Raw genomic sequence first — 221539 nt, 5'->3', positions numbered from 1 at the left:
GCATTGGCAACTTTAATGAAATTGGACATGCAACATAAAGTAATTTATTTTTAATTAATTTATAAATGCAGCCACATCAAAAATGGCCGCCGAAACAAACAGGAGCCGTGAATTAAGCCCCAGTCGTAAATAATTTTTATATCTCGCATTCCCCTCTTTATAGATTTTAATTTTTTTATTTTTGTGAGTTTAATTTCAGTTTTATTTTCGCCGCTGCCTTTGCCGCATGCAACAAGCGGCACGAAGTGTCGCTGACAGCACGTCATCAGCACTTTGGGCGCAGGGAAATCGGGGGGCAATTGGCCACGCCCCCTATATATCGGTGGGCGTGTGCGAGGCAGCAATTTCATTAAAATTTACTGCACACTGCAGCGGCGAAAAAATTGTTGCGGTCAATTAACGTCAGCAACGCGTTGCCATCGCTGCGGCATAAGCCCTTCACCCTTCGCCCTTCACCGCCCCGCCCCCTTTTCCAAACCGATTTTCCGCCCTTTTCCGCGGCTTTTCCTCCCAACACCCCCCCAGCTCATTAACAGCCGCCAGTGCGCCGATTTTATTCCCATTTTGCATCTCTATACGAAACTTTTTGTTTATTATTGCTGGCGTGAATAAATAAATAAGTTCCATTGACATATGCTCAAATAAATAATAGAGCGCATTTAAATTATTGCCCGCAGCTCGGGGCAGGATGTTCCATGCAGACAGGAAGGAAGGATGGCTATATGGATGGGTATATGCTGGGATGTGGCGGAGGCCTCTGCGATGTGGTCGTGAGTTATGATCCTGACGGGGAGACCACAAGACCCGCAGAGCCCCATAACAATAAACGGCGGAGCCTTCGAGCCGATGACGATCATTTTTAATTTCGCACTCAACAAAAGCCCAGAAAATTACAATGGAACCCAGACCCCGAAGAAGTGAGTGAATAATTTGCAGAAACTACATTAAAAGATGAAGGTTATATCGCAGAAAACGAACTTTTAAATACCCCATTAATCTGAAAAGATAATAAAAAGAAAATGAATATTATACAAATCCTTTCTTATTTTCTTTTATCATAAGGTATTACATAATATTATTTAAAGATTTATTTATTTTATTTCTAAGAACCTTTTAAAAACGGATTTACCAAGGACTTAACATTGCTTACTAATATTTATTATTTGAATGAACTATTATTGAGAATGAACTATTCATTTTAACCATTTAATAATGATAAGAGGACTAGCGGAAAAGTTTAAAGCATGAACCAATAGAGATTACCATCATATATATCTTTCCGTTTTTAGAAAAATGCTACCTAGTTTGTTTTATAATTATGATTTAAGGAGTTTGAAAAAGTTTTATTTCCGACCCGAAGTTCTTACCCAACTGATTACAAACTTATGAACACCCTGTGAAAGAGTAGCACCTCAACTACATCTACCAAAGAATGCAATTCCAGAACATGGAATAATTAAAAATCAGCGGAATGGTCAATTTCTTGGATGATAAAATTGCGAATTTAACGCTGATAAAAAACCTGACTTTAACAACACCATTTTGCCCCATTTATGGCTATTCTCTTCATTTCCATATACTTGCAGCTCTATTTCGCTGCCATCAAATCACTATGGGAACCCAATCAAATGCACTTTGCCTGGAGAAACCCAGCCACCTAATTGATAAACTTTTCCACTAAACTAATTTGTTTTTACGCAGACTCAATCAGAGCGGCCGACCAGAGCAAGTGAAAAGAATTTAATTAAGCTGCAGAAGCCAAACCAAAATGTTCCACAAAATCGAACCGGCGGAGGGGAAAGAGCTCTCCAGACGGAGATACCATGCAATGGGTGCGCGTGTGTCGGAGCCCCCGGGAAGTTGACCCCAAAAGGTTCTCCAACCCGCAAAAGCCAACATATTAGGCCTCCTTTTCCAGGGGCGTGGCACAATAACACAGACCCTCTCGCAAAGGAAATTGCAGATGACTCGCTGGTCAGCCGAACCGCAAATTAGTTTTGCTTTCGGAGGGATTGGGATTCTCCTCGGGAGAATCTGGCTACCAATGTCAAGCAGAGTCCAAGCCTGAATAAATATGAAAATATTGTTCAAGTAACCAGTAACCAGCAAACCAGAGCCCGAGGCGTCTTTCCTGGAAACAGAAAGAGCAACCGGAATAACAATAACAACAATCACCCCCATGACACAGGGCTCTGAAAAAGGGACCGACACACTGGGAAAAAATAGTTCAGCAATATCAAAACATCGTATGTAGTAGTAGGTGCATAGCTTAAGTAACCCATATTCCAAAATTTAGTTCCATTAAATAATACCTCTCGAGGTATTAGAGGTGTCATATGAAGATACATATATTACAATACGTAGTTTAATAAGATACCCAACTTATAGGATACATTTTTATTATTTTTTAACAGTTGTTTGATGTAAAAAATGAAAAGTAATATAAAATACTTCTCCTTTTGAAAAGGTTAAGATTTTCAGTAGTATGTTGTATGGGTTCATTAACTTATACTTATCAAATAGGGATACCACATCAAGAGATGTCAAAATACGTTCCTAAATAGAGGTACCAAACTTATAGATTAACAGTTAAATTATTATAGCTCAACAATTCTTTGATTTAAATAATAAGTCACCAACAGTTTTTTTTTATCTTGTTTTGGGTACTATAATTTGTTTTCTCTTACGTAAGGAAAACACCTTATGGGCTCATTACAACTTTGATAGTATCCAATAGATACACATCCATAATATTTGTGTAGGTTTTTTTCTCAGTGCTAGGGTCCAGAGGTCCCTCCTTTCCTTTTGTTCTCACTCCAGAAAATTGACGCGAGCCGCGCTCCAAAATCGCTCCAAACGTTGTCATCGTTGTCGGTTGTTGGGTCGGTTGTTGCATCTGCATCTTGGCATCGGCATCGGCATCGGCATCTGCATCTCCATCCTCCATATGTGCGCACTTAGAGATGCCCGAGATGAGATAAGCTTGCAGTGGTCCCCGTCCCCGTCCCCATCCAGAACCCCCTCCCGAACCACTCCTCCGCCACTGGCCCGCTGCTTTTTGTTCATAAATTATAATTTTATGATCACGAACATATTCGTGGAATACTCGTTGGCGTTGTGTTGTTTGGCTCATTGTCGCCAGCTCCGTTGTCTGCCGGCTCCCAGGGGCGTTAAATATTAAAGTGTCTGGAGAACTGGGGATCTGGAGAGGAGCGACCCTGGATTGGCACTGGAAATTGGCCCTGGTCTTTGGTCTTCGGTCTTTGGTCCGTGGAGAGTGTCATCGTTTGTGTTTACACTAATTGAAGAACTCCTCGGCTGGAGCCCTTCAATGTCACGGATGCTTCCAGTTTTCTCTCCCTTTTTTCGCTGGATCGTTAACTTACTTTATTGCCTTGGCCCGGGTTCTAGCCTGAAATTAGTTTGTTTTAGCTTAGCCGCCATCGAAACGGGGCGGTGGTAATGATAAGTTGCCTTCTACGATTTTATTGAAGGTCGTAAATCAATTAACCGGCTCTTTCTGGCACCCATTCTATTCACGCGACAGCTGAAAACTCGCAGATATTGCCTTATTTATGCCGGTTAATTAGCATGCGGAGTGTAGTAAACTCAAAATTTAGATGACAAGAATTAAGACCACTTGGTTTATAATAGTCCAAAACGAAATAAAAAAGAATTCGAGGGTGAACAAAACTATGAGTATTAAAATCACTTTTACATTAGCCTAAAAGCATGCTATATTTTAATCAGGAAATGCCATGAACAAGTTTTTACTGCATACTTTTCGACACCTTTATAGGAGGTATTAAAACTCAATTATTTTCTGTAAGTAGTAAACCCAAAACTTAGATCTCTTACAGAAAGTTCAAGGATGTTAGTAATAAGAAACTATAGTACATATTTGAGTGTGCAAATCCGATGAATTAATTATCGCTGCATACTTTTAGACACCTTTACAAATGGCTTAAAAACACTCGTAATTTCCGTGGCACACCCATTATTTTAAAAACGTTTCAGCCTTTATTTCCTTTTTAATTGTTTCATTGCGCATTCCATTAAAATACAAACCGTTTCATTGCCCCCCTTGTTGACCATGAATTAAACTTTTAAATCACTTTTCGCACATCGCCGGGATGCGAAAATATTTACATACACGACATCGGGCAACATAACAAACTGGCTGTTTGCTTTTAATTGGTTTCCATTTCGTTGCCGTCCGTTTATTTACTATTTGCCGTTCTCCTACCCAATTTTTTAATTTATACAAACATTTTGCTTTGTTAGCTTCAACTAAACCAGATTCAAATAGGTTAAATTCCGGCGCGCTGTCACCGAATAAAATACCAAAGTTTCAAGGAATTTATCGATTCATTAAAGCAGCCCTGGGAGATTTCTGCAAGCGGACTCTTCTTCTGCCGCAGAATTCTCATTAAGTGGGAAAACGGGTTCAATCTGAGTTTGCAGGCGCATAATGAACTTTATGCATGCAACAAAGTGAAATTTAATAGTGCAACAGTATTCCCAGCCTAATTAGTTCCTTCCGCGCAATTTTCATATTCAACTGGACCCGACTAATGAATTTATTGTGCCCAAGGAGTCCTAGCCATCTTTCCCTTTAAAGTTCCTGGTAAGTGCTGCAGGAATTTAAGCATGCTTTTGTCTAAGGAAATCCCTATTTGGCCAAGAGCTCCGAGTGCAAAAAACATCAGCAAAGTGACACTCTCGTCGAGATAATCTTGGCAACTCTCGGAAAGTTGGAGTCTCCTTCGGTTGGAAGTTAAACTTAAGAAGAGGACACCCCCTCCCCCACACTCATCCTCTGCTAAATTCCCTAGAAATTCAAGTTGAAAGTAAATTAGCGAAAAGCTCGCGTCAAAATTAGAATTAAAAGCTAAGACGAAAAGTTTGCCCGAGCAGAAAAGGAAACACCAAATTAGCTCCAGAAAATGTAATTATTTCAGAGTCTTCGGATGAGTGTGTTTGCTTTTGAGTGCAATTCTGTGAGGAATTTTACGCATTTCTGTATCTAGAATGTTTTTATAAAACAAAAAATATTATAAAGTTGAGAACAGAAAAATAATTCAATAAATCAGTTTTAAGAAATTGTTAAAGAGCCAATTAATGTAGAAAAATATGTTGATTAATTCATTTTTGATATATAACATTTTCATGTTATTTTTTTTTAATTTTTGAATCATTTCTCTGACGATTCCTTGTGTTTGTATTGCCATTCAGGGCCGCAAAACCATTTGGCTTCGTGAATAAATTTCATTCACACTTGAGCAAAACAACCACAATGCTGGTGTGCAGCACTTGAGGGGATACTTGAGGAACTTCTGGAGGAGTTGCAACCACCTCTTCAGGGTCTTAACTAAATACCACATTTCTGTGCTCCGTTCTCCCCCGTTTAAATATAAATATTGTGCAAAAACGCGCTCTTTATGAGCTGGAAATCTGTGCTGAGCGGTGTTGCAGTGAAATTAATTAAAAACGCCCACATCTCGGCGATAAATCAGTAGAGGCAACAACAACCGCAGCGACCGCTCACACACACATGGCACACACACTCGTGTCCTTGTGGCACATGACCCCTGACCCCCTCCTCCTGCCCCTGCCACGCCCCCCTGGTCATCCTGCCCCTTTTGCCCGCGTGTTTGCTTAAGTGCCACTAATAATCCATTGTTGGCTTTTGTCCTTGTCGCCGCTGTTTTCCCTGTTCGTTGTTGTTATTGCAGCTGCTGCTGCCCCAGACTCCTCCTGCCACGCCCCCTGCGGAACCCTCCGAACCCCCCAAACCCTCCGCCCCTTTCTCACCGCAACAATCGAACGTTGCGAAAACCAAAAGAAATTTCATGTTTAACAGGCGAACGGAAGGGAAAGGGAAAGCAACGTCGCCAAAAGAACTTTCAAAAACAAAAGTTTTCAAGTCGCAAACAGCTTTGTGCATGTGTGTGTGCTTGCAGCTGGGATGTGTGTGTGTGTGTGTGTGTGTTTTTGCCGGATTTTGAGTGCTTAAAATTTCAGATTTATTTATGTTTCAGTTTAGCTTTTCGTTATTTTTAATGTTTCCCCTTATGGCATCCAAAGCACAGCGAGAAATATTTTAAAATATTACATCCATATTATTTAAAGAAAAAATAGTATTTAGAATAGAGTAGTTGAATATACATATGTATATCAAATATAAACAATATGTATATCATTTTAAATTTTTAGCTACACATATTTTAATTAGAAATATTTACAATGTAATATTATATTAGGTGGGTATGATACCATTTGAAAAATATATAAAACATTTATAAGGTACATAGTTTAATACATGTATTAGATCATACTTTTCTCCCAGTGCTTTAAGCCCGCTCCCCAAGGGGCATGCGAAATGTGTTTTAAATTAAAGACACAACTTTTGCTGAAATATTTTCGATTTATGCAGATTCTCTTAAACGCTGACAGCGAACCAGTCGGCCTGAGTAATAAATATTTGGCGCCAAGTGGCAATTTAACAAGGAAATCGAACTCTCTGGCCCAGTTCTTTAAACTTTAAAACATGTGCGGTTTGAGTTCGTTTAAATCAGTGCCGAGGGCATTCAACGCGATTGTCATGCTAAAAGGGCACCATTTATTATTGTTTATTTTTGTGTTCTTCCAGGAATTTTACGTTTCCGTGGAATTTTAAAGGGCGCGAAAAATGAACTGCTTGCCTGCTCATACTAATGAGACAGAAGATTGCTGCAAACAGATCAAATAGCTGTCCTTGTCTTTGGATTATATTTCCTAGTAGACCAGCTGTCTCAATTTAATTCTTATTGGAAGTGCAGCTGGCGTTTCCAATCTGAACAAAATAAATGTGATTAAGGGGTTTCCATCGTATATAATAGCTCAAAAAAAATAAGAAGTTTATTAAAAAACTTTTAAATGTAGCTTAGTAGTATTATTTAATAATTTTAACAAGCTTTTTACCATAATTTCAGCTTTATTCAAAATGGGGAACTTAAAAAATTGAATTATCTAATAATTAGAGTTACATTTCTATTAAAAAAAGCTAATGCAGTCAAACACCTTTTTTAAATTCTATTATTATTGTGTGATACAATGATATTAAAATAAGTTTATTACCCTGTGTGACTCCGATATGAATTAAAATTGGGAAAACTAAAATAAATTCGGTTTCCAATATATTTACCATTATACAATATTGTATTAAAATGTCCACTTACATAGGTATGCCACTGCTGGAATCTTAAGAAGTATTAGTTCGAAAATATTAATCCAACTCAATTTGCATAAATATCTATTAAACACCAGTCTTAAAGCTTGGAGTGCCTATCTCTTCGTCCGTTATAGAAGCCCTGTAATCTTGGAAACGGCAGCGAATTCCACACCGCCCACCCATCCTGAGCTGTTATGCAATGGACCCGAGGTGACCACTCCATTCCATTCCGTCCGATCTGGCGGCATTCTACAAATGTTGTGCTAAATAGCGCATTTAGCTTGTTAGCGTCGAGAATTATGTGACAACTCTATATTGGGTCTGGTCTGGGTCTTGCGCCCAGGGAGGTCTCGCACCTCTCTTTTTAACTTGGCCAAGAGCGGCGATAAATATTCAAGTGTAAATGGATATGGGCAGGGGAGTGGTTCGGGGGCCTCGGCCAAGCAATGAACTAATAAAGGAGAGCTTGGCTGAGAGGGGGTGATGTTTTAGGGGGGTGTTATGGGTCCTATAGAGGAAGCCCAACGCCGACGCTTTATTAGCCAGACTTTCTTGCGCTTTTTTTATTTTCTTCATATTATGGCCGCAAGAGAGCGCGCGCCGCAAATGCGTTGCCATAAATTTAAAGCTTTGGCACGGCGACTCCGGGAATGTCTATAAAGACATTTACCGGCGGCTCCGCTAATGAAGATCAACGAGTCGGGGCTGGGATTCAGACTGCAGGTGGGTGGGTTCCCCCACTGCCCACTGCCCCCTCTAAAAGAACGCATTTCTATGCACATCGCGCGAATATTTCATAAATTTCATTCAATTTTTATTAAACACAAGAAATATGAGCTTCTGTTGGAGCCCGAACTTTGGGGAGTTAGCTGGTGGAAAAAACAGGAGGACGTAGCAAATCCTGCACCGGAAATCCTCTCATTACGCCAGACTTGTAATTAATCTTTGGAAAATTAAAAGAAAAAAGGAAAAGGGCCAGGAAAAACGATGGAAAGTTTTGAGCCCATCGCGCGGGTTGGGTTCTGAGTACACCTGTTACACTTATCTCTTCTCTGGCGGATCTGGGGATCCCGATCCGGTTTTGGGTTCCGCCGAAAGGGTTTTTGGTTTAGGACGTCTGCGATTTGTTGGGCTCGGTAAATATTTGCAAATGAGTTTGAAATTAATACGGTTTACTGACTTTCTGCGAATCTTCTCTGCTTTCAAATTGTGTAATTAATTTTTTCCACTTTTTTGGGATTGTTTTACAAATTACCGAATTTTAAGTTGCCTTGGTAAAAAAAAGCTATTGGTATTTGATATTTTTTAAATATTATTTGAACTCCCTAATACCGTTAATTAATTAATAATCCTATTTTTCCTTCGAAACCTTTGAAGTCAATCAAGAAAAAGAACAGAAATTAAAAAATCTGTTTTTCGGTTTTCCAAGTGTTTAACAAAAGTGTCTAAAAGTATGTGATGTTTTTGAAAAGAAACAAATATTGCCTGTTATTTGGCTGATAAGAATGTCTAGATTCAGGGTAGAGCATTCCAACTTCGACTTCCTCAAGAAGAGGGTTCCATCCCATTTGTTATTTATGACCGGACTGGAGGCATTTGCCAGGCTGACATCCTTGGAATAGACAACAAATCCGGCGGACAGGCTGACAGAAGCTGGCTGCCGCAGAGATTGAATGGCCAGAAAGGACGGGAGCACATAAATTTTTATAATTTTCCCTGTTCTTTTCTTTTCTTTTTTAGCTTTTCATTTTTTCCGAAGGCCGCTTTTGCATGTCAGCTCAAGCCAGGCCAATTCGAGCTGTGTAAGCCGAGTCGTGGAGTCGGGACTCAGACAACCAGCTGTGTCTTCGGTTTCCTTTCTCATCAGTTTGTTTTTCTTTTCCTGTATTTTGGCTTTCTTTTTTCTGCGTTTTTTAAATCTTTTTTGACGCCTAAGCCGAGAACGCAGGCGACACTTGAGTGACGCCCTGACTGGCGCCATCTAGCGGCAGCCGGCTGCGCGTGCATAACTTGCGTTTCATTATAATGAGATTATCCCTTTTGCTTGTACAGTGTTACTGCCTCAGTGGCTCCCTGTATATATTTATGTCCTCCTCCTGGGGGATTGGAGTGGCACATTTCCATCTTTGGCTCAGAACTGCAACAGCTGTTTGTGTTTTCCTATTTAAATTATTTCTTTCCCTTTTGACGGCCCTGTTACTCGCATTCGTCCTGTTTCACGCTCCTTGGCCACTGCAGGCTGTCGGGATTATTGGGCTGGGGACCTGGGACTTGGGACTCGCTTCCCGGGTCCTGGGTCTTATTTAACCCGAGCAAATAGCTTTTCCCGTGGGTAACTAATTGGCATTGGGAGAGATGAAAGGTGAGCAGCATCACTTTGATCAGATCATTCCTTAAAACTGCAGTCAAAACCACATATTGATTGAGGACTTTTCTAAATTAAGTTGAACTTAATTGAACGATTTTAATCAGCAAGTACTGGTCAACATTCTGCCATTCAAAAATTATCACAGACTTCTAAACACCTTTATTACAGATTTTAGGTACAACGATTAATGGTAGTTCTATTTTCATACGATTATACAAAAAATATTTCGCGGTCTTTAAATCATAAATTCATGTCTAAAAGAATTACAAAAGTGTTTTAAACTATTTAAAGATTCATAAACTAGTAAATGCCATGTTATGCCCATCATCGATATGGAATTTCGTTGTTCCGCATTTAACTTTCCCCCAAAACTAACCAGCATCATTTGTCAATCCATTCCTAAGCCCCATACCCTTTTAATTGAATTTCGATTTAGACTCCAAAAACCATTTACCATGTTCGAATTATGCAAAAATGTGTTAGGCACGATGTAAAAACGTCAAATGACATGAGCTTGTTGTACATACATTTGTCAATTTATTTATGTTATTTCCTTCAATCATTTGGAATATTCAAATTGATTGGGTCACGCCAAGGCCAAGCCCTCCGGAGCTAAAAAACTCCGAGCCCAAAAGCTCATGTTGGAAAACCAATTAGAGCCGAAACAACAATAACCACAAAAATAACATCACAACATCAGCTGACAAGATCAAATCGTGTAATGTGCCTCATTACAACATCGTTTTGTACACATATTTTTGTGTGTGGCCCGAAGGAAAAAAGGTGTGAACTTGTGGGTTTTCAGTGAGTTTTGAGAGATTCACGCGAAAATGGATTTAAATGGGGGCATTCGTTATGGGAACAAGTCATTCGATGAATTTGATTATAAACGGTATGGGAATTGATTGAATAATTCTTGTATCTTCTTTTAAAACTATTTAAAATAAATACAGTATTTATGTTAATATTATATAGATGGTATAGAAATGTTTGGTTTGCCTCTCAGCGATTGAGTAATACTTAAAATAAATTCAGTAAATCAAGAAAACTTATAAGATGCATATATTTATTGTTAGCTGTTAAATTTGCGTTATAAAACTGTTCGGTCATTACTATATCCACTGCACTAAAAGGTCGAATTTCCAGAGGAATACTAATCACTGATTACACTATAACACTAAGGCTTGTCGTGGGACTGATGGTGCTGGTGTCTTCGGTTCTGCGGATCGTAGTTGAGGACGTCGAAGGTCAGGATCTTGTAGAAGGACACCGACCAGCCCACATCATCCATGCGGGGCACGATTCTTCCCGTTACCGGAAGAGCCGCTGTGGCTGTACTCGGGTTCTGGGAGGACCTCATGGGATCTATTGCGGATTGTATGAAGGGTGTTTGGAGGGGCTTTTCGCTGGCCACTGGCGGGGGAGTTGGTGGAGCATTGAACCGCGAGTTGAAGGGAAAATTGTGGGTTGGAGAATTGTGGGCTCTTCTCGCATCAGCTGTGTAATCCCTGCGAAATCGAATGAAGATTTCGGCGAAGACTATGCGATGGGGTACTGCCACTACCTCCGGCGGGGTCTTGAGTTCGTTGTCCATCCGGCGAATGATCTCGCTGACCTCCACCACCTCGGTGGCCGTGTCGAAGTCCTTGGTGTTCCGCAGACCCACAAAGAGCATGTCTATAAAGGCGTACTTCCTCCCGAAATTCTGGCGCGTGGCCACCTTCATGGGAATCGCTCGGCGCAGGTGTTCCCTCTCGAATCTGACCAACTGGAGGCGGGTATCGTTCCTCGAGAGCAACATGTCCCGGGTGATCTGCTGGAATCCCACCGGCGTGGTGTACTCGCTGATCCTCTCGGCACTCTGCTGCCGGATAATGTCCGTCATCACAATTGCCGCCTGCTTGGCGCCCTCCAAAAAGTCCGGTTCGCTGAAGTCCCGATCCCAGAGCCACTTGAGCTTCCACAGATTGAACTTGGTCACCAGGTACTTCCAGGGATTGTGCAGATAGACCAGCTTCGGGATGGTCTTTCTCCGCTGATCGTGCGCCGCACTCTGGCGATCCCAGTCGTGAAGTTCGCGGCGGAACGGCTGAGGATCCCCTGGAAAGTCCCCACATCCCGATTTCCGTCGGGTTCCGCACGGATTTCGGGGATGGGAATGGGGATGGGTGGCATGTGATGGATGGTGGTTGCCAAACAAGTTGTTCAGTGTGCCATATTTACGTAGAATTTTTAATAGCATCGCGACTCCTAGAAAGAGGCACTTTGCATTTTTGTCCCGAGTTCGTCGTCGTCTGTGCCCTGGAGAGAAATAGTTGTGTTTGTTGTGTCACTCCTAATTTTGAGCAATTCAGACACAAACAACTGACAGCAATGACATTCGAAAGCAAACTAAATTAAAAATGCGGAAATTGAGATCCAAATAACCACATAAACGACTTGCAATTTTCAATTGCACCTTCTTAATATAAACCTTTTTTTTAGAAAATCAAAAAAAGTATTTCAAATTTCATATAGAACCTTATATAAATCGAATTTATTAACAGGTTATGGCTGGTTATAATAAAATATTACTACTATTATATAAAACTTCCATTTAATACTGTGAGTAATGGCTATTTAAATACGTTTCCCAAATAAATTCAGATTCGGTGCAGCCTGAAATCTCTTTCCATTCGAGCCTTCCCACACAAAGTTTGGATCCCAGGTAGCGCCCGAGCCCAAATGACATGCCAAGATCGTAAAGCATTATTCCGCCGATACATAAATTATATTCCGACGTGCGTGAGTGTGTGAGGGTCGTGTGGGCTTCTTCTCTTCGCTTTTCCTCCAGCGACAAGTGGCCCTTGGTCAGGGATTTCGATGGGTTAAGACTGGGGAGAGGATGGGGAAACTCTGAGGTCTCACGCAAATGACATAAAAATTAACAATGAAAATGGAAGAGAAATGAAAAGCTTTCAATGCAATTGTTAAGCTCTGCTGGAAGATGCGTATTTAAATGGCGCGGCGAATTTAATTATGTGTAAACTTGTTTAATGGAAAATTAAACAGTAGTTAAATCACATGAGGTCGCTGTGGAACAGCCAAGATAAAATGTTGGTAGTATGCTGTGATATTGTAAGATAAATAGTAAATATTATATTACTTATAAAGGAAATATTACAAAAATATACAATACTATTTAGGTTGATATTAAAGAGCACTCTGTTAACTACTTTTTTATAGCTAAACTGGTAATCCAATCAATTGACATTTACTTAGGTTTACCTGTTCATTTAATCGGACATTTAAAACGAACATTTTATAGCTGGTCAATGGCTTCTTGTATGCCTTTCGCATAGAAAAATGTAACCCAGCAGACTTGAATGCATACCAAATAACCCACCTCAAGCCCCCGAAACCCCCAGCTATTCTAACGTTTTCAGTTTATCAATTCGATATCCCAAGTTTTGGTGGAGGGGGACCAAGATACTCCTCCAAAGTTGACACAATATGCGTGGTCGTCATCGTCATCGGGCTTCGTCATCGTCAATCGTCGTATGACACGGCAAGAAAGACTTCCCAAGGTGGAAAGAGATGGCTGTACAGCGGAAGAAAGAGAGCGAGGGATGGGGAATGAGTGAGATAAGTATCTTTCATGGACCGCCGCATTGCAACTGCAGCAGCAACAAAAGATAAAGAAGGAAAGATACAATGGGGGAAATTCAAATTCAAACGAAAATAAGTAATTCATTTCGCTGCGGTTTTCCGACTCCACCGTCGTTTATCTTGCTGCTCATTAAATCATTCAGCTGTCAATCAATTTCGATGCGGTTGTCTTGGGTCTGAAAACGAATTCCAGCATTCGTTTTTCCCCTGCGTTTCTGCATTTCTGAGGTGGTCAGTCAACCGCAGACTCGTGGATAATTATACAGCCATCTGTAATGAGTTCGAAAACAGCTTGTTCTTTGTGGGCCCATTAGAAGTTGTACAATTCAATCCATGATTGATTGGTTGCATTACTTGCGCGTACTGTCACAGAGCTCTGGATTCCTGAATATGCATTTTTATCCTCCAGCTATATTCCGCATTCGACGATTGACATAAAATATACCCCCATATATGTATCGTTAGCATAAGCGCAAGTATCTCTCGTGGATTTCCATATCTTTCGGTTCGGTTCGCCTGTCGTCGTACCTGTCAGTCCATTCAGGTTAAATCAATCATACACAAAGACTTCGGAACGGAGACCTGTCAACACGGTTCATTGTTCGCCTCAGAGCGGCATTTAATGAAAAAGACCGAACCCGAACTCAAACTGAAACTGGAACTCGAACGCGCTGGAACCCCCCACCCCGCATTATAGCGCACTACTTATACGCTATACCATCCTATCGGTTCCCATTTTATCCATACCATAGTTTGTAAATTTATGCGCGTATCTCACAGATAGTTCGTGCAGTTATTTGCATTTTTCTCTATGCTGTTTACCCATGCTGCAACTATGGGCACATATTCCTCATGCGGGTGGTCATTTAGCATATTTTGATATTGAGATTTATTGACAAGATTGGAACGTGGCTGCAGCTTTGTCGGCACCAAAGCGGAAATGTTTCCGCCCCCGCTGCCTCAATTATGTCAAAGCGCGGTCCCTACTCCAAATTAATTGAGTTTTAGCCCGAAAATCGTATTGAATTTCACACAGGGCGCCCGTTTAGGCAGCTTGACCACAGAGGAAAACAAAAAAATAGCAGCAGAAATCAAAACTAAGAGCGTGCCACTGGAACAATGCCAAGTCCAGATGGATCGCATTAAGTGGAGAATTGAGTGGAAAACACTCAGAAAATAAATGTTTTGCATTTATCAATGCTATGACAAGACTTTCCTGTCTTATACCTAAAATTAACATCACTTTAAGGAAAGGAACCTGTCTTTCCAGACTACTTAGTGTTAACTTTTCCTGACAGATAACAAACTTGAATCAAAGGGACATTTAAGTGGGCTGTATAAAAAACAAATGGTTTGATTTAAGATATTATATCTTGATATCAAATTATTTTCTTTAATTTTATTTAGCAACACATTCCAACAGATATAAGAAGTGGTATACGATGTCTATGTAATCACTTTTGAAGTAGGAATTTAAAGGTGTAACCTTATTCGATTTGAAAAATATTTATGAGTATTGTAGTACATATGCAAACAGTCTTTAAGAACCTAGGGTGATAATAAGCTCTAACAAACTAAGGGTCTTATCAATCTCCACCCTGTAGATAGTTCTTATATTTGTTAACTTGGAAACTTTTTTCTCTCTGTGCAGGAATAGAAATCTATACGCTTTGAAACCTTGCAAAGTGCGCGGAATGTGGTCGCGTCATTGAAATGCGATACGAGACCTCCAACTGAAGAGATCGTGAGGAATTGCCCATGAATTCCGTGTACACTTCTAGGGTTTCCAAGCTGTCACTCTGCGGTGGGTTACTCTCTGCCCGATTCGCACATTTAGCTGGGTAGGTATACCTATAGCTGGTGCAATTTGTTTGGCAAATCGATCGCCACTGCGGAAACAGCGAATCCAATCCGCCTGTCGATCAGGTTGAGGTCAGGTCTTTTCCTTTTCCCTTTCCTCAATCAATTGGTAATCGAATACCTTCACGTACTTAGGATCCTTTGTGCAGTGAGTCATTTAAAATCCTCCAACTCTTCTAATGTGTCAGGGCGACACCTAAGAGACCATTCACGTGATCTGCCTGCCTTATGGCCACTTAAATTGGAGTTTATAGAGGTTTTCTTCGGGGGGCGACAACCTGTCAATGGCTGACACTTCACTTGTCGCCCGGCCTGATATGTGGGTCCGCTGTGATGGAACTGTCGCCGTCTTCCAAGAACTGTCTGCGGACTTTGCACCCCATCAAAACAGATCCCCCAACCCACAGATCGCTGTCCTAGGCGATCCGTTTGAAAACTGGGCGATTCGATTAATTTATGACCCCAGATCGGTGCGCTTTTCCGATTCAGTTTGCGTGCCAGTCATCGGCTGCCACCCAAAACAGATACGGGAAATCCCAAGTTAAAGAAGAAAATAACGAAAATTGGATGCTCTATTTTCCAAAAAAAAAATTTGGTAGCCTTCGTGATACAATGATTTTGTCTCTGTAACAATGTACATTTAATACTACTTGTAGAGCTAGAACAACCCAACTAATAAAAATACAAATTTATAAAGAAGTTTTTTCATTCAGAGGGATCGATAGATCTATTAAATTGTATTTGGTTTTTCCTAAACTCAAGATAGAGTTCATATTGTGTATTTAAAGTTATATGAAGTCAATATACCCCTTTATACTGCATTTCTAACCAGATTTGTGGGCGGTCTGCAGCTACGAGTCTATAATGCCAATGCGATCGATTTGGGCCCCTGGTCTCCATTTATCTATGGGATTCTCCCACGTCGCTAACATCTTCTGGGCTCATAACTCACCTCCCGGACAAAACCCAACTGCATTACCCAGTAACCCAGAAATTCTACAGAGAGACATCAAAGCAGAGCCAAAAAACAAAGTTCAGACTACGGGGGATTTTGGGTTATTTCTTTTGTGTGCTGGCCCCAGAAAATAAGTCGTACAATCATACGAAAGTACGCTAATATATATATCAACTCAAAGAGCCGGGGAATAAAACCCAAATGCAGAGACCACGAGAGGATGTCAACAGAGCCCAGAAATGCCAGGGCGCTGAGCTGACAGTAGCCAAAAAATATGTCATAAAGAGATACGGTTTGCGTCAATATTGACACAGTCAACAGGGGCGCAAAAGGGGGCGTGGCAGTCGGGGGACGGCAGTGTAAAGCCCTGTTGACTGGCAAACAGCTCGAAAGGAAAAGATATAGAGGGACTCAGAGGGAAAAGATTGCCCATTTGCTCACCTGCAAACAACTGGAAAGAGGTGATGGTGCCCATCCCAACCCGCGGAACCACCATCCTCAGCCAGATCCTCAACCACATAACCATTATCTCTGTCGTCATCGGCGAGGTAATTTTCATTGTTATGAAGTAAATGCCACAGGACAAATAAGTGTCTAAATTTCACTGAGAAATAATCGAATATAAAGGGCATGTTAAATATTCTAAGAAGGTTGTCCAGTTGAAGAGGAAAAAAAGGTATATTAAAATGATATGATATATGAAATGATATAATGATAATGATATAATAAAATTAAATGCCACTTAAATCCTTTATTTTGGAAACTACATGCAGCCCTCATTAATTTAAGTGGACTATATACCTCCAGTGGATAGTTTCGGCTAATCCACTTCCTTCATCGAGGAACTGCTTTTGTGTATCCCCTGACATTTGCGGATTCTACCACCACATACCACGAACATTTAGCCGGCTTTTTGGGTTAACCAAGTCAAATTGTGCTACTTATTTGCCCCATCGTCAGCAACAACAACATTATTACGAGGAACAAGGAAAAATTCCCAAAATTCTTTTATCGCTGGATAAATATTTATGTTTCCAGTGGTCCCTGGCGACAAAACCCCAAAATTCGACACGCGCATAAACAATGAGAGTGGGTGAAAAGTGGGTAGAGAATTGGGATTGGGACTGGCGGTTTTTCGGTTAAAGGTGGGGGAGGAATTCTCAGGGCCCTCAGTGTGTGACCCAATTTAAGAGAGGGTATTCCTCTGTAGACTCTTCAGGCTCCTGACAATCCATTCCCCTTCTAAATCCTTGTTAAATTATTCAATTTGTCATGTTTTGTGCCACGCGTTGCTTGGCGAAAAATAAAATTACATTATTTTCCACATGTACACGTGTCACGTGGGATGAAAAGAGGGAAATTAATAGAATGCTGAGAAAAATGTGGGACTTGTCTGGATGGGAAATTAATCTATATAAAGACGCTACTCATGCGAAACCACTTAAAAATTTTCCCATTTTCTGCAGATATTTTTAAATACATGCCATCCAATTTGTTGAAACATTAGAAACAAGCTAAGGATAGTAAGTGAATTATTTTCCCCAGTGTACTGTTTTATTTCGGGTTGCGACAACTGAATCCTCTGGCCAGCATTATATAGTTGTGACAATCTGTTGTAATTGCGCTAATTGCAATTCATTATTCAAAGCTTACGCTTGTTATCTCACTCCCACACACTCTGCCCCTCTCGCTCTAGTGCAGGAAGGAGAAAGAGGGAGAAAGTGAATGAGCTGACAAAATGTCGAACAAAATATCCGCAGGATATTCGCTTGTTGATTTCGCTGGAGACTTTGACAATTTATTTGCGCATTTATTTTTGGTAGCTGGTGGCCAAATGGGAAACAGGGGGATCGGTGTACAAACAGTTGTAAATACATATTTATATTCAGATACATATCGCCGACACAGACAGATACTTGTTTATTAATAATGACAGCCACACATTCGCTTATTTACACTGGCAAGCTCATATATTGAATTGAATATAGAAAGCCCGGGGCGACGGCAGAAAGGAGCCGGTATTAAGTTTCCCTTTTGTCATCGCTCCATTCGAAATTCATTTCGCGTTATGCAATTTTCCCCCGAACAGAAGTGCTCTTCCATTTAACAAGGGACCCAGAGAAAACTGGAAAGACAACGTTATGAACAATTTTAATTTCATTAAGTGCTAAAGTGCCTCTGCAAAATGATTCCAACAGGAATAATAAGCTCAGCCACTCCGCGCAGAAGGAAAACCACTTTCCAACTCTGCGCTTATTTTTAATTATTTGATTAAACACCCATAACTCTTATGGATACTCTATCTTCGATATCTTAAATTATGAGATTGATTTGTGTACAACTGCTTTCATAGCCCTCTATTTCCACAACGGATGTTCTGTGTGCTAGTTAAATGTTTAATTGGTTTATCTATTCAGTCAACTTAGAGGAAGTAATCTCCATTGTGTTTGCACTTCCCTGCATTTTCCAGCCCCTCACACACCCATTCTCTTAATTGTCTTCCAAGCAGGTGTAACAGGTCGCTTTTGTCAAGACTTTGGGCACACTTGACCCAATTAGCGCAAGAATTCCGCAGTTTAACCCTCGCAAGGAAAGCAGACAAGCCCAGAGATTTTTCGCCCAGAAGTATATATAAAGATGCACCCCACTTTCATATATTTTCACCTTAAGCTGCATAAATATTTTGGAAAGTTTTCCGAGCTGCACGGAAAGAAATTCACATGAATTTGCAAATCAGAAGATCATATAAAAATATTGGATTCGTAATGAATAGGTAACGTTTCCTAAATGTTCAAAAAACTTACAAAATTAAAACTTGTTAAAATAAAACGTGTTCAAAATTATAATTTTTTTAATATACATCAAGTTATAAATTATAAAATTGTTAGAAGTAGACGAATATTTTTAAAGGAAATCTTATATGGTGTTCAGAGGGATGAAAGCCAAAAAAAAGGGGGTGATAAGTTTGAACAACGAGACCTGGTAAATTGGACAGGTGGGTTTTTTGGGTTTAGCAGCAGAATAGTTACGCTAACTTAACCTCATTTAAATATTTTTTCGAGCTCGCATTGTTGTTCGCATCTGGTCTGCGAATTCTTTCCCTTCTTGGGTGCTTTTTTCGGGACTTCCCCTACTACCCACTACAAAGTTCTCCCCGCCCCTGAACCCCTTTTCCAGGTGCATCATCATACATTTTTCTTAATGCCTCGCGCACTTCACCATAAAGTAGCACAGGGCAAGTGGATGATGTCGGGAGGAGGGGCCCTTGGTGGGTTAAGGGGGCAGTGGAGTGTTAACCATGGACTTCGCCGGCCGGAGAGAGGGGGGTCGAAAAAGCAACGGTTGCATTTTGTATTCAAGTACAACGAAAATTGTTGTAAATTAGTAAAAATGTACACATCCCAGGGAAGAGGGGCATGAAAGGTGTGCAGAGCAGTAGGGGAAGGGGAGGGGGTCTTGAGGCGAGTCTGTGGCTCCCCCAGGGGGCGGGGCAGGGGCAAAGATAAGCAGAAAGTGCCCACTGAAGAGGCTGCTCTGCCGGCTACCAACCTACGCAATTAAGCGCAGTCTGAAAAAGGGGGAACCCCATCTCTCTGCCATCTCCTCAAAGAGAGCAAAAGAGACAGAGCTCCTAGCGAAAGGGCACTCTGGCAGCTCCCTCTCTTTCACTCACTCCCTTTTTGGGGCTGGAAGTAAAACCCCATTGTTTGCATTAAAGCGGTACCTGACTGCCCTTAAATACACTTGAACAAATGTATTTCAAGTATTCATATCTTAGAAAAACCAAAAAATTTTTAACACATCTTATAGATATATACAAGTAATATATATTATTTCTGTATTATTAGGAATTTGAAATGTTTCAATATCGAATAATGCTTATAAAAATGAAGAAAATGAGATATACTAGTTTTTTAATACTAGAAAAAATATACTAAAAATGTTAGTAATAAGCCATAAGATACCATACCTCAATTTAAACTAAAATTGCTAGTCTGTTAACTCTGTTTTCAAAATTCGCAGACCTCTTCTCTTGTATTATTTTATTATTAAAACATTTAAATATTAACTAACATTTTTATTAATTTTTCGAAGTGCACCTGCCCAACCCCTGCCAACAAGCAGCACTTGGCCTTCCCAGCACTTGAGCAACTGCTTCTGCTGCTGCTTCCAAAAAGGCTTTCGGTAACTTAGTTTCCGTCGCTTTTTACAACCTCATGTTTGCATTTTACCTCAACGACGAATGCTTGGGGTCCACACAACAACATCGTCCAAAAACGAAAAAGAAATAAAATATATAGCAACAACAAGAGGCAGCTCCACAAGTGGGTTGTCAAGCAGCCCAAAGTTGTTGTCAAGAGAAGTTGTAAAATGCTTCCCAAGTAATAATATACAACAATTTCGTAGCTGGAAGTGGATTTGGAAAGCAAAATGCTTGCCCAAGATAAACATTTTGTTTTCCGCTCTGCTTTTATATATTTTCAACCAGCTTTTAACCAGAGTTTAGGGCTAAATTGCTAGAAATTGGTAAGAAACGCACCCATTGAACTGAAGATTCTGTAGATCTATTGAACTTAAATCTTGGGATTAGTATTTTCTGTCCATGATCTGGTGTTTTATGAGCCATATTGAGATATGAGATATTCGAGCTAATCTCTCTTCTCTTTTTATTTGGATTCATCCCATTTTTATGAAGAATTCTGGAATCTAATCCGTTGTATAAGCTCATGGAAATGATTTAACGGCCCCTTTCTTCCTTATCGCTTGTGAAAACGAAAGTGTGTATTTTTCTTTGACAGCTCTTTATTTGCTATCTTTTTTATCTATTTGGAGATAAGCTTTTCAGCTCGAGAAAGCCTCGTAATCTTTAACCGAGCTCAGCGAATTGCGTGGTCGATTTATGGCTTGGATTTATGGGCTGATCTCTGAACAAGACTCGCGACTATAAACACCCACCCAGGTGTCACAGTTGCCATAGACAGGTGTGATTCTTTTGCCAAAGGTGTTGATGCCATCATTATGTAATCCACACTACTAACTTGGTTGACCAAGGTTCGGATATCTAAAATTAATTTGAATTCATTTAATTTTTATAGTCACGATGGCCAAGCGTAATCCCTGAACACTTTTCTTATCTAGGGTCTTGCATTGCACATTCATCTCACTCCACATTTTCCAGCGAGCCCATAACCATTTCCCCAACATCAAATTTAATGCGATTTTAATTTTTGTGCCCAGCGCATTTTCCAATTTGATGACTGTCGGGGGAGAAAGAGAAGACGAGTGTTCACCTGGGATGTAGATGGATATTGGGGATACGTATCCCTACCTCCATAAAATGGCATAAGGGCAAATAAATATTTCAAATAGTCATAAATATTGTTGATTGCAAGGGGCCACAAGAGGGAATTGTGGCAAGGAAGACCTTTTAATTAAGGCAATAAAACGGAAATCGACCACGTAACCTAAGGAAAACATAAAGTTTACATTAAATCCACTTAATGTTCGAACAAAGTGCCGTGAATGTCTTCTTTATCGCCACGTGCTTCAGGTTCAGGTCCCTGCCCCGCCTTCTTTTTACCTCCCGCCCACTTGGTTGTTGATTTTTTGCTCGTGTCTCTGTTATGGCAACCTAAGGTTAAAGGGTCGGTGTATGTATCACGGAAAAAAAATAATGAATTGGGTTAAAACAATTTAAGAACGCTTATCGGTAAAGAAATTCAATCCACCTTTTTAAGTATTCAACGTCTTTGAAAAACGATCTTATAGTGCACTTATTTTCTTCAACATTTTTAGTTAGTACTCCAATAATCTTTTCTTACTCTGTAGCAAAGCCCGTATTCATCAACTGCGGCAGCTTATAACTCAAAATGCTTTTGGCCAAGTGAACAACCGATGTCGATGTTGTCCTTCCACCTGGGCTAACACAAAACCCCCCTCCTCCCAGGGCTATGCCCTCATATTTGATTTTTATTAGCCTTCATCTGAGGCCGTGTCAGAAGTTGGCGCCTTTGGCGTTTGGTCTTCCTTTTTCGCCACCATCATTCCCATCCTTCCGGCCACATTCCGATTCGCTCATCATCTCACTTCATCATCGCCTTCTGTCGACCGACTGGCCATAAAAACATTTGGACCCAAGGTTGTCCGATGTTGATGTAAGTATAAATTAAATATTTCGTGCATTAACGCTCGAGTGTTTATTTTTGCCTCTGGGGAGAGAGAAAAGAGAAGGCGAGTCGAGGAGGAAACTCATTAAATTAGCAACGTCGATTTTAATACCCCTCGACGTTTTTTCTTTCCATTTACTGGGGCTTGCCTAGCCGGATTCATGAATTATTCACCCCGAATTGGCAGATCTGAACAAGCGCCACTGGGTTAAATTCATGGCAAACATCTTTTCAAAATCCCAAATTCACTCACTCTTCCTTCCGTCAATGAGCTAATTGAAGGCACGAAACAGCCAGGATAAGGAAAACGAGAAAGTGTAGGCGGGTACTCGGCACTTGGCCACACTGTTTAGTAAAAATGCAGATCTGGTCACACTAAATACAATTCATTTTAAATTTCTGAAAGGTAAACCTGAAGGCAATATAACTGATTAATAGTTTTCTTAATGCACAGCTTCTGCTTCAATCCTCTGGTCTATTAGCCTAGAGTATTGATAACTATTGTACATTATTTTATCCTAATTTTCCCCCAAAGGGCACTCCGAATTCGATGCAATTATCGGCTAAAGTGACTAGCCTGAAAAGTAGGTAAGTTAAGTACGACTGTGGCAGACAGGCGAGAGGGGAGGGTCGGGAAGTTGGGAAATCCAACCGGAGGCTGACCTCTCCGACTTTTCATGACCCAATGACACTTTGACTAATTGAAAACTGTCAAATTGCAAGTCGCATGCGGTGGTCTCCAAACCCCACCTGCCTTCTCTTCATCATTTCCTTAATTGAATTAACTCATTAGACGTAAATATCTGTAAATCCATCTATGCACTCCGACCACTCCAGCTGAGTTGGGTTTACCTATGACCTGGCAAACAAGATAATTCAAACATTTTTCATTCGTATATCTGGGATGTATGCTGAGTGTGTGCCAAACATTTTGGTCAAATGTCATTTTGCACAAACATTGCTGGCGTCTGATTTTGGACTGGTCAGCTCTGGGATTTATTAATGACGTTTCGTATTGGGGTTAACATTCATTTAATTTATTTGAGCCCTCTCCCCCTAAATGGCCGCAATTTGTGCATTGTGACAGTTTGGAAATCGGGCAGAGATTGAACATCTCTCTTGGCTTATATAATTAATAGCTCGTTGTGCTGCGACTAACAAATTTTGCAGCTGTCACAGAAGCAATTTGAAAGAAATTAAGATGATCCGAGCTGAAGCTTAGGCAACTATTACTAGGAGATCTAATCCACTGGTTGATGGTTTAAAGAACAAACTTCAACCTGACATGATATGATAACTAAACCAATTTGCGAAAGGACTTTTGATAACCCACAGCTTGATGGGTTAACTCCTCGTTACCAGAGTTTCAGGCCATTTCACTGGGCCACAATCGAAATAAACCGAAATCTGTTCACATTTTTTATATAAATGGCCTCTTCGTTTTGTGATTGCCATTTGGGGATTATCTTTTCGGTCTGATTGAGAAGCCTCGCACTCCTCGAGGCAGGGATTCCATCCATTCCGTTTGCAAGGCCATAACTGATGATGATGATTCCATTTGCGGTTTGAATAATTTTCATAATTTAAACAACAGCCCCCGAGTGCAGCAGGAGTCACTCACTCACTCACTCACCCAGTTGGTCCGTCAGGATTCTCGGCTCCCCTTTATTTTGGCCAAAAGGAGACGAGCCAAAACAAAAGCGAGAGTGTAAATCACGGAGTGAAATGATAAATGGAGCAGCGACTTGTTACGCATAAATTGTTGGCCAAAAAGGAGACGAGGACGTCATGTGCGAAGTCCTCCGACTATGCCACTTTCCCTCGGTGAAAACAATATTTCATTACATTTACATATTCTCACTCAATTTTCATATTTTCGCATTCTCGGTGGGGTTTTCCGGAAGGAGCGCCGAGCCCGAGGAGTCAAGTGGATCTTGTTGGGCCGCGCCTTTTGTTTCCATTTTATGGTAATGCCGCCGAGTCCCCTGTTCCGCCTGGTTCCCCATTTTCCCTCTGACATTTCCCAATTTCCCACTTTCCCGCCCCCATTTTCCACTGCACAGTGGCGCCCTCAAGTGTCGGTTCATTCGCATTTCGTATGTCAGCATTTTAAATAGGCTTTTCATGTTCGAATTTTATTGTATTTTTTACGCTTTGCATCGGCCGCACTTTGCCACGTTTTGTTTTTTTATTTTATTTTCCTTTATTTTTTATCTTTTTTGCGGGAGTCCTTGAGTCGCATTTCCATGTCCGCAGGCTACATTAAATTCCGCAAGTTGTATGCAAAGTCAGGCCCTCCAACTCTCAACTCTGCCCTGGCTTTATTAAATACAAATATTTTCCTTGTGGAGGACAATTGTTTGGCGGCTCCTGGAGTCCTTCGTCTCTGTTTCTGTGCATGTGGATCTTTGTCCTGACCACATCCCTTGAGCAAAGTCTGGCTGTCAAGGACAACACATACTGGCTGGCAGCAAAGGTTGACTTTTACAACCCAAAGTGGAAACCAAGTTATTTCTCCGGTCCCAGTCACTTCCTAGATGTTGTGGTGAAAATGGTTGTCATACCATGCTCAACATTTACCTAGGCAAATGTTACAGTATTGTAAATTTAATTTTGTAACAATTCAAAAATTAAATTAAACTTTGTATATATACTTATTTTTTATAAGTCACGAAACACTTAGTATAGTATAGTATAAAATATTGGGAACAAATTTGGAAGCTGTAGGTATATTTGCTTGGGTTACGCGTTAGTTCTTTAAATTATAAAGATAGATAGATGTAATTTATTAATTTTTTCTTTTTAAAATATTTAATACAGTACAAAATTCTGCTTTTTTTAAATGCAGAAATATTATTTCTTGTAAAATATTAAATGGTATCCTTCATAATCTAAAGAGCATGGGGAATTCGTTCGATTTATCCTTTCCGCAGGACACTTCCTTCCCACACACCGAGTTCATTCCTGATTCCTGATTCCTGCCTTTTCACTTCCTCTTGTTGCTTTTATTTAAAACAAATAAAATGCCCAAAGGCTTAAAATCGGCACACAGCTGCAGATTCAGCAGGACATCACAGCAAACTCACACAGATACAGCACACCCACACAGCCACTTGCGCCCACACACATCCACACATCATCAATGCGTTACAATCTTGAAAAAATAAAAATAAAATCGTCGATCTGGGGCAAAAAAATCGTGAGAGAAAATAACGCAACAAATATATGGAAAAGGGTGGGGAAAACAGGCTGTTTCTGGATGGTGGGGGTATCCTGTAAAGTTAACGTGCGGGAGAATCCCGAGCCAGAGTCAACGAATATTTCATTCGTCATAAAAACATTTTGCAATAATTTTTGCATTTCACTCGACCAACTGCTCACGGTTTATCCCTCTCCTTTTCCCGCCCACACTTCTCGCCTGCCCTCATTTATCATTCCGGAGACAGTGTTGACCTCTCTGGATTTCAGATAGTAGCTAAATTTAAGATAGAAAAGTGTAATTTTAAGTAACTCTAAAGTTGTTCTTTTATAGATGATATAGCTATATTTTTCCTGGAGTTCTTAAGGAACCGAAAACTGTCAAATTATTAGTACAAAGGTTCTTTAAAATTATTTGGAAGGCACTAACATTTAAGTGTACAGTCGTATACCTATAATTTCCTAAAATATAAAAATGCAAACTCTCTTAAAATCATCTAGTAAGTGTTTTTGGAAACGGATTTATCTTATAGTTACAAATGTTTTACACTTATATAATATGGTATTCGGTAAGTAAACCTATACAGATGTTATCTGTTATAAGATATAAATAAATTTAAAATGCTTTCTTAAAATGATGTCCTTTGGAAAGAATATTTAAGGATTCTTAGTTCAAGTTATCGTTTCGAAATATGGCTATAAATTATGAAAGTGGGCAGCTCTGGGCAAATACCTCGACGGGTCATAACATACACCAAAAATCGCGATGTGAGTAAGTAAGTAAAGTGTGGGTGGGAAAAAGGGACAGAGGCAGGGGGCCAGAAAGTGACAGGAGGAAAAGGGATGGAGACAGAGTGTGTATACTTTACGTTTGGTTTACTCGGTTTGGTTTTTGGGATGGGTTCGGTTGGGTTGGGTCGGTTTGGGTTGGATTCCTTCTGCTGCTGTGGTGTTGCACAATAAACCTTGCTTCCTGGCAACGCAATCCCTTATAAGCCACTTCACTCCGCCGACCGCCGGCGCAAACCGAACCTTTAGCTCACTCCAGGTTTCTTATTGCTCCTCAGTTTGTTGGTCAGTGTTGCAGGATTTCTTCAAGTGCTGTTCGGTTTCCTGTTGCTTTTGCATTTGACTCGGCTTAAAGCCCTCTTCAGTTGACCTCTTGTGAACACAGAACTCGGGTTCCTTTGTTTAATTAACTTCTTAGAGAACGTCTTTCAAATATATAGAGTACAAAAGGGAAATTGGATCAAATTACTCTCTTAAAATAAAACAAATATTAGTGTTAATATCCATTTAGTTTTTTTAATTGTTTTAAAGTTGCCAACCTATCGACACAAAGATATACCTTAACTGTCGCATTGCAATTGTCCCCTAGTTTGCCAAATGTTGATAATGAGTTTGAGACCCAGTTTCGGCAAAAAGGTGTGTCCCTCTGTCCCCGCCCTGTTTCGGTATTCTACGTATCCCCTGTCCCATCTCGTTCCGGCTATATCCTGTCTGTTCCCTGTCGCCAGTGCAATTTGGCCCGAGTGCGTCCCAGATATGATCAGAATTGACACTCGGCCAGTGAAATTTGTGCCTAATTTGAGGCCTCAGCGGGATGCAGACCTCTTCCTGTTCCATTTTCCACCTCTCCCTTCCGCTCTCTACCCTCCTTTGAGCCATGTAACATCTAAACAAAAGATTAGCTGCAGTCACCAGAGGGAAGTGCACTTGGAGAAATAATTTGGTAGTAAGTAAATGCACTTTGCAGAAAATTAGTTTTAAGAATACTAGAAGTTTTTCTAAATATTTGCATTAGATATAATAAGATACAAGTTTGAAAAGGGGAGAAATTTAAACTAAAAAAAGACTGATTAAAAAAATGTATATTATTTTTACAAACTTTATGTGATGTTAGATCCAGTAGATCTAGTCTTGATATTAGTCCTAAACATATATTGGTAAATTGCAGGATATTGATTTAATAGTTGGGGTTAGGTAGTTATATAGATCAGCGGTCGTCAGCATCCTAAGCAGCGAGCATAGCAACTGCCTTTCCCATTCTCTGCCGCTACACGTACAGTATGCAACAGCGCAGGTACACAAAAAAAGAAAGAGCTATATTTTTTCGAGTGCTGGGACCACACAATGGAAATGACACGAACTGCAGTCATCTAAGGATGGATAAAAGGAGCGCGGTGGAGGGTCGGGGTCACCATGTGCACGCGTTTAATGGCAGAAACACAACAACGGAACGGCGGACTGAGCCGGCAAAAACAATTGTCAACAGACGTGGAAACGTGACCAACGAATTTTACGCACAATTTCACTTTATGCCAGAGTGTCCGAGGGTAACAAAGCCGGCCAAAGAGCAGGAGACCCTTTGACAATGGCCAGCGCACAGCGGAATCTCCTCGGCCACACATTTATTGTTTAGAGCATGGCCCAATCCTCGACCATTCGGGAAATCCAATTAGCCAGTGGCAGTGGCTCTCCGAACACCGGGTTTGTTGACCAGGAAGTGGCTGGCTTCCCCGATCGGCAAATATGATTCATATTTGCCCATTTCGTTCTAATCGTAAAAGGTAATCGCCACTGCTTAGGCGCCTTTCCTTTGTTTTCACTTTGTTTTTCACTATGTTGCAATTATTGCAAAAGTCGGGGAATTTTGACTTATGTTTCTCGGGATCGCTTCCTCTGCGATTGCCGATAATTGCCAAGAAGCCTACAAGGCACCGTCCCTTTGCGTCTTTGGTCATGGCTGAACCATCCGCAAATGGTAAAATAAACAACCCATGGTGTTCTACGGTTCGTTGACATCTTCTGGCTTTCGATTATCGCCGGCGAGTGGGAGGAAGTTTGGCCGGTTGTGCGTGGAATGGTCAAGTGTCGAATGGGTTACGATGGGAATGGTGTAGAATTGCTCATAAATATAATTGAGCTTCTGGGAATTCGCCAACTGATTAGGTAAGAGGAGGAGCAGGAAAACTAATAACATTAGTGGGAAGTTTTTAAAATACATTTAGTTTCAAGCTGTCCTATTAACTTGGTAGGTACTGTAGAAAAAAAGAAACCTCTTCCTATTAATTCTTTAAGATTATAAGGCCGCGAATTCTTCAGAACAAAAGCAACCATTATGGATCATTCATACATGAATTCCAAAAAAATATATCCGCGAATTCTTCAGAACAAGCGCTTGTACTTAAGAAATGTCTCTTAAAGCTATCAACTATATAAAAGTTATTCAATAGCAGCTAAATTTATTTGCAAAAATTAAATTATACACCAGTTTCTTATTAAGTTTTATGCTGTATTATCTTACCACTGGGAGTCTGGAAGTTTCACCTTCAGTCCGTCGATTTCCATTGCAAATGCCTCCGTTCTGGTCTTGGATCCCCGGCCATCTCGCATGTCCAACTTTTGCGGCGACACATGTTTCCCATTAGCCAATAGAAGAGGAAAATAAAAAAGTTTCACTTGATGCGGCCCCAGTCTTCCCTGGTCGTCTCACATTTCAGACTCCGAGCCATCCAACCTATCCGACCGACAATGAGATGTGCCGCAGTGTAGTCGTAGTGGCTGTTGTTAATGATGATGTTGACACAACTTGTTAACAGAATAATTTATGCGACACTGACTGGCCAAATGCTTTAAAAAGAAACAAAAACAAAGTTGCTAGCTGCGGAGGAATCTATTGCATATTTAATGACGCCACGAGAGGAATATCTTTCCCGTCCTGAATCTAGTATCCCGAATCCGGATGCGCGTGCCTCACCAGAAACTGGAGATCAAATTAAGAGCACCCAGGAAGCTTTGGAGGGACTTCAAGGCTTTCGGGGCCTGCGGATTTGCCGCCTCTGTTCTTTGTCATTTGTCAACGTCGCCAGTTTCAAGATTTTGGCCAAGCTGCAGCTTTGGCTTTCAGCTTCGAGTGTAAAAAATGATAAACGCATTCGCTTATGATGTGTAGAGCTTTCATAAATCATGCTCTTCAAAAGTTGCTGTTGGTCTTTTCCACTACTGGCAGTGCCGCAAATTTGCCTGGGCCAAGAGGTCACGGGGAAAGGCGGAAGTACAGGGGTTAGGGGTCAGGGGTCAGAGGTTGCCACGCGACAGTGCTTAGACAAACAAGTGTCGCTTTTGGTTCCACGTTGAAGATGATGATGGAGATGGTTTGGAATGGGATGGTCTGGATGGATAGTAACTACGAGTAGTTCTGGCGATTTACGAGCTGCAAGTGGGTCACCAACTAGTCAGTGGAGCTGCTGTGGGTATTTCAGGAGAAAAGGTCCAGTTGGTTAGGTAAATGACAGAAGAAATTCAGAGGACTTTCATGGAATGCCAGCTCCTCAAAAAGACAACAAAAGATAGCAGAATGTGTGTGGGAAAGTATGTTTTTAAGCTGCACAAAGCAAGAGGTTTCCCTAAGTTCTTGATCTCTTGAAGTTAATATTATAAACCTATTTATTTTATTATTTTATTTGTTTGAATAAAGTATGCTTTGAATAATCTAGGCAGCAATTTATTTATGCCTAAGATATTTGCCTGACTTATTCACCCCAAAATACTCATAACTTTGGTCTAAGAGCAGCAAACATTTGCCTATTTATTGCCAACCAAAATTGCTAGCCATTATCAAATAAAACTAGTTGGGGCTTTATGTTTATGGCCAAGTTTTAGCCCCCAAGTAAGCCACAAATTTCTGTTGATTTCCAGACCATGTAGTTGGCTGTTAAACTTTCGCTTCTCCCCATTTCTCCCCTCTCATTAAATGGCTGATGGAAACTCAATCGATATCCGTCAGCAGGGCGTTCTAATAATGTGTTCAACATGTCAGCCGAGTGCTTATGTCCAGAAAATCCGGGGGTTGGGGCCTCCAGAACCAACACCACCACTCAAGGCCCGGATCTCCCCCTGGACTACCACTTATGAAATTGAATGTAAACAAAATGAGCGACTCGACTGCAAAGCTCAGTCGTCGGGTGACAATATCCCCCAGCAATCGACCACTGGCAATCCCAATCCCAAAACCAAACGAACCCCTTCCAGAACCCCTTCTAAACCCCTGCAGACCCGCTTGTGTTGACTGACATATCGGCGCCAAGCAGGCAATTAACATGCGATTGTCATAAATTTACTCAATGCACAGATTATTAAACATTCATAAAATAAATTACCCAGCCAAAGTGCATAAATTCTGAATTGATTTTAACGCATTGTCCGAGACAAAGAAGAAAGTCTCCCCCTCGCAGGAGGAGAGGAGTCTGGTTATTGAATTATAACGATGTCGGGCAGAATGGCCAAGGGAAAAACATAAACATAAATTCCTTCAAAGTCTTCGGGCGAAACAACAATTGCATAGAAATCAATTTCAGAGAAGAAGCGTTCAAGGGTTAAATTCCAAGGGGGAGGATATAAATTTTGTAAATGCAACGAGGGGAGAACTGAAGTGGTGGGGGCGCAGAGACCCCACAAATCAGGGGCGGCTAAGGGGGGCTTTCATTTAATGGCATTTGTGGCTTGTCGCTGGGGTTGAAACAAAGACTTTTCTGTAGTTTCTTAAGGATGCGGAGGGAAATGGAAAACCATCGACCATCGACTTGAGCACTGGCTGTTAGAAATCGGATAGTTATGAAAACTTCCCCATAAAATGCTCAGCAGCCATCATTGAAAGGGGTTGCATTTGGAGCCTTAAAGCTATTTTAAATCTAAAACTCTTTGAAAGTTTCTGAAATGTATTCCAAACTATAATCACAAATTTATTGGTTTTCAGTTTAGAAACTGATAGTTTTCGAATAAAAATGAACTTTAATCTTTCAAGCATTTTCAAGCAAGTGAACACAGAAATAAGTAACTTAGATATTTTTTGTATTACGAGTACGTTTATTTACTAAATAATTTTTACTTCAGGATACCCGTATAATAATGATTTTTTTGTTTTAACTGGGTTGGTATTTTTCCACCAATTTAATCCCCCGTCCTGTTACCGAACCGATTAAAGGCGACAAGCAGAATCGCAGATAACCTCACAATTGTTAAAGCTAAAGCTGCGACGTGATTGCATTTCAGCTAACTGCATTACACTTCGCCTTTGCCCGCTCTAAGCAGATAATTTGGGCCAGAATACCATTAGGAATTCCCTTTTCCCGCCGAAATCGGAGATGGGAGCTGTATCTTCGGGCTTAATTCGACTGCATCTCACACAATCCCCCAGAAACCCCAAAAAAAGCAGGAGCAGGAGCACACTCAGATGTGAAATGAAATTACGAAGAACCAGCTGAATGTCAATGTCCTCCCACAAAATCCCTTCCCATCTGCTCCTCGTTCTGCGATGCCAAAAACAAAGACCGAGCGGAATGTATATACAGCAGTATGTACAAATATATATATTTTTTATGACATTTCTGACAATTTATGATGCAAATTCCTCACCCAAAAACTGAAGAATGAAGCGATGGCACGAGGAGAAGCCTCCGACAAATTGTCGAGAAATTGCATAAAACTATAAAAAGGGCAAAAAACCCAGAAACATGGGAGAAAAAACAAATTGTTATGCTGAAATCTGTAATCTGAAGTAGTTGCGGATGCACTCGAGAGATATTTATGGGGCGAGTGGGAGTGAGAGGGAGCATGGCGAAAAAGAGACGGCACACTCTGGGCAAAGGGCAAAAGCTGTATGCAAAATTGTTTTATTTCTGCTTTCATTATTTTGCTTTATATTTCGTGATGGCTTTTTATTTTCTGTTGATTCATCAGAAAATAAATTGAAATATTCTTGTTGACAAAACCGAATTCGGACAGAAAACTTTTTGCTGTTTGCCATTGGATGATTCATTTAATTTACTAAAACTAACACAACATGGAAAATATTTGATAATAAAATCACGTTCACACGCTTACGGCCACAAATCAATTGGTGCCACCGAAAACGAACCATCAATGAAATCGGCCCCGGCCCCGAGAACCCAAAGTTCATTATAAAATTATTTGTCTTGCTTCTATTTCGGGTCCCCAATTCGTGGAAAGAGTTTTGACCGCAAGTGAGGACTGCCCCTCCACCCACACGAATTTGCCTTTGGCCTTTAATATGGATAAATACCAATCTATCCCACGAACTCTACCACAACAGATTCTTTCAACTTGTGCGGTCCCCCTTTTCTGGTTAATATGACTGGGTTTTATCCGAAAGTCACACAAACAAGCCAGCAGAAAAAAGAACGAACTACTGGTAGCAATACTCGTATATGTGGACATTTAAAAACAAATATTGCAATTTAAACAGCAAAACACCACAAAAAGTGATGGAAAATGAAAAGAGCTTAATTAACGAAATGAAATATGACCTTGTTTTGGCTGAAAATCGAAATAGGAACTGATGATGAAAGTGAAAGACAGCGCAAACAAAAATAGCGAATAGAGTTATCTAATCCATTTAAGATAGTCAAAAGGTTAATTTAAACCTTAGCAAAAATATGATATTAATGAATTTAATGAATGGTTTCATAATGATAAATAATATTTATATTAAAAAACTAGTTAAAATTAGGGTTTCTTAACCACTTAAAATCCAATAGATGGTCGCACTAACCCTTATTTTAAAGTTTTATTATCTTCTGAACATCAATATTTTTGGAAATTTTGTTCCCACACAACCAAAAAACTTCGATTTCGATCATAACGATTTTAAATAACTGATTTCCATTTCGTGCATGTGGCCAAAACTCAAACATGGCACAATATGTTATGAATTTTTATTGAGTTGTTTGTGCGTTGAAGAAAAAATTAATTTATCGCCTTCGCTCGTTCGTTATTGTTCAAATAAAAGGCCAAATCGAAATCGACGATCGAAAAAACGGAGGAATCCGGAGGCATCATCATCATCTGGACACCGCCATCGATGGACATCAATGTGGGGATATGTCAGAAAGTCGGAGGCGGGGAGACGTTGCCTGAATTTAAATGGACAAATTAATTGCGTTTGTCAGGCCTGTGGACAGGTTCTGGCCATTGGGACAACAGCGGGCCCAAACGCCCGAACAAAGAATTAATTGGTTTTTGGACACTGGATGAAATATATTTAATTTAGGCTTAATGCCGGACAGAGATTGCATTTTAGTATGCATCCCCTCTCTCTCTCCATCTCCTTACAAGTGTCAAATTGGCATTGAATCATGACTGGGACTGTATCTCTTTATCTGTACGCGATCGTCGGGCCATCAAATAGCCATTAAACAGTAGACCATTATCCTGGTTGATGGGGAAAGAATGCCAGAAACCCTCTATAAAGGATCTGGGATCTCAAACCGCAGGCGATCGTGTGGCTCAGCCGCTGATCGAGGACCGGAACATAAATTATCACTTCGTTTTGGGTCCGACAAAGTGACTTGTAGAGGATACAATCGGGGAGAGATGAGGAGTAAGAACTATGTATTAAACACTGAGGAAATAAGATTAAAGTTTTTTTAAATTATAAGAAAAATTTAAAGAATTTTCAAATATATAATGTAGTTTAGATTTTTCAATAACCAATTAAAGAAGCGAAAAAAATTAATTTTAATAAATATTCTTTAAGTAGTACCTAAAAATATTTTTGTTAGTTTGAGCATAGCAAAATTACTTCACATATATTGTAATGTGTAATCCCTTAGCTGAACATTTTGTTCTGGTTATTATAATTATATTTATTCAAAATAGTATAGAAGGAATACTTTTTCCCCGAATACAATGATGCTCTCCCCTAGTTTTGAAATCCGCTTTTGTCCGATCTGAGTTGACAGTTTTATTGTGTCGCCCTTTTTGAATTAATTGAGCCGCCCCTCGCTCAGTTCCAAATGAAGTCGTTGTCGTTGTCGTGTTTCCAAGGAATGTCGTGAGGATGAGTTCCCTGAGACCTCATCCCATCCCTGGAGATGGAACCCCTGAGGGAAGATGGACCGCGAGGACCACACATTGTGATGGAGACACACGCAGCTCTTTTCACGAACCCAAAAAGCATTCCCTAACAAATTGCTTCTTCTCTATTTATTCGGCCTGCGGGCAAGAGCAGTTGCCAATTAATTATAATTGATTGGCGATATTAACGAAAATTATGATGATTATGATTATTCGCTGGAAATGCACCCGCAGATACGTAGATACGTTTTTCTGTCGAAAGATTCAAACGATTCGTAATAAAAGCTGAAAACTATTCGGATGCATGATAAACGACTTAATTGTGGCTTTCAGCGAGCCATTGGTATTTAAATAATTAAACTTTTGATATATCATCTGCGCGGCTATAAAGAATATTTTAATCGGTTTGAACGACGCTTTAAGGCGTACAAAAGTGGGAAAATAAATAAACACGGGGGATTGGACTTTAAAAAAGGAAAGTGATGAAAGAAATATCTTAAATAAATGAACTGGCAATCTTTTGCTGATTATTAAATATTTTTAAATACCTCAGGAATGAATTTTGTTTAAAAGAAACTCAAGCCAAAAATAATAGGAATTATTTTAATTACATTTATGATTAGTATAGGTTATAGTTCATTTCTCAATTGCCTTTTAACCTGAGAATAAATAAATTAATAAATAAATTAGTATCATTTGGTCTTTTTAAAATGTAATATTATTTTTATAACTTAATGGCTTTACTTCCTAATTTTTGGTATGGTCACATTGCATTACATCTATTCTACAAGTTGTCACCCTAAATTTATTTTAGGAGCTGTCAAAAATTTATCAGAATATTTTGATCGTTTGTGTTCACTTGCAAGGTATTGTTTATCTTTGGATAATTTCGCAAGTATGGGTCGTCGCCGGAATAGTTCAAGGGGTTACCAGGCCTGGCGCTCCCGTTCCCGTTCGCGTTCCAAGTCGCGTCCTCGACCCACTCGCTCCGACACGATCTTCTCAGACAGACCGCGGCTGGAACGACGTCCGGGCCATGCTGCCTCATCCTGGGACATTCCGGCCGCCGGATATGACCACCTGACCCCGCTCCAGTACAAGGCCATGCAGGCCAGTGGGCAGATTGCCTCCAGGATTGTTCCGGATGCCGTGCCCACGGGGGAATCCGCTGCCATTGCGATGGTCACCAGACAAGCTCGTCGTTTGTATGTGGGCAATATTCCATTTGGCGTTACGGAGGAGGACATGATGAACTTCTTCAACAACCAGATCATGTCCCTGGGCCTGAATGTCTCCCAGGGTTTGGATGCCAGGGCGGTGCTGACCTGTCAAACGAACCTGGAGAAGAACTTCGCCTTCCTGGAATTTCGATCGATGGATGAGGCCACCCAGGCCATAGCCTTCGATGGGATTAGCTTTCGCGGGCAGACTTTGAAGATCCGAAGACCCCATGACTACCAACCGGTGGCCTCATTTTGTCCCCCCGAAGCCGAAACTTCCCTCGACTTGAAGATGCTCACAAATTTGAATATTCCATCGACTTCAGGCGCTTCAGCTGGACATGCTATATCCACCCTTGTTCCCGATTCCCCGAATAAGATCTACGTGGGTGGCCTGCCCACCTGCTTGGAAGAAGCACAGATCAAGGAGCTGCTTCTTTCATTCGGAAGACTAAAAGGATTCAATCTGGTGAAGGATAGCCAGACCAGCCTGAGCAAAGGATTCGCCTTCTTCGAGTATGTGGATCCCACGGTCACCGAACAAGCTATAGCTGGCCTTAATGGCATGCAGTTGGGGGAACGCAGGTTGGTTGTCCAGCGATCCATTCCCGGAGGAAAGAACGGGATCATTGGACAACCTCCCGTGGTTCAGGTACCAGGAATATCCACCCTACTATCCACTGGCTCACCCACGGAGATTCTGTGCCTGTTCAACATGGTTCTGCCGGAGGAACTCCTGGACGACGAGGAGTACGAGGACATCAGCAGCGACATCAAGCAGGAGTGCACCAAGTACGGGGAGGTGCGCAGCCTCAAGATCCCCCGACCCATCGGCCCTTCTCCGCAGCGGGGCTGTGGCAAGGTCTACGTCCAGTTCGAGTCCGTGGAGGACTGCCAGAGGGCCCTCAAGTCGATCAGTGGACGCAAGTTCAGCGGTCGCATCGTGATGACCTCGTTCTACGACCCCGACAAGTATCTGGCCAACGACCTTCAATAAGTTTAATAATAACATTGGTTCAGAGAATGCCTAAAAAGCTGTCTCTGAAATTGAGTTCTTCTTAATTTAAAAACTGATTTGAAATCTCCCAAAAGGGAAAATGGTTTGGCTCTGCTTGCGCTCTGCCGCCACATGCACAGCTGTCGGCAGTGGTATATAAGAATTAGAGGAAGGGTCGAAATAAATAGTCATATATAAGTTTCTATAATGCTCATTCACAATATGAGGAAGCTTAATATAAGCCTCGTTACTATTTTATCAACATTCTACAACGCTTTTACTTACTGTATAAAATATTGGAGAAATGAACTTGTTGATATGTACAACTTAAGTATCTGAGAATTCCATCTTGTCAGCTGTTGAATCAGTTAACTGATGGGCCCAAGGCCAGACTGCGATAACGAATTTAATCCCCTGCGAAAGAACCGGCTCTCGTTATTGTTTTTCGTTGTTGTGATATCATCTGCTTAATGCCACAGAAATCGCTTTAAGTTATCTGAGGTTGGGATGCCAGGACACGCCTCCCCGCCCCCAAAAAGGGGCGGCCCGGGATTCAATTAGGCAGACCGACTTAAGCTGCAATCCTTAAAGCTGCTCCAAAGCTGACACCTCCTTCTGCAGGTCCTCCTCCTCTTTTCCTCTCTTATTTCAGCTTCCCTCTGCCAACAAAGCTCTTGCTTAATTAAAATTTTAAACTTTACGCTTTATCGCTGGCATTTCTCGGGCATATTCACACCTACCTTCTGCTTTTTACCAGGTAATTCCTTAATGCCCTGCCCTCAATGAAGAAGCTTCTTGGCTGCTTATCTCGCCGAACGGTTGCATTTTCTCAGGTCTCACATTTCAAGACTTTCGGGGCATCCGCCTTGGGGTCTTTCTTATCGCAGAGTTTGGTCATTTCGTCGACAGCCGATCATCAATACTCGTACGCGTAATGAAATGGTTAATACACGGAAAGAAATGAAGGTAGATTTTTAATATTCATTTATTTTTAAAAAATATTAAATAGAAAGAAATATTTTCCTATTGAAACTCCTGTTAAATTTCTAGTTCTGTTCTAACTAGAATGATATTGATATTTTTATGAAAACCCCATTTATAGCTCAGCGACAAAAGTTAACATCTCATTGAGAACTTCCCTTAAACAAGGTGCTTGGAACTGGAGTACTTTACAAAACTGTTTGTAAGAACATATAAGGAACCTCCCATTTTTCCCCCAGTGCAGCTTTAAGAGCGTTGAAAGCCCATCTCCAGACTGAACGATTTATCAGTGGCAACGACGACCACAACTAAACGCTTTATCGGAGTGGTGGAGATTGTGGCAGGAAGGAGCGGAAAAGACGGAGAACCTGAGTGGATTGTGGACACAAATTAATTCAACGCCTTGGACTTTTGTCATTCACCGGAGCAGACGATCTGAAGGCGAACCTTTCATTCCCCGTGTTCCCCAAAAAAAGCAACTAAAAACTTCTTTCGAAGCCGCTGCTGTCCCATGAAAATCAATGCCTCGATGGGTAATTAATAAACGCCCATAAAGATGCGGATACAATAAAAATTCCTCTGGAATCGGAGGCGGGGAGGATGGGAGGAATCGAACTCAAAAGGGTTTCTTTGATTTTGTAGTTTTTTCCTTCGTTGATTTTTATGATCTGGCAGCTGCGCTTTGGGGATTAACTGGATTGACTTCTAATCTCTCCAGCTCCCCGAATCTCGTCGAGCAACTTCTCCCCTTTCCATCGATGGATTGTGACCGAGGTTAGGGTCTCCGTGATGTTAGGTAATCGAAATTAAGCAATCAAAGGCCCAGTTGAGTGAACCCTCGCCGTCTCCTATGCATTTTTAATTGCATTCTCATCATTTCATTTGAATATGATGTAGTAGATAATTACCGGTCTCCTGCCAGAGCAACGCCCTCGATAAAGCGATTGTTAAACGACTCTTTTACCTCACTTGATTGTTCCATTTGGTAGCTGGAAAGTATCAGAAGCTTGTTTTTTTTACTTATCGCATCCATCACTTGATTTGTGTATCCCCCGAGTTATCCAACTTAATTAGTTGGATCTGCAGGACGTTGTGCTTCACTAATGATAGTTTAGATGACCGAACATCGTATAAATTTGCCAAAGATCTAGAGATACTTCTATGAGATGGGGTATCCATAAAAATTTGTTCTTCTAATGATCGCGATAGGCATCTCGCATGTGTTCAATTTGTACAGATTTAATTAAGATACATGGAAATGTTCAGAGACAAAAGCGCGTTTAATGAACTGGACTGCGAATCGCAGAAAGGTCAGAAGTTAATCTCTGAAATATTTAAAAATCAAGCAATCAAAGCCGGAAACTTTTTCTGGTTCTCAAAGGGAGAATTCAATTAACCAGAACCTGTTGCTTTGTTTGGTTTACCCGCAATTCAATTCACATTTCCGGGGCCCTAAAAAAGAAGAAATTAAAGGACTGAAGAGCCCAAGAACAAAACATGCGAAATAAAATCAAATAAACAAATATTGTTGTGCAGTTCGAGCGAATTTGTAATTTCCCCTTCATAGTCAACAACAAAGGCTAAAAACAAATTACCAGCGAGAATAATTTCACCGAAATTTCCACTTGGGGTTGTATCTGGAGAGGAGGGACGGGGTTTTGGATGGTATTCCCCACCCACTTTCGGGCTGTCATTGCCATTCCCCTTCCAGGGTTTCCACGTCGCTTCGTTAATGGCAGCGCAATTAATTCGAGCAAATCGTCTGTGAACCCTTTTTATGACCTCTAAGAGCCCGGTTCACACTGCCACCCACCCGCTTTTTATCCCCGTCTCATTCGCAGATAAAAATTCATTAAACGACATCATTGGAGAGCTTTGTTTCGCTTTGAACTGTTTGCCGGGCGATAATAAATGCGGAATAGAAACGCAAATGCCGAAAAAAGTGTTCTTTAAATGCTTCTGAAGTTGTTTTTTTCGGGGGTGGCGAAAATTTGTTGGGTTTTATTTGCGTAAACTGTTGAATGAGCTATAACAGAACCTGAACTTGGTTCTGAGAAATGTACTTCTAAAGGATCCAAGTTTAGAAGGATTTCTTTTAATGATACAAGATAATAACGGTTGGGTACATATAGTAAATTATCAAATGTATTCTGTGTTAAACGACTTTAATTTGTAAGACAACCGTTTTTCTTTTTTTTAATTTAACAATGTTTTTAAAAGATCCTTAAGATATTCTCAATATTTCACAAATTATAAACTGTTTTTTTATCTTATGCAAAAGATTAAAAAGGTTCGGTAAACATAAAAATTATTACGTGCATTTGCTGATTGATCATAATATCTATTAAACAAATAAATAAATTATTATTATTTTTCCGGTTTTTAATAATAAGTGAGTGATATTGTTCATAATACAAACTTATTTGTATCATCTTTTGTTCAGCTATTGCTTGTCAATATTCCGCATAATAGGTAAAACCATTCAGCTGAACTACGCCCCTGTCAGGGATATAAATCTCGCTACCTCTTCCCAAAATTTATACTGGACTAGTTCCCCCAGCACCATTAAACTAACCCATTAGCTGGCTATTCAACATTTTGAGCACATTGTTACACGATAATACCGCTGATCTATTACGCGGCTCAAGCACCATTTGTCTTTCCAAACTCTTACACAATCCGAATCCGGTCGAGTTTCGAATCCTAAGCCAGAATGCGAGTTCGAAGAACCCATTTGTGGACACCCTACGGCGCCGAGGGAAAAACAAAAGGAAAAGCGGTGGGCATCCGAATGGGTTTTTCCAGCAGCTCGGCGAGGGAGGGTCCAACACCAGCGCGAAATAACCTGCGAGTCGAGCGCATTTAATGAGGGTCATAAAATCAAGCGCCGGGCCTCAACCTCCAGACAGAGCGAGAAAAAAAGGGGCCCTGAGACATACAGATAAACCGAAACTAAACCAATCTAAAACCGAGAAGGTGTAACAGGTGAGCCGGCAATGAAATTATAATGCAGATTATCCCGGGGAAGGAGAATTGGTAGCTCTGTGCCCCAAAAAGGACATCTAAGTGGCCCAAAGCTGACGATTTGAGGAGGAAACCATTTCGTACCATTTAACCATTTTCCTTTTATTTCGAGTATTTGCTTTGATATTTTGCCGCAAACCTTTTAAATCGTTTGTTTGGGAATTACACCAAGGGTTTTCTTTGTTGCTCCTCCTCTCCTATGCAAATGCGTGTCAACTTTGACCCCAAGTGAAGCCGAAACACATAATCCGAAAAAAGAAGAAAAAATGGAGCAGATGCGAAACAACAATAAGAGACCGGGCAGCGAAACAATGGAAAATCCGAATTTAAGCTCCTCGAAATGCTCGACTTTTTCGACTGGCCGCCACTTCACTCCGCCTGGCATAATCCAAACTAAATGTCCGACTTAATTTTGTTGTTCAACTGTCCTGCTTTTGCCCCGCCTTTGCATGCACTGCGAGAAATATTTCGAGGAAAGTGTTCCAAAAATAAAGGGACGGTTGGGTTGTAAAAATTATGTCGAGGGTTTTAATTTGTATTTATTTTAATTTAATATTTAAATTAATTGATTTATGTACAATGTACATTCAGACAGTTTATAGTATGCTTAAGAATTTGGACAAATTTATAGGGATTGAGAAACGAAAATAAGTTAAAGCAAACAATAATATTTTTGTATTCTATTTTTTCATAATTATATATTGTTCTTATAAATATAAATTTTCTTATAAATGGTGTTTAAAAAATAGATTTCAAGATTTCCCAATTTTTTTTTAGATGTTATGGAATACATACTTTGGTGACTGGGGCATACTAACAGGATATTATTGAGTTCTGATAATTTTTATTTTATACACTTGATCGATTTATCAAATCACTAAACTCCAATGAACCATATATGTATCGAATATTTATTTTTCCCCTTGAGTATCCCATTCCTTTTCCATACATAAACATATGTACCTGTCATTTCCTCGATGACCGACAACTTGTGAAGCGTGCTGATAGCAGGGTGTATTTATAAGTGCAGATTACATACCTTCATTCCCTCGGTTCAGTGACCTTTGGCCGGGTCTATTCAGGGGATCCCTTAAGGTTGTGCTTTGTTGTTTACCTATTCCTTTTTTTGCCGTGTAATGCTGTGAACTTCGAGGTCCGCCCACTGATGAATGCCCGCTGCTCCGGGAGTCATCTCCATTCTGCTGGCGAGCATTTGTCCTGCCGTTTGTTTGGATGCTGCTGCAGTGCCACGCCCCTCACAGGCACCCTGCCCCCACCGCCCACCGCCCACCGCCCCTTTCCGCCTGTCAGCATCCACACAATTCAACTTCAACTTTTGATACTCATCTGAATTTGCATTATTTTCTTTTGCTGCTGTTTACGTTGATTCTGATTTTAATCTCTCAACTGCGCTCCGCTTTCCTCGCTGGCTGGCTTTATTTAGTTTGGGATCTTTTTTCCCGGTCCGATTTGCAGTGATATGTACCTGCCTTCAGCCGTCGTCCAGGTGAACAGGTTTCCTTTCTTTTGTCAGTCGCGCCCGGCAGGTTCCAACGCACTCTTCGCTCGCTTTTTCCCATTTTTCCTGCAGTCCCCATTCACTGCGTTTGAGCAAAAAGGCGAGGGCAGGAAAAAAGTATCCTAATTGGTATTAAAATTGACGTTATTTTTTTCCCTTACCCATTGTATTTCGATGCCTTAATAGCTAGAACGGTGCCGCATTTGTCTTCTGCACTTTTGTCCTTGCGCACTTTATTCAAATTGCATTAAATCGGGAATCGTAACCCGACTTTGGGCAAAACGCATTTTTCAGATTGCATCTCAATGGTCGAGATTAAAATCGGAAAACAAACAGGCTTCTGTTCTCTCTCCGATTTCCTCGTCCCTCAGATCCGAACAAATGTTTCTGTATTTTTTTGATACCTGAATTTTATCTTTTGTTTGGCGCTCGGGTTTAATGCCACGAGCATTTATTGGGGAAAAGTAAAAAATTATCTGCAGGATTAAATTTAAATGTGGCCACTTACACGTAATTAAGTTCACTGCACATTATTTAAATATATATAAAGCCGTTTTTCCCAGCAGCGATATGCAGAAATAATAAAGCCGGCTATAAAATTTTATTAAAGCTGAAATGGAAATGTAACGAATTTGCTGCAAAAGTGGCTTGAATTGGGCATTTCAGAATGGCATAGGTCAGTTCCAATAAGTTATAGTTAACAGCACTCCGAAAACTGTGGAATTGGTTCCACTTCCCCTTTAACAGGTTAGTTACTTTTTCAGTGGACGGTATTACTCCGAAAGATAATGTTCCATCTTATGTTGACAGTTAACAGACTGTCTGTTAAAACATTTTTGAATATAAATATAACTTTACTAAACCAAGTATTAACGAAGTCTCTAAAAATGTTAGTTAAATTAGATTTCATAAATTATGATACCGATTCTGATACAAAAAATAAAGAAGAATTTTTCGTATTCTTAAAAAATGTTTTGTTCTCTTTTGAATCTTATACGTATCCTAACCCCTTCTGTACATCCCAATAGATTCCACTGAGGCACTTTTGGAACCTTATGTTATTCTCTCTGGGATTTTATGTGGACTTTGTGAGTGAGTTGTTGATTCTGTTTGGATTTGTTTGTGGATGTCATCTAAAATGTGTGTCATTTTGCGGCTAATGTAAAAGTTACCATCAGTGACCCTTCTGCCCAGCTAATTTAAACGCAACCGCAGTAAGATCATATATGGAAATAAACCAATATAAATTTGGAATTATTGATTTCTTTTTGCACTTATAGTTTTCTTTGGAACTATAATTCCTTTTTCTTGAACAACCCAAGAAAATAATACAAATAAATAACCTCTATAAATACACAGCATAAAGAAAAAGTTATAAATTCTAAAGTGTAAAAAATTATATTGTAGATTTTATTAACATATGCATTACACTGTTGTTGTTCTAAGAAAAAAATTGTTGTGAGAAAAACATCTGTTGTTATTTATATATTTTAATGTTTATAAAACGAAAAGAAATATAAATTTGTTTTATTATTGTTTTATAAGTATGTATTTTTTAAACATCCAAGAAGAACCGGAGTCGTGTTTGCAGATAACTTTATCTAACAAGATCAAGAACTTCCTGGCCATCATAAAATATCCCATATCATTCAATTAAATATTAACATAGCTCCCACACTTGGTGGAGTGCGTTCCTCTCTCACTTTTTCCCTGTTAGAGGGCGGCGCCTGCGCACTGGCCGCTCTCTGCGCACTTCTAACATACCATCCACAGGCGACAGATACAATCCACTCGCGATGCAGTCGCCGACTCGATTCATAAATTGCGTTTAGTATTGCCGAGAGATTCAAGCGTTGTGGTACTCGAAATCGCGAGGCGCGTTCTGTTGCGTTTTGGATTGATTCGTTCAGAAAATCATAGTGTCGTCGGTTTTCGAGGCAAAAAGTGCTGGAATCGAGTTAAGAATCGGCAAATGCTGAGCCCAAAAAGTGACCAAAGCCCAGTAAAATTCACTGCCTATAAACAGTGAAAGATCCTTCGAGTTGCTCGTTCGTTGTAGCCTTTCGGTTGTCGTCAGTTCGTCGCGAGTTGTTGCAACTTCGTGAGAGAAACACAAGGGCCCTTAAGTCAGCCAAAAATCATAAAAAAGTCACCCAAAGTCAAGTAATTCAAGCTTTTCAAGACAGCCAAAATTCATGCATAAAATCTGAAATAATAATTAAATCGGAGATGTGCTCGTGAGATGTTGCTGCTGCAACAGCCGCAGATTCGTGTGGCCCAGTGTCAGTGATTGAGAATTATAAGCTACCGAACCTAACAACAGGATGATGCCAAGCGGATTACACATAAGGATTAAATAACAAAGTAATTTGCATATCTGGAAAATAAATTGAAATCATGACAGCGAACTAGGCACAAATTTATGCACGAATATTAGCCGGAGCTCTCCTTTCTCCTCCCTGCTTTCTGCTTCAAGGATCCTGCGCCAGCGGATGTCCGTTCATGTCCATGTTGCGAGTCAATGAAACTTTTAATTGTGCACGCGTGCCCCCTCTGAAAAGAACTCCTTCCGAACCCCTTCCAAGCCCCTTCCGAACCCCTTCCAGCCCCACACCTGTTCTGTGGGGGCCTTCGTGCCCGTCGGCCCCGCCCCCTTTGGGTTTATGTTCATGTTTCCCGCATATTTGTCATGGACATCGCCTGGATGAATGCATGACTGGGTGAATAATCTCCTGGGGATCGTTGGGTAGAGTTGGGGGGAATCCCCCGGGAACAGGAATAAAAGTGCAACAATCAAGCCATACAGACTTTAAAACTTGCGCAACTGGCCAAGGAATATGCTGTGGGACATGAAATTGTTTTGGTATAAAGAAGAAGTTGAACTTTTAATAAAGTTCTGGGGAAGCCCACAAAGGAACAGAAATATGCCATTTACAACTTTGAAACACATTTTACTATATTGAGGGAACTATTTCTGAAGAATTTATTGCAAATCACTTTTGCATAAAACAGGAGTTTGTGTGTTTGGCTTTCAAAATTTTAGAAACTAAAAAAATATTTTCGTCTTGTGAAAAATAATAAAAAAAATTAAATTAACTTCAGTTTACCCAGCCAAAACGAATGAAAGTTTTAGATGCAAAATCAGTATTAAACCATTTTGAAAAGTAAAATGCTTCACACCAATTTATTTATATTTTTTTAAACTTTTTATTTAACTTTTCATAATGTTTTTCCTTATGAAAGGATTGAATCTACCGTTTATACATACAATATTTGTTTTACAACTTTTTAAAAAATAAGCAATGAAATTCAAAAATATTTTTCAATCTGAAAACAATTTTTGTTCAACTTTATTCAGTTATCTTTAAACTCAAATCCTCTGGATATTAAATCCCCCCACAACTCCTGATTATTCTACTCGCTTGCCTCGCTAACTTTATTAACCAGCAAGTGGAACTCCTCTTGTTCCGCCCTTAAGCTCTCGGCCAAATCTCAACTTATTTTCAATTATCATGTCATCTGGTGGGAAGCCACTTCCCCCTTCAGCTTTTCATCCCCTTTCCTTTTCGCCACCAGCTGCACTTGAACTCCATGTTGGTAATTCGGAAAATCCCCCTCGCCAAAAAAGGGACCAGGAGAATTTACTATCGCCACCGACGCCAATTGAAGCACTTGTCCCCTGCTCCCTGACCTCAAACCACCCCCAACCCCTCCTCCGGCTTTTCCCCACCCCCTATGGTTTACCACCCAACTCCCACCCGCTTTCCTCACTCTCCTCTCCCTTTTCGTTATGTTTTTTGCGGTCAGTTGAGGCCGCGTGCCGAGTTTCCATTGTATGTGTGTTTTTCGTGCTTATTTTTTTTCTTGCATACCCATTATTTGCAGATTTTAGGGTATGTTGTATTGGTACATGTTAAAGAATTTAATGTGGGCTTAACATTTTTTAAGTCCCCATATCTCAGGATCTATGTGAGGTAGAACTGAAATAATTGGGATGTGGCCTATTGAGGTTGGGTACTTAACTTATTCAAATGAAAGAGGAATGGGGATGCAATTTTATAGAAAAATAAATTTTTAACGACAGTTTTTTATAAAATAATTACCCGGTATTTCATAGTTTGTTTTACATTTTTCGAAAGGACATGGATATGTGTGCGAGTCAAAGAACAGTAGAAAAGGCAGCACTGGAAAAGGAGGAGAAAGTGGCGGTGAAGGAGCAGGGGACACCGCCAAGTTGACCTCGTGTCGCCTGCAGCGTTAATTTATAATTTACTCTCGGCTCACTGAAATCGCCTAGCACCCCGGAACCCCCCTGAAACCTCCTTGAGAGCCCCCGCTTTTATTATTATTATTTCTGTGCGTTTCCACGCGCTTTTCCCTGGCCAAGCTCAGGAAAGGAAAAAGGTCCTTTGCCCCCATCATCATCTACCAACGTTTTTGCCACTTTTGACTTTTTTACATTTGCCGACGGGCCTGAATGTTCTTGTTTTTGTGTTGCTGTTGCCTTTGCTGTGTTTTCCTGTTCGTGTTGTTGCTGTGGTGTCCCTTGAATTTACTGGCAACAAGGCGGGGATATCCAAAAACCTGCTACCAAAATTCAGACCCCCTCATCCTTGTCTCTTGGCCTTTTCAACTACTCATTGTTGTTGTTTGTCTCGGTTTTTAGTGCCTTAATTTCGGTGTTTGTCTGTGTGTTTGAGGTTTTTTTCTTGGGGGATGCTCTCTCTCGGCTTTAAATATTTTTGACTTTTGGCCCGCGACTGTTGCTCGTCTTACTTTCTCCTCCCAACTTTTTTTCGACTTTTTTCGCTCGTTTGTTTGTTGTTTTAATTAATTTGTAAATTTACTCGACCAGATTAAAGCAAAAGAGAAGCAAATTAGCCTGAGACTCCGCCAACAAAAAAGGCAGATGGACGACAGATGTCATTTGGAGAAAGAGGGGGAGAAATTCTCGGATTTAAGGAGGGAGTAAACCAAAGTGGGGCATTCAGGATTAAACAAATTTCCCTGTTGACATGTTGGAGCTTGGAATTTCAGCACTTGGCAATTGCAGAGGATTAGTTTTACCAGCTTAATTGATTTAAAAATCTGAAAAGAACTGAGAATAAGCACAATAGAAATGAAGACAAAGAATTTCCGTAATTAATACAATTGAGTCCATGAAACGAATGCAAATGAAGCAAAAAACTATAAACAAAATTTCTAAAAAATATGGCATTCATGAAAAATAACAATTTAATCAACAATGGCAAAACAATGCGAGTATTGGTCTTTTACAGTTTGTTTAACTAATTGAAACTGTATAAACAAAACTAAATAGTGAAGAAAAATTATTATTTCATGAAATAAATATTTTCCACATGTATAAAAACCATTATTTATAGAATCAATTTGTCTGTTGTTTTACCATCTTGTTGAACTTCGAAAATAAAATCTTTACTTTTGTTTATTAAACAATCTTGCTAAATGAAGCAATAAAATGTGCGTTTTCTTGAACACCCAATTAGTGCTAAGCAAATCTGATTTGCTGTGTGGCTGAATCAACATTTGCAACCTGAGCGGCAGACTCTCGGGTTCCCTAGACAAACAGTGTCTCAAATTTGTATTTCTATTTACGTTCACGTTGCGGGACGTCTATCAAATTTCTCTGTCAATCTGGGTTTTGCGTACCAGGAAGGTCCCATCCCATCCCATCCCCCCAGAACTCCTGGCTTCATCTTTCGTAGAGCTGTCTCGAAGTTTGCCAATAACAATAATTCAATTTCCCGACGACGAAGTCGAGTCACTCAAGGAAAACACTTCTGTGGAAACTCAGTGAGCAACACATTCGCCCGCCGGGCATTTAATTGCTCCTCCAGAGCCAGAACAAAGGCTGAATAAAATGATTTGCAGTACAAATGTATGAGGGGCATTATTTTTTCAGCTGCTTTCTGCTGGCTCTTTTGTTTAAACTTTAAAGTATTTAACTTGGGCTTAACCGCAATGGCAAAACTTTGTCTTGGTCCTGCTGCCGAGGTATTGACACATTTGTGAGCAGCGCAACATGGAGTCGGCCAATAAAATTCTTGCGGTGTCTGAGCCAACAACGAATTTCAAATTAAATAAACAAAATACAAAAAACAGAAGACAGAAAAAAAACTCCCAAATGTGCAATTAAAAAATTTTACAGTCATAACTTTTTATTATGGAACATAATTCAGACTTTTTATGCAGGGCGGGGAAAATGAAAAGGGGGCGGCGTTGTGGCTCCACTGCGCGTGTTTAATTTCGTTTTTCGTCCTGTTTTCCCAATAAATTTTCTTCCCTTTTGCACGCAATTTCCTCACTTAAACTTTTTCCCACTTTCTCTGCTGTTTGCCCCTCGATTTCCCGCTCACTTTTCCTTTTTGGGGATATATAATTGCATTAAAGCCAACCGTTGAACCACCAGCACTTTTATGTTTCATCTGTTTCATCATTTTTGGGTGGCAACAAATTCCCAACTTGTTTACGTTTCGCATTCGGTAGTTTCAGTTTCTAACTATAGATTTTTATCACGAGGCGGGGCGGTTTCGTTTCATATTTTTTATTGGACCTAAATGTCTACACGTGGATAGTATGCCATGTACCCATAGAGCTATGTTACCATCTTACTTTTTTAGATGCATTTTATATGGACTGGGGCTTTTTACGGCGTATGATTATCGCGTGGATTAAAAAAATTGGACCAAAAGGGGGTTGTATTTGGTGCTAAGATCTTAAATTACCATCTGGTACTGGGCTTTATGAGTGCAATTTTGTTAATAATATAAAATGGCTCATTTATTTTTTTACTTAAATATATTTTTATAGAACGACTGGAACGACAAGCATATAATATAACTAAAACTGTGCTATTCATGATTTATTATCCTACATAAATTATATTTTTATAGAGCCACTAGAACCTTGATCATATATTATTATATATAAAAGGCATTCCCACCTCAAGCATGTACTAAAAAATATATTTATATGGAACCAGTGAAATTCTGACGATTATATTAGTTTTTCCTACTTTAAAGCTGCTGCTCTCTCTTGCATACTTAAAAATAATTTATCTTCCTCACCGGTGTGAACGTTTCATAATACCCCCATTATTCACATGTGAAACACATTAACCTACGCCCATTAAACTGTCCGACAGCCAATAATTGTCGCCCCAACTAAATAATGCATAAATAATGCAGCGGGATAACAAACTGAACTGAACTCAAACAGAAACAGGATCAGGGGAGCGGCATTGTGGATATTAACCCGTTGGGGGCCCAGGGGGTGGCTCAGTTAGTGGATTTGTCGGCCAACAAAGTGAGAAAACCGCAACGGAGCGGCATAAAAAATGCATAAAACGAGGACAGAATAAAGTCATAAAGTAAAAATTGCAGACGGGCGGGGAAAAAGGGGGTCGGAAAGGAGCGTCCTGAGACCCAGGAAAATAAAGGAGTGTGTATGTGTAGAGGGGAAAAAGGAGGAAAAGGGGCAAACTGACTGAGTCAGTTGTTGTTCTTGTTGAGCTTGGGTCTTGTTTGAGGTTTCAATAGGTCATAATTCACGCCTAGTCGCCGCTTTTCCCCCTTCACTTCCCCCGTTGAGCTGCCCTGTCGTTAGGCGCCTTCAAAAAGGCTCGGGAGGAAAATAAGTGGGCGGGGAAAGGGGCAACGTGTGGGTGTTCTGCTGGCGCCACATACACACTCGTAAAAAAGAACAAAAACACGTGTGTGCACAACCAATATGCGACGGGGGAACAGCTAGAGTTACTGTCTCTATAAATATGATCCCAAAGCAAGACTGCACTGTGGGTGAAAAGACTAAGAAAACTAGTCTAGGTATATTATTTTCAATAAGTATTTTAAAGATTTAAAAAGTCCTAAGAATATAGCATATAAAATATCTTAAAGATAGTTAAAAGTAATATCAAACCAACGACTATGATATTTAGTTTGGGTATTTTATTTCGAATATTTATTTCACAGGTTAAAGATGTCCTAAAAATGTGGTATATAAAATATTCCACATAGAATTGAAACAAAAACTTCAAACATTTTAATAAAATATAATTTTCAATCACAGTTGGTAGTTTGGTTTATGGAAACTTTCCGCATTTTAAAAAGTTAAATTGAAGCTTCCAAAAAAAGTGTCATATCCTGGCCAAAAGAGATGAAAATTGTTATCATGTGTTAGCTGTATCCTCTTTCCTTCTCATTTCCCACCATTTATCCCTTTCTCTCACTTGTGCATTGTGCAAATTTGTTTTGGTCGCTGGTGTTGTGTTTGTTTTTACATTAGTTGTGGTCTGTCTCCGGCTGGCCACTTGGTGGAAAACTCTGGGCGAGGAAAAGGGGAAAATGCCGTGGAAAAGGGGGTGGCCTGGTGCCTGGTTCTGTCTTCTTTATGGCTGCTAACGATGAAAAATGTTTGCGTGGTGCGTGTCGCAGCGCCTGCTGAGTTTTCCCTTCGCCTCCTATTTCCGACTTTTCCCCAACCCTTCGCTTTTCCAGCACCCCCTCCCCGGGCCCATTCCTCACCTTTTTGCATGCGTGTCCCTTTGTGCATATGTCAGAGTGGCACTTAGGATCAAAAAAAGGACGAAAAATAAACCTTACTGAAAAATAGATTAGCATTGATAACCGAAGTTTAAAATACCCTTTTAGAGAAAATTAATAACAGTTTCATAATATTTCATTCCAATTATGCCATAGAAATATCTGAACCGAATCCGAACCTGTAGAATAATAAATCAAACCCCCTTAAATAGTAGTTAATAAAGTTAGTAATGATTATAGTTCCCTAGATTTAATAAGCACTTTGTCAAGTTTTAGTTAATTGTTTTGCAATTCATTATGAGTATTGCTCGTATGGTAACTTGACCCTATTTATTCCTGTACTCAACCACACCCTATGGTCACATTAATTGCTTCATTGAAGTAGCCACCCTGATTATGATTAAAATGCGTAAAAAGTTCTTTATAGTTATTTCCCTAGATTTAATAAGCACTTTGTCAAGTTTTAGTTAATGGTATTCTAATTCATCATAGGGATTCCTTGTATAGTAACTTTATCCTATTTATTCCTGCATTTAACCACACCCTATGGTCACATTAATTGCTTCATTGGAGTAGCCACCCTGATTATGCTTAAAATGCCTGAAAAGTTCTTTATCCCTTCATAGTTTTATTTAAAATTTAAATACCCTCTGCGAGGGCACAAAAACGCTTTTATCCTGTTTTTTTCCCCGGTTCTGTTCGTGGGTTCCATAGTTAATCCCCATTAGAGGAGTGGGTGTGGCCGGGGGCTGGCGTCAGCTTTAGGGTTGTCGCCCGCAGGTAATCGCAGCGAGGGGTAAGCAGCAAAGGGGTGGGGGTGGGGGTGAACAGTCAATGGCACTTTCGGTTATGGCCATAAAGTGCCTGCCATGGCCCGAACCGGAGCTCCAAGTGGTCTGCGTCTGGTGGTGGTGTCTACCTCTTCCTCCTTTTTTCCCCCAGTTTTCTAGTTAACAGGGCTTACGCAATGCGATTCCCATCCCTCGAAGGCTCAGCCCTCTACATAATTAAGATCGCGTGCTCAACTTAGTCCGCTTAACTAACTTAACTAACTTCGCATTAGTGGGGAGAAGTTAAAATTCACCGGACTGTCGCAGATAACCGTTCATATATCACAAAAATACTATATTTGCTAATGTAAATCCTTTGACGTAGACCGAGTGATGGAATAGGATTACATTTTTTATCAGAGTGGGTAAAAGCATTTAAGGAAAATGTAGTTATTAAGGGCTTGATAAATGAAGGTTGCTTAGTTATATTTTGGTTTTCAAGCAAAGTAGTTAAATCCAGTAGGATTCCAGTAGTTAATTCCAGTAATTCATAAAAAAGTATTATAAATATTTCCATAAATTACTTTAACCCCATACATGAAAAACGCATTATAAAGTCAATTCAAATCTCAGCCAATTATGCAACTTGTGATTGCAACCCAATTCCGCCCAGCTACTTTTTGTGGTAATTAAAAAATAATAAAAACAGCGATAAAAAACATTAAATGCAAAGATAAGGAGCCAGAGAAATCCAATTAATTGCAAACTGAAGCCAATTAAGTTGACAGGCCAAAGGTGCGGGGAAAGCGGAAAAAGGCGAATAAATCCTGTTGCTCTTTCTCACCTGAGCAAATACGCGAAATCACACACAATCGCACACCTAGACCGCCAATTAACACACTCGCAGGAACACAGGAAAAGCGAGAGGAAAAGCGGGAAATGCGATGGCAGTGCGTAGGCAGGGAATACCGCAGAGTGCAAACGCTGCGAGACTTCCGTTGTCCCCTCAAAAAGTCAAGGCAACTCAAAGGATTCTCATTGAAGTGGGTTTTTTACTTAAATGGAAGGGGTGAAATATTAAAAATACAAAATAAATAATTTTAATGCAAAGAAAATACAACAAATATGAAAAGTTCAAGAGGGGCAGACACTACCCCACATTTTGTATACTCCCGAAGCAATTCCCCTTTTTCCTTTGGCGGCATATTTAAAAATAATTTTCCCAGCATTTGTTATCCATATGAAATGTGCCAAGGATGCGCGACGACCTCCTCGGAGTCTGTGTGTTGGTGCTGTTGTGATTGTATTGGTATATACATGAGTATGTGTGTTGCGCCTTTTGACTCGTAACACGGCTCTACGCTCCACTGAAAAATCCCACGAGTTTATCGGATCCTGTACTGATTCTACCCTATAAAAATTGGCTTGAAATTGGGCTTATCAGGCCATTTAAAATATTTGAACGTATTTTTATTTGAATAAGAACAAGAGATGAACATTGAATCAACTATTTACTATTTATCTATTTATTTGTTTTTGTATCAAAAACATTGTTTTCTTAAGGAGCTATTCTTGATGACTAAGATAGTATTATTCTTCCAAGAAGTCGATTCTCGAAAAGGGTACTAATTGGTCTATAGATATCGCCCCGATTCCAACCTTCCCACCTTTCCCCTTCAGTTAGTTATAAACACGCGTTTTTAGTACATTGAAAAAAGTAAAATGTAAACAGGCAAAGGAGGTAAAAGAGGATTTGCCTCCATTAAATAAACAATTTTTTTGTCATAGATACAGAATCAGACACACAAACACACACAGGATATATATAGGATATTTTATGAGCCACCGTGTGTGTGGAAAATTGTTGACATTGAAATTTTACGAGCTTTGCTCTGCTATTGTCCCTGCTCAGGGGAGTCGGTATATGAATATCTATATATATCCTCCACCAGGCTCTGCCTTTTTTGCTTTTAATTAAAAATATATGTAGGCGAATGAAAATAAAATTGTTGTTGCTTGGCTACCATGCCAATGCATAAAATCCCGAAATGTTTACCAAACCTTTTTCGTTTTTCCTGGCAATTTGGAGCGGTTTGAAATGTGATTACCTGCATTCTATTTGCCTTTTGATTTTGGCCAAGTACTCAGGATAAAATGAAAACATGTTCAATATTTAAACTCCCAACTGTTGACTTATCCCATGTGTATTAATTTCTCGATGGCCAGAATGCAACCGAAATATTTTTAGAACAAAGCAAGTAGTTATATTTGCCTTTTGGCAGGCGCAAAAAGTGCAATTAGTTGTGAAAACAAATAAAAGCTCTGATTTCAAGTGGCTCCATTCGCATTGTCCGAAATATTTCATTAAAAGCCGGAGAAAGATGTGCAATTATTGCTCGAGATGCTGAGAAAGTCAGTCAAATAAAATATTAAACTCTATTATTTAAATTGCCAGCCGGCGAGGGGGAAAAACTCCTTTTGCACTTCCACTTCCCAGGGGCTTCCCATCAGACTTTTCAAGGGGCGCTGGCAGCAAAGTTTTTTAGGAGTGAAAACTCTTTGTCGAGTGCAAGGAAAACAAGAAACAAAAAGCTCCTCGAAACGTGAAACGAGATTCTCTCGGAGATGGAGATTGTAACGCGAAGCGGGCTAAAATAGAAGTAACATTCTATTATTAACAACGCCACTCGTTCCTGCCACTTCATAAACAGCAGCAGACTGCCGAGAAGAGCAATATGAAACAATGGCAGCAACAATGGATGATGGGTGGGATACTGAAGGACTGAGGAAGTGAGGAACTGAGACACCCGAGGACCCAAGGACCAAAGGACAGACGCACAGACAGGACAACAACGTGACGACGTCGTCATCGCCAGCAAAGTGTTGACATCTTTTTGCCCATTCATTGTGTGTCCCAGTCCATCCATCTCCTTGCCGCTCGTAACTCGGAACTCGGAGCTCCAAACTCCCCCATCGGGCAACAATCCTTGACTAACGCTATTCGTCCTTTTTAATTAATTTCACTTACTGTAGTCCCTCTGTCCTACAGCTTGTCCTCACAGGATCCGTATCCTTTTCGAAGGCACAGAGAAAGAAATAAAATATCTAGTTTACAAGCAAATAGGTAGATTGAAAGTGAGAAATGTAATTTTGAAAAAATACCTTATAGACTAAATTTGGTAATGTTAGAAATATTTTCCTTTCTATATAACAAAATAATACAATTTTCTCAGTGCACTCCTTCAAGTTGTCAATGTGACATGGTCCAGTCTCAGTTTGAACTCTATGGAGGATGTAGAAAAGGTGTTGGTCCTTCGGGGGCTGCCATTCCATTTTCCGCCGTCCAGATAAGTTTTCTTCATAAATTTATAAGCGTCACGTTGCTGACACTCTCACATATCTCTCACACACTTTTTCCACCTTCCTTTTTCTCACCTGTGCCCCAGATAGAGAGACAGACCAGCAGACAGACGGACAAAAAGTCGGGTGAAGGCCTTTTGGGGCGCCACAGGAAGCTTATTCAGGGGGATCAGGCTGGCACCCAATAAAGCTCAGTGGTGGGGAATAAAAAGGGGGCAAATCACTTATGCAAATTGGCTAAGAATTTCTCGCATTGTTCACTCTGTTGTGAGGAATAAAATGTTAACGAAAATCCAAGAGAAAATGTTGGGGGAGGACTGGGTTAAAGCGTGGGAGATTTAAACAAATGTTATAAAGGGGTATTACAAATTCCTCAAGAATTTAAAATGAATAAAAAATGTACAGAAAATCCCTTGTATTTAAATAAATGATACAACTAACGAAAAATATTAAAAATCCCTAATACCACTAAAATAAAAAATAATATCACTAAATACTAAAAATATAAGTTCTATGATATCTAAAAAACACGTAAAACTGACTAGATATATTTATTTGATATTCCCAAGAAATGTTTACAAAATCCTCTTGTATTTATTTCCCCCTCTTTAAGAGTTGGATAAATATTTCTTATAGAAACATCCCAAGGATTTCACAACCGCTCCGGAAGATAAAGCCCCGATAATAACCCAACAATTACTGTGTTAATCTCTGGCACACTTGGCACCCTCCCCAGATATCAAATCGTATCTTATCTTCCGGGGAGTTTCCCGAACCACCTGGCACCTGGAAGCCATCATTCCGTACACCTGCCCTTTCACCTGACCATTTGGCCATTATTTCGTTTGGGGTTGGCAGAATGGCCAAATTAAATAACCATGTGCTCCTGCTCCGGGTGAAGTGAGTTATGGTTTGGAGGACTCTCGCCGTGTGGGAATGTCGAAAATTAGATTTCCCGGACAACAGGTTTCCATTATTGGGGCTCCTTCGCATTTCGCTTTGCATAATACATAAATATTTTCTATTTGCCGTCATATTCCATTCGCTGGCTGGGAATGGAAATGTGGGGGGATTCGTACTCCTTGTGAGAGGGGCGTCTGGGGGTCTCGAGTGGCAGCAATAGGCACAGCATAAATAAGCAGGCTTTTCCGAGCAGGTGGGGCAGGTGGAAATTGGAGGGAGGGGGGTGTTACAAGGAGGTTTCCCGACAGGAGCTTGCCACTCGTCACTCACCCATTTCGCCATTTGCCATTTGCCATTCATGCGTCGTCCTAGTCTCAGACATCATTCATACAAATGTCTGAGCCAGCTCCTGCGCCTGCTGCTCCTTTTCCTCCTTCCACTTGCCACTGGATTTCCCCCCCTGGTTTTTTTTATTATTTATGTTACTCATTCGACTCGTATCCTGCTTGTTGATTGCTTTGCCTACACGTGTAGTTTCTCTTTCTTGGCCCCTCTCCATATTTACCAGTTCCTGGGTCCCCCTTCAGATTTTTTGGGGTGTGGAAAAGGGGTGGCTGGGGCCCCTTTGTTCGACTCGCCCCGTCGCGCTAATATTATGAATGGCAACTCATGCATTGTAGCCAGTTTTCCTCGGTCTCAGCTTCTGTTTCGCTTTCTATTGCTGCTGCTCCTCGGAAAATTGTGGTTGCCCTGAAGTGGGAAGTTCAGGAGCGGCTCGGAAAATTAAGGGGGATTTTTAGTTCATCTGTGGGATTGAGTTTTTAAAGAATGCGATGTCAATATTTATCAATTTCAAGGCATTGAGAAAGTCTCTTGTTTAAACAACAGCTTGGGTTAAAGGTCTTAAAAAAGTGTTCTTCCTGAATTTTAGAAATTTTAAGTCGTAGTAATTTTTGGTATGAAACATGAAAATAATATTTTTTATTATATCTGAACTTTTACTTGTTTTTATAGACAACTATTTAAAATATTTTTCTTGTCTTGTAAAAAAAGTTGGAACTAGAAAATATATTTGTAGCCCCTAATATTCATTCCCCTTATTGACCAACCCTCGAAACTCACAAATCCGCTCCTGATTTTTCCGTTATCCGTAAAAGTGTCAATGTAAGCCCCCAACCCCCTCCCCCACGTGTGTGTGTTCGTCCTTGCGGGCGTGCATGTGTGAGTGTTTATATTAGAAGAATCGCTGTAAGCCCCTTTTGGCCAAACAAAATGTTGCTAAATTGCTCCAAGAAAGCAGAGAATAGAGGCAAATAAAGTAGAGCACATAAGTAACACTGACGAGAGGGAAAGTCTCCGGAAGAGCTGGGGGAAAGTGCCTGGGAAATTGGGGTGGAGCAGCCAGATACTTAAATCTTAGCATTTGGCCGCATTAAGTTATATTTCACCTGGCCGAGAAATCCGAACCAAACCGACGAAGTGCGTTGTTTTCCATCCCCAGCCCCCCGAAACAATTCACTTTTCCTGTGCATTTCCATCTGGCTGGATCGGGGGTAATAAAAAATTGAGGTCAATTTGTTTTGGCATGTTGAAAGGTTGACAAAAACGTACTTTCATATTCCATATTTCATATTCCAGCGCTTTATTTGTGTTGCCCTGCCACCGACCGACATTGTTGTTAAATATAACAAAGTTTATTTATTTATTTGTTATTTACACAGCCCTCGGCGCAACTGCCAAGGTTCTCCGGTCACTCGGTCTGCAGACCATCCGTCGGTCGAGGCCCCACTGTAGTCTTTCAGAGATACTGCCCGCAGGCTTTCAGGATGTCTGTCTGAAAGTCTGTCTGTGCTGGCATTTTAAATATTTAAGTCATTTTCATGCCCCAAAAGGGAGCAACATCATTAAACTTATTGGGTTTCGGTGCTGGGCAATTGCATTCGAAATGAGTGGGTGGAAAATTGGGGGGCGGGGCCTGAATTCTTCAGGGATACCTACCTCTGAGGTTGGTGCCCTTTGTGGCCCGCCTCCTGGGGGCGTGGCTGTAAAGTTTGTTCCCGACGAATTTGAATGAAGAGGCGTCAACGTATTGATCCAATTTGTTAGAGGTGAAAATTGGACAGATCTCGGTTGGAAAATTATCTAGCAAGTGGGGTTAAGAACTTAAAGGGGTAAAATAGATTTGTGATTCAATGGGGGTTTGTTATAAAAGGTCAAAACGATTTCCAATGGAAAAGTTACTCATGTAAGAATATTTTCTTTCCCCAAGGTTGCCTTGACTTTTCCGCTTCTATATAAAGGTAAAAACAAATGGAAAAGTTCAACAGTCTCTCCATCTTCCTCACTCCCATTTACATTCAACATACAATTCCAATTCTGGTTAAATTCCACTTTGTAATTAAGAAAGCTTGATCGAACACGCTGCAGTATGCAGATTTTCCTAGGAATCCCCTCAAAAGTGCTCCATATTATGCACTTTTCGCCAGCAAGGAAATTTTCCGGAAGAGGGGGAGAGCTGAAAGACTCCAACATGCATTTCTCTGATTCAATTTGCAATTCAATATTTTGTTGCTCTCTTTTTCGCTTGTTTTGGATGGGGGGAAACTATCCGAATTGTGCATAAATGAAAACTAATTCGTGCAAATGTTTTTCCATTGTTTTAATGTTTGGCATTTTCTATTTGCAGTGGCGAATGTCAGCGACAGCCAGCGACTGATGATGGAAAAATCGAATTGAACAACAAATCACAGAGCGGAGAAAAATCACAAGTGGAAAAGATGAGATTGAAAATGCAGGCAGCTGCAGGAAAAAGCGAGAAAAACACGAAAACGCGGCTACACCAAATGGGAAACTTATGAAAAGCACTAAAAACCGAAAGAGAACAAGAAAAAGGAAAACAACGTTAGAAAGAGGAAAACTAAAGCAACAATTAGTGGGGAATCGGGGTCGAGAACCCAGGAAAATACGGAAAAATAATAAACGTTCTTGAGGAAAGTCGCGACTCTAGGACCACGCCAAAGAAAAGGATTCCCATTAAATTAGCCCGGAAAAATGGATACCGTTTTCGCTGTGGTTTTCCATCGGCAGCCAGTGGCTTTTCTTCTGGTCCTCCTGGCCGCAGCTTTTCCACTGGCCCAGGGAGAACAGCACCCCGCCACCGCCGATGAAGGTAGGTTCCAAAAACCCAGTTCCGTTTCCATATAACTCAGGGATACACAAAATTAACGGAAGTGGCTCCGCATAAATAAATAAAAGGCACCGTAAAAACAACAAACCTACACATTCCGAATTGCGTGAAAACCTCAATTGAAATATAAACAGCGTAACCGCAGAAAACCAGTTGAAATTGTTTTGAATTTAATGCAGGGTTGCCACAACAACAGCGTCAATAACGCCGAAACACCAAAACAACCACTATAGAAATAGCAACAAAAGCAATTTAGACATTAACACTATTTTCGGAGGGGCGGTGCTATAAATTCCAATTAAAGCCGGGAAAACTTAGCCTTGAACTGAAAAAACGCTACATGGAATTTGAGATTTGACAGGACACGGCTTTTCATTTTAAAATGGGATTTCGTATGTTACGACCAAACCCCATAAAAAATTCAACATTTCTAATTGTTTTTCCCCCTTCCATTTATCCATAATGACATTTCACGGACATCCAAATGAAATTAGAGAACATGTCAATGAGTTTGTTTATATAAATGGGGCATGGCCCGAACCCAAAACCTCGGACTACGATTGCGTTTAGTTTTCCCATTACGCAAACGGAGGCGTAACCCAACAGGCCAAACATCTGGCGGGCAAAACCGAAAAACACACACTCGGGCATCGAGGGTTAATTGCACGGGGACATGGGAAGTGGAAAGTGGAAAGCAGGAGAATTTAATTTTTGACTTTCCGGATCCCGGGGATCACCGCCCGAACAATAAAGTCGTGCCTCAGTGGCAAAGCCCAGCGGGAATTACTGAATTGTGACTGCAGCTGCGATTGTACATTTTAGTAATTACCAAAGTGTGACTTACGAAATGTAATGACTTTGTAAAAGAGTCAAATCAAAATTGATGTATGATCTATGATTCATAATATCTATTATTGATACATATAAAACATTTTAAGATCACATATTTGATCTACGGATCCAATCGAAACGAAGAATCAACGCATCCATTTTAATGATACCAGTTTATAATATAAGTACCATACAATATTATGATACAATGTATGACATTTTAGTCTGTTTTTGACAGTGCTTCCGCTTGAATAGTGACATGTGGAAAGTCGCAATTGAACTTTTCCTCACCCATGTCACCCCTCAGCGCTTCGTCACCCTCTGTTCTTTCCCAAACCCTCACGATCCCGAGATCATCATTGCGTCATTGTCATCAGTGTCAAAGCCAAATGTGATTTAAACTCGATTATTCTCAATTATTTTGTTACATGCATTTCGATTCCAGTGACTCAGCCCCCTGCCAAAAAAAGAAATGCCACCCCCTCAGAGCTCTGGCACCCTAAAGACTGTTCCTGTTGGAATTATTTTTCTCTGCTTCATGCTTTTATTGGTTCACTTGAGTGGATTTGGTCTGGGGACTCTTTTTTCCACTCCTCCTTCGACTCGCTGCATTTGTTTGATTGAAATTGATTTTGTCTCGCCTGCGGGGATTTGTCGGAACGGAATGCCAGACTCCGGACTCCAGAATCCAGAACCAGACCTTATAAAACATTATTCTCAAGTACTCGCTCTCTCCCACTTGACTCACCCTGACTTGACTCCTCCAATAAAGATTAAATTCATGCCGAATGGCCTCTCATTGAGATATATAGTGGGGAAAAGGAAGGAGGGCCTCTAAGTGCTTTCAGATGCTGCCTCGTTATGGTAATCTGGTAATCCCCCCGCGCCCCTGGTTCTGACTTATTTATAACACCATTCGAAGAGATTACGATCTTAATTGTAAGTGATGCACTTGTTCACATGTAAGTGCATATAGGGCATCGTTTTCCACCCCCTAGTTTAGCAGAGGGTCAAAACTATCCCACACACGGAAATGACGTCCTTTCTCACTCCAAACAAAAGGTTCATGGCCCTAACGAGGCTCTATATCTAATCAAATATTCAACCTTTTTTAGTCGGCTAAACTGATTTCATGGCAGCGATAAGCAAATATCTGCCATTCCCAACAAATTACTTGTTAACAAGTGCATTTTAATGTTCAGCTTTTTGGCCAAAATGTGGCACATGTGTGTGTGCTTTTCTGCGGATGGAGTGGCCACAACTGAAATTCATGTGGGCTATAAAAAAAACCGACTAAACACAAGCCTACAAATGGCCAAAACCCTCACTTAGTGTGTGTGTGTTTTGGCCAATTGGAACAGAAAATTGTGAAATGGTTTTTGTGCTTTGTGATTGCGGCCCTTTTTTTCCGCTTCTGCTGCCTCGATTCCAATGTAATTTGAACATGCAAGCCGTATGTTTAACTGCGGTATATACGGTCATGGGCGTCGTTAGGGGGTGCTAAGAAAGGAAATGTTGAAATCTAAATAAAGAACAAAGTGGTTAGGGTTTTACATGGTGTAAGGTTTTTCCTACCTTTTGGAAGAATAAATATGAAAAAACAAAAAAAAAACGCATTTCATCTACATATTCCTAATTTCAAATGTAATTCACTCAATCAAAAGAAAATTACACAGACAAAGTCTATCAAAACCTTGGTCATGGGTTGTCTCTCAGAAAGGGCGTTCAATCAAAGTTCACCATGTTAACTGGCATTTCTCTCGCTTTTATAAAATTGATTTTCCACATTTTCCCGCCTGCCTCCTCCTCAAAATGAGACATCGGTTACCCGAGCTCTATTGAAAATTCAATTTCTACACCATTTCATGGATTAAAATGTTAATTTTCAATCTAATTAAATGCATTGGCTTCGATTTCCATTCACAAACTGCTCGTCATCAAGAGGGTTCAATAAAAAAGGTCGTCAAATGCTTTGAATAATAATCCGGGAGGCTAAAAAATCAAACCGGGAAGAGGTCGCAGCTGTTTTGACGCAGAAATAATCCATTAATTCAATAAATGTGTAGCGCGAGTTTTTATCTTTTTATACACTTTTTGCCCCTCTTTGGAAGTCAAATATTTGTACAATAATTTGTGGAAAAATGCTGGCAGCAGCATCTGGTGACGAAATCAAAACCGATTCCTGACCGGGACTAAGCGCTCCTGCAAATACGCGGCGGAGGTCCTTTCGCTGCTCATTTTAATCTTTGATTTTCGGGGATATTGGCGGAGGACACCCAGGACCCTCTACACAGGACCCTCGACCCACGACAGGAGCTAAGCACACAGACATGGTGGAAAACATGGAAAATACTTGAAAAATTACTCACCCGCAGCGGCGGCACAGATCCCAGATCCCAGATCCCCGAACCCAGTACCCATAACCCATAAACCAGCAGCCGGCAGCCAGAATGAATGAATGAATGAAAATGTTGTGGAAAATCCCAGGGAAACATTTTGAGCAAATATGTGTGTACATATGTATGGATGAGGAAGCCAGAGGCTGCGCGGGTGGGGGTACGGGTGAGGACTTTTGGGTACGGTTACGGTTACGGGCACATCGGATGGCCAGCGGGTGGCTCAAAAATCAATGGGCTCAAAATATTAAAGCGCTCGATTTCCATGTTTTCATGTTTGCCAAAGAGCCCTCGATCCCGCTTTTCACCATTTCCCCATTTCCCATTTCCCTTTTCCCTGCACGATTTCCGTGTGTGTGCTCCGATTTCGATGCTGATTCCGATTTCGATTCTCATTCCGCTTGAGATTGCCGTTTGTGCATTGGCGGCTGCCTTTTCGATTTGTAAATTGGCACTCAATGAATCAATGGATTTCGCCTCATTTTTAGTTCTGGCCGCAGTGGTCAGCGAGGGGAGCCCAAAAAGATACTAGGGATACCTTATAAAGAAAATCTTAATAATAAGAAGATCCAAAAAAAGTTTTTATAATGTTTTAGGGGAGTTAGACTTAAATAAAATGGAAATTCGAAGGAATCATTAAACAAATAATGATTGAGATATGTATTTCTTTTAAAATCTTTGAGATTCTTTGAGATATGAAAAAAAAATTGTTTAACCTTTCAGGACTTCTGACCTAGAGAAGTTTATGAAACTGAATTTCGTATGTAAATATACGTGTCTGATTTAAAATGTTATGTCCTGTAACCTTATTCACTATTTTACAAAATCTTATCATTAATAATATGGTATTATTGTAATGAAATCATCAGACATTCTAACCTTTTTCCCTTTTTAATAATTTAGTACTTAGTACTTATTTGAGGAACTTTTCGATCCACCTCCTGGGCATTTCCCTATACGCTCCACATACAAATCAGTCAAAGTGTTTTTCGGCCTTTTCATCGACTTTACTTTTTCAACACCCTCAGGTTTTTTGAGCAGACGGCTCTCATATTTGTATGGGGACTTCGAGCAGAATTTCAGGCACTCGCTTATAATGTACTTGACCTGCGAGGGTTTTTGGAGGGGGAAGGGAAGGCAAACGGAGGCAGACTTCTCCTATCGCGGCACAATAAACTGGCAAAAGTGCAGTCTGGCTTCTATATCTCCGTGTGTGTTTTTCTGCGGGATGTCCTTCCTTTGAGCCCGTGGCCGTGACTGTGGATTCGCCTCCTTTTCTTTTTGGCCAACGAACGTGTGGCATGCTCCATTTATGCGCTGATATACGGAATTATGCTGAAATCACGTTCCCACACAAGAATGGAATGGAATGGGAGGGCTAGGATAAGAGTTTCCTCGGCTGCATGTGGAAAATCTCGGCATGGAGGAGCCACCAAGAAAAGTGCTTCCTGCATAAGCGATTTTCCTCTGTTTGTGTGGTCCTTGCTTTGATGTTGTTCTTGCTATTGTTTGGTGTTATTATGTTTGTGTCTTTTCCTCTTCGGGAAATGCTTTCAACTATTTTTATATCAGCAGAAGTGGGTAAAACACATTGAGTGAGAGGGAAAACCCTATGTTTACTTATGTAGCAGCCCCTCGCATAGAAATCGATAGTAATCCACTTGATCGATACCCGTCTTCCAGAGTGAATTGGTAATTTGACAAAATTATATGACATGGGAAACCAATTTGGGAACTGGGAAAATTAATATGGTTCGAATTGTGTGGTCTCACAAGTCATTGAAGTCAATTTTTAATGTAATTGGGGGGCAGTTCAAGAGGGAAGTGAAAAAACAGGCACTTGACACAAGAATACCCTGCAATCAGTGCTTGATATTATTACCCACTAAATTATTCATTGAACTTGTGGCAAGAAAATTAAACCCACGGCTGTCATATAAATGCCAAAGTTTACAAGACTATTTTCACTATCTTTAGGTAGAGTTAACCCCCAGCTAACCCGTCGGTATTTATAGAAATTCAATACCTTAAGTGTAGCATCGTTAAAATTTAAACGTTTCCTAAAATTTGATCCAAAATCGTTTGGTTAAATCAAACAGCCGTCTCTTTAAACCCTTTTTTCCTTGGATTGTGGCCAATTTAACGATCACACCTTGAATGGGTAGTAACTGTCACCTCATCTCCATCACAATGTGAGCTGTGAATGACTTTGAGTTAATGGGCCAGTGTGTGTGATTGGGTTAGAATTTCATCCGACGGATGATGCCAATCAATGGGCACTTTTATTGCCCCTTTATAACCTGGGTTCCACGAGAGTCACTTACTTAGTTGATGGTAGTTCTCTACACTGAAACAAACAAATACGTTCTCACCTCTTATATTCTTAATTGAAAAATCCTTCTGCATGTGACATTAATTTTGAAGATACTTTTCATTAAACGAGTTTGTAATGATCAGAATACCTTTTAAGTCACTTTTGTTCCAAACAAATACCATATTTGTTCGTTGTGTACCATTTTTTCCCCATGATAAATGGTGGGCGTGTGGAAATCAGGAGAGAAATCACCTCTCCAGGGGGATGATGACATGGCAAGTGACATGGCCAAAATCAAATCATTGTCTCAGCGACCGAGGAAAGGTCCTCCTGCCCTCGGCTTCAAATTAACTAGAGGAGGAAAACGGAGAGAAAGGATGCTGAAAAATAATGGAGATTTATCAATCGCATTATCTAGCCATCAATCTTGTCAAAAACTGATAGATGAGCCATTATCTGACAAATTATCTGTCGTGCGTGCGTGTGTTCGATGGGTTTGAGATTTACAAATTAAAGTCATTCGGTCAATAAATATTCTCAAACCGATTGATGGGTGGATTTTCTCAGGAAAAGTAATCAGTTGGGGGTAGTGTCAGTGAAATTCCCCTAAGTAATAAATAAATCCTTTCAATCTTAGGAAAGGTAAATTACAAGAGGACAAGCAGATTATTTAATTAATTATTGTTTTGTATTTAAAATTTATACGAGCGGGAAAGAGTTCGGGGTTTTTATTTGTAATACCTAATGCATAATTGGAAAAGCTATAGTTTTGATCTTGTCCCCAATGACATGGAACTCATAGTGAAAGTCTTCCACAACTGAAACTCCAGAAGTCGGAACTGGAGGCTGTTTAGGGAATTTTATAGATTCGTTGACACAGTTGAAAGTCCATTGCCAGGCCTGAGAAAGTCTGGTGACCAAGTCGAAGCACTGAGCCAACTTGGAAGACCACACGGAGACCGAATCGAAGTTCAGGCCCTCCCGTTTATATAGTCTTACCACCTCGTGGAGATTTCGAAAAGTACTCAAAGTAATTATAGCCGTAGGCTTATCACCAAAATAGTACTGGGGGAAATCCAAAACTATTATAGGGGATCCTTTCATTCTGCGTCCGTAACGTTTTTTCGTATCTGTCTCCTCGAATTCCTCGATGTGGATGGTTGGGCAGTTCATTCGCTCGATAAGCTTAACCGAGCTCAAGTAATTTGGATGGTGTTGAATGCGCTCATTCATCGGTCTCAGATTCGCACGAATTTTCTTTATCACTTCGTCTCTTATGGACTCCTCCACCAGAACACTCGCCACCAGTCCGCTTCCAATCGGATGGATCATATCGGAGACTATAACCTCCACCACCTCGTCAATATCCCCGCTGGCGAATAGAATCATTATTCGCGGGAGCACCCACGACTTGTGGGTTCCATCTTCTGGATATCTGTGAACATGTCGCGAAAGTAGGGACAAGTATACGTCCGAATTTCTAACTTCATTTTCACTCATTTTGTAACGCTTCAAATTTGGACTGTTTTTATGTAACCTTATGATTTCATTGAAAGCAAATTTTAAAGTACAAAAAGTAAAAGGCCACTTTTTTGGTGATCAACTCAAATATTAAACTTAATTTATTTTTCCTTCCGCAATAAATAAATTCAACAGAGAATAAATAACTTTTAAAATGGTATTAAACTCAAAAAACAGTCAGTCGGGTGGAGGTTAAATTTATGAGACGCCTTTTTAAGTGTTTTCGGACCGAAAACTGTCTATGAATATTCACGAATAACTTACTAGCTCGCTATCCCCCCCACCTTTTTTTTCGGATCCAATTTGTTAATGAAGTTATCAACGGTTCAAGATAGTTTCCCTTGGTTTCCAATTCATTTGCATATCTCGAGGAGCACCGCTCTTGTTGTTTATGTTTATGGGGCTTTATAATCTGCTTTTATAGTTTGTTTACTTAATTTTCTCTAGCTTTTTTTTTTTGACATTTTGCTCCAAATTAAAAAAAGCACACACAAAAGACGAGGGTAGTATTTAAGGAGGAGATGGTAGTGGAAGGGAGGCGCTGACGTATAAATATTCCCATTGCCCATTCCCAAAAAGAAAATAGAAAAAAAACGAAACAAAAGCAAAAAGTTTTGGGCGAAAGTGGCTGTGACGCCGAAACACAAACAAAATGATACCAAAAAAAAAGAAAAAATGCAATGAAAACAAAAATAATAATAGCAGCCAAAAAATGGGAATACGAATATTGCTGCTCCAGTTTTTTTTTAGGACGCGACTGGGAGTGAGAAAAAGTGAAATGAAAATCCACCAAAATATGCACATGAATTTGTTTTCAATTTCACATAAATTGGAAGAGCTTTAAAAGGTTTAAAGAAATATTTACAAGAAACAGTTTAAAAGATTTTAAGTGTTCTTTGGGAACAAAAAATCAAGTGCCGGGTAAAAGAAACCTCTTAAAAAAATTTAAAATAAATTCTAATTCAATATTGTTTTAAGAAACAATTTAAATAGTTATTTTTTCTATTTACCTAGATTATGCTTCATTTTCGTATCGCCCTTTGGGGTTGTGATTAATTTTGCCATGGGCGTTTTATTATTTCCCTGACGCTGACAACTGTCTGGTAGCCGTTGTTCCTGCTTCTGGAGGGCCCATTCATGGCTCCTAAGTGGCCGAAATGTTTTTGTGCCACGTTATTAATGATCAACAAATTCCCCTGACATTTCGTTTCGTTTTGAAGTTGACACGTGCGCGGGGAAAACCGAAACCGAAAAGTTGGAACTCTGAAACTGTTCCGCGATCCACCCCCGAGTCTGGAATTATTCTTTTTTTTGTCATGATCCAGTGCTTAGAGTCACATGGCACATTCCCCATTTCAAACTCAGACAAGAACGCTCCCTTCTATTCTCTGTTGCGTTAGTAAAATGAAATGAAATGATTTTGAGTAATTTATTTTATAGTCGCGCTGAAGTATTTATTATTTTGAAAAGCGCCGAACAATGCCATGATTAATTTGGCTGCATGTGGAGCAAGTGGCCAACCACATCGCCCCCTCTGCCCGCCGCCCCTGAAACCCAGGGCTCCCCTAATCCCTCGGAAAATTCCTTGCGGCATCGAAAGTTTTTCTTTTCTCTGGCTGCCACTGATTGCCGAGCATATTTGGGTTGCTGCCGCCGTTTCTTTTTTTCTTGGGGGTTCTGCGTGTTATTTATTCGATTTGATTTCGGCTCCTCCATCGCTTCCCCATCAAACATATTGCAAAAGCAAATGCTCCTCTTAAACCCCTCGGTTTGGTTCCGGGCAAAATAATAGCATCGGACTTAAAGAGGTATAACATGAATATATACATAAAATAAACAAATAAATTTTTTAAGCTTTACGCGAAAGCCCCAAGTGGTTATTTATTTTATATATTTTCTGTAGTGTTATTGAATAGATTTGGGTATGTATGGTATATAATATTCCATGCCTTCCTCTTATATAAAACCATTTTAAAAATAAAAACATTTGAAGAACTTTGTTTTAAATATTAAAAAGTAAGCTATACAACCATACCATGTACATATCCACATAGATCTTGCTATTTATTTCTGGTTAATCTAAATTATACTTAATGAACATCGCATCATAATCGAATATGGATTAGTCCAGATCGCTTATAATATTTTTACCACGATTGTAAGCTGTTTTTCCTTTGTTTTTTTCCTCCTGCCCCTTGGGCTATAATTCAGAATCAATCGTTATGCTTTTGGCAGCTTGCAAATTTTTCTTTATTATATCATATTAATTTTATGAGTCTTGTTTTTCCTAAACCGCCTTTGGAGCACACTCCCTGCCATCTTGTCCCCCATTCGCTATCGTTTTCTCGTTGGATATTGCATTTAAAAGATATTTTTCATATCAATGAAGCTTCCATATTGGAGCACTCACACACAGGCAAAACCACCAGAAAGGAAAACAAAGGAAAAGGAAAAAGTTTGCTAAATTTCCTAAAGTCATGCAAACATTTTTTACATATATCGATTTTCAGCCGGATGAGGTCGACGGGGGTGAGCTCTCGGTCTTGTTATGACAGGCTCAAATTGGGTGCTATCAAAATTATATATTATTTTGCATAATATCTTCTTCTCCGGCTCAGAGGCTCTAGGATAGGTAATTTGATGCGGCATGAATTTCGTGTCCCACAACGATTAGGTTTTCCCGCCGCCCACATCACCCACCGCCCACTTTGTTTTGAAGTGGGTGCATTTTCCCTCCGTAGAAGCGACTTTAAGCAAACTTTTGGCGAAACTTGGAACGATGTCTCATTTGTTTGGGGAGCAGCACTTAAGCACTCTGATTGTCTGAGCTTTGTCAAAGGTGAAACGGCAGGTGTTCCGTGAGAAAGGAAAAGGGGTCGGTTAACTAAAGAACTTCCCAGGTATTCCGCTTAATGCAGTCTAAGAGCTTCACTTTTTGTAGAAACGCAGAAAAACAGTGGAGCAGATGCACTCAGAAGATATAATAATTCGATAAGTGGAAGCTGGAGGGGATGAAACTACAAAAGTATCAAAAGAAATGCGCTTCAAAAGTGTCTGAAAGTATGCAACAATAAAAGTCGAGACCAAAAGTCCAATGTACTCGTTCATTATATTTTTCGCTGCATACTTTTAGACACCTTTATCCGACTTAAGCCCTCTAGCGGTTTCTGTAGATCCACCATAGAATTGAATTTAAAATTATATTATACATTTACAAATATTTTTTTCCATGCACTAAAAGGTAAAAGAGCTTAAATAATATTTTCATTTTAAGCATTGACTTCTGCTCCGTGTGGTACTACAAAAGGAAATTACCGACAGGGAAAAGGGCCACGTCGAATTCCTTTAGGTGTCGAACCATTTATGACCTGCCATAAACACGTGTAAATCCCTTTCATTATGGAAAAGTCACGATTTCCAGTGTCAATATCGTAAATACAGACAACTCCGACTCGGAAAGAACTCCGACCTCAAGACCACTTCCATTTGGCATTCCCAACTTCCCCATTGGGGCAATAAAATCGAGAACCCAATTGAAGCTCCCACATAATCGGTATCCATCCATCCATCCATCCATCTATCTATCTATCCACCCGGCTATGTGTCCGTGTATCCGTATCTTGAGCGCTACACTCGATTACCCCGCTCGACGATCTAATCACTTTGAGTGATGGCCTCGGTGCATTGAGACTCCGATTCCGTCTAGGTCTCCGTCTACCGATATCCGTATCTTTGGCTGCTTTCGTATCCGTATCTGTATCTGTCTGCATACGAGCGTCCCCTGCCAGACGAACTATCTATCGCCGTTGCGTGTTCTGTTTGCATTTTACAAATGTCAACAAAGGCAAATGCACTTTGAGGTTCTATTAGTGGTCAGGTGAGGGTTGATAAGCGCGGTGGAGCGCTGCATTTGATGGACAGCCAGCAAGTGCGATAAGTGGAACCCCCTCCTCATGCGACTAAAGTAAATCAACACTATAATAAAAAATTTAAAAATAGTTATTAGGGTTAATTAAATGTTAGATATACCTGAAGTGCGGGAAATAAATCTATATATACTTCATTACAAATGCTTACTATTTTAAATAATCGTTGAATTCTTACAGACCACTTTTAATTGTGTACCAGTGTAAGACTGGTGGTGGGTGGTTTTAATTCTATTATACACACATATTTTGGTTCCGATCCCCCTTCTTAGCTAAGTAATCCATCATAAAATTAGTTTTGGCTGCCACGAATGCAACGAGCATTAGATTTTTAACCAAGATTAAGATAAAGTTAAGCCAAGCGGTGAAAGAGTGCTACATTTGTGATATCAAAATAATAGGAATATGTGTAGGTATACGTAGTAGGTGGTGGGCTGTATAAATATTAATTTAGGGAATTACCTGTAGGGTTATGCGCTGGGTAGCCAATGCCAACTGAGGCGATGGACAGACGGTGGAGAAGGGTGGATGTGAATGGATTGGCTGGCTGATGTGGGTCAGACACGCTATTCAAAGGCAGTTCCACTAAAAATCTTAGAGCAACAAGTAGGGGATTTTTGGGGAACATTTCAGGAATAAATGAAATATGTAAGAATTTTAATAAGGAAATATAAAATTCTTTGGAATTTGTAAATCCAAATGAGTTATATTTGTAGTATTTCATCTGAACTATGTATATTGACTTTAATGAAACTTTCAAAAGTTACTCTCTCTCACACAGAAACCTTGACCCACACAATGAGTAAACCTAAAGTTGACCTCACTAACCCCGACCCCATTTCCGACATTTATCCAACCTCAATTTCATAGACATTCGGATATGTCCCTAAAGTATCCCCTCCCCTTTTCAATTGAAAAATACCCCTGAGAGAGACGGCAATACCGACTTCATGTTGCTCCATGCATAATAATAATTCGGTAAGGGCCAAAGCCCAAAGTCAATCTAATGAAAATCAAATAAAATAACTTAGGGCTTTTGGGAGGAAAGCCGAAGGTCTAACGAGTATTTTCCATATTTTACAACTTCCCATGAAGAGGAAATAACAAAGGAACTTTATTAGGGAGGAAAACCCGGGGAACTGAGCACTCAACTTGGCAGGCCCGGCTAATTTCGAACTTAATTTAGGTGACTCTGTCAGTCGTTCCTCTGGCCAATTCCCCACTTTGGGCCATAAGCAATCGGCAAATCGTATTATTGGCATTATGACCGACCAGCCAACCGACCCCGCCCCCTAAGCAATTTCAACATCCGCCTACGACATTTTGATGGAGGCGCCTAAAACTCGGCAAATGCCGCCTGCAGGAAGTATTAAAGCTCAAATCGACAACAACGACTAAACTTGGGGGTCATAAACGGCCAGTGGATCGCCAATTGTCATTGGTCACGTGCGGGTTAAGGGCGGGGAACTCCACTTTGTTGCTGGGTTGTTATTTGAAAATATAGAAATAAAAAGAGCCAAGACAAAAGCAAAAAAGCGAAAAAATCAAAGAAACATTTTACGACAATTGCTGTTGCTTTTGCTGCCGCGGATGTTGCTGCTGTGCATGTTGCTGCTGTACAAATTGCTGCTGTTGCTGATGGCGTCGTTTGAGTCATTGGCAATTTGTCGTCAGCAATTGTTTGCTGGGTTGTCGTTCAGGTGTTGTTTCTCTCCCTTTTCTGGGTGGGAATCCACTCACAGACAACTGTTCCATTTATAGATAGCACTTTCCACCTACAAATCCCCTATTTGTAACCTTTTCTCCGGGATTGCAACGTAAACATATCTAATTTGATTTATTTCCTGCAGTATGGTCTTTGTATTTGTTATGATGCTCGTTGGCGCCTAGGAAAAAGCTTCAAAGATCCCATACTGAGTTCTCCAAAGGGCTTTCGCCTATCAATTTCCCAGAGCCCCCGCAGCGTTGGGCAATACAAACGATCTGAATAATCACCTCATCGACGGGAGCCAGAGATCGGGATCACTTGAGGCGATTGTCAAAATATTTTCACAGTTGCAGGCAGAACAAATAAATAAATAAATAACCGGGAACAACGAGATGTATGCGTTGGCCGGATTTAAATGGATGACTGATTGACTGGGTAATTGCCCGGGCACTTGGCACGGCCTTTGTTTGTTTCCATAAAAGTTCTAAATGAGCTTAGCGAATGGGGCTGTACGGATGGTTTTCCGCCGCGGGGATGCCATGGTGTGGGAAATCCAGTGCAGAGAATAAATGCATTTTCCCCAAATGGAAAATCGCTTTTATATTCAACGCGCTTTTTTCCTTTTCGTTTTGTGTTTCACAGCCCGGATTATTTTTTAAACTTCATTATTTGTTTTATGGGAGTGTGCATTAAATGGATTAAAGCTTATCCTAAAAAGGTTTCCTTTTTGTGGATTTGTTTTTTATAAATATTGTGTTTAAGAGGAAGGATTTTTTAGTTCTGATGAGTAGAAATTGATATCTGCACAGTATATTCCAACTAATGCAAAGTATTTCAATTAAATACAGAAAAATAATGTTTAATAAAAAACATATTAAATCATTTAAATCAAGGTAGAAGTAATTGGATACTGTTTTATTTATGTTTGCTTTAAGCTTTATTTTATTGAATGATTTAAAAAGTTATGTAAAAAAACTAAGTCTAAAATCCTTAAATTAACTTAAGTTGCTGAAGGTCGAAAAACCGAATGGGTGAATTTAGTGGATTTTATTAGAAGTGTAGATTTATTAAAACTCTTCTTGTTTTTTTTCACGACCATAAATTTTATTCCCTGACTTGAACTGTGAACTGATAGGCAATATGGGAAAAGGGTAATTCCCTCGAGAACATCGAAAACTTGGATATTTTATGATCCGTTTCCGAGAACACCAAACAGAGAAACATTGAATATGACACATAATTCCATATTCCACGAACCTGAATGAAACTCTGGGGCTCCCCGCTCAGTTGGTAGATTGAGGGCTGAGGAAACCAGAATTAGTTCTGCGGCATTACGATCTCCATCAGCTGGAAATGTATCTTTTTTCTGTTCTTCCGAGGAGAAAAGAGGAGGAAGAGCCAACAACTTGGCCCTATCATGTTGACGCCCACTTAAAGTGGCACAATTATGAGGCGACAACATCGGACGCGGAACACACAACATCTTGAGGCGGTCCGACGCCTCAATTCGTAGCGATCCGCTTAATTATAGAATACATGATGCGGGAAATTTGTTGCACGCACCATTAGCGACCAAATGTCCGACAGTCAGCCAACAGATCCAGCTGAATTTGTCAAAATATTGCCGCCAATAAAAATAGAAAATCAGAGGGCAAAAAACACTGAAATGCACTTCTGTCACTCTGGGCGATCGTTCAATCAATATCAGTGCGAGTGACAATAAATCTTTTCAGAGGCCCCCCACAAAATGATCCAATTTCCGCTGGGCCTCGAAAATCGGACAAAGATCGAGGGGAATTGCAAAAGTTCAGAGTCATTTCGTTCCTAATGTGTGTGAACATTTGTTGCACTGGCACTGCAAATAGCAATTGAACTCTTCTGTATCTCATTTCGGCCCTAATCACTTTGATCTGCTGACCCAAATACAAATCCATTCCGAGCCATAACAAATTGCATTTGGCCCCAATGAATTATATCATTCATCCGATTACCAATTGCTTCAATTTTATTTTATTTTCGTGGCGCCTCGCCTCTTGACTCCTCATCGATATCATACCCCTTCCCGACCCACTTGGCCCCTAATTTATTTGAGTGTGTTTATGCATATCGGTAGAGGATTTCGATTGCCTAATGTTAATGGCAAATGTTACTTATGGCGCTCGGAAATCCGGAAATGCCAACGAAATCAAGCAGAGAGATGGGAATTGCTTTTTCGGATGTTCTGGGTTGGGAAATTCTTTCAATCTAGACGGGCACTCAGTTGTAGAATTTATTAATTACAAATCGGAAATAGCCTGTATCACTGCACTATACCTAAAATCATTCTATTTTCAAACTATTTCCCTTTTTAATTCCATTATTTTGTAAACAGACAGGGGGATGAGGGGGACCTCATTGCCCATATGCCAATATCAAATATTCCCATTCTCATACTCCTATTTAATCGTTATAAAATGCCCATTAATCGAGTAGAAACGCATTAAAATAATTGAATTTCAGTTCGACAAACAGGAAGAGCCAGCCGAATTGGCAGTGGGAGGTACATAGCTAATCTAGATAAATATTGATTAATATTTGGGATGGCATTCAGCGTTCGACGGCGGTTCCCTTGGGGGGCTAGCCCAACAATGTTCGGGGATCTGGCAGAGGGTTCCACATATAGGCACGTACATACGAACGACACGCCCTCTATTGCTCGTCCGTTGTTTCTGTTGGTGTTGCAATTCAAAATATGGAAAATATAATTTGTATAATTACATTGCCTTTTGATAATACCAAATACATACCAATAAGCAACAACAACGATAAACGTGGGCGCAATTGGAGTCTAAGATGTTCGCGGGGGGCCCTAGACCAACACCCTGAAATGGTGAGGAGACAAATAGATGGGATTGTATCTTAACAATTAGAAAATTGTTTTAAAATATTACTAATTAAACTACACAAAACAAATATGGAGTTTTTTAAAGATATATATAATAAAAAGGTACTAAATGTCATCACTTTACAGTATTCAAAAATACTTTTTCTTATAAAATTTATTGTAAATAAGGTTCTTTATGTTAACTAATACGATTAGGTGAGCTCGGTAATACCTATCTATATAATATTTGAAAATTCTACTTTGAGAGTTATTTAATTTTAATAATATTTACCCATTTTTAAAGCTATGAATTGTAGTAAATATTTGTATTACAAGTTTAATGAGGTATGTCCGTGTCACGAGTCCATCTCCAAAGGGCGACGACTAATTGAAGACCGCTCCGCCCCCTGTTTTTCCCCCTTTTACCCCCCTGGGCGGCGGCACGCACAGCGCGGTGCCATCGCGTAGAAATAGATGTCGCCGTTGGCCGAACCTCACCCAAATCGACCTGGAACCCGACCACTCGGAACTGGTGAAACGTGGCTGTGGAGGCGCCACTCGCTGCGCCGATGATGTCTCCATGTCGGAATCCGCACAATGGAAATGAACGCTTGGCGCTTGAACCCTTTCAGCGAATGGGCTTTATCATCAAAGGGAAATCAAGCTGTCAGTCAATTTATAGTTGTATAGTAGTATCGCAGATACAAAGAACAGGGAGCGATGTGGCGATAGGGCCAGGTCAGAGTTCGCATATTTCAATTAAGGGAAACCACACAGGCGGTTTCGATAACAGACGAACTTCCGAATTGAACACACTACAGTTGCTAGGGCAGTGTATAAATCTGCATCAAACTGATATTATTTTCTATTTTCAGGACCTCTGTCTGAAATCCTGACTGCCGTGGGCTCGGAGGTGGCGCTACCTTGCGATCTGATGCCTGGATCAGGGATCTCCGATAAGGCGCAGCTGGTCATCTGGTATCGCCAGGGAAATGTCAAGCCCATCTACACGTAAGTACACACAAATCTAGAATAAGGTCTTATAAAAATATTATAGAAGTCTCTCAATTTTCAACTCACTTGAAACTTGGAAGCTAAATAAAATTGAATTTTGCTTAAATCCAACTCGAGATTATTATCCCTTGTCATTTAACTTATCCCAGGATTTGATCCAAAATTGAACCTCTCCACATCCTTTTCCTATTTTTTCACGTTCCTATTTCCTTACAAAGTCTCTACCAAATCTTTCTAAAGCCTTCTTCCTCTCATCACCCAACTTTACAGCCTCATCCACTTTAGGGACTTATATTCCCCTGATATATATTAAAACCTCGCCACTTCTCACTCTCCTGAGATTGTTTCACAGTAACTCCCCGCTAAAGTGTCAGCTAAATGAATTCCACTTAATGATTTTACCAGGGGGTAAACCCTAGGTTGAGCTCATACTTTTTGGAATTAGCCAAGGACCCGAGGCGAATTTGGTTTCGATACCGTTGGGAATGGCAGCCAATTATAAAGAAACTCCCGGTGTTAAATGGGCGTGGGGCGGGGGCGTGGCACCCACAAATCCATGCAGAGGCTTCCGAAGTTGGCGCTAGCTCATTATAAATTCTATTAACGTGGGGCATTTATGTTGAATTTGACGATATAAACATTACTTACACAGAACAACCTACGTGATGAGAAGGGGCCCAAGTTATGTGGGTGGGGTTAAGGTAAGAAATCCCACCCCCTCTATACGGCGTTACTAGCACTCGGAAAAATCCTACCCATAATAGAAAACAATTCTTATTTTCATAATTTTAAATTGATTTTTTTATAATATAAGCAATGTATTAATATATTTCCGCTTCTTATTCTGAAATAAATGTAATATGTAATATCTATATTTGAGCCTTAGAAAGTATAAGTTTCTAAATACCTAAATATCCATAGAATTAAGAAATTTCTTTTGATGATTTTACATATAATCCGTTATCTAGTTACAATATAAAATATTAAATACGCATATTTTATCTTTCTAAAAAGTATATATACTTCTAATACCTTTTAATTGCCATTCCTTTTTCTGAGTGTCAAACTCGGAACGTTAGCAATTTTTAACAAGCTCATAAGAAAAGGAAAAAGCATTTTGTGAGGCAGTGTGCCAGGAAATGTCGCTAGTAAAGGCAAGGAGGTGGTTCTGGCAGATGGGCAATATATATATAGCCATATAGACTGACTGATTGGCAGCAGCAATTCTGCTCAAAAATCGCTTGTTGGCAACTCACTTTATACTTCTTTTTCTTTTGCGATTTCCCAGGAAAAGCCAAGATGGAAAGTTCTGGGAGGGGGTGGGGAGGGGGAGCGGGAGCCTGCCAGGTGAAGTCGAGTGGAGTCCCAAGTAGACAGATGCGCAATAGACCAGAAATTGAATTTTATTTCATTTTCCATTAAATTCGTTCGTCTGTTCTCGGGGCACACAAATCGATGATGTCAAGTCAAAGTGTCAAAGTTCTCTGCCGGGGAATGTGCACTCCTGTGGTCTTCGGTACAGTGTGCCCTCGATTGCAATTACCAGGGGAGGGGCAGCAATTTTTACGACCGCATAAAGTTGAGGTTTATGCAGATATATCTGCTCAAGCTCTTCTGCATTCAGTTCTCGCCCGCATTTCTTTATTGTTTTCCATCAATTTTAATTTGCCTTTCCCACACTTCATAAATTTTCGTGTTCGTTGTTTTCATGTTCTGGCTGGCTGGAAACTTCAATATGGCCAAATGGCTGGCAAAGGTCGAGAGATTAATTGCATGAGAAATTTGTTTTCCAATTGCCATGGATAACCCATGGATAACCTCCCATCCCCGTGTCACTCCATTTCGGCTCTCACTCACTTCTACATAATTTAATTATGTTTAAAATCCATTAACAAATATCCCATCCATCTTGTGCCACTTACTCCTGTTCTTTTGGGTTGGGTTTTCTGGCATTCGAGTGCATTTCCCCAATGATAAATCATCTAAAGTGCAGAATGGGGCCTATGGTATATTTGTAAAGTGGGATAATCCGGGAAAAGTCGATAATTGCAGTTAAGCTTTTCTCAGCTTAATTGATTTAATGAAATCGTATTTCATAAAATTCTTTTTTTGTTTTAACTGGAATCACTTTAAAGAACCCCCTTTGAAGCCAAAGTATTCCCTTTAAAATCTATATTTCTTTTTTTAAAAACCCTCACAGATTTTTCTCCAGAACTCACAGCTGAAAATAAAAAAAGAAAACGTTAAATTCTTCCATGTGCTTTTTATCGCCCGAATACTTCAGGCGAAACTTAAATGCTTGTGGGCTCTTTAAAGCTACTTAAAAAGTGCCACAAAAAACAAAAAGAAGAGTCCACAAAAAACATTTAATTCATTTGGAAAACAAAGTGATATAAAAATTCAAGGAATTACGAAAATACAAAAATAAAATGGTAATCCGCTTAAGCCAAAAGGGAAATACAACAGGCGCTAAATTGATCAATTAATTAATTGAAGTGAACTATAAAATGGAAATGGAAAACACGATTTTGTGGGCTGACTGGGCGTGTCACTTTGAGGGCGTTGTAGGGCATTAACATAAATAGCAAAAATGTGTTTCTGGTTTTTGCATGGCCCCCTCCTCCTGGTGGCCCCCCACAAAAAGGTCAAACGAAATGCTGAAAAAAGAACAAAATGAAAAATCAAATTAAAAGACTGAAACCAATTTAAATGCGACCATTTAAACATGCTAAAAAATGTGGAGATAAAAAAGCAAAGCGAAAAGCGAGTGGAAATCAAAAGTTCTGTAAATGCATTTTACGATCCCCGATTTCAAAGTGGGGCCTTTGGGCTGACATTTAATGTGGCACTTTGTCAAAATGCATTGGACAAAGCCATAAAACAAAAGCGTTTGCCCATAACAATAAAAACAAAGTTCTCTTTCGGCCATTCATGCACTCCATCTATTTCTGTCCCTCTCCCCGGTTTACATGGTCTATGTAGCTGAAAATAGTTTGACCCAAGGGAAAGCTAATTAAGTATTCCGCTTTTAGTGGATTCCCTGGATTTGACACACATTTCAGTAGCCGATGTTGTCTCAATTGTTTGGACAATAAAATCAATGAACCAGGTTAACACAATTTGGCTTATCGAGCCTGGTAATTGAAGGTGTGTGTGGGTATTGGTGGAACGTGTCAAAAGGGTTTTTCAGGGGGAATTCAGTTTTATGTGACATAAATTACTGGGAGGAGGGTAAAGGGTAGATTTATGACTAGGCTATGCTATTTTAGGGGATGAAAACAAGTTGAAATTCTATTTAAATGACTGTTATTTTGTAGATAATCATGAAACGACTTGTTAATTTTATTTTAATAACTTTTATTTTATAGATACTATTATTTTAGACAATATTACTCAATCAAATTAATTATACATATTCTTTATATTTGTAACATTATTATTCTCATTACAGCTTTGATGCTAGAGGTCGTCCCTTAGAACTGGGCATTCCTTGGGCTGATGAAAGCGTCTTCAACAAGAAGGCTCACTTTCACCATAATACCGATCCCCCAGTCCTGCGAATCAAGAACATCCAAACCTCAGATGCCGGACTCTACAAGTGCCGTGTGGATTTCCACAAATCACCAACCCGTAATTGGCGTATTAATGTGACAGTGCTAGGTGGGTTTTATTATATTTCCTTTTTCTAGGAGAAGCATATTTCTGACTTATTCTTGTCTTACCCCCAGTTCCACCCACTCAACTGACCATCCTGGACCACCATGGTGCCGAGATTCGGGACCAAACGGCAGGACCTTATCTGGAGGGCGACAGCATCGACTTGACGTGCCTCTCCAGCGGCGGAGTTCCTCCTCCGCGGGTCTCCTGGTGGCGGGAACACGCCCTGATGGACGACTCCTTCCAGGTGCTGCCCGATGGCTCCGTTCGGAATGTCCTGCGCATCAAGAACATCCAGCGGAAGGATCTCCTAACGGTAAGTCATCCAGTTCTTTGGAGGGGGGATTGGAGTGTTTGCTCCAAATATCGTAAGCCTTATTTACGACTCCAGCACAATGCACCTTCTGGCACAATGCTATAGCCCCACTTTTGTGTCCTCCACCAGTGTTGCCATTCGAATGCCACAAACAGCTTTGGAAATAAATGACAACAGCTATAAATATTTTGTGTAAGCAAGGGCATTATTCTTATAAACAGAACATAGTGCTTAATTCATAAGCCTTTAAAAATGGCTTTTATAGTAAAAGTCATATATCTTACGGTACCTGATTAAATGTTAAATGATTTATACTTTTGAAGTAGTTTTTTCACAATTTCCTATGACTTCCATTTGTGATTAAATCCATTACATTTTGATAACAAATAAATGATCTTTTATAAAAAATTGTAAAATGTTTAAAAGTCTTAAGTAGCAATGCATATGATGAGCTTACAGCTTTTCTAAGTAAAAATCCAACTTTTGTCTTATTATGAAAAAATTTAGTTTAATTAAAATAACAGCTTATAAATCTGAAACAGGAAATAAACTCCTTATGTTTTGGGGACTCCAAAATCTGTCTATAAAATAGCCAGCTCCTCAGTTCTGGCTCTCACCCCTTGGCGGCCAGTTGGCCATTTATTTCGGCCGGTCACAATGGCCGTGGGCCTCCGTTAATGATAGCGCTCCGTGTGGCAAGCGGCCGGCACACAATGGCTAATAGAAATCAAATGCATCTGACTGCATTGGGAATTGTTCCCTGGGTGGTTTCTGCGGCTTACCCATGAGAAACCCCTCCCTTAGGATAACTCCATCTCCCCAGCAGAATCCCCTCATATGCTCTTTTCCCAAACCACTGAGGTTTCCCCGTTCGGTTGATTCTAAGCCGGATTTTTCTTTGGTCCGTGTAATGAACATTATTGTTGGACAGCACTAATCCCGCCATTCAGATCTCGGTTTCCGCTCGACCAGCTTCCAGTCCAACGGCAAATTGTGAGTCGGTCAGGTCTTTTGTATTTGGATGAATGGCTTGCGTGGAATCACTTGAGTGTTGTTCATGTAATACCAAAAGTTATTAGCTTAGACTAAAGGGATGAATTAAAGCGGCTATTTCAAGGAGTGCTTTGGTCAATAGCGCTGAAAATAAATAAAGATTTTATAAGAAAAAGTAAATTCAAGTTCTGTACCAGATTGATTTCAGTCGCAGAGGCAAAAAATATTTATTTAAGCCATTAGCAAACAGAATGCTATAAACTTGTTCACACAGAACAATTTTAAAAATGTAAAATATTTAATGATTTGATTAACCGAGGCTTTCAATGAGAATTTTACTTATCGATATGCAGCATATATTGACCACGAATATCGGCAAATAAAAAAAATAATATATATCTTAACAGTTAATAAAGCTGATAATGCTTTGCTGTAGGTAACTGCCCGGATTAAATATCGAACACCAAGTTAAAGCGCTTGTGGCTATGAATTGTGGGCATTGTTCGCGCTTCTGCCAATCGATTTAAATTAAATGGCTCAAACCGTTCGAGCTCATAATAAACACCTCGCAGTATCGATGACACTTCCCAATCCAGAGAGCTCCCTGGAGACCCCCTACCTGCCCCAATAACAGACCCAAGTATCTCCACACAACGTTAGGTTCTCTTGTGTAACCGAATAGAAATTTATGACCTAATTTCCAATCGAAACGAGACTTGCGGTGCGGCGAACCCAAAAGTTATGCAAATATTTTTATGGCCAGACATCGTTACAGTTTTCGTTGGCCCAATAAAATGTCCGAAATGTGTATGGTCCCGAGAAGTATCGCATTACGAAGCGCAGGGGAATTTACGATATTGATACTTGCATTCGCCAACCTTTTGAACTCTTTGTCGTGGGTCTGAGTCTCTGACTCCGACAGAAAGCATTATTGATTAGTCTTTATGGGCAGCTTTTTCCGATATTACTAGTATTGCTGCGTGTTTGATACACGTTTCCCGCAATTAAAATTAAATGTTCAGCAGGGTGATTTATCATCGATACCTGCCCCCACATTTTATTGTTCCTATTATTAGTAAAAGGGAATTAATGTAATGAGCATAAATCATGGGTTTCATTATTGTTCCCTCTTTCTACCTCAATTCCAGATGTACACTTGCCAGGCGACCAATGGCCATGTGGTTCCGGCGCTGACCAAGAAGGTTATCCTCGACATAAATCGTAAGTACCTTTTATAAAATATGCTCGAATATTAGAATATTAGCTACACTTTGGTATAATTTGTGCGGCTAACCAACGCACAGTTCAAGGTCGGCTCTTAGGATTCAACGGATGGCTGTGGCTTATTGTTTCTGTTTTAGTTGGTGGGCGTGACATTTTCATGGAAATTAATGTAATTAAAGTTTTGTCATTTCGCCACAAGGACGAACGACCGACCACTGGCATATTCATCCACATCCATGCATTTATGGTTATGCGGGTGGTTTCTGGTCCGGGGTTCAGTTCGCTATGCTAATCGCGTTGGGGTCCCTCGAGTGGGGCGGGCCATCCAGTGATGGGCATAATAAAATGTGTCATAAATAATGAACATTTCCATAAAGGTTGGTTATAGATGAGCAGGAAATTAAGCGGGGTCCTTGCAAGCGAAATTGACGCGATGTCCTTGTGTGGTAATAACTGAATTTCGCCATGTTAATCAGGCTTTATAGCAAATTGTGAATTAAACAGGCGACTATATTAGATTATTCAATGGGTTATCATATTTCATTTAAGAGGCTTCTTTAAATATTTTAAGTTAATAAAACGGGGAAAAAGCTGAACAGTATTTTAGATAGATTATAATGGGCTATAATATTTAATTTAACATATTTTTAGCAGCTATTCCTGACCAATGAACATTTAATCGAATAGTAATTTTCGTGTCAGCGATATTAAAGTTATTTTATTAAATGCGTGGATAAAATCAGTGATTTATGGGGTTAGAAAACATTTTATGACTAAATCGTTTATTAACAAATTACAGAAATAGAAAACAATTAGAGAAGATATAAATCTAATTGAGTTATTGCCATTCTTCTCGACAGTTCCCCCGCTTAGTTTGCTTTTGCAAGGACTAAATCACGCCGTAATCGCTGGAACCCGAACCCATGTAACCTGCACGGCGATTGGAGCTCGACCTCCGCCGGAAATTATTTGGTCAAAGGCGGGTCAGATTGTGCGAGGTGCCACGGCATCGGTAAGTTTTGGCTAACTAAGATTACAAACAGGGCATATAACTTATGATATAACACTTCGAACAGACCTCCTCCGATGGTAACACAACCATATCGGAACTAATGCTGATACCCGTTCCCGAGGACAATGAAAGACAGGTGGTCTGCTCCGTATCGCTAAATGCGGGTATTACTTCCCAGCAACTGCATGAGGGTCATACCACCATAATGACCACTCTGGGGAATGGACACACGGGACTGTATCTCAAGGATTCCAGGGTGCTAAATGTGACACGTAAGTTGGCCTTGGGTAACTATATGAATTACATAAATATTAAATGACAAATGTTATGCAGATGCACCTATTGTAAACCTTAATCTGGGAGCCCCCCTAGATCCGGATAATCTACTCAAAGGCACCGATGTCTATTTGGAGTGCGATGTGAAGGCGAATCCCTCGATTACCCGTGTGGAATGGTATCACAGTGTGAGTAGACCAAAGAATCTTAATCTATTTTTATTGTTACAGCAAAGCTCTGGAATTTCTATTAGTTTATAAACCAATCAACACCCCACAATAACCACTAATTGAATATTATTTGCTATCCCTTCCTCCCTTTTCAGGACAAACAACTTCACTCATCCCGCGGCATCATCATCTCGAACCAGACCCTCGTCCTCCAGGGCATTTCCAAGTCCTCGCATGGCCAGTACTTTTGCAGGGCCAGCAATCTGCAGGGCAGTGTGTCCAGCAACGAGGTCTACTTGGACGTGAAGTGTAAGTGTTGCCTCTTGACCCCACAAGCACCCACTTAACTTCAGCACTTCAACTTTGCACAGATAAAAACATATTATAAAAATTAAAAAAGCTAGGAATATTAAAAAACTTTACGTTAAACTTTAAAAAATATTTTGTATTTATTTATTAAACAAATTAATTTCATTAAACAGCAATAAGCCCGATGAGTGCATAATGAGTTCTAGAATCAATCATATATATAATACATATTATTAATCCTGAATAACCCTTAATTTTCCCCTGTGCATCGCCTCCCTTCCAGATCCCCCCGTTTGCAAGTCGGAGTCGACTGTTATACGTGCCGCCCTGAAGCAGACAATCAACATCACCTGCGAGGTGGACGCCAATCCCCTCGATAATCTAAATTACAAGTGGCACTTCAACAACTCGCTGGAGAGCCTCATCGAGCTGCCCCAGCTGCAGTCGGGCGTGGGACTGGGTCCGGTGATGCTGGCCTCCGGATCGGATCTGGGCGGATACTATCAGCGGAGCAAGCGGAAGCACTCGCACGGACTGCAGCAGCGCCTGCTCCACGGAAGACACGGGCGCATGGCGGCCGTGAGGTTCGAGGACGAGGACGGGGACGACGGCTACGGGGAGTTCGAGGAGTACGGCGAGGAGGCCGGCCAGCCCTTCACCCAGATGGTCTACTCCAACATGGTGCACAAGAACCACGTGGAGGGCTCCAAGCAGCAGCAGCGGAAGCAGCTGTCCCCCCAGCAGATGCCATCCGGCGGTTCGTCCGGAGACAGCCACCACGGCTCCTCCTCCTCCTCCTCCAGCGGAGTCCTCCAGCTGGCGGAGCGCAAGCGACTGGCCGCCCTGCACAAGCAGCACCACCGGGGAGGCGTGGCCACGCCCCCGACCACCACCGCCGCCCCTCCGCTGAACAACGTGTACAGTTACCACGTGGAGAGCTACGAGAGCTTCGGCGCCATTTCCTGCGTGGCCAGCAGTCCAATGGGCCACAGTGCGCCCTGTTGGTACCACATCCAGCCGGCAGGTGAGTGTGCAGGACTGTCCGAAGTCGGGGGCTGAGATAAAGAATTCCGGGCTGCCAGGAAATCAGATAGAACGGGTGGCCTTTGATACCCTTTCAAGGGGTTCTTGAAACTTGGGGAGATGGTGTGCTTATAACTCGAGTCTAGAGGTTCTTGCCAAACGAACTCCAAAAGTTTTTGTTGCAAAACTCACCAAGGCATAATCAAAGATAAATAGGTTATTAATGATATGGTGCATAATATTTCTAGAAGAGGTATAGAAGCTTATTTAAAATTTAAAAGTTGGTTTATTATGACTACCTTTTGGGGGCTTGGACATTTTTTGCTCCCTTTGATTTGATGCTTTTTTGTGTGCTAAAAGGTATTTAAAAACTAAGAAATTAAAGACCTTCCTTTTTTGTTCTTGAAAAGCCTGAATGGTCTTAAAGATTCCTAAAAAAAATAGCTCATACGACACGTATGCCAGTTAGAATTTAGTCCAAAAAATCAGTCTCCCATTTCAAACTTGTCAATTTTTTAAATGCGTTGGAATAACTATTAATATAGGAAAGAGCAAAAAATAGATGATTAATTATAAACAACGCCACCTATATTAAAATAAACTTTTGATCAAAGTCAACAGATCGTATGAGTGATAATATTTGAAGCAGTGACGCAGACCCTTAAACGCATTTTCCTCCAAAGATGTATTTTGGCATGCCAAAAGAGAACTACCCCTATACAACCTTCATTGATAAAATACAAATTGATTTAACAAGTTTGTTTTACGCAAAACTAAATCCATTTGAATGATAAAAAGCTAGTCAATTAAAGGGGGCTCACAGCAAAGTCTGAGGAGCTCTCCCTATCGAAGGGTATGCGAAAAAATGTAATTAATTTCAGATCGAGGCGACGGGCAAGTGCAAGAGCAACAGAAACAGCAACAGCAACAGCCAAGGCAAACATGTTTACCCGATTCGGCTGCTGGTTGTCGGTTGTTGCAAGTTGGATACTGGCTGTTGGCTGGTCAGTAGATAATTGTGGCAGGCAGCACGTACGGATGGCGACCGGCGAGTGAATCTCTGAACGTTATTTACATTTCGCCGGACGTCGGGTGAAGTTGCCCCCCGGCAGGCGGCAGTTCAACGCGTTGCCGGGGGCGGAGATCCTGGCCATCGCATCCACTTGTCCGTCCGGCAATCGCCCGGTTTTGTCCCTGACAGCAATAAAAGCCATGTTTACCAACGCCATCTGCATGTTTGCCTTCCCGATGCTGCCACACTGCCACTGTTGCAACTACTGCAATCTGTGTGCGGCCCGATAATCTGATAATCAAATGCAATAAATTGCCAGGGTACATCATTTATTTATAAAAGCCCCGCTGGCCATGGCCCAAAAACATGCTGCGATTTTGGTGCGTGGCCACAGGAAAACAGCTTGAAAGGCCATCAGCGAGAGTGTCCTGGTTATGGGAAGCCATCCGCAGGGATTTGGCTTGCGGTGGAAGGGATATACTTCGGGGATTTGTCAGTTGAAGAGTAACTAGACACGAAAAATAAAAAATGTTCAAAATAAAATACAGGCCTCTTTCAGTTAACATGACCCTTAAACTAACCCTTAAAAGTACTTCTCTTTGAGAAAATGACTTAATTCTTATTTCTATAACGGTCCAGATGATGTAACCATATTCATTGAGTCTTTTCCAAGTTTCATAAAAAAAGTATTCCAAGACGATTCGAATTGGAAAATATTTTATAAAAGTCCTAGTTTAAAATATTAAAATACTATTTCAGTAGATCTCTCACCAAGATAATAATAACTATTATGATTTTTGTATATTTTCTTCATTAGATCTTCCCGAACCGGTGAAGAACTGCACGGCCTTCAATGCCACGGCCAATTCTCTGCAGATCCAGTGCATTCCGGGATACGATGGTGGCATTCCCCAGCACTTCCACGCCCAGATATACGACGAACTGAACCGCCAGGTGCTGTACAATGCCTCGTATAAATATGCGGAGTTTACAGTGAAGCGTCTGCCCAGCGACTCCGTGTTCGTCATCCGGATAACGGCGGTGAATGCCCAGGGTCCCAGCAAGGTGGCATATCGTCTGCGAGGACGCACGCTTTCGGCGCCTTTACTGCGGACAGGTGAGTTTGCCAGGGGTCAGGGAATCAGAGATGCCGACTTAGCCATTTGTGAGACATTTTTGAGGGATTATACAAATTCAAACTAAATTATTAGCTAAAATTATTTATCGAAAAATGTTTTTTATGACTCAAAATATTTTCATACAAATGTATAGAAATATATGTACATTCTACTTTTGAACTCTTCAAGAAACCTTTTTTATGTTTAGTTCTTTATAGGTTTTTGTTCGATATTTATATTTCTTAAATACTTTAAGTTTTTAAACTGTTTAAGAAACCTTTCTAAATTTTTTCAAAAAGTCCACAACTAGTCATTTTTTATAGCCCATTTAATTTAATTTATACGAATATACATTTAAATGATTCGTTTTATCTAAATTGCTTTTAAAAATTTATAGAAATCACACAAAGCCCACAAAGAATGTGTGCATTTTATTTGCCACTCTGACCATTTTGTTTGACCCCATTTGATATGTTTTGTCTCTGTGGAACGAGGGCAACACTCTCGCGAATGGGTTCATTGTGCGCGCTTTGTCATTCAATTTTCACCAATTTTTCCCGCATCTGCTTCCATTTTCCGCGCTTTCCACAGCCTCATCGACGGCGGTGCTGGTGCAGCTGACACCCCTGCTGGGCGCCCTGGTGGGCGTGATTGCCACACTCATCCTGGTGGCCATTTGCGTGGTGATCGTTATCAAGTTCCGGAGCAAGCGGGGCGGCAGGCGGCACGGGAACGGGCCGGACGCCACCACCACGGAGGCGGACAAGGGCAGTGCCGAGCCGCTGTCCCGCAACATGGGCAGCCACTCCAGCCTCGAGGACAAGAACCCGGATGTGGTGCCCCAGGAGGCCAACAGCGAGGACGAGTTCCACCAGGAGGAGAAGGCCTTCGACCGGCTCAACATGGAATCGCAGCGGATTTTGTACACCCCGCCGACGCGGATTAACACCGCCTCCCCGCCGCCTCCCTCGCTGTCGCCCACTTTCGGCAAACAGGTGAATATATATGTTTTCCCTCTCGATTTTACAAACGATTCCCAGGCCCAGAGATACCATTTCGCATATTGGGAATGGATTGTGCCGAAAGTCAAGGGAAGGGACAAAGGAGTGGAATGTTGCACACTTTTTGGCTGTGGATTCGAAAGAGACTCCAATCACAAAAGATTTAAAGTGGGGTTTTGGGGGCATGGCTATATGTGTACTATTAAAAAGCACTCAGATTTCTGCATATAACTTGAATAGCATTTATATGATATTTTGCAATAACTATTATAATAAGGTATCAAGAATGGAAATTAGAGTATTTTCTATAAACTAACCCATTTTTATAATGTCCTCAATCCTAGAAGCTTAGTTGATCTCAGAGTACTTTATATTTTATTTATCCATCTATAAAATGTCATAAGTATGACCCCCTCTTGCATTATAAAATCGTTCCGCCTTAAAGTTTAATAGGTGTAATACTATTTCAAGGCTCACAAACCATCAATTTCTTCTTTCTCCTTGAACAAGGGTACTACAGGGTTCGATTTCGTTCTATCCCCTTCATTTTTGCCGCCAATTAGCCAGGAACCGTAAATAAATTACACAAATTAGTTTCGTTGTTTCCGCAGCAACAACAAGTTGCTGGCCCAGCAAAAGTTTTCCCCAGTGTCCACATCCAGTACCGCTTTGCTTAAATTTTTATCATTGTTTGGTTTCCTTTTTTTCGCCCTGTTTGGGGTTTTCGGTAGGGAGAAGGGCATCAAATTTTGATGAGCAAAATGCCAGTCGTCGACAGCAAAAGTTCAAAAATGTTTAGCTTTTGTTTAGCTTGGCTTTTTGTAAATTTCTGTTGGTCTGTCCCTTCGAGTCGAGAGTTCCTAACAAGCTCATTAGAAGTTCCTGGTGTTTGTGTGGGTCAGTTTGCCAACTTTTCGATTAGAAATTGTTTTTGTCAGCGTTCGTCATAAATGCTGGATCGAAAAGGTGGGGAAAGTCCTCGTCAAAGTTTGGGCTGGAATATTACGGAACACAAGAGCGAACTAATTATGAACTGAGCTGAAACCAAATTAGTTCACTATTGCAAATGGGAAATCCAATTACATTTGCTGTTTCTGATCACATTTGTATCAGGGCTAATTTCAATTATCCTTGGAATTATAATTTAAAAATATTTTGCCTATTAAATATTATAAATATATATGTAGGTATAAATAACATTTTAGAAATATATTAAACAAGAAGAAAAGATTTCTAAATCTATGTCATATTTGATTATAATGAACTTTAGCATCGTTATTTAATAAAATTCAAACCACTTTGTATTATAATTGATAAGGTATATAAATTACATTTTAGGATGTTCTTAAAAATCCTATATTTGTTATTTTAAATTTGTAATTAATGTATTCCTTATTTTCCCCCTCTACCTTGCAGTACGGTGAACTCTCGCTAACCACGAACCCCGCCTTCAGCCTGTACAACACGCCCCAGCGCGCCCCTGCCGTTCAGCGACCCGTTTACACCGCCCCACCGCCCCTTCTGTCCACGCGGACGCCCCCGAACATCTACACCCGCATCCCGGGGCGTGGCGGCGGAGGGGGTGGCGGCGGCGGAGCAACGGTCACGGCGGCGGGACCCGGGGGCGGCTACCACCTGCCGGCGTACGAGACCAGGACCTCGCCCACCTCCCCCTACGGCTCCACCACCACCTGCACCATGCCCCTGCTGGGCGGCCAGTCCAACGGATCGCTGCAGACCAACGGCAGTGGGCTGGGGGGCGTGGTGCTCGGGGGCGGGGGGGCGTGCAACACCCTGCCCCACCCGGGCAGCCTGCACGTGGGCGGCATCTCGGCGGCCTTGACCAGCTCGGTGACCAGCGGCAACATCACCATCGGGGCGGCCCAGTCGCTGCTCACCTCGCCGCGCAGCCAGACGGCCACCTACAGCACCACCCTGGGCATGGGGGGTGCCAATGGGTTAACCGGGGTACAGTCGCCACTCCTGATGAGCGGCGTGGGGAACTACGAGACGGTGAGCTCCTGAGAGTTAGCCAAAGAGGACATCAAGTGTCAGATCGTGTGCATCGGGGGCAGCAGTACGTGCACCACCACCACTCTGGGCGCCGAGCGCACCACCATCGTCTAAAAGTAATCAAGATACAACTGAATCCCAAAATCTGTATTATAGTAGTTAAGCTGCATTGAAAACTCGACAAGACTTCCACACAAAGAGCAGCGGGGCGACGGAGAACTAACCTACAGTAAACCATATAAATAGATATAGCCTATGTGTACTCTGGACTTAGCATTGTTTTCGAACCCGACTAAAGTGTAACTGAAAACCACAAAGGAAAGCATTTATTTGATTATCTACTGTATCTGTCTTTGTGCGCAAAAAAAAGAAAATGAAGTATAACAAGTGAACATTATGAGCTATGCTTGGGAAATTAACGAAACACTAGTTTAGACTTCAAACTAAGAGATTGCCGAACCGCAACTAGTTAAGCTATAGATGTGTATATATGTAACTCATTTAAGGATCAGGTCAGCTAATACTTAAACTAGTTTACGACTTAGCCACTTAATGTAGCCTAAACTAAATTGAACTTAGTTAGTCACATTGCGAATCTACGAAAAGACTATCCCCCTGATCATATATAAGTATGGTAAAATTACAGAATTTAATGGCATATCTCTATATCGACATAATACGTATAGCACAACACAGCAGCAGCAACCGACAGAGGAATCTGAAATAGGCGCAAACTATATATATTACGAGCGGTACGATACGATACGATACAATACGATATGGTGTGGAGCGAAATGGATTATACTGTATATGTATCTGTGCATCGAATCATATTTTGTTAGGTGTGGTATGAAATTTTATAAGCATCTGTTGTCGAGAACTTTATCAAATCTATATAATACGAATATATAAATGATCTGTATGTATCCACGATTAAGCCGCGCGCAGGAAAGACGTAAAACAAAACAAAACAAAAGTTCAATGTGCATCTTCGCCACCACCTGCCCAAAGAAAAGCCCGATTTTCCATTCAACGTAGTCGCTCTAAGGTCGAACTTAAAGTTTTTCCCGTTTAAAGATTCTTTCACACCCCTCCCACCATAAGAAACCAACATGAAAAGTGCTTCTTCAATGACAAAATCAAATTGAATTGTGACTCGAATTATAAATTGGAAAAACGAAAAACTTGAGAATGAAATTTAATTTTGGTTTACACTTAGCAGCTAAGAACTTTCGACTCTACAAACATAAACTTAGGCATATATATATTTTCTTAATTAACCCTTGATTTGTAAGCGAATTGAATATTTATTTTCCGTGCGAACAACATTACTTTTCGTTTAGTTCCCTTTAATGTAAAGCAAATGAAAACTTAATATGCAAATGAGCAAAAACAAGTGAAAATAAGTGAACAAAAAATAAAGAAGAAAATGTGTATAAAACTGGTCTGGTTTTTGTGTTGGTATCAACGAAGGGAGGGCTCAAAACTGGAAGCGGAAAATGGAAAATGCCTGCCCCAGGATGAAAAATCCCTGACCAAAACAAGTATCTCCAGTGGGGTTAACAAATATGTATTTTCGCTCGGACAGCTCGTTTTGCCTGATTTATTTGGAAATATTTTTCATAATTTGCGGCAGTGGGGGGCCAGGGAGTACGGACACCCGTAACAAGCCCATTTCACCACAGGACATGAGTCGTGTACGCATATTTGTCCTTTTGGCAGGACACGCAATACACTTTCGGAATTAATTAACGCAACCCCAGACGGAGCCAAAACCACTCAACCACCCAGAACCCAGAACCCAGAGCCCAGCACCCAGGAAACAAAGCAACGACATGTGTGAGTGGCTGTGGAGTTGGTGTGGATGGATATGAGGATATATAGATATATGGATGGATGGCAGGATGTGGGCGCTTGTTTGTGTGTCCACATCCTGCGGCGAAACTTGTCACAGACTAATTTCGTGTCTCAGCTCATAAATTGATATTAATGAGCCGCCAGCACCCCTTCCACGAATCATTTTTCGCGTTTGCCCGACGAGCATTTAACTTTCGGTTCGGTGGAATTCAGTTCGAGTGGGTTTTCGGTGCGGTTCGTTAGACTCCCTGACAGTTACAAAGTGGCAGTCAAGTAGATGCGTAATTCGAGCAGGACACCAATGTCCTGCGGCTCCTTCGACATTCAAATGAACATGTGTGGTGCTGTTTTCTTTTTTGGGGGCTCCCCAGAGAGAACCTGACACATTTCGTGTAGCAGCAAATTGAATGAATCATTCGTGTTTGCCACAGGAAAGCTCGATCGAAATTCCACAATGTGTAAATTTAATTAATAGCATTTTGGGTAATAACCGACATATGGAGATAGCCCCCATACCCATACTTAAACTAAACAAAATGTCGGACGATGACCCCGCCAACTGAAAGACATTGTCTTTAACCATACTAGTTTCAGCACTTTCACATGTATATTTATTTCAGGCCACTGACACGGCTTCGCTTGCATTAATATCATTGATTTCTCGGGACCCTATTGGTTCCGAGTCAGATAGAAGATTTGCACCCAGTTCCTTTGCTATGTCGCCTTCTTCCGATGACAGTGAGTCATCATCAGAACTTATAAATTCTTTTAACAGTGGTTTCTTGAACAAACTTTATCCAAATCCTGGATACCAGCTCTTTTGCGAAAGTGTTTTTGGCGGTACTTTTCCCGGAGTCCTGATCTCCGTCTTTCTTAGCATCCTGCTGATTTTTGCAGAATATGGTTCGACTGCTGTTTGAGAATGTCGACAAACAGGCCATCTGCCTCTGGAGATGTGCCATCAGGGCGGTTCCCTTGACTACCAATGACGCCCAGGATCGTCAACGAACCGACCATCTTTCGATTCGTTTGGGCCAATAAACGCCATGTTTTCGTCTGCTTGATGATGTTCTTAGTTTCGGTAGCGATGCCGATATGAAACTTGGATAGTGTGGTCGGGGAGGAGATAGTAAACTTGCTACCGTTTCAGTGGACAGAAAACTTCTCGTGGAGCCACTGGAGCTCACTACTGACATTCGGCATCTTACTAGCTTTGATAATCTTGGCGCCTAATGCTCCTCCACCAGACCCGAGGTCCGGATCTTCTTGCCCGTCATCTGCAGCCACTCGATGTACTGGAATGGAGAAATAATGTTAATTTATTTTGCTGCAAAGGATTATACAGATGTGTTCTTAAATGGGGTAATGTGTGGGGGACTCAACGGAAGAGGCTACTCCACCCATGCAAAAAAACTCCTTGAAAGAAGGATTGCATTCTATTTATGAACACTGAGATCAGAGAACCTCATTTGATCATATTCTCTTCTACTCCGGTATATAGCATTTTATAAAAATTGACAATTAGGAATACAATTTAACAAAAATCGGACTACAATATCATACAGCTGCTACAGGAAGAATCGGAAAATATATGTGCGATTTCTTGTAATATTTCTGTAATTATTTTTAAGTTTTCTGAAAATTGAAAAGCTGTGGTCCTGTAGGAATAACCTGCAAGGGTGAATAAACTTCGGCTTGCCGAAGTTTGCTACCTTTCTTGTTTCTCCATTTCAGTACATCGAATGGCTCCAGGTGACGGCCAAGATCATCAGTAGTGTGCTCCAGTGGCTCCATAAGATGTTTCCTGCCCAGTGAAGCCCAGTATCAAGAATACTATCTCCTCCGCGAACACTCTGTCTAAGTCCCATATCGACTTATCGAAACTACGAACATCATCAAACAGACGATGACATGGCGTTTATTGGCCCAAATAAACCGAAAGATGGTGGGTTCGTTGGCGTTCCTGGGCTACATTGTTAAGAAGCTGTGGAAAAACACCTTTAGCAAATGGAAAAGAGTTAAACAAGTGCTTTACCTTTCTACTTTCTTGGAAAAGAAATCAGAAAAAATGCTTTTCAGATAAGCGAACTGAATCGGTCGACGCCGGAAATGAAAAGGAAATTTGATTAAATGACACTAACCACGTTGACATTTAGTGCGACGTTGCTGAGCACTGTTCATTTCTATCGATAGATCGCATTTACCAACACTTTTGAGTCCACAGAACTAGTTCATCTAAAATTTAAATTTGTATTTTTAAAATACCAAACTCTATGAAAACAAAAACAAGCCTCGAAAAGAATTCCCTATGACAATTGGAGTAGCAAGTCAGCTAAGGAGTATATCCATGACTTCTTTTCAATACGTGTAGGTGTAACTCAAGAACTCACCGCTTTTTGAATGCATGTATGCAATTGTACTTTCTCCAAGTTGGGACAAATGTTCTCTGCATAAGAATTTCTTCCATTTCTTTCGTTAGCACCTAAACACTTTCACTTTCAAAGGAACACTAAATTTTATTTGGCAAGTATAAGTATGAGCATAATCTTTTAAGAGAGTTGCTAGGACAAAGAAATATCGTGTATTTTCTGACTCTTGTTCATATAGACAAGGTGTTGGTGAAAAAAAAACTGTAACCAGGTACTAGGTTATCGATAGGGTGTCCACCGTAGTTAAATTTATTGTGACTAGTTATTAATTTTTAGACATAAAAATATTTTTAAGATGGTCCCAAATAAATGAAATAACTAAAAAAGTTGTTTTATTGATTTATTATTGTTAAATTTCAATGCCAAGGCTATAATGAAAAATCACTTCGATGACGTGAATTACAATGATTTCTATCCACTTACGTTTTCAGTTTAAGCGCAATTATTTCATGATTCCGCTTTCAATCTTTTTCCACAGCTCTTTTCTAACATTTTTTGCTTGTCACCAAGTTTGACCCAAAAGTTGCGGACAAACAATCAAGCTCTCATTACTGTCAGTCTGTCAGTTTGTCAGTTTGCCAGTCGGACTCTCCCACCTTCCCCTTTTGGCCAATTGTCAGTTTGTTGACGGAGTGTAAAAATAAACAAACATTCCATCGAACAATGCTAATCCATTCGATATGGTTTGCCCGGATTAGCTACCAATTCCACATCCGCATGTTTGCAGGGAACTTGTTCTTTACCCTGAGTTTTTTGGCGTATAAATACTTGGCCGTGACTGGGGAATAGCATCAGTCAACACACATCCAATCTTTGAGAACGTTCGTCCAGCACAAACACAAAAAAAAATCAACATGAAAGTAAGAGAAAATTTTAGAAATATACTTAAGACATAGAAAACAAAGATAATACATTTTTTATCACAAAATATTTGGTAAAAAAATATTTCTTGATAGTTCTTTAATGGTAAAATATTTAATTTTCTAACTTCATAAATATCTTCTATTTTAACTTTTGGAATTTGTCCTTACTCCCTGTAGTTCCTCATCTGCTTGGCCCTCTTCATCGCCGCCGCCCAGGCTCATGTTGTGGCCCCCGCTGTCGCCACCTATGCCGCAGCTCCGGCCCTGACTTACGCCGCAGCCGCCCCTGTGACCACCTACTCGGCCGCCCTTCCCCGCGCCTACTCCGCCTACGCCGCCCCCTCCGTTTATGCCGCCCCCTCGGTCTACTCCGCCCCCTCCGTCTACGCAGCCCCCTCTGTCTACTCCTCCGCCGCCTATGTGGCCTCGCCCTCCGTGTACTCCGCCTACGCCGCCCCCGCCGTCGTCTCCACCCTGCTCAAGAAGTAGAGTTTTCAGAGCGATCCAGTAATATGTCACCCATTTTGTCAATGATTTTCCAAGAAATAAAGCTGTGCATTTTTGAAAATAATCCTGTGTACGATTTTTGGGATCTTTTAGTTGCCCATAAAATGATTATATTCAAAATGAAATGTTTTTCATAAATAAAAAAATATTTACCATATAGTTATAGAGCAGAGTAAAACCATATTTAAATTAGATTATATTCTTGGGTGACTTTATAAATGAGTATTAAAACCAAACTACATTTTAATAAATTTTATTAAAATAGAGACCGAGAATTACGAATATTTGAAGAGCATCTCCAATTTCTCTAACAAGTTATGAAATAATAGTTTATAGAAATTGTATGTTAAAATGGGCCATGATCTGAGTTTCTATAATACTTACAATAATTTGTTAATGATTTGAACTAGTTACAAATCGAACTTCCCTTTAATATTTAAGAAATTATAGTGATTACTTGAGTTCATTCTTCGTAAATAACTTTAATGTCATGTAGATATTTCTTTATTAATTTTGGAACCCAGCAACACCCGCAGTTAGTTCCGCCTGAGCCAGTGAAGTGCACAGGACCTTTGAGTTCGTCCTTCTGCCCGGGACTCGCACACCTGAAAGCCCCTGAAAGTGTTTAAGGTTAATTCGTTGGCATACATATTTTATTCAAACTTGCTTGCTGGCCCAGTTAGGATCCTGCAGGATGGCATGTGGCTCATGTTACGGCATCCGCCCGCCCGTTAATGTTATGCAAATGAATTACGACTCGGCTGGGCTAGGATTGTGCCATGTTCAGGCACGTGGCTAACACACACAGGGCCGGGAATATGAATATGTAGATGTGCCCACCTACATTTAATCCCCGACATGGGCGGCCCATAAACCTGGACCACAGGCAGGACTCTGGGCCAACTCCCGGAGCGGAGTTCGGCTGAGTACTCCTATATGGGCGCAAAGCAAGTTTATTGATTGCTCCGTAATGCACTTGTGCCCCAGCGAAATCCCTCTTCTTTTTGCGATACACTTCCGACAGACGATTATGCAGAACAACGAAACTTTTCCCCGCTACATTTCCGGGGAAAAAGTTTAGCCTAAATCACTTAGACCTCAGTCGGCAAAACAAGTGTTGGCATGTCGAAAAATCAGAATCAGAATCCGAAATGGGTGGGAAAACTTTGGAAAGTTTTCGGCACAACAGCAACAAGCGGCAGTCAAGAGTGGCGAACCCTAGAAAGCATTTCATCCGGGAGACTTTGACTGCCGGTTGAAATTCCTCAATAATTAATCAACAATTTACTACAGCTTGTCCTGGTAAATATTTAATTAACCATTTGCCAATGACATTTGAAAAATATACAAATGTAGGTATGCCGGCTCCTTAAATACTATCTCCCAGTCATTGGCTTGGCAAATAAATTATTTAAAAGTCAACAGAGAAATTAGAGATTTGTTTGTGGGCGGAGTGAAATGTTGCATAAATTATGGATGGCCAGTATTGTCGGCAATTAAGTGACCAGGGTAAACGGGCGATTGTTTGTACTGCTGCTATGGAAAACAAACAAACAAATTGGCCCGAATCAGTCGGATATAAAAGACGACGGATTTAGTCCCGGATCTTTTGTGCAACGCCACTTCAGACGTCAGGCTCCCTGTTTTCCTTTTTCCACTCCTTTATTTTAGACAAGGACGTGACAATCCCGGCACAAGTCGCCATTGTCAATGGCATTTTCAGAGGAAACCAGAAGCCTTTTCCCCGACCAGACTCCCATTTCCATGCCACTTGAGACGCAGCCAAATGCCCCAGGACGTGTTTGATATGCACTCCATCCTGGCATGGGCTTAATTACAATGGCAGGACGACAATAGAACAATATTGTGAGCACACAATATATATAGCAAACAATTTCCCTGCAGCTGCAGAGAGGGGAAACGAATATCGGATTATACCCACTCGGTGAAAGCAGCTTTCCCCTTAAAATTCGATTCGGTTTGAGTTGAAGCATCCTCAATAATCCTGTCGAAATGGATGGAGCCGGGAACCCTGCTCCACTGCGTTCTTATTTTATATTTCTTGGCACGGAAATCATATCTATTGCCATGGAAGCCCTATAAATTGCCTTCTCACTCGTAATTCCGACTGCAGATTAGGCTACCTGCTGGAAATACTCAAAGGGTAATTTTTTACATTTAAATAAAAACAATATTAACACAAAACATATTTAGTTGCATGATTTAATTACAGTAGATTTTATTTAAGTCGGAAGATATTGGATATGATTTATATTATGTTTACTTTAAGAATTAAATTTCTAAAATAAATAGTAAGTGCTCGGTTTAATATTTCCATAGTTATAATCAATAAAACCTGCAACGGTTGAAAGTCAAAGCATAAATATTTAATTGCTTGCTTTACTAGTGAAATTAAATATGCAGAAAATACTCCTTTACTTTTAAATTGGAAACTAATATCCCTTGCAGACTTTGGGCATGGTAAAAAATAAATAAATAAATACAGTAAACCAACATTTCAATTAAATCCCAGAAGTAATATTATTTTGGGAATATTTTAATAAACTCTGAAGAGATTAGATATGTTTTTAGTCTTGTTTATTTTAAACAACTCTTAATGCTTAGGTTAATATTCCCATATTTAAAGTTGATAAAAACCGCAATGGCTGAAAATCAAAGCATAAATATTTAAATTCTAGTTTTACCAGTGAAATTAAATATGCAGAAAATATTCCCTTTCACTGTACTTTAATATTCGTTACTGATAGCCCTTGCACACTTTGGGCATAGTTTTCCACACTTTAAATATGCCATGTATAATACATACTCCCAGATTCCTTATGCTCAAATGGACCTGCATAACTATTTCATGATGGAATCCATGGAATGGAAACTTTTGCTTTTCCGCCCAGTTGTGCGTTTAAATTAATAAAACATTTAGCCAGCTTGAGTACACGTACACTTTCCTGGGCAAACAAACTAAAATTAACTAAAAATGTTGAGAGTGGCTGAGAGCAGCAGCAGAAACATTAAGTAAACAGCCCAAAAGTATGCTTCAACTTTGGGCATTACATAAATTCCCCCCACACACATACACAAAACTCACAACTAAAGGCAACAAAAGCACATTAAAGCTTAGATAGCGGGCGGAAAAGCGGGTGGAAAAGCGAGGGGGGTCCGGAAAAGAAGCTAGCAAACAACCATAACATTTATCACGAACACTTAAGTTGGCTCAAAGGGGAAAATGGGTGAAAACCGGGGAAAGCGGGAAAATCGAGGCAAGAACGGAGGTTTCGGTGGGCGGTTTGTTAAATCAATTTGATAAACTGTCAATAATGAGAAATAATTTAATGCGCAGCCTCCAAGCCAAACTGGCTGGGGGAAAGCTGGGCCAACAGATTTCCCTCGACTCATCGTCATAAGCAATTATGACGAACTTGAGCTGGATTTTCCCATCTTTTCACTCCGTTTTCCCCCATCGTTTTGCTCACAATGTTTGCTATTAGCACTTGCTGAAGCTAAGACAAATTTTTGGTTACTTGGACAAGCGAAAGCCGAGATTTATCAAGGATATCACCCAGATGGACCAGTCAACAATAACGCAAAGTGTCAACAGAAATGGCGAGGGGAGGACACCAAAGGAGTGGCGGGACCCGGAAAATTGGGAGGGAGGAGAAGAGGAATACCAGATGAAGAAGCAAGAGCAAAGCGGGCTGATAACAATGGACAAAATGGCAGCACCCACACCGGGGAAAATTGGGATTACTAATCATAGTTATGTAACTAAAAAAAACCTCTATCATAACTTTTTTGGGTCTTATATGGTTCATTGCTAAATATAAATATAGTACGTTCTGAAAAGGTTATTATTTCTTATAACATATGTTAAGATAAAAAAATGTCAAGTAGATTCAGTACCTAATCTACTTTCAAAGTATTGTTAGTTAAATAAATTCAGAACTTATATTCTTATCAGTAAAAATCATTATTAGTGGTCTGAAACCTCTGATAATTATGGTATTTAGAAAGGACTCCTCGTGGTGTTGAAAGATATTAAAGTATCTCACCAAGAACCTGTAGTTTTTTTCTCCAAGTGAGCATTGTCAGAAAGGACCCGAGATTTCTGGGGCTGGAGATGGGTGGCTGGGGGTGGTAATACACCAAGGGGCTAGAGCATAAAGAGTGGGGAGGCGACACCGACGATGTCTGTGCGTGCGTGGCCCGAATCCTTTTGTGCGGGCTGTTGGAAACGACCTTCATAAAACAAACACTCCGATAATGAGTGAACAGTCGTAGGTTTCCCTCAAAGAGCAGGGGTCTGAGTCCTGGAGGGGAGAAGGTTGGGAGAGGGTTCTCCACATTTGGTGCCAGGCCACGAATTGGAGCTACCATTTCGCCTGTGACTACGACTCTCAATTCAACGGATTTCCCGGTTTCCTTTGTGAGTGCAACTAACTGGGCGATAATCGGCATTTGATTTGGTGCCGACGAAAACTTTTCTCAAGAGTATACCCCTTTACCAGCCCCCATTTTCCGCATTTCCCCTTGCGACAGCTGATTGTGAAGTCAACCCTGGTTCGGCTTTGGCCTGAGTTATGTGGCAAAGGCTTTGTCGAGGCCTTCGGCAAATCGATTTCGGTCTGGCGAGATTTTAAAGGTTGGGAGCCCAGGAAGGGGAACTTTCGGTGGTGAACGGTAATGATGTGTGCCACCGTAAATGGGTTACGGATAATTGTTGCGGTTTTCGTTTTCTGTTGGTTTTTTGTCGGAGAACTGCAGAACAGAGCTTACGGAAAAGTTGCTCCTTACCAGAGTGCTTAAAATTTGGAAATATAAGTTTGGGTTATTATCCCTTATGAAATTTGATATTTAGACCAGTTGTGGCTGATTTCTCAAGGCCATGTTAAAGTTCTAGTTCATTATCTCTTAAATAACCCAGATAAACACTAATATGTTATTGGGACACGATAACCGTTAACAGTACATTGAGAAATCGGAAGTAAACATTGGGGAACATTTTTGTTCTGTGCCATACAAATGATATAACATTTTTTAGCTTCAAATGAGATTTAAAGTACTTCAAAGGTATCTCCTTACCTTTAACCTTTCGCCGCTTTATGCCAGACTTTAATCTAATCATTTTGTACCATTTTTAGAGATTCCCTTTAGACGTTACCTTTGTTGAACTCTTTTTCTCTTTGCCCGAGCAACATTAAGCCAGTTAAGGAGCGGAAGTCATGTTAGCTCCGGCCACGCCCCCCGCCCCCGCCCACGCCCATGTGCCCCGCCTCATCTCGCTACCCACCTGCTAAATTTGCATAAAAGATGCTTTTCACTTTTCCAGCCAAAGAAATGAAAACTCAGGCTGCAAATATCTCAGGACGGCTCCGCTTTTGTTGGGTTGCCTGGCAGCCGAGGGAAATAAAATATTTTTTGGCAAAGGAAAATGGAAAATGGAAAATGGAGGGAGGAGGAGCAGGAGGAAAGCAAATGTAAACTAAACGGCAAGAAGCGCAAAAGGGAGACACGCGAATAAAAAAAGGGAAATAGCAACACATGGAATTTTCCGTTCCGTTTTTGTAGGGTTTCATTTTTGTTTTTCTGTTGTCGTGTGGAATTAACTTAGCGGAAACGGAAATGGAAAATGGAAATGAAAGCTGCTGCACAGAGGCATATGGCCAGTGTCAAGGCCCAAGGATGATGGCCGCCAGCTGCTGGGGCTCCTTTTCCCTTTGACATGAGTTTTCCTCGCATTTTCCGGCTAATCATCCACTGATAGAAGGGTGCTTTGCTGCGGTTGGGACTCCTCTCGGTTCCTCTGGGAGTACGGTCTCAGAACCTGCCAGTAATTGCAGCAGTAAATGAAGAGAGCTGGCCAAGAAAGTAGTTTTTTGTTTAATATTTTCAAAACACATCTCGTTTTTATTGAATATCTCACTTAAACAGCTGAGCATCAGCCACGTCAAGGTGGCTATTACCATCATCAGATTGTTATGAGCCCGTTCCTCCTCGGACACTAAACGAGAATCACTCATCACTTATATAGCTGGAGTTTTAGAGTTAATGGGTGTACCTCCCAGAGCTGTAAAGTTCTCACTGCCGGGCATTGTCCATAAAAGAAACTTTACTGTCCCGTTGAATAGTTCGTCTAGTACTGGCTCTCGTTCGCTTTACTTTTACTATACCAACTGGGTGCTCCGAAACAGCTGTTTTGATATCTATGGGAAAGCATTTATGGGGTTTTATCACTAAGTGAATTGGTCATGTAAATTCAAAAAGCCACTTGGGCATTCAAAATATTATTCAATTCAAGAAAGCCTTGCTGAGTGCTAGGAACTAACTAGGTCTTAGAATACTGATAAGAAAAACTGATAACCCATCTTAAAGAATGTAAACTTCACTATTTATATTTATGGGACTTCCAAACTGTGTTTCCATTTCACTTTCAATTGCATGTATCGATATAATTTCATTGGGACATCTATTTTTAGCAGCTCTTACCTCATCCACCCTTGTAACCCCCTTCTTACCAACCAATCCCCCTTGACACCCGCCCCTGCCCTCAGCAATTGTAACAGTTATTGAAGGCGTTGCTGTTTATCATTTGCCGCATTGCATGACTTTAGCTAGTATATCAATATCAGGGAAGCACCTTTTCCCGATCCCCGAAGCCCTTTCCCATTATATACTTTTACTTCCATTGACACGCCGAAATAAAGAAAGCTGGCAGAAATACCAGTAGAAACCAAACTTGCATTTATGGCCAAAACAAACAAATATTATTGACAAAATTATGGCCGGCGCCCAAAACAAAATACAAGGGATATAAAAAGTTAGTTTTGTTCCACACTTCGTGACTTTGCTATGGGCAAATCAAGTGCAATCCTCGCCTTGAGTTCCCACGCAATCGATTTCGGGGGAAAAAAGATATAAAGGCCATTTTGGCGTATGAAATCCGCGTACTGCAGTCCTTGGTATTTTTTAGATTTCCCCGTTTGACATGGCAGTAATACCTGGATGTGACTTTTGGTTTCCTGTTGCGGTTAACATTAAATAAGATTTACTCCAAAAAAAAATAATAAAAATGAAATATAAATTCAAATATATAGGTACTATTTAAAAATGCTGACAATAAATACTAATTCTTAGAAAATGAACACATGGTAATATTTTATTGTAGTTTTACTATTAATAAACCATTTAAAATAGTAGATGCACACATGGTACTAATTTATAAAAGAGAAAAAAAATATTTTAAGACTATTTAAAAAAGTAGTAAACTAGTAAGCTACTACTAGAAAAATTCAATTTTCCACAAATTGCGAAAATCGCTCAAAAATTAAGTTTTCCAGGTTTAAATGCCAATCGGTTGGGAATTTTATTGCGAGTTCAGCAAGGTATGGCTTTCCATGTTTGGAAAGGTACTTTTTTTGTTTTGAGCCAAAATACTACTAATTTTTGGGGTAAAAAGTGTAACTTCGGATTTTTTAAAGAAATCAACATTTTTTGAGGCTTTTTTTGCTGTAACTTGGCCAAAACTGGTCTCAGACGTAAAAGGCGCACTGCTATTAACAGCTAACAAGCCACGTAATCGATTTCCATCACTTTCCGGCTGGTTTAGAAAAATTCAATTTTCCACAAATTTTCGCATTTTTGATAGGGGTAACATCACCTATTTTTGCGAAAAACGCTCAAAAATTAAGTTTTCTAGGTTTAAAAGCCAATCGATTGGGAATTTAATAACGAGTTCAGCAAGGTATGGCTTTCCATGTTTGGATCGGTACTTTTATTGTTTCGTCCAAAACACTACCTTCATTTGGGGTAAAAATAGTAAATACACACATGACACTATTTTATAGTAGTTTTACTGTTAAATAGTAGCTCAAAAAGAGAGCAGTGATAAGCAACGACAGCTGTTAAAGAGCTTAGAAAATCGCTTATATCATTTCACATTAAATGCAATTTGTGTCACTCCTTTCAGGAATCTCAAGCCTGATGTCAAAGCATCATTTCACGTATTATTAGCAATTTCGTAATTGTAATTCAGAAGTCTCCTGTCCCCTGGGAATTTGTCCTCTCCACTTTGCCAACCAGCTCTTGGGGCAAAATAAAACGAAGCATTTCACGATGCAAAAGTCAAGTCAAAGGAGGGCAGAAGTGGGTTTCCATGCCGTATAAAGAAAGCCACATAAATGTTTCCTTTCTCCACTTTCTTCACATTTCCCGCTGCTTCAGCTCCTCTTTTTTCCTGCTTTTCTTTTCAGTGAATGATGAATGCCTGATATCTCCCAGTCTCCGTTCTTACATTTTCATTGAGTGTGTGGGAGTCGTAATGAAATTAAATATTTAAGCTCGCAATGCCTGAATGGGCGGCGGGAAATGAGTGGAAAAGCGGAAAAGTACTGCGAAAGGGACACAAAGCTCAGCCATAACTTTGTGCCTTATGTTTCACAACATGCTGTGGTTTTGGCCCTCTGAATTGCGTGGCACGGGATTAGGATTTGGATTAGGGATGCGCAGCACTTCAGACACTGCAAATGTTGCAAATGTTGCAGCTGCCACCGACGGATTAAGCCAACTACTGCGGCATTACAAACGCTGCCAACGTCATCATAATCAACTTTTCGCCAGACTCAACCTTTTTTTCTACGTCCCCGGAACGTGCTGACACCTCGGAAAAGCTGCCAACTTTCCACTGTCGATTATTTGCTGTCAAATCAGAATTTATTTTGGCAATGCATTCGATTTGCCAATTTTCAGCAGACTATTGCAAGGTGTTCTGGTGTAAAGTGGGAACAACACGTCTGGAAATGTAGTCGAAACGGGGAAAAAAGTTACTTCTGTGAAAAGTTGAAAGTGTTTTATGGAGCAACATACGTTTTTTAAAGATACGTAAAATATGTGCGAAAGTTAGGGAAAAATAGGAATATCTCAGTAAATCATCTTTTATTGGGTGCTTATTTTGCCCAAGAAATTGTTGGTGATTTTTTTAACAATATATAATAATTGGAGTGGCCTTAAAAATGGAATGTCAGAAATCAACGCCTAAATGGTCTTAAAGCTTACTTTAAAATTAATCATACGACTCGTATGCCAGTTAGAGTATAACCAATAACATCACATTCCTTGTCATCTTATTCAATTCGTTGAAAAAATGACTTTAATAATGCCGAAAAAATATCCAATGTTTGCTTAAAATCTACGGCTCCTAGGTTAAAATAAACTTTTGATTAAAGGCAACATTACGTATGAGTGATAAACTTTAAAGCCAATGGCAGACCCTAAAGGTTTAAGGCTTAAAGGCATTTTTATTTTGATATGATTTAAGTATTGATTTAAATTCCCATACTTATGTGGACCGAGATAACTTTATAGCAATGATGCAAAACAAACTTTAAGTCCGAATATCCCTCTACAGGCTCACAAAATTCTCGGAAAGAATTGCGCCAAGAAATAAATACCAGAAAATAAAGCCGTAATATGCTAATCCACTGAACCTTAAAAGTCCGCGAGAAATTACATAATTCCCCGAACTACATAAATAGCGAACGCATTCGAGCGGCAATGCAACAATTTTTAATTACCATTTAGGCGCTTCAACGAGTTTTACAGAAAGGCGAAAAAAATAAAGATAGATAGAGGAAATAGCTGGCAGCTCTCTGGTTTCGACTTTTTCACCATTTTTTCGTCTTTTCCTGCAAGCGTTTAACAAAAATTAAACAGCCAGGCAAAAAAATGGAAAATACAGCGAAAACGAGGGGAAAAAATAAACGCCGGGGAAATTAAGTCAATGTCCTGCGGGGTCAGTTGCGTTTTGGATAAATGTAATTAACCTTCGGGATCGCGACCATTGAGTTGGGTCTGTCCACTAAAAAGTGAGAGAAAAAGGCCACCAGATGCGAAAAGCCAGATTATTTGGTGTAAATGATGGGTTAACATATTTGCGATACATTCCCGAAAAAGTGGAGGCAGATGCGAAAGATTTACTCGCTGCTCGGAGACATTCATCACTTTAAATAGACCACGAACCACATCATTAGGGCCGTCGCCTTGCAAATTAATTACAATCGAAGTGAAAGGTGGAAAATGGGCGGGATGGCACAAACTGAGGGCCAAGAAGCCCCGAAATCCACAGGCAAAGTTCCCAGCGACTTTGGCCAACAATGGAGCCCGGCTGTAATTACCTGCTCACACACACAAGCACACAAACACAGTGGAGCCCTGGAACACGGATAAAGACGGTCACACACACATAATTAACTCGATAATGAGGACAAAACCCGTAGCCACACGTACAGTCAAAGCCAGAAAACCCAATCCCACCCGAGTTGTCTTGTCGCAAATGTATGTAATGGCGTGTCACAGTTGTTGTTCCTGCGGTCGCCCAGGGGGCACTGGGGGGTTAAGGTGGTCTATGGGTCGGGGTTCGGGAGAACCCCATCCCCAGTATTACGTTTTGTTTGCCACGATAATGACTTCCGCTTCGGCAGAGCCGAGGATGACAGAACCGGAATCCGTAATTGCTGCTAAGCGCTTGCCATTCTCGATCTCAATTTCCAGCGTTTGCCTTTGATTTTGCTGCCCCAAAGGAAAAACTCCCCCCAGTTTGGAACCCCTTTTCTTTGGCCATTTTCCACACACACCTCCAGGAATGTGTCAGTGTGCTTTTGGTTTAAAATTTATACGCATTTGACCCGAATGTCGTTGGGCACAAGGAAAAGCCGCCCGAATGCGAAAAAAGGTGTGAAAAACTATGCAGGAAAACTCGTTAAACTAGGGGACTCTGCAAAGTGTTTGCTATGCTAATTCCTGAAAGGCAGGAATTATATTTAGTAGTTGCAGCAATTGTCGGAACCAGTTGCAAATGGCAAATTAGAACTGCCATTTATGTATTTTATTAACCAAAGGGGATTTGTTTAAGTAAACATAACTTCTTTTAGGGCCTTTAAACATATACTTTTATACTACTTGATTAAGAACTAAAGTTGTATTATATTATATTTCTTTTCATATACCTTATTTATATATTTTTGCCATAATTGGCTATGTGGTTCTTTACATAATCTAAATGGGAATAATTGAAGTATACAACGTTCTGCTTAAGTCCTTTAGGTATAAAGTAAAGTACTACGATTTTAAAATAAGAAATGGCCATCCCCTTTGCTACATTTCCCCTAGGCCGCCCCATTTAATTCCACTTAATTTCTCCCCATTGAAAAACAGAAATAATAAGCGCAATCCTTTGGGAAGCCGGGAATATTTCATGATTACGGGCAATTGAATTACACATTTGCATAGTCGGGTTAATTCCTCGGAGATGGCCAAGATACAGAATGGCAAACCCCTAGCATTTATCGCAGTTTACATTCCAATTGCCATTTGCCAGTGGAGTTGGCCAAAACGGGGAGGTGCACCCCGTTTGATTGCGGTAAAATGCTAATTAACGGAGCAATGCTCCAGTTTGGTGGAAAACTTTAACCCGCTGACAAATGACTACCAGTCTGGGCTGCGGTGCGGAGTTATGGGGTTAAGATGGGGGCTAAGCCGGCGTTTCTTTAAAGTTTTCAGCAGACTCTTTAACGTGGCCCAAATATTAATGGCCGCGTTACGTATACGCCGTGATGGCCGCGATCCCTGCTGACCTGCCCAGGGAGTTGTGGGTCTTAAATTCATATCAAAATATATGTATTAAATATTCCCTTGCACCGGATTCGACGCTGCTTTGCTTTAATATTTATAGCAAAGTCCCTGGAGGACGAAATGGCTTTTGTGAGCCCTCTCTGCCCCTCTGTTTGTGAAATTTAAGCACGAAAAAGGTTCGCATATTAAATGCCACGGTCTGAGCAGCGAGTTATCATCAGTCCGTCTGCCTTTGGGGCCCCGGCTATATGGCTCTAAACTTGTTGGTTCCGCTGGGGGATTCGGTTTTGTTTGGTAATTTGTGGAGTGCCGTGCTGCGTGGCAAGAACCAAGGCGAACCGAACCGAACTGGGGAGCGATTTCAATTGGCTGCGGATGGATTTAATAAAAGGTTGCGGGGGCAGATGAGGTGCTCACTCCCTCCTCGATAAAGTTACTTATAAAGTTACCACTGTGCTTATACAGTTATACAACGAGCTTCATTGGATGTGGTTTAAATACTTTGAGCTTATCTAGTACGTGGTTGATCGTTTACTTGATAAATATATTCGCAGATTGGTATGAGACAGTTTTTATATATTATTATTTAAAAGCTTAAAGCCTTTTTGGAATTCTTCTTAAGCGTTAATAAAAATAAGAACTATATGGCAATTTCAGATTAGATAGATAATGTGTTGCATACTTTTAGACACCTTTTATATGTATATATATTTTGAAACTTAAACTCTTTTTAAATTTTTTCCCAGATTAGAATAGAACCCTTTTAATCCGACCTAAAACCTCTAGAGCTTTCGGTGCTCACTAATGTGTTATGTAGTGAAAGGCAAGCAAAACATTTCTTTCGATTACGTAAAACCCTTGAAAATATCGCATCAAACAGCCAACTATTACATTTCTGTGTTTATTTTATACTTGGTTCGAATTGCCATTGCCAAAGTCCTTCGGTGCAAATTAATTACATCCTTTTTCCAGGTCCTTCCGTCCCCGTCCCCGTCTGTTTGTGTGTGTGTGTCGGCACTCGATAAAGGCATTGATCACACAGCCACCTATATAGCTCATCCGCCCCGTAAGCCCGCCCCTTTTGCATTTGGCTCGATTGCAATTACAGAGCGTGGCTAAAAGGGGGTGGGGAAAGGGGTGGAGGGCGGTGGAAAGGGGGGCTTGCATATTTCATAGTAGCTACGCATAAGTGACACTTGTCAAAACACATTTTCCACACCTCCCACCCGCTTTTCCCTTTGGCCAGAGGCAAAAAAGCATATTTCAAGTGCGGCACTTCATGTGCGTCAAACAGAATGCGGGAAAGAGACGGCCTGCGCCTGTGCGAGCGAGAGGGAGGGCGATGCATGAAAGGGAAAACCGAACAGTGAACACCAAACAGTGAACAGAACTGAAAAAGTGCTCAAGTCGAAAGCCCTCGAGTTGTTTTGCAACATTTGAACACGTCAAGTTTTTTAAGGTCAACATGTCGCTGGCAGGCAGGCCAGACATTAGACATCAGACATGGCTAACACGCCGCGGGCGGTGGGCTAAAAGGGGGTGGGAAAAGGGGTTAGGAAATGGGGTTCGGAAAAGGGGTTAGCTAAGGAAAGCGGGATATATTGGATGGTCCAACGTGCGGAATGCCATTTGCATGTGCCGCGATTGTCAAAGGACTGGACCTTGTCCTTTATTCTCAGTTCAGAGTCTTTGGCTTTCAAGTCCCTTGCTAAGTTGAGATCTGTTAAGTAAAGAATGTAAAGGGAAAGATTAGAAACAACCTGTCCTACATGTTCAATAAAAAAAAACGCAACTTAATTTAAAAACACAGATAAAATGATATTTATGTCCAAACTAGTCTTATTTTTATGGGTTTTTAGGTCGTAGTTAAGTCAATTCGAGGCGTACAGGTAAAAGACCGACTGTTTTGATCAGCTATCAATCTATGCTAACGATCCTCATCACTTTTTGGAACATTTATTTTTTGAGCAACAATCGCATTTTTTATCATCATCTATCATCTATTTTTGGGAAAACTGGTCAAAAAATAAAGTTTTCGGATTTTGATGCCAATCGATTAGAAATTTAATTACGAGCTCAGCCAAATTATTCTGAAAATACCTAATTTTTGGGTCAAAAAATAGGTTGTGGGATTTCAGACAAAAATGCCCCCTATTTTTTGCGACTTTTCAATCGTAACTTGGTCAAAACGAGGCGCACAGCTGAAAGACGAACTGCTTTGTACAGCTAACAGCCTAAACTAACTATACCCATCACTTCTTGGAAATATTTATTGACCAATTTTCGCATTAACCCTAACTTTACAATTTCAATAAATATTTTCAGATTTAAGTGCCAACGCTCTGGAAATTGAACTACATGTTCATAGATATATGACATTCTTCATTCTGAACAATATTTTTTAATAATAGTTATGTTTTGTACAATTGACTAGACTTTTTTAGGATCAATAAACAAATCGTCACTTAATCAGCACCTAGGACATAAAAATATTAAAATCATTAGTTAATTGATTTCTAACCAGTTTCAATCAAACTATCTGTTCTTATAAATTCTTGAAATAATTCCCAAGTACCTCTCCAAAGCTGTGTCCCTCCTTTCAAGGAAGGAAATAGAGCACTAACAATTTTGGCTGCTTGGTCAAACGAAAGACAGTCGAAATCCCACCTAAGAACTGTTTTCTTCATTGATATCCCCAAAGTCCACCCACTCTTTCGGCTCTCGGGCGACTCTCGCCCAGAGAAACCCTAAGAAAACCTCCCCTTTTACCCCTTTTAGCCCATCGTTTATTGTTACTTAGCTTTGGGGTAGATCCAAGGCTGGTCCTTAGCTCTTCGGATGCCTTGTTTACTCGTCGGATGTTCACGGCTTTATATGCGGAGACGTACGTGAACACACACACATTCGGGTGTGTGCGTTTCGGTCTCGTTGGAAAACACTTTTTCACAGAATTTTCTCAAAAAGAATGTTAGACAAACCGCTTTGTTGGCAACAATTTGGGTTAAAACTTAAGTGTTTTGCTTCGAGTTGAAACCGAGCCACCTCTTCACCCCTCGTTGCCACAGCCCCTTAAATTCTTTGGCATTGCAGTGCTTTTGGCCCGGCTTAAAACGAAACCCACAAGAAAAGGCGAACAAGAAGGGCAACTAGGAAAACCAACAAAGTTGGGGGAAAACGTGAAAATGTTTTTGTGCTCCTCCGCTTTTCCCTTTCATGCATTCCAAGCCAAGGAGGTAAATTGTCCTTTTAACTTCTTTCGCAGCTGCTGCCGTTCCATATAAATTTCGTTAAAATTCAGCACTGCACTTTCGCTTTTCCCCCAAAAACCGCTTAAGCAGACAATGAGCAGAAAGTATCTCGGGGAGCTCCTGAAGAGGCTTCCTCATTAGACCAACTGAGAATAATTAACAGTCATTACCCAAATGAAAACTGTGAGAGATGCAGGGGGGTTGCGAATCTGGATACTACATATATTTTTTTAAAAGGGTCCCAATGAAAATACTATTTTTTAATTTCTTAGGCACAACATTTTTAATTATAACCAAAATGCATTTTCAATATAGAAAAATAACATTCCCAAAGAGTTTAAATTGCTCTATCAAACTCCAGTGTGCGTTGCATTGGGCTAATTTGATTGAAAGTTTTCGGATCAAGTTTGTGTGGGTAGTCTTACATATGCCGCAAATTTGAGGCCACATCAAAGGAAAAGTTGATGCAAATATATGCCCCGAAGTGAGACCAGAAACCCAGACCGAGCCAAACTCGCAGCCCGACCAATCCATTCAAATGTAAGCAAAGTGGAAAAGAGAGAGACTCGAGTCGCAGATGAATTTGTTTGTTCACATTTTGGGGCTGCATTATTGGATATCTCAGCTCGAACTTAACTAATTTTAAAGTTTTCCAAATGAGAGATCTCTGTGTGTGCGGCAAGTTCTGCAAAAGTTTCCCCAGCTCGTGGAATTAGTTGCAATTTTCAGCATCTGGGGAAGATTTTACATTTACTTGGGCAGGGAAATCGGTGAGTATTACGGGGTCCTGAAAATTGTCTACAGCTGCTTGAGGTTGGGCTTCAACTTCCCATTCGCCATCGCAGTCATCATCCTGTTCGTCGTCATCAGCGTTGACACTTTAAAGTTTTGCAAGAATTTACCGAAGCGAGTTCACGACTGGGTAAACAATTTACAAGCCATTCGAAATTAAATTTCAAGTAATTGATATTTAAAAATTGTTTACAGTTCAAATTGTTTTATTCATGGCGACGTGGAGGTGTTCAACATTCAGAAACAAGAAAAGTTACTTAAGGCCTTTTGACATTTGCATGATTTTAACTAACTAACAAGATTTATTTTAAAAAGTGAAGGCAACCTAAATATGATGCAAGATATAGTTCATACAATGCACGCAAGTCCTTTGATAACAGATTTATCTACGAGACCAACATAGATATTACTAAGAATGAGAACTTAGACAAAAGTAATATTCCTAAGGGTATCATATAGGAAAGTAAATGCAATAAAACCCGTATGACTAATATTAAAAGTAGTTTTTCACCGGAAAAGTTTTGGTTAAAGTTTGTTTTGTTAGGTTTATTCTCTCCTTATTTAAGATGAACTACGTATTAAATTGGCTATATGACACTTGCTTTAGTTTTGGGCCATCAATTTAAATACGAACTTATTTGCTTAGATGTCATATATATTTATCATATCGAAAACAATGTAACTACAAACCATATAAATAAATCATAAGTAACTCTTTCGAGAAAATATAAAAGAGCATTCCAACTTCTTGTATTCTAGAAACCCGATACCCACTCAACCCTCTTGTAACCTATACCTTTGCTTTATTGCAGTCAAAAGTTCAGCGTTCTTTTTGCACTTCTTGTGGCAACTTACGTGGCTTCCCCTGGACCTGTTACACATGATGCCGGGAAGATTGCCAGTTAACCAAGTTAACAAATCCACCCCAAAGGTTCGGTTTCTTTTGTTCGCCGCCGACTCGCTTACCTCATGTTGTTGATTACACTTCGGACGGTCATAAATTTGTATCAGCGAGCGGGGAAACTCATGCAGCAAGTTGGGAAGCTGTATAAAAAGGAAAACTCCGCTGGAGGGTGGAAAAGTTTTTATTTTACCTCGGCGAGTTCGAGTGAAACTCGAGTGCAGTGTGGAGCTGTAGCTGTGAAAAAAATAAAGAGAGAAACTAGATTCGTGCCTGAATTTTCATTAACTGCTTGTTTATCGAATTGAAATTTGAGCCGTTCGAGGGTCGCTCAAAACTCAAATGAAAAGATACAGAGAGTGATACAAAATAAATTCATATAGAAGGGGGCTGGCTGGGAATACACCTAGTCCTCCTCCTTATTTTCCTCCTTACTCCCTTCCAGCTGCCCGTTCTTCTGTATCATATCCTTGATTAACTGTTGGGTCTTGAACTTGAACACTTGATCTCGGGTTTGGTTGACCATTGTGAGCAAATCTTCAAACGCATTATCTGAGTTAGCCAGATAACTGCCGAATTCTTCCTCCGTTCGAAGATCACGGAAATCGCGCACTAGGTTATCCATGTAATCCATCAAAACTACGTGTTGTTCGGCCACCTCTCTCAGTTCCAAGGGCTGCTGTGGCATATTAATGGTGTGGTTAAAGTTTGTATCGGAACTGGTATTGTGCTGAATATATGAACTGGTTTCCTCGGAAGATATGGTGATATGCTGGTTGTCTTCGTAGTCGAACTGCTCCTCCTCCTCCTCGGCAAACATTTCTGGCTCGGATTCGTCGTTGAGATCGGGGGACTTCTCTTCAGTCCCACCTGGATTCTGCAAGGCATCATCTTCCTTGGCTATTAGCTCCTTGACCCTATCCGCATAACGTAGGGTATTCAGGGTGTGCTCCACACAACTCATGGATGGTGATATCATGGCAATCATACAGGTCTTGTTCTTCTTTCCTCCCACAAAAGAGTCGCGGAGGACTTGGGTCAATTTGGATCCACGGAAAGGAAGGTGGCTCGACTGGCGACTCAAGGCCCGAATGCACTCTTTGAGGGCCAGCAGGGATTTGTTGATCTCGGCTCCCTCGATGCGGGTTTGGCGGTCCGCAGATTGCGTATCCGCCCCGCGTTCATTGCCAGCCAGGTCCACAAAGGAGCACTTTCCGTAGGGTCCCCAGGAGTTGGGCATGTGTAGGGCAATCTGGAAGACGGCATGTGAACGCGAAGACTTGGCATTCGCTGAAGTCTGTCCCGAAGTGCGCTCCTTGCTACCATGTTCAATCAGACGGAGGACATCCTCCACCTTGGTCACTGTGATCTCTGTAAGACCCACCACCACCACCTGCTGTCTGCCATCCTCCAGAACCCGTAGCATGGGCTTATTTGGCAGCAGAAGATCAAAAACCTTGCTGCCATAGATCTCAAAGAAGCTGCAAGTGATCTTGGCTCCAATTTCCCGGTACTCAGGACGGGAAATCTCCTCGAAGACATCGCGAGCTGCCATGGCGTAGATGCCAGTTCCGCAATCCTGAATCTTTCCGAAGAACTCCCCGCCCATGGTGTGCGTCTTGCCACTGCCAGTTTGTCCATAGGCAAAGCAGGTGGCATTGCCACCTTCGAACATGGTTCTGATCAGAGGACGAGCTGTGTGATCGTATACCAGTGCATTGGAGCACTCTTCGTCGAAGGTGAAATCGAAACGGAACTTGTGGTGCTCCAGGAACTTGGTCAGGTCCACCTTGAGGCGCAGTTCGTGGACAATCAGGGAATCGGAAGTGGGAATTGTGATGATATCCATGTTCTTAGAGTTCTCCTCCTTGCGACTCATGGGTCTCTTACGCACACAAACTGTGATTTGCTGGGCCGCAGCTCCACGGGGATTCAGACTGCGGAGTGGGGTGAAGTTCAAGGTTCCATGGTACTGACGCAGCATTAGGGCCACCTCCCAGTTGGGATTCCCCGGGTCCTTGCGACGCAGTGCATCCTTCTCCTGCAGCTGCTCCACCTGGCGAGCCCTGCGCTTCTCCCGCTCGTCCTTCATGCGATTCACCTCCCTAACGACACTTGAACATCTCTGATTGTTGTTATTGGAGCCCTGAGATCTGCGATTCTGGATGGGACTGGTGCTACGCGGCTTACAGGGGACCAGTCGAGAGGTATAAGGTCCACCCTGATCACGATTTACTATTGGACCTGGAGGATTATTCTCCGTTTTTGTGGTAGGGAGCTTACTGCGAAAATCCATAGCTCTCATGCGCTCTGCATAGGGATTTGCTGTTCCGGTTCCGCCCGACGGCTTCCTTTGCGAGTCCTGACGCCCTCCAGAGGGACTCACATCCCTGGGCTTGGGAATCAAAGAGCCTGTTGGAGGTTGGTTCTCCGCGAAAATATGACGATTAATCCCAATCAGCATACTGATGGGCACTTCCTTGCCCTTCACCACCGCTCCCTCGGTCCATTCCCCGGTCACCGAGTCGAGTTCCGGATTCTTGCCCGTGCAAACCACCGGATGGACACGTCCGTCACTCCGCTGGAAAAACAACTGCTCGCCAATCTGAATGCGATCCATATTTTTGGTGGTGGCCACGGCTCAAGCCAACAGTTTACAAAAGATGTACTATTTCCCGATTTTTTTTTGTTAGCATATATATTTTTCTAATTTTCCGTTCCACAAGTCAACAATATTTCTTCGACCAGGTATGTTGCCTCTGTAATTTACTTGCGAGTGTGAGGTTTGATAAGCTAATAAAAAGGTTGTATTCATAGAACTAACCTTAAAATCAACGCCTACTTTAACAGTTTTGATTGTTTTGAGACACGTGAGGTTGAAAAAAAAAAACATGTGAGCCATACATTGTAAAGGTTACAGAAATAAAACTATAACGCAGTGAAGGAGACGTTTCCGACCCCACACATATTAACTTCTACTCGTATTACATTTTGAATAAATCGGACGGCTTTATCATATAAATGTCATGAAACAAATAATTAATAGAAACATAATTTGAATTGAAATAATTATAGTTTCGTTATTTTTGACCATATCCTCTTCTACTTCAGTGTATTGTATTTTTTAAATATTTCAGAATAACGAATTAAATTTTTTAAGAACCGGACCAATTACGAAATATCCATATAAAATGTTGCTTCATGCATTGACCAAATTAAAAGCAACATCACAATAAAATTCGAAGTAAAACTGTTTCATGTCTTTGGGATTTTAAAAATACAATTTCAAATTGTAGGTGAACTAGTTCTGTGAACTCAACATTTTTGGTAAATGCGATCTATCGATAGAACTGAACAGTGCTCAGCAACGCATCACTAAATGTCAACGTGCTTAGTGCCATTTAATCAAATTTCCTTTTCATTTTCGGTGTCGACCGATTCAGTTCGCTTTTCTGAAAGACATTTTCTCAGATTTCTTTTCGAAGAAAGAAGAAAGGTAAAGCTCTTGTTTAACTATTTTTCATTTGCTAAAAGTGTTTTTCCACAGCTTCTTAACCATGTAGCCCAGGAACGCCAACGAACCCACCATTTTTCGTTTTATATAGGCAAATAAACGCCATATCATGGTCTGTTTGATGATGTTCGTAGTTTCGGGAGCGATGTCGATATGGGATCTAGACAAAGTGGTCGCGGAGGAGTTAGTACACTTGATACTGGGCTTCACTGGGCAGGAAACATCTTATGGAGCCACTGGAACACACTACTGACAATCTTGGCCGTCATCTGGAGCCATTCGATGTACTAAATTGGAGATACAATAAAGGTAGTTGACTTCGGCAAGCCGAAGTGTATACACCCTTGCAGGTTATCCCTATGGAATCAAAGAGTTTTCCGATTTTTAGAAAACTAAAAAATATTTACAGAAATATTAAGAAAATGTTACATTTCAATTTACCAGCGCATGGGTATTATTTTGACCATTATTTTCCGAACTTTCCTGTAGCAGCTGTATGATATTGTAGTCCGATTTTTATTAAATTAAGATAATATGATCAAATGAGGTTCTCTAATTCTAGTGTTCATAAGTACAATGCTATCCTTCTTCCAAGAAGTCTGGTATTTGTGCAAAGGCAGAGGAGCCTCTTTTGTTGGGTCTTCCACACATTACCCCATTTAAAATCGGCCGGATAATCCTTTACAGCAAAATAAACTAACATTTTTTCTCCATTTCAGTACATCGAATGGCTGCAGATGACGGGCAAGAAGCTAGTAAGATTCCGAGTGTCAGTAGGGTGCTCCAGTGGCTCCACGAGATGTTTCCTGCCCACTGAATCGCTAGCAAGTTTACTATCTCCTCAGCGACCACGTTGTCTACATCCCATATCTACATAGCTCCCGAAACTAGGAACATCATCAAACATACGGAGATATGGCGTTTGTTTGCCCATATGAAACGAATTATGGTCGGTTCGTTGACGATCCTGGGCGGCATGGGTAGTCAAGGGATTCGCCCTGATGCTACCACCCAGCACAGTCCCAGAGGAAGATGGCCTGTTTGTCGGCATCCTCAGACAGTAGTCGAACCATATTCTGGCCCTGATCGGACATGGATGCCCCACCATCAATCGCCAGGACTACAAAGGATCCTTCAAGAGAGTCTAAATGGCAGGCCCTCGAGTTCCCGCGGATGATCTGGACAATACCCGTCGCACCTCTGAGAAGGCTATGAAGCACAACAGTCGGAGTCTGAATGCCTTTTCTTAAATGGCCATTCTGAAGCTAAGTCAACGCCACCCACATCGTTATAGAGAGGGTATAAGTCTCCCCAACGCGTCCTTTCAAATTGATGAACGGCATCCGGCAGTTCCAAATATTCTTGCCACTTATTCCTTTGGCGATCACTGAGACTGTTACTCTAAAAAAAAGCAAAAAATCACTAAATAATTTTAAATATACAAATTAAACAAAATCCTTTCTTGTCACACTATAAATATTTAGACCCTTTTTTTAACTGGGTTACAATTTTCCATCTAAACGTACTTCAGTCTAGGTTTTTAAGGGGTCCTTATTCTCTGTTTATAAAACGCATTTTCCTTAATATACTTTATTTGACGTTGAAGCTTGTTTAGGTATAACCAGAATATTATAAGTCATGATTCCCAAAACTGTGTAAACCTTAAACTCGTTTTCATGAAAACAATGTATTTTCGGTTAGCGGGTAAAAGTTTAGTAATAACCTAGTAAAAATGAACAGAATAAGCAGGCTAATCTAAAGATTTTAATTATCATTGAAGGATTTTGGTAGGCCACTCGGTTTTCTTCATTCAGGGAACTACTTACTTCCTTAAAGTTGGTTTAGGTGGGTCTACGAACAATTTTATGGTTAACATGCTTGGGGTGTCGGCTCGTAAATTCCTGGCTTGCCGGGTTTTGGGTTAGCAGCTTCTTTTGATATATGGCCCTTGCTCCGTTACGGGTTAGTACTTTTCAAATTAGATTTGGCACCCATCCCTTCGCGTCCTTTGTGTGGGCATGTCATAAAGCGAAACGAAGGACCTTTCTGTATTTACACAAGCGTGCGCATTCCACAAATAAATAGCTGAGGCAGCTCTCTCGTTTTGTAGTCTAGACTTGTGATTGGAGGACAATTAAAATACACCTCGGAGACCCTTAGAGGGATCAAACGACATGCTGTTCGCAGTCAGTCAGGTGTAAAAACTAATTTGCGGCACTGTTCGCAGCATAGTTCCAATTCCGAGAACCGCAAACGAAACCTCAAGGTGAAAAGTTCAGGGTACACTGCACCCAGAGTGTGTGACTATCATGCTGGCTGGTCCAGTTTTCCTATCAGTTACTGGGTCAGCACTGGGTATGTGGACCATAAATCTCATGGCTGCTGCAATCAGGGCCTGCAATCGCAATCTGCATCTGAAATCAGCGAGCAGTGCCAACTTGTCAGGGCCGAATAGATAGCGACCAAACTGGAAATGGCGTCAAGGGCGCCATAAATGAGAATTTCCGTTTCATTTCCGTCCGTTTGTTTGTGTTTGGCTGTGCGGTTCATTTGTGGCCCATAATGAGCAGGGAAAGCTGGGAAAGCGTCGTGGCTCTGTATCGATTTTCATTTAAAGTGCCTGCCAGTGGACCACCTAATGGCATTTGCCGTCCCGAATTTATGGCAACTTGACCTCGGCCATTTGTCAGCATTAGAACACAATTGGATAACATGGCCGCTGCAGTCAAGGGCATCATAAATGGGTAGCTGCCAATAGACGTATGGCTGCTTTGGCCAGAAGCAAGTAAGCCTAAGCCCACAATTCAATTAAATACAGCCTTAGCCTCGGGAAATTCCAACCAGTCCCGGCGAATATTTATGGCAACTCGAGGTGGAGAAAAAGACACATAAATTTGTTTCCGCCCGACGCGATAAGCGGCAAAACATGTTGATACAGAGGCGAAATAAAATATGTCGCCTGAATGGAGACCAGGATGCAAAGCCCGAAGATTTATGCCGAAATAATCGCTGGCGGCCATAAATTATAGCCAGCAGCTAGACAAAAATCTCCGATTCATCGATTTTCCATCGAGCTGTCAGTCACAAACAACACTTTGTTCTACCGAAACATGTTATAAAACACACACGAGTCACCACACACACATTTAAATAAATCAGGAAATAGCGCGGTAAATTTAGCAGGATGTTCTCAGGACGAGTCCCCATGATGCAGCACACTCGCAGGGGCACAGTGCCCATGACTGAGGAGCAGCGGTATGGTGGTTCCGTTGGAATGCAAGGATATATCTAAAATCACGATTCTCCAATTGCAGCAGTATGAAGTCCGAGTCCCAAAACGACTCAATCAAGTCGTCTGAGTGCAGGATGCGATTGATTTCCCGGTGAGAAAATATTATAATCCCTAATGATATATTATGAAAGATTGAATCTTGAAGCTTAACTTAAAATTTACTGTCTATACGATGTTTAGTCATCTTTGATCAACATTTTTAAGCATTTCAAGATCTCCTACTTATCCAAAGCAATGGTTTCCTCGTTTTATCCATGCCTATCTATATCATTTTAGCACCTGGATGCTCCTGCTGGACTACAAGCAGTATAAGGCAGCTCGAACCATCCAATCAACCTGGCGACGATACTTCTACCGGAAGATGTTCGAGGACAGAAGAAAGGCGGCCATTACAATCCAGCGGTGGTGGCGTGGGTTCTCGGTCAGAAACAATCACTACAGCTTTGTGGAGAATATGCTGCAGAAACGCCTGGTGGACCACTACCACAGATCGGCCACCAAGATCCAGGCTCTGTTCCGCGGCTGGTGGAGTCGCCACACGATCCACGACAACAGCAGGTTGCTCAGGTTGCAGGTCTGCGCCGCCGAGGATCTCCTGAATTGCGTGGCCTTCAAGTTGCACCACCTGCTTCGCACCTACGCCATTCCCGGGGTCTATTCGCTGAAGAACTCCAAGTATGACTATAATTTTTGATTCTATATAGTATTTACTAATTATAATTTAAACTTCCCCAACAGCTGCTTGTCGCGAGTAGAGAAACTGCTGGCGAGCCTGCATTTTCGGTTTCACAATGGCAAGGAGAAGTTGAAAATTGCCAAAAATCAGGCCGATAGAAAGAAGGATCAACAAACATATAGGAAAAGTGAAAGGCTCAGTGATGTTCCGTTCAGAGGAGCACGATACTGGAGCCAATGCAGGCCAAAGTGCGAGGCAGCCCTCAAATTGTCCAAGGATATTGACAAGCGCATGTTCAGGATCATTGAAATGTACGATGCTTCGCAAAGGGATGCGCAAGCGGTGTTGGCCCAAAAGAATTTGGCATACAGTAACTATGTTCAAAAACAATATTCCAAATTTCAGTTTTTAAACGATTTTTTTTACAGAAAAGCAGAAAAAGCTAATCAACAATATAAAGAAGTCGGCTGAGAGAAACAAACGCGACTTTTGCGGCGATGTGATTGCCAGCATGCGCCGCTGGAAAATCCTGGTGGACAACAACCTGAATGTGGACAAAAACATTTTTAAGAAACCGGAAAATCTAGAGAAGTTCCTCGCCGAAATATCACCTTTCGGGAAAGAGTTTGAGAACTGCACCTGCTATTGCCGTATTCCCGTACTAACAGAAATCTATTGCGGCTAAACACTAATCCACTGTGTAATATTTTATTAATAAAACAACTATGTCAAGAATTTGATCACTAAACAATTTTATTTGCAATTCGGTGAATACTCTGAGCTTTATCGAAAGCTTTTCTTAATCAAATGTGGATCTTAGAACTGCTTTTTAGCTGAAAATTGCGTTGAATATATCGACTGAAAATAAAATATTTTTAGATGTTAAATACTGGAATAAATTCTTTTTTCTCACCAAAAACATTTCCGAAAAATCTGAGCAGCGCGGTTACGAATGAGGGTCTTTGCGTGTCGGTCCAACTGTCGGTCATGTGATCTATTTCGCCAGATTTTATTAATATTTTGGTAATCTCCTGCTTCTGGACTTTTCTTACCCAAATGCTCGCAATCTAACCGCTCGTTGTTCAAGTTAAAGTTTATATCGCCTCCTATGGGCGGGGCCACAGACTGATCGATCTCCGAAATGTCTGGATCCGCCATGGTTAACTTTGAATTTTATCTTAAATCATTGAAGTTTCCTGTTTGAAGATTCTGCACAACTCAAAATTTAGAATAAAATTTCTTTAATTTATTTTATCGCCCGTTTGGCACAGCTATGATTTTGATTTTGGAATACTGGATGATGAAAATACGAAAGGTGAAGCACAGATTACTTGTTATGGCGTTAAATTTGAGGAACAAATTTAGTTCACTTTCAGAACTTAAAGTTTTTTAGCGATAGGAAAAGTATAATAATTTTGTCTGTTCTTTAATTATAAAAAAGTAAATGAAAAGTAAAAAAGATAGTTTTCTAATAAGTTAAAAATAAGATATAACGATTGCATCGACTTTCAGATATCCGTTACTTATTTAACCGATTTCAAAGTAAATACTCCTCATCGTATTGATTTTAAATTAAAGCCCTGCCACTGTCATAAAACAAGCTAATTATAAAATAGTAAAGGTTTATAAATAAATATATTTATTATATATTTTGGTAACTTTTTGAGGACTTTTTTCTAAAACATTTTTGTATTGCAAAAATAAAAAAATGTTACACTAAATAAATCATGTTTTTAATTCAACTGCGTTGGACCTCCTTTAAGAAACTATAAAGGCGATAACCACTCACCTTATTTCAATATCTAAGCAACCCTCTTAAAAGATTTTACTCATCCCTATTTCTACTTGTCAAAGAAAAATCCGTGTTCTTTTGGAAGTGAAAGTGATTAGGTGCTAACGAAGGAAATGGAAGATACTCTCGTGCTGAAGGACATTTCTCCCAATTTGGAGGGAATGCAACTGCACACTTGCATTCAAAAAGCGGTGAGTTCTCAGGTTAGATACACAAATTGAAAAGGAACTATGTACATATTCCCTAGCTGACTTGGCACACCAATAGTAAAAGGGAGACCATTGCGAAGCTCCTGGAGGAAGGCATTACAAAATGTACAACTCCATACGAGTCCTATAAAGAGGATCTGATCAGGGCAAATATCCTGCTGGCGGCCTGTTTCACCAACATTGCCTACAAAGAGCAGGGCAAGCTGCGCAGGGCCCTACAGGCCAAGCTTGTAAATATTTTCAAGGCACTGGAGGACTACAACGGATCCGGGGATCCTAACCTTCGGGTAATCAAGGGATTCGCCCTGATGCTATCACCCAGCACAGCCCCAGTGGCAGATGCGCTGTTTATCGACATTCTCCGACAGAAGTCCAACCATATTCCGGCCCTGATTGGACGTGGGTGCTTGGCCTTCAATCGCCAGGACTACATAGGATCCCTGGGATACTTCAAGAGTGTCCTGATGACAGATCCTGGAGGACCAACGGATGTTCGCGTAGGGATTGCCCACTGTTTTTGGAAGATGGGTGATCTGAAAAGTGCCCGTCTTTCCTTCGAGATTGCTCTCGAGCACAACAGCACATGCCAAAATGCGTTACTTGGTAAGGCCATCTTAAATCTGAATGAGCGCGACCCAAAACATTATAAGGAGGGTATAAATCTCCTCAGCGTGGCCTTCGACATTAACAAGCGACACCCAGTAGCTCTAAGTATTTTGGCCACGTATTACTATTCCATCGGCGATCATGAAATGGCGCTGAGATTGGCTGGAAATGCCATTGGATTCACCGACATCCCGCACCTAAAATCGCACAGTTTCTACCAGGTGGCCAGGAGTCAACATGCCATTGGGGAATACGAGTATGCCAGGATGTACTACCAGAATGCCGTGGATTCCGCACCGGAAGGCTATGTGCTGCCCCAACTGGGACTCGCCCAAATGTATCTGAGGGAAGGTGAATCCGACAAGGCCAAGATCTGCCTGGAAACATTCCTCAAGTCTCTGCCAAACGAATCGACTGCAATGCGGCTATTGGCCAAAATTTATATAGATGAAAGGTCCCCAGGACAAATAGAAAAAGCTATTGAAATGTTGATTAAAGTGGTGGAGAAGCCATCGGGTCGCCAGGATTGGGATAGCTGGCTAAGTCTGGCCCTGGCCTATCAGCAGAATGGGCTCTGGAACTCGGCCACCAATGCATATGAAAAGGCTATTGCAATATACATGGATCAGGGACTCCAGATCCCTGTCGTGTGGCTAAGCAACCAGGCGGTCAGCCAGATGTCGGCCAAAGAGCCAAAAAAGGCCTTCCTGACCCTTAACGAGGCGTTTACCAAAATGAAAAGTCAAGGGGATAACCCTCACAATAGTACTATCTACCTCACAATGAGGTACAACTACGCTAGGGTTCTGGAGGCCCGTAGAATGTACGACTTGGCTCAGACGCTCTATGAGAATATCATCGCCAGCTATCCAAACTACCACGACTGTCACTTGAGACTGGGCCTGATGGCGATGCAGTTGGGTAAGCTGAACAAAGCCTTGGAGCACTTCAAGGAAGTCCTGGCAATAGAACACGACAATATTGGGGCCAGGTGAGTTCCAAGCCAGCTTAAGTTAAATTAGATCTTAAATAATATATGTTTGTAATGCATTCTGTAGGACCTACCTGGGAGACTGCTATATGATGCTGAGTCTTAGCAAACAGTCCATATACAACTACGGTGTGATACTGCGTAGCCCTGGGAACACCCAAGACAGCTACGGCTTGGTGGCCCTGGGAAACATCTACCTGAAAAAATGTCAGAACAGCGTGACGAAGGGAGACTTATCGTCAGCCCAAAGAAATCAGGAAATTGCCTTAAACTACTACACGAGGGTGAGATCAGCATATCACATTCTGTGCCCCATAAACATTAAAAATAATGTGTACATAATGAACAAATGAACCCAAAGCATGGCCCACTTAATATTTAATTATGCATTTTTAGATTCTCCAACGCTGTCCCAGAAACGTTTGGGCAGCCAATGGAATAGGAGCTGCCTTAAGTACCTTAAACCATCTCTCCGAGGGTGAGGCCGTCTTTAAGCAGATTCTCGAGGCTGGGAACGAGTGCCCCGCTGCCCTCCTGAATTCGGCTCACGTAGCCCTGGAACTTGGCCAATTCAAGCTGGCCAGTCAGACCTACAAGCTGTGTCTGAAGGACCATTTACCGGAGAACTGTGTGGAGGTCATGCACTACCTAGCCAGATCTCTGTATGGGGAGGGAAACACCGGCGAAGCCAAGATGTGGCTGCTCAGGGCCCGCCACTTGGCCCCTCAGGATCCGCTTTTGATGTTCAATCTGGGTCTGACCATTAAGAAGGAAACCAGAGATCTCGTAGCCCTGCCAAAACCGGAGTGTGATGATCTCAACAGATCTGAACTGGAGCTGAAAGTGGCCTCTAAGTGAGTCTGAAGAAAGCCTTACCATCGTCATAGCTGATCAATAATATGTACTTCCAGATATTTTTCCTACATTCATCAAAAACAACCTAGCGTCCCGGCACGTTCTTCTGCCAAAGCATCTGACGATTGCCAGGTCTTGATGGGAAAATTAAAGGACCATCTCGAACACGTGCGTAATATGAAGCTATTGGATGAGCAGCGCATCCGCTTGCGGGAGCAACGGATCCACGAGCACCAGCGGAACCAGGAGAAGCAGCGTCTGAAGTGGCTGGAGGATGATCGAGTCCTCCGGGAGAACCGGATGGCAAGGCGGAGGGAGGACTTGGAACGCACCAGGAAATTTGTGAATGCCCCTCTGCAGCCTGAAGTCCCTAAAAAGGATTCCAGCGAGGGCAAGGGAAGCGGCAGGAAAAATCCGCGGGATGCAGGGAAAGACGGAGATCAGGAGAAGAGTCAACAAAAGTCAAGAGCCAAAAAATCTATCAAAAGGGCTGCAAATGCAGAATTGGACAAAGGTGTGACCAAGAAACCAAAGTCAAAAGAATTTATAAGTACTGATGATGACAGTGATTCGGAAGAAGGCAAAAAGAAATCATAAAGCCAATTGAGCCAACAGATTCAACAAGAAAGGTTTAAATTTTTCCAATAAACTTCAATAATTTTTTAACTGAACTATAATTTCTTTATCTTTACAATATTGTTTATATATATACATTATTCTCCTACCTGTTTCATACTTTCCGACGAATACAATATACCCTTTTACTCTGCGAGTTACGGCTACATTAAAAAGTGGTCTTAAATGAAAAGGTCCATTTACAAAACAAAATCCTGTAAAAAGTCTTTAAACCACACAATAAATTCAGCTGCCATAAAAATTTCGAAAAACAAAGGTAATATCAGGTGTGCGCGCTTAGATACACGAAACATGCAGTTTACTCCTCGAAACTTTTACCTTCTGACACGGCTGCGAATTACGAGCCAAGTGCACGATTTATGCCGTAAACTTTTCAAGGCGAAAAACATTAGGCATCCGGAGAGCAAACATGCAAATACCGAATGGAAATGCCGGATGTGAGGAGGGATTTTCTCGGAACCTGTCCCTGAACGAGCATAAATTAAGAGGCCAGTTGCTGTTGCTTTTAATTAGACACTAAAACCCGGCCTCGCCCGTCCAAAGGCCAATGTCCAATGGTCAATGGTCAGGGCTTCTCCTTCTGGCCAGGACATCAAAACCGAGCTCGGCTCAGCAGGAGGCCTTGGTAATTGTACCATCGCCATCGTCATCGCCATCGCCATCTCCATAATAATCACCATCCTCAGATATGCAATTAGAGGACAAACGAAAAATGTGTCTTGGTCAGGCGCTGTCATCGCTGCCCTGGGACAAATACATATTTCCCAGACTCAGAAGTATATATATTATATGTACAATGAAATTAACCATATTCATCAAGCCCACAACTAAATGCAACATTTTCGGCCGCTAATGACGAGCCGTTGTCGCCGACTTGAATGACAACTTGTATTGCCCCGGGGCCAGGTTCTTTATCACTCGGTTAATTACTTATGGAGATGCCGTCCCCAGATCTTTTGTGGTCACTTTCCACTGGGCCCTGGATGTCCTTGGATGCCGTTCTCCTCTGACAACGAATTTCGTTTATCTTGCGGTTGACATGTCAGGTCTCTTGACATGTTCCACTGGCATTATTATAATGAACCTCATTCTAACCAACAGGTATGAGTCAGTTTTGCTTTGGTCTTGAATTCAAATGTATTTTAGAAGAGTATCTAAAAATCCAAGATGTGTTATCTTAACAGTTTTTTTTTTGTTTAAATGAAATTGATATTCCCATGATAAATTTGTAGGTATCAATTTTTTTTGTTAAATTGATATTAAGAAATGTAATTGTTTATTAGTTTAACAACTTCGTTGCTCCGGGATTAAACGAATACTACCATTAAATAATGTTAATATGATACTTAATGTCACTATTAATTTAATGAATTAATTTAGTAATTAATCCTTATATATCATTCCAACATCAAACCCATAATACCCCCATCAATGCTAAAAGCAAATACAGCTGAAAATGGGGCTGCAAAAAATTAGACTATTTTAAGCTTATTAAAACTTTCCAACTAATTTATAAAAACATTTGGCACAGCTAACGAAACTTTTTCGCTTGCTGTTGTTTTTTCTCTCTCGGTTTTCGGGGTAAATCTCAAGCCGCTTTTCCAAACATTAGGAAAGCAGGCGAGCGAGGGGGTTGGGCTAAACCTTCGAAATGATGTAACCACACCAAAATGGATTCCTAAAAATAAAAGTTGCATTGCCAACCATTTCACTTTCAGTTCAGTTTTAATGCATTGTGTGTGGTCCGTGGGCTGCAAATATTTCGGGTTTTTCCGCCTGTTGATTAAATGTGTTAAGAGCCAAGAGTTGTCCAACTTTCAGCTGGCCAAGATAAATAGTTTGGACACTTTGTTCGGCCTTGCCCAATTTATAAGCAATTTATGTTTAGTTGTCGTGACGAATCTGTTGGCCAATTTATAGAAATTTGATCATAATAGCAATTGCTAAAATTGAAACATTTAATGGCCTGGTTTCTGATGAGCTTTTCCCCGGCACTCGCATGTGTCTGTGACCCTTTTCATGGGGCGGACTTGGGAGGAGGGTCTGCTGTAACCGCAACACAAGGCGTTTCGAATGTTTCCTTTCAAATTAATTAGAAGTTTGCGGTGAGCAAAGCAAAGCGGAGCCAGTTGCCTGCTGGCCCTTTCGGCGTTGGCAGTCATTCATGGACATCATCATCGGCCTCATTGAAGGCAACCGAGTAGGCCACAAAATGGTTTTGGCCAACAATGAAATCTGAGTTCTAATTGCCGGCGCACAAACATATAATTAACTAAATAATGAGATGAGTGGGGCGAATGGAATGGGGCTGTGTTTGTATCTTAGCCATTTGGCTGCTGTTAACGGCATCCGTAATTACCTTTGATATGCTCAGCCACACGCCCAGGAGTCGGGGTTTTTCAATTAATGTTTGCCAAATGTCTTTCCAGGTACCGCGCTTTGTCTGGCCTTGCAAAAGTTTTTTAATTTATTGGCCATAAATTCAACAGCACTCGGCCATCATTGGCACCTGCCCGAAACAGTTAGTAAACATGGCAAATGAACAAATGCACGAACAGCAAGTAAAACATACTTCTTTTGTTCGAGGTTTGAGTTGAATAACATTTATTATAACTTACTTGTCAGGAAGGAACGAACATGTTTATTAGTACATTTTATTTACAAATGCTTAAATTTGTTTGAAAACTATTAACTAGTAGTTTAAAATTGGTAGTGAATATATTGTTTAAAATAAAAGCACATTTACTTCTAGGTATAAACCATTTCGCTTAAGTATTTGCAATTTTATAACTTCTGTTTTAAATACGTCATTAACCTTCTACCCATTGACTTAATATATCAAAATGGTCAAAAGCAAACCAAGAAAGGCCAAGAAATTAAGGAAAGATGGGTAAGACAGGGGCAGAAAAAGACAAAGAGCAACCGATTAACATTTATTGGGTCCGAACTTTAATTTGGCTTGTTGGCCGGGAAGCTTACCTCTCGCTGGCCTTTTGGCCATTTGACATTCGAACCGTGGCTAGATTTATGGGATGGCCAGTGTCGATTAGTTAGCCATAAATCTCTGGTGTTTGCTTATGGTCAGCAGTTCAGCCGATCGGCTCGCTGACCCCGAACTATATGTTCCAGGCACCAAATTTCCAGGATATCTTAGGCCTTTTTCTTCCCTGACAGCAAACTAATTTACGAGTCATGCCTAGAATACATTTGCCTTGTTTCTCCATCATTGCACCATTAACAGGTTAACTCATTTTAAATGAAATCTGCGCTGAGCGAAATATAAAAGTATATGAACAGCAGGTACGGAAAAGAAAACAGCGCAGGACTACTAATTTGCAAAGTTTTCTCGCTGACTGAACTTTAACCCTGCCGCAGGTGTTAAAAATGATTTGCAAAATGCAAAACTTTTCGTTATAAATTCATAGTCATATATAACTAACAAAATAAGGAGAAGAGGAAGGCCAAACGATTCGCGAAAGAAGTTAAAATTGCTTAAGTTTTATATACATTTTTCGTTTGCTGCAGTGAAATACGCAAAAAGTTTAATCAAACTCCACCAAATCGCCAAACCCTAAATCGTAGTTTAAGCTTTCACGGTGTTGCGTAAATATTTCAAATCAACAACCGAAAAACAGGTAAGTATGTAAAACGCAACTTAAAATACAATAAATGTGCTTAAATAACTTAGTTTGTAACATTTGCTTATTAAATAATTTAATGATTGTTGCTATTTGATTTTCAAATAGAACGAGGATGTATTCCCCTTACTCGTAGAGCAAAAGCGTATTCTTTTTTTTTTAAACAGATGAGAAGGACCCCTTAAAACGGGAAAGAATATACGGTTGGATGAAGAAATCATAACCCAAATAAAACAAGGAAGAACGCTATAGTCGAGTACCTCGACTATCAGATACCCGTTACTCAGCTATATGGAGATATGCAAGCAGCAAAGCGAGATTAAAATGCGCCACCTACCGGCGGTATACAGATTTAAGCGTTATGGGCGTTAGAGTGGGCGTGGCAAATTTTTTTTGGATCAATCGATAGGTATCGACGAGACCAATACATTTTAGTTAAAATTTTTTATCTAGCATGAAAATTGTGGGCGTCACAGGTTTTCGCGGTTTGTGGGCGTTAAAGTGGGCGTGGCAAACTTTTTTTTGGGTCAATCGATAGGTATTGATGAGAACAATACATTTCAGTTAAAATTTTTATTCTAGCATCAAAACTGTAGGAGCCACAGTTTTGGGCGGTTTGTGGGCGTTAGAGTGGGCGTGGCACTGTGCCGAAACAAACTTGCGCTGCGTAAGAAGCTCAGGAATCTGCACGCCAAATCTCAATAGCCTAGCTCCCATAGTTTCCGAGATCTCAGCGTTCATCCGGACGGACAGACAGACGGACAGACGGACAGACGGACATGGCTAGATCGACTCGGCTAGTGATCCTGATCAAGAATATATATACTTTGTGGGGTCGGAAACGCTTCCTTCTGCCTGTTACATACTTTCCGACGAATCTAGTATACCCTTTTACTCTACGAGTAACGGGTATAAAAATGTTAAAATTGTTATAGTGTGACACGAAATTAATACAACTTGTTGTTTGTTTAATTTGTATATTAAAAATGGTTAAGTGATTTTTGCTTTCTTCAGAGTAACAGTCATCAGTGATCGCCAATGGAATAGTAATAGGTAGCAAGAATTCTTAGAACTGTTGGATGCTGTTCATCAATTTGAAAGGCCGCTTTGAGGAGACTTATACCCTTCCTATAATGTTGTGGGTCGAGTTGATTCCGCTGCATGATGGCCATTCCAAGTAAGAATTTCTGACAGCAGCTATTCTCCTCCATCTAAAAGAAGCGCTGGACACTGTCCAGATCACACATCCTCCAAAACCAGTGGCCTATTAAGGCGGCGCTTAAGGACGCTCTTGAAGAAGTCCAGGGATTCTATGTAGTCCTGGCGATTGGAGGCGAGGCACCCGCGTCCGATCAGGGCAAGAATAGGGCTCGAATTCTGTCTGGGGATGCGGTCAAACAGGCCATCTGCCTCTGGAGCTGTGCTGGGTAATAGCATCAGGGCGAATCCCTTGACTACCCATGCATCCCAGGATCGTCCACGAACCGACCATAATTCGTTTCATATGGGCAAACAAACGTCATATCTCCGTATGTTTGATGAAGTTCCTAGTTTCGGGAGCGATGTTCATATGGGACTTAGACAACGTGGTCGCAGAGGAGATAGTAAACTTGCTAGCGATTCAGTGGGCAGGAAACATCTCGTGGAGTAACTGGAGCACCCTACTGACACTCGGAATCTTACTAGATTTTATGATCTTGGCGCTAAATTATGCTCCTCTACTAGCTCCGAGGTCCGGATCGTCTTGGCCGTCATTTGCAGCTATTGGATTTACTGAAATGGAGAAATGATGTTAGGTTATTTGACTGTGAAGGATTATCCAGTCGATTGTAAATGGGGTAATGTGTTGACAATCTAGCGAAAGAGGCTTTGCTGCCTTTGCACCAAAACCATACTTCTTGGAAGAAGGATAGCATTGTACTTATGAACACTAGGATTAGAGAACCTCATTTGATCATTTATTTATTTGTACACTGTAGGCTTACCTATTGAAATTGAGCTACAGGAAGGGATGAAAGTCATAGCTGCTGAGGCTTTCGGCATTATTTGATCGTATTCTCTTCTACTCCGGTATAAATTTTTTTTTAGTTCGAATACGAATTTATTTTAATAAGAATCTGACTACAATATCATACAGGAAGGGTCGAAAAAGTATTTGGTAAATTGGTTGGCTGGTAAATTAAAATTTAACATTTTCTAAATATTTCTGTAATCATTTTTTAGTTTTCTTAAATCGGAAGCTCTTTGATCCCATAGGGATAACCTGGCAAGGGTGTATAAACTTCGGCTTGCCGAAGTCAGCTACCGTTCTTGTATCTCAATTTCAGTACATCGAATGGCTCCAGATGACGGCCAATATAGTCAGTAGTGTGTTCCAGTGGCTCCATAAGATGTTTCCTGCCCAGTGAAGCCCAGTATCAAGTGTACTAACTCCTCCGCGACCACTTTGTCCAAGTCCCATATCGACATCGTTCCCGAAACTACGAACATTATCAAGCACACGATGACATGGCGTTTATTTGCCTATATAATACGAAAAATGGTGGGTTCGTTGGCGTTCCTGGGCTACATGGTTAAGAAGCTGTGGAAAAACACTTTTAGCAAATGTTAAAGAGTTAAGCAAGAGCTTTACCTTTCTTCTTTCTTCGAAAAGAAATCTGAGAAATAGCTTTCAGATAAGCGAACTGAATCGGTCGAGTCCGTAAATGAAAAGGAAATTTGATTAAATGACACTAAGCACGTTGACATATAGTGATGCCGTAATAATAGGTATGAAATGCTTCTTTGGTTAATAAACGTTTAATATTTGATCAATAGCCTGTTCATTGAGCAGTGTTCAATGTAAATGCCAGGGCTGCAGTTTAAAATCACTTTTTTTAAGATACCGCCATTTGCTCTGTTTTAGTTTATCAATATTTACCTGTGTGCCAAAAACGTTCCAAGTTGGTAAGCTGAGTAGAGGGTACATGATAGTCGAGGCATTCGAGTGTAGCATTCCCTCTTGATAAATTTGGATACATTTCCTTCGTTTCCCCGAAAAGTATGCCACAGAAAGTGACCATAAGAAATTTCATTTAAAAAAAATAATACAAATAAGACGTGCGGGAAATAGACAACAAATGTCCCTTTATATGACAACCAAACGGATAATTTTGGAAACTCCCACACAATGCAAATAAAAAGAAAAAAAAAAGGAAAACTAAAAAGCGGAATAGAAAGCGGTATTTACATTCCTCTTTCGGCCAAATGTCATAAATCTTGTACACCTGGTTGTGAATGTGTAAACGCCCACACGCTGGCACAGATAAATTCAGTGCCAAAATATTTAAAGTCTATTTGTTAAGGCCAAGAAGGAAAGGAAAACTGCGGCGAAAAAAGCACGGAAGCCCCACCGAATAAAGCCGGAAAAACCGCCAGAACCACCTGAAAATAAGAAAGAGAGCGCAGCAGTGGTGGCGAAAGAGAGGGCACGAAAACCCCAGAGAAGCCCCAACAATTTAACAACTGACTTCATGTGAACTAAGCAAACATGCAAGTGTGTGCACACACGGACTCACACGCACACAAATGCAGGAGCGTGGGTGTAAAAAAGAAAAATGACAGGAAAATTGCAGGACTGAGCAAACGCTTTTCCTTTTGTTCTAGGACTGCTCATGCTATTTTCCCTTTTGTCCTTTTGTGCTTTTCTTTATTTTCGGAGTGGTTCAATAAAAATTCGAGCTTTTTCAATTAAAAGTAATATTTTTTCGTCTTTGAAGCGTTGCTTTCATTTTATTTTGAATAATAGATTTTGGTTTCCAGCAGACTTCATAACTGCATATTAAAAATTTACAAATGAATTAATAATATATTTACCAACGTGGTAAAGTGTATTTAACTACGATAAATTGCAAATGGTGTATCCCTAAAAGTGTTCAACATCCTCAAATTTCGATGAACTTTTTAAGCAAGAGCCTGCTCTAAAAAGGGGTTAAAAAACAAATGAAAAAAATATTTTATGAAGCTAAAAATTAACTTAAATTTTAACATGTAGGTATTTTTTTGGCATTTACATAATGCAAATTGAATTTGATGAACATACAAATCTCAATGTAAATGCATAAATACAGTGTCAATAAAAAGTTAGTGGCTAGAGGCTGTTTACCCCAGAGTTATTGAGTTCTTATAGAAGAGTTTTTCACAGAAGAGCTCGAAAAAAGTGTTATGCACTGACAAAAAAGGCTCATCCCTGGCCACACGGAAATATTGACAGGCACACAGGACTTAAGCGAAGATTAACTGCAGTCACTGTGTGCATGCCATTTTCCCCATTTTCCCACATATGCACGGCACGTATTTGAATTATGTGTGCCAGTGAGCCTGGAAAATACACACACGCCAATGTCAGACGGGGGAAAATATAAATAAATATATAAACCCGACATTCTGAATATTTCCCCCCCTCTTCACTGGGAAAATCGCTCATCGGCATCTTCTTTTTTTGCACTGATACACAAATTAGTCTCGGCCACGCCCACTAATCATGGCGGCAAGGCAAGGCGGAAAATTGCCAGCCGATTAAATTGGCAATCAAGTGAAAAGACATCAGCAGGATGATTTTCACACAGACTGTGCGGCAAAGTCCTCTCATCTTCGCCGCCAGTAAATGGCATAATTACATGTAACTAGCCCAAAAAGTTTACATTTATGAGCGACTGGCGGCTGTCGCCCGTTACCTGTTACCTGTTCGCCAGTTTGCCAGTTACCTGGGGGATACGGCCCACATTCGGACGGGGAAATGGAGAGTTTCCCGGGGTGCAGGCGGGAATAAGCCATCATCCAAGCGGTGCTATTTATGTCGCCATCAGCGTGGCGGAAAAATGGAGACCCAGGGAAAACGGCAAGGAAAATCGGGGAGTTTTCGGCTGCCAAATGGCTGCGTTGACACAGTTTTCCTTGTCGCCCAGCTGCGTCTGATGCTTTCCCCCCCCCCCCCAGTCATTTTCCAGCCCCCTCTGTTTGAGTATGTGTGTGGGGAAAATCTGCGGCAAAAAAGGACTAGCAAATTATGAATGAAAGATGGCGGTAAAGTTCGCTAAATGGCTACTGGAAAATGTAAAATACAGGGGTGCAAAAATGGGAAGGGAAAAGTTGTGGCTGCATTCTTTGGATAGTAACTTGCAAAGAATTAATTGTTTTTTATAGGCTTCCAAGAAATGTTTGGAAAATATGTTTGCCTTAAACTGAAAGTTGTAATTTGTAATATTTTAATAGTCAAAAAAATAGAACAATTTTAAGCGCATTGTGCGTAAGAAAAAATTATTAAATATTCCAGTTTTGCGGTAAAACATTTTGTGATGCAGCGGAATTTTAATAAATTCTTTATATTCAAGTGTGAAATAATTTACACTATTACACAGGGAATATCAAATGTTGTTCCATTATATTTTAAGTGGGTGTAAAATTGTAGTGGGTTCATTAAAGTTTTAATTTCACTGGCTGAATGAATCCGAATCCAATTAAAATTTCTAATGGCAAAAGTCAAAGCAGAGTTGAAAAGTAGCATCTGGGGATGACCTTTTCGCTCTTTGACCGTGTTTGCTGAGCACAGAGGTGATGGTAAAAGAACTCTCTGATTGCAATTGACCTCGAGACTCACTTATCCCCTATCTCATCGCGCTGACGGACATCCAGACACCATCTGGGCATATTTTAATTACCATTTAGGCAAACGTAAAAAGGAAAACCCAAAGAAAAAAGAGAACATTAAAGGCCAACTGCAGACGTCTCTGGCGCGCCCCTTGACCCCTGCCACGCCCCTTTGACCCCTAACCCAACGCCCGCTTTGAACTTCTGGCTCAACTTTCTGGCCGCCTGTCAAATGGGAGCGAGCGGAATAGCAACAGAATGCGGCAAATGTTGTTCGGAATATTAATTCGACTTTTTGGGCCGCATTTAAGGAGCTTAATGAACTTGAATCGCGGGATTTTAGCTAAACCTACAGAGAAAATAATACATTTATATATTATTTCAAGCAAGAAAGGTAAAAATCTAAATATTGTATCTTAAAGACGTTTAAAAATGCTTTTAAATATTCCTGTGATTATATTGTCGTTAAAAAATCATTAATTTTGTAATTCAAATATTGTACCATCAAATTTCTTAGCAATATTATAAATTAATTCCAATATATCATATATCCAATTTCTCATCGTGTACATAGCAATGTGTTTCATTTCGCCCCCCAATGTGGGGAGAAAGGTGGCAAAAGGACGGAGAACAAAAAACTTTTAATGCCGCATCGTTCTATCCCTCGGTCCCTTGATATTTGTTTATTCTTTGAACTTCTCCAATTAAAAGTAAATATTGTGAGTAGTTTATCTCGATTTCATTCACAGCCGGGCAGTTTGCATAGTTGGCAGTTTTAGCCCGACTTTCCCCTTTCCCACGATTAACAAGCCAACTTTGCTTGCATTTCGCACGCAATCTAAGACTGCGGCTTCGTTATTTCCACTCTAGAGCTTTCGTTTTGTATCGTCATCTGTATATGTATCTGTATCTGTGTGACTGTATCTGATTTACACTCGAATCCAGCTCAACTTCGGGGCCAGAAACTTTTCTTTGCGCGTAATTTAATGCCTTTTAGGGGGGTAGTGCGGCCAAAAAAAACTTTTAGTGTGCCATCTAATGGCAGCCAAAATGGCTAAAATTAAATCACAGCTGACAGTTTTTATTTTTGGGAACCATATATCATTTGTCAGTTTCGCTTGGTTATAGAAATATAGATACAAATTCTATAAAGACAATTCCTAAGACTTTACCACGATAGCTAAATTATTTTGGATTCTGGCTGCAATCCTTAAAAGCAGTCCTTATATTCTTGGGAACCATAAAGAATTTTTTAAACTCGCTTACTATAAGCTAGACTAAGATAACCAATAACCTACTTATATATAATTTTAGGTAATACTATTATCCTTTTTCATCTGTTCCTAAAAAGTTATATTTTTAGTAAAACTTTTTAGGCTTTTCTTTAGTTCCATTCAGTTTACCTTTAAGACAAACATCGATATACAACATATACCATCGCAAAACTGAAGCACATATTCGGCTAATTAGTTTATCTCAAGATTGCAAAGTTCGCTGAAAGTTAGAGCTAAGAGAAAGTGAAAGTTTACTTACTATTCCCGCCCCTTGGATCCCCCTCCGCCAACTCCCAAACGAACACTCGAAATCACGTTGCAGCTAACAAAAACATGGAATAATTTTATTTACGATTCAACTTTGTAGTCACAAAATCATATGAACAACTGCCTCAAAGAAAAAGGAGGGGAAGGCGGGGCAGATATGAGAGGTGCAAAGCGTAAAAAATCGTGGTAAAACTTTATGTGCGTATCCCTGAGATGATTTAAGTCAAGCGCCCAAGTTAAGTTTACTTTATGGCATAAAGAAAAAAACAGAAGCGGAGAATAAAATAATAAAAACGGAAATTAATGTAGAACGGAGGGGCTAGAGGACTTGTGTGCGAATAATTTATACGGTCCCGAGACGGAATAAAAAACGAATTATGTTTACGATACTTTCAAAGTGTTTCATTAGGCTAGCTGCAGGTTTTAAATAGTACTGAGACTATAGGATTTGTCTGCATTTTGCAATTTAATTTCACAGTTTTCTTGCTTTTACTTGAGTCTTAAGCGCATTTACTAACTTTAATTAAAGGAAACCAAGTGTAAGAGCTTTAATGAACGAGTTATCATTGCAAAGGTTTTGAATTATGTGTTTATTTAAGCGGAAACTATTTAATTGCTTACAACTTAAACCTGGGACTTAAATCTTGGACTGGTTTAGATTATTGAAAAGGCTTTTAGACAATTTAACAATTATGAAGAATTGAGAACTCTTATTTAATGGTTTAAATGTTTATATTGATTTTTAATTTATTTTTTAAATTATATAATAAATATAAATTGTATAAGGCTTATGAAAACTTTTCAAGTTAGAGTGTTTATTTAAAAGGAAATAACTTAGTTGGTCATAACAGAAACTTGTGTACTAACATCTTATGAAAATTGTTAAATTATGCAGAACTTAGAATATGGTTTTATATCGATAATATGCGAATTTACATCCAATTATTGGTTAAATTATTTAAATTACTTTATAATACATCCATTTCCAACTTTTTGCAATCATCCGGCAGCAGATGTGAACCTGATACTTTAGTCATTTCGGTAGCCTTTTCCTTGTTTTCCGTGGCTCTTTAAAGTGCTGTCCAGCGATTTTGTGGGCCTGCAGTGGGTCGCACCCCCCTCCCCACTTGACTGCAGCGGCCCTGGTCCGCTCCACCCCCCTCCCCCCGGTCCACCCTTCTGGACCGTCTCATTTCCATCGTTTTGTCTCCGCTCCATTGTTCGGCCAGCAGCTCGTTTGGCCTTTGCCTCGGCAGCAACTCATTAAAAATTCCATTTTCATTTCGCCCATCATCCATTTTGATTTCATAGTCGAGTGGATGGCGCTGGGCGGCCGGGCTGCAGTTGGATTCTGGTCGGATTGGTCGGAATTGGTCGGGATGGGTTGCCATGGGGTGGCCAACTGCGCGTCGCACAATTCCAAAGTGTTTACTTTCTTGCACATTGATTTCGATGGGACTTTCACTTTGGCTTTCGCCCTCTGCATTTCAACGCTGGCAATTTGATATTTTATTTAAATAACCACTGCTGCCGCCGCTCCGCCTCCGAAATTCTGGGAGAATTTTTCAACGCCTGCGTAATTAAAAAATAAATATGGGAATTATGAAGTTTTTCCAGCATCAGCTTTAATTTCTTTCGCCGCACGCAGCCATATTGGAAATTAAAGGGGAGAGCCGCTGCCACAGTTAATTATTGGCCCTGCCAGTTTGGCGAACGTGCCGTATACGTAATTTTTATCCCGCCCGCTTCGCTGATGAATTGTTTGTCCAGCACTCAATCAATATATGTACCTGGAACTTATATGCATGTAAATATGCATATATATTAATACGAGATTGGGTATTTGCCCTGGCGTTTGCTTCAATATATTTGGTCATTAATTTTTAAGGCTAACAACGGAATTTATGCCCGCAACCCGAAATGCACTTACTTCTGCGGGTAAATTAGCTTGATTAAGGTTTGTAAAACGCATCACAATTAATTAACCACATTATTTATACATAATAGATTAATTACGCTCGATTAGTAAAGGGCCTCTTGAATGGATTTCAGTGAATCTATGTATCCGTGGACATAATTAATGTTATCAATTACTAATCCATATACATGTGTTTTGCGAAAATTGAAATATAATCGAATGAACTTATTTATGGCAATCATAAATATAGCATAAATATTATGTAATGTGACAATCACCACAGACTTTAAAGTCACTGAAACTGAACAGAGAAAAACTATATATTTTATTTCAACAACAAGTACCAAATTTAACTACCCACGATGGACAAGATAATGATTTGCATCATTGGTTCGGGGAACTGGGCGACGACCATTGCGAGGAATGTGGGCCGGAATGTGATGAATTCGCAGACACTTGACGAAAAGGTGCCCATGTACGTCTACGAGGAAATTGTTGACGGTCGCAAGCTCACCGAAATCATCAACACCACCCACATAAATGCCAAGTACATGCCGAACTTTGAACTGCCGCCAAATATTGTGGGTGTATTATGATTGATTGACAATGTGTTGACATGCCCAATGTTTCTTTTTTTATTCCAAGGTGGCCGTGGATGATATAGTGGCCACGGCCCGGGATGCGGATATTATAATATTTGCCATCCCGCCCACTTTCGTCAGTAGCTGCTGCAAAACCCTGCTGGGGAAAGTAAAGCCCACTGCCCACGCAGTCTCCCTGATTAAAGGATTCGAGCGCGGCGATGATGGGCAGTTCGTCCTGATATCCCAGATCATAATGCGGCAGCTGAAGGTTAGGGATGGTTTAGTTTGGAAAATTATAATCAAGATAGCCATACAACAATCATAGCTCTTTCCTATAAATTGTTTGTTTTAAATTGGAATTTTTAAGACTTCTTTGTGTATATTAATTGTATATTTCAGATAGTTTAAGTCCCATTATTCAAGGTTTTATATATTTTCTTACGCTGACTTCTTATCTTTTTTCTTTATTTATTATTTATTATTTATCAGTTCATATTAATTATATAGATTCCATGTTCCGTCCTGGTGGGCTGTAATTTGCCCTACGAGCTGGCTCATGATCACTTTGCCGAGGGTACAGTGGGCTGTCGAGATCAGAAGTATTATCGAGTGCTGCACGACATCTTCAAGTCACCCACTTTCCGTGTGGTGGTTACCGAGGATGCCGATTGTGTGGAGATCTGTTCCACTTTGAGAGTGAGTTTCTGCATTAATAATTATAATTTTAACAATACCCTGTTCCCTTTTTTCAGAACATAATAGCCTTTGCGGCTGGTTGTTCAGATGGCATGGAGTTGAATGAAAACACAAAGGGTGGAATCATTCGGAGGGGATTTTTGGAGATGCTTCAGTTTGTGGATGTTTTTTACCCAGGCTGTCGTATGGGAACCTTTTTTGAGTCCTGCGGAATATCCGATTTGGTAACTAGTTGTTATGGTAACTAATTGCTATAAACTTTTAATATAAATACTTATATTTTAATAAATATATTTGTCTTATAGCCAATCGCAATCGCAAGTTGGCCGAGGCCTTTGTAAAGACAGGAAAGCCTCTCAGTGAGCTGGAGCACATCCTTATACCAGGACATGAGCCATTGGGTCCAGTGACAGCTGAACTGGTACACCATATGCTTAAAAAGAAGGGCTTGGAGGATAAGTTAGTATGATATAAAGATGAGCACCACCAAAGGCTATAATAAACTTGATTTCCCCGCAGATTTCCTCTCTTCACATGTGTTTACAGGATCTGCACTGGGGATTATCCCCTGCACCGTCTGGTGGAAACTCTGATTAAGGCACGCGAGGATATGTAAGATGGATCTTCTTGGAACCCCCTGCTGATCTAGTACTAATAATTAATTTCCCTGCAGCTTCCACCCGCTCCATACCTTCCAGCTTTGAAGGTCTTCGTTTAATGTGTAATATTATTTAAATAAAACCAGAACAACTGCAACCAAACAACACAGAAATTTGCATTCTTTCTTTAACCGTTTAGCCGACAAAATGGAGCACACGAGTTGGGGCTTTGTCTGGGGATATACACGAGTATATGGGTGTATATATGGTACTTGCCAGGACGCTCAGCTCGATGTTCAAACAAAGCCCTTCCACATTTGTATTGTGCGTCTTTTCTTGCTGCAGTTCAAGTATTCCTTTGCGGAGAGAGTGCACTCCATTGAATGCACCAACGCTCCCAGCACATCGAAAAACAACGGAAATCACTTCAGTCGGGGATCCGGATCCGGATGAATGGAAAAGAAAGCCGCCCCGCTTTTCCATCTCATTGTTTTCCATGGCCCAACTATAAATTTATGTGTGTTTCTCGGTGTCCGGTAGTTGTTTTTCTTTTATTTTTTAGCATTGTATTGCGGCTGAAGTGCTTTCCAATCGGAATTGAGGAAATGGGAGCAACCACTGGAGGACTCATCGAGATCAGGGGTTCACTGAACTATACGTCAAACCCGTCAAACAGCTCTATATGTCAACACGACTTTGTAAGGCAGTAGTCAGTCAGTCAACGAAAGATCTCATAGCAGAAACATCTAAAATATATCTAAAAAATTTCTCCTGAAAAAAAAATATATTTTCAAAATGTCAAATGTCGTCAATACAATGGATCCACTTGCAGGAAAACCAGTCAGGAATTACGCGATCTTAACTGTGGCGCTGCTATCACTTGTTTTTATGGCTATCTATTTCCAAAATGCTGTATTCACCGCACATCGTGAGACATCAGGATTCTGGAAATTGGTAAAGAAGATTACTGACTATTTAGGGGAACCTGAAAAGCCCAAAGTGGTGCCCAACTATTATCAAAGAATGTTGAACTATGTGATGCGCTAATTATCTATTGAAATCAGTCGGATCCTTACATTCATTGCAAACTAGTTCGCAATGGAAAAGATTCAGACACCCAAACGATATGTTACGAACTTCGGGATCCGAAAGCTGTAATTTTTACTTTAATACAATGTGATACTTCTGAAGACTTGAAAAATCAGTTGGATTCTCCGTTGGATACACAGTAATTCTCAACACCAAGACGCAGACACCCAAACAAGATGTTTTACCACTTCTATATTTTAATAAAATCTCAAACCATCTGAAGTCCTTAGAAATCATTACATGTAAACATCAGTTCGTTCACTGGAAACCAAGGAAAGGAGCTAACCTTCCATCTTCTCACTACCAAGAAACATGGACAATAACTAATACACAAAGTGGAGCGGATAATCTTCGTCTATATGTTGAAATAATCTGCAACCCTAATCATCCCAAGAAACAATTGCAACTCTACCACTATCACGTGCAAATGTTATCGTCGCCTGGCAACCTTTTAATATGTTCACCGCCCATAAAAGTCAATTTTGAAATTGTTATTTAATAAATGATTTATGCAATTCATTTAGTTTTCGGCTTTGCGATTTCGTGTGAATTTTTTCAGACATAATTAAATCAAAGCAACAAAGGCGGTAATCAGCGGGCGGGGGTATGATTGCATCCGGATTATGTAAACGGATTAGTTCAAATGTCGAAATTGTCCAATTTGATTACATTAGCAAACAGCGTTTAATCCGTGCCGAATGACAATTATTGTGTATGATTGCACTCGGTGATAGGCTGTTTTTTAATGCATCGCTGTGTGTAACAATATGTATGTAAATTATTTATTAATAAATTTAAAAATGATTGAAACAGGTCGAGGAAAACAGATTACTAGGAAAAGATACAATACAATATATCAAAAGATTATATCCATGAAATCATTTTCTTCATTATTCATGCATACATTATTTTTCAGAGAGCAGCAAAATTAATGCACGTTCAGTCCAATGGCTTTTCAATTTATTTGGAATTAATTTTTTGTGCGTGTGTAAAACAGGGCAAATGTTTTCCATTTCAATTGGTTTATTAGTTCATTTCAGATTTGCAGTTTAGGCAAGCATATAGCAAATATTCAGCTTACGTGTTGGTTGCGTGCAGGTGCAAAACAGTTGGCCAGGTGGGTAAAAATGAAATGGAAGTCCCCGAAACGAAATCAAACTGTCCGGTTCGCTCTGACTACGGTTAAACAAATATATGCCTGGGGTCCCGGGCAAACAGAAAAAGCTATGGAAATTTGCATATCAGGTGGGTTGGACCAAGACCGGGAAACTCCACTTATTTGCCCATTTCTTGTTGCATTTTTCAGTGGGTGGTGGGCTGCGTTTCCTGGTTTTTCCGACGCTTCCCTTCGCCTTTGCCGATAATTACACGGTAAATTTGGCAAAATGTGACGTCAAATAGCAAACAAGACGCCAGTGAAGACCCAAAACAAGTTGCACGTATCTATAAGCAATGTATCTGTGCATCCCCACACCCATACATTTGCCGGCAGGAACACAGATACCATGTTCAGCTACAAATTCCACAGATACACCTTTATACAGAGGCAGTGGCGCAGGCACTTCAAAAAATAAATAACAATTTGGTACGTTACACACGTCTCGGCTTATGCAAACGTATCTGCAACTTGTTCCCTCTCTATCTATCTCTCTCTACCCCCATATGGCCGTCTCTCTCTGCTAAAAGAATGCTTCATTTCATGACCACCCACTTGGCAAACAGAAAACACACAGGACATACACACAGGACGACTGACGAGAGGCCCTCGGAATGGTGTTGTTTGTTGATTCGGTTGTTCTTGCTGCCTCTTGTTTGCCCCCAAATTGAACAAATACCTAAAACAATCCTCGCTAGAATAGATATCACTGGGATGGTACGGGAAAGCCCAAAATGAGGGATCTGAAACTGTAAGATATTGGTTTATTATTTTAACAATGAAGAAAAAAACATTATTTAACAAAAGTTAACCAAGGACCGAATAAAAAAGGTATTTTAGGAAAATGATCTTTTTTGGAAAGTCTACTGAGATTTGTATTTTCAAAAGTCAAATAAAACTTTTTACAATTTCAGTATGGAAATAAGTTATAAGTTGTTGCAAAAACCTATTTTGAGGCCCTGATGTTGGGTCCTAATAGAAATATTGTATTCATAAATAATACTTTTAATTTCAACAAATCAAAAATGTAAATTTATAATAAATAAAATTAAATTTATTTTCCCAATCCTTGGTTTGCTTGTCACTTTTGTTTTTTAGCCTTTGTCAGCTAAAACAAAACATAAAATCGGCAATCTCTGGATTCGGCCCAAATATTATGCACGCGTATTTGGTGAAAATTTTCAGTAATAAGAAATAAATTTGTTGCAGAAATCGGAAGAAAGTGAGCGTCGGAAGACAGGGGTTGCGGGATCTCGGATTTGTTTTTGGCCATGGATCAGCTGTCGATCAACCAGAAGGTGTTTATCCGCCGTTCGGACGGCCGAGTCCACTTGGCGGGGATTATCAAACTGGTGGGCGGTGCCAATAATCTGGTGACGGTGGAGTGGCCCGAAGGACATGCTGTGCGGGGCAAGGAGCTGCCCTTGGAAATGGTGATGCTGATGAACCCCCAGATCTTTGATCCGCCACGTTGCAGTGGCACCTTGGCTTCCATACCACCGCGTTCCATGAAACAACGCATGGCAGCGGGGAGTTTCCCCCCTCGATTGGCCACTGCCTCGCCCCGCCAGGTGGCGCCACCAAGAGAGGACGATGTGGTAGCCCAGGTGGAAAGGTTGCGAAAACAAAGGGAACGTAGGCGGGAAACCCAAACGCAGGCTCGTCAGAAAAAGAGTGAAGATCGCGGGAATCCCAACTGGGAGATAGCCAGGATGATAGGATTGCAACGCCTCCAGATGAAGAGCCATCCAGTCAAGAGTGGAACCACCGATAATCCCCCCAAGGAACACCAAATTGTGGTCTGTGTCAGGAAGAGACCGCTGAGACGCAAGGAGCTGGCGGATGGGGAATTGGATGTGGTTAGTATACCTTCAAAAGACATGCTAGTGGTCCACGAGCCACGAAAGCATGTTAACCTGTCCAAGTTCCTGGAAAACCACAGTTTCCGCTTCGATTACGTCTTCAATGAGGATTGCTCTAATGGAACGGTATACGAATATACAGCCCGCCCCCTGATAAGGCACATCTTCGAGGGCGGAATGGCCACTTGTTTCGCCTACGGACAGACCGGAAGTGGTAAGACCCACACGATGGGTGGTCAGTTCACCGGAAGACAGCAGAGCTCTATGGATGGCATCTATGCCATGGCCGCCGGGGATATCTTTACCACTCTTAAGTCGCCCTCTTATGATAAACTCCAGTTAAAAGTCTCCTGCAGTTTCTTCGAGATATATGGCTCTCGGGTGTATGATCTCCTTATGCCGGGGAAGCCGCAATTAAGAGTCCTGGAAGATGGCAACCAGCAGGTGCAAGTGGTGGGTCTCACAGAGAATCCTGTGAATAGCACTGGCGAAGTGTTGGCTTTACTGGAACTGGGAAATAGTGTACGAACCTCGGGTCAAACCTCGGCCAATGCCAAGTCCTCTCGGTCCCATGCAGTCTTTCAAATCTCTTTGAGATCCTCTGCGAATAGACGTTTGCATGGAAAATTCTCGCTAATAGATTTGGCGGGAAATGAAAGGGGTGCGGATAATAGCTCGGCCGATAGGGTGACACGCCTGGAAGGATCGGAGATCAACAAGTCCCTGCTGGTCCTGAAGGAATGCATACGGGCTCTGGGTCGCCAGTCGGGTCATCTGCCCTTTCGGGGCTCCAAGCTCACTCAGGTCCTGCGGGACTCCTTTATTGGGGGCAAGAAGGTCAAGACCTGCATGATAGCCATGATTTCACCCGGCTTGCACTCGGTGGAAAACACTCTGAATACCCTACGCTATGCAGATCGGGTGAAGGAATTAACTGTGGACTCTGTATCCCCAAAGCGACTAATAAGGACTGCTTCCAACTTCGAAAGCAGTTCCCTGCCAGATATAATACATCAATCGCAGATCGAAAATATCTATCCATCTCCCTCGTCCAAATCGCTCGAAGGAGTGGAAATTCATTCGAGTCCAGTTACTAACACCACCAACGATTTAAACAGGGTCCCCGAGCAGGGATCTGAATCCTCCTATCCCACTTCCGGACGACAGTTCATCCAAGGGAAATCACGACGCGCCCAGGAAGCTTCTATAATGCTGGCCAAATCCCTGGCTCAATTTAGAGGCCAAAACTTTCCCTAAATCTTGTGCCATCGATTTCTACAACAATTTCTTCTTTAAATTAAATACTTTGTCAAAATTACGTGTACATAATAAAACTAAAATAAGTTGAAAAAATTTAGAGTTCTGGCCCCTAGCTTTTTTCCGTTGCTGTCGGAAACCATTTGAATCGATAGTTAGGCTGAAAATTGTTAACAAATTACCGCATAGTTTGCATCGGATTCCCATTACCATGGAATTCGATTTGGTCCCCTACCCTCAGTTCAGCTCTGACTTAAAAAACTATGATATACAAGGAAAATGCAGAAAATAAAAATTAAAAATCCATTAAGAAAACCAAGTAAAAGGAATAGCTGAATGAAAACTAAGAAGCGTAAATCTAACATTTGAAATTAAATATTTACTCGGGTACAAATTAGAGGTGGAGAAACATCGATGTTTTTCGATGTTTTATCGATGGTTGCCTCTTAAAACATCGGAAAAGCGATGTTTTCTGCACCTCTAGTAGAAATGGTACAGTAAAGATGTCCGTTTATACAATATTTACTTTTTATATAACCATTATATACTACATACTTACTGACAATTATTAAGGTTTTTGTTCAACTTCATTACTCGTTTGTAAATAAAAGCAATTTCCGACTAAACCGGTTCTTTCAATTCAGTGTAAAATGCATATCGACCGAAAGCCTGTTAAATGAACAGGTTAATTATAAAATAACGCAATTTAAGTTTATTGACTTATCTAGGACTATTTAAAAAATTTTTTGGTATTCCAAAACTAAAAACATGTCGCAACATATAAAGATTTTAATACATCTAAATTGTACACCATATCAAGAACTTTATAGCCGATAGCCAAGTCACGATATTTTTAAGTCCTAGCAGCCCTCTTAAAAAGTACCCAACCCTACCTGTCAAAGAAAATTCAATGTTCCGTCGAAAGTGACAGTGTTCAGGTGCTAACGAAAAAAAATGTGGTGATTCGTATGCCAATGGGCATTTACTTAACTTAGAGGAAAAACCACTGCACACTTGCATTCAAAAAGTGGTGAGTTCTTGAGTTACACCTACACATATTGAAAGGGAAATAAGGATATGTTCCTCAGCTGACGCGCTACTCCAATTGTCAAAGGGGGACCTTTTCGAGGCTCCTGGAGGCAGGCATTAAAAAGTGCAGAACTCCGTAAGGGTCCTACAAAGAGGATCTGATCAGGGCTAATATCCTGCTGGCAGTCCGTTTTACCAACATGGATTACAAAGAGCCGGGTAAACTACGCAGGGCCATACAGGCCAGGCCAAGTAAATATTTCCTAGGCAACCGACCTGGAGATCGTATGAAGAAAGGTAAAGCAGTTGTTTAACTCTTTTCGTTTTGCTAATGGCGTTTTCCCACAGCTTTTTAACCATTCACCCCAGTAACGAAAACTAACCGACCACAATTTGTTTCATATGGGCAAACAAACGCCATATTTTCATTTGTTTGTTGAAGCTCCTAGTTTCGATGGCGATGTTGATATGGGACTTGGGCAGAGTGGTGGCGGACGCGATAGTATACTTGATACTGGGTTTAGTTGGACCGGAAATATCTTCTGGAATCCCTGGAGCACACTACTGACAATCTTGGCCGTCACCTGGAGCCATTCGATGTACTGAAACGGAGAAATAAGAAAGGTAGCAAACTTCGGCAAGCCGAAGTTTATACACCCTTGCAGGTTATTTCAATGGGACCATAGAGTTTTCCGATTTTAGAAAACTAAAAAATATTTACAGAAATATGAAGAAAATGTTACATTTCAATTTACCAGCGCATATGTGTTCTTTTTGACATTTATTTGCCGTAGAAGGCAGCTGTATGATATTGTTGTCCGATTTTTATGAAATTTAATTTGTATAGACCGGAGTAAAAGAGAATATGATCAAATGAAGTTATCTAATCATAGTGTTCATAGGTAAGATGCAATCCTTCTTCCAAGGAGTCTGGTTTTTTGCATAGGCAGAATAGCATCTTTCGATGGGTCTCCTCTACATTAACCCATTAAAAGCATAACTGCAGCAAAATAAATTAACATTACTTCTCCATTTCAGTACATCGAATGGCTGCAGATGACGGGCAAGAAGATCCAGACCTCGGATCTGGTGAAGGAGCATCTTTATGCGCCAAGATCATCCAAGCTAGTAAGCTTCCGAATGCCAGTATGGTGCTCCAGTGATTCCACGAGGTGTTTCCTGCCCACTTAAACGGTAGCAAGTGGACTAATGCCTCCGCTACCACACTGTCTAAGTTTCATATCGACATCCCTATCCAAACAAGGAACATCATCAAACATACGAAAATATGCCGTTTGTTTGCCCATAAATAACGAAAGACGGTCTATGGTTCGTTGACGATCCTGGGCGACATGGGTAGTAAAGGTATGATGCTACCACCCAGCACAGCTCCAGAGGTAGATGCTCTCTTTATCGACATTCTCAGACAGAAGTCGAACCATATTCTGGTTCTGATTGGACGTGGGTGCTGGGCCTTCAATCACCAGGACTACATAGGATCCCTGGGCTTCTTCAAGAGAGTCCTGATGATAGATCCTGGAGGACCCGCAAACGTACCTACTTGGTATGGCCATTCTAAAACTGTATAGAGCTGCGCACAAAGAATTAAAAAATGTTATAATTGTGATATAATATAATATAATTATAATAATTGTTTGTTCAGGAAACCAAAGTCAAAAGAATTTATAAGTTCTGATGATGACGATGTTTCGGAAGAAGGCCAAAAAACCCAATTAAATGGATAATTAAAGAACGTTTTCTTAAAAAATGTTTTGTTTTTTTTTGTCAAGGTGTGGAGTGTGTGACCACGAAGTTTATTAGAGTCTCCTAATATTAATAAAATCAAGTACTTGGCATGAGCAGCATTAAATGTAAGTGTACTTCATAAATATGCTTATTCCAACCGCTCAGTAAATGTATTCTTTTAATAAAATAAATGGAACCCAGCAACGAGGACATCTAAATTTCGACCCGGAGTAATCTCCGCCGATTGAAGACGGCTCTGGACTTTAATGCCGGCGTCTTAAAGTTATCTCGCTCCTCTTTTTTTCTGGCCCAGTTCATTTGTGGGCCAACCTGTTTTCCGGGCTTAAGGACCTGCCCTCTTCCACATCCACTTCCATGTCCTGCGACCAACACACGTAGCCGGGGTTCATGTGTTTGACTACATTTTCCTATGCCGAACTCAAACTAAGCGCAAATATTTTCCGCATAGTTGCGCATTAAGCCAAAAACTTACTTTTCCTCGCAGTTTTTCTGTGGTTTTTTCGTTTGGGAGGACGCAAGTGGGGAAGTGGCTCCTTTGACAGCTGTCAATATACAATATTGGGGATTATGATGGTGCCAAGACACGTCTTACGACAAAGCTTTGTGTCAATATATTAAATTATGGCTTAGGGCGGCTTTTCTCTAACTCCCAAACTCCCCAACTCCCCATCTGGCCCCTCCGCCCAGTCGTCTAACTTTTTGGCATTTTTTCGCGCAAATCCGCACATAAATGCCTTGGGCTGAACGAATATGGATGAAGCAGCAAATTTTGTTATTCCTGCGCATTTGACACTAATTGAAATCGCGAAAATGTTTCTAAAAAGCTGTCACCCAAATAATGGGGTCTGCATAATGCAAATGGCAATTTATTCTTATTAAATTAGTTAGTTTTCTGGATCTATTTCAAGAACTTTTGGGATGTTATGTTACATTCAAAAGTCTCAAAATACAAGTTTGTTGATAAATTGATTATATTATTTTAAGTCTATAAGAACACATTTCTACCAATCAACTTTGACTTACTGTAAATCTTTTCGACAATCACAAAAACAGACTGAAATGGAATATAATATTCTTTGTATTATCCCGAGAACGACGACACCTACGTTGGCTTACATCTTTGCATGTCAACAATTTAATGTTTGCAATTTAATTTTAAGTCCCTGCCGTCTTTCGCATCGTTAATCAAAAGCGTCTTTAATCTTATGTCAAGTTATGTAAATAAACAATTACGAGCATTTATATATGCACACTCACACTCACACAAGTGCTTAAATACACACAGGGACACCCACACAAGAGCACAAATTTTGCGGCTTAAAGTTAATTCATTTCACAAGTGTTTACCTAACCTGGCATTCAAACGGCTAGATGATGGCATTCAGAACTCCCCCCAGAAACCCCACCTCTTTCGCATTCTAATACGCCATTAACATAGCCACCTAAATAAGTAAGTAAATTCGATAAGCACATAGATACTCACACAGATACTAACCCACGCACACACACGCCACGAAAGTAAACAAAACCGGAAGGAAGCGCGTGCAGATTCAGCGGAGTGCAAACATTTCAATTTGGGGAAACTGATAAGTCCTATAAACGTAAACTTAACGTTGGCTAAACAAATTTCCCAGAATCACAAAATCCCCGCCCCCGGAAAACCCCGAAATAGCGGGGCGATAACTCAAACACATCTTCTGATTGAAGGCTTAAAGCATTTCGGGCAGAGATGCTCCTCCATTGAGTATCGATTACTTTGCGTCTAATGCACTTTTGCAACTGAAGAACTCGCCGCCCCATCGCATTTTCCTCTTTCCCACCTCTTGAAAATGTAACCGAAACTATGTTGGCCGGGAAAACTTTGCTCGCGGCAGTCGGAAAAGTGAGAGGCACTAATGGCTTCAGCTGGAGGATATTGCAAAATTGAGAGACATAAAATGGGAATCTATGATAGGAGGTAAATGCAACAAAAACTGCAAATGAAATCATCAAATTTGCCTTGTTTTCATTTATTATCGATGGCATAAGTTCAAAAATAATTGGACAACTTTTATAGATGATATTTTGACTGATAAACTGGTGATAACAGTTTATTGAAAAATAAATAGATTGGGAATTTTTGATAGAAATTAAGTGATTTAATTAGCTAGCCAGTATCCATGGATAATAGCATTTAAAATAACTTTTATAAAAGGTATTGTTCATAAATTCTGGCTGATGAGCTTGGGTTGACTATCGAGATGATAATATAAATGTTATAATATTATAATAATATAACCATTGTTGTTTTATATTTATATTGCAAAGAAAAACTAAAAAAAAACTTTAGTACGAGTTAAAGTTTAAGATGCTACTGAAGGTTCTCAGTACTCTGATAGCCTTATATTTCCAAAAACATTCCAGTTATCTAAATTTAATTTAAACTTTAAAATTTAGAAAGATTGAAAGGCAACTTAAAAGTTTCAATTTTCAGGCGATGGAAATTCCTGACAGTTGGACAAGCAAATACAAGAAAACGTTGGCCAGGCACACACACACATATGCCGATCCTGAAAAAAGCAGCTTGAATGGCAAGCTAAAACCATTTCTCCCCCCTTCGGTAGTCCATTCCTCATTTTGCTGAAGTCATGGCAAAATGTTTACAATGATAATTGTCCTGCTCGGTCCTTGTCGTTGTCATTGTCCAGCCAATAAATTCTTGGCAGCTGCATGTTTGTTAAGCTCAGGGCTCAATCCTTTGGCCCCCTTCGAACCCCTCTCACCATTTTACCATCTACCCACTACCATGTTGTTTGTCCTGTTTTGGCCAGTGGCTATTGGTCGAGTGGGTGGCTAGAGTCCTTCGTGTCCTGCGAGTCCTTCGAGTCCTGTCCCTCATGTCGACGCTTCAACCGCTTGGCTCTCCGCTCCTCGGGCGAATTATTTATGTCTCGCATTACAATTGCAGTTAAAACAATTCTCCGGGAAATGAGATTTTCATCTTTTGCGAGTGCATTCCATTGCGGAAATTGATTACTTAAACGATTTCAGCTTAAATTTCCATAACTGGCAGGGTTTTCTTTAAGGCCTCTCACCATAATTGAAATGTCCCTACTTAAGCTCCCCTTGGCTGCCACTATATCTCACTATGTATAAGGAATATATCCCTTAATCCGGGCCAGTCCTTTCTGCCCGTCGAGTCCAGTTGTGAAGGGGGCGTGGCCCTTGTCTTAACCCAAATTGTTCGCCATTAAGCCGTCAAGTGCTAAACATGCAAGCGATTCTCAATCCCGCCTCGCCTTTTCTCTCCGCCTCTGTCTCTTACTTTCTCAACTTTCTTTGTGCCCTTTCCCCTGCTTTCCACCTTCTTTCTCCAATTCGCGTGCCATTATATGGAAAACGTTGCAGAGAAATGTGCCAAGATAAAAAGCAACTTTGCATATTTACTAACCCTGTCAGATGTCGGTGGAAGTCTATTAAAAATGGTGTGAGATCAACACGGAAATGTGCTGGGGATGTTTGATTTCAATTTTCACTGGGTCATTATTTAGCACTCTTTAATCTGGGTTAAGTAACTTTTAAGCAACTATTTATTTGGGAAAATAAAATGCCGGAGAAAAATTGCAGAGGGTTGTCTATGGCCATATCACACTGGCTAACATTTCGATTAAATGTCTGGAGTTATCTAATAGTTTTAAGATAAGATTCTATAAACAGATGTGTTCTCTGAGGAAATAAAATATTAAAGAAATTTCGGGGAGGATTGCTAGTGACCATATTTTCTGGAGTTTTTTAACAAAGTAAGCTATGGAAAAGCTGTAATATAAATTCCTTTAACAGATACATTTTCATTTAATACTTTAATTCAGAATTCCTTTATAGTCTGTCCTGCATTTGTAATTTAGTCCTTTCCGTAACTCGGCATTTAAACAAGTGTCATAAGGCCATACTCGTTTTACCCTATTCTTAGAGATATATCACAGTGTCTACAAAATAGAACAAGTTATCAACAAGGTAATATAGGTTTTTTTAAATTTTATTGGATCATTCAGTCGAAACTTAAGGAAGTGTCATAGGGCTATAATTTGTTATGTTAGTTAGAAATGCGTTTATTATTTATAGTAAATTAAATTTTATTAAGACATACTATTTTTTTCACATATTATCTTTCCTTAGGTTACAAAAAAAGTTGTTAGAAAACCCAGACTCAGTCCGTTAAGCCCGAGTTTAAGCGCAAAAACCCCAAGGAACTTGGCAAACACCGATTCTGTTGCACTGCCATGTCCTTGCAACCGTGCATGTGTGTTGGTGAGTGTGTTTGTGCTGGTGTGGCAGTGTTTGTTTGTCACGCTAACCTCAAAATTGCCGCCAACAATTTAACAAGCAGACGTTGTGTGAAAAATATGTCAAACAGAAGGCGAAGGCGGTGACATTTTGCTCGTTTCTTTTTTTCACCATACGAAAATTGCGTTAGCTCCGCACACAAACGTACAGACATACAAACATATATTCCCCGCAGTCGAGTTACCAACATAAAAAGTGGCAACACACACACAGACACACACAGGCAGGACAAACATTTTCCCAGCCACGTTTTGAATTATGCATGTCTGCCACACATGACTCGAATTTTCCCAACCCCCCAACACTCCTTCTAACGCGAAGAAAAATATACATATTCACAAAAAATGAAAACGACAAAAGGGAGCCAGCGGCCCGAAACTATTCGTGGCCGCTTTTCCTTGCACAACTGGCAGTTGGAGTGGGAAAGCGGGAAAGCGGGAAAGTCGGGGAAAGCCAGCCAAGCAGGAAGGATGTGTTCGGATATTATGGTTCCCCAACCTCGTAATGACCGAATTCTGTGTCTGTCTGCAGCCTGCAACCTCTCCAAACTAACATGTTGCCAACCATAGCCCACCGACAGCCACCTTTGATTGCCCCAAAATGTCCAAGGCTAAGTGGATTATGCATCTTGCCGGAGTTCGAGCCAAAAAGGGAGCTCATTTCAAAGTCAATTACCTTTACAGGTGGATACTTATCTGCTAAAAAGTATTTTCATGGTACAGTTTTTTAAGGAATTTTATTAAAGTATACCTAATAGGTATGGGATCCTTAACATTCGTAAACATAGATTGTGAAAGCCAAAAACATTTTTTTATTTTTAATAACTATTTAAATTTATACAATTTTAAGATATTTAAAATTCAGTGTTTTGTACATTTATCAAATCGAAAACCCCAATTATATTTTGTATTTAAAGTATTTTCAATTCAGATTACTATTACGCAAGTAGGTTTACTAGTTTTCGAAGTTTTCATTTTTTACAAAAAATCGTTCTTCTATTTATTTATCTCTTTAAAAATTAAAAACTCTTTATGTTTGGGTTATATCCACATCACTTTGACTAGAATATATAAATAAGCGACGGCAACAGTGCGTATGAGTGATAGTCTGTAAAGTCGAAGCTCCAGCCGAAAGTTTTTTCAAAATAATTGGTATTTCATAAAGTCTTCAAGAGCTTTATAAAAAGCTGGAATGAGTAGGGACCTTAAACATTACCGTTTGTATTACCTAAAATTCCTTCTTTATACCATAAAAGAAAGACAAAAAGGCTCAAGACTAACATGAAAGCGGGGTCGCATTCCTTCTCATTAAAACAATCAAAACAAAGACGAAGGACTTTAATTGAAACCCAATCAATAGCCCAAAAATAGCTCCTGCCCATTACATCACAGCCGACTGATTGGGCCAAGTTGCAAATATAATTACTGGTAAAACGCCAGAAAGAGCAGAGAGAGCTGGTAAGAGGCCGGCACAAAACAGTAATTAAATGGAAAACGCACTCGAAGAGTCGGCCAAAGTGAAACCAACTTGTGCAAGGCACTTGACTTTGGGCCACAATCGCGTGACTTTGAGCCAGCCCCTCAAAAACGCTCACGAACACAACTACGAGTGCCGCTCAAGTATGAATTTATTTATACGTAATGCGTATACATGATTTCTTTTTATAATTTTAATTTGCGGCAGCCTTGGCCCGGGCGATATGCCGCTGGCCTTGAGTGTGGGAAATACACAGAAAAGAAATCCGTCTTCGGGGGTGGGTGGGAACTTGAGTTGATTTTGAGTTTCTGGCTGGCTGTTGAATAATAAATGCCGCTATTGATTTCCACCAGGCCGGGATCCCCGAAAAGGGAAGCACCAAAGTAAACCAGAAAATTAAACTCCAGCCGGAAACGGAAGATGGGTAACTTTATTGACTCGCTTCAGTGCCACAATTTTACTTCCTCCGGGATATGGGATCTGGTATATGGTATCTGGTATATGGGATATGGGGTAAACGGAGCCTAGAGGAAAGTTGTCGGCTTAACTTTACGATCTTGGCACTTGTTGTTACCCCCCTCAAACAACATAATTTGGCCAAACAGCAATCAACGCCCCTCCTCACAGCATATTCATATGTCAGTTGGCCAAAAAAAGGAGAAGAAACAAGAAAGGAAAGTCTCTCCGTTTGTCAAAATGTAATAAAGTGCAAACAGCAGCAGAAAATAATGTGAACACATAAAAATAAGCAAAAAGTTTCCTCTTTATTTATATAGATTGGTGTAGACCCTCGCACTTTTCCCTCCTATTCCTTTGTTTTATATTGTTATATTGTTTACCCTTTCTGCAGGGGGAAAACTTGAACTTGGCATTGACAGGGCGTGGACAGGGTGGGGATCCTGTCTTATCAACGGGAAAGTAGAAAACTTTCCTCTCACCACCCGGCTTTGTTAGACACTTCCGCTGACAGGCCCCAGAAGCAATATAAGCTGTTATTATATGTTTAATTAAGCCAAAACTTTGGTAGCAGCGTAGAATCTGTGGGCGGAAATTAAATGCTGGGATTTTTTCCCATTAAAAACTTTAAATGGGCTACTTTGTATATTGTCAAGCCAATTAGTAAATGATATCAGGTATAAGTTACAAAGGTACTTAGTAATAAGGGCTATAATATAATATATTAGATGAGTACTTTTTACTATATAACTACTATATCTAACATGATTTTAAGAACCACTTAAAGTGAACTTGATCGATATTCAATATTGTTAAATATTTTATATAAATTAAATCAGTAACTTACCAAATACTTGTTAATCGTATGACATTTCCCACATTCTCATTCAACCTTTGACATTTTGACAACTAAAATATCGAAAGCGTAACAGTTTATTCATTCTTTATTGTCTTTAAACAATTTTATTTCATTCAATTGAATTTGATTTAATACAGCTGGAGGGTGAAAAATCCTCAACAAAGAATTGAGGGGAATATTGTATTGATTTATATGGCAAACTTTTGCTTGTCTTTGGGGAAACTTCAAATGCTAAAACATCTTTCAACTTTACTTTATTGGTGTGGATATGCAAACCCGGCCAACCAAATATTTTTCCACTGGAAAACTTTTCCATTTTATTCCATTCGCCGCTGTCGATTTAACTTGCGGCCGCCGCTTTTTCGCCACAATTGTGAAAACAAAAATTTTAGTTGTGAAAAAAGTGGGGGTTTGGTAGGGGTTGGCTTGGGGTTAGGTTAACAGGAACTTATGCAAATGCCTTATGCAGCGGAGGATCTTCAGACCGTTCACCCCTTATACCGCCCCGTTTTTATAGTTCTCTTTTTCCCCATCTGAAGTCAAATAGAAGGGAGAAATAAAGCGAACTTTTTGTTAGTTCGGTTTAAGTACCGTGGAAAAGGTTGAAGGGGTCTTTTTCCAATGGTTTGGGCTGGGTTGGGGCAAGTAGGGGTCAGTAGTGCTTGACTCTGCAGCGAATGCCTTTTGTTTCCCAGAGAAATACCCACAAAATGGCATTTTGGTTGGCTCAAATAACTCAGATGGCCGAAGACGGGAAACGGGGAAAATATTTCCCTCATTTGCATTTAACAAGAAGCCTTTCCGGGTGCGGGTTGCAGTGGCGAGTGGGAGTTAAATTTGCCAAGATTGCTAACAGTTAACCACACATTCCTTAATCTTCCGTCGGCTGCAATGAATCTTTGCCCTCGGCTCGCTTTTGGTTCTTTTCAGCCCAAGTCAGGCCAATTTGTGGCCACTAATTCGGCACTTGAATAGTCACTTGAGGCAGAGGAAAGCAGTGAGAAACTGAGCAGAATCGGGGAAATTTGGGGGAGAAGATGGAGGAAGTCGTACTCCATGAGGAGTGTACTTCGGTAGACTTTTAACGATGTCATCGCTATAAACTTGAGGCATCTTATGCCCCCACTTATTACGTTCCTCCCTTCGTTTTTTGCCAGCCCGCATTCCCTTTATCAATTACGCTTTCATTTTTTTAATGATTTCGACTGCAGTTTTGTTTGGTTTGGTTCGAGTTGAAGTCCCTTTGGCCTGGCTTGATTCCCCCGCTACTTTCCTTCCTCGGCGCTTTTCTTCTGCTGACAAGTGCACATTTTTCCTGGCCCGCCTGCTTACCATATTCCCTGCTTTATGGCCCAAGAAAAGCGCAAACTTCGAAAAAAGTTTTAAGGAGTAAATACTTACTTGTCTTTCTTTTTTTCTCATCGACTAAGTTTGAAGAATGCATTTTTTCAGTCCCTTCTACTTTCTTTGGTTCTTCTTTGTTTGCTTTGCAAATTAGTCAGCCATGAATGCCCTAGGCAAGTTTGAAATTTTTCTATTAATTAGTTGGTAAAAATTATTAATTATCTTCGTTATGCTTGTACTCAGCTCGCTAATTAAACGCATACGTCATAGTAGGCAGCCTAATAGTGAGGGGTCTTTAAGAAACTGCCAAAGTTTAAGGTATTTTTAAGGTTTTCCTATGCCATTTCTCCCCTCTTAGCTATTTCGAACCTTAAATTCCACTCGCTTTGATGTAGCTTTTTCAAAACCCTCGCCACTTTCCTTTCGCTTTCAACTTGTGCTCTAGATTTCCACAAAGTCCTCTTGGGCCTTATCGCAAGGCGATGATCTGATATGATAAATCCTACCTCAAATATGAAACGAATTCCGGGAGAAGGACTTTCACTCGAATACACATGACTTGTGTGCGTGAGGTGGTGTTTGCCCATGTGTCTGTGCAACTTGTTGCAAATGCTTATCAATTAATAAAAATCATTGCCTACTTTTCTGCGTTTCGCTTTGCTTGGCCTTCCTCGGGGGAACTTTTCGCCTTGGGTCTTCGGCATACTCTTCTGTGGTCGGGGTACATATATTATCTGAAAAACTGTTTAAACTTTCAATACAGCATAGAAAAACACTAAAATTATGAGAAATAACTGAACTGATGTCACTATTTCTTTCTACCAAATCATAAAAAATGGTATTAAATAAATATAATCTTTGTTATCTTAAATTAAAAGGGGAAACAAAATAGTTTATAATGTATACGTAAGACATAATTCAATACCTCCTCATAATTTAATTAAATTTAATTTTATGAAAACTCCATCATACTTTTAAAATCTAAAAAGAGTACTATAAACTTCGGATGATTGTTTTCTCCCATTCCTCATTCTTCTCACATCCGGAATTCTTATTTATGGAGAGCATTTGGCTTAATTCACCATCATTTATTCCAATTTGCGGGAAATAGTTGCCATATGTGGACAGGCTGGTGGGAAGTTAGTCAGTTGAGAGGAAAGTTTGGCCCCGGGGGCCAAAACCAGAGCTTAGGCAACAGTCGGCGGTCTTTGATGCGATGTCGCCTCCGAAGTACAGTTGTCAGTGATTTATGCGGATGTATTTATGGTATTTCCTATAGAATTGGCAGGCCAACCCTTTCAGCAAACTTAGTTATACAATACACAATGTTAAATAAATATTTATACTTGCCTCATAATTTATTAATAAACCAAACAATCGCTCCATTTACTTTAACGTAATTGGTGGACATTTGTATGGAAATTGGAAAATCAAAATATTGTATTAAAAGCCCTTTGAGTAAACAGTAAATATTAGCATTCACAAAGTTGTTAACCCACTTTTTGCGAGGCTTTAATCATTTATTTGGTTTTTACATTATCCTGCACGTTCGGTTATGTTTATTTATATTTAACTTTGAAATATTTTTCATTGGCCTCTTACTCGGGGGCAAAAGCACTCAATAAAATCTTTGATTATCGAAAAACCAGATTAGATGTGGGGAAATGGAGGTCGTTTAAAGCTCAGAGTTCACTTTAAACTTCACCGAAGCACCAACTTCTGAAAGGGAAATGAAGTGGCAGCCAGAGTCCGAGTCTGAAAGCACTTTCAGCTGCTAATTCACTTGGAGAGGCCGTAAAAAGGGGAAATTGAATAAATTAATAAGGCGCACACGAAAAACCGGAGTCGGCCAGCTGTTGCCCAGGGAAGAAGCGGAAGAAAAGGGACTCGAGGCCCCTGCAAGTGTCCTGCGAAGTCCGAGGACGTAATTAATAAAGTTATTACCAACAAGGCGCAGTTCTGGCAATGGGAGTACGAGAATGGCAACGAGAACAGCTTACACGCGGACACCATTAACTTGTAATTATGGCCGTTTCTCGGTGCCGCACAGGAAGTCCGGCTTTATTGCCAAACTTATTGGCAACCGTTGTGGAGCTTTTTGGCCAATTCGCAACTGCATCGTATCCACAAACCCACGGACGTTGTGATTGCAATTTGTCCCTACACTTCCACTTAACGGAAAGCTATGGGCTGACTTGTTCTTGAAAGCGATTTTCCAGGGGAAACTCATTTCCTAACGATTGAAAGTTGGTTACTTGGTGACTATTCAGAAGGAAAGAGTCTGGGATGTTTATAAATAGGACAGTCTATAATTTATTTTTTACCACCGATAATCCTTTAAGTTTTATTCAGTAACCTAGCGACTATACTTTTTAAAATGATTAATCAATAGTTAAAAGTAATGTAATGAGAACCCTAGATTGAACTATGCAAATTAATATATTCCACCGATTAGGATGGTAGTCCATATACGTTAATTTTTTTAAGTAGCACTATATCGTTTAATAACCATTGTTTTTATGGTCGTCACTAATCTACTTTGTAGCTTGCTTTTATGAAAACATAACAACGCCATACATGCTGATTACCTGGTACCAGCAATACAGTTTTATTGTGCATCGTAATCGAGAACACCCCCGAAAATAGACCCTGACAAACGATCGAATTACCACTGGCCGACGCAGAAAACCCGCTGGCGTTTTGCAAACGGAGACAATATTTGAATGTTTTCCCCATTTTGGAGCTCCGATACGGCTGATGCATGTATCCCTATCTATATCTCTATGTGTTTACAACCTAGAGCGCCTACGCAACGGCATCTGTTGGCTGACAAGCTAATAGAGCTTATTGAAAAATGATTGCGTTCTTTTGGCCAAAATGGGAATGAACGAGGGACAGACAGAGCCACAGAGCTATCTGCTGTAATGATTTATGCTGTGGCATTCCATTTATTGCACATAATTCCTGGTAAGCCACTCACCCATTTTCGCCAGCCCAACACCCGAAGGCCATTCATTTATCTTAGCACTTGCTGAATAATCGAATACAATTTTTTAGTGTCGCTTAAATAATATTTATTTACAGTCAGCGCCGAAAGTATAACTTGGCACGTAGTTCACCTAGCGAAGGCCCAGGAAAGTGCTAATGTAGCAGGGGGCTGAAAGAGGGAAAGGGGCGTGGCAGGCGACTGGAGGCCAAGGCAGACTTGTCGTTAACATATTGTGGCATATTTATTTTCTTTCCTGCCGTCGACGTTCACGTCGCACGTCAAATTCGCCAAGCTAGTCGGCCAAAAATAAAAAAATAGAGAAATAGGAAAATGGATTCTGCAAGCCGAAGTTCAAATACCTTTCCTACATAGATTTCTATGAGTCAAAAGACTAAATGCCGACAGCCTAGCGGTCAAAATTAAGGGTGAGACGTTATCTCCTATCTCAATCCCTTAACGATTAAAAAAATTTGAATTTGTGTGCTTCAATAGTATTTAGATATATTCTCATCTCTCTTCTTTTAAGTATATCAAAATTTTGTAACACCTTTAGAATAAATATTAAAAGTATAGAGTAAAGTAATATTAAAAAAAGAAAGAATTAGGAACAAATTATATTACCCTTTCATAGCGTAGACGTATACCCAAAATGGTATAAAGGAGTGGAGGGATAAAGAGTGGAAGAAACAGACGGGAGAAAAGGAAAACAGTCGAAGTAAACGAATTTCTTTCGTACGTGCCTGACATTTCATTGTTTTCGTTGCGGAAGAAAGAACGCAGTTAGAAGGCAGGTGAAAGGGGCGGAGAAAGGGGGTGGCAAAAGGGGCGTGGGATGAGACTTACGCACCATCATTGCCGGAGCAACCTTCAAATGTCGCCCCTAAACTGTTCGACGTCGATAGCTTTAGTTTACATATACCCTAACTCAAGGAACTGGTAATAATAATTATAGGAGATTAGTTATGCAAAGAAAAATTCCGTAGATTAGAAAAAAATATTTATGAGAAAGCATAAAACTACAGTTTTATACGCTGTAAATATGTTTCATGTTGTATTTATATAATTATAATCATAAAATACATATTGATAGCAAAAGATTTAAGATTTTTCATAATAGCTTTTTGTTCATTTCTCAAAGAACTAATAATGAATACATTACTTACTTTACATTAAATAAATAGCATTTTAATCTAAATGAATTACCTCAGCCATGAAATCACAGGAACTTAACAGGGGTTATATTCTAGCGAACTACCTCTTACGATTAACCCATTGTTTATTTATTCTTACCTAAACAGTTTCGAAGCGCATAAACGTGAGAATATTTACCCATAGTCCAAAATTCCCGGCTTTCCTTGGGAATGCGTGAGCGTGGGCGTTAATAGGGGGTGTGAGTTTATGTTGGAATTTTATTCCTCGCTATCGCAATGTGGCATGTCAATTTATTTGTCAAAGAGAAAAATAAGGCAGGTAAAAGTGTAAGCGGGGCAAAAGAGAAATAGCAATAGCTGGAGCATAAAAGCGTCAAAGATACGAGGCGGAGAAAGTAGCAAAGGAAGGAGGAGGAAAACAATGACAGCCTCAAGTTGCCTCCCACTGAAGTGCGTCGCATGTGTGGGTGGTCTTGCCTATCTGAGCCAGCAGTATTATATCCCTAATGTGAACGGGCAGCTGACATAAGGAAATTCCCACTTTCTTACCAGTATTGCAGCCCCAAAACAAACTTAGAAAATAACTTTTGGTATGGTATTTTAATATGCCTTATAAGAAAACAGTTGACAACATGAATTTAATAGATATGACAAGGTCAAGGGTAACCTAGAATGGGATCCTTGAAAGTAAGCGTCAGTGTAATTGATAATTCATATACTTAGATATACAAGAACGAGGTGTACGAAGAGAAGGTGGCTTCCTTAAGTTTCGGTATGTAGTTTTTAAAGATTTACAAGTTTTTCTCCAAACTCTCTATTCATCACCTTTATATTTTCACTTTCATTATTTTTACCGTCAAGAGTAATGGAACTCTCCTTAAAATGTAAACCATTCTCATTTGCATTTTAAGCATGCAAGTAGGTCTTATAGAATATATACTGTATCTGCTCCTGTGTGGGCGAGTCTGATGGCAACTTTAAGCACTCGGGGCAATGTCTGACGCTAAAGGTAATCGATATTTATAGTTATGGAAATCGCAACAAGGCCAACCAGGAAGAAAAAAGGAGAAAGGAAAAGATACAAAGATAGGAAGTGGAAGGGAACTCGACCATTGGTTGAACATCACGTTTGTCCCGAGATAAGAAAAAATATCGTACGTTGCCATGAAAACAAACACACTCTCTCACCTCGCCCATAAACTCTTGCCTATAACCAAAGATTTTCCTCCTGATTTCCTCCTTTGGGTTATTTTTGCAGACCAACTTAGAGACTCCATTTGCAACTGTATAAATTAAGGAAACAAGGTTAAAACTCCATGAACCAAACATATTTTTGGCGACAAATAGCGTGGCATGTCATAAACACGTTAGTCAGTTCTATAAATACACTTTGACTAAAGGTATTCATGCATATATGACTGCAAGTAATGTAAATGCCTTCAAAGGTAATGTAATTAACGCCTGCCTTAAATTAAACAAGACAGGCGAGTTGTAATCCATGGATTGTTTAACATTTCTGGGAAATATTTATAGAGGAATTGATACGATTGAACAAGGGAATTTGTAAAAATGAAATGAGATGTTCCTGGAAAATATATTTACACATGCTTGTTTATTGAGGTATTCAGTGTGGTATTTGTCAAAGATTTTGTTGTGGAGTTTATGTATTTAAAAAAATTAAAAATACTATAATAAAAACCTGACATACATATGATCTTTTTGCTTGCGTATACATCATTGTTAAAAAGAGTATGGAATGTAATGTAACCTCATCCCGTGAGTTCTATTGTGTTCGCTTATTTAACTCACTTTACTCTACTTTCCCTTACTTTTGTCCCTCGCTGCTCTGCATTATTGACAGCTTATTAAATTGATTTAATTTAGGACTTGGCAAACATGTCATGCTGCATCGTCATCACCGCCAGCAGCATCACGCACAACTTTTCTCCTGACTAAGGCGTCCTCAAGCAGATCTTAGATCCCAGTTTCCAGTTCCCCAGTTGGACGTGGGCTACCGATACCATCCCCCCAGAGCCGCACACCCACCCACTGTCAAGCAGTTGTTGACTTTTTATTGCGTGTCTCAGCCCCCGATAGCCCCCATACCATTCCCATCCCATCCCATCCCATCCACACTTTCTGTAGCCGTGAGCGTGAGTGTCCCAAGTTAAGTGCTCATAAAATATTTGTAAATGTTTGAGCTGCCGAGAGGAGAAGAAAAACTAACCGAGAACATTTTAAAGCATACTTATGAGCCCCGACTCGACTCGGGGGCCTGTCAATTTTCCAGAATCCTAATGCTGTCAATTAGGGCCTTCTAAATTGTTAAGCATCTCCCTCCCTCCACTCCCCAATAATCCCTTGAGCAGCCAGAAGCCTCACCATGGGAAACCAACTTGGCCACAAAAACCATAAAATTGTTTCCCTTTTTTCTGGGTTATGACTACATTGTGCCGTTGTTGTGTGTGCGAGTGTTCATATAACTAATATTTATATCATATAAAGTGAAGTGAATCAGTGCGAAACTTTGACTTTTTTCGGTGCATTGTTTTTGCTCGCTCAAAGTTTGCCACAAATTCATTAGCCTGAAAGGGGCGAATCATCTTGAACTTTTTTGTTTTGGCTTTAAACTGGCATGAGAAGAAAAAAGTTTGTAAAGTGCATACAATTAAAAAGGATAACGTTGAAATATTTGAGCAATGGATAGGAAAGTATAGGAAACATAATCTACTTAAAAGGTGTCTGAAGGAAGTGAATAATTTATACTAGTAATCAACGGAAATACAATGTAATTGGCCGATTTCCCAATGTTATGTTCACTTTCCTCATTGAGTAGAATGCTCTTTTGGAAAAAATTATTGTTTCAATTTGATGTTAGGTTTTATTTGACTTAAAATTCTTACCTAGAAAGGAAAACACCACAAAAAGTTCGCCTACTTTTCGTTCTCAGGTTTGACAGACCGAACTACCCTCTCAATCGTAAGATTAACATCACATTAAGAAAATGATAGTGTCTTGCCAAACAATTTAACTTTATCTTAGTTTACCCTTGTAGATAGCAAACTAGAATCTTAATACGATGTTGGGAAATAGGTATTATTTGTAAAGGTGCCTAAAAGTATGCAGCAAAAAGGGTATGCAGCATTAAACAGTAATTAAAGTACCCCTGGGACTCCACCCTCGATTCCTTCCATTTTTAAGAATTATCCTGCCTATTTCCGGTCCCATCTGCCCCAACCGAAGAGCTCAACTCCAACGGAGCTGGCCAAGACAATGACCTGCCAACTGCACCTGATTGCCCCTAATAAGCTGCCCATTACGGTAACCCCGGTGACACAAAAACCCATCAGAGCGAGCCATGGACCACTGCATCACGACCCCTGGCATCAGATGGCGACGTTGGGGCGTTCTTTCTGCTTTTTTGGGCTGTAGTCCAGAGCCATTCAATCGCCCCGCCAGACAAGCAAATTTCGTTAAAATCCCATCATAAAAACACACGAAACGCTGCACAAATCCAAATACTGTAAAAATACAACATTTAGGTCACTTTTCTTTTCTTCTCAATTTTTCCGCATCTCGTTGGTTTTCCTTTTCATTTTTTTTGTGCGAGTTCGGTTCGGTTCCAGTTTATTTTATGGCAGCTTTCAAAGTTTTTACTCATCGCCGGACAGCTGAAGTTGCTGCTGCTCTTGAGGTGGCAATAAAATAAATGGCAGCACTTTCGGTTTTACACACACACGCAGACACCCGAGTTACCTGTGGAAAAAGGCAATTTGGAAAGGTGGAAACGTGGAAAGCGAAGCCTGCAATGGCCATATATCAAAAGGCGAAAGAGTAAAGCACATAAAACCAGCCAAACTAAACGAACGTGAGATGTGGAGAGATCGGACCAACAGGACAGAGAGATTTGCTGGCGGCAAGTTGGTTAGCGGCAAATATTTGTGGTACTTCCAGTTGGCCACTGAGTGGTTTATGACTTCTTGGGGCCCTCCCAAATCAGAGGCCCAGGCTGAACCGGGGGACCCCAGCACTAAAAGCTGGTCCCTGCACAGGGAAAAATATCATCGACGATGGACGGGACTATTAAATGTATCTATATCATAATATTATGGAGTGTGCATATATATCATAGTTGCTATATTATTTATAGTATATAGTATAGTATTTATGAGTCGTGAATTCTTAGGATTCTTAAATATCGTCAGGATTATAACGCCGTCACATCCGTGATGATGATATGATTTTTCATTAGCATTTGTTAATATAATTACCTATATTGTAAATGTACATAGATTTTCTTTTAGACCCTAAAGAATATAGAATATATTTTTAGAGATATTTACAAGATATTTAAAAAAAACCCATATACATATTGCATACTATTCCCCTGATGTTATAGTATCAAGTTGATGGAATACCTATAAAATTTACATTATTTCTTTCTCTGTCGAATTTCGGTTGAGGGTCCCAGGTGAAACGCTTAAAATAAATGCTTCATCTCATTGTTCAAAGTATTGACAACATTGTAGTTGGCAAAAGAGGGCGAGAAAGGCATAAGCCAACGCATGAGTGGGGCGAAAATGTAATTTCTAAAAGGATTACCGAAAGCTTTAAAGCAAATCCTGGCGACAAGGGCGCCGAAGGAGCTGGTGACATGAAAAATGAATTGCAAGCCACGACAAAAAAGGCGAGTTTTCATTTTCCCAAACTCACATACACACATGCACACACGTGGAGTCATCGTCTCGCCGGCGTAAAAATATGTGAAAAATGAACGGAAATGCCGCAGCGACAAAGCGGAAATGAAAAATGCACACAAACACACACTCACATGACTGTGAATACCCCGGAAAATGGCGGCTACCTCAGCGCTTGAAGAGCCAAAATCAGAAAGCAATGGAAAATGGAAAAACAGGGGTGCGGGAAAGTCCGGGAAAAGCCGCACAAAAACCGAAGGAAAGTCAGTCATTGAGAAAGCCCGAAACGACGAGTACATTGTAATTAATGATGAGGCATAAGGCGCATAATCGAGAAGCTGAGACCCTCGAACAGAAACAGATGGAAATTCCATGTGAATACTTAAACGGCACATTGAGGGAAGGCCCAGGAAGTGACTTTAAGTCTTGTAAGAAACCCAAACCACTTGAGGCGGGACAAACCTCAAACCTCTCTCAAAAACACCTTCTACTTAAGTCAATAGCCGAGTGAGTTCTCGGCATTTTCCGTCTTCCATTTAATTGAAAATCTATGTTCGCACATAGTTTACGGCCAAACAAAGCCGATTACATTAATTCCACACACCATCACAAACCGAGTGGCAAGGTCAGGACTTAGGAACAGCCAGGCTTCAGTATACTGAACTTTTTAAATTAAACTTGAGAGAATCAATTCCTCAATGCTTTTGGGAAAAATAAATTGATTTAAATTTCAAAAAAAATGCTAAGCAGCTTTAGTTAGTTTTTTATAACATTTACTATTAATGAGTAAGTCCAAGTCAATTAAAAACTTTGCCTCAAATTTTAGATTGCCAGCTTGGCAAGTGCAAATTAGGGAAGTTTGACTGTAGAGTGAGGAAAAGGGTTCGGATTCTACACAGACAAAGTGGCCAGGAAACTTGTTGAGAGTGAATCGGAAAACTCGCACACACTGCTAGATACTCGAAAAGCCACTCAGTCAGGTGTTAAAACTAATTTACGACAATTTGACCAACAAACAACAAAAGTTGCCTCCGGGCTGAGCTCTCTCTGCTCTGAGTGCTCCGCATATTTCACACGATGCATGAAAAGGGTTCGTCCTCAAAAGGAGGAAAGCGGAAAAGTGGAGATTTCCCCGGCCCCCACCCACTTTCCACACTGACCACAAAAGCATCGAAATCGAAGGGAAGCCATGTCCGACAAGCACTCAAGAACAACTCAGGCCCAAGTCCAACCACAATTTGATCCCAATTTGGCTGTGAGTTTTGCTCACCGCTGACAATTTCCTTCGTCCTTCTTACCCGCAACAGACAGCAATTCTTTTTTTAGCTTCGATTTTTGGCCAAGGGAAAATGGATTTTCCTAAGGAAATTAATCAGGCACCCACCCACCAAAGGAATAACAAACCGAAATGCAACTCATTCAGCTCAATGCTGCGGAGTCATTGTTTGATAATTAGCATGTAATTAAAGCGAAAACGCCCCTTGGGTGGGAAAAACAGGGGGAGTTTGCTAATGATGATGGAGTAACAGTCGCCTAATGCATATAAATACGAAAAATATTTATCAGTGTTTGTGAAAAACATTAAAGAACACCTTCAGCTTTAGTTGATTAAAATTTAAATCAATTTAATACTTTACTTAGCTAAATATATATATTTAAAAAATGTTGCATACTTTTAGACACCGTTGTATGAAATTAAAAGCCCCTTATGACTTTTGTGGTTCATTTAATTGTTACTACCTTCTTCTACTTCTTTATAAATCAACTTAAGAATACTTAAATTAGGTAATATTGTTATTTAATATTGGAAATATTTTAGAAAATAATTTTAGACTCCGTTAGCAAATGATAGTACATCTCTAGTGATTTTTGATTATAAGAATATTAGTCAATATAATAAAAAAGGTCTCCAAAATGTATAACTCACTTGTAGTTTAATTTAATTCCAGTCTTAGTCGTAGAAAAACTAAATAAAACTAATAGCACAATGGAACTCTTTAATTACCATCTGAGGTGGAACTCTAATCTCCAGTCAATGATTAACTAAAGAAATCTATCCAGACGCCCAAACCCCTGGCCATTCATATACCTGCTCTAATGAATTAGCAAACCCAATTCAAACAGGGCACAGAGAAAGAAAAAACGCAGAGAAATATGCCGGGGAAAGGAGTGTGGAGGAAGCCAAGGTAAATGGAAAGTCATTATGATACACATTTGGCCTAATGAGATTTTTTATGATGATGCCAAAGGTGGCGGGGCAGGTGAGGGATGGCCACACGCAAACGTCTTCCTAATTATTCACAATGAACGAATATGCCACCGGAATGGTGAGGGGAAAAACGGAGAACATTTTGACACCTTTATGGCTCAATAAATTGGACCAAAGGCAAAGAACTCCTAGCACGCCAGTTCATTAGAAACTCACACGGGGATTTTCATATCGCCTCTGATTACGTTTAAGATGACGAGGCCACTCGTAACTCACTCCCTTGACATTGTGCACAAAGAAAAAGGATTCTATTCTAATCTTTAAATTCGACCATAACTATTATAACGATGTTAAAATGAGTTAAGTTTCTATAAAGAGAGTATACAAATTTAAGAAATATTTTTACTAATATCCAAGTTTCCAATGGTATTTCAAGAATATAAATAGTTTTCAAATTTTTTTAATTTATTTAAAAGTTATGTACATTAAAGGTTTCAGCATTTTTTCTTGGTGTATGCAAACTCGAAATGTGGGCACCTAAAGTTTACAGTTACCGAAGCACTGGACTCGTTAGTGTTGGGAGAGTGTGTGTTATGGTATAAGCAACGACCAGACGGAGGACCTCCCAAATTGGGTGGTATGCCACTTGGGGGGTTCCTGGCAAGCCGGCATCCTTAGACCCACCGATACCGACTGCTTATGAATAATGTTTTTATTTTCAGCCCGGCGAATTCGCCTTCGTCCTCAGCACGCAATTGCATGTGAAGTGCATATGATTCCCGCACTGCTTCCACTCGGCAAAAGTCCTCGGCCCCCAGTCAGCCACGACTAATATGCGAAAATTATGGGTTGTAATATAAGAGGCACTTTTGCTACATTTTTTTAATGACATCAAACAAACGCTACATGTTCTTGGGAGAGGGTCCCTGGCCAAGTGATTAGCGCCGCTGGTTCAAGTCAAACATTGGAAACTGTCGTCATTTATATTAATTAATGGCGTCTGAACTTGAGTACCAGGGAGTAAAACTTTCGAGATGACTTCTGAAACTTTGCACTAATAAGGAAAATTCTAAGGCAGTTTTTCAAATTATGAAGGCATTTTCTGAAAAGGAGATTAGAAACATTTAGTGAGAACGTATTTTAATTTTGAAATGTGCCTAATTAAGCTCGGATGTATCTATTGTACAAATATATCTTAGTATTAGTGTTATTAATATTTTGCACATTTATGAAGCAAAAATAAAATATATAGCTTTCAATGTTTGTGCTCTTCAAAGTATTGTTTCTTCGATTTGTTTAAATACACAATTTTTTAAGTGTGCTTAGTTAGGCTCTGCCATATCGTATAGCCCATATAATCGCATTATGTACAATGCCTAATCAACTCTGGTATCCGTTCGCATTAAACTGCCGCAGAATGGAAAATGAATTTTCCTGTGACATGCAAGCCCCAAAGTATGCAACAGTTTCTGGCCGAGTGCGGCATCGGATTTTCATACAATCAGAAACCATTTTGAACGCATCCGCTTCCGTTTTTGCATGGCGGTTTGCATTTTTGAGTTAAAAGCGTGAGCTTTTTTGCAATTTGATTTGTCGCCTAAATTCACAACATTTTTGACACCCGTCGGTCGCAAAATTCCGCGGCAGCATACGATTTTTTTTAGTTTTCAAACATGGTATTTGACAGGATGACAAATGCAAAACTATAAAAATTCATTCCCTTCTCGACCATGACAAATTTAAATGGAAGAGCGAAGTAGCTTGGTGTATGGTGCATTTTAAAGTGCATTTTTTGTAAGCGGAACTTGCATTTTGGATGTGATACAGCTATGTAGTATCCCAGGAACCGCTAACAAAACTCTCGAGACATTCGACGGCATCAGCCACAGATGACAACCCGAGGGTCCTCCGCTGTTTAATATGCACTTGAGAACGTCGAAGTTTCAGTTTCAACTGCAGTTGCACTCGAAAAAGAAAACGCATAATTGAAAAAACGATGAATACTGAAGAATTTATTGAGCTTTGTTACCACATTTGCGAAATGTTTTTCGGAAAACTCGAAGACAAAATAAAACTTAAGTAACTAATCCAGTGTAACCTTGTTTGATAAAAATGAAAATCAAATAAAACAGAACGAACACAAAGATTTTTTTTACATGTACGTTTTTAGATAAAAAGATTTCATTTAGTAAATTTACTCTATTTTAAAAAATCATGCTAGGCGAATACTTTTTTGAGTGTATAGGCTTATACCTATACCTAGACCTCCTTTCTTCGCACACTGTTCCGAACCTTTCACTAAAAATAAGTGTTGAGCAAACATTCTGCGGGCATGGCAGTACGCCTCTGCCACATCAGCATCATCTCCACCATCACCATCACCATCTTTGTCCTCTCGAAACAGGGCCATGTTTGTCAAGCCATGAGCTGCGGAATTTCACTGCAAACAAGAATGCAGTGCAAGATGCTTAACACTTGCCCAGATCCCTGCCCAGTGGGTAGGTCACGGGGTTGCGTGTTGACTGAGATAAGGAGTGACAAAAAAAGATTGCGAATATATTACTCTATTGGTGGGTCTGCAAAAAATAAGGGTAATTCTAAGTAATCTATAAATTCCAGCACAATTCTCTTGAGTTAATTATTATTATTCATTTAGATGAGGTCAATTCGTTCGCTTAAGGTCGAAGTGTAAAATATACTTTATCACATATGATCTGAGTACTTGTAATTATAATTGTTTATGAGATCGAAGTGATTACATATGGTTTACGTTCTAGTAGAAAAGATAGGTCTTTAAACCATCTATTAAAGAAATTGCTCGAAACCATAATTTTAGTTAATAGGTTTTCCGATGTATCAGAGTCCCTTGAAATACTCTGTATGGACATTACAACACCATGTAGTATCATTATAATGTACCCTCTTAGCTGCCCACTCAGTAAATTAATCGATTGCAGATTGAATTATTCTACTGTCAACGCTTCGGCTAATGCATCAAGGAAAATGAGGTAATTTAAAAAAGTAAACTTAGTGTTCCACGATGGTTGACTTGGTCAAATGGTGTCTGTACGTCTCCTACTTCTACGGACGTTATACCGGGGTGATCAACTTTGAGATCGACTTGAAAACGGGTAGAACCCGTATCACCAAATGGGCCACCATTTATGCAGCAAGTGCCCAAATATTTTTCTTCACCTTATGGATTCATCACACATATACAACGAGGTCTTTGACTACTATGTGGGCGAAGACCAATTTGCTACATAGGAGCGTGTTTATGACTATGGCTGTGTTTCGGATCCTATGTGCATTACTGGCCTTGATTAGTCGGTGGTTTATGCGTCAAAGGTTTATACGATTGTACAACTCGTTTCGTCGTTTATTTCGCAATAATCCGGAGGTTATACAATACTGTCGTAGAGGAATCATTACTAAATGCCTCTGCGCCACAGCTACGGAAACCATGCAGCTAGCAATGGGACTAATACTGTCGCGAAAATACTTTACCATCATTATGGCTCTGGGGGTCTGGTCAATCATAACCTTAACAGCCATTATAAATGTGATCATAACCCAGTATTATATTGCAATTGCCAATATACGTGGGCGCTATATGCTCCTGAATAAAGAACTAGAGGCCATTTTAACCGAAGCTAAGTCACTAACTCCCAACCGACGTGGGGTCTTTATGACCAAATGTTGCTGTCTAGCCGACCGTTTGGATAAGATCGCTCAAACACAATCTGAGCTTCAGGATCTAACAGATCGCCTTTCGAACACCTATGAGCTACAGCTTCTCTGCATGGCCGTTACCTACTATTTGAACGCAGTGGGAAGCGTCTACATGATGTTTAGTGTTGGAAAGTATAAAAACTTGATCGAGGACTGGCCTCCAATCGTAATACTCTTAGGAGCTCTATACTTTTTGTTATTCTTCCTCGATAACTGGGTAACTATGAACAATTCTTTTCATCTGGTGGACGTCCATGCTGAATTGGTAAAGCTGATGGAACAGCGAACTTTATTTTCCCCAGGCTTGGACAATCGTTTGGAGAAAACCGTAAGTGCTTTCATCTGATCTTTGTGAATTACTTCCTAAACTTTCCTTATTGATTGGCAGTTTGAAAGTTTCGAACTCAACCTGGCGCGCAGTCCATTTAAGCTTCGGTATTTCGGATTTTTTGAGGCTGACCGATCCACTTGTTTTTCTTGGTGTAACTCTATGATAACCAACTCTATATTCCTAATTCAGTATGATATACAGAATTTCTGAATAAAATTTGTACATTGAGTAAAGCATCTTTATGTTCCAATAAAAGGTTTTCCTTAGAAAAGATAGGTCTTGAAAATTATCGATTGAAGTATTTACTTAATACTAAAACCCAAACCTTAGACATTAAGAAATTCTAAAAGGTACTTCGATATTACATAGTCTCTGTGGGACTTTAAAATAATACAATACCCTGTATTTGGTGTTCCACAATGGGTGACTTGTTCAAATGGTGTCTGTATATCTCGCGGGTCATTAGATTAACTGATATCATTCAATGATATTACTGATAAATCGAAATTATCTTTGTTATATATCAGCACATTAGGGTCAGCTATATCAGAAACCCAGAATATCTTTTAGGCTACCATCGCTGCGGTTCAGTATTTCGCAATGGTTAACCTGGTAAAACACTGTCTGTTCATGTCATATTATTTGGGACGTTTCTCTGGAGTGCTGAACTTTGAAATCGATTTGAAAACAGGACGAAGTCGGGTCACCAATCGAGCTACAATATCTGCAGCCATTTCCCACCTACTTCTAATTTTCCTTATGTGGTTTCTGATAAATAGAACTCGATTTGTAACTCAAGAATTGTTTAAAGCAAACTCTCTTCAGGAAATTGTGTTGAATATTATAGCGTACGTTCGAATAATTGGTGTTTTGATATCGTTGGCTTGTCGATGGCTTGAACGACCGACTTATATGAAACTATTTAACTCGATCAACCGTCTCTATACAAAAAATCCGGAAATAATTCGATACTGCCGTAGAAGCATCGTAAGCAAGTGCTTTTGTGCAATAATGTCCGAATTACTGCAGGTTATAGTAATCTTATTACTAACTGCAAATCGACTAAGTTTTGGCCGTGCATTAAGCATTTGGTGCGTTTTATGCTTGACGTCTACAATCAACGTTATTGTTAGCCAGTATTTTGCAGCCATAGCAATACTACGGGGAAGCTATACCCTGTTGAATAAGAAGCTCCGATCGATTTTATCCGAAATTCAATCTCTAATACCCAACAAAAGTGGAGTCTTTATGACCAAATGTTGTCAACTGGCTGATATATTGGATGAAATGGCTCGAACCCAATCACATTTACAAAAGCTCACTGAATTTTTATCCAGGATCTATCGAGTTCAGATTATCTGCATGGTCATCACTTACCATCTGAACTTCGCGGGAATTTTTTACTTCATGTTCACTATAAAAAAATATAAATTGATGACAGCGACCTGGCCAGGAATTATTATAGTTGGTTCCACAATACACTTAATATTTCACTGTATGGACTGCTGGCTCAACTTGTTTAATATTTTTTACCTCATTGACAGCCATTATGAGATGGTTAAAATATTGAATCAACGGACCCTCTTTCAACCGGGCTTGGATCAAAGATTGGAGACAGCTGTGAGTAGTTCGATTATTCTGCATACAACATTAAAATAATAATAATATATTTTTAGCTGGAGAGCTTTGTCCTGAACCTTGCCCGAAATCCATTAAAGCTTTCTGTCTTTGGTTTATTTAAAATCGATCGTATGGCAGCATTTGCTTTGGCGAACTCATTATTAACACACTCAATTTTATTGATACAATGTGATGAAGGACGTTATTTTACCTAGAGGTTATCAAGGTCATAAGCTGTACCCACTTGCAGCTTCGGTAAAAAACTTAAGAATGAGAGTGTTATAACTGAAAGCATATATAGGGAATATTTCCCAAGGAGCACGACAACCTCTATATCGAATTTGTTTCTAAAGTTATGTTAATCTGCACTAAAGGCTACATAAAATCATTTCAAACAAATGTGTCTGTTTGTAAAATCGTGCAAAGTTAGGAATACAGTCCCAACAAAATTGTTTCACTATTTAAGAAATTGGTAATTAATTGATAATTAACTCCCTGCAAGTATTACCTTCTGATTTACATCAAACCTTTATTAATATATATTACCTCAAATGAAGAGAAAGGCGGCCGCTGTCACTGTTTAGAGGACCCATCGATTTAATACAGTTATTACATTAGCTGAATCGTGATGAAACGATAACGCCCGGTACCCCAACTAATTATCCCCACACATTAGAACATTACACTAAATAAAAAAAAGTTAAAAATGAACATATTTCACTTTGTAAATTTTAATTTTAAAAATTTACAGATTTTGAACTTAGTTTTTAATAAAAACTTTTTTTCCTAATTAGGTAAAATGTTTACTTTAAATATGCCTTACTTCATATCTTTCAAATTAAATCAAGCCAGGCAATATATTTTTAATTTAATTTTACGTTTTGTATTTAAATTAAATATATTATGCAAAACTTCATAATCAATAAGCATTGAATATTACTTTAATTTTGTCTTAACATTCCAGTTTTCTGAGTGTAAAAACACCGAAACTTGGTAATCATATGCGACTTATTTTGAATAAAGTTTCAGTATATGCATCAGTATACCGCAATGCTTGTCCTAGTGAAATGGTGCTTGAAAAGCTGCTACTGGAATGGACGTTTTTCCGGTGTGCTAAACTTCGAGGCCGATTTTAAGACGGGTCAAATGGTAGCCACCAAGAGATCTACAATATTTTCAGCCTTTTCTCATCTACTAATGTTCACATTACTGATTTACCACACATTAAGAACGCACACTGTGACCACCATGTGGAAATATGCAAATTCCCTTCACGAATACGTGTTCATGGTCATAGCGGGCTTTCGATTAATTTGTGTTTTCCTGGCTTTAGTCAGCCGTTGGACGCAACGTCGGACATTTATGCGAATGTTAAAATCGTTTTGGATACTCTATAAGAAAAATCCAGAGATAATACAGTATTGCCAAAGGAGCATCCTTAGCAAATTCTGTTGCGTGACCATGGCGGAGATTTTTCAAGTTATAGTCACCTTTGTTCTGATACGAAATAAGATAAACTTTGCCACTGGTCTTCGCCTTTGGGCAGTATTGAGCTTGACGGCCGTAATAAATGTGATCATCATGCAGTATTTTATAGCCATGGCGAGTATTCGAGGACGCTATACCCTTCTGAATAGGGATTTACGTACAATTGTTGCCGAAACCCGATCGCTGAATCCCAACCGAAGTGGAGTTTTTGTGACCAGATGTTGTTGCCTGGCCGATCGACTGGAAGAAATCGCCATCAGCCAATCGGGCTTACAAAAGCTTATCGAACAGTTATCGGAAGCATATCAGGGCCAGGTCGTCTGCTTGGTAATCGGTTACTACCTGAATATGGTGGCAAGTGGTTACATATTATTCAGTATCACCAAATACAAGGGTCTATCGGATAATTCGCCATTGATCGTCACAATTTGCAGCATTGCCTACTTTGTTTTTTACTATCTCGATTGTTGCCTCAATTCGCTTAACATATTTTATCTCTTGGATGAACACGATAAAATGGTCAGATTACTGGATCAGCGGACACTTTTTCAGCCCGGCCTGGATCACAGATTGGAAACCGTTGTAAGTGCTTGGTTATCATATTATTATTATTAAATCATAATAAAGCTTTACAAATTTTTGCAGTTCGAAAGTTTTGTTCTCAACCTGTCAAGAAATCCACTAAAATTACGATTTTTTGGCTTATTCGAAATCGATCGTGTTTCATCGTTTGCTCTGGGCAACTCTATATTAACGCATTCCTTACTTTTGATCCAATATGATGTAGAACATTTCTAAAAATGTACGTGTAAATTTAGGCGTCGAAAATAAAAATGTATAACATGATGTTGAGAACGACTACATATATATGGTAACCTCTACATGAAAACTAAAGCTAATTTCGGCAAGCAAAAGTTGTAATACCCTTGAAACCTTCCGAAGCAGTTACACTTTAGTACACCTATGTATATACCAACATGATACAAAAAATACATTATTTGGTCGGAGTTGTCGCCTGCCCAACAAGTGCTATGAAAAACAATCCAATTTCAACCGTTTGCAACTATCCAATCCTGAATCCGCCATTGCTTATCATCACATGGTCAATAAATAAGCTGATTACAACTCTACAGGCAATCAGTCACATATGTCAAGACCCTGGCTTACCAACTGGAAACTGTCCCAAAGCAATGTCCAGTATATCACAATGGTTGACTTGGTAAAATGGTGTCTGTTCATAACGTATTTTACCGGTCGCCTTTCAGGCGTTTTAAACTTCGAGGTCGATTTTAAAACGGGTCAAATAAAAGTTACTAAAAGAGCTACAGTATGTGCAGCTTGCTCGCACTTTGCAATAATCTTCTTGCTGACTCACTTTCTGATTAACGCACAGGCAGTGGTCAAAATATGGAATATCCCGAACTCTCTTCAGGAATACGTGGTCATGGTTTTAGCAGGGCTTCGCCTAGTTTCGGTTTTCCTAGCTTTAGTCAGTCGATGGTCCAAACGTCGGACATTTATGCAGCTGTCCAACTCGATCCGTCGGCAGTTCAGTCCGAAAATAACCCCATACATCCAGAGCATCGTTATAAGCAAGTTTTGCTCTGGCGTAATGGCTGAGGCCATACAAGTCATCATATCTCTGTATACGATGCACAATCAGCAAAATATTTCTGTAACTCTTGGCATATGGGGCTATTTCTGCCTGTCACCCCTACTAAATGTGATCATAATGCAGTATTTCATTGCCATATCAAGCATTCGAGGATGCTACAACCTTCTCAATGAGGAGTTACAGGCGATTGTAGCCGAAGCACAATCCCTAAATTCTAAAAAAACGAAAGTGTTTGTAAAAACTTGTTGCCGTCTTGCCGATCGTTTGGAAAAAATAGCTCATTCTCAGATTGAGTTACAAGCTCTCACCGAAAGATTGTCAAGAACCTATCAAGTTCAGGTTGTCTGCTTGATCATCACATATTATTCAAACTTGGTTGGGAGCTCATATTTTACGTTCAGCAATTTTAAAAGCGAAGGTCTACCAGAGAGTTTCCGCATTTTCGTCATAGTTATTTACACTGTTCTTAACGTTTCTTACCTTGTGGATTACTGGATAAACGCATTCAATATATTTGGCCTGCTGAATGCCCATGAAGAGATGGCCCAACTGCTAAGTGAACACACTTCTTTTCAGAGAGGCTTGGATAAGAGATTACAGGCTGTTGTGAGTGTTAACAAAATGGTATTTCATTTTTATGCTTACAAACAATTTTGCAGATCGAAAGCTTCACCTTAAACATGGCTCGAAATCCACTAAAGTTTCGATTCCTTGGACTTTTTGAAATTGATCGATTTGCAGCGTTTGCCATGCTCAACTCCCTTTTAAGCCACATAATTGTGTTAATCCAATACGATATGGAAAATATTTAAAATTCGATATACATAAGATTATATTGTTATTGGACTGTTTTGCATTAACTAAATATTTGCTTATTTGAGCTATAATATATATATAAATGTATTTTAAAATCGATACGGAAATGTACACTCCACTATTTTCTTATAATCCCACAAACTACTTTTCAATTAAATTAGTTTAAAATCAAGATTTGAGGCAATATGAAGGCTGTCATGTTTTGACGAATTTGGATCATTGCAATGCCAATATTTCAGGTGATTCCAGATGAAAAGATATCATACCTAAATTAAAATAGTCGGTCAGACACTTCGTAACCTCAGAGTCAGCGAATTTCCATTTCACAATGGTTAGCCTAGTCAAATGGAGCTTGTTCTCTATATATTTTACCAGTCGTCTTACTGCCTCTTTAAACTTCGAGATTGATTTCAAAACGGGTCGAATAAAAGTTACTAAAAGTGCCACAATATGTGCAGCCTGCTTGCAAATACTCACGATCATCTCACTTACCTATCAGATGCTGTATACAGATTTCTTCACCACTGCAATAAGAAATGCTAAGGCTCTCACAGATTACGTGTTCCTGGTCACAGAATGCACTCGAATAATTTGTGTCCTCTTGGCCTTGGTCAACGGTTGGACTCAACGAAGGACTTTCATACGACTCTACAACTCGTTTCGCCGACTTTATCAACATAATCCTGAGACAGTTCAGCATTGCCGAAGAAACATCGTTAGCAAGTGCTTACGTGTCAAAATATCGGAGATACTTCAAGTTTTAGCTACCTTTTATACACTGCGAAATCGGCTTAGTATACCCCTATGTATACGCTATTGGAACTTATTTAACCTAATGACTGTATTGAATGGTATTACTACGCAATATTATGTGGCTTTGGCGAGTCTAAGAGGCCGCTACTTTCTTCTGAATAGGGATTTGAAAGCGCTTCTAACCGAAGCCCGATCCCTGAATACCAACCAAAGTGCTGAATTTAAGACCACTTGTTGCAGCCTTGCCGATCGATTGGAAAAAATAGCACGATCCCAATGTGAGGCACAAGGGCTCGTCGAACGGCTTGTAAGGACCTACCAAGTTCAGATGATGTGCATGATGACCATTTACTATTTAAACTTGGTGGGGAATCTATACATCGTACTCATCTTTAGTAAAAACTGGGTTCTGACAAAATTTTGGTTCAACGAAGAAGTTCTTTGTTTTACCTTCATCACAGTTTATTACTTTATTGATTGCTGGATAAGCCTGTACAACACTTTTTACCTTTTAGACGCTCACGAAGAGATGGTCCAACTGCTAAGTGAACGGACTCTGTTCCAATCAGCATTGGATAAACGATTGGAGGCAGTTGTAAGTCGAAAAAACAAACAATAATTTTTATGTGATGTTTTTTCTTCCAGATAGATACCTTCACGCTGAACCTGGCCCAAAATCCATTAGAGATTCGATATCTTGGCTTACATAAAAATGATAGATTTTCATCATTTGCCGTACTTGACTCTTTTTTAAACCACATAATAATTCTAATCCAATATGGTATGGAAAATTTCTAAAAATAATAACCAACAAATAATGTTAATAGTTGAGTCTTGAATAAAATGTATTGAAAGGTGTTATATAAGCTTTTTTCTACAAAATTGTTAGACATTAATTTGTTTTTAAATATTTTAGATAGCTCTTAACTAATTTTCCTTTCATTATAGTCATTATAGGCATCTTTTTAGTATGTAATATAAAATATTAAAATTGCAGAGAAACACAAACCCGGGAGTGGTATTTAATAGTCGGGGAGTCGTTTTTCTTCTTTTTTAATGCTATCAATCACTAAATAATTAGCCTTCCCATAGGTCTAATCATATTGATTGAATTGCAAACGTGTTGTGCTCATCACCCAGTTAAAGTTGAGCAATATTCGAGTTTAGTAGTGAAACATGGTTGACTTCGTGAGGGTGATTCTTCGCTTAGCTTATTGGTATGGTCTTGCGGTGGGAGTGCTAAACTTTGATGTGAATTGGTCTACGGGAAAGGCCTGTGCCTCTCGACGAGTCACAATATATGCGGTGGCCCACAATTTGGTTCTAATGACTCTGATATGTTTGCGCAGTTTCACCAATAAGTCCCTTTTATCGGACCTAACCAAAGCTCGATACCTGCATGAGTACTTCTTTTTACTAATGACACTAGTACGGAATATGGCAGTTACGATGTCTCTGATCACCAGATGGTACCAGCGTTGCAGGATCCTTAGACTCTGGAATAAAATATTTCAAATGGTCGCCGAAAGACCCCAGGTGGTTCATGAGTACCGTCGCAGCATTATTTTAAAATTTGTGATTGTTGTTCTATCGGACTCTTTCCACACCGTTTTGGATCTAAGTGCTCAACGAAAAAAATATAATTTCGACTTAGCTGTCAATATATTTATATGGACCACATTTACCACCATATTCAACATGATCGTGGTTCAGTATTATTTTGCTGTGCTACAAATTCTTGGGCTCTATAAAATTCTTCAACAAGATCTTCGCATCTTAATTCGTGAAGCTGAAACAATTTGCTCAATTCGCAATCGACGAGGAGGAGTTTTTTCTATAAAATGTTGCTCCTTGGCAGATCAGCTCGATCATTTAGCTGAAAGATATTCTACTCTGCAGGATACAATAGGCGAAATGTCGGAGGTTTTTCAAATACAGAGCTTTAGCATGAGCTTGGTTTACTATCTATCCACCATGGGCTCGATATACTTTACTTTCTGTTCGATTTTGTACAACACAACGGGATTTGGTTCTTCATTTTGGGGACTTCTGCTGATTTTTTTGTCTACGGCATTTTTCTACGCGGATAATTGGATATCCATAAATATTGGATTTCATATTCGCGATCAGCAAGATGAGTTAATCCGATTATTGGCGGATCGGACTTTATTCAGCCAGGAATTGGATAAACGACTGGAGACAGCTGTAGGTATAAAATACTTTCTGCACAATTGTTTGTTTCGTTATATTTTCCTATTTTCAGTTTGAAAACTTTCAGCTGCAATTGGTTCGGGACCCCTATGAATTCTATGTCCTGGGACTTTTTAAAGTGGAACGAGCTCAATTGATGGCCATGCTCAACTCAGTTATTACTCATTCTATTATTCTAGTCCAATGGGAACTACAACACAATCGATCTGAATTATGAAAAACTTTTAGAAATAAACGTTTTGAAAACAATATAATAGTGAGAGTATAACTAGTGATAGTGGTATCTGGATTGGGTAACATTGAGTTTAAGTTTAACATATATATAGATAATAATGACACTTTTCTGCTTTAACTCAGAATGTGTAGACCATCAATAAACTATTGAGTGCCAAGGCATATGTAATTGGGCCGTAGAGAAGCGATAATGGCCGTTTCATGCTCTGCCAGAGGAATGCGCCAGTTGGTAATGGAAATTGCCTGGCCGGGATTCCTTTGTAGTGCCAATTGCCAGGCATTTATAAACTTTGTCCTGTCTTCGGAAGCTGGGTAGCTGGGAGGATGGAGGCCGGGAAAGTGGGAAACTCCCGGCGACAGTGACAAATCCAGAGACAGCATCAATACTTTGCCGCAATTCGAGCAATATAAACGAGCTTCCATTCAATTTGCCCCTCGCCATCAGTTCGCTTAGCATAAGTCGCAATTTAATCCCGCACCGACATCCAACAACAGGCCACGACATTGCACCACCACCATCCGGAGAATCGGCATCGGAATCGCTATAGGAATGGGAATTGGCATCGGAATCGGAGGAGCAGGGTAGCAGGATACTGCCGGACGGACAGGCAGACAATCGAACGGATGGAACCGGAGACATTTTAGCATAATGCATTGCCACCGAGCTGCGACTCCTCCCCGTCGTTATCCTGGGACACTCAATCCGGCACTTGGATCGACTTGGCTGGGCTAACAATGCAACATTTTTTAACATGAATAGGGTTTATCGATTGTCAAAGCATCACACAGAAGTCTATTTATATGTAGGTACCTCTCTGAGCTATGGAATTACACATGTCATTGAGATAATAATATTATAAATTACTTAATCTGCGGAAATCTTTGATTTGATTTTATAAAGCCCAACTAGGGCTTCCTATTAGACAGAAATTTTAATAACATATTTATATCTGCCGTAGCTCTAAACGAAAGAGCTAAGAAAATGTAGAAAGTAGAGGAGAGCACCGTTATCGAGTAGGGTACCTCAAAACCTAATAAAGCAAATACCTAATTATATATCTCTAGTAAGCATTGAAAAAACTATCACTACAAATATAACCCCAAACCCAAAACCATAATGTCGCACATGTAAGTTCTTCATAATTTATTATTACTATTATGTTTATAAATGCTGTTTTGTAGACTCGCGTCAAAGCTCGATTGCCAATGCGGCGGAAAAAGCAGTCCCATCGACTCCGTTATAGCACCGATTACTCAGGAACTGAGATGCATGCAAAAGGTTCTCAGAAAGGTGAGGCGTATGCAGATGATAGAACTTATCCGAAGGGAAACTGAGATGTATGATGCTGAGTTGAGGGTTCTGAACCTCTCCATTTGGCGTGAAGTTGGTCATCGATTCTGTAAATGACCCATAAGGAAGGCACCTCAGTTCCGGATGTCCAATATTCAGTTAGCACATTTCTCTTGCCGAAAAGTTTACCTTCTTCGAAAGAAGTTAGATTTCCCAAGTTTAGTTAGCATCACTTTAAAATTAAGATTCATATACATTTCCTTACCAAGTGTTTTTCAAAAACTTAAAAATATTTGTATTTTAGATATCTTTATTGGAGAAATATATATAATGTCATAATAATGTCAAAAATGTAATAAAAATCTATAATCATGCTGATACCGGTCACTTTTATTTGGTCTTTAATCCTTATATCTTATCCCAGAAAGAATTTTATATCTTTCTTAGAGACACCCTAATCTAGGTTGCAGCAACGAAAAACTCTTTATGAGGACCCTGAGAAATCTGATTCTCGCCACAGCTAACACAATTCCCGCCGAACCATAAGTTACTCGATATGCAAAGGAGCAGGGCGGCAGAGTGCCTCAAAAATTCATAGGATATCCCACAGCAGCGCAGCGAAGGCCCAACAAAAATGAGAATTAAATTGAATTTTCAAACGCCACGCACATAAATCCAAATGCCAAGGCAAACGAAAAAATGCAGCCGAAAAGTAAAAATTTGTAGTTTACTTTTGCCGCAAGGCAGCAGCGGCAGCAAAATGTTGCTCAAACATATCATAAATATTTGATTTTAGTTCATTTTTCCAAGGTCCCTGCGAGTGCGACTCCGTCTCAGCGAAATCGTCTGGCTGGGAAAATGGGATGGGGAAAATTGATAAGTTTTCAATGATTACGCCACGAGATTGATATAATTTTCGCGCAATTTCGCAGCAATTGGCAAATGTCACGCACGTGATAGTGCCATTTCGTATTGCTGAAGATTAGGTTAGGAAAGCTAAATGCAATCTAAAAAACGAACTTGGAAAGGTTACGTTATCTGCATCTATATCAAGATATCATTTGGCTTTTAAGGAATAGATTCCCTAGCACAGATCATTTGCATCACATCAGAAAACGAATCTAAACTAGTAGAACCTATTTGTTCCTATATATGTTATTTGTATAAATAGATTTAAAACACAAATTATGGTAAACTTTTGGGACCTTATTGTTCCCCAAGAACCTGCTTTATTTGTTAGAATATTACGGTAAACTCGTATAAAATATTAAGAAAACAATCCCTTTAAAGACAAATTGAAAAGTAGAACTCAAAAAGTAAAAATTTATAACCAAAAGAACAAATACTTTTTCAAAAAAGATTCAGTGTTGTAATTTATACCAAAACGTTATACCTAGTTATCGCAACTTTTTAACACTAATATCGATAAAAGCATCGATTATTTTTTAACCCAACTAATTCCTGTTCAGCTTGAATTATCATCTCCAGAATTATTTCTTTTTGCTTGTCATTCTTTTCCGAATCAGACGTCCCAACAACTTACTTATTTAATTTTTGGAGAAATCTACTGAAGAAAGATGACCAAGGGAACTACGAGCTTTGGCAAGCGCCACAACAAGACGCACACCATCTGTCGGCGGTGCGGGACTTCTTCGTATCATCTCCAGAAGTCGAAGTGCTCCCAGTGCGGCTATCCCTCGGCCAAATCGCGGTCCTTCCACTGGTCCCGAAAGGCCAAGGGTCGCAAGGCTCAGGGAACTGGAAGGATGCGGTACCTGAAGAAGTTGCGGCGTCGTTTTCGCAACGGTTTACGTGAGGGGGGCTCCTCGATGAAGAAAACCAACTAAGTCCAGAAAGGGTCCCGAATAAGTATAATAAAAGCCCAAGTGAGGCTATGGATTCCCTTTAGTTTCTCAAGTGTTTTAATTATGCTTTGGGGCTAGTTTATAATCCTACTGGTGTTATAATGGGTCCACACGTAAGTACCCCCAACGTGCTTTAAAATTTATGTTTTTCCGTGTACTTTGCATGTTGGGTGCTTTCGTATTTTGTGTTTGGTTTTTGGCTAGCGAGAAATGCATTTTATGAATTTTTTATGGCCCTTAATGTACACACACACCTGCCACCCGGATTGCATATGTGTATGTGCTTAGAGAGGGACATAAAAAGAAAGAGACAGGCGAAGCAACACCTTTTTATGTGTACGCCATATAGCACATAAAGCTCGTGGCGAAAATCTGCTCACGCCCCAGGACAGTATTTCATCCCGACCTGGCCTAATCCGTCGCCATTTGGATTTTGGCCGCAGAGTCTTGGCATGAAATATTCCCCGGGATTGCCGGGGAAAAACTTTTCCACTTGATTTATCTCTCTGGCAAAGCCTCGAAACTTAAAGCAGTCGAGTTGGGAGAGCGTGCAACAATTGCTCACGCCCACTCATTAATTTTCGGCCGCACTGGGTGGCATATGGCATGTTGATAATACGGATCCATTGTTATGCAACGACTGCATTTTTAAAATAATGATGTCTGCCTTTATTAATGCGACAGAAATGTAATGCAGATCTGGAGTGCAGTTCGAGTGGATTGACGGCCAGCAGAAATACGAGGAGTTAAGAACGGAATGGGAAATTTCTCGCTAGCTTCAATGCAAAAAGTTCGATATTTTAAAGAGTAGTTCCTATAAATGTATACTCAAAATTAAAACAACCAAACTCTTTTAAAAACCTAAGTTGTCTCAATATTTTAAACTGGAGGATCTCTGAAAAGATACATTCAATTCCAGCAGATACCTTTAAATAACCTCGTTTCCTATAACATGTTGTGATCATATGTTCAATGTTCCTCTCCGTAGCTCTTAGAGTTCAAAACCTACGTTTATCGCCTGCAAAATGTTCGGTTCTTTAAAAAAATAGATAGTTAAAATAAGATTGTCTTCCTCTCTATTGCACTAACTCTATAAGACCTACGTTGATCCCCAAAAAAAAGATCTATTTTACTTTATGATAAATATTTTGTTATTCACGAAATTACAAAAGGTGTCGAGAAAAAAAAGGTCCTATAATAATTGAAAACTAATTAAAATATTTTAAAAATCAGTTTGATCTATAATATTAAACAAAATCATATCGGTATTATTTTTGTTTTCAGAGCTTCTTAGAAACTTTGATTTGAATCGTGTGCTTTTTTTAGAGTAGCCTTAAACAATTTGTTTGACAGAAATGCCATTTTGTTGATTGAACATTTCCAATTGAAATTTTTCGCTGAATCGTTGTTTTCTTCATTATTTTTTCGTGTTGCTGTATAGTTGACATTCAGTGAGCTGCAAAGTCAGCAGCATTTAAATTTCGCTCACGATTGTCTCCGGATGAGCAGTGCACCGAGTGAGCAGAAGGAACCGACCGGCGGAGCAAACAGTCGAGGAAGGAATAACGCGGATTAAAAATCAACGGATACGGAACGGATGCACGGGTACTCAGTGCTCAGGTCCCCTTCTCCTTTTCGAGCCCGATGTATCTGTCAGTCGGTAGGAAAAACTGTCACTGCAATCAGATGCAATTAGAGCTTCCGATGCCCGGAAAATCGCGAAAAATGGGTGGAGGAGACGGCCTTTGCAAGAGAAATGGAATGGAAATTGAAAACACAAAAAGGGAAAGTGATTGGGCCAATGCGCATCTTCATCGAAAATAAAAAACTCGTTAGCTAAGAGACTTTCTTTCTTGGCAATGACTACTAGGAGATTTAAAAGTGGGCGTAGTAAAACAACTGATTCCATAAATTTAATTACATTTCATTCCATTAAGTTGGAATTATCTATATCTTGTTAAATCGTATATGAATATATAAATATATTTTTGAAGAACAATTAGCACCGTATACTATAAAATTTATTTAAACACAATATAGCAATATAAATACTAAATTTGAAGAACCTTCAGTAATAAAATTATATTTTATGATCATTTTCTTTGGTACATTTTAAGATATTTAGCTAAAATTTTCATTCATATATATTTTCTCATTCATTTATATTAATACTGTGGGATTGGTCTGGCAACCTAGAGCAGCTGGTGGTAAAGAAGAAATGAAGAACAAAACGACGTGGCAAGCCTGCCAAACTAAAAGACGAAAGCAGAAAGAATTCGCGAGACGAACGGAGAAGACGTGAAATACGACGCATTTGGTGGAAAGAGAAGACGAACATTAAAAAGACGCAGACTAATCAAACCAATTTATAATACAAAAACTCATTTTAATTAAACTATAATAAATATAATACATACAATAAAACAAGTGGGATCGTGTTCAACTTATTTGGAACGCATAATATCAACCCAGTCCCACATAATTTGGGGGCTCAACCAATAAAACCGAATAGTGTGAGAAAGAAAGTGAAACAAAGAGCGGAAAAATTCATGGTTTTGCTGCAAAACTTAAAATTCAGAAATTTTGTCGATCCGGACAATAAAAAGAAAAAAAACGCAGCATACAATCACGCGTGTGCGAGTACATACATATGTAATTTCGAATATCCGAGAGTGTACGTGAGTGTTTAAGATGCCGAAATTGAAAGATTTTGAAGCTATTAGCGCAATGCTTCGGGACGAAAAAAAGCAAAATATTCTCCTTTTGCACAAGTTCGTTTTTGAAGAAGAGGGAGATAGAAACAATAGAAAACGATTGCGCGAGTTTCAAGGCTACGAATATGACGAATCAAACAGACTTTATTCCAAAAAAGCAAACTATGTCGCTGACCATTTGTCTGATATGGATCTGGCCATAGTTTGTAACTTGCTCAAACTTCCCCATAATAAAGACGACCTAACAAAGCACATATTTTACAACTTGAAAAAAGATTCCTTGCTGAACGACGCGGATTTTAATGAGAACGATAACGACGAAAGCGAAGGTGATGAATCTGAAGACGAAAGCGAAGGGAACAAAGCAGAAGATGACGCCATAAGCATTCCAAGCAGCAACTGTGCCAAAAACGACCGCGAAACGGCAAGCAGTTTGTCAGAAATACCGAGGTTCGCTCTAAACTTTCGTGACATAGAAGACTCAGTCCGAGCATTCAGTGGCGAAGACAATTTGTCGGTCGAAGTGTGGGTCAAGGAATTTGAGGACATGGCTACTATAATGTTTTGGAACGATTTACAAAAATTCATTTTTGCCAAGCGATCGCTACAAGGCCTTGCCAAAATGTTTGCGAATAGTGAGCGCGAATTAACGAGTTGGGTGAAACTAAAGCAAGCCTTATTAGCCGAGTTCAAAACCGCGACAAACAGTGCTCAATTACACAAATTAATGGCTGACAGAAAAATGAGAAAAGGTGAAAGTCTGCAGGAGTATTTTTTACAAATGAAAGAACTAGCTTCTAGAGGAAATATAGAAAGCAGTTCCTTAATCCAATACGTAATCGATGGAATTGACGATACCTGTGCTAATAAACTTGTACTCTACAACGCAAAAAGTCTGATCGAGTTTAAGGACAAACTAAAATGCTACGAAGTAATCCGCGGAAAATCAAAAAGTGAGAACAAAAACCAAGTAATGTATTCAAAGGCGAACCATTCAGAGGCAAAAAGTGATTACAAAAAGCAAGCAGTGCCGAACAGAAATGCTAGCAGGGACCTGAAATGTTACAATTGCGGCGCAAAAGGTCACACATCCGCGAATTGCGAAAACAAAACGAAAGGAAGAAAGTGTTTTCAGTGTAACAATTTCGGGCACATCGCAAAAGAATGCCCAGAAAAGGGTTTATGTGAAAAAGTGGAAGCAACTAACATGTGTAAGGTGTCATCTGCTCACGCGTTTATGTGCATAACAGTGGAGGCTAATAACATTACATTCACCGCTCTAATCGACACCGGAAGCAAATACAATTTGGTTACCGATACCACGTTTAAAAATCTTAACAAGCCAAAGCTAAGTGAGTGTAATATCTATCTCATCGGGTTCGGAAAATCAGACCAAAACAAGATCAAACCGTCGGGCTCGTTTGAACATAAAATAACAATTGATGGTGAACATTTCGTAACAAAGTTTCTGGTGGTGGAGTCGCAATTCCTGGACAAGGAGATGGTTCTTGGTGAAGAATTTTGCAAACAAGCTCAATTGACAATATCCAGTGAGGGCGTGAAAGTAACCAAACCTACCAGTGCCGAGGCAGATATCAGTTCGATTTATAAAATAGATACTGAAGACTGCAACCAAATAGTAACAGACATCGAACCAGCAGCAAGCGCGAAAGCTAAAGAGGTAGTACACAATGTTGTCCAAAACTATCAAGCGGTAAGCACAAAATCCACAAACATTCAAATGCGTTTGACTCTTAATGACGATAAGCCGATACATTCACGACCTCGCAGATTTTCGTATTCTGAGCGATGCATCATAGATAAACAAACCGACCAATGGCTGAAAGACGGTGTAATTGAAACCTCAGAGTCAGAATACAGCAGCCCAGTCGTACTTGTTAACAAACGTGACGGATCTCATCGCTTATGCATCGATTACAGGCGAATCAACAAAGTCATAATCAGAGACCATTTTCCACTTCCTTTGATCGAGGATCAACTTGACAGATTGCAGGACGCGCGTATTTTTAGCTCGATAGATTTAAAAAATGGATTCTTCCACGTCGGTATAGAAGAAGGGAGCCGAAAGTATACGTCTTTCGTCACACACAATGGACAATTCCAGTTTCTTCGGGTTCCTTTCGGGCTTTCCAATTCACCGAGCGTATTTCAGCGACATGTAAATGCTATCTTCAGAGACCTGACTTGTAAAGGTGTAGCCATACCATACGTCGACGACATAATAATACCAGCGAAAACCGAAAAAGAGGCTGTAGAAAACATCATCGAAGTTCTAAAAAGATGCTCAGAATATGGACTGTTAGTTAACTTCAAAAAGTGTCATTTTCTAAAAACCAAAATCGAGTACTTGGGTCACATAATTGAAAATCAGAAAATAAGTCCGTCTCCATCCAAAACACAGGCTGTAACATCGTTTCCAATTCCGACTAACCTAAAGCAGCTACAGAGTTTCCTTGGCTTGGTGGGCTATTTTCGCAAGTTCATCGCCAATTTCTCGCAGATAGCAAAACCCCTATCTGATCTGACCAAACAAGATGCGAAAATTCAATTCGGTGACCAACATCTAGATGCGTTTAACAGGCTAAAGATTCTCATCACGCAAAAGCCAGTCCTAAAAATTTTCCATCAGTAACACGAGACTGAGCTACATACGGACGCTTCAATCGACGGTTTCGGCGCAGTTTTATTACAAAAGAGTCCAGACGATAAGCAGTGGCATCCGGTATATTACATGAGCAAAAAAACGACCGATGCTGAAAGGAAGTTCACAAGCTACGAGCTCGAAATCTTAGCTGTAGTGGAAGCCTTTAAAAAGTTCAGGGTCTACTTACTGGGTTTGCGATTTCGACTCGTAACAGATTGTAATGCTCTAGCCAAAACCGTAGAAAAGAAAGACTTGTGCTCACGAATAGCCCGCTGGATCCTCCAGTTGCAAGAGTTCGAATACGTCGTCGAACACCGAGCTGGCACACGAATTCGCCACGCTGACGCCCTGAGCCGTGCATCCATGATGATGATTACAGAGGCTTCATTGCATAGTAGAATCAAAAACATTCAGGCTCAAGACGACCAACTAAAAGCGATCATAGACATTCTGGCAGATAAGGCAACACATAACAATTACTTCTTGAAATCGGGGCTCCTACACAAAGTAGTTGACGACTGTGAACTTATAGTTGTGCCTTCGGGTATGCAACGAGAAATCATTAAACAGGCACATGAGCATGGTCACTTCTCCGTCAAGAAATGTAAAGAGATTATTGGAAAGGAATTCTACATACCCAAGCTGGAGGAGAAAATTCTGAAGTGTATAAGCTGCTGCATACCTTGTATTGTCAGCAACCGTAAGCAAGGAAAGCAAGAGGGCGAACTTCATCCACTCAGCAAAGACGAAAAGCCGCTGCAGACGTATCACATCGATTTTCTTGGCCCTTTGGAATCTACTCACAAACAGTATAAGCACATACTAGCAGTAATCGATAGTTTCACCAAATTTTGTTGGCTCTATCCGACCAAGACGACCTCTACCAAAGATGCTGTATCGAGACTTAACGAGCAAAGCAAAATTTTCGGCAATCCTAGTCACATCATTTCTGATAGAGGATCTGCGTTCACGTCAGAAGACTTTCAACTGTACTGCAACAGCGAAGGTATTAAGCATCATCTTATCACAACGGGCCTTCCACGGGCAAACGGTCAGGTCGAGAGGCTTAATACAACGATAATTGCTGTTCTTTCAAAACTCTCAATAGATGATCCACGACAATGGTTTAAGTTTGTCAGCAGCGTACAACAGGTCATCAACTCAACATTTTGCAGAAGCACGAAAACAACGCCTTTTGAGTTACTGACGGGAACCAAGATGCGTCTAAAAGCCGATACACAGATCCAGCAAATGTTAGAAGCAGAAATGATTCAACTTTTCAACGACGATCGGGATGAACTTCGAAAACAAGCCAAGCAACAAATTCTTAAAGTCCAGGAGGAAAATAAAAGAAGATATAACCTACGACGAAGACCAGCTTCAAAGTACAGAGTCGGCGACTTAGTTGCTATTAAAAGGACTCAGCTTGGTCCAGGCCTAAAGTTAAAGCCGAAGTATCTCGGCCCATACCGTATTGTAAGGGTGAAATTGAATGATACCTATGACGTAACCAAAGACTCAGTATTTAGCGAAGGCCCAAGGCAGACGAGCACTTGCGCTGAGTATCTAAAGCCGTGGATTCCTTATGACGACGACGAAGACGACGCATTCGAGGCGAATGCAGTGTAGGATGGCCGATTTGTGGGATTGGTCTGGCAACCTAGAGCAGCTGGTGGTAAAGAAGAAATGAAGAACAAAACGACGTGGCAAGCCTGCCAAACTAAAAGACGAAAGCAGAAAGAATTCGCGAGACGAACGGAGAAGACGTGAAATACGACGCATTTGGTGGAAAGAGAAGACGAACATTAAAAAGACGCAGACTAATCAAACCAATTTATAATACAAAAACTCATTTTAATTAAACTATAATAAATATAATACATACAATAAAACAAGTGGGATCGTGTTCAACTTATTTGGAACGCATAATATCAACCCAGTCCCACAATACTCTACATTATTAAACAATATATGTGTTTGGTAGATCCTAAATTGTACTTCAACAAGTTGCACTTGTATAGAGGCTATCCCATTTTTAAGCAATGCATTTTAATCATAAATTTTCATAAATACGCTGGACACGGAACCCCACATGATGGAGCGGGATTGGGATGACCACATTGGGTTGGGCAAAACCGCATTTTGTGGTATTTGTCGTGTTCTGCGGTTGGATTTGTTGATGCTGTTGCTGATGGTCTTGCGTGCCGACATGGCATCAAAAATTCCAATTCCCGTGAATAAATACGATCTCTGGACCCGGGGGCAGCCTGACTGGCACATCATGTTGCCAAAAACATTAATTAAAATTCATTAGAGTGCGGATTGTGAAACAATCGCCAGTCCATATGCGGCCCTGTAATCCCTTTCAATCTCAGCTGGCTAAATATTAAATGGACCAGCTTGGACTCGAGACTCGACTTCGTTGCGGCTCAGCAAAATTCAAATGTTTGGCATAAAAAATGCATAAATTATGCAAACCATTTAAGAGGCAAACAAGAAGGAAAAATCGAAACTGCCTCAACATTTTTGCCTTGGTCAAGGCTTTGAAAAATTGATGTTGGCCAGCCCGAAAATTCCGACGACTGACCCAACTCGCAGAGTGAGTCTGTTGGTGTGTGTCTAAATGGACATCTGAGCAGAAAGAAGGCCCAAAGTCTCTCAACATGGCTTTTAAAACTGCTGCCGCCCACTTGGTCCCCTTTGCTGGGTAGTATAAAATATTCATGCGTTTTATATGTGAAAACGAAAGGGCGGCGAAAGTGGGATGGGTAAGTTGCCAGGCCTATGTCACAATAAAAGTCAAGAAGCTTTTGCGTGCCGTAATTAATGTAATTCCTCCTTTTACTTTCCCATGGCATACCCCTTTAACAGGACGAGTGCAATTGGGTTGGGAATAACTTCGTATACGGTTTGTTTGTGCTTAAAACTCCAATAATATTATTAAGTAAAAAGGAAAAAGGGAAGATATATTTTGAAATATACTTATATATAAATATATTTTCATCCTTGACCATCTTATTAAATATACTGGGTACTTCACCTGCCTTTACCTAAAATAGTTCCATGGATCTACTTCATTGACAGCTGCAGGCCGCCAGAGGGCGCCTGTCAACCCTCCTCCCAATATATGTATGCACCGTGTAATTGATTTTCTGTTTACGCATTGCCCCAAAATCGGGAGCAGATGGAAGTGGGCGTGGTCGGGCAGAAAAGTTGCCGAGCCTGAGCTTCCGGTTACTTCTTGTTATTATATTTCATTTGCCGTCAACTTTGTTGTGATGCCTGATTCCTGCACATCGTGAACAACCCAACAACAAGTCGGAACCTGAAAGATTAAAGCCAAGGCTAGGATATTTGACACCCAGTGAGTAGTTTATGTAACTCAGGTATATTCTGGATTGGCAAATAGATGAGCTTAAATTTACAATATATATTATAGTAAGCCTAACATATTTATTAAACGGTTCAACATTACCCTAATTATTCTGGAAATCTCTTAGTAAGGTGCCTAAAAATATGCATCAATATATTCGGAGTCCGATGACTTTTTCCACTGCATAATTTTGGATACTTTTAAACATACCCATAAACATATTATAAATTATAAGAATTGTATATATCCCAAAAATATGATTTAATAAAGTAAGTACAGGCAGAAAGCATGTTTTCTATATGTAGGAATACCTTAAGAGTGACTTGACTTGATCTGAGCTATACCATTTGTTCCATTCTGATACATCCTGCTTCCCAGCTTTCTAATGGGTATGCCCAAAGTTTCCATTGCAACTTTTGCGATATTTCTGCTGGACGGAGGGGAGGAGAAGAGAACCCCTTCTCAGGGGCAGGAAGTCCGGCGGGGCGCAGGGCACATGCCAACACTTGTTTTCTGTTAAGTGATTTAGGCAAAACTTTTGCACCCTCCCCTCGCTGCGATTTTTCCGTGCCATTCGTGTTTGGCATTTTGGGCTTAGAAGTAGACGAGGGGCGCCTGATGGGTTCCTGCGATGGTGCAGGTCCTTCTGTTGCGGTTCCGCCTCGGTTCGGTAATATTCTGAAACATCGGAAATGTTTTACAAAACTTTCGCGAAAAGCTACGCGCCAGCGACAGCAAATTGAACGAAAACCGTTTAAATGCTTGCCACATAATCGCCGTCAAGTGAAATTCATTTTCTTGACAAACAACATGAACTTCAAAGGAACTTGGCCGAATCCCCGCCTTTGAGTTGCGCAGAGGAAATTGAAATTGTTAAATGTGTGCGGGAAACTAGAAGAACTGCCAAACTGGCTTAGCGACTGTCAGGGAAGATGTATTGCTCATCTCGTGGTCCGAAATATTTGAGTGATGATTTCCTGTGAAAGAAAATAAATCGATTGTTTATGCATTTACATGAAACCAAGGTTAGGACTAAGGTATGTGTAAAAACATTCCGAACCTGCGATAGAAAAAAATTATTTTGTAAAAAGATATCAAAAACGAATATGTCTGTTAGTATAAAATTACATTATTATACAAATTTTCAAAACCAGACAACCATATATAAAGAACTATATAAAAGATGTTTTGATTGAACTACGGGAAACATCATAACTCAAAGTAATAAAAATGTATTGAGTTATAAAAGTATAATTATACAGAAATGCCCATGATTAATAATTAATGATAGTTTATATTTTATAACTTTTATATTGAAAATCAATGTATTTTAATGCATAGAACGATATAGCAGTAAACATTTGTTACAACATTTTAAGGTAGTTTTAACCCATTGTACAAACTACTTTATTTTGCAAACACAGCCATTTTCAGCCACTGAAAACCCATCCAAAGCCATTATGTGTTCAACGCATTCTTTTGACATCGTAATCGACATTACCTGCGCATATTTATCCCGTTAGGACCCCGCATAATATTCGATATTCCTCCGAAATTTACCCAGTCCCTCCAAGGAACCTGACAAGTCTACTTACTTTGCTGCTATCTGACAGCATTAAAACTGTCTCCTCGAATTCTGACTTGCCAGGAGAAGAATTTCCCGGCTAAAGTTTGTCTGGGTAACCATATTACATGGATAACACCCACAAAACACTAGCAACACCACCAGCAGCAGCACCACGCGAGAAATGTTTCGTGACAAAGAATTCCAAGAGTTAAAAAATAAAATAAAACAAAAATGGAACAGAAGGAAAATTGAGCTAAGGAAGAAAAACGTTTGCGAGACATAGTAAAGCGTGGCAAGTGGGAAACTTTGAAGTTTTATTAAAAATACACACCGCAACATTCCTCAAGAACTTTTCGCACACGAAAACGTGAGATAATTTACTAGAAGCGAGCCGGACGAGCTGCTCCCTTTTGCAGGTGGAAAAGCGGAGCCAAAACCGGCAGCGAAGTGTCAAGTAGTTTGGATAAACTTTTCTGACAGCTCAATTTGGAAGGGAAAATGTATGTCTCTATGTTTGTAAGCTAGCATTCCCGAAAAGCTGCTCCTTTGGCCGACAGCAGAATATTAGAATATTAATAGCGAGCTTTGCAGGGGACAACTAATGAGCGGAAGTCCTCTCTTGGGGGAATAGTTAAGTCTGAAGAAAGCCTTGATGTGGGTTTCCGTATTCCCGCAAGTCGGGAAAACGGGGGATTTGAGTCAGAAAGTTTGGCCAACAAGTCGGAAAAGGAAAGACGGTCAGTGGAGTCCTTAGTGATTAATCCAAAATGCAAGCCAGTTAGTAAAAGGAGTTTTTTAAGGTAACATTTTAAATTACTGCATATATAAGGATCTTCAATATTATTTTGTGGTGTCCTTATTTATTAATCGAAAACATATTATAAAAGATTTATTTTTAAGACTTCTTGAAGAATACTTCTAGGACATCAGCCATACCTAAAAAAAAAAAATACTCAAATAATACAAGACATTCCCTAGGTTACTAGTCCTTAACTAAATATAATAAAACCGGAATGAAAAACTTTTAAGCACATTTATTGGAAGAAAAATAAAAGTATGTATATAAGTTTTGGATTTGTAAAGGGCTTTTGTTAGTAACCATACTTAAATGACAATATTTAAGCGGATGACCCAGATCCAATCGAATGTCCTCATATGTCTCAGCATGTAAACCTATTGACTGAGGACATTGTAAAACAATATGGGAACACCTTCGGAGGTAAAGTCAAACACAGCTGCAGAACGGCAAGATCCACAAACATGCACTTAACTAACCAGTTCCGCCCAGCCTTCCGATTGCCATCGCTCCAGTTTGCCGGGGAAAATGAACAACATGTTGTGGTTATGGAAATTAGCTGAGGAGGATGACAAACACTGTGCGTGCCAAGATTTATGCCCCGATGTTGCCCGAAACTACGGCTTCAGATCCCACATATCCTGCGAAATGGGAACGGAGCCCCGAATCAGGACACATGGCCTGTGTTGACAGGACGATGTGAACCGGAGAGCAAACCCTCTGGCTAATTGGTATTTATTGCTACTTAAATGCTCAAAACTTGTTGATACTTTTCACCTCGTATTTCAAGCAGTTTTCCAGCCACTCGAGAGGGAAACGCCCCCAAGATGTCGGCCACGCATTCAAAAAGAAAAGAAAATCCCAGAGAGAAAGACCATCAGCCAATGGAAGATCGGTTGGCTATAATTAGGCGCAGAATCGCTAGAATCTCGGGGAGACGTACATATGTTTCGGTTTCGATTCTTCGGGGGATGGGGACGAGGAATCACCAGAGTGATTCTCGAGATCTCTCAGGGCGCACTCTTTCGATTTTTTGAGGCTAATTTCAGTGGGCACACGACTTTGGCACGGTTTAGTATCGTCGCGACAATTATCGTAATTAACTCGTTTATGTGTTGTGTGCTAATCCAATTACCAAGTTCGCACAGGATGCCCCCAATCGTGGCAGGCGAGCAGAACACAAATTAATTCAATCAATCGGGTTAAAAATCAGTTGTATTGTCGCGATCTTGAATTGGCCGAAAGTGTTTTTGTAAAATAATTACCGAAGATCGAAAGTTAATAATTCAAACTATAATTACAAATTTATCACGGCTTTTTAAACATGTTAAACTACCAGCAGCAATTGCATTCACTGCCCGTCGGCAATCCGGGAAACTTTTACTACGGGCCGTCGGGATCGCATTCTCTCACAGTTTCTGGGGAGGTGTATCCAACCCATCAGTCGCACAATCCCGAGTCTGAGGATAAACTGAATGATCACGAGGATAGTACACGAAATATGGACAAAATGCACAGATTTTCGGTTGATAATATCATGGAAATGAAGCACGATGCCTATGCCAAGGGCAAAATTGCAATGGAACTTAATAACAACTACGGTGAGTTCAAGTGCCTAGAAAAAGAAGTGGTGAATGTAAGCTAAATACATACCATTAAAGATAAGCAAAGACCCATCAGATACCATAATCATATTCCACATTACATATTTTCTTACGAAATAAATAAAATATTTGACTTGGAGACTTAATAAATTACCATAGAAAAATCGAAAGACAATCAGATTCATAATAGAAAATACATTTTATTCTGAAATACATAATGACGATCATAAAGTTTTCTGGCCTTAATTAAAATATATAGTTTCATAAATTTAACACTGAAGCAAACTTTTAAAATGCTTAAAACTTGAGACAACAGTCACAACTATAAGCTTAAACATAATTAAAGTGACTCATTTACTGGAAATCCTTTTAATTTTACTATTTTACAAAAAAATTGATTATTTTTACAAGCTAATTAAAAAACAAATTTAATTCGCCCTAAGAGCTTTACAAACCTCTTCATCCAAAATACCTCTAGTCGCTCCGACACTTTAGTTTATTAACTTTAAAGCCTCTTAATTGCCGTAATTACCAGATGTACATCAGAATGCGAAATGCCAAATGAGTTCAGGTAGTTCAGATATATGCATATTCCGAACCAAGACTTTGAGGGGCTTAGCGAGGGCGTCGGTGGCCTAATTCATAAATGATAAATTCACCCGAGATGCGAGCCAAGAGAACTTATGACATTATTCGCACAACTGCATAATCATGGCTATATCTTTACACATGCATAAATAAGTGGGTATATATGTACAAGATGGGATCATCATATATAATCATGTACGAATGTGTGCGGGCTGTGGGGCAACTCATGGATGACAATTAGGTGCCAGATGTGGGCGACATTCGCTCATTTCGCATCTCCCAATGCCGGTGCAATGTCATCTCCGTGCATTTTTCCTGTTGCGGTTGCGGCTTTAACCCCTCCTCGGCCCTCCCCCGCCATTTTCCTGTATTAACCCACCGAGTGGAAACTGTCAACATATTGCTACTGGTTGTCAGCCTCAGCATAATTTGCAGCGAAATCCTAGCCGAAAAAGCGAAAATCCCACGAAAGAACGGAGACTCTAACAATTCGTTAACAGTTCAGCATCAAGTTTTTCCTTTTCTCGCTCCCGGTCGCTAGTTTCCCTTATTTATTTTGCTTTTGCCGTGGCAGAGGAAACATTTCCGAGCCGACAACACTTCAACATTGTCAACATGACAAAACGTAATCAAAGCTGACATGATATTCCCTCAGTGGCCGCATGCCTTTGAAGCATCCGAGGTAGCGAGTAGCTACCACGACTATAATTTCCAAGTGGAGCATATAAAACGCCAGTCCCACTGTAACCAGTCCCAGACGTAGCACGCACTATGTTCCCTACCCCTGCCCCTGCCCATCCATGGCCATCCCATCCCCTCCCTCGTTTATTTTGGTCGCTCCATTGGATTGTAACATGTGTCGGTTGCATCCTAGCACTGGAAGAATTCTACCTAACTAAAATTACAAAATTAACTAATATGATTCTTAATAATAAAAGTTCCTAAAGAGGCACTCCTCATTAGTTTTCTTAGAGTTGTATAAAAACTAAGCTTTCAAAATGAAAATGACATTTTGTAGAATTTTTTGTATCTTTTTCTTTGTGGATTTAGATCAGTGGTCGCCAGCAGCAGTAGCGCAAGCAGCCCATGGGCCAGAAATATTTTCTGTCGCCGCTCTGCCGCCGCGCTTTGCTTTTGCTGCCTTTAGATGACATATGTACATTACTTGTACCATTCATATTTACATAATTTTTAGAAAAAAAAATATTTTAATCCCAAGAAATCCAAGTGAAAGAAATTTAAGCAAAAAATAATACATTTTTTAAAAATATAGATGGCTTGTTTTATATTAATATCAACTTATCAGGAATATTTGTTAGAAAGAGACTTATATAGTTAGCATATTTACATTTAAAATGATTAATTTTTATTTAAATCAGTTTAAATATTCTATTTTGTTCAGTGTAACTCCTCAGCCATTCTTCACCCCTTGCGGTTGCCGCTGAGCAAATCTGATTGAGGTTTCCCTTTCGATTTGTTGGTTTTTTATTAAGCCGCAACTGTTTTTTATCGCTCGTTGGCAATTCAAATTAAAGATCTTCCCTTCACTCACTCCCTAAACGCCCTTTCCAATCCCCGGGGACATCATTTGCCGATGCAGTTGCTCCGGGCTCCCATTTCTTTTCGAAGTATATGAAGTGCTCCGAGCTGATCTACGATGCAGCTCCCAACTCCGTGGACAGCTTGGCTGACAAATTGAGACAAATGGCGTGGGTAGGAGACTATCTGATGTTGATAGGGATAGTCACGGCAAGGCCACCCTGAAGCCGAACCAGGAAATTCCAACAAGCGGCAAGACGGAGAAATCAGAAGCAATTTATCGATACATCTCAGAAAGAGGAAAGTAAATTGTAGACCCACTTTCATTAAAAACGAATACGAATAGAAGAACAAACAGCAGTGCGTTTGATTCAACTCGTTTTGATTCTATAACATTCTACAATAAATCCACATTAAATTTACAAATCAAATTATTGTATCTGGAATATTCAATTAGGTATTACTTAGCGAAAAGTGCTTGAGTTTCACTTCGGCTGTTAACTTAAGTCCTGAATTTTTCCCTGGCGACCTCTCCAATTAGCTCTGAAATAGAAAATTCAGAGAAATGTATCTTAAGTCTTTTGTAAAACGATTTCCAAAGCAAATTCTATGGAAAATCAATTAATGGCCGCCAGAAACAGAAACGCTTATGACCGCTTAATGTCACAATTTCACTTTAATTAATAGATCGTAAATGTGCTAGCTCGTGTTTGTTGGGCTAAGAAATTAGTAGACAGCTGTCCGCCGATGTCGTCAAAAGATATTTTATGGTCGATGCCATTTGTTTATGACCCTGCTCCCCACCTATCACCCCCGAGAGCCCCGAGCCGAAGGATCAAACGGAATGCAAAATTTTATGTGTTCACGACAACCCATAAAAGTAACGAAATTCCTAGCTGGCTGCCAAATTAATTGATATCCGTTGGCTCTTATCGATTATTTACGAGCTGTTGCCCCCAGTTTTCCCCGCCCTCCAATTTTCCAGCCACTGTCCGTCAAAGAGATTTTGCATTCGCCCCTCGGGCTAAATGCCCCAAAAGTAAAAGTGAAAATTCCCAATTTAATGGCTCCCTGATTGCAGGAGGAAGTGGCAGTGGAAGTGGTGGAGCCGCCTGCTCCGGAAATCTCCCAGTGGGCCACTCGAGGAAGCCGCGCAGGAACCGCACCACCTTCAGCTCCGCCCAACTGACGGCCCTGGAGAAGATCTTCGAGAGGACTCACTACCCGGATGCCTTCGTCCGCGAGGAGCTGGCCACCAAGGTGCACCTGAGCGAGGCCAGAGTTCAGGTGGGTTTTTAGCCACATCAATCCTTGTAAGCTATTTTCCAATCCGTGGTTTAATAACAGATAGTTTCGCATTTTTTCTTTCATTTTTATAATAATCCAAACCTTAGTTAATACTTCTTCGTTCTAATTTGCCTTTTTTAGATCGACCTTGCTGAGATTTTAATTTGGTTATTCTGAAATTTTTTATCTATTATAAAAATATATAACACATATATCCAGAGCTCCCAAAAAGTATCCCCAATTTACTAGGTGTCATATCCAGACACAGAATTTTATCAAAAATAATATAATTCTCTTATACATTTGTTTATCAGGCGCCTAAAAGTTTACCAAAAATCTATGTTTGTAGACAACTTCATAGTTACATGGTTAAGCTTTTAGGCCACTGTTTGTTGTTGCTTAAATATATTTTCTCGACTATCTGTGAAATGTTCACAACGGAAATAATTAAGAACAACAAACAGGTGAATTAAAATGCATGTAAATTTCAAAACGAATAATCTACATTCTGATTTATCAATTCAAAACACATAATCGCATAATTTGAACATTTAAGGCACATTCTAACAAAAGCGAGCACGATAAGTATTTAAGAAGATTCAGGGAATTCCAGTTAATCCCAGGCCTACTGCACAAGCTCATTCCCAAAATTAACCGCTGTTTGCATAGTTAAACCGAATCTTGGCCCCAGCTATGTGTGTTAGCCACCCAATTTAACCCCCAGTCATACCAATAAACCTAATTCCTTTATCAATTACTCGGACGCATGTTTCAGGTTTGGTTTCAGAATCGGCGGGCGAAATTCCGGCGGAACGAGAGGAGCGTGGGCTCGAGGCCCCTGTTGGAGCCAGCTCCTCAGCTGGTGCCGGCGCCCATTAGCAATAATATGCACAAATATGCCAATCTGCCACACCCACCGCCGCCGCCGCCCCCCGGGGCGTACGCCCTGAATTTTGGACCACTGGAACTGCGCTCGTGCCAAAATTATACGAACTGCTACGGGGGCTTCGGGGCGAGTCCTGCCACCAACAGCGGGGTCTGCTCCTTCTTTGGGGCCACCAACTACTGTGTGGCGGCCAACTACGCGAAGAACGCCTATCCGCCGCTCTGATGACGATGGCCATCCCGACGGGCCCCCAGAGGTTACTTCATGCAAACGTATTTCAATTAGCCAAATTGCATTAATGCTTAAAAATGTATTAAGTCTAACGAATTCGCCTACCTGACTAATATTTATATTTATACGATGAGGGAAGTTCTTAATAAATAACATTTTCTAGGACTACCTAGTGGGATTTAATTGATTGGGGAATAGGGAAAACTCATTTCAGATCTTTTTAATGATTTAAATGTAAGTTGGTGTTGGGGTATTTAAATAACTGGTAGTTAGAACCACTGCTACTACAATCTGTGATTTTACAAAATAACTTAAAATTGCTACGGTCAGGCTTTTTTTGAATTTTATATACATAAGATATAAATCATATATAAGAAGTCAACAAATATTCCTTAAAATAAGATTCTTTACATAAGTCAATAATCACTTTCATGAGATTTTACAAACAACATTAAAGGCAGTTTCCCTGATTCTCTGATTTATACTATTAAAGATCAGAATCCCTTTCCCTAAATAGTTATACATCTTGTATGCTAAATTGAAAATATATTACTTCATTCCTTTTCTTAAAATTAAACTTATAACAGATACGTTCTAAGAAACCATTAGCTTAAGGCCAGGAAAGATGTAAGTCTTGCATAACAAGTTTGAAACATTTTGCGCCTTAACTTCTTCCATATCCTTTCCTCCTTTGATAAATAACACTTTCGATCGAAATCTCCGTCTTGTGAGCAAGAAGCAATTAGCTCCTCCTCAATATGCCAAAGTTTCCATTTATTAAACTGTCACTCAGGCGCATGAATATGACATGGTTTATTCAATTATTGACTTAGTAATATGATTTAATTAAAAATTCATATTCCCCACACACACACAAACAACCAGGAAAACCAGCTCGAGGGTTCTATCCACGAGTCCCCGTATGTGTTATTTCACCCGCATGTGTTAATTTGTATAATAAAACTTAATTAAAGTCAAAACAAATAAACAAACGGGCGGGGAGGCGAGCAAACAGTGAGGGAAAACTTTTGCCTAGCCGCAACCGTTGGCAAAGCGAAGCCGCAATCAAAGTAGATTAAGATTGTGGAAAACTCGGTTTTCCAGGGCAATTAAAAGTACAGATTGCCATTCGAATAGCACAATAGAATGTGCACTCAAACGCATTCCCAAAACTCAAGGGAGTAGGAGCCGCAAAAGAGCATTCCCCAGATCCCCATAGCATCCCGGAACATCCCGGAAAATCCTATCCCATAGCCCAACTACATCCCGATCCACTCTGCTGCCAGGGAGGTTAACAAGTATGTAATATATTTAAATGCAAATAAAAATTCCCTTTTATCCGCAGGCCAAACATGACAGGGAAAACTGAGCAGCAGGACGAAATGCGAAATGCAAATTAACATTCGGAATGTGGAACGGTTTGTGCAGCTAATTTGCATAAAGCGTTGGCGCTCCGAGCGTAAAACATTTTTACAATATTTACGAAATTGCAATAATGTTTGAAAAGCAGAACGGCAGCGATGGAAAAATGCGTTTTGTCCCTTTATATTTATTTATTTTGTTTTTTTTTTTTGCGATGCGGCAAATTGTTCGCCGGTAGAAGGACGACATTTTGCTGACAGGCGAACATGTTGCAGAAGTCCTCCTCGAATGGGAAATACAAATTTATGGGCCAAGCAACGGGAGGCACACACGAAGTCCTGTCAAATCAAATGGCAAACGGAAATGCCAGAGCAAACGAGGTCCTTGTGCGGGGAAATGTTGAGCTATGGGATGGTGTCGAGTCTTATCCCTTTGAAAGGATGTTGGAGCACTTACCTGGGGAGAAAGTACTTTAATTGGACAGTTTACATTAACAGGTGATCTACTTTCATCTCTCAAGTCTTTCGGAAATAACAGTCTAATGCTCTTTGACTAAAAAATTCTCTTACGCAGAAGTTTAAGAACTAAACCGCAAAGGGACATTTTGGGATCCCATTTTGAACGTCATTGAAAACGGAAAAATCGAACATGAAAATGGGTTAAAAGTTTGAACGCCGTTAAAAAGAACGATTTTAATGTAAACTTTTAGAGAATTCAACCACAAATTCATAAAGGTATTCCACTTCTAAATCGGGCTCACATAACTCAAGTTATGAAATCTAGAAGTGCAGTTTTGGGTTCCCATTCTGAACCCATTGGAAACAAGGATAAATCGAACATGAAAATGGGTTAAAATCTTGACCATCGTTAAGAAGATAGATTTTAAAGTAGAATATTAGAGAATTTAACCACGAATTCATAGAGGCATCCCACTTCTGAATCGGCTTTATATAACTCAAGTTATGAAATCTAGAAGTGCAGTTTTGGGTTCCCATTCTGAACCCATTGGAAACAAGGATAAATCGAACATGAAAATGGGTTAAAATCTTGACCATCGTTAAAAAGATAGATTTTAATGTAGAATATTAGAGAATTTAACCACGAATTCATAGAGGCATCCCACTTCTGAATCGGCTTTACATAACTCAAGTTATGAAATCTAGAACTGCAGTTTTGGGTTCCCATTCATAACCCATTGGAAACAAGGATAAATCGAACATGAAAATGGGTTAAAATCTTGACCATCGTTAAGAAGATAGATTTTAATGTAGAATATTAGAGAATTTAACCAAAAATTCATAGAGCCACCCCACTTCTGAATCGGGTTTATAGAACTCAAGTTATGAAATCTAGAAGTGCAGTTTTGGGTTCCCATTCTGAGCCCATAGGAAACAAGGATAAATCGAACATGAAAATGGGTTAAAATCTTGACCATCGTTAAGAAGATAGATTTTATTGTAGAGTATTAGAGAATTTAACCACGAATTCATAGAGGCATCCCACTTCTGATTCGGCTTTATATAACTCAAGTTATGAAATCTAGAAATGCAGTTTTGGGTTCCCATTCTGAACCCATTGGAAACAAGGATAAATCGAACATGAAAATGGGTTAAAATCTTGACCATCGTTAAGAAGATAGATTTTAATGTAGAATATTAGAGAATTTAACCACGAATTCATAGAGGGATCCCACTTCTGAATCGGCTTTATATAACTCAAGTTATGAAATCTAGAAGTGCAGTTTTGGGTTCCCATTCTGAACCCATTGGAAACAAGGATAAATCGAACATGAAAATGGGTTAAAATCTTGACCATCGTTAAAAAGATAGATTTTAATGTAGAATATTAGAGAATTTAACCACGAATTCATAGAGGCATCCCACTTCTGAATCGGCTTTATATAACTCAAGTTATGAAATCTAGAAGTGCAGTTTTGGGTTCCCATTCTGAGCCCATAGGAAACAAGGATAAATCGAACATGAAAATGGTTTAAAATCTTGACCATCGTTAAGAAGATAGATTTTATTGTAGAATATTAGAGAATTTAACCACGAATTCATAGAGGCATCCCACTTCTGATTCGGCTTTATATAACTCAAGTTATGAAATCTAGAAATGCAGTTTTGGGTTCCCATTCTGAACCCATTGGAAACAAGGATAAATCGAACATGAAAATGGGTTAAAATCTTGACCATCGTTAAGAAGATAGATTTTAATGTAGAATATTAGAGAATTCAACCACGAATTCATAGAGGCATCCCACTTCTGATTCGGCTTTATATAACTCAAGTTATGAAATCTAGAAGTGCAGTTTTGGGTTCCTATTCTGAACCCATTGGAAACAAGGATAAATCGAAGATGAAAATGGGCTAAAATTTTGACCATCGTTAAAAAGATAGATTTTAATGTAGAATATTAGAGAATTCAACCACGAATTCATAGAGGCATCCCACTTCTGAATCGGCTTTATATAACTCAAGTTATGAAATCTAGAAGTGCAGTTTTGGGTTCCCATTCTGAGCCCATAGGAAACAAGGATAAATCGAACATGAAAATGGTTTAAAATCTTGACCATCGTTAAGAAGATAGATTTTATTGTAGAATATTACAGAATTTAACCACGAATTCATAGAGGCATCCCACTTCTGATTCGGCTTTATATAACTCAAGTTATGAAATCTAGAAATGCAGTTTTGGGTTCCCATTCTGAACCCATTGGAAACAAGGATAAATCGAACATGAAAATGGGTTAAAATCTTGACCATCGTTAAGAAGATAGATTTTAATGTAGAATATTAGAGAATTCAACCACGAATTCATAGAGGCATCCCACTTCTGATTCGGCTTTATATAACTCAAGTTATGAAATCTAGAAGTGCAGTTTTGGGTTCCCATTCTGAACCCATTGGAAACAAGGATAAATCGAACATGAAAATGGGTTAAAATCTTGACCATCGTTAAAAAGATAGATTTTAATGTAGAATATTAGAGAATTTAACCACGAATTCATAGAGGCATCCCGCTTTTAAATCTGGTGTATATAACTCAAGTTATGAAATCTAGAAGTGCAGTTTTGGGTCCCCATTACGAAAGCTATTGACAATACGGGAAAATCGAACATGAAAATGGGTTAAAATTGTGACCCCTGTTGAAAAGAAAGATTTTTATGTAGAATATTAGAGAATTCAACAACATCTTTTTTAACTGCCATTGGAAGTACGAAAAAATTGATCACGCAAATGGGCTAAAATTTTGACTATCGTTAAAAAGAATCATTTGAACGTAAAATATTACAGAACTTAACCACAATCTCATAGAGGTATTCCCGTGCAAAATCGGTACCAAATAACTCAAGAATATATATACCTTTCAGGTTCCCCAGTCCCAGTCTATATAATATTATTATTGAAATATACTCATAACTAAAAAAAAACACCGCGAATTCTTAAGAATGCGTAATTTTTCCAATTAGTCCACAGAAAATGATAAACAGTTTAATTGGCATCAGCATTGTTTATAAATATAGAAACCTGATAAATAATTAACTGCCTTAAATTAAAATAGAGCTATTTAATTAATACAATTGCCATTTTTAATTAATAGATACATATAACAAAACTCGCTCCCACTAAATGTGTAAAAGGAGAGACAGTTGAAATCCCCCGTGTCAGGCTCTATAATTAGGTGATAATTTTTGCCTCTGTTAAAAAGCAATTATTTATAAGAGACCTAATGAACGAGGGCTCCGCACAGATGCGCTCTATACACACCCCCACACTTTAGTATACGAGGCATAAAGTAGATGACATGGGCAACATTGTCAGATGAAAGGAATATGCGCTGCGATCATGGAAAAAAGATGGGGGGATCCCGATGCCGGTGACAGCTTCTTAAGCTCCATGCCGACACAACCCAAAGATTTGTGTACTGTCAGCGTTTTTAGGTTTGAGCACTGTCATAATATGTCAGATCATGATGGATACATCACATGGATCATAAAAAAGGGGGCGCCTATGAAATCGAGAAGGATGAAAATTTGTTGGAATATAAAGACTGAGAAAAATGCGTTCTTTTTTATAAAAATGTTTATATAAATAAATAAACCAAATGAATAAAAAATAGTTACAAGACTTACAATTTATATTTGTGAAGTCGCTGGAAATGTTCCAGAGATGTATAAACAATGCTTTTAAAAAATATTGAAAAATATTGTTTTTAAATCTCGGAACATTTCGGTGGCTTACCAGGAAAATTATACACAAAACAATATCTTAATTCAGCACTGGCGAAGCCTGTCAGAACGACCAAATCAATTCGGGGGATTCAAATATATATGTAGAATTATGACTATCGCCAGCGTAGAAGGAGAAGAATCGCCAGAAGTGCCGAAAGAAATAGTATAACCATATCGAAACCGATTGTGATGCCTTCGTTCTTCGTCTCTTTGTACTCGACATTTGCGAAGTACAGGACCGTAAACGCCTTTTCCTCCACTTCTTCGCGACTGCAGGCCCTTTCGAGTTCAAAGGCCATGCGGAAGAAGAAATCCAAACAGATCACATGGCTATGATTTGTATAGACTATCCTGACCAATTCGTCCTCACCGATGCACTGGAACTCGTTCATGCCGATCACATGAAGGAGTTTGCATATTGCGAACTCCTCGCTGCCCATGATGACCATCAGATCCTGGGAACCGTCGTCATTCTGGAACCCAAATACCGAATATGGATCACCAGTCGATGTTAACTTGCCACTGAAACGGATTTTCACATCCTCGGGATAGTGGCCGGTACAGATCAAGAACCAAGTTATTTCGGTTATTAGTTGGCAGTGAGCGGTGATTAGAGAATGCTGGCTCCTCATTTTTCCAAAGGGAGGTAAGTAATTTTGACTTGAAAGTCGGAAAAAATCAGATGTACCTGCCCTATAAACGGGATGTCTTCCACCGCAGAAATGCGAGCAGTAATATGGATATAATCAGACATATTAACAGAGTTGGGAGTCCCATCAGAGCACCGGCGTTTACTTCTCTTCTGATATCTGGGTTCGGATCGTGGTTTGTGTAATAATAGCCCGACTGCATATTCTCTTCATAGCCCCTGGCGCCACAGTGCTCCTTGAGGGCCGAGGTCAGGTCCATCGTATAGTTATAGCACATGCGGTGGCTGTAGCCGAAGTACAGATTCTTCGATTCACCACTGTTGGTCTGGCAGTTGAGGTTGTGCACATCGGTCAGTTGGATGGTCTGGCAATCGGGCATGTCCTCGAAGTGAAAGACCAGCAGGTAGCTGGTGTTTCGACTGTCCAACTGGTAGATACTGTAGGGATCCTTGGGGTTTATCAGCCGGTTGCGATACTTCTTGGTCAGGGATTCCGGCACCTTGGCCGAGCAGACGTGGGTCATGGAGTCTGAGAACAGGTTACTGCAGAGTGTTTGAAATTGGCTGGCCACCAACATTTCTCGCGGTTCGTTTACAACAGAAATTTTGAATATCTTTTTAGTCTTGTTTATGCTGTCTAAGTCTATTTTATGAATTTCTGATTCACGGCAATGTGACCTGCTAGCCAGAGCTGATCTTCAGAACCGGATTGAAGTCGAAGGCCAACTGGGAACGGAAGTGGTATCCAAATATTGTTTTCAAAACCTTTTAAAAACGCATTTGAGGAACCAAGGTCAGGTAAGTGACTTGGCCAAGTATTACGAAGCTTAATAGAACACCAATGGTTTTAATTGAATCAATCAGGAAATGTCAAATAATATAAATAATTTTTGTAATATGTTAAAATACCCATAAATGGCACTTGATTTTTTTAAGGCCAATCAAAAAATATTTTTAAATGAGTCCCTTGGGCATAAACATAAAAAAATTAAAAATAATATAAGCAAAAAAATTGGGTGAAAAACCATATAACATATTTCTTAGAACCCATTAATGACAATTGATTTGTTTAAGTAGGACAATCAAAAACTGTTTCTAGAACGCATTTATCTAAAAAGCAAGCTCATCATTTAAAATATACCCTAGAGCATAAGAATAAAAAATAATTTAAAATAATCCGAACAAAAGAAATGAGGTGAAAAACATTTTAATTTCGGCTATATCGATGTCCAATAGAAAACCCATTAATGACAGCATTGATTAGCATAATGTATATTAAATGAAATACAAAATGTGTGTGACTAAGCGAATGTGATAACAAAGCCCGGCGAAATTTCATGCCAATAATTATAAACAATTTTTGTTTGTATTTTATATTATGCTAATAGCAAATCGACAGAGCTCGGACCGAGTGATTCCCAAAATCCCACAAAAAAAGCGTGAGTTTGGAGGAAAGGTTAACCCCAAACTTCAAAACTGGTCTCCCCGAGGGGATGGTCATCTGACATATTTTGTTTTCGCCGTGAATTGTGTCATTTTCGAGGGGATCGATTAATTGAAGAGGAGAACCAGACGAGCAGGTTGTTGAACCAAGTGTCTGGAATCTGTTTATATAATAGGCCGCCGAGTCGAGATCGATCTACAGTCTGAATCGTTAAGATCTAGAGTGAACAAGTCAACCTTAAGATGAAAGCTATTTTCGTGTTCGTCGCTGTGATTTTCGCACTCCTCAGTGTCCTGGAGGCTGTGCCCGCTCCTCAGTTTGGTTACGGTAGATTCGGAGGCGGATATCCTTATGGCGGATTCGGAGGAGGATATCCCGGCTATGGCGGCTTCGGAGGCGGATATCCTGGCTATGGTGGCTTTAACAACGGCTACGGCGGAGCCAGTGCCTCCGCAACTGCCTCGTCCTCCGCCAACAGTTTCGGCAACGGCTTCATCGGATAAAAAGTCCTGTGAAAAGTATTCCTAAGCCCATATAATATTAATAAATCAAATAATATATTTTTGTGAAATCAAAATATGTGCTTTTATGTTGGGCTTACATATAGTAAGCTACCTTTGGGCATCCCTATATTCATAATTCTGACTTGTCTTTATGGCTCCCAAGAAGTATAACCAGTTTCCTCAATATTCAGAATAATAACAAGAGATATGAGCCTCCATTAATATTTCCTAAAATGTTGATCCAATAATATGATATAACAGAGTCGAAGGTCTTAATCCTATTGGACTTAATACTTTACGTTCTAACGAGTGGTCTAAAAAAACTTTTTAAATAATATCATATCAAACATATTGATATTTTTATTATTACGTTAGGCTCATATTTTTCTGTGTTTTGAATATATTTATTTTTTGTTAGATGTACCTTGGTAAAATACAAATTGCGACCCCATTAATATTTAATTGCTTGCTTCATATTCTTGTTCGCTGAACTCTTATCTATTTTTTTTTATTTTCAATATATTAGGGGTCAACTTGTACGATGCAATGAAAATTCAGACATTTTTGGACTCGAATGCAGAAACTTTGCAGCCCGAAAATAACTTTCACTTGGCCAAAATTCCGATCTGGCACAGCTGTGGCTTACTTTTGAGCCTGAGCCCCAAGTAAATCAATGCAGAAGCTCTTGTCCTCCCCACCAAGGATGCCAAAGTCAGGTCAAATCCACTGTGTGTGCATCGAACTTGGTTCAACGACTTTGCGGCATCATTAAAAACTTTTCCTGGCATCTTGAGCAGTCCTTGGTCCTCAGATGGGGCCTGCAATCCTCCTTCTCCCCAGTGGTGACTTTTTGGTCGCACACATCTGGAGGACATCTCCTCATATTGTTATTTTTTAAATTTATACCCTACGGCTGAAAGGAAAAAGGCCAGAGAATGCAAGTTAAGCTGAATAGCTTCTTTGGCTGTTGACGTTGACTCAAAGTTGCATTGATGGACGCGGGTTTTGGTCCTGCTCCTTCTGCTCCTCCTCGTTTTGGTCCTTCTGCTCCTTCTCCTGCTCCTGCCACTGGCCATTCAACGTCGCGGCTCCTGGCATTGATGTTCATCCATTGTGTCCTCTGTGTGAGCTGTGTGAGCTGTGTGTCCCGGGTGTCCTGTGTGTCCTGGCGTCGTGTGGCCACTGCATCCTGCCTCCATCTCGTCCTGCGGCCTCCATTCATTGGATCTTTGGGCCCCCGGCCCTGCAAGTCATGGGCATTCAAAGGCATAATATAATAACGCGTTTATGTCCCCTCAGCAATTTTATGATGCCCGTCCAGCGCAATGGCAAAGCCAGAGTAATGATGACCACAGGACCTCACCGGGACATGTGCCCGTCGCCCGTCAGTCCTGTGAGTAATGACACAGTCGGATGGTCCATATAAAAAAGATTTTTATTGCACTATCTGCGATAACAGTTTGGGGTTTCTCGTTAACAGTCCTGTAAATTACCAGGACGGAAATTTCATTACGTCTAAATAGTATGGACCTAAAAATATCTTGCAAGAATAAATACATTAATCCATTTTGAATGCTGTAATTTAATTTAAATTATATTCTTACACTTTAAAGTCCGTTTGGCGCTTGATTGATTGAAGGGGTTGTGAACTACATATTATTTTCTATATACTATTTTCTACCTTTACTGAAATAATTTTTTACTTACGTATCAAATTTAATGTGATTTGTTTTTACTGTTCTACTACTACTACTGTTCTTCATATTAAAAATGTTCTGTATTTTAAACTACTTTAAGTTCTATAAAATTTAATAATAGTTCTTCATAATTATGAGAGGTTGATACTCAACCATAAAAGATACGTTTTTATCTGAATCTCACATTGTAGATATTTGTATTCTTGTAACTAAAAATATAAAACTGTGATAAATTCCAATCTATTTTAATTTGTATCGAATAAATTTATGATATCAATATTTCTGTGTTATCCATCTATCTAACAGATACTTATAGCCAATGGCAATGATTTTTCGGTTCAAAAGGGCTCTCTAATCCCAGCCAATTTACGTCGGCTGGCGATGGCAATGGCAAATCAAGGATTCTTTTCAGCAACACGTAAAGGGCGGATCCAAGGCTTTTTGGGGCGGGTGAGGGGCGGGAATGGAGTGCAAACTGTTCGCCTAAAATATGTCAATCGGAATGTAAATCATTGCGTAATTTGCATTTTGAGCAAATCAGCTTCAATTGAAATTGTCGATGCCCGGTGCCGCAGCTCCTCATCCTTCGTCCTCGTCCTCCCGGAATTCCCCGCGATCCACAGGCATTTGTTTCTGTTGCTGGCAACACGTGAGTTATGGCGACGATTTTGACAATTGTCAAGCGACGGGCCACGCCCACCTACCCAGCGGCAGTGGGCGTACAGCCGACGCATCCGTTACGTGCGTTTATATGTTTGCTCCTCGAATCGGGCATCATAAATCTTGGCTCTTGTTATCCAACATAATTGTGTTGACGTGCCCGATGCGAATTCAAATCATGTTAATATATATACTTACCGAAGCGATTGCCGATTTATCGTGAAATGTCGTCACTCTAGGTTTAAATATATGATAAGGCTCTTTTAAACCTGTTTTAAAAACATACTTTATTCTTTATAGATACTATACAAAAATTTATTTATTTATAGCTATGATATAGCAATAAGCCTTCAATATTTAAAATTAAGACGTATAATGAGTAATAGGTTTTATTTCTTGAAAACGCTTAACTTATTAATAGATTTTACATTTATATAATTATTTTTTAGGATTATGAACATTTCATTTGAATAGCATGTAAGCATGCTATATAATTATAGCTATATAATTAAACATTTTATATATTTCCAGAAAAAAATAGTATACATAAATCTTTATTAAAACATTTATAAAAAATCCTTTTCGGATAAAAGAAGTGGATAGTGTTTAATTTCCGTAGTTCATAGTATATACAAATATATATACGCAAACTCTTTTACTAAATTGATTTAAATTCCAATTCAATGTATTTATTTTCAAAAAGCATTGGCCTATAAGCCGATTGTAAAAGGAAAGGGCCTATAAATTTCAGAAACCGCAAATAGAACAGTGCAAAACTTCGATACACGTTTCGCCAGGCAAAAGGAATTAGATTTGCATTCAGCGCTTGGCAAAACGAATTTATTGCGAAAATTATGCTTTGATTTATTTTATTTCATTTTATTTATGCCTCCCTTAACTCCGGATTCCCCTCTTCTCACCTGCTGCCATTTCCAGCATTTTCCAGCTAAGTTGTGTGCCTGTGTTTATGACACAACTTTCATCACGTACAACGTAGAGCAGATGTGCATACGCCAAAAAGTATGCAACAGCAAAACGTGATTTCGTTTTAAATTTCAACTGCGAGTGCTGTCAAAGCTGAATTTATTTGCTGAACGCATTCATTTGGAAATTATCGAATAGGAAATTATTGGCTCCTGCAGAACAGGACGTTTTGCTGCTATATTGCTCACATTGTTGCCCGTAAGCGTTTCAAACGTGAGCCATTCAAACAGTTACAATTATTTCTTGGCAGAAACTGATTAGGAAATCACAATAGTTTGGAGGCATTTGGGTGTCAGATTATGCAAAATCAATTTGCCAGGGATGTTTGATAGGTTCGGCAATAAAAAATTTTTTTTGTTTACATTTTTAAGTACAAGCCATTTAATAATGTCGTAACTTAAAGTAAGTTGTGGTATACAAATAGGGTTTGATTCTGAGGTATTTATTATTCACTTTAAAACACCTTTTAAGGTGAATTCTTTTACTATTAGATGAAATATTATTGAATTGTTTTGTAACTTAAAGTGAAAAATCACTAGGTCTACCCTTAAAAGGTGTCTAAAAATATGCAACAAAATATATGTAACAGAGTATTTCTTTATCACTGCATACTTTTACGCACCTCCAAAAGTGATACCTGACACCTGCAATAAGATAAAAATGTATGACCCTATTATTTCTCCATAATGAAATGAAACTGCAGGAGCACTAAAATATAATACCAAATGCCGCTGACCATATCGAACCACATACTGCGATTCGCTGGAAAAAGTCCACAAGTCCGCAGCTCTAACTTCAAACTATTGGCGTAGATCACATAGGAACTTGTCTAGATTGTAAAAAATTGATAAGCCTTTTTAATAGAATTAGTATGTAATTTAGGTACCTCTTTCGTCCAGTGAATTTCACTCCAGGAATGCTTGGCTGACCTCTGGTACTCCACGACCAAATCGGCCAAGTAATCGTTGAGAAAATAGTCTAGAGCACGGATTTGATATTGAACACTTCCGTACACTATCCATAAAATAGGAGTGGATACACGAAAGGTAAAAAAGGCTCCCCAATAGGCTTGTATTACGCCAATTATAAAGTTATCAAAGCGGGAGGCCAACATCTGGGGGCCATAGATCTTATTTATTCTTAAGGCTGTTTTGGTGAGATCGGTGTGAAGTAACCATAGATCCTGCAGCTCTTTCAAATGTCTAGAAGATTTTGATGTTATAATCTTATCCAAACGTTGGTTCATATTATCAAAGCCTCGAGCAATATGCCACAATGCAAGGAAGTAACCCATTGGCACCATATTCAGAATGCTCGTGGCATTAGTCAGGAAAATAAATCTGGCTATATTGACTATATTCATAGGTTCGTTCGAATAAAAGAGAAATATGGTTTCCGTAAGGCACAACCACGTTATGGTAAAGAACTTGACATATATAAGAACTATTAAGGATTTCCGTCCACATCGGGTACATCTACCTCCCTTTTCCTCCTGAAGTAATCTTTGCAGCAATGGTTGCATTTCGTTAAAAGCTGTATCTCGAAATCCACGCGATAGGACTGTATATGATATTACCACATACGAAACCAGATATCTCACATTATAGGTAATCAAAATGAGCTGCGGAAAGTGCATTTTTGTCTCGAAAACCAAGCGAACTTGCCACATTACAAAGGGCAGCACTGTAAGCGTTATGATATTTGCAACAAGCGCATAAGTCCGGGAAAATAATGTACTGTAGAACCTTTGGTTGGCTAGTTTCCGCGAGGTAATTCCAAGTGCCAGCGAATAGCCGAAATATATTTTTACTAACGGATAAACCATGACCACGTCCTTTCTGAACCAGTTTGTTGGATTGACTGATGTCATTTGCTGTACTAATAAGCGGAAGTGCCTATATTAAAAAGATATCAGACAATGGTGCGGAAATCATACTGATTCACTGATAATAAAAAATGGAAATGTAAAAATACACACATATTGATTTCAAAATGTTGTATTAAATATTCGAATTAAATAGAAACCCGTTTTATATGGGATAATACATTTTAAAAATATTTAAGAATTTTTTAATTTAATAAAACTAGAATTTTACATAAAAAATCCTGAAATTAACTTGTTTTTAAATGTATTTTTCCATATATAACATTTTTAAAAATGAAATACATTAAGATCTTATCGAAAATATTTTTGATAATGAATTTATTTCGTTTTTTTTACAAGTGTTATCAGGGTTAACCAAATGAATTGCAGTATACAAGTTAATAATAAAAAAACAAGGAAGAACGCTATAGTCGAGTACCTCGACTATCAGATACCCGTTACTCAGCAAAAGGGACCAAAGGGAAATGGAGATATGCAAGCAGCAAATCGAGATTAAAATACGCCACCTACCGGCGGTAGACAGATTTAAGCGTTATGGGCGTTAGAGTGGTAGTGGCAAATTTTTTTTGACGAGACCAATACATTCCAGTTAAAATTTTTTATCTAGCATGAAAACTGTGGGCGTCACAGGTTTGGGCGGTTTGTGGGCGTTAGAGTGGACGTGGCAAACTTTTTTTTGGGACAATCGATAGGTATTGATGAGAACAATACACTTCTGTTAAAATTTTTATTCTAGCATCAAAACTGTAGGAGCCACAGTGTTGGGCGGTCTGTGGGCGTAAGAGTGGGCGTGGCACATTGCGGAAACTTTCGCTTCGTAAGAAGCTCAGGAATCTGCACGCCAAATCTCAATAGCCTAGCTCCCATAGTTTCCGAGATCTCAGCGTTCATCCGGACAGACGGGCAGACGGACATGGCTAGATCGACTCGGCTAGTGATCCTGATTACTTACAGACATACTTTCCGACGAATCTAGTTTACTGTTTTACTCTACGAGTATCGGGTATAACAAAAGGAATTGCAGCAAGAGTATAAAAAAACTAAGAACGCCTTCAGACATTCGGAGAAAGTTGTTTCGATTTGCCGTGTAGAGTCCCCCAATCTTCAAATGTCGTTTCATGCTCCTTTCGTAAATGATATAAGCACTTAGCTGTAAAAAGTTCTCAATTATACGTTTGTTATTTTACCATAAAAGGGAAAAAGTACCTCCTTGGTCAAAAGGCCCTCGATGATTAGGTCCTTGGGACTGCACTGATATTCAGTTGTTAACTCCATAATATAGTCATTAAGAAAACATCCCACATTGCGCATACACCACAAGAAGCTTAAAACGTAATTTAGAGTTTTAGGAGTAGACTCTGTATTATATAATAACAAAATGAAACAGTGGAAACCATGGATGATGGCCCTTAAAAAGAATTCAAATCGCAAAGCCAGCATTTGATGACCACGAATCATTTGCAACCTTTGGAGAGTCCTGCCAAGATGGGTGTGCAATGCCCATAGCTGATATATTTGCTCTTTTTCCAACGATGTATATGGTTTTTTGACCGGAATAAGATCATCCATCCGCTGATTAACAAACTCATAGCCTCTGGCAATATTCCAAAATGACATAAAATGCAAATACGCACTGCTGACCATTATATTGAACCCGGTGCATATAAACATGTCTCCAATCAGCATTAGAATATCAGTTCGGACCCAACGCAAGAAAATCGCTACTGTCAAAATGTCAGTCAGCCATAAAGTAGCTGATAAATACGTCTTAAAATAAAATAATTTACGCAGCTTTGGGCTGGTAGTTTTCCCATATCGAGTCATATTACGATTTAATTCGGTATTTAGACGCTCAAAGTCCAACAACGCATTTTCCCCGAAACATCTCGAGGTCAAAATGAGAAATATTACGGCATAGGTAACACAATGCAGAACAAAAGGCGTCAACCTTATAAATGGAGGTAGGGATTCATTCGCCGATATTAAATTGGCATCTCTCCATATGAAATAAGGCATTCCTGCTAAAAAGAGTATATTTACAACCCGTGCATAAATCCGTGTTTTTCTAGTTTGATGGAGCTTTCCTTTCACTAATCTGTAGGATGTAATGCCCATGAGCAGGGCGTATGAGTTATATAAGGAGGCCAACCTTTGCATGGCTTATGTTTTAAAATAACCACTTTTGAGGAATGTACGAATGAGACTAACTTACTAGAACTAAGACATTCTAATCCTTTTGGGCTGAGTTCAAGTGTAACTGAAAATATAAGCGCAATCATATTGGACATAATAATGACAGTCTTAAGTTTTGAAATTGTATAGAGCATTGTTATGATGTCACTTCTATCAGGTAATAATCTAAAGTGCTCAAAAGTACAAGTGTAAGGGACAGCCCAAAGAACTAATTTCAGCTTTTAAAATGTTTATTAATTCTTACATTAATTTTATCTTAAGACCTTCTATTTCGTGCTTATCACAAGTTGAAACTGAAGCAGCATTATGGAGTGGACTATAATAGAGCCCACCATTTGTAGCCATTTATTTATATTTGCCGGGTAGAGTCCACAAACCATCAGATCCAGTCGCATGCTGTTGTTATGGATCAGGAAAGAACTCAGCTGGAAGTTAAGAACGACTTTAGGATAGTAGTTTAAAGTACCAGATTATTAACCACCTCTTTGGACATTTCGCCTTCGGTGATATAGCACTTTGTCTGTCTTGTCTGTTCAGTAAGCACATCGCACATATAGTCATTTAGAAAAAAGTCTACACTTCGTATCCAATAGATAAGAGCTCCATAAATCTTTGCAGTATACAAGTTAATAATAAAAAAACAGAAGGAATTGCAGCAAGAGTATAAAAAAACTTAGAACGCCTTCAGACATTCGGAGAAAGTTGTTTCGATTTGCCGTGTAGAGTCCCACAATCTTCAAAGGCCGTTTCATGCTCCTTTCGTAAATGATATAAGCACTTAGATGTAAAAAGGTCTCAATTATACGTTTATTATTTAACCATGAAAGGGTAAAAGTACCTCCTTGGTCAAAATGCCCTCGATGATTAGATCCTTGGGACTGCTCTGATATTCAGTTGTTAACTCCATAACATAGTCATTAAGAAAACATCCCACCATGCGCATACACCACATGATGCTTAAAACGTATTTTAGAGTTTTAGGAGTAGACTCTGTATTATATAATAACAAAATGAAACAGTGGAAACCATGGATGATGGACCTTAAAAAGAAGTCGAATCGCAAAGCCAGCATTTGAAGACCACGAATCATTTGCAACCGTTGGAGACTCCTTCCAAGATGGCTGTGCAATGCCCATAGCTGATATATTTCCTCTTTTTCCAATGAAGTATGTGGTTTTTTGACCGGAATAAGCTCATCCATCCGCTGATTAACAAACTCAAAGCCTCTGGCAATGTTCCAAAATGACAAAAAATGCAAATACGCACTGCTGACCATTATATTGAACCCGGTGCATATAAACATGTCTCCAATCAGCATTAGAATATCAGTTCGGACCCAACGCCAGAAAACCGCTACTGACAAATTGTTAGTCACCCATAAAGTAGCTGATAAAAATGTCTTAAAAACAAATAATTTACGGAGCTTTGGGCTGGTAGTTTTCCCATAACGAGTCATATTACGATTTAATTCGGTATTTAGACGCTCAAAGTCCAACAACGCATTTTCCCCGAAACATCTCGAGGTCAAAATGAGAAATATTACGGCATAGGTAACACAATGCAGAACAAAAGGCGTCAATCTTATAAATGGAGGTAGGGATTCATTTGCCGATACTAAATTGGCATCTCTCCAGATGAAATACGGCATTCCTGCTAGAAAGAGTATATTTACAACCAGTGCAAAAATCCGTGTTTTTCTAGTTTGATGGAGCTTTCCTTTCACTAATCTGTAGGATGTAATGCCCATGAGCAGGGCGTATGAGTTATATAAGGAGGCCAGCCTTTGCATGGCTTATGTTTTAAATAACCACTTTTGAGGAATGTACGAATGAGACTAACTTACTAGAACTAAGACTTACTAATCCTCTTGGGCTGAGTTCAAGTGTAACTTAAAATATAAACGCAGTCATATTGGACATAATCATGACAGCTTTAAGTTTTTAAATTGTAAAGAGCATTGTTATGATGTCACTTCTATCAGGTAATAATCTTAAGTGCTCAAAACTACAAGTGTAAAGGATAGCCCAAAGAACTAATTTCAGCTTTTAAAACGTTTATTAATTCTTATAGTAGTTTTATCTTAAGACCTTCTATTTCGTGCTCATCACAAGTTGAAACTGAAGCAGCATTATGGAGTGGACTATAATAGAGCCCACCATTTGTAGCCATTTATTTCTGTTTGCCGGGTAGAGTCCACAAACCATCAGATCCAGTCGCATGCTGTTGTTATAGATCAGGAAAGAACTCAGCTAGAAATATAGAGTACTTCAGGAGAGTATTTTTAAATACCAGATTATAACCCACCTCTTTGGACATTTTACCTTCGGTGATATAGCACTTTGTCTGTCTTTGATATTCTGTAAGCACATCGCACATATAGTCGTTTAGAAAAAAGTCTACACTTCGTATCCAATAAATAAGAGCTCCGTAAATCTTTTCCACCGAAGCAGAATGGTCATATTTTGAATAGATCGTGCCCATGTATCCGTTGATGATGGAGAACATGAAGTAGTCGAAACGAGTGGCCAGCATTTGAGGGCCGTAATGCCGGTTTATCCTTCTGGCAGTCCGACTTAGGCTTGCATGCAGAGCCCATAGGCTACGGAGTTCCTCTACCTGATCCTTGGAGTCCATGGATCTATCTGAGATAATATCCTCCATGTGCTGGTTGACAAAGTCGTAACCTCTGGCAATTTGCCAAAAGGAAACAAAGTAAAAGTATGTGCTGACAATTTGGATGGTTAGGAACGTGTTGACTAGTTGAGCGTATAAAATGTAAGACCATGGCATTCTCCATTGATAAACGCAAGCTACGAGTATGTAGGAAATGCAAAGGTAACTCAAAGTAAAGGTTTTCAGAGCAAACATTCGTCGCAGTTTCGAATTCATTTCCTTTCCCGTTCGCGACATTTCCCGATTCACTTGGACTATTATGATCTGTAGATCCAGCAACATGGCATCCCTGAAGCATCTTGAAACCAGGGTGTACGCTATTACAGCATAGTTAATCGAGTATAGGACGTATGGAATTATCCACATGTAGGAGGGCAGCCATTCGGCCATGGTCATCAAATCGGCCGATCTCCAGAAACCCATCGGCAGGAAGGTCAAGGCAATGGCATTCATGACCACCGCATATATCTGACTAATCCTCGTTTCCCTGAACTTCCCACCGGTTGTCACGTATGACGTCATGCCGATGACCATGGCGTATGCGTTATACGCCTGAACTATCCGCCTCATTGTCGCTATCCAAGTGAACCGACGTCCAAAACGTTCGTACTGCAACTAAAGTCAATCGCCCATCGTTTCTGTTGAGTTAGGAGCCAATTAGCCAAAGTGTTATTTCGCCGAGCGATGCAAATCTGGTTTAATTTCTTGACGCTATCGCTTCCCTTTTGGAGGTGATGATTTTTCGGTCTTTTATCTTTTTCACAACAAACTTAATTTATTATACCCTTTATTAACACTTGAAAAAATCTCTAAGTTTCTCGTCACATTTTAGCGGTCTTTTTAAAATTATCATTTGGTTTACATTTTATTTAAAGAAATTTGAAAGGTATTAAGATATAGTTTATTTTTGGCTCAACAAGGTAAGAATTTATGCAGGCTAAATAAGAAATTTAATATCTTATGTACTAATCCCTCAGCATCACATAGAATTGAAGCAGCAATGTGCAGTGGCAAACTATAAATCCCATCATGCTAAGCCAATGACTTTTGTTGGCCGAAAAGAGTCCGGATACCTTCAATTCAAGTCTCATGCTGCTCTCATAGATCAGGTAGGCACTAAGCTGTAAACATGATTGTATCTTGATTAGTTGTCTTTAAATGTTTCAGTTACTCAATCACCTGCTGGGTAATTTCCCCTTCGGTAATTTCGTGCTTCGGAAAGCACTGATACCGTGAAATCAAGTCACATATGAAATCGTTGAGGAAGAAGTCCGCAGTACGAACCAAATATATCAAACCAGCATGAAGTAAAATGAGATTCATTCCTTTGAAAACGTAAATTATTCCAATATAACCATATATGATAGTGAAAATAACATAATCCGTACGGGAGACCATCATCTGAAGACCATATACCCTATTTATTCTCTTGGCCATTATACTAAGATCCGAGTGAAGCGACCACAGAACCCGTAGAACCTCCGAGTGTTTTAAAATATTTTTTTCACATCTTAGGGCTTTGAGGAGCTCCTTCATTTCTTGATTAACAAAATCATAGCCTCTAACGACTTGCCAGAAAGATGTGAAGTACAGGTACGTGTTGACATTCAGGAAGCTGTAGGCAATGTTAATAAGGAGACCTAAACCAATGCCCGACTTTAACTTAAGAAGCGTTACCAAGGAGGCTAGACACAAATATGAAAGTGTAAACGATTTTATATACAACAGTCCAAGTAGTTTTGAATTCGTTTTCCTTTCCGCACGCACCATTTCTCGATTTAATTGATTGGTTAGCTTTGCCAAATCTAAAAACAAGCTATCCCGGTAGCAACGCGAGATTAGGATATACACCACAACAGTATAGTTAACTGAATATAGAACAAATGGAAGTAAAAACATTATGTCAGGTAGCCAGGGTGCCATCATCATTCCTTGGGCTGCATTCCAAAATGCCATTGGTAAGATGGAAACGGTTAATATATTTAGTGATAATGCATAAGCCCGTGTAATTTTGGTTTGTTGGAGTCTGCCATTAACCACTCTGTAGGACGTCATGCCAATAAGCAGAGCGTATCCATGGTATATCTCCACTATCTTCTCCATTTTCCTGCCACAAAAGGAACCGCTCTTTAGCAGGTTCAAGCTTAAACTAACCGCTACATTTTTCATTCTATAGGGTAGGTGCGGAAATTTTTTATCTACCTGCCATATCAAATATGAACATTCACTGACCAATAACAGAAGATTATCGGATATCTGATAGCTATTCAATGCCCACCCTAGCCAATAACTATTATGTTAAGAATATATTAAAAGCGAACAGCACAGATTATAATATACTTTCGGATGTTATAACAAGAAAGTATAATGCAGGAATTATTTTAATTATGAGGTGGTATTATAGTCGTAAACAGTTGATTCTACAGGTAGACCGCACCCTTTTTCTGCGCAATAATTCACTACAAAGCATGTTTGGACAAATCCTTTTAAAATCGAAAACAAATGGATTAGGATTTAAGGCTTTATGACTTTGTTTACCAAACAAATCAGTAACCCTTTCTGACCTTTTAACCCAATTTCAGGTGCTTTAATATATTCAATTTTAAGTTAAGGTTCAGGTATTACCTGTCCTGTATATAAATTGGTTGAGTAAAAGGTACTTCACATCACTTGTGCTCTGCATTTCAAGAAAGCAACATATAGAATAAAATGGAAGGTCCTCTGTCGTTTATTCAACTTAATCCTGCCTGTCTAATACTCATTGTACTAGGATTTTTGTTCGTTGATTTCTTAGTCGACAAATGGTTCGGTCCGAAGGAAGATTTTGACAATTACAGATGTTATATCAGCTTCAACAGAAAATACGAGAATGAGACTCCTTTGGTCAGAAATTGTGGATTTAGTTATCGGGCAAAACTTTTGGCTAGTGTCAAAAGGAGACTCGACCAGCAGTTCTGAAGTAAAATATATTTTATATTTATACCTAGGCAAATAACATTAAGAAATTAAAACAATAATAATAAAATACATATAAACAGAATCAACCACATCTTTTTAATCTTTGAACTTTTTAGCGAAAACCGCCACAATCTATCGATTTATCGGATGGTTTCGATATATTTTCCCAGTGCTGCCATATGGCAAGGTTATCTGCCAGAGTAGCAGCCTCAACTTTGATATGCGCTGTTATCTACTTTATCGGCGGTTTTTTTAAAGTTTAAAAGCCTTAATAGAGAATATGGGATAATTTTGGGAGGCTCAAATGGCTTTTTTCGATACTGTCTGCTCAGGGGTCACTTAATTAACCAGTTAGCTAACCATATACCACGAAAAATAAAAGTAAAATATCCAATTTTTGCAAAGCAAACGTACGCCAATTATGTTTGTTGAATGCCAAGAATGAAATGATTATAAATATAAAATAATATATGGTTGGCAGGCTCTTTGCATTTGAATATGTGCCCAATT

At 40.0% G+C, this 221539-nt stretch overlaps 23 protein-coding genes and 3 long non-coding RNA genes across 29 annotated transcripts; 17 read left to right on the top strand and 9 right to left on the bottom strand.

Annotated features, from left to right (window-relative positions):
* The first annotated feature begins 5553 nt into the window (after positions 1 to 5553).
* Positions 5554 to 208053, top strand: LOC108008935 (neuropeptide-like protein 31). Its single transcript, XM_017072847.4, has 2 exons — positions 5554 to 5557; positions 207700 to 208053. Exon 2 carries the CDS (start codon positions 207719 to 207721, stop codon positions 207977 to 207979), a length of 261 nt encoding a protein of 86 aa, XP_016928336.2. The 5' UTR covers positions 5554 to 5557; positions 207700 to 207718; the 3' UTR covers positions 207980 to 208053.
* On the bottom strand, positions 10631 to 11957 carry LOC108008731 (uncharacterized). The gene has a single exon (XM_017072631.3). It carries the CDS (start codon positions 11821 to 11823, stop codon positions 10759 to 10761), a length of 1065 nt encoding a protein of 354 aa, XP_016928120.2. The 5' UTR covers positions 11824 to 11957; the 3' UTR covers positions 10631 to 10758.
* LS2 (Large Subunit 2) lies at positions 35080 to 36612 on the top strand. Its single transcript, XM_017072660.3, has one exon. The coding sequence runs from the start codon at positions 35184 to 35186 to the stop codon at positions 36501 to 36503; it is 1320 nt and encodes a 439-aa protein (XP_016928149.2). The 5' UTR covers positions 35080 to 35183; the 3' UTR covers positions 36504 to 36612.
* Positions 43872 to 90950, top strand: side-V (sidestep V). The gene is made up of 14 exons (XM_036813383.3): positions 43872 to 44391; positions 58308 to 58790; positions 75243 to 75378; positions 78833 to 79041; positions 79110 to 79354; positions 81496 to 81568; positions 82432 to 82583; positions 82648 to 82855; positions 82917 to 83047; positions 83185 to 83338; positions 83622 to 84362; positions 86191 to 86490; positions 87083 to 87486; positions 88909 to 90950. The coding sequence occupies exons 2-14, from the start codon at positions 58673 to 58675 to the stop codon at positions 89515 to 89517; spliced, it is 3480 nt and encodes a 1159-aa protein (XP_036669278.2). The 5' UTR covers positions 43872 to 44391; positions 58308 to 58672; the 3' UTR covers positions 89518 to 90950.
* LOC108009981 (uncharacterized) lies at positions 65071 to 65902 on the bottom strand. Its single transcript, XM_017074756.4, has one exon. It carries the CDS (start codon positions 65847 to 65849, stop codon positions 65091 to 65093), a length of 759 nt encoding a protein of 252 aa, XP_016930245.2. The 5' UTR covers positions 65850 to 65902; the 3' UTR covers positions 65071 to 65090.
* LOC118876972 (cuticle protein 16.5) lies at positions 94514 to 95225 on the top strand. Its single transcript, XM_036813673.3, has 2 exons — positions 94514 to 94651; positions 94832 to 95225. Exons 1-2 carry the CDS (start codon positions 94646 to 94648, stop codon positions 95141 to 95143), a joined length of 318 nt encoding a protein of 105 aa, XP_036669568.2. The 5' UTR covers positions 94514 to 94645; the 3' UTR covers positions 95144 to 95225.
* Positions 100724 to 101352, bottom strand: LOC108008919 (uncharacterized). Its single transcript, XM_017072826.4, has 3 exons — positions 101235 to 101352; positions 101100 to 101177; positions 100724 to 101032 (listed from the first exon to the last, which is right to left on the bottom strand). The coding sequence occupies exons 1-3, from the start codon at positions 101266 to 101268 to the stop codon at positions 100923 to 100925; spliced, it is 222 nt and encodes a 73-aa protein (XP_016928315.2). The 5' UTR covers positions 101269 to 101352; the 3' UTR covers positions 100724 to 100922.
* On the bottom strand, positions 112017 to 114547 carry Klp59D (Kinesin-like protein at 59D). Its single transcript, XM_017072052.4, has one exon. The coding sequence runs from the start codon at positions 114360 to 114362 to the stop codon at positions 112149 to 112151; it is 2214 nt and encodes a 737-aa protein (XP_016927541.3). The 5' UTR covers positions 114363 to 114547; the 3' UTR covers positions 112017 to 112148.
* On the top strand, positions 118320 to 119945 carry LOC108008714 (uncharacterized). The gene is made up of 5 exons (XM_017072612.4): positions 118320 to 118511; positions 118571 to 118639; positions 118825 to 119223; positions 119287 to 119594; positions 119653 to 119945. Exons 1-5 carry the CDS (start codon positions 118441 to 118443, stop codon positions 119907 to 119909), a joined length of 1104 nt encoding a protein of 367 aa, XP_016928101.2. The 5' UTR covers positions 118320 to 118440; the 3' UTR covers positions 119910 to 119945.
* On the bottom strand, positions 119958 to 120535 carry LOC108008715 (uncharacterized). The gene is made up of 3 exons (XM_017072613.4): positions 120277 to 120535; positions 120138 to 120218; positions 119958 to 120082 (listed from the first exon to the last, which is right to left on the bottom strand). The coding sequence occupies exons 1-3, from the start codon at positions 120380 to 120382 to the stop codon at positions 120054 to 120056; spliced, it is 216 nt and encodes a 71-aa protein (XP_016928102.1). The 5' UTR covers positions 120383 to 120535; the 3' UTR covers positions 119958 to 120053.
* Positions 121069 to 124348, top strand: LOC108008653 (RNA polymerase-associated protein CTR9 homolog). 2 transcript variants are annotated; one of them, XM_017072539.4, is made up of 5 exons: positions 121069 to 121207; positions 121264 to 122822; positions 122890 to 123106; positions 123219 to 123676; positions 123734 to 124348. In XM_017072539.4, the coding sequence occupies exons 1-5, from the start codon at positions 121130 to 121132 to the stop codon at positions 124272 to 124274; spliced, it is 2853 nt and encodes a 950-aa protein (XP_016928028.2). In that variant the 5' UTR covers positions 121069 to 121129; the 3' UTR covers positions 124275 to 124348. The 2 variants fall into 2 exon arrangements, with proteins under 2 accessions (XP_016928028.2, XP_070850772.1); XM_070994671.1 differs by lacking the exon at positions 121069 to 121207 and having other exon boundaries at positions 121670 to 121828; positions 121896 to 122822.
* Positions 128919 to 130688, bottom strand: LOC108008788 (uncharacterized). 2 transcript variants are annotated; one of them, XR_010653482.2, is made up of 3 exons: positions 130584 to 130688; positions 130257 to 130532; positions 128919 to 129724 (listed from the first exon to the last, which is right to left on the bottom strand). It is a non-coding gene; the product is annotated as an uncharacterized lncRNA (long non-coding RNA). The 2 variants fall into 2 exon arrangements; XR_001767416.4 differs by having other exon boundaries at positions 128920 to 129724; positions 130282 to 130532.
* Positions 137291 to 139082, top strand: Gpdh2 (Glycerol-3-phosphate dehydrogenase 2). Its single transcript, XM_036813389.3, has 7 exons — positions 137291 to 137619; positions 137684 to 137890; positions 138130 to 138318; positions 138375 to 138558; positions 138624 to 138777; positions 138838 to 138930; positions 138992 to 139082. Exons 1-7 carry the CDS (start codon positions 137401 to 137403, stop codon positions 139020 to 139022), a joined length of 1077 nt encoding a protein of 358 aa, XP_036669284.1. The 5' UTR covers positions 137291 to 137400; the 3' UTR covers positions 139023 to 139082.
* On the top strand, positions 142250 to 144357 carry Klp59C (Kinesin-like protein at 59C). The gene has a single exon (XM_036813675.3). The coding sequence runs from the start codon at positions 142434 to 142436 to the stop codon at positions 144279 to 144281; it is 1848 nt and encodes a 615-aa protein (XP_036669570.2). The 5' UTR covers positions 142250 to 142433; the 3' UTR covers positions 144282 to 144357.
* LOC139352476 (uncharacterized) lies at positions 145189 to 146976 on the top strand. Its single transcript, XR_011603684.1, has 4 exons — positions 145189 to 145311; positions 145370 to 145607; positions 145659 to 145909; positions 146349 to 146976. It is a non-coding gene; the product is annotated as an uncharacterized lncRNA (long non-coding RNA).
* Positions 169622 to 170858, top strand: LOC108018456 (putative gustatory receptor 59d). Its single transcript, XM_070994773.1, has 4 exons — positions 169622 to 169712; positions 170034 to 170641; positions 170702 to 170748; positions 170834 to 170858. Exons 1-4 carry the CDS (start codon positions 169622 to 169624, stop codon positions 170856 to 170858), a joined length of 771 nt encoding a protein of 256 aa, XP_070850874.1.
* LOC108018663 (putative gustatory receptor 59d) lies at positions 173315 to 174550 on the top strand. Its single transcript, XM_017086235.4, has 2 exons — positions 173315 to 174334; positions 174398 to 174550. Exons 1-2 carry the CDS (start codon positions 173315 to 173317, stop codon positions 174548 to 174550), a joined length of 1173 nt encoding a protein of 390 aa, XP_016941724.3.
* Positions 176879 to 177782, top strand: LOC139352519 (uncharacterized). Of its 2 annotated transcripts, none has more exons than XR_011603732.1 (3): positions 176879 to 177243; positions 177452 to 177531; positions 177582 to 177782. It is a non-coding gene; the product is annotated as an uncharacterized lncRNA (long non-coding RNA). The 2 variants fall into 2 exon arrangements; XR_011603733.1 differs by having other exon boundaries at positions 176887 to 177034; positions 177099 to 177531; positions 177582 to 177777.
* Gr59c (Gustatory receptor 59c) lies at positions 178113 to 179364 on the top strand. Its single transcript, XM_017072048.3, has 2 exons — positions 178113 to 179141; positions 179200 to 179364. The coding sequence occupies exons 1-2, from the start codon at positions 178113 to 178115 to the stop codon at positions 179362 to 179364; spliced, it is 1194 nt and encodes a 397-aa protein (XP_016927537.2).
* Positions 180405 to 180962, top strand: LOC108008953 (uncharacterized). Its single transcript, XM_017072863.3, has 2 exons — positions 180405 to 180509; positions 180564 to 180962. The coding sequence occupies exons 1-2, from the start codon at positions 180499 to 180501 to the stop codon at positions 180787 to 180789; spliced, it is 237 nt and encodes a 78-aa protein (XP_016928352.2). The 5' UTR covers positions 180405 to 180498; the 3' UTR covers positions 180790 to 180962.
* Positions 182119 to 182580, top strand: RpL37-2 (Ribosomal protein L37-2). Its single transcript, XM_017072738.3, has one exon. The coding sequence runs from the start codon at positions 182250 to 182252 to the stop codon at positions 182517 to 182519; it is 270 nt and encodes an 89-aa protein (XP_016928227.2). The 5' UTR covers positions 182119 to 182249; the 3' UTR covers positions 182520 to 182580.
* LOC108008625 (retina and anterior neural fold homeobox protein 2) lies at positions 194693 to 199955 on the top strand. Its single transcript, XM_017072505.4, has 3 exons — positions 194693 to 195253; positions 198465 to 198670; positions 199446 to 199955. The coding sequence occupies exons 1-3, from the start codon at positions 194977 to 194979 to the stop codon at positions 199779 to 199781; spliced, it is 819 nt and encodes a 272-aa protein (XP_016927994.1). The 5' UTR covers positions 194693 to 194976; the 3' UTR covers positions 199782 to 199955.
* On the bottom strand, positions 206077 to 206723 carry LOC108008626 (uncharacterized). The gene has a single exon (XM_017072506.4). It carries the CDS (start codon positions 206608 to 206610, stop codon positions 206077 to 206079), a length of 534 nt encoding a protein of 177 aa, XP_016927995.1. The 5' UTR covers positions 206611 to 206723.
* A 3800-nt stretch (positions 208054 to 211853) lies between the features above and the next one.
* Positions 211854 to 213370, bottom strand: Gr59b (Gustatory receptor 59b). The gene is made up of 2 exons (XM_017072047.3): positions 212207 to 213370; positions 211854 to 212149 (listed from the first exon to the last, which is right to left on the bottom strand). The coding sequence occupies exons 1-2, from the start codon at positions 213188 to 213190 to the stop codon at positions 211994 to 211996; spliced, it is 1140 nt and encodes a 379-aa protein (XP_016927536.3). The 5' UTR covers positions 213191 to 213370; the 3' UTR covers positions 211854 to 211993.
* A 4118-nt stretch (positions 213371 to 217488) lies between these two features.
* Positions 217489 to 218791, bottom strand: Gr59a (Gustatory receptor 59a). The gene is made up of 2 exons (XM_017072046.4): positions 217703 to 218791; positions 217489 to 217647 (listed from the first exon to the last, which is right to left on the bottom strand). The coding sequence occupies exons 1-2, from the start codon at positions 218639 to 218641 to the stop codon at positions 217489 to 217491; spliced, it is 1098 nt and encodes a 365-aa protein (XP_016927535.3). The 5' UTR covers positions 218642 to 218791.
* A 1892-nt stretch (positions 218792 to 220683) lies between these two features.
* Positions 220684 to 221029, top strand: LOC108009027 (uncharacterized). Its single transcript, XM_017072998.4, has one exon. The coding sequence runs from the start codon at positions 220781 to 220783 to the stop codon at positions 221027 to 221029; it is 249 nt and encodes an 82-aa protein (XP_016928487.2). The 5' UTR covers positions 220684 to 220780.
* Positions 221030 to 221539: the final 510 nt, after the last annotated feature.

This window comes from Drosophila suzukii, chromosome 2R, assembly GCF_043229965.1.
Source record: "Drosophila suzukii chromosome 2R, CBGP_Dsuzu_IsoJpt1.0, whole genome shotgun sequence".
Lineage (NCBI taxonomy): Eukaryota > Metazoa > Arthropoda > Insecta > Diptera > Drosophilidae > Drosophila > Drosophila suzukii.
The sequence above is the reverse complement of the archived record's forward strand: the minus strand, read 5'-3'. Positions and strand labels throughout refer to the sequence as shown.

What these genes read in the sequence shown, in the direction of transcription:
- LOC108008919 (XM_017072826.4), bottom strand. Translation starts at nt 101,268, where the DNA reads ATGCCCGGCAGTGAGAACTTTACAGCTCTGGGAG. An exon ending in GAACTTTACAGCTCTGGGAG is followed by an intron (nt 101,178 to 101,234) that starts GTACACCCATTA and finishes ATTCTCGTTTAG; the next exon opens with TGTCCGAGGAGGAACGGGCT. An exon ending in GCTGATGCTCAGCTGTTTAA is followed by an intron (nt 101,033 to 101,099) that starts GTGAGATATTCA and finishes TTTCTTGGCCAG; the next exon opens with CTCTCTTCATTTACTGCTGC.
- LOC108018456 (XM_070994773.1), top strand. Translation starts at nt 169,622, where the DNA reads ATGGTTGACTTGGTCAAATGGTGTCTGTACGTCTCCTACTTCTACGGA. An exon ending in ACAATCGTTTGGAGAAAACC is followed by an intron (nt 170,642 to 170,701) that starts GTAAGTGCTTTC and finishes ATTGATTGGCAG; the next exon opens with TTTGAAAGTTTCGAACTCAA. An exon ending in CGCAGTCCATTTAAGCTTCG is followed by an intron (nt 170,749 to 170,833) that starts GTATTTCGGATT and finishes TTCCTAATTCAG; the next exon opens with TATGATATACAGAATTTCTG.
- LOC108009981 (XM_017074756.4), bottom strand. Translation starts at nt 65,849, where the DNA reads ATGAGTGAAAATGAAGTTAGAAATTCGGACGTATACTTGTCCCTACTT.
- LOC108008626 (XM_017072506.4), bottom strand. Translation starts at nt 206,610, where the DNA reads ATGTTGGTGGCCAGCCAATTTCAAACACTCTGCAGTAACCTGTTCTCA.
- Klp59C (XM_036813675.3), top strand. Translation starts at nt 142,434, where the DNA reads ATGGATCAGCTGTCGATCAACCAGAAGGTGTTTATCCGCCGTTCGGAC.
- side-V (XM_036813383.3), top strand. Translation starts at nt 58,673, where the DNA reads ATGGATACCGTTTTCGCTGTGGTTTTCCATCGGCAGCCAGTGGCTTTT. An exon ending in TATTAATGTGACAGTGCTAG is followed by an intron (nt 79,042 to 79,109) that starts GTGGGTTTTATT and finishes TCTTACCCCCAG; the next exon opens with TTCCACCCACTCAACTGACC. An exon ending in CGCCCACTTTCGGCAAACAG is followed by an intron (nt 87,487 to 88,908) that starts GTGAATATATAT and finishes TCTACCTTGCAG; the next exon opens with TACGGTGAACTCTCGCTAAC.
- LOC108008714 (XM_017072612.4), top strand. Translation starts at nt 118,441, where the DNA reads ATGTTCTCAGGACGAGTCCCCATGATGCAGCACACTCGCAGGGGCACA. An exon ending in AGGATGCGATTGATTTCCCG is followed by an intron (nt 118,640 to 118,824) that starts GTGAGAAAATAT and finishes ATATCATTTTAG; the next exon opens with CACCTGGATGCTCCTGCTGG. An exon ending in TATTCGCTGAAGAACTCCAA is followed by an intron (nt 119,224 to 119,286) that starts GTATGACTATAA and finishes CTTCCCCAACAG; the next exon opens with CTGCTTGTCGCGAGTAGAGA.
- LOC108008625 (XM_017072505.4), top strand. Translation starts at nt 194,977, where the DNA reads ATGTTAAACTACCAGCAGCAATTGCATTCACTGCCCGTCGGCAATCCG. An exon ending in GGAACTTAATAACAACTACG is followed by an intron (nt 195,254 to 198,464) that starts GTGAGTTCAAGT and finishes CCCTGATTGCAG; the next exon opens with GAGGAAGTGGCAGTGGAAGT. An exon ending in TGAGCGAGGCCAGAGTTCAG is followed by an intron (nt 198,671 to 199,445) that starts GTGGGTTTTTAG and finishes CGCATGTTTCAG; the next exon opens with GTTTGGTTTCAGAATCGGCG.
- Gr59b (XM_017072047.3), bottom strand. Translation starts at nt 213,190, where the DNA reads ATGACATCAGTCAATCCAACAAACTGGTTCAGAAAGGACGTGGTCATG. An exon ending in AAATTCACTGGACGAAAGAG is followed by an intron (nt 212,150 to 212,206) that starts GTACCTAAATTA and finishes TTTACAATCTAG; the next exon opens with ACAAGTTCCTATGTGATCTA.
- Gpdh2 (XM_036813389.3), top strand. Translation starts at nt 137,401, where the DNA reads ATGGACAAGATAATGATTTGCATCATTGGTTCGGGGAACTGGGCGACG. An exon ending in AGATCTGTTCCACTTTGAGA is followed by an intron (nt 138,319 to 138,374) that starts GTGAGTTTCTGC and finishes CCCTTTTTTCAG; the next exon opens with AACATAATAGCCTTTGCGGC. An exon ending in TTTGGTAACTAGTTGTTATG is followed by an intron (nt 138,559 to 138,623) that starts GTAACTAATTGC and finishes TTTGTCTTATAG; the next exon opens with CCAATCGCAATCGCAAGTTG.
- RpL37-2 (XM_017072738.3), top strand. Translation starts at nt 182,250, where the DNA reads ATGACCAAGGGAACTACGAGCTTTGGCAAGCGCCACAACAAGACGCAC.
- LOC108008653 (XM_017072539.4), top strand. Translation starts at nt 121,130, where the DNA reads ATGGAAGATACTCTCGTGCTGAAGGACATTTCTCCCAATTTGGAGGGA. An exon ending in ACACTTGCATTCAAAAAGCG is followed by an intron (nt 121,208 to 121,263) that starts GTGAGTTCTCAG and finishes CATATTCCCTAG; the next exon opens with CTGACTTGGCACACCAATAG. An exon ending in CCTTAAACTACTACACGAGG is followed by an intron (nt 123,107 to 123,218) that starts GTGAGATCAGCA and finishes ATGCATTTTTAG; the next exon opens with ATTCTCCAACGCTGTCCCAG.
- Gr59a (XM_017072046.4), bottom strand. Translation starts at nt 218,641, where the DNA reads ATGAGGCGGATAGTTCAGGCGTATAACGCATACGCCATGGTCATCGGC. An exon ending in AAGGTAAAATGTCCAAAGAG is followed by an intron (nt 217,648 to 217,702) that starts GTGGGTTATAAT and finishes CTATATTTCTAG; the next exon opens with CTGAGTTCTTTCCTGATCTA.
- LOC108008715 (XM_017072613.4), bottom strand. Translation starts at nt 120,382, where the DNA reads ATGGCGGATCCAGACATTTCGGAGATCGATCAGTCTGTGGCCCCGCCC. An exon ending in GTTAGATTGCGAGCATTTGG is followed by an intron (nt 120,219 to 120,276) that starts GTAAGAAAAGTC and finishes CTGGCGAAATAG; the next exon opens with ATCACATGACCGACAGTTGG. An exon ending in ATTTTTCGGAAATGTTTTTG is followed by an intron (nt 120,083 to 120,137) that starts GTGAGAAAAAAG and finishes TTTTATTTTCAG; the next exon opens with TCGATATATTCAACGCAATT.
- Gr59c (XM_017072048.3), top strand. Translation starts at nt 178,113, where the DNA reads ATGGTTGACTTCGTGAGGGTGATTCTTCGCTTAGCTTATTGGTATGGT. An exon ending in ATAAACGACTGGAGACAGCT is followed by an intron (nt 179,142 to 179,199) that starts GTAGGTATAAAA and finishes TCCTATTTTCAG; the next exon opens with TTTGAAAACTTTCAGCTGCA.
- LOC108018663 (XM_017086235.4), top strand. Translation starts at nt 173,315, where the DNA reads ATGCTTGTCCTAGTGAAATGGTGCTTGAAAAGCTGCTACTGGAATGGA. An exon ending in ATCACAGATTGGAAACCGTT is followed by an intron (nt 174,335 to 174,397) that starts GTAAGTGCTTGG and finishes AAATTTTTGCAG; the next exon opens with TTCGAAAGTTTTGTTCTCAA.
- LOC108008935 (XM_017072847.4), top strand. Translation starts at nt 207,719, where the DNA reads ATGAAAGCTATTTTCGTGTTCGTCGCTGTGATTTTCGCACTCCTCAGT.
- LOC108008731 (XM_017072631.3), bottom strand. Translation starts at nt 11,823, where the DNA reads ATGCTATTAAAAATTCTACGTAAATATGGCACACTGAACAACTTGTTT.
- LOC108009027 (XM_017072998.4), top strand. Translation starts at nt 220,781, where the DNA reads ATGGAAGGTCCTCTGTCGTTTATTCAACTTAATCCTGCCTGTCTAATA.
- Klp59D (XM_017072052.4), bottom strand. Translation starts at nt 114,362, where the DNA reads ATGGATCGCATTCAGATTGGCGAGCAGTTGTTTTTCCAGCGGAGTGAC.
- LS2 (XM_017072660.3), top strand. Translation starts at nt 35,184, where the DNA reads ATGGGTCGTCGCCGGAATAGTTCAAGGGGTTACCAGGCCTGGCGCTCC.